Source organism: Acinonyx jubatus, chromosome A3 (genome assembly GCF_027475565.1).
Source record: "Acinonyx jubatus isolate Ajub_Pintada_27869175 chromosome A3, VMU_Ajub_asm_v1.0, whole genome shotgun sequence".
Lineage (NCBI taxonomy): Eukaryota > Metazoa > Chordata > Mammalia > Carnivora > Felidae > Acinonyx > Acinonyx jubatus.
Window position 1 is genome coordinate 117009129 of NC_069388.1, and position 227189 is coordinate 117236317.

Genomic DNA, 227189 nt, shown 5'->3' on the forward strand with positions numbered 1-227189 from the left:
TCCCAGGGGAAGGGCTGTTTTGCCCTCACCTGAACCTACAGTGGTGTCTTTGCCTTTCAGTCCTGACTCACCCACTCAAGAGGTAATAGATTTCCCATTGATCGATGAAGTCCCTTGATCAAATCTAAGAGGCACTGGAATGTTGGAGAACTCTTGTCCTGTGGATACATACCTGGCCTGAGGTCCCCATCCCAGATCTTGTCTATCGAGGGGCTGTCACCCACATCCCGTCCCCTGCCCCAGCAGGTCTCCCAGGAAGTGGGGAGCAGCAGCTGGGCGAGCGCACACTCCAAACCCCTAACCTCACGCACGTGACCTGGGAACCCATTCCCCCGGTTTCTTTGAAGAGTGGCTTAGTCCGCAACACTCCTTCGTGTCCTATTCTAGAAGCAGCCCCGGGGGTAGAGGCCAAGTCAACCTGTCCATTCCAGTCTGGAAAGAATGCAGAAAGTGGTTGCTTTACACAGATCATCCTCTCAGGCACACAAGGTCCTTCAGCACTGTGTCATCCCTACTCCCCAGTCTCCACATGGGCCACAAGCAAGTTATGTAGTGGAAAAACTAGGGCTTGGGTCAAAAAAACTGGGCCACTTCTAAGCTGTGTGAGCTTGGGCAACTTTCTCAGCCTCTCTGAACCTCAGTGTCTTTATCAGTAAAGTGAGGCTACTGCTACTTCCCTCTCAAGTTATCGGGTGGATTAGATGATGCCAGGCCAGGGCTCAGACTGGAATTCTTCTGCATCGGACCCCCTGTGCAATTGTTCTGGGGTCACTTCACTTTCATTCTCAGATGTACAATAACGGGGCTTCCTCTGTTACACGAGTGGGAGCCGATGGGGCATATCTCTGGACCTGAGTGACCCTGCCACCAAGACTCGGGAGCCCTATAGTCCTTGGTTCTACCTGCCCCCACCTCAGAGGAGGGCTGGGTGGGCCCAGTGGGTCAGTGGACGCTGCTTCCTACTGGCTTGAACCCCTGCACTGAGCTTTTGACAGCCCTTAAGACTCGGTGTTGGGTGGGACCCTTGGGCGCTGTCCCGCTATGGCCAAACGTTCCCGGAGGCCAGAGGCGAAGACCACGGGTTTGGACGTGGCTAAAGATTTTATTCCGAAAAGCCGACCTGGTCAGGGCCAAGCTCTCCAGCATCACGCTCTGAACTCAAAGTAGCAGTCTCTCCTCTGCCGCTCGTGGGGGGTGACCCTCTTCCCCGAGGGGAACCTCTGGTAGGTCTTCAAGTTCTCGGGAGATACTCTTAAAAGGTGCCACTTCTTCTCTGGGCTCAGAGGAGGACTGGGGGAGGACGGAGACAGGGTTATGCAGCGTTCCAGAAAGGCTGTGCCCACCCACAGCCCCACGTGCCCAATTTTCTAGCCCACCCTGAGCTGGCTGCTCATCAGCTCAAACGTCTTGTAAGTCACCCTGCAGTCGAGATCAGAATAATTTGCATTTGCACAATGGCCCAGCGGTAAAGAGGGAGAACGTGGGTGTCAGACAGACCTGGGAGAGATTCCGGCTCAACTCCCGCTGGAAGGGCACACGGATAAAATGGACCAGTGTTGGTACCTCCCATCCCTGTTAGCTTTGTTTTGAGGACTAAATGAGGTAATGCGTATAAGGCACTTAAATAATGCTGGACGAGGAACAGATACGCAACAAATGTTATAAGAAATGATGGCGATGGTCAGCAAGTAGTTGGAAACCCAAGATCTTTCCACTGACCTCTTGACCCCTCCTTCCCCACACAACACCTTGGAAGCACAGACTTCCGATTCCCGCGCCTTGGTGACAGGAGGGACAGCAAGGGAACCATGTGCCTGGATTATCTCAAAGGGCAGAGCTGGCCTTCCCTGGGGAAAGCAGCTCTCTCAGATAAAAGGAGTGAGGTCCAGGCAGTGGGGAACTTTCATATTTTGTTAGATGGACAGTTGGACTTTGAAAGATATTTTGAGGTCCCAAGGAGAACGTTTTCTGAGTCTGGTCGGGACTGGGGGGACGCATTTCCCGCTCTTGTAGTGCCCTCTGTGTCCACCAGAGGGCAGCAGTTCCTTGCTACTCAGAAGCAGCGGTGCCCACGTTTGGACGAGTGTAGCTGCAAGGCTGACACTGCAGCGGGGAGAAGCCTGCAAGGTTCAGGCCAGCCAAGATGACAGGTTTGCTCCCAAACTCCCCGTGCATCTGGCCAGGAAAGCACTCTTTCAGATTCTGCTCATTCTGCTCATCCCTCTGAGGCTGCCCTTAACCTTGACCCCCTTGCTGTGTGACTGTCACCCTCTGCACCGTAGGCTCCTTAGGGTGAGGTCTTCACTCATTTCTCGGCGTGAGTGGCTGTGTGCCTGGCTGGAAGCAGGTGCCCCATGGACATGTGTTTGTAGCATGCGTGAAGTGGGGGAGGGCAGGCACTCACAGGTCGGTGGGGAGGGGGTATCGTTCCCACTCCTTCACAGGCAGCATGAAGTAGGGCACCTGGGGCACCATGCCCGTCTTGTCTAGATAGTACTTCCGATGCCACTGCGCCATCTACGGCTCGACCCAAAGAAGAGATGACAGGTTGTCAGTGTGCAGGAGTGACCTGGGGCACCCGCAGTTCCTGCCTGGCTATCTATACCTGGGCAGGGGGTGGGGCCATCTCCCTTAACGCCCCTGTTGGAGTCCCCAGCTGGGTGTCCTCTCTGAGACCAGCTCCCATCTGTCTAATGGCGATGATGGCTCACCCCACCCCAGCTTTGCTGCGGAGAGTAAATGAGGTGAGAGACCAGCGGAGGTCAAGGGTGTGAATCCTGGCTCAGCAGGTGGCACAGGTAAGCTCCGTGTGTTTGTTTCTCCCTTTCCCGCCCCCCTGGACTGGGGGTGCTATGCGTGAGAGCCGTGAGGGAAAGCAAAGCCCCCCCCCCCCATGCCCATTGACATGGTCCCCACAGCCCCTTGGAGTCTGACAGCATTGACCTGGTCCTCTCCTTGAGGACCTGCCTTCTCATACAGTTCTCTGCCCTGAGGACCAGGGGGCACCTGCGTCTTTGAAATCGGGCTGGAGGCATGTTTGCAAGAGAAGTGAGGGAGAGACCAGGGTTTCTAGGGACACGGCAGAGAATGAGCCCGGGCCCCCAGTGAGGTGGGTGAGCACCCAGGTGCCTGTGACCCACTAGGACACGTCTGCACCAGGCCCAGGGGAGGCTGTAAGAGCCCGAGGGGCAGGGCAAGGACATCAGGGTGTGGGCAGTTAGGTTCCAGTCTGGGGCTGAGGTTGACTTGGGGTACGGCTTCAGAGGGGCTGCTAAGCAAGGAGGTGTCAGGTGGGCACCAGGACCCGGGTACAATCGAGACTAGACCTGGGGCTAGAACCAGGGTCAGGGGCTTAATGGCCCTGTGTGTGAGTGGTGGGGGGCAGGGTTCATCCTGTAGGTGGATCTTTGATGTTTTACTCTAGTAGGAAGTAAGCGAGGGTCCACGGGGTCATGGGGCAGAGGTGAGGGTGGGAACATCTCCTTGGGGGCGAGAACACCTCCCTGGGGGTGGGCTGGGGCAAGAGCCCCAGGAGTCCCTGGGGTGGGGGGTCATCTGGGAAGCAGTCTAGGCCCTGTCCCCGACGCCCCCAGCCAAACTCACTAGGTTCCCTGCTGGCTCAGGGGCTCAGAGAAAGCAAACAAAGTCCCTCTTGGAGGGTGACGGGGATCGCTCCAAGCCCCTCCCCCCACCGCCCGGGTTGCTGGGGGGACAGCAGCCAGGCCCAGGTCAACCCACCTGGTAGAAGCCGGTGAGCTGGGCGGAGCGGCCACTGTCCAGGTTGAAGCGGGTGTAGCTGGGGGTGTGCAGCCAGCGGTCCCGGGTGTGGGAGCGCTTACTCAGCCCGAGGTTGGGGTCTGAGGAGAAGAGGGTGGGGAAGTGGCCGCCTTTGCTGAAGACAGTACGGCTCTTCTCCAGGGCTGCGTTGCGGTGGTCCTGGAAATACTTGAGGGTGGCGGTGCCGTAGGGGGAGCCAAAGGAGAAGGCCACGCCGGGAACATGGCCTTGGTACCTGCGATGGCCACGGGGGGCGGGGGGCAGGTCAGCGCACGGTTCCGAGGCCCGTTCCAAGACAGGCCCATAAAGCCTGGGGGCGGGGGTGGCGGCAGGCCCTGTGGGTCACTTCTGGGCCTTGAGAGGCTTCCCTCAGGTACACTGCCCAGCTCGGGGCTCTGGGGAAGGGCGAGCGAAGGAGACTCTGGGCCTCTCCTTCCTGACAGAGGCTGGTCACCCCTCCAGACCAGGGGCTCCCGCAGGGGCCAGAGCACCGGGGCCCCGTCCTGAGCCCTCGGCAGGGCCGCGGGCACATCACTCTCCATATACTCAGGGTTTGGCCCGAAGATGGGGAGGTGTCCTGCCACTATCTCATCAGGGGTAGGGAGGATCTAAGAGGTTGGTGGGGACGCAGCAGTGACGTGTGACATCAGATCTGTGGTGGCCAAGGCCTGGGCTCACATGTGCAGCCTCGCTCCAGCTCAGCCACCTCACGAGGCACCACTCAGATGGCCTGCAAGGGTCCCGTCGCCCGTTGCAGCCACGGAGGCCAGCGACAGGGACAGGGGACCGGCGGGCGGGGACGCTTGGAGACACAGAGGACACAAGCACACACAGTACGCTGAGGAGCCCTGGTCGGGTGAGACTTCCACAGAGAGCCAAAGACTTGTTTTGGCCATGTGACAGCCGAAGGGCATGAGCGTCAGACTTTGTGCGAATGACGGAGAGTCATGCTTTTCCAGTCAGTCGCTTCTCACCCCCTAAAACCTCACCCTGGCCCCACGGTGCCAGTGAAATGGCTTTTGACAGGGACACCTGGGTGGCTCAGTCAGTTGAGCGTTCCACTCTTGGTTTCAGCTCAGGTCATGATCTCACGGTTCGTGGGTTCAAGCCCCCCGTTGGGCTCTGTACCGACAGTGCAGGGCCTACTTGGGATTCTCTCTCTCTCCCTCTCTCTCTGACCCTGCCCTGCTCTCTCTCTCCCCCCCCCAAAAAAAGACAAGAAAAGAAACGGCTCTTGACAAGGGCGCCAGGGGTCTCCCACAGCATTGGACACTGCCGACCTCTGTGGTCTTGAAACGCTGCTCCTGGATTTTACGACACTGCTCTCTCCTTGTCTGCTGGCTTCACCCGCCTCTCTGACCGTTCCTTCTCAGTTTCCCCCGTACGGTGCGCCTCTTCTGCTCTCTTTCTCCGGGGCCTGTCCTGCGCCCACACGGTCCCCTGGGTGATGGTATCCATGCCAGGGCCTTCACCTTCCCCCTTGTGTGGATGACCCTGGTCTACATCTCCAGCCCGGAAGCCCCGTCAGACTCCTGCACACGGCCGCACACTACGCACCCCTTGCGGGTGTCCTGGGCTTTACCCGCACCCCCGCCTCCAACCTCTAGTCCCATCTTGGTGACGGGCACTCCGCAGGTGGCCAAGTCAAGCTTCATCTGTCACGTGCAACTAGTCCTCAAGCCCAGGGTTCCATCTCTGCCCTGGGCGTGGGCCACACGGCCTCTTAGCTGGGCTGCGGGCACAGGAGCCCCCCCATCCTCCAAACTGCGCTCTTACCTCCCGCCCCTTCCCCCTACCTCCACCAGAGCGACCTTTCTGAAGCCAAGCCCTCAGCGTGGCATTCAAGGCTGTCTGCGAGCCGACTATGTCCCCCTCTCCAGCCTCACCGGCCTCCCTGCTCCCGGTTGTAAAGAACCATTTGCATGTTCTTTCTCCCACCGCCCGCCTGCATTTCTCCCCTGGTTTCTGCCCTGGGCCCCCGGCCCTGGATGCTTGCCCCCCAGGACTAAAGACCTGAGCTGTCACTTTGAAGATCCTTTCCTTGCCGCCTCTTCTAGGTCTAGGCGGTCCTGCTCTCCCTGCTGCACCACGAGCCGTGCCTGCTCCCAATGCTCGTGTCTCTTTTCATGTCTTTGTCTCCGTCACTAGACTACTGGGAGCCTCTCGGGCACAGCTGGGTCATGTCTTCCTCACCTTCAGATCCCCAGTTTTCCGCACCGGGTCTGGCACACGGTCTGAGTCGGAAATGTCGAGGAAACAAACAAAAAGATGAGTGGGTACGCACCTAGGGCGCCAGCGACGTCTGCGGCCACACCTACTCACACAAACGCCAGAAGACCAGGCTGCAGGGACCCCGGCACCTGTCCTGAGGCCTCCCTGCTGTGGTGCTTGACGCGTCCCCTTCTCTCAGCCGAGTTGCCTTACCAGGGAAGCCCCAGGGGGTGAGGGGAGCCTGAGGGCCACTGCGACATCGCAGGCGTCCCCCTCTCACCAGGCCAAAGGGCACGGTGGCCTCTGGGGTCAGCGCTTCAGGATCACCTGTGCCGGCTGCTCAGGGCCCCCTTGGCCTCCTCCCCAGTAGAGTCAGATGGCATTGCATGGTTTCCTCCTCCTCGTCTTCAGGTGGGAGGCGAGAAAGCCAAGCACGGTGATTACTGACGGGGCTTCCGATCGCTCCCCACAGCAGGCGAAACAGAAGAAGAGCCCCCCCCGGGCCCCTGGCCCTACCGCCCCTCCACAGCGTGTCCCTTCCAGAGCCTCGCAGCATTTGAGGTTCCCCGGGCCCAAGCGGGGTGTGAGGGGAGAGGCTGTCCACCACACGCAGGCCTTTGTCCGGCCTCGCCCCTCCTGCCCTTGAGACCATGACCCCGGGGATCACAGCCTTCTCCCTCCTGCCTCTGCCCTTCTGTCCTGGAGAGATGCTGGGGCTGGTGATGCCTGCAAGGTCACCTTGGCCACTTTTGGGACAGAGTCCTCCTCTCCACCATGGTTTAGCCCCTCCTGGGTCTGGAGCCCCCATTCCTGCCCCTCCCAAGGCCTCACGCGTCCAGTCGGCCCCTCCCGGTTTCTCTGGGCCTCTGCCCTCCCTCCTTGCCATCCATAATCTCTCCTCTCTTGGCTTCTCCTCCTCTGCCTACCGAGACGCACGTTTCTGTGTGTTTGTCCCAGGCTGCGACATCCTCCGGCGGACCCTGCGGCCTCACGTGTCCCCCTTCCTCTTCCTTTATCCCCGAATTTCTCTGTGGAAGGAACACTGTACCTTCTGCCTTTGTTTCCTCCTCCCCCATTCTTTCCTCGACCTCCCTCAGCCCGACCGCTGACCCACCGCTTAAACGTGAGCCTGTATTTTTTTCATCAAGGTAACACGAGACCATCCAATCGCCACCTCCAACATCCTCGGCTCACCCTCTCCCTGCGGCACCTGCACTGAGGCAGAGACTCGTTTGCAAGAAACAGCACGCGAGCAGGCCGAACGGAGCTCCTGGGGGTTCTCTGCACTGTGTATGAAACCTAATAAACATACAGGCTCCACAGCCGGGGGGTCACAGATAAGCAAGTAGGGAGCCGCTTCTTCCTTCCCCGAGCCTCTGTCCCCCTACTCGCTTTGCCACCTGGGGGTGGAAGGACATGGGACTGGTGGGTTGAAGAGGGAAATGAGGCTTGTTGGAGACCACCCCGCCCTCCCCCTTTTCCTTGGAAGCAAGCAAGCCCACGTGACTCCCCTATACCCTGTTTTGGGTGGCCACACGCTGCCCTCCAGGAGGAAAGCCTGTCCCAAGCCAGCCCCGCCTCCTCTTTCCGGGGCTCTCAGCTTTCCCTCTTAGGTCATCTTTCTTATTCCTCAGGGGGTTCGGGATGAAGGAGGAGAGAGGTGGGGGCCATCAGGTGCTGTCAACCCCCAACAAAAAGACAAGAAAGCAACAGAACGAAAACTAAAGAAAGGTGGCCCGCCACAGTCTGTAGGGACAAGAGCGTGACCCGAGAATATCAAACCGGCCACGCGGTCATTAGCCGTAAAGGCGGCGCCCGGGCCTTTCCCGGCATGAAAGGGCTCAGGAAATAAAGCAAAACCCAGAGGCTCCTGCAGGCAGTGTGCAGGGACAAAATCCTGCCAAGGAAGAGAGGAGTCAAAAGAAAGGAATACCCAGAAATGTAGAAATTGTTAAAATGACTGGTTAGCTTCAAGTCTATTTAAAAAAAAAATTTTTTTTTAACGTTTATTTTACTTTTGAGACAGAGCATGAACAGGGGAGCGTCAGAGAGAGAGGGAGACACAGAATCGGAAACGGGCTCCAGGCTCTGAGCCATCAGCCCAGAGCCCGACGCGGGGCTCGAACTCATGGACCATGAGATCGTGACCTGGGCTGAAGTCGGACGCTTAACTGACTGAGCCACCCAGGCGCCCCCTATTTAAGTATGGAACTAGAAATATCAGCCAGGTGAAGGCTGCTTGCAGAACAGAATGTAAATGTTATAAAACCTGTCAGAGGAAAAAATAATTTCCACCACAAAAATTGGGGGGTGGGGTGGGTGGAGGGGCATCGACTTGCTAGGAATTTGTAAGGCAGAGTCAACCCGCGGCACCTAAAATTAAAACACGCCGTTGAAAAACATGCAACGCAGTGACTCTCGCCCCTGAATGGTTTTTATTCCCTCTCCCTCTCCCTACTTTAGAGGGATCTTTTACGAATTAATCTCTCTTGAGCTGAATTGGCATTTGTCTAAAGTCTGGCCATTCTTCCCATTTTATGTCCGTATCTTTCTCCTCAGTTGAGTTCTAGTAAGATTACATTTCATGATTTTCATTTTATTTTATTTTTTTATTTAAAAAATTTTTTTTTCAACGTTTATTTATTTTTGGGACAGAGAGAGACAGAGCATGAACGGGGGAGGGGCAGAGAGAGAGGGAGACACGGAATCAGAAACAGGCTCCAGGCTCGGAGCCATCAGCCCAGAGCCTGACGCGGGGCTCGAACTCACGGAGTGCGAGATCGCGACCTGGCTGAAGTCGGACGTTTAACCGACTGCGCCACCCAGGCACCCCATGATTTTCATTTTAAAGTAGCAAATATGGCATGATCGTATGTTTCTAGCATTGCTTTGTCTATCTTTCTGGCCGGCCGGCCAGCCAGCCAGCCTCTAGTCTCTTAGCTGAGTAGACACGCAAAGAGAAACTTGGAATGCCGTCTCCCCAAATGCTAACCCGGGTTAATTCCAGGCGTTTGGATTTGGGCTGGTTTGTTTCTTGACGCTTTGTACATGCATTTTTTTTTTTTTAAGACAGTGGGATAGTGTTGGGAGTTACTTTACTGGGAAGCTACTGTGCCCTGCGTACTGGGGACGCAGAGGTCCACAGCTCAGCCTTTCTTCCTGCAGCCTGCCCCCTCATTCCATTATTTACTGAGTTACACGGTGGGTGCACGAGCTGTGCTGGAGGTGGAGGGGCTGATGCTATTAAATGCAGAGAGGGAGGCCCGTTCCCCGGGGTGGGGGCGGGGTAGAGGTATTGGGGAACTCCGCCAAGGGCCTTCCTTTGTGGTCAGGCTTTGAAGAGGGGTCAGTGTGGAGGGGAATCGCCTGGGAGCTGGCTCTCTTCCTCTGCTCATCTACTAGGTGCTTCTGGGTGTCCCAGAGTCCCCTTCTCTTCTGAGGGACCCTCTCCCTCTGGGAGAGCTCATTTATGTTAGACTTCTAACACCTCCCATACACCAGAGATGCCCGGATCTGTGTCTCTATGTTTCTTTTCTTAACGTTTTTAAGTTTATTTTTGAAAGAGAGAAACAGAGCGTGCGTGGGGGAGGGGCAGAGAGAGAGAGAGAGGGAGACGTAGAATCCGAAGCAGGCTCCAGGCTTTGAGCTGTCAGCACAGAGCCCGACGCGGGGCTCGAACCCACGAACCGTGAGATCATGACCTAAGCCAGAAACCAGGACTCACCCCATCCTCCCTTCTCCATCCTCCTCCGCACCCCTCCTCTCTCCCCAAGTCCCCAAGTGACGTTCCCCATAGCAGCCAGCCTCCCTCTTCGCTCACCGGGGTGGTCTTGAATCTCCGAGCCAGGCTCCCAGACTGAAGTCTCACCCCTCTAGCCTGTTGTCCACGCTGCTGCCGGAGTGATCTTTCTCAAACACGTGTCACACCACCGTGGTCACCTCTCTCCCTTCTCACTTCCCCACAAGCGCTCAAGGCCCCGGAAGCATCACATCTCTGGGCCTCACGTGCTGTCCGCACCTCTGAGGCTTTGCACACATTTCCTCTACCTGGGATGCCGTGTCCCGGGGGGGTGGGGGTGGGGGAGTTCCCTACCCACTCCCAGCACCAGGGCTCTCTGGCGCCTTCCCTTACCACACACCCTCTACCTAGATTGTGTGTCACATCCTTCGTGCACAGTCAGGTGTACACTCGTCCATCTCCTGTGCTAACCTGTGCTCTCTTTATCCTCGGCACCTACGAGGCACCTAACCCAGGACAAGTGCTCAATAAATGTCTGCTGGAGGAGGCAGAAGTCCAGAAACCCAGGGGCCACCACGTCCCCGAACACTGTTTTAAAGGGGCTTGGCTCTGATCTACAAAGCGCACGCAGTGTCCCACCCACAGGGGCCTTTGCGTTCGTGCTTGGAAGAAAGGAGCCATAGACATGTGACGTGTTCCCGGGATTCTTGTCTTCACCACCCCCAGGCTCTCTGCTATACTCCTCCTCTGCTCCCCGCTTTTCCACCTTCTCTGAATGCCAAGATATTTGCATCCCAGTACAATAGAAGCCCTCTCCTCCGCAATCCTCCTAAGGTTCTGCTTCCACTGGGGATCCTATTCAGAACCTGTCACTCACGGAGGGGCACGGGTGTGTGCACAGAGGTGCACACGGTCACATTTCTTTAGCGCTCAGAGGGCACGCCTTGGCTAGCCAGGTCTGTGTCCCCTGGATGCACTTGCGTTTGTGTGCCTCGAGCAAGCCCCTGTGTGGTCCTATGGTAAAGCTTTCCCAAGGCCTGTTTTTGTTGGCCGTGGGGCTGGCTAAGGCGGAGAAAACAGAGGGGAATGAGTGACAGGTTTTGTAACAGGGCATCCAACAGTCCCCGTGGCACTGCCACACCGCCTCTTGGACCCCCTCATCTACTGCCCGGCTCCTCACCCACCTGCACACAAGCTGGGAGACAGTGCTCAGCTGGGTCCCCAGCAGCCACCATGGGCGCGCGCGCGCGCGCGTGTGTGTATCCCTGTGCGTACAGAGAGTGTACAGGGAGCAAAATGGCCCCATAAGCTGACATTAAAATTAATTACCAGGAGCCATCAGAGATCCCATGAGCAGCCTTATTAACTAATTAACTTGCAACTATTCGGCATATCCTCATTCCGCTGGGGCTCCCCTCTCCTCGACACTTCCTGCTGAGTGCAGTTCCTTCAGATCCTTCCCCTGGGCAAAAACTTTCAACGGCTCCCCATTGTCTATGAAATGAGGAAGGAACCAGCCAGGCACTCCAGGCTGGGCCTGACGCGGGCCTCCTGGAGGGGGGCCTTCCAAGCTTCTAAACCACATCCGTGCCCTTCCTACTCCCGCTCAGTAGGCCATCTGCAGCTCTGGAGGCAGAGCCGGCCAGCACCTCCACCCCTGCCTTCCCTCAGGCCATCCCCTCCATCCCCAAGAGGCTTCTCTCCTCCTCTCCCGACCTTGTGACCTCAGCCTCAAGGGCCATGTCCAATACCCTCTTTTCCAAGGAGCCACCCACAGACCTGCCTGTCCTCTCCATTGAACCATCTGTGCCCTTTGTGACCCTCTTTATGTCCCACCTCACATTCTCGCTGTGTGCAACTACCTGGGCCTTTGGTGTAGTCTTCCTTTCTGGAATATAAACTCCGTTGGGGGGGGGGGGCGGGGAGAGCAAGGAGTTCTGTCTGCTGTCCCTGCCAGTCCTGGCACTCAGTAGCTGCTCTCCAAATATTTGTTGGAATGACCTGACAAACGGAGGCACATTTTTAAGGGCTGATGATTCTTCTGGAAAGAAGGAGGGGCCCTGTTATGAAGCCTTGGTCTCCAGGAGCACCTAACCCCCTGTTCTCAGAAAGGCTCCCCAGTTCCTTAGGGTTGCGTGAGAGGCTTCAGTGACCTACCTGGGCACGCGGGGTCTCCTATGTCTCTTTGGCAGGTGGCCTTTGTTTGGTAGCCCGGGATGCACCTGCCTGTCCCGGGGCCGCGCCTCCAGTGGCAGGGCTGGGGCTGAAATGGAAGGGGCTCCCCTCTCCCACCCGGAAGGTGAGGTCTCAGGCCTGAAGCAGCTGGCAGGAGGCGGTGGTGTGCTAGAGGTGGCCTGTCTTGGCTCATACTGGCTGACGAGAGCTGATGACTACATTTCGAGGATTTTTTTCCGGGCTGTGGTTAAACAAGCCCGGCTTAAAAGCGAAATTATACAAAAATACAAGAAATTATATAAAGTCACAGCGAAAGAAATCACGTTGACGGCAAAGGCAATAAACACCCAATGCTCATCACCACCTAATCGTATCGCCGTGTTTCGCGGCCGTCTGTGTTCTTGGGGTTAGCTGCGCCTGTTGTGTCTGGAGGGCGGAATGACTGTGTGCGCTGTTTTGCGTCCCGCCCCGGCTCTGCAGTTGTGACACCATTTTGGCGGCTTGAAGTCAGCCGTGGTGGGGGTGTTGATGCCGCAGATAGTAGGTGAGTGCTACAGATCACGACCCACCCTGTCTCCAGAGAGCTGGTTGTCAAACATTTACCAGCAGATCTATCGTACGGGGATCCTGGGGAAGTGGATACAGCCGCCTTTGTGGGACCGCCGTCCTGGAGGTAACGGCCACCCTCCTGATAGTGGAAGGCACTGACTTTAGGGTCCCGGAGCCCAGGCCAGCTCCGCGGCAGATATGGGCACAGCTGCCACTCCAGGCAAATGCAGGGAAGTCGGGGGCGGGGGAGGGGGGGTTGCTGGTGACAGCCCCTGGCGGAGCGGGGGGCATCGGGGGCAGTAGTAGCCTGGCCGTGAATGAACGCACGGTGGCAGGTCACGTGCTTGGACTAAGAGCCTGGTGAGGTGTGGTGGGAGGCGGAGACGGGGGGGGGGGGGGGGGGGGGGCGGGGATGGATACCACTGAGGTCGACCTGCTAGCAAGAGGCACAGAGCCCCACTGAGGCTGATCTCATCCCTTAAAAAGCCTCACAATCCCAGGGACTCGGACCCAAGAATCCCCCGCTCACGGCAGGGGGGCGGCACACAGCCCAGACAGTGGCAAGGTGCCTGAGGGCTGTGCTGCTCAGAGCAGGAAGGGACCAGACAGAGCACCCTGGCCAGCGAGTCTGAAGACCAGCATCCTGTTCCCCTTGGTACCGAGAATCAGTCCCTGAACACCGCAGGGATCTAACTAATGATAATAGATGCAGTTGGAGGGATTCAGAAGAGCCTGGGTGCTGAGGTCACAAAGACACGGCTGGGTAGCTTGCTGAATGACCCGAGGCAAGCTGCTTATTTCTCATCTGGGTTGTTGCAAAGGGTTTTTACAGAATGTTTGTAAAGAGCCCAGCACGGTGCCTGGCACGTAGTAGGTGCTCATTACCTGGGGGCTCCCAATGCCACCACAAGGCATCAGGGACCCGGTGCCAGGCCAGCTCTTCCAACGCCAGCCTGGGGCTCATGCAAGTCCCCCTCTCCCCCCGGCCCCAGACCTCAGTGACCACATCTGGAACAGAAGAGGGCTACATGCTCTCCAAGGTCTTTACCACTGTGAATACTCCCTGCCTCTACGAATCAAACTGGTAAGGGGGATGATCGGAGTGTCGGAGGAGACTGGCTTTGCTTAAAATCCTGTGATTAATGTTCGAAAAGGCACAAAAATAATAATTATCCAAGTGTGGTGGGGAATCTTGGATTCTTTCATTAAGTTAACAAAATTACCAATGAGGTAGCATTTAGAAACATAAGATAAGTCCATTCATTCCTCACTGATGGGGATCTTTAGGGTGAGCATATGCCTCCCAGAAAGATCCATGCAGAGAAAGCCACAGATACAGGCTCGGCTATCCAAACTAGTCCAGTTCATGCTTGGAGCCTTCTTTATGATTCACTCATTACCACAATTTCTAGATCAATCACAGGACAAAGTGCTCAAGGGAACTGCAGACAAGCGGTGCGGCGACAGAAGCAACCTAGGATTGCTTCCGAAATATGCAACTTCCCCTGGCAGAGCAGGGGGACATTTTGGGAGGGTTAAGTTTCCAACTGGGGACAGTGGGGAGCATCAGAAAAAAATATAATTGCGCGTAGAATTGAAACCTCATGGTGAACACCCAGAATGCGGTGTAAACACCACTCTCCAAGGCTGCAAAGATGGCTTTTAACTAAACCTTCTGTATCTACACCACCACGGGAACCCATCGAGGGCAGCCCCCTGCTTGTCTTCTCACAACCTCTGGCACCTCTCCAGCGCTCAGCACATCTTTACCAAAGGAATGTCCAAATGAAGCAGTAACTACCTGGCTAGATTCTTGGAGCCCACCCAGGGCCCACCCGTCTTCTTCTCGCCTTCATCCGACAAACACTACTGTTGCCTGAATCCTAGGTGGGCTGGGGCCCAAAGGCCAGCCCCCCTTCTCCAGTTCCTCACGTTGTCACTCCTGCCCAGAGATCTCCAAACCCAGCTCACGAGGTGGCTCCCTCTCCTCCCCCTTCCCCGGGTCCCAGACTGGGCATGCTCTGCGCTCGCTGGGGACTCACTTCCCAGGAAGAGGGATGCAGAGAGAGCCCCTGTCCACGCCCAGCCGCCGCCTGCTCGGGGCACGCAACCCCTCCCGGGAAGGTCACCCAGCCAGGTGAACACCTGGAGCCCTGATTTCTTTCAAACCCCAAAAGCGCAAGTGCGGAGTTTCCAGTTTCTAGCGAGAGGAGGGTTTTGCGGGGTGGGGGGTGGCGCTCCGACAGAATGGTTCAGGCAGGGGCGGGGGTGGGGGGGGGGTGCGACGGCCTTACCCGGGCATGAGGCCAGGGGGCACGTAGGTGGCATTGAACTCGGTCAGCAGGGTGCCCGCGCTGCGGGAGGCCATGGTGGGTGCCTCGAGTGCGCAGCGAGCCCGGCGCCTGCCCCTCCCTGCCCGACGACGGTAAACAGCCCGGGGTCCCCTGGCAACCGCGTGCCTGGCAACGTGACCGTGACCTGGGCTAAGCCACCGCCCGCTGCATTGTTCCGGGGCCAGCCCCCTACTTGCTCTCCTGTGGTCCTCCAAGCTCAGCTTTCACGTCCGGGAATGGGCTCATCTCTGCGCTTCACCACCAGCAGGGGTGTGGTGCCGCTCAGACGCGGGATGGGGTGGAAACTCTGTGGACAGGCCCGGCCCCCATGTGCCCCAAGTGCCCTTCTGCCCCCTGCAAGACTCGCTGACCTAGCCTGGAGCGTCCTCGCTTTGGAGACAGAGCAGAAAGCAGCAGCCCCACCGTGGCTGTGCTCCAGGAGCCCGAGGGGCTGCAGGGAGCCCAGGAGCCAGCGACCCCCCCCTCACCCCCCCACCCCCCGTTCCTCAAGGGGAGTTGTCTTCATTAATCTCTCATCTCTCCCTGGGAACTTCCCTCTCACCTCGTCTTGCCCCTCAAACTACTCCACACGAGTGGTTTACAAGGGGCAAAAAGCAAATGGTGGAAAGGTCTGGGGGTGTGATTTCCACCTGTCCCGGGACCCAAGTTCAGTTGGCGTAATTGTGCCACAGAGCAAACTTGCCAAAGGCCCCGGCGAGGCTTTCTCGTAACAGTGCCCCCCTCCTGTAGCTGGTGCCCCCAGGTCCGGTTTCTCCAGTGGTCCTCCTCCCGGCCGGAGTCTGTAACTGGGGCATGAGAGTGGTGACAGCCTCCAAGGCGACACGCTCTGCGACTTGGGGCCAGACCTGCCTCCCTAGCTCCCCGTGCAGCAGCCCTGATATCAGCAAGAACCCTCTGCGGCTTACCCTTGGCCTTCACGGTTCCATCCAATCCTGTCCCACGAGAAGTGTTTTCTTCACAGCTTGATTCTGTAAACGACAGTTGATGAAGACCACAGACACTAATGAGCTTGCAGGATGCTTTTGCAAGTGGAATTCTCAAATGGCTTTCTCTGGCAGATGACAATGGAGTTGGGGGAGAGGGGGTGCACAGGCCTTCCAAGAAGTGCAAGAAGCAGGAAAACGGTGGCCTGGGGAGGAAAAGGAACTGAAGGGGAGTGAGTGCTTGTAACCAGGTGGAAGTCTGTGCCCGCCCTTCAAACTGCGGTCAGATCTGTGTATGTCTAAATCCCCCCTGCAGAATATGAGCAATAATGAGAAAGACATTTGTAAAAGTTATAAAAAAAAAAAAAAACAACGAAACAACAACAACAACCCTCAGGTCAGGTGTGCTATACTCTAGGAAGGTGTTCCCCTGGCCCAGGTCGAGTCCCCACTGTGTCCCCCATTATAATTTGCCAGCCGACTGTGCCCATGAACCTGGCACTCTTGTGTTGCCTGTGTTCCAGTCTGTCTCTTCTGCTTAAGGCCGGAAACTGGATCACATTCGCCTCGGAATCCCCAGCACCTGTTACTGGAAGGAGCTAGTGTATGCTTGCTGAATAACTTTTATACTAAGAGTTCCAGAAATGGATAATGGTCAGGAGGGAGTAAATTAAAAAGTAAGATCTGGCTTAGGTTTCAGAAGGTCAGCTGTCTCCGCTAAAGGGATGCCGTGTGTTGGCAGAATGGAATTACTACCCTTTTATCGATATAGAAACTGAGGTTGGGCTGAGCTCAATGCCTTGTTTAGGGCGAGTTCATGGGCTTTTCTCTAAAGATGCACAGACCTCATGAAATTCACCCCCTACAGGAGAGAACCACCCAAGGGCCTAAGGAGGAGATGGAGGGTTTTTTTTTTTTTCCTCTCAAGTGCCACCAAGCCCTATGAACAAAGGTCACCTAATAACCTTATTTATAGAACATGCTAGTTAATTTTTTTTTAATTTTTTTTTCAACGTTTATTTATTTATTTTTTGGGACAGAGAGAGACAGATGAACGGGGGAGGGGCAGAGAGAGAGGGAGACACAGAATCGGAAACAGCCTCCAGGCTCTGAGCCATCAGCCCAGAGCCTGACGCAGGGCTCGAACTCACGGACCGCGAGATCGTGACCTGGCTGAAGTCGGACGCTTAACCGACTGCGCCACCCAGGCGCCCCTAGTTAATTTTTTTTTTAAAGAGACATTAAACTTGCCTGGTTTAAAAATGTTTTTGGACATTCATGCGTATTGAACAAATACAATATGCTAAAATACTCTTTGCTTCAACATGGTTAAGTAAAAGTGAGAGAGAAGAACAGGAATTGGAGAAGGAAAGGGAGAGAAGAAAATAGAAGATAAATTTAAAAAGAAAAAGGAGGCAATGTGGCAAGGAAACATCTAGAAGGAGGCTCTTGTGACATGCCGCGGGCCACTGGACTGTAGAATTCCCACGGAGTAACCTCTGATTAGCATGCTGTGAAAAATTTAGTATTTCCTTTTTGAACCTTCAGACTCTGTTCCCTCCAGGTCACCAAGCTCGCCCCCTATCCTGTCAACCTGCACTGGGCATCCAACTATAAACAGGACTCTGTGCGAGGCTCTGGGGTTGCAAAGATGTAGGACACCAGGGTGTCCCCATGGTGAGGATGAAGCAGTGAGAGGAGAGGGGTGGGGCAGCACCCCAGCCTGGGTGGGGGTGGGGGCAGAGACTTTTAGGAATGGGCACCAGTTGGGCTGAGTCCCCGCCAGAAGGCAGCGGTGGGGTGGGGGCATACCTTACAGAGCAAGCAGCAAGGCCAAGGGTGCAGATGATCCTGCAAAGGCCCCAGGTTCGGGGATCCTGGTCCCCAGAGTCCCTTTCTCTATAAGCGCCTCCCGGGGTATGTTGCTGGAAGAGAGGGCAGTTCTTTTTTGGTCCTTGGAAATTCTGCCAGATATCCCTTCCCCACTGCCCCCCGACCCCAGCAGCTAATGGGCTACAAGTCCTAACGGTTCTGCTCCAGTGAGGCTCACCGGCCCGGCCTTCTCCATCCCCAGGCCCCAGGATGGGGCTGGGTTAGTGTCCTGGACCTTAAGCATCGCCCTTTGTGGAACATAAGCCTCTGAGGCTTTCGTAGCTGGGCATCTCCGGTCACGCTCAGCCTGGCTTCCAAGCACGCCATCTTTCCAGATCCAGGAGTCCCAAAGCAGGAGGCCAAGACCCTGCCTCTTGGGGGTACAATCTCTGTGAGAGCAGGTGGAGGCAGAACATTCCCTTTTCCTCTTAGGACTCTCTTTTCTGACAGCAGCCACCGGGCACAGCCTTAACGTTGTCTGATAGATGCTGAGTTTCCAGCTGGGGGACCCTGAGTTGGGATTTCTAGACGGCACAGTGGGACCCAGCCAGGCCTGGCCCATCCAGGCTCCCTGAGCCTCACGGACGCCCGCAGCCCTGGTGGCCAACTTGATTCGGGGGATTGAATCACCACCAAACACCAGTGCGACAGCCCAGCTTCCTGTGCACGCAGCCGGTGGAACTCCTTCTCCCCCGCAGGGGTACGCGCCCCTGGCCCCCCGCCCCCCCACCTTCCACACACACGCCCATCCGTGCCCATCTGCCCCCTCCTGGGGCCAGAGCTTGCCTAGCAGGGCGCAGCAGAGCCCTGCTGAGAGGCGGGCAGGAGCCTCTGCTCCAGGAGCTGGGAAAAGACATCTGAAGCTGGGCAGGGCTTTATCTGGGAGCAGGCGGCTGCTGAATAATGAATTCTGACTCTGAGCCTGCGCTCCCAGGCTGCACACAGGGTGCACAACACACACACACACACACACACACACACACGCTGGGCTGACAACTTGGAGGGGCGGGGGCTGGCAGGGCTGTGAGTCTCTGTGATCGCTGGAAGGAGCAGCTCGCTGGCTCGGTTGCCTTGGTCTCTGTGGGCAGCATCAGAGGGGGCGCAGGAGGAGGCGGCGAGGGAGGGAGGGAGGCGTGTGAGCCGAGCTGCACCAGGCTCTCTCCTTCTCCAGCTGCTCCCGCCTGGCAGCGTCCAGGCTCTACACACCAGCATGGCCCTGTTTGTCCACCTCAAGACGGTTTCGGAGCTTCGGGGCAGGGGCGACCGGATCGCCAAAGTGACTTTCCGAGGTAGGGAACCCCTGGTCTGAGAGGGTCCCCAGCTCTGCGCTGATGGGGATGAGGCAGGGCAGAGAAGATGGGTGGGAAAAGAAGTCCTAGGAGGGTTGGGGTGATGAGGCTTTTCATGGGCAGCTATCTGCTCCTGGCCCGGCTGGCCGTTGTGATTTCCTGAAAATCAGGGTGCCCTGTGTTTCCATGTCTGCATCTGTGTGTCCCTCGCTGCACTTGCCAATGTGGAATGTGCCTGGCGGGGTGCAGGGTCGTCTGCCTGCGGGGGTGTCCTGGGGAGGTGGAAGTAAGGACCCCATCTCCGAGCTCAGGGGGATCCTGCGAGCCCCACCGGCTTCCCCTGTCAATTCTCTTCTTATCTTCCTCCTTTCTCGTGCATCCAGCAACCATTTATTGTGATCTGTGTGCCAAGGCCGGGGGCTGAGCATGACCCAGGCCCTGCCCTTGAGGAGCCCACATCCAGTGGGACAGAAGAACCAGGGGGCAGACAAGTAGGACAGGTGTGTGATATGATGAGGATGGGGACAAGTACAACACGCGAGCCACAGAAGCAGGGCCCCAACCCAGGCTGGGGCAGGATGGTCCAGGAAGGCTTCCTGGAAGAGGTAGCCCCTTGGCTGAAACCCGAGGGACCAGCAGGAGGGAGCAAGGCGAGGAGGTGAGGGCAAAGCAGGTGCAAGAGACAGGATGCTCGTGGCTGGGGGAGGAAGGAACTAGAACACGGAACAGGGGAGAGACCGAGGACCCATGAGGCTGGAGCCCAGACCGAGCGCAGAAGCTGAGGCGGCAGAGGCCGGCGGAAGCAAGGAGGCGAGACTGCCTTCACCCTGAGGACGGCGGGCAGCCCCTGAAGGTTTAAGTAGAAAAAGTAAGGCCAGGGTTACCTGTGCCACCCCCCTCTGCTTCCCAGCCCTGGGGCCGGGGCATCTCTGGTGGCCTTTGGCCAGAGGCCAGAGCCCTGCTCACCAGACACGGCCCTTCCTCCCAGAGAGGGGGTGAGATTGGGGGTGGGACAGGAACTGAGAGAACCCCACCAGATTAAAGAGCGAAGTGAGCATCGGGGCCCGGGCGGGACGCACATCCACACCTGGGTTAGGAGGGAAAGGGGTGACCAGGGGCAGCAGCCCCGGTGCCCGCATCACCCTTCAGTTGGACTGGCTCCGGCAGGAGGTCCGCGTTGTGCACTCTGCAGCCTGTTGTGCACGGAATCGGGAGGGGGGCAAGGGACTGCAGTGTCCCCGCTGGCAGGTGCGAGAGGAAGGGCCGGCAGGCTGCCTGTTGCTTCCCACACCAGCCCAAGGACGGCTTTGTCTGCAGCACCCTGGATCTCTGTGTGCCACCTGCTGGCTTTAGAAAAAGCAAGTGTGTCCTTTCATGGGTGAAACGTGTCCCTGTGTTCCACAGACAGCACAGTATTTGGCTGTTTCACTACGGATGGCTATGCTGTCGGGGCCCCGTCAGGACAGTCCCTGGCTGCGCAAACCAGTCCCGTTGGCAGGCAGAGAAACCAAGGCCCAATTGTAGAGAGATCTGCACGGCCTCAGTGGAGGGACTGAGACGTCTCACCCCCGGCCCTGGTTGCTCAATCCTGCAAGCCCCTTTACCTCTTCCTGGTCAGCTGGGGGTGAGCACCCTACCTACCTGATGCCCACCTTTTTCTTTGAGCAGTAGGGCCGGCCCTCCAGCCTCAACTGACCACACAGGAATTTGCCTCTTTGCAACCTGTGCCCTCTGGACTGAGTGGAGAGATCCACTTCCACGCTCTGTACCTGCAGCAGGTGGCCAGAGACGGAGCTCTGGGGAAGGAGCTGGGCAGCAGGAATAGGCAGATGACAAGGAGATTTCCAGAAAGAGTCCTTTATAACAACCAGATATTTCTCAGCCATTCGTCTGCTGCAGCCAGCCGTTGACAACCATAGATACTTCAAAAGACCAACACTAACAATTCAGAGGAACCGGCCCAATCTAGAATGTTCCACAGCACCTCCTGGCATACGCAACCACTGATGTCCAGGCAAACAGCTGCAGGGGGAAATGAGAAACTGGAGACCAGCCACAGGGAGATGTTGGCCCCGAGTTCCCCTAATCCCTTGAGTGAAGTTCAAAGTTTGGGTGGGGGACCCCTAGAGAGTTGTGTCTATCGGCAGTGACCCTGGTAGACCAGATGACCTGGCTGGAATATAGCTTGACTTTCTGTGCTGTGCCACCCAGGAGCCCTATGGGGCTATGGTGGAGAAAGCTCTAGATATGGAATCAGAAGCCCTGGGTCGTACCTAGGTTCTGCCACTCCCTTCGCCTCTTTGATCCTCAGTTTCCCCATCTTAAAAATGGGCATGTTGATAATATCGACCTCACCAGCTTGCTTCTGTGAAACAACAGGTGTTGGAAGAATTTAAGGAAGGAGCATTCAGATGACTGATAGGTCTGTGAGGCGCCCATTCTAGTGCTGCTTGGGGCAGCTACGGGATCCTGAGTCCTCTCTTCTCCAGCCTGATTTCCTTCTTCTGTTGCCCAGGAGCAGGAGAGAGGGCACATTGTGAGATACAAAGAGGAGAGGAGAGCCCTTCTGAGGGCTTCCCGACCTGTGCCAAGAGCAAGCAAACTGGGCGTGGCCTCTGCTCCGTAGGGACCCCCTGGCTACGATGATCCAGGCCCGGAGCAGACCGCCCCTGAGACCCCTGTTCCCATGTGGGCTGGGCAAGCACCAGCTGTGTCCCTGGCCATCCCTCTGTCCCTGCCACTGGGTCAGCTGGCCGTCCCACCCTTAAGCTCACACAGTGCTCACCACCCAGCCCTGTCTTGAGCTCTTAGTTTTTACTACCCCAACGGTGGCTCCTAACATGATCCTGCCCTTACTCATTAATTCACTGGCCGTCCTGATATCTGTGGACAAGCCTAGGACCCCGGAGGTGAAGACACAGCCCCTGCCTGCCAGAGTTACAGTCCATTGGGTCAGACAGAAGACACAGAAGGCTTGGCCCCCGGTCCCAGTGGTGCACGCAGACCCCAGAGTCCCAGAGCCTTGGCCTCCCATGAACAAGATGAGACAATGGTCCCAATTTAACTCAGAGGACTGCAGCCAGAATCAGGAGTGTCTAGAAAGGAGCCATCTTGATGGCAGGTGGCTACTCAAAGAGGAACAGTATTCACCTGGGGTTTGTCCTTTTTCAACTGCTAAAATAGTTCTTGGCACCCATCAGAACCAGGGGACACAGGATGGGAGGGTCTCTACATCCCTCTAGTCCAACCTTGTGCCCAGTACTCAGCCCATCCAAACCTGGGGAAATGGTGACAGACTGCCTGGGACAAGTCCCTGAGCTTTCTGGCCAAGACACAGGGTTTGGGGATTGGATGTGTGAGATGGGTGCTGTCTGGGGGCTGGGTCTGATCTCCACTTAATTCGCCAGAACTGGTGATAAAGGTCTGCTTTATCAAGGCTTCCCCCTCGGCCCAGAGACTTCTCTCTCCTCCTCTCCCCACCCACCCCCCCCCCCACTGTATTCCTGTAACTCTGAATTTCCTGCGATTCCCCAAAGATACAAGCCCAGTATATCTCCAGACCTTGAGACATTCATTTCTTTTGCCCAGAATGGCTCCCGCCCTCCCTCTTGAAGACTCCCATTAATTCTATCCACCCTTCAAGACCCAGCTCACATGTCACCTCTTCTGTGAAGCCTTCCCCCTCCCTTGTGGTACTGTGTGCATACACCTGCCACAGCTCAACTAGGGCACTTGGTATTCTAGAAACCGCCCCAGTTCTGGATGCTGCACCCATGTCTGAGCACCTTTAAGACAGGGGTCCCACCTGAGCTAGCCTAACTGAGCCCCATGCTAAGCACTGGGTCCCACCATCCAAATGAGTATGAAACAGCCCCTGTCTTTGAGTCTTCGCTCACTAGTGGGTTGTCAATCTTCCACGGTGGCACTGCCATTCTTGGGTTCAATGTCCCCAAATGTGAGCCCCCCCACCCCCACCCCAGCTTTCTATCCAAGGGGGATCAGGGACTGGAAGAGGCCTCGGAAGCTACGAACCAAGAACCCTCCATTGACGTCCCAGGCCAGAGGGGCTTTGGGGACCCCAGAGGGAGGCTGACCTCATTCTCTAGCAAACACTGGGGAGTCCGGCTCCAGCCCACGGGTCAGATGTCAAAGGGCCGCACGTGGCCCCCGCCCCTCACAGACCGTGCTCTCTCTAAACACTGCTGCCTACAACACATGGTACAGGGTGGGGCTTAAAAGGCAAACCAGGGTCTCCTTATTGCATAGAGGAGCAGAGGCGTGTGCAGACATAACGGGGAAACGTTGTCCTCAGGAGGACCAAGGCGCTCCTCGCTGTGGGACAGGAAGTACAGCCTGTTCAGGGGATAGCAGCTTACTTGGAGCACATCCGGAGATACAGAAGGAAGCTTGAGGGAGGGTCCTGGCTAGAGGCAAAGACTTTCTGGGTGAGGGACTGACCAGAGGCCAGAGAAAGGAAATCCCAGTTAAGTGCACTGACTGGGAAGCCACAGGTTCGGCTGGAGGAGAGGCTGCAGGAAAGTGGACGGGGAGGGAGACAAATCAGGATCCTTGGGGCCAGGTGAGTGACAGCGTGCTGGGAGGGGGTGGGGCCCCGGCCTAAGCACTGGGGACAAGGTGGCCTGGCTGTAGGGACCACCTGGACTCCAAATTAGATTTTTCCCCATTAAAATGGAGGAGGTCTCCCTCTTGAGAATAAATACGACTTCTCTCTGGAGACTTCTCTGCTATCCCTGGTGAAGGAGGCAGGGTCCCTCAGTGCCCCCAGTCCTAGGAGCCACTCCCAGGATGCCTGGGCCTATATGTGCACTGTGGCCCAGCCCCGTGCCTCCTCTCTGGGAGGCTGTGGGATAGGTGTTTCCCCCCATGAGGGGGTGGGCATTGCCCCCGCTGAAGGGGACAATTGGAGGGGACCTTCAGGACAGCCTCTGAGGTCCACGGCTGGCTGTGGACCCAGCTCGTGCTTTTGCTATGCCTCTCACATCCTCCATTGTACCCAGCACACACAGGCCCCTCACCACCTGGGGGTGGGGACAGATCTCCTCTGTCTAAATTCCAGGTGGCAAATGTCCTCCCCCTCCCACCCAGAGCAAGCCAATGTAGGCAGAGTGCACCGAACATTCCCCAGGCTTCTCCCGCTTTGATGAGTGTGTTTTTGTGATATGGAAATGACCATTAAATTGTCTTCTGCTACAAAGGCCCTCAGCAAAAATGCTGCTGGAAATGCGCTCAAGAATCGATCTGCAAATAATTCCCCTGAACTGTACGTCTTCCTTGGCTCTCTGATCCACCCTTACTCATAACATAAATGCTACATCTCTCCCACCGATTCCCGTGGCTGTGTTCGATCCCTTTTTTATTAACTTTTTATAATGGAAAGTCTCAAACACATGCAAAAGCTGGGAAAGTAGCGCCTTGGCCCCCAAGCTCTCCCCTCGCAGTCTTAACAACCATCAACTCCTGGCCAATCTGGTCCTGTTTGTTCTCTTTCCCACTCCCACACCCCACATTATTTGGAAGCAAAGACCAAACACCATACCGTTTCATCTGTAAATATTCAGTACGTAGTTAGGAAAGACAGACTCGATCTATTTTAACCCACAGATTACATCTTTCCTAAAAAGGAATAATTTCTTAATATTATCAAATTTCTAATTGTCTCATCGGTGTCATAATTTTTTCCAGTTCATTAACAGCTACTTTTTTTTTAAAGTTTATTTATTTTGAGAGAGAGAGGGGGGGGGGGCATAGAGAGAGACTGAGAGAGAGAATCCCAAGCAGGCTCCTCACTGTCAGTGCAGAGCCGGACATGAGGCTCAGGGCTCAAACTCTCGGAACCGTGAGATCATGTCCTGAGCCGAAATCAAGAGTCGGATGCTCAACTGACTGAGCCACCCAGGCATCCCTGAAAGCTATATTCTAACTTGTTTGGTAAATCAAGTATTTTATCATTCGTTCACTCATTCTGTCATTCATCCAGAGGATCATATTGGGTGAGGGCCAGCTATGTGCCAAGTGTGATTCTAGACAGTGGGGTGATGGCAATAAATTAGAAAGACGTGGTCCCCGCCCTCCAGGCAAAGACAAGTCATGGCACAGGTCACCATGAGCAGCATGATGAGTATTCTGGAAAGGGAGGTACAGGTGCAAGGCAGCATGAGGCAAAGGAAGCCTACTCAGACCAGGAGTTCTGGACAAAACCTACAAAGGACCCCGTTCTGGGCAGAAGGGCTAATATCAGTCCAGATGTGACGGTGTGGATCCTTGTCGAGGGTTGAGGGAGCTGGAAGTATTTGCTGGGGATGGGGTGGGAGTGGCGCGGTGGGGAGGCTGGGGGCAAACACAGTCTTCAGTATCACACTGTGCAGTTTAAACTTCCGCTTTGTAAGTGAATGGGAGTCGATGATGCTTTTAGCAGGAGAATGGGATGGGGACATCTGGTTTTGGAAAGGACATTCCAGATGCCAGGACCCCAGGCCGGGAGCCTCAGGGAGGAACCTGGGGCAGTGGTACAGATGGTGGGTGGTGCAGGAGGCTGTGGGTCTGGAGAGAAGCCATGACATTGGTTCGGAGAAGGGGTAGTGAGTTGGTAGTGAGCAAGAGGGCAGGACGAGGGTGGCTCTGGATTCCGTACTTGGGTACCTGGATGAACAGTGAGGCCACCGATGGAGCAGGGTAGCATGGAAGGAAGAGCGGGTTTGGGGGCAGGGGGCACAGAGAGGAATAGACTTGCCTGTCAGCCATTCTAGTGAAAATGCCCTCCAGGAAGCCAGAAATCCAATTTAGTACAGTGAGTGCCCAGAAGGCGGGTGGAGCCCCGTGGTGTGGGAACCCAGGGGGTACGTTGAAGGTCAAGAGAGGGTGAAATATGCTTGAGTCCTTACAGGGCTGCTTTGGGGTCAAGTGAAAAAGGTGATATACACGAAAGGCTCTACCCGCTGTAGGGTTTATGCAAATACAAGGATTCTGCTCTCCGTCCCGGGCTGTCCGAATGCTTCTCACACTGCCAGTTCCAGGAGGGTCTCCTGAGACGGGAGAGTGTCATGTGATCATTTTTTACCTTCAGCCCTTGTCTACTTCCTGCCTGGACTGATCCACCCTCGAGATACTGGCTCAACTGTCTTTGTTTCTACTTTTTATTTTTCTCCCCCCAAAGCAGAAGGGCTCATTGGCTTAGTTGGGAATCAATTTCCACTCGCTTGCTTTACTTTTTTTTAAGCCAAGGTTTAAGATAAAATTGTGACTGTAGCTTTAACAATATTTCTACCCCGTTTAAGAATGTGAAAAGTCACTCTCCCGCCGGGCTTTATTGTATGCCCAGTGCCTGGCACAGAGCGGGTACTCTGTGCAGTTTGTGGATCACTAGGACCTCAAGCTCCTCTAATCTGGCACGGTAATGGGGGAACCTAAGACCTGGCAGTTGCTGAGTGCGTGGCTGGCACTGTTCTAGGCTTGAAGGGAAACACTACCCTCTCTTTGCCTCCATGCCTGGGTCTGAATAATAACAACTGGGGCCATCAGTTAGTTACACGGCAAAGTGAGAGTTCGAGTGAGCACCTACAAGGAAGTATAGGCTTAAGCTGGGCCAGAGAAATGGGGTTTATTATCCCTGACCTGTTCCTGCCTCTCTGATGAATCTCTGACACAAGGCTGAGTTTCTGCTGTGTGTACCTGGGTGTTAATAGGATGGGGCAGGGGGAAATACACGAGTGAAGGTGGAAATTATATTTGAAAAAGATTCATGGAAAGTAACGCTTTGGAAGTGGCTGGAGCCTCCATCTGGCTGAGAAATGGGAGAAAGAGAAGAGACAACTTTCCCCTGCCGGAAACCCAGGGACTGCATAACCCAAATCTGGCTCGCCGAGTTGCTGGCGATTTTAAGAGAGCACATTATTTACGGAACACAGTTGAGAGGAAAGTGTTATTACAGGAGATAATTACAAACAACCAGACAAGATCATTAGGGATATAGAACATTGGACAACACCATCAACCGCCTTGACCTAATTGGTGTTTCTAGGACATTTCGCCCCAAACTGAAAGACGCACATTCTTCTCAAATGCACATGGAACATTCATCAAGATAGACCATATGCTGGGTGATTAAATAAGTCTCAATATATCTCAAAAGACTGACATCCCACAAAGCATGTTCTCTGACCCTAATGGGATTCACTTAGAAATTAATAACCATAAGAGATGTTAAAATCTCCAAATAATTGGAAATTAAACAATAGCCTTCTAAATAACCTATGGTCAAAGAAGTAAACCAAAGAGAAATGATAAGACATTTCCAGCTGAGTGATAAAGAAAATACAACATGTCAACATTTATAGTCTTAAATACCTATGGCAGAAAAGAAAAAAAGTCCAACATCAATGATCTAGGTTTCTGCCTTAAGAAGCTGCTGAAAGAAGATAAAATTAAACCCAAGTCTTAAAAACATCATGATAATTGAAATAAGCCAGACACAAAAGACCACATATCAAATGAATCCATTTAGTGTACTTGAAATACCCTGAATAGACAAACCCATAACGACAGAAAGTAAGTGAGTTGTTGCCAGGGACTGGGGCTAGAGAATGGGGAATGACGGCTAATGAGTGTGGGCTTTCTTTTGGGGAGCACGACATTCTGGAATTAGATCGTGGTAAATGTTGTACAACTTTGTAAATGTACCCAAATCACTGAATTGTACACTCGAAGTGGGTGAATTGTATGGTTTGCGAATTAGATTTCAATAAATAGAAATAAATACAACCTAAAAAAAATATTAAATCCAAGAGAATTTAAAAAAGGAAATGAAAAAGCCAACAAAGCTGAAAGTTGACTCTTTGAAAACAAATAGGTAAATTGTAGCAAGAATGAACAAGAAAAAAACCCAAGAAAACACAAATTACCAATATTAGGAATGAAAACAGGGATATCATTTTATTAAAAAGAAAATAGGAAAATACCACGAATAACTGTATCTCAATAAGTGTCTACAACTCAGATGAAATGGACAAATCCCTTGAAAAAAACACTTGCCAAACTGACACATAGTTCAGGATCTATTAAAGACATGAAATTTAAAATAAAAATGATGGCGATTGTGATGGTACACTGCTTTCCCATAAAGAATGCTTTAGGTCTAGATAGAATTCACTGGTGAATTCTAGAAAATATTTAAGGAAGAAATGATACTAATCTTACACAAACTTCTCGATAATAGAGAAGGAAGAACACTTTGTAACTCATTTTATGATACCAAACCCTGATAAAGACCTTATACAAAAAGAATATTAGAGCTCAATATCCCTCATGAACAAGGATGTAAAATCCTTAACAAAATATTAGCCAGTTGAGTAGCCATCCACGAAAGGGATGACACATCATGACAAGTGAATTTTATCCCAGGGATACAAGGTTCGTTTAAAATGAGAAAGCTAATCAGTTTCTGGGTGTTCTCAGTCGGTTGAGTGTCCGACTTCAGGTCAGGTCATGATCTTGCGATTTGTGAGTTCAAGCCCCGCGTCAGGCTCTGTGCTGACAGCTCACAGTCTAGAATCTGCTTCAGATTCTGTGTCTCCCTCTCTCTCTGCCCCTTTGCCGCTCATGCTTCCTCCCTCTCTCTCTCTCTCTCTCCCTCAAAAATAAATCAACATTAGAAAAATAAAATTAGAAAGCTAATCAACATATTCACCATATTAACACAATACAAGAGAAAAGCCACCAAAAGATACAGAAAAGCTTTTGACAAAATCCAACATTTATTCATGATAAAACGCTCAGCAAACTAGGAGTAAGGGGGAACTTCCTCAATCTAATAAAGGGTAACTACAAAAAACATCCAGCTAGCTAGAGGTGCCTGGGTGGCTCAGTTGGTTAAGCATCTGACTCTTGGTTTCAACTCAGGTTCCATGATGACAGCATGGAGACTGCTTGGGATTCTCTGTCCCTCCCCTGCTTTTGCTCTCTCTCTCTCTGTCTCTCAAAATAAATAAATAAACTTTAAAAAATCCAGCTCATATCCTACTTAATCCTGAAACGTTGAACATTAAGATCACTAGCAAGGCAAGAATACTCACACACAGACTATGACCCCGCAATAAAAATAAATGAATTACTGATACATCAACAACATGGATGAATCACAAAAATATTACATTGACTGAAAGAAGCCAGACACAAAAAAGTACATTCTGTATAAGTCCATTTATATAAAGTTTAAAACAGGCAAAACTAACCTTTGGTGATGGAAGTCAGAGCAGTGGCTGCTTATGGAGGGTAGAGACTGATTGGAAAACGGGGTGAGAGAACATCTTGAGGAAATGGCGATGTTCTATATCCTGATTGTATGATGATTACACAGATGTATTCAGTTATTGAAACTCACCGAGTTGTGCACTTAAGATCTGTGAATGTAAGTTGTACCTCGTTAAAAAAAAAAGAAGTTAATCATACCTAAAATATCTAAAACTTGAAAAATATTACATAGCTTGGGAAGAAAATTGTTTCTGATTATAGACGACTAAAAAAAGCTACACAATGTGATTCACAGTAGAAAAGACCATTTTTATACTTAAGACATAACTTAAATGTCAAAAAGAAAAACAGGACCCTTTAACGGAATAATAGCCATTTTTTATCGGGTGATGAACTATGTACCAGGAGTGCACGCGCTATCTTTTGCTCCAATTTAGGGATGAGGAAACTAACGAAGAGAGGCTAACTTCTTCAAGGGCGCATGGCTAACCGGGGGTAGAGCTGGGGTTTGAACTCAGAATGTCTCCCCGAAGAGCCTTACCACTATCCTGTGACCCCCTGTGCTTGTAAGGGACTTGACGCTTTACTGCGCTTCAGTTTCCAGTTCCAGGATGCAGGCTGGTCCAGGACAGTTGTCCCCAGTTTATAGATGATAACTCTAAGACTCCGTGGGGTGGAACCGCCAGCTCCAGGCATGGATACAGGCCATGATGTCCCTGAAGCTTGTCCTCAGGACATTCTCCTTCCCCTTTAGATGGTCCACCACCCCACCCCGAGGTGGGGTGACGCTTTTCATTTTCCCCTTCGCCTGTCCTGTGTCCTGCTCCTTCAGGGCTCCGTTCTCCGCTCACACTGTCCTCTCTGCCTGGACGTCCCTCTCTCTCTCCCATCTCCCCAGAGTCAAGGCCCAATGTCTTCCTTGATCTGCTAAGCTGAGCTCTTTGCTCCTTTTCCTGTAGGCTCACTTTATTCATACTTTGTGCACGCCAGTGATGACATTTTGTCTTGTATAGTAGCCTTTTACGCGTCTGACCCGTCCGCCTCCCGGATTGTAATAAGCTTCTTCAGTCAGCGTCCCAATACGAAATATCTTTGTAGATCCCCACCCCTTCCTCCAGGGCTGAATGGCCTCACTGACACAGCAGGAGAAGACCCCCTGGCACGTGGGAGTGACTGAATGCACCCCAGCTAACAACCCAGTCCCTATATACCTGCCTTTTCTCAAGGTCTGCCTCTAGCAAGGTCAACTGTCTGGAAGAGGGAGCTGTTCAGTGCCAATGAGGCATTTGTACCCGTAAGTGGCATCACGTGAAAGCCTAGCAGAGCACTCCATCCTGCAAATGAGACAAGAATTGAGCTCACCTTCATCTCGGTGAAGTGCAGGAGGGATATCTTCCAAGGCAAATGACATACCAGATACTTTTATTAAGCTTTGGACTCTTGAGTCCCTCCATCTGGGTGTATCCGATGCCATGGCACTTATTATAGTCGTGAACACAGAGTCAACCACTCAACCTTCATTTATTGACTCAGAGAGGAGTTTTTTCCAAACCAAACAGCTCCGCTATCCCAGGAGCAGCTGCCTCCGAAGGAAGGGAGGGTGCTCTTCAATTTTCCCCACGTAATCTCCAGCTCGCTCTATCCGTAAAGCCTCCTTGCTGCAAGGAACAGGCTATTTTCTTTCTCCCAAGCCTCATTCTCAATCTTCTCTGTGGCAAGAAAGGTGATTGGATATTGGGATTTTAAATGGTTTTGTCTCAAAGCCATTTAAAATGGAGCTGAAATGTCAACCGGATTGGTGTTGAATGGAGTAGATGGTTAAGTGGAAAGGAGCTTGAAAGGAGAGACAGGGTTAGTAATCCCCACTGATAACTTGGAAGGGGTGACAAGAGGTCCCTGGCTCTGTCTTAATGAATGCAAAGGACCCCAGGAATGATCCCTGCCACCGTTTGTACAGAACCTCCTAAAAGATGGCGTTTCAAAAATGCCTAAGGGCACTCTGTTCCTGTACAATTGATTCGGTTGTCTTAGCAAACCTTTTTTTTTTTTTTTAATATCTAGAGGTAGAATTTAGCTCATCCTGTTTGACAATATTCACTACATTTAAATCCCCAGAGCCGGAAGCAATGAGGTTTTCCTGCATTTTGAAACAGAGCCCTGATGTATAAATTCTGCAGTGGCTAATGTCACCGTGTTTTACGTCGTCTCTAACAAGGCTGTAGGAAATACTCAAGGAGGGATGGGTTTGAGCCTCCGTGGCTTCATGCACATGTTGGACTGTCCCTCCCTGCCTCTGCTCCGGCTGGGCTGCTTGGTTTTCGCTCTGGGAAACCCTTGAATACCGCCAGGTACAGGCTCATTACGATCTTCTAGGATGAAGAGGCCTTTGATTATTCAGAGAGGCGGGTCCTTGGGGGAGCCCCAGTGCACACATATGCTCACCCGATTCTCCGTTTATATTGGATGTTTCCTGTGGGGAAAATTACAAGAAGCTCAGGCACCATCTCTCAGGTTTCCCTGTCCTCCCCCGGCTGCCTTGGGGTTCGTTGTTAAGATTTTTCTTTTTGGTTTTTTGTTTTGTTTTGTCCCTAGCTAGTGCTAAAGAGTCTTTATTCCCATCTGTCTACTTCACATCTATTTTCTGTAGCTTCTGCTTTACAGCTTCTTCCTCATTATCTGAGATGCAACGCTTCCCCAATATGCCCATCTTCCAAACACACACACACACACACACACACACACACACACACACACATTCTTCCTCAGACCATGCACCTGCCTCTGACATCACACCCCCAGCCTCCCTCTTGTCAGGGAGTAGCTACAGACTGGCTCCTAAAAACCAGGCAGGCCCTGGAGATCTCTGTACCAACCCTCTTATCCTGGAAGTGAGGCAGCCAAGGCCAGGGGAGAGAAGTGGTTCCCAGGGTTTGAGCCCCAGCACAGTGCAGGGTCAGAGGGGGCTCACTCCAGTACCCCGTGGCCTGGTGCTGGCCATGCTGGGTCACTGCATGCACCCCCTCTCCATTGCCAAGTCCTCTCCTGATTCCCCAGCTTGCCCTTCAGAACCAGAACTAGGCCTCAGAGTGGGGGGCTGAATTCAACCTTGAGACAGCCCTTCAATGACATGGACCACTGATTTAGGTTGGCCGGGATTTAAAAGCATTTTTTGCGGGAGGGGGGGGCACCTGGGTGGCTCAGTCCGCCAAGCATCCGACTTCGGCTCAGGTCGTGATCTCACAGTGCGTGAGTTCGAGCCCCGCATCGGGCTCTGGGCTGACAGCTCAGAGCCTGGAGCCTGCTTTGGATTCTGTGTCTCCCTCTCTCTCTGTTCCTCCCCCACTCACACTCTGGCTCTCTCTCTCTCTCTCTCAAAAATAAGGATTAAAAAACATTTTTTTAAGAAAATAAAAACATCTTTCTTTCAATTTCAAAAGTAAAGCACAGTCATGGAAAAAAAATTCGAACTTAAGCGTGTATGGTGAAAGGTCAAAGTATGCTGCTTTCAATCTCTTCTTCCCCCTGCTAGCCCGAGGGGACCATTTTTAATGGTTTGAGATCTCTGCATATTCACAGATAAAATACCTTGGTTTGGGTCTTTGGGGGTGCGGGAGTTGTATACAGGATCCTGTTATTACACATGCTACCTTTTCTTCCCCGCGCTGGTGTGCAATTGACAGACGATAATCATTTCTTTCTAATACCCCTATCTCTGGGTTTCTCCTCAGAAATTACACATCCTTCCCACATGCTCCACCCCACATACACCAAAAACCAACCCTCCCCCCCAAAAAAACCAATATTTAGCCTCCCTGCTTGTACCACTCTCTAGCTCACACAAAATCGTGCCTTGCGGTATGAGTTCTGTGGCATTGAACCGGCAGCCTCTTCCAGCTCCTACTAGACCATCTGTGCATTTCATCCACCCCTTTATCCTGAGTTTCCAGGGGGTAGCCTGGTACATCGTAGACTCCAGTGAACGTTTCTCAGAGCAAACTGAGCTGGCCCACGCGCCGCACACATTCGCCCTCCCCAGGCCCCCCAACCTGCCCTCCTTCTCTCCCGGTTCCGGTTCTTCGGGAAACAGGGCCGGTTCTGACTGGATGGGCCAGAAGGGCGGGCAGCTTTGCTTCTGCCCTGGCAGGTGGCTTATGGATGTGGGGTGCCGGAGTCTGGGAAAATGCGGGTCCATATCATGCTCGCTAGTACCCCGGGCCGGTGGGGAAAGGAGGGGGCGGCACAGCGGAGAAAGCCCCAGAGGCTTTCCGGTCCAAGGCCCATGGGACCATGAATGAGAGAGCCGGGGAAGGTGAAGGCCCTTGGCTTTGGGGGGAAGAAGGTGTGGGATGTGGCTGGTTGTGGCGGGGCCTGGCTTGCGCAGCAGCTCCCGGGCCTGGCTGCGGACACGGTCGCAGAGGCGGCTGCCGGCCAGCAGGGTGCCCACGGCCCTGGGGACCAGGCTTCTGCTCAGGACAGCCGCAGGCCAGGGAGAGCCAGCGGAGCCAAGGGGACAGCAAAGGGCCAAGAGAGCCACCGGGAGAGCGGCAAGCTGGAGAAAAGAGTCCCGGGTCCCCTCTCATGTCTACCTCTGACCAGCCCGGGCCTTTTTTACTTTAGTGTTGCCACTCGTAAAATGGAGCTGATGGCAGTTAGGCCTGTGTCGCAGGGCTCCCGAGGCGGTCAGGGGAGACAACACGGGAACTTGCCACATCCTGGAGACTGCAGCACAAGACCTGGGGCCCCTGGTTGGTGCTGTGCGAATCAAAATGCTGCAGTGGTGACTGCCAGGTGGGGAGGTCTCACCCCAAGCTTCTTGTTTTCTTTCCCCACCCAGGGCAGTCCTTCTACTCCCGGGTGCTGGAGAACCGTGAAGATGTGGCTGACTTCGACGAGGTAGGATGCCCCGGGGAGCAACTCAAGCCCCAACCGAGGAGCCCACTGGCCCCGCATTCCCTTCCACCCAGATCCTTCTCAGGGACTTCCGCGGGGAGACATGGTGGGAGAGATTCCCCCAAAAGGTTCTTTTGAACCTCAGGCTTAGAGAGTCGAGTAAATCATGTGCCCCTGCTTATGGTGCATTATCTCAGTGTTCCTACAACCGTGCTCTGGTTTTGATGTATGTTTGCATGTATCGTGGATGTGTCATTCTCTTTTATCCCCATATTCCTTCCCTCCATCTACAACCATAGTAATGTGCTTAACGTGCATCTTTTGGTTTCTTGTGTGTTCTGACACAAATTTTTGAGTACGTAATTTTGTTTCCTTAAATGGCATTGTTAAAGTAAAATGTTACTTAAATAGGTTTTACTTTACTTCACTGTATAAGATTCTTGAGTTCCATCCACATTGCCTCACTAATCTGTTGCTTCTACCTGCTGCTCAGTACTCTATGGGCCCATCCAACACATATCAGGGTGTTCCTCCAGCCTGGTTCGTCTAGGACCCAGGGGGTTCCTGGGACACAGACTCTAAGTGATAAAATGGGGAAAATCCTGGTCCCACTAGGATGAGTTGGTCATCCTGCACATCCTTTGCCTACTTACTCCTCCAGAAAAAAACCTCCAGCTTGCCTCTAACCAATCCCCATCCCCACCATCAGAAATGCAATGACTATTCTTATGCCTTTCCCCTTTGGACTTGTGTGAACATTTCTCTGGAATATACAGCAGGACATGGAATTGCTGGCTCACAGGGGTATGCATACCCTTCGGCTTACCCAGCACTGCCATGGTCTACACTTCTACCAGCAGTGCATGAGGATCCCTGATTCCCACATCCTCATCTACACCTAGTGTTATTCAGCTTTCTGATCTTCATCAGTCCAACAGTGGTGTCTCACTGTTGTTTTAATAAGACATTTAAAGTTTCCTCTTTTGTAAATTGCCTGTTCATAGCCGTTGCCCTTTTTCTCTGTTGGTATAGCTGTCTTTTCTTTTTCTTATTGATTTGCAGTGGTTCTTTGTATGTCCAAGATATCAACCCCGTGTTGGATTTAGAGACTAAACATTTCTCTCAGCCTGCCACCTACTAACTTTGCCCCCTCATTGACTAGAAGTCCTTAATCCTGGTGTGTTTTCAAGTTTTGTTGAAGATGTCTTTCCAGTCTTCTAGGTTACAGATATATTTCCCTACATTTTCTGATTCTATGTATGTGGAATCTTTTACCTTGTGTGTGGTTTTAGAGAGGGATCATTTTATTTTTCTCCATATAAGAAGCCACTTTTCATGACATCAACTTGCTAAGCAATTATATTCTCTCCATTTATTGTATGTTAAGGTCTGTGTCTCAGCCTACTAATCTATCCCTTTAATCTGTTTGTCTGTTTTTGAACTTCCCACACTGTGTCCATTAATATGGCATTTTTGTATGTCTTAGTATGTAATGAGGCAAGTACTCTCAAGGGAACTATTCTTTTTCAAGGTTGAACTATTTGTGGACCTTTATTCTTCCAGATCATTTTAAAGCAAGTTTATGAAATCCTTCCAAAACCCAACTGGAATTTGGATTAAATTTGCAAATTAACTTAGGAAGATATTGACTTTATAATATTAAATCATCTATTCAAAGATTTTTATACTATTAAATCATCTATTTAAATTATCCACCGTGTTTACTAGCATTTTTAAGTTTTCTGCATAGGAGTCATATAATCTTGATTATTTTCTAGATGCTTCCTGGTTTTGTTGTTATCACGAATGGTGTCTTACTTTTACTACATTTTTTAGTTGGTTATTACTGGCCTAGAGAAGGCTTTCCTCTCCTTTAGAAGTCCTGCTTTCATCTAAGTCTGGGTGGTTTGGGGAGGGGGCTCTTCGGCCCCCTTTTCAATTTCTCGGTGTCTTCTTGTACCAGTTTTGGATTTCTATATTTTTCCACACCTTTTGACATTTCATCTAGGTTTTCAAATTTACTAGTACCTATTTGCAGGTAAAGTTTTAAAATTGTTTTAAAATCTTTTTTGTGCTCATGGTTATTTCCCCTTTTGTATTCCATACTGAATTTATTTGTGTCTTTGTTCTGTTTTTCTTGACCTTGCTAAAGATCCGTTTATCTTATTAATCTTTGTTAAGAACCAGCTTTTGGATCATTAATCTCTTCTGTTGTTCTCCATTTCATTGATTTCTGTCCTCTTAAATTATTTCTCTCCTCCTTGTTTATTTTGTTTTCCTCTGTGCCTCTTTTTGTAACTTCCTGAGCTGGGTGCTAAGCCCGTTATGTTTAACTTTTCTTATTTCTTGATAAACATGTTTAAAGATATAAAGTGTGCTCTATATACAGTTTTTTTAAGTTTATTTATTTATTTTGAGAGGGAGAGAGAGCATGCGTGGGGAGGGATGGAGAGACAGGGAGAGAAAGAATCCCTAGCAGGGTCTGAAATGTCAGTGCAGAGCCTGAAGCAGGGCTCAATCTTATAAACTGCAAGATCATTACCTGAGCCGAAGTCAAGAGTCAGACGTTCAACTGGCTGAACCACTCAGGAGCCCCTATACACAGTTTTAACCACATCCTACAAAATTTTATATGTAGTATTTTCATATCTTCAGCTTTAAACATTTTTTATACTCCTTTATGCTTTTCTTTTATTTTTTATTTAGTAAAAAAATTTTTTTAATGTTTATTTATTTTTTGATAGAGAGAGACAGAGCACGAGCAGGGGAGGGGCAGACAGAGAGGGAGACACAGAATCCGAAGCAAGCCCCAGGCTCTGAGCTGTCAGCACAGAGCTCAATGTGGGGCTTGAACTCACAAACCGCGAGATCATGACCTAGGCTGAAGTCGGGCACTCAACCGACTGAGTCACCCAAGCGACCCATAATTTCCTTTAAATCCAAGAGTTAACTCAATAAGAATATGTTATTTACTTTCCAAATACATATGATGTTTTAGCTGCTTATTTTTTTATTTCTACTTTTATTTCGTGATGGTCAAAAGCAGTCTGTATGATATTGATCCTTTGGAATTTATTGAGACCACAGTGATGGCCTCTATTCATGGTCATAAATGGTCCCTCTGCCTACAAGGAATGTGTTCAGTGCAGGATTCTCTAGAGACAGCAATGTCACTTCAAGCTTGTATGATGTAAGTTCAGTCTTCATATTTATACTATTCGGTTCTTCACATATTCTGCTTTATTTTTCTCTACTTGATCTATCAGTTTCAAAAATGATTGCAATGAAATCCACTTTTACAATTGTTGATTTGTGTGTTTCTTCCTGTGGCTGTCAGTTGTTCCTTGATGTGCTATGAAACTGTATTACTAGTAAGTTCTATACGTTCATGATGGCTATGTCTAGTTGCTTATTTTTCTTTTTACTGGTATTTAATATCCTTCTTTGTCTCTGACAGTGTTTTTTCCATTACTATTTTATCAGATGTTAAGATTACTATCTCAGCGAATTTTGGTTCACTTGCCTGGTGTATCTTTTTTAATTCTTTTATTTTCTTGGTATATCTTTGTTCATGTTTCCATTTTCAATATTTCTATGCTTTTAAATTCAAGTGTGTCTTTTTAGGGCTTGCATTATTAGATTAATTTTTCTCACCCAATATGAGAATCTTGTGCTTTGATTAGCTTTTTTCATTTACATCTATTGTAATTGCTATTATTGTAATCGCTATTTTTATTTCTACTATCATTTTATTTTATATTTTCCATTTACTGAACTTTTTGTTTGTTGTTTTGTTTTCTCCTTTCCAGCTTTCCATTGGCTAGATCAGGTTTTCTTTTGTGAGGTGAAAAGTTATACCTTCTATGTTTGTTTCCCAGGCAGTCACCATTCCTTAGTCATGTTTATGTATCTCTGTCCATGGTTGAAAAACAAATCGGTAATTATAGCTCCCCCTATCATGACAAGTATTGTGATACTCTCCTATGTCTCTTTGATTTCCCTTCCTCAGCCCACACAGTCTGGATTATACATTTTTTAGAGAGTGAGAGAGAGAGTGCAAGTGGGGGAGACAGGCAGAGGGAGAGAGAGAGAGAAAGAGAGAGAATCTCAAGCAGGCTTCATGCTCAGTATGGAGCCCAACTCGGGGCTCGATCCCACGACCCTGCCATCATGACCCAAACTGGAACCAAGAGTCAGAAGCCCAATGGACTGAGCCACCCAAATGCCCCTAAATTATACAGTTTTCATTCTAGGTTCTTATGAATGTGTCTTCTCCTTTTATTTGTCCAAGTCTTCTTTTTCTTTTTGAGGACAGTCGTAGTCTTTTTACCAAGATATCTGATCACTTTTACTTCTCCTATCTCTTGAAGCCTCTCTTGGCATTGATTTTCTTCTTATTTGAGTACTTCCCCTAAAAGCAGTTTCAAATTGGGTCTTTGTGTAGCAAACCTTCTAAAGCTTTGTAAATCTGAGGACAGTTTCTTATTCAGATCTCAATGAGACTTTCACTAGATACAAAATTCGAGGCTCAAAATTCTTTCCTTTACAACTTCAAAAACATCAGTGCCTGTTACTGTTGAGAAGTCTGATGGCCATCTGGCTCTTGTACCTTTGTGTGGGATCTTTTCTTTCTCTCTGGAAAAGAAAGTATAATTCTATCTTTGATATTCTCAAATTGTATTATAATGTGTCTAACTGCAGGGTTTCTTACCTTTCCTGTTTTGCACTATTTTGTGAGCTCTTTTTAAATCCAAGGCTTTTCATCTTTCACTTATTATAGAAAATTCCGTCTCCATTATTCTTTTTCAAATATTCCTTCCATTCAGTTTTTATATTGTTCTCTCCTCTGCAACTCCCTATTATCAGATGCCACCACTTGAACATCTAGCTGCCATTTCTTAGCTTTTATGGGTTTTTTTGTCTACCAGTCTTTTGCTGCTGTTTTCTGAGAGAGTTCTTCAAAATGATCTTCCAATTTACTAATTTGTTCTTTTTTTCTTATGATCCCTTGTTCTTGTTTTATATTGCGAATCTATGCCAAAATGGTCCATTTTGTTCTAATGATCGTGCTTCAGTTGGAATATACCGTTCAGCGCATGGTCTTGCCTCTTTAAGAGATGTCTCTCCAAGGGTCTATTTACTTTGCCCTATTCAAGTGCTCGTGGTATCAGTCACTCTGTCTGGTAACCAGTATTGGGGAAGCATCAGAGGTCAGCTGGGTCAGGCCCTAAGGGTTGAAGGGCAGGCATGAGTACCAGGGGCGCCCCAGTCATCGCAGAAACAGGCAGGGTCTCATCTCTAAGCCTTTAAGGAGAAGCATGGTTCACAGAAAGCAGGCTCGATTTTTTAACAAAGTAGCTTTGGGGTTTCACTGAGAGGAGGCCCATGAACACATATTCTTTCTCTTTCTCTCTCTCTCTTTTTTTTTAAAGTTTATTTATTTATTTTGAGAGAGACAGAGACAGTGCGAGTCGGGGAGGGGCAGAGAGAGGGAGACAGAGAATCCCAAGCAGGCTTTGCACCATCAGCGCAGAGCCCCACGCAGGCTTCGAACCCGCAAAACTGCAAGATCATGACCTGAACCGAAACTGAGAGTCAGACGCTTAACCAACTGAGTCCCCCAGGCACCCCTCCACCTATTTTCCTCATCCCAGTAGGGCTGTCGTCACCATTTCATGAGTAAAGGAGCAGGCAGCGATCGCCCGATGGTGATGGCAGGGATTGGTCAGTGCAGAATTCAGGAAGATTTTTTTCCCACCTGCTATCCTACTGCTGAATCTGCTCCCCGACCTCTTCTGCTGGGCAGCCTCTGTCCTTCCCCCACACAGATCCACAGATCTGCTCAAAGAGGCTTTGGTCTTGTGTTCTCACAGTTGTTTGTTTATTACTTCCTAGAATCCGTATTTCCCTTTGGCTTCCATAGTTTCTCCAGGGTTGATTTTGGGGTGAGAACCAGCAGTCTTAAGTTACCATCCTGGCCTGAAACGAAAGCTCTACTGTGACCCCCAGAATAGCTTGCCCCTACTTTCCTGGGCTTTGCTTCTTGCGTTTGGCTCAACTGCACTGGGAAGGGCCTCATGGCAGACTCTTCCCTTTGACGCTGGTATTTAGCTGAGAAGCCACCAGGCTGAGGGGCCACCCAGAACCCCTGTCTCCTCCTCACATTGGGCCCATCCCACACAGTGTGGTTGTGTCTGTAAGCCCAGAGCCACAGGCACAGAGAAACAAGCACTTGACCTTCTCTCCTGCGCTCAAAAGCAGCCATTAGCCATCACCGCCTGCAGGCTCTGCCCTCCCCAGGGAGAATTCTGTTCTGGAGATCTCTCCTCCTGGCTGTGTGACTTTCAGCCTCAGGTTCTAAGCCTCTGTTACCCATGTGTCAAATGGGGCTAATGATGGGTATGAAGTTATTGTCAAATGATGAACAGAATGAAGGATGATGGCAAAGGTGGACCCATTACTGCATACTAAGCCAGCATCCTGGCCTTCGGCTGGCCTGGCTGTGCGACCTATGCTCCCTTCCCCTCCCCAGTTCGTCAGTCAGGGCTCCGAGAGGAGAGACTGGTTGCGTGAAGACACAGGCCGCCTGACTCAGTCCCTCACAGTCCTGCCTCCTTGGGCCTCTGCCCCCAGTCGTCCAGGCAGAGCGTCTGACTGCCTCCTTCTCATCACGTCTCCCAGGGGACTTGTTCGCCCAGGCCTCAGCCAGTGAGCAACCTGATGCCCCTTCCAAGGGTGCAACCACCCCTTTCCATTCACGGCACCCAGGATACCTGAGCCACAGGTATACATGACATTCAAAGTTAATCACCGTGTCCTCTCTCTTCCCGATGCCGCTCGACATGGGGCAGGTGGAGAGTCAGTCCCTCTGGCCCCAACACGACACGGCGCCCCGTTCTGAGTGCCTCCTGTGTGACAGGCTAGGATACCCCAGAGGGGGAAGCAGTTCGACAGCACATGAGAATCCACGTAGGAACGTGGCCACAGGGGAGCCTCTGGTTCCATGCTGGGGCGGGTGGGGGGGCGGCGTGCAGAAGCCAGGGAGTAATGAGCAAAAGCACATGGCCAGAGTCAGAGAGTCGTCCCAAGCTGGGGAGAAGTGGTCCTTACCTGGGGAACATTCCACCCACTCGCGAGCTGACTGGGAAGCTTCTGGTTGTCACAGTGGGGAGCCCACCGGCACTTGGTGGAATGGGGCCAGGCAAAACCAGGATTCGAAGTTCACGTTCAGATTAGATTATGAATCCTCTGTGGATGCAGCCACCGGAAGCTGCTCCTGGGCCTGACCCTCCCACCACCCTTGCAAGGCCTTACTGGGTCCTTCTGTGCCCCCTGCCACCACCCCTCCCTCTGACAAGTGGCCAGCAGCACACCCCCACGAAGCAGGGAAGGCAGCCCCCCCACCCCCTACTCAGGGAGGGCCCCAGGGCCTGGGTCAGCTCAGCCCCCAAAGAGAGCCTTGAAGGGCACCCATGCTTACACCTGTCTCTGCAGACTGGGGTGGGCAAGTCATGAACTCTCTTGCTGGTCCCTGAAAGAACCAGCCTGTCTGTGGTTCCAGAACAAGCTTGGAAAAAGAACCTCATCTACCCCTCGCAAATCTTCTGAAGGCATCTTGGTTTTTCAGAAAGTCTCTTTTCTCACACTTGCTTACCGTGCCCGGGGCCTTAGGAACCAGCTCAGGGAGGTACAAAGCGCATTGCCCGGGGAGTCATGAGAACGGAGCTATGGTCCTCACTGAGGTATTTACAAACTCTGTGACCTTGGGCTGGGCCCTCAACCTCTCTGGGCCCCAGATTCCCCTTCTGTAAAATGGGATGTATTCCTTGCACTACCTTGTAGAACAGTCACATGGCTGAAAAAATGAAATAAAAGACAAGACAGCAAATGTCTCTCCCTTCTGTGCTCGGACAAGGGTGAGAGGGGCTGCTGCAGGCTGGGCTGAGGAACTTGAGTGGGGAGGAGGTGGCCATGGAAGAAAGACAATGCTTCGGACAACAATGGGTGGAAACAGAACCTGGACAAGGTGTCTCCTTTCCCTGAGGCTGGAACCTGAGATCCTGCATTTAACCTACAGCTCCGGAGGAGGGAGGGAAGGAGGGAGGGGAGAGAGAGAGAGAGAGAACATGAGCCTTTATGCCAGACCAGTAGCTAGCAGAGGCCCCTGCCCTGGAGGAATGGGAGTGGTCCCCTAGCCCACCCCAAGCCTGGGTCTAAGCCAGGATTTAAACCCAAGTCTATGTGACTCCAGAGCCCCTGGTCACTTGCAAAGTGAATGCAACTCAGTCCTACCTTTGAGGGGCTCAGTCCAGTGGGGAGATGGACCCGGTGTAGACAAAGGTAGACCACGGGTCTTCTGAACCCAGAGGAGGGAGAAGTCATCAGCCTGGGGTGGGGGACAGGGGCTGGCCTCACCTGCCCACTTTGCTTGTCCCTGGAAGTCACGGGCTGTGAGCTCCATGGGGCCAGGAATGCACCTGACTGGTTCATCACTGGCCTGGTACCCAGCACAGGGCACAGGGAATATTGCCATGCAAAAGAACGAACATAAGAATGAACCCAGCTTGAGTCTTGGGTCTTCACATTGCCAAACAATCTCTTTCCTAAAGCTTTGCAACACGCTCCAGTTCCGCCCCCCCTCAAATCTGGAGGACTGTCCCTTTAAGTTCATTGTCTTGCTGATTGGGGATGTTTCCAGACCTAGTGAGGGAAGCTCAGGATAATCCAGGTCATTCTCCGTCCTGCATCAGGGAAACCTTTCCATGGGTTCTAGATCGCCAGGGCTGATAAGAGGCAAAATTTTGCCGCCCCGGCCAGCACCTGCCAGGTCGGGCCCAAGCCTAGAGCTGTTGAACCAGGTCACAGCTCCTCATTCCCGAGGATCCTGAGACCCCTCCTCCTGCCAGGGGTCCTCCTTTCCCCCTTCTGCCCCTAACACTTGCCACCTTACTGTTGCCAGTGTTCCTATCACGGGTGGCAATTTCAGGTCCGTGGGTGTCTCCAGAACTATCCAGGAACTCCCACAGAACTAGGAAACATGCTTGCACTCTGTACTGCCCACACTGCCATATACAAAGCCTTGCGCAAGGAGGTGCTCAGCAAACCCAGAAGGTGCTTGGGAAACATTTGCATGAGGCTTCCCGGACCGTGACATCTTGAGTGGCAGTGTTTGGCCTAGCTGCTGTCTGAGTCCCCCACAGTGTTTAGATGCTGACGTGGCGTGGAATCTCAAATTGGCCCAGTCTCTGGGTCACTAATGTTCAGGGCACCTCCAGAAATAGAAGGCACAACTTTCAGCTGTTGTGGCCATGGAAAGAAAATTGTGCTAGTGCTGTCGCAGGCTGGGGAGAGGCCCTTTCTTCTCAGGAGCCTCCTGCAGTTCCTAGAGTGCCATGCCCAACAATGCCAGGCCTTGCCCCCGGCTCCTGGAACTAACGATACAAGACGAATCGCGATGATAAGCGGCCATGTTGGTTGCACTCTTACCCTGGGCCAGGCTCTGGGCCGTGTTGCCCCAGCCTCGCGGTAACCCCAGAGAAACAGTACTGTGACCGCCACCCTCACTTTACAGAAGAGCAAGCTGAGGTGTGGAGGGGTGAACTAACCCACCCGTGCTCACCCGCCAACAGGGAGCAGTGCCGCGGCCCAGCCAGCCAGTCGAGGTCCGTTTGTTGAGTGCCTCCTGTGTCCCAGGCCCTGTGCCAGATGTAGGGACACCTCCATGAACAAGATGAAAGAAACTAGGCCTGTCCACTCTGCTCATGCTCTGAACTGCTCAGAGAGCAGCAGTCAAGCTATCCCTGGAGTTCTTGGGGCAACAGAAGGAGAGGGAGCAAAGCATCAGTGTGTGGAGGGCAGGGAGCACAGGTCCGCCACTGCTGCCAGGCCTCCCTGATGTGAGTCTGACGGTTCAAGAGATTGGCATGCGTTCGAGAGAGTGTCACAGTTAGCTACTGCTGTGGAACAAAGCAGCCCAAAATCCAGGGACTGAGATATCCACATTCTAGTGTTTCCTACGCTTGTGTGAGTGGACTGGGCGCATCTGGGAAGTTCCTCTGCGTCCGGCTGGGAGCGCAGTCGGTGCTGACTGTTGTCTGGGGCACCTTGGGCCTCCTTGTGGCCACACGTTCTCCAGGACCTCTCGCTACGTGGTCTCTCCAGCAGGGTAGCCTGGACTCCTTTACCTGGTAATTGACTTCTGAGAGGGTCTAACCGTAATCTCAAATACTAAGCTACCTTCCCACTTACCAGCTGAATTACTTTGGGCCAATCCTGTCTGAGCCTCAGTTCCCTCATCTGCAAAATGGGGACTAAATTATGTAATGTGTATGAGGCATGTAGCCGAAGCCTGGTGCATGGTCAGCCCTCAATAAATAAACGTTCTTGTTCCTGTCGATCTAGAAGGATTGTCAGTGCCACAGACCCCCTCAGCGAATCTCCCTGGTTTCGCTGGTGGGTCAAACCCTGAGCTAAGTATCAGGAGACTTGAGTTCAAATCCTGCCTCTGCCACCAACTGCCTATGTGCCCTATGACACGGCTCACGCCCTCCGCTTCCCCATGTGTAAAAGAATCCCATCTTGGCCACGTCGCTGTGAGCCTCCGTTCTTAGCGGAAAGTGCTCGAAGAAGTATCTCGTTCTACCCAGACATGCTCGCCGGGGGCACAGGCCCGGGAGCTCCTGAGACCCCCAAACCTCCCACTCTGGTCTTGCTTCATTCTCCATACACGTCTGAGCACGACACCCTCCACTGGGGAGGAGGTAACAGCAAAACTGAGGAGGCCATGAGAAACGACATCTTTTCTGGTAAAAGAGAAAGGGGAAAGCCACAGGCCAAGTCAGAAAGTGATGGAGGGAGAGGGAGAGGCCGCGGAGGGTCAGGGAGGGGTGAGGGTCAGCCCCAGACAGGTCGAAAGTCCCACGGGGAAAAACGCGACCAAACAAAATAAGCCATGCCTCGGATTTCTGCAGTGTTGTGTTGTCGCTTTACAAAATCCACCTGGGTGGTCTCATTGGGTTCTTTCAACAGCGCCGTGAGGGAGATAGTGTGGCCCTCGTTTGTTTTATCGACGAGGGAGCCGAGGCTGAGACAGAGCCAGGGGTGGCCTTCGGTCACACAGCTAACTGGCAGCACCTCCGGGACTACCCTCTTGGTTGTCAGAGGGGCTGAGAGAAGTGACACAGGGCATGTCCTTCACTGCCGTTCCCGGGGCTCAGTAGGTACTTGCTGCGCGAAGGGAGGTGGCTGGAAATGCCGCGTGGGTCACAGCCAGGGAGACTGTGAGTCCCGGGAAGGGGGACGTAGACCTATTTGGGGAAGCAGCGGGGCAGCCACGGAAAAGTTTCCACCAAAGAAAAGTGAAAATGGAGGGAAGAGCCGAGGAACATTTAGACGTGGACCAAACACCAGGCCTCTGCTTCTGGAAGAGGCCAAGCGGGAACAGCAAAGAGCTCCCGGGGCCCCAAGTCCTTTCCCTTAGCTGGACACAGCCTGCCTGCTCCGCCTCATGGCGGTGGGGGAGGGAGAGGACGCTGGGGTTTCACTGTCGCGGGAGGGTCCTTCCCTCGAGCAGGGGGCCTCAGACCTGGATTCACGTGGGAGCACCTAGAGGCACCTACCATCCCGTGCCCGGACCTCCAGAGGCAGAGCGGGATGGTTAAAAACTTCTGGAAGTGATTTTGTGCACAGGCAGGATGGAGAACCACTGAGGGAAGGACAGGGACTGAGAGAGGCTGGTAATGGGGGCGAGGCAGAGAAGAAAGCAGGGAAGCAGGAGAGGAGGACAGAGAAGGGGGGTGGGCAGACATGGGAGCCAGAGAGGTGAGGGGCGGGAAGAGCGAGTGAGGCTGGCCCGAGGACTCCCTGGGGACTAGGCCGGCTCTTCCCACGTGAAAGCCTCTGGACGGCCCTGGTCCCTGGCGTCCACGCTCCCTGTCCCCTGACCCCAGCCTCACCTGACCATCTGCTTCCTCCTGTTCCCTCCTCCTGGGGCTCCATCTGGGAAGCACTGAATGTGATCAGTTCTGGAAAGGGCAACCCCTGATCAATCCCAGAAAGGGCACCCCAAGCTGTGCCCCAGGGCCCATCCTGTGGAGTCTCATCGGCAGACCCGGCTGCCGACGCCCCGCTCCCCGGCCCGCCCGGACTCCCCTGCTCTCTGTGCATCAAGGGCCCGTGACGACCAGCTTGGTGTTCCTGTCACCCCGTGACCCGGAAAACCGCACCCCAGTCACTAGGCAAGTCCGTGCCTAGGGGTAGGCAAGCAGAAGTCTCAAGCAGCCTCCTTGTCTGGGTCCCTTTTCCTCGAGATGACTTCTGCTGATCCTTCGTGATCACTTTGTTAATGTCACTGCTCAACACCCCTCCCTGTCACGGTCCCACTTCCACAGTCATGTCCTTTTTCTCCTAATCTGTCTCTCCTTCCAAAGCCCAAGATCCCACCCACACACCCTCAGGTGGACCAAACACCCCTGCCCCCTTCATCCCAGGAAACCGAAACCTTGGAGATTCCCCAGGCCTCTCCCCTCAGCACCGTGGCTAATGAGTTGGGCCTGAATTCACGATCTGGCTTATTTCCCTGCAGCTCAATTAAAAGCAACTTCATTAAGGAAACCACATACTTGGCCAAGCTCAAGGCATCCAGACAGCAGGGCAGAAGCTGCTTAATGAGGCCTGCGGGCCCGGGGCCGGGCTTGCCCACTCATCCTGCCCTCCTTCTGTGTCCTCCAAAATCCTCCCCAGGCCCAGCTCAAAACCCTCTCCCTCCTCAGCCTCCACCCCCTCTCTTTCCGCTGCTTCTCCCTCCCTCACCTGCCCACTCCAGCCGAATCCTCCCCGGGACTGAAGAGAGGGATGTGGGGCCATTTTCCCGAGACAGGTCTGTCCACATCGGGTATTGACCTGCCAAGCTGGCCCGGTGCCTCCCAGTCCCCCTTGTCCCCAGTCTGGGTGAAGGAAGCTTCAGAATGGCTTGCGGGGCGAGTTCTCAGAGCCACCCCCCCCCCCCGCCCCTGCCGCCCCTGAGCCTGCTCAGCCACCACCAACAGAGTTCTCTGAATCATGTTACCCCTGTGAGACCTGGCTTCTCCAAAAAGAGAACACAGGAGCAGCCTCTTGGGCTGGAGTATTCAGTGAATTAGTGCATCTAAAGCATTCAGACCCCCTGCATAATGAAAAGTTCTCTCTAAATGGCAGCTCTGATTAAGATTACTATCGTTACTATTTATTTCTAGCCTATCGAGCAGTCTGGCTTTGGTGGGGTAGAAACATGAAACAAATTTAAAAGTCACCACCTTCCACCTGTTCTGTCAAAATCCCCCTGGATACCATCTCTTCACGGCTTCGGGAACAGACCTCAGAGCTTTCTGGTCATTCTCAGTCATCCAAAAGTCCGGTCCAGAAAGGTCTGCTATTCCAGCCTGACACCTCGCTTCTGTCAGGCTTGTGGTGGCTCGGCACATGGAGTGGGGCAGAACGCCGGCTCAGGCCCTCCACATCTACCCCCTGCAGCCCGGGTCCCCTTCCTGAAGGGTCAGCCAGGGTCCCCTTCCTGAAGGTGCCTCAGTCTCTCTGAACAACTCTCCCGGCAAGGTGCCGCAAAAACACCGTGCCTAGGATATGACCGTGGCCAACTTTCCCTTCCCCAGTCTTCTTTACATCCCAGGAAGAAGGAGGGCTAGGGTGGTGGTCGGGTGGGGGTGGCGGCAGCAGGCCCTCGGGGAAGCCCTGAGGGAGGTGCCTGCCTCTCTCTCAGCAGCTGTCTTTAGACCATGGGGTACTTAGCACCCTTGGCCCCGGCTTTGGGCCCACAGTGCCATTTCTAGGGCATCAGGAAAAATCCCACTCAGCTTCCTGCTCATCATTATTAATCGATTTAATGATGAAGCCAAGACAGAAGTGGTGAGAGTAAATTTAGAAACAGGGAATTGGAACCAGGCTGTCCCTCTTCTGTGGGCCTGACCCTGATCACAGCTGAGATCTGTCCCCAAAGTTAACATCACCCGTGGGAGGGGTGATTTGACCTTAATGGGGGAGCCCAGGACCTCCCACTCAAAGCAGAGCCTGGACTGGCCAGTGTGATTTTGGCAGGAGAGAGCTGGAAGCTTACAACTCCACTCAGCGCGCAGCAAAAAACAAGCCCACTCCCACAATCCTTGCTGTTCCCCCAGAGCCCAGCCTCCCCCGCCCGGCTGCACCACCCACTCCAGAGCATGCCCGAGGCATTGGCGTTGGGCTGAGAGTCAGAAGTCCTGGTCAGCCCTCAGTTCTTCCACTTACCATATGACCTTGGGAAGGTCATTAGACTTCTCTGTGTGCCATCTTTGAAAGAGGAATGGGTCACAAGGTGCTGGTTGGAATTAAATGAGATTCTAGATGTGAAACTTATTCCTGTGGAGCACTGGGCCGATGTGAAGGGCTACCTTTAAGGAATCCCCCTCCTGCTCCTCATACCCCTCCCTGTCATTTCCATTTAAGACCACAGCTGTCTCTCTCTCTTCCTAGACCTTCCGGTGGCCAGTGGCCAGCAGCATTGACAGCAATGAGATACTGGAGATTCAGATCTTCAACTATAGCAAAGTCTTCAGCAACAAGTAAGTGTGGGGTGGGAGAGGTGGGGCCCTAAGGGGCTGGGGGCCTGCCCTTCTCCTTGGGCTACTCTCTCCTTTGGGTTTAAAAGGCGACTCACACCCCCAGCCTACCCCGGATTGATCATCAAAGACCCCTCTCTTTGCCCTCTCATGCTGTCCTCGGAGTCTTTCAGCCCTCCCAACCATTGTCAGCCAAGAACACCTTATCCTCCCTTTCACCCTTTCTGTCCCCAGCCCCACCTCAGCTTCTTGTCCCCTTCTGTAAGTCTTCCCATTTACACCATCCTGGGTGACAGTTACCCAGCAGAGGAGTTAATATAATGGCAGATAATATAATGGGCCTCTGTAGCCTTGAGGACAAACTTGTCATACCCGGGGAGGACGAGAGGCTCTGAGGCAGTTTGGTGTGGTGGTTTGGGAGTCAGGCAAGCCTCACCTCAGATTTCCAGTTCAGTCATCTATTGTGTGACCCAGAACTGGTTATATAACCTCTCTGTGTTTGATGTATTCACGTGTAGAAAGGGTAGGTACTTATCTCAAAGGAAGCTGTGAGAATTAAAGGATATAGATGTCCATTCATTCATTCCCCAAATGTTAACTAAGTGCCCACTGTGTGTCAGGCACTGAACTAGGTGCTGAGGATAGCGAGTGCCTGCCCTCATGGAGCTTACATTCTTCAATGAACATGCCTATGACATGAGCACAATCACTACAAAGGGTCCAGTAAAAGTAGTGCCCATCCTTCTCAGAATTCAGAATGACTTGAGGAGTCTGGAATGGTGGCTGCACATAAGAAATGTAAAGTCCCATTTGGGGGGTCAAAAACCAATTGCTTTTATACCAGCTAGAGGGTGTCATGGCTGAAGAGCAACATGTCCAGAAAAACATGGAAATACTACTCACTGAGAATGCATTACTCAACAGCGGGAGGAGACTACAAATAAAAAAAGGGGGGACATAATCCTAGGTAATTTTAATAGAAGGAGGACAATCAGAGCAGGGGTGTTGAGAGAGGAGGGTTCCAATGCCCTCATGCTGGTTGGAGAGAATACCAGTAGTCAGCTTTTTGTGGTTGCCAAGGGAAGGGACTTTAAATCTGACAAGAGGATGAGAACTGGAGGAGACAACCATAGAGGACATGTTCATCCATCTATATATCTATCCTTCTGTCCATCCTTCCATCCAACCTTCTGTCCATTCTTCCATCCCTCCATCCTTCCATCCATCCTTCCATCCATCCTTCCGTCTATCCTTCGGTCCGTCCTTCCATCCATCCATCCATCCATCCACCCATCCATCCACCCATCCATCCACCCACTCTTCTAGTCACTCATCAAACACTTACTGAGCAAATATTCTGTACCAGACAGACACTGTGGTGGTCGCTAGAGGTATTAAAATGAGAGACTAAGTCACCATGCCTGTTCCCCAAGAAAGTTTTCTGCCATTTCCAGAGGCAGGACCAGGACGAGGGTGCATTGCTGGGAGACAGTAGACAGCTGAAAGGTAGCTTGAGCTCTCCAACCAATGAGCTCTTGGGAAGTAATGAGCTCCCCATTACTGGGAAGGCCAAGCAGAGAGTGAACCATGATGTTGTAAGGGGGTGTTGGATTGAGATGGGCTGAACAACACAGACTTCAAGGATTCTGTGGTTTTTATTGGAAGCCCATGACATCTCAGCTGAGCATGGGATATGGGAATTTCAGCCTGCTGGCAGGCCCACAGGGGAGAAATTTAGGGCAGAGAGGCCTCCCCTTGGCCTCTTGGGGTGGCACATCATTCAGGCAGCTGCTTCTGGTATCCACAAGAGAAGTTAGTGAGATACCCCACCAGGGGCCCCCAAGAGGAAGCAAAACCTTCTTCCCTGGGATGAGACATCAGGTGACCTGTGAGGACAGAAGAAATAGGAACAGAGAAGGGCCCACACGCAGACCGAAGTGGGTGTGGAAAACGAAGAATTGGAAGCTGGGGGCCAGGAGAGACATCCAGGCACCCCAGCAAGGACCCACACGCAGATGTCAGAGCTTCCAGAAGCTTCAGAAGTCAGCCAGGGCAACCCTTGCTGCACAGGTAGGGAAACTGAATCTCAGAGAGGCTAGTGAGGCCACTGGACAGCGAAAGGGCCAGGGTAAGGCTCTCTGCTTCCTCGTCTCCTTCCTAATCCTGGACCTTCCAGAAACCAGGATTTGTGAGCAGCGATTGTAGAAGCTACAGACATGAAAGAGATCGGTACGTTGTTTCCAGCGAAGCTGCTAGACAGCCCCCAAAATGCTGGAAACCCTTAGAAATAGCCAAATCCTGGCTACAAACAAATCGAAGAATATTTGTTAAATTGAGAAACTGAACACCATCCCAGTGAGTACGCCGAAACTTCAGGCTTCAATTAGTTGTTCTAAAATGCCAGAGGAGACAGAGGAGAGATTCTAACCTAATTCTCCCCTCTTCCTCTCTTCCCATCCTCCCTGACCCACCCACGAGGAGGCAGGAAACCCCTCCCAGGGAGGTCTGGGCCTGAAGGGAGAGGGTCCTCTCATTTCCTCGGAAAGCCCATGGAATGTTGAAACACTGTTGGCTACAGGGCTGGGATGGGGAAAGGGGTGCCCGTCTCGTGGAGAGCACAGACAGAGCCCATCCTGACACAGGCCAGCTTGGGGGCCGGCGTGGGAGGGCAAGGTACTCGGAGTCGGGTGGGGCCCAGGTCTGCCCACCCTGCAGTTGCCAGTCTGCTTCCCAAGGGGCAGCCGAACGGAGGGGAAGCCTCTGGGGTTCGCACCGGGCTCACCAGCCAGCAAAGCCACACCTGTCACACCTGGCCCCGAGCAGGCCCCCAATTACTTTGTGGAATGAATGAATGAATGAATAAATGCCCCCATGGGGTCAGGAGGCAGAAGGTATGCAGGGTGGAAGGGTCTGGAAGCAGAAATCCAAATGGCCTTTCTTCCCTGAAGAACTCATGGCACCCTCCAGGGTGAGAGCCAGGTCACATGATTGAGGCAGTCGGGGAAACTGAGGTAAAGGAAGCTGGGATGAGAAACAGGATTCATGGCCCTGAGCCCATTACCACCTATCTCAGAGAAAGACTTGCTCTAGAAGTAGAGGGTGGCTTGGACACTGGCCCCTTACCCAGTGGCTGTAGGGGCTTCCAGGAGGAAGAGACATGGTAGTCTGCCTGGCCCACCTTGAACGAGGTCTTCCTTCAGGAACCGTGGGCCTCCTGTGAGAACAACGTGCTGGGTCCACAGGATCTTGTGTGTCCCCCTTCACCTGTCCAGAACTGTCCAGAACCTTTGGGGCGGGGGGGGGGGGGGATGGCCTGATGCAGGTGCCAGTCTCCTGGGACTTCTGAATAATTCAGGAGCCAGGAGAGCAGCGGAGGCCTGGCCAGACCTTGGGCACTTGACACGGGCTCCCAGGGGGAAAGCAATGAATTATTGACAGGCCCTGGTGCCTGGTTGCTGCTCTATTGTGGTCAGTCTGTGGACCCATTCATGCCTGAGGCCCCCTCCCTGCTGGCTAATTATCCAGGAATTCTGCCCCCGCCCAGCCTACCTGGCCACTCCGTGGAGGCCAGCCCAGCCTCCTGGGGGCGGGGGGGGGACATGGGCTCTGCAGGGGGTGCCTTCTTTGTGATGGGTAACTTGCATGGGCCACATAAGCATGATTTTCAGAGGACAGAACATCAGGTCCCAGGTCCTTCATCTAGTCTTGGGGGAAACTGAGGCCCAGAAAGGGCTCTTACCCAGGATCACACGGCAGGGTCAGGGCAGAGGTGGTCTTCAACCCAGACCTCCTGACCCCTGGGCCAGTGCTCCTGTCCTTTCACAGGACAAACGGCCTCACACCTCCACTTCCCAGGGAAAGGATGCTGCATGTGTCCAAGGGCAAATGACCCCACCCTGCCTGGTCACCCTGGGCCCCCTCTCCTAGGCGGCCCCTCCATGCTGACCCACCCAGGGGAGAAGAGGCAACAGGCCGACCTCATGAGTTTGCAGCTGGGAGAACAAAGGGCAGGACACGGTGGTCTCTGGGGTCACCACACAGGCCACAGCTGGGGCTTCCTGCATTAGCTCCTTCCCCAGAGAGTGTTTATGGAGGGAGCTGAGGGGTGGCATTCGGTCAGAAGCAGTATTAGGACACTTGTGTTAAAGCTGTGTTTTCAAAGCGGGCACCCCGGTATTACTTAGAACGGTGCATTACGGACAGACCCACAAAAAAAAGCAAAGTTTTATAAAAACGCTTCCCTTCATACTTTACTTACGACTGGGATAATAGCAATTGTCCTTTTCAAAGAAGACTATTTTTTATTTTCATTTGGAGGAGGTTGGGGGACACTGTTAGGAGTGAACCCCCCCCCCCCGCCCCAAGCCACCCCCTGGGTCCCAGGGTCCCAGCCCCACCCTCTGGGCACAGACAGACCCTGGCTCTGTGAGGCTGTGCACCTGCCCGCAGAGCCCATCCTGCAGAGAAGACCAGCACTGCCTGGGCCCTCCAGACAGCAAGCCCTACACTCAGGGGAGGGAGGAGGTCCAGGTGTCTGAGTGAGGCGGTGTCGGAGGAATTTCACTTGAATGCTCTCACCGCCACCCAGTGAAGCGGGTAGTGCCACCTCCTTTGGAGAGCTGTGGGGCTCAGAGAGGTTGGAGAGCTAGCCAAAGTCACACAGCCGTCAGGTGGTGGAATCTCCCCCTTAGATCCTGCAAGGTGAGCCCACTTCTATCGGACTCCAGAGCCCAGGCTCTATCCACTGTCTACACTGCTTCTGTTAAGGATGGCACTGAGTCTGTGTGTGGACAAGGCTTAGACCAAGAGTGGGGAATTTGCCAAGAGGTGGACCTTGGCTCACTGTGGGGTTAAAGCAGTGAGAGCAGCCATGGAGTAGTGAGATCCCCGTCACAGGGTGTCTAGCAGGGGCTGGAGACTGCATGTCAGGGAGGATGCTGAGGGACCCTCCTGAACAAAATGCTGGACAAGCCTTCCTCTTGGGCCCTCCAAGTCCAAGGTCTGAGACTGACCTTAGTTAGCACCACCCTGCCCCCTGGGGGTGTCTTGCCACATTACAGCATGTCTGCTGATCCTCTGCGGTCCTGGGAGCGTCTTCTAGGAAAGTTGTGCCTGAGTATCCCCAGCTCCCCCAGGTTCCCCCCCACCCCCGCCGCCCCCACCTCGATCCCATCCTGGCACTTCTCTCTGGGCACTGCTCAAGCCGGGGAGGGGCCAGGACCCAGCCAGGGAGGAGGCGTCTGCTGGGCTGGGTCTGAGAAGCACCTAGAAGCCTGGTAAGGGGTCTCCAGTAGAGGAATGGTATGAACAGTCTCGCCCTCAAGGAGGCAGAACAGCTGGCCGAGAGGGCTCTGAGCTCCAGGGGGAAGCATTTCATATTTATCCACGGTGGCTGCTCCCACCACTTCCCCTCCTCACACAGAAAGGAGGCCCTTTTTAAAAAAAAATATGTATGTATGTAGTGTTCACCCTCCGTGTTCCTCAGGAGAGTACAGACATCAGATACGTCCATTAAAGTCACAATTCACCTGATGCCTCACCTGGTTCGAAATTGCCATCGGTTAACAGAGTCCCTTCCTGCTTTCTCGGCCTCGCCTTCCTTCCTCCGTGAATCAAGGGCGGCACCGGGTGATCCCAAGGCCCCTTCTGGCTCTCACGCGCTGCAGGTGCTCCCCTCGGTCTCTGTCCTTTCAACCAGAAATGGTGTGCACATTTTAATCTACCCCATATGGAATCACCACGTGAGGACATCTCTCCGACTACCCTGTTCTCTCCCAGAGCAATAACCTTCAAACCGCAGGGTGAAATGGGGTTCAAGTCAACTCAGTCAGCATTTATTAGGCACCCACTGTTGGTCATTAATTCAGCCAGCAGATACTGAGATCTCCTGTGTGCTGAGAAACTCAAATAGGGGCTGGAAATAGGAAACATGGCCCCTGCCCCGGAGAGGCTCAACGTATAGCAACACCCCTTGATATCAACCAGATTGCTTCTGGAATGCTGACTGTGACGGAATGCTAGACGCTCTGGTGAGAACTTGGCACCGAGGCTCTCAGCCCTCTAAACGGCTCTGGGAAGCAGGAATTTTAGTAGCTCACCTTAGGAGAACACAGATGGAGAGAGCTTAAATTGTCAGGGAAAGCAGGGAACTGGCTGGTGGCAGAGTTGGGCTTCAAGTCCCCGCCTCCGACTGCAAGACTGAACTCTTCACAGCCCTGCACTTTGTCTGGGAATATGGGGATCCTGACACCAGATGGACCCTTGCCCTCAATGGGCTTGCAGAAGGCAGGTGTGGGCATTGCTGACTAAACGGGACCAGTGAGCCAGTGGTGTTGGGGGCGGGTAGAGACCTTGGTGGTGGTTAGGGCGGCGGAAGGGGGAGATACTGCTCGTGGACCCCTCCCGGTAGCCTCCACACTGGGCATCTGGGCAGGGGCTCGGCTGAACCCCAACTCCACAAGCCAGGGGGTACCCTGCCCCCTGTCTGTGGACATCCCCCCAGGGGGTTCTCTGCCCACGAGCGCCAGGGAAATGGGTCTCACACAGACAACCACTCACACTGGTCGGGGTCACGTACGCTCCTGGACACGCTGCCCTGGCCAGGACCAGCCCTGGCTCTGGGGCCACCTTCTCCAAGCTTAGCCTGGAGCCTGAGTGAGCCCTCCGTCTCTCCAGCCCGGTCCCCAGCCAACCACAGCCTCCTGGGATGGGAGCTCCTCTCTCATGTGACGCAGCCATGCCCCCTCTCCCGTCCACAGGCTGATCGGGACCTTCCGCATGGTGCTGCAGAAGGTGGTGGAGGAGAAGCGCGTGGAGGTGACCGACACACTGATCGATGACAACAACGCTATCATCAAGGTGGGTTTGTCCCAGAAAGTCCCTGGACTTGCCCTTTGTGGGGTCCCTTGGGGGCCACACGGGGTGGTCTGGGGGATGCTCCTAATGGATGGAGAGGTGAGGCAGGAGGAAGAGACTCAGGTCAGACTGCCAGAGCCCCTCTGCCGGGGGGGGGCGTGGCCAGAGCCCTGGGCTCGGGGTCTGCCGTCCCAGGTCCCACAGCCCTTCCTGCGGTGAGAGCACAAGACAAGGGGGACTGGGACATCCCCTCCCTTCTCCACTGAGCAGCTCAGGAATCGCCACAGGGGCCTCTCCCATCACCCGAGGGCCAGGCTGAGCCCTGCTGGCCACTCCAGGGCGTGATCTTCACTCTGGATGCCTGCCTTGGAGCCTCCCTAAGACTGGCCATTCTGCGAGGGCGGGGACCTTGTTTCTATTCCTGTTGTCACCTCCCATCTCAGCACCTCCAACACGAACACACGCGTACGAACGACGCACAGTCTGTGGGCTCTCGGCACCTGTTCTAACAAAGGAAAGAAATGAGCTCATCTGGATGCCCCGATCCCAGACTCTGCTCTGATGCGTTTGTCCCCTTCGGCTGACTCATGCCCACTCACCGGCAGGGACACAGCCCCTGCGCACGGACCGTGGTTGGGCCACCAACTGTGGGACTTGGGCAGGCTGCCTATCCTCTGCAAAGTGAGCCAAATTATAGTATCTGATCCACAGGAATTGTCCGAGGATTGGAAGAGAATATACAGATAGTGCTTAGAAGAGCTAAGCAAGACTTGGGATAAGTCAGAATAGCCTCAGAAGGCAGGGCGGCGGCCATGGGGGAGCCAGAATGGGAGGAGCGCCAAGGGCAGAGCGGACGTTCCCACGGTGCCTTTGTATCTCAGGATACTTCCTTGCAGAGGACAGGAGGGCACTTGAGACTTCTCAGCTGGGCCCCAGCCAAGCCATTCTCTCCAGGGGCAGAGGTGGGCAGGGGGGCTTCCCAAAGTCAGGGGAGCTCAGCCACCCCAGCAGGGGGGCGGGGTGCAGAACAAGCTACGGTCACCAGTGGGAGGAAGTGAGAGGAGAGAGAACAGAGGAAGCGGGCAGAGACGAGCAGGCAGCACGGACCATGTTCTGTATTTCTAGAATCGGGTTTACGAACTTAGCAGAGGACAGGCCTCACAGATTATCTAGTGCACCTACCACCCACCTCTGCCACTCATTTTGTGGATGGGAGCCCTGAGGTCCTGGATGGGGAACGAATTTAGTCAAGGTCAGACGGCCGGTCAACAGCAGAGCTGACACCGGGACCCAGGGCTTCCAATTCCAGGCCGCCATTTTGCCAGCACAACATACCTGGTCCCATCCAAAGGGCCACGTTGGCTCAGCGGGAAGGCCATGAGGCTTGGAGTCAGTCTGGCTCAGCTCAAATCCCCGCACTACCACTTTCTAGCTGTGTGACTTCAAGCAAGTAATTTACCCTCTCGGAAATGTTAGGTAGGATACGTTGAAGTGTTGAGAAGATCAAATGAGGTTTGAGCTGAGCCTGGCTCAGGCCTGTAAAATGAGTTTACAGTAAAGCATCTTAGCATGACATCTAGAACAGCGAGGGCTTTTCCTTCGACTCCCCCCCTCCTCCCGGAAAATCGTTCGGAAGCCCACGTGCCGAGCGAAGGCTGCCTGTGTGGGTCGCCAGAGCAAGCCAACCCCCAATCTCTGAGGGAGGGCAAGTGCATCTGGGAGGCATACTGACACCGTGCAGGTTGAGGAAGGAACTAGAATGAGTCTTCCCTGTGCACCGGGGAGAAACTAGAGCTGAAAGGAGGCAAGTGGCCCAAGGACCCAGAGCAAAAGGCCCTCCCAGGATTCTCGGGCACACAGCCTGGGCCCAGGTGGGCGCTCCACTTTTCCCCAGAGAAAAAGCCCAGAGCGACCCCCAAGTCCCTTCTCCAGAGCAGGAGTGTCAGATGAACAGGAAGATGTGCCGACCCCATGCCTTGGGAGGTGTCCGGGGGTCCCCTCTCCTGGAGGCACGTCCTGCTCACATCCCATCTCGGGTTCGCATCAGGAGTGAGAGCAGGGCAGCCCCGCTTCTGAGGACGAGGGGGGGACCTCTAGCACTGGGGACACTGAATGATATTCTTCGTAGACAGTGGGCCCAGAGAGCCTACTGCCGTCTGGGCTCAGCTTGTCCCGGGCGCGCCCTCCACCTTGGGCACCAGGGAGGAGTAGAGCCAAGTGCAGCAGGACCAGGGGCCAGAACCCGTTAAGCGGACTGAGTCTGTGAGTCTCAGTCTTTCTGAGCCTCAGTTTTCTTATCTGTAAAATGGGAGGTGTGGGGAGGCTAATACGCACTTTGCCTTCCTCTGGCCGGGGGGGAGGAAGTGAAAGCACTTTGTAAACATCACAAGGAGTGTGCGGGATGGTCCTTGCTATTGCTGTACCCTCGCTCACCACTCACCCCTCTCCCTCCAGACCAGCCTGTGCGTGGAGGTCCGATATCAGGCCACAGATGGCACGGTGGGCTCCTGGGATGATGGAGACTTCCTGGGGGATGAGTCCCTTCATGAGGAAGAGAAGGACAGCCAGGAGACGGATGGACTGCTCCCTGGCTCCCGCCCCAGCTCCCGGACACCAGGCGAGAAGAGCTTCCGGAGGTAAGAGGCTGGGCCCTCTGGCCTCCCACCACCCCCAAAGACACTGGGAGGATTCCTGGGCCTTGATTCCCTGCGAAGGGCCCTCTCGGCATGACTGGGCTCAGTGGACAAGGCTGAGTTGCTGGAGAGACATACACGAAGCAGGAGTGTATTTCTACAGGGCCCTCGACACCTGTTCCCCCACCCCAGGCTCACTGGGGTGGGGGGGGGCAGGGTTTCTGGGATCAGGCTGAGGGGCCCAGCCTCCTGCTCCCCTGAGGGAGGACTTGAGGGAGAGGCCAGACCCCTGCCTCCTGACAGAATGGGTGAAGCAGACAGGAGGGGGCCCTAACCTTTTGGGTCCAAGACCCAGAAGTGCCAGACCAGCCCCAGGCAGCCCGCCGTCCATCCTGGCCCCAGGCAGGCCCAAGAGAGGGAGGCCTTTTCCTGCCGGGGTGAAGCCAAAGGTCCTGGTCGGGACCCAGCCTCTCTCTTGTTGAGAAGAATGTGTCCTGACACCCTCAGTGTCTAGGATTCACCCCTGCGATGCCCTACCACACACGGGTGTCAGGAAGCTGCGTCCAGGCCTGCTCATTCCAAATGCAGGACTTTTCCCCAAAAGGAAATGCAATGACATTACTCTTAGAACTCCGAGAGACAGACCGTAAGTTAGTAAAATGTTGGCTACGGATTCCTAGCCTGCTGGGAATAACGTGCAAAATGCAGGTAAGTCAGTGGCACCTCTAAAGTTTTAGAGAAGGGGACCCCTTCCCGGTGATCGTTCCCTCCAATCTCCTGCCCTTTGCTTTCCAAAAAAATGTATTCAGTCCCTGTTCTGAAAAAAACCACCTATGTAAATCAAGGTAATTGAATTGATATGTTTTTGTTAGATGAATGTGCTTTTCTTCTTTGTACTTGAGCCACTCCTCTCGGGCCACACACACACACACACACACACACACTATACAAGCTTAAGACCCTGGGAGCCAGGTCAGGTAACAAGGTCAAAGGGACCATGCGTGTGACAAATACAGCGGACGTTGGCTCCAGGCCAGCCGGGGGAGGGGTGGCATCACCCACTCCAGCTGGGAGGGAGCCTGTCTTCCTTAGACTCTGGCCAGCCGGATGGAGAGGGCATGCAATTTGGCCTCAGGAGACTCAAGTCTGAGTCCCAGCTCTGCCTCCAACCAGTCTTGTGGCCCTCGGCCGGTCACATACCCTCTTTCCTGTCTCTCCTAACCTGTAAAATGGGACCCAGAACAATGAGAACGCTCCCCCCATCCTGCCATTAGGAGAGACGAAAGGACCACAGGGGGACAGGTTGTAACCGGGGTGCCGAGTGCTGCCCCACATAAGGGCTGGGGACAGACAGGCTCTTGGCAGCTGGACAATGCAAAGGGTTGGGAATCAGGCTGGAAATGGTGACGGGAGCCAGAAGATGCTGATGCAGAGGGCACCAACCCATCCCAATCCTCTGTCCCCATGAAGGAAGAGCACGCGGGGACTGTTGGGGACTCTGCAGCTGGGCTCTAGGAGGGGGAGCAAGACTGGAAGCCAGGTGACAGCCAACAATTGAAGGGAAGGAGCACCGGCTCTGAATCAGGGAAGCTAAGTTCCATTTGGCCCCATCCTGGCTGCCACTAACTAAGCCGAATGACAGTGAGCGAGTCCCCTACCCCTCTGGGCCAATTACAGGAACGGGCTATGTATCCTGGCCGCTCTACAACTGTGATGTCCCGAGGGACCCAGGGATACTCTGGAGCTCATGAGTAGCACTAGTGTGAAACAGCTGTCTGGGAGCTCTTGACAGCCGAGGGCCACCCTCTGTGGCTACTGTGGCTCGGGGCTCACGAGAAGGGGCCAGGAGGCTGACAGATGGGGCTTGAGTGGAGGCAGTAGAACAAAGTGAGGAGCTTTGGTCCCCAGACCAGCAGAGGGCCTCTCCTATCCTCCCTCAACCTGGCTCAGGGTTTCCCCACCTCTCCCTGGTTTCAGTGGCCTCTCCCAGGACAGCAGCAGGAGGAAGGGTTTTTGTTGTTGTTGTTGTGTGTGTGTGTTTTTTAAGTTTACTTATTTATTTTGGGAGAGACAGAGAGATAGGCAGACAGAAAATCCCAAACAGGCTCTACGCTGTCAGCGCGGGGCTCGAACTCACAAACTTGTGAGATCGTGACCTGAGCCAAAATCAAGAGTCGGATGCTTCACCAATCGAGCCACGCAGGCGCCCCAGGAAAGAGGATTTTATCTGGGATTGGGAATTGGGAGAGGGTGACAACCGCGGTCAGAGCCCCCTTGTCTTCCAGATGCCACCGCCCTGTGTTGGAGGGGCTTTGTGAGGGAGGGCACGGTTCCCCTGCTGTCGCAGGGGCCACTGGCCCAGACGCTGAGAGCACCTGGGGGTCGGTGCCCTTGCCAGGCCTAGCCACGCAGCCAGCAGGCCGGGTGGGTGGAAGAGGTGAGAACATTCGGGGAGGGCCCTTTGCTGGTGAGGAGAAGGTAGAACAGCTTTAGAGCATTTGGGCGCATCCTACGGCTTAATTCTGGCTGCATGTAAAGGGCATGTGAGCTCTGGGTCAAGGACTGTGGGTGCTACAGGAACCCGATAGTTGGCCTTGCAGCCCGAGGTGTTATGTCTCACCCTCGTCTCACAAGTACCAACCAGCCAGGCCTGTCAGCTCTGGAGTCTGGGAGAAAGCCACCGTCTTCCGGACTGGCGAGCCCTCCAGACAGGCTTTGGTCAACAAAGGGACGGAGGAGGAAAGGGATATATGTGCCTAGCCTCTGACCCCCAGCGAAGTCTTCCTTCCCCACATCTGCCCCTTGCCCTCCGTTCATTCCTAAAAAGGCCCACCCCTTCAAAGATCAAGGTGCTCAGTCTACTAGGCGCCTCTCTTGTCTCTCCTCTGGCCAACCAGCAGCAGCAGGAAGCCCTCATTGCTAGCGAACAGCAGTGTCTCACCTGGTCTTCTGGATCCACAGGGGTCTGGGGCGGGAATCCATTCCTCCCCATCCAACATGGCTCCGTAGGGCGCTTGCTGGAGGGCAGAGGGGGCCCAGTGGAGTGAATGGGCAGGAAACAGCCTTGGCCTTGGACTGGCAGGGACTCTTCCATGGATGACAGAGGAGGCTGATGTGGGGAGGTCCTGGTGAGCCCACACTTCTCCCTCTGGGGCCTGGGCACCCCCCAGCTGGGCTCCAGCCATCTGCTCTCACTACCCCAGGACAGGTCTCGGCAGAGGTACTCACTTAAGGGAACTCACTCTGAAGGCCTTAAGTATCTTCCTGGAAATTTCTCCCATGTGACCTCAGGGAATGTCTGCCAGGCACCTCCGCCTGAGCACCCCCCCAATCCCCAGCCCGACACCAGTAGCCCATTAACCCTTTCCTCCCACGGTTCCATCAATCCCAGGCCCCAGTCAGTCTCGTGCCCTCTGAGCCACTCTGCCTACTTCTTTAGTCTCTGCCCCCAACCGGGGGACTCCGATTTTGGCCAGGTTTCTGTAAAATACCCTGGGAATGTTCCAGAGGCAATGCGATGACGTGGAGAGACACAGGGCTCAAATCCCGGCTCTGGTCTCCGGAGCTACACTTGCCCACCTGTAAGAGGGGCATCAGGGACGTGAGGATCAAATGACATGCTTCATGTGAGTCGCCCACCGCAGCACCCGGCGTGTGGTCAGTGCTCAGCCAGTGCCTGATGCCTTCCTCCTTCCTTTCCAGTCTCCGTGACCTGCCCCAGTCCCTGAAGGGGAAGGAGACTTCGGCCCAGCACGAGCGTGCACACACTTACCAGCGCCGCTCAGGTGCATGTGTCTTTGTGACACCAGGGAGCCGCACACACCGCTGGCTTCTGGGCTCCGTTGCTGATGCGGCTGTAGGAGCCACATCCAGAGGGATGGAAAGGAGGCCCAGCTTTAATGGGGAAGCTTCTCTTAAGGCTTTCCTGAGGATTTCCTCTATTCTGCAACTCTCTCCTTATTTTCTCCATCTGCCTGGCCCTCCTGCCCTCCACGGCCCCACCCCCTTCCGCCCAGCACCCCTTGCCTGAGAAGGCAGAGGTTCCCGTTGGGTTCCTCTCTGCTGGGTCTCATCTTGGGAGAGCAAGGAGGGACCACTTTTCTTGTTCTCCTTACGGATCATTCTTCCACTCCAGCACAGGTCCATGGAAGCCAGGTACCCCCACTCCTATACCATGGGTCAGGGGGCAGCAGGGTATCCCCACAGTGTGTGCCCTGGGATGCGCATGGGGTCAGCACAGCCGACCTCACCCCCTAGTTCCCATGATCCCTCCCCCACCTCAGCACAGAGGAGCCAGGGCCAGGGCCATGCTGGGATAGGGGTGAAGCGATGTTTCACCAGCTGTTTCACCCGAGGTTAGGGTCCCCTCCACCCCCGGCCCAGGGCTGAGTGTTCAAGTGAGGTCTGGCCCCGTGAAGCACTGGGTCCCAGCAAGCCTCAGAGCCCCCCAGCGGGCCGCCATAGTGAATCTCCCACACGGTGGCTGCTTTCAGTGGCACACCCAGAGCAATGTGGATGGGGGTGTGAGGAAGAGATGGAGTGAAACCCAGGCCCAGAGAGACAGAAGGCTGGCTGAGGAACAGAACCTACCCAACCTACCCGCTGAAAACACAATGTGGACTCTAGGAGGAAAGTTCAGACCCATCCAGGCCTTCATGGAGAGGTCTCCGAGCAAGGAGTACAGAGGCCGGGCCACATCCCATCCCTACTGCTTGTGGCCGAGTGACTGAGGGCAGGCTGAGCACAGAGCCCTGAAGCTTTATTATTCATGTTCGTTGTAGTCATTAATAGCGGTTGTGGTAAAATCATGAGAATGTTCTTTTTTTTCACAGAAAGACAGTCCTTTTCCCTTCCCCATTTCCACACTCAGAGTGTGGGCCTGTGCGCGGCCCCTTTGTAGGCCCAGTGGCCTGGAGTGTTCGAGGACGGGGTGAGGCAGGCATGTTCCAGGCAGCCTGTGCTGTGCGCCACCTGGGCCTGCTATGTGCCTGAGAAGCTCCCCCGCTGGGCCAGCCTGACGGCTCTCCAAGATTTCAGAGCAAAACCGGAAGGGAAAGAGATAGAACCTCACGTTTTATTGTTCAGGTGTATCAATTCCTCCTTCCCGTTCCGTCCTTGCCCAGTCCTAGGGGATACAGTTCCCCTTCCGGTTCCCCTATTGCAATGATTTTCAAATTCTTCAGGGTCACAGAGTTCTTTAAAAAAACAACAAGCAAACAAACTTGCTTCAAAACTTGGATGGGTAACTCAGAGAAAGGCGGCCCTGTTTGGATTAATGTGAGAGTGCAGTCAGTAAATCTCCCATTCGGCCCTCATTCTCAAAAGCTCACTGGGGCTCCTGCTCCACTGGGGCAAGCCCCATGCAGCTCTCAGTGGGTCCCAATGGGGACCCATGCCTGACCTGCCCGCCTCCAAGCCAGGCCTGGGGCCAGCACAGGGCTGCTGAGACTATCTCCCCTTCTCTGCAGCGAGGTGTTCTGTGACCAGCAGAGACCTGGCTAATGCTAAGTACTTTGAAAGGAATTACAAACTGACCAGCTTGCCTAATGGAAAGGACAACTGGCCAAAGCTGGACTTCAGCTGTGATCTATGTAGGCCTGTAGGTCCTGAGCTGTCATGGCACAGAATCATGTCCGCCTGGGCAAGTCCTGTGCCAGTACAGCATGAGGAGAGGGAAAACATCACTAAAACATCTCCTAATTGTTGTCTGCTTTCTTTTCTTCATCTTCCTTGCCATAGCATTAGGGAAGGATTGAGAGAACATTCCAGAAGGCTTTTCTGAAAGCCTCCCTAAAGAGGGAGAAGGGCACGGTTCTTACCCTACTCTGCGCCCTGAAGTGGTAGCTCTCTTATTGCCACATCCCCAGAATCTCCCTGGCCCACCCTTGCCCTCCAAGGCCGTCAGAGCCTGAGAGCTGCCCACTCCATTGGAGGGGATCCAGGGAGGAGGTGAGGAGGAGCAGGGTGGCCCAGGCCTGGAGGGTGGCCAGGCTCATCTAACCTTGCATTCCCTGAGGCATCTGAGACCCACAGTAGAAATCACCAAGCTCTTGCCTGCGAATGGAGGAGATCAGGTGACACCCTGAGGCCTCCTCCCATTTCAAGGCTCCAGGCTCTCCTGGGCTTGGGAAGTGGCCACCCAGCCCCGCTCCTGTGACCAGGGCTGAGACTGGGAACCATCAGACCCCTGCCCAGCAGGCTTAGGCTGCAGCGAGAAGCTGTGGGGTGAGGGGGTCCCTGGGATGAGGAGGCCCTTGGGGAGTGGGGGGTCAACAGGGCCAGGGGCTAAATCTGCAAGTGTCTCTGGTCCACACCCTCTCACTCACATCCCCTTGTCTCCTCATTTCTTCCCCCTACTCAGCAAAGGCAGAGAGAAGACCAAGGGAGGCAGAGATGGCGAGCACAAGTAGGTGTCCCAGGCCAGGGTGGAGCCCGTGGGGCCCAAAGGCTCCTCACCACAGGGTGCGGATGTCGGGATGGCCTGTCTCAGAGGGCTTAGGCGTGGGCTGTCCTGGCAGAGCCAGCACCGGGGGATGGCAGGGCGAGGGAGGTCTGTCCATCTGGCCGTGAGGGGTGAGGGTCAGGGAGGGAGGGGGTGGAGTGGGGGTGGGGCAGGCGTCTGGGCCTTCTGGTTTCTGCTCCCTCCTCCCTCCTTTCAACGTCTGGATTCTGCCTCCACTTCCCTGTTCAGCTCCACGCCCACGGGCCAGGCCCTTAGGCTTTCCTGTCAGGGAAGGTGTGACTGAAGGCAAAGGGGTGGGGGAGGCCCAAGAAGTGGCCACCTCCCGCTAAGAATAAAGGCAGGGCTGGGCAGGTGGGCATGAAGGCCTGGAGGCCCACAGACTCTGGGCCTGGAGTGGCCCCAGACAGACTCTGGGCCTGGAGTGGCCCCAGGGGTGGCTGGGGCATGAAGCCCCAGAGAGCTAAGGAGGGACGAGCATATGCGTACCCTCCCGTCTCCATCCCGCAAAAAGCTTCGTGGGGGAGGGAGAGGTCAGGGCCTGTCTGGGAGAAGGGGGGTGGGGACCCCAGATGAGAGAGGTCAGCCGCAGGAGTTGGAAAGGCTCAAGGCCTGAAGCACATGCCATCTCTAGAACTCTCTAGCATTGTGGGGAGTTCACAGAAGCAATAGTAGTCAGGGCTGACCGGCTGGAGGGGGCCTCTGGTCCAAAGCCCTTTCTTCGAGATGATAAATCTGAGTCCCAGAGAGGGGAAGTGACCTGCCCCGGGACAGGAGCAGAGCTAGGACGGCCACACAGGGAATTTAGCTCCCGACCCAGAGTTCACAAGAGACCTGGGGAGTTTAGAGCACTTGACTGTATTCTAAATTTAATTTAATTCTCCAAACACACCAGTGCAAGCTGAAAAGCCAAGAATGGGGTCTTTATTTTCCAGATAGGGAAACTGAGCTTCAGAGATGTTAAGGGATTTGCCCCACACTGTGGCACCAGGAAGTTAAAAACTAGTTGACAGGAGGACATCGTGGGGACACGAGGATTGTGCCTATAGGGGTCTGAGGTGGTCAGCACAGGTATGGGCTTGAGGCATCCGCCTGCATTAAGGTCCCAGGGGACTCATCGTGGATCATTGCTTCAACAAAAGCATATGAACTCCAACTCCCACAAACAAAAGCACAACAAGACAAAGGCACCGTGGGGAAAACTCAGGCCCAGAGACCTGAAGGGTTGAGGAGGCTGTCAGGCTCTGAGCAAGGGAAGAAGAGGGAGCTTGGAGAGGGAGCCGGAGAGCTGAATCCAGGGAGGTAGGGGTGGAGGGTGAGAGATGATGGCTGAGCTGGGAGTCCCTCTTAGGGACCCGTTTCAAGGGCTCAGTTTCCCACATGGACGCTTAGACACGAGAGGTCTATTCATGAGATGTAAACGCCCGGTCTCTTCCCCAGCCTCTGGCTGAGAGTGGCGATGCCCTAGGGCCCTTCTTGATTTCCAGCTCTCCAGTCTGTCCTGGGCCAGACCCCCCACGGCCGGACTAAGAGGCACCTCACAGTGGTGAGCACCTAGTAGACCCGCAGTAAATGCTGGTTCCCTGGCACTACCTGATCTGAGTCTCTTGCCTTCCCTAGTCCTCACATGGGATACAGTCAACTGGCATTTATTATTCTTATTTTCATGTGTGGGGCATTAGGAGGATTGAAAGGGGAGGGAAATGAGATTTTTTTTTAAAAATATTTATTTATTTTTGAGAGAGAGAGATAGAGAGAGGCAGAGTGAGAGCAGGGGAGGGGCAGAGAGGGAGGGAGACACAGAATCGGAAACAGGCTCCAGGCTCTGAGCTGTCAGCACGGAGCCCGATTCGGGGCTCGAACGCACAAACTGTGAGATCATGACCTGAGCCAAAGTCGGACACTTAACCGACGGAGCCACCCGGCGCCCCAGAAATGAGATTTCTAAGAAGAGACTAAGCAAGTTGAAACTCTGTAGCCAGGTGAAGAAAAGCTATAAAAACTGTTTTAAAACTCTGAAAGGTTACCGTGTGGCAAAGCTGGCTAGTTTCAAGCTCTGCTGAGAAGTAAGCAGAAGCGTGTGCAAGTTGCCGTAGGAAAAACGGAAGAATCCAGCCATGAAAGAACTCATGCTCCCCTTGAGTACGTGGGATGTTGGGAGAGGTTGGTCTGGGGATGTGGGAAATCTATTTCCCTGATGCTGTTTGCTTGAGCCTTGCAAGGGGTTGGGTCGCCAAGGAGAGCTGAGGAGCCAGCTCCGTGGCACACAAGGGCCCCCTTAAGTACACAAGGGCCCCCGACGCCTCCTGGTTCCACGAGGGCGCGGAGGCAAACAGGCCAGTTTGGGGACAAGTCCTCGTATCAAGGGCCAACCTGTCCTGCCGAGATGTGGCAAGATATTTGAAACTAACTGAAATTCAACACACTGTGAAAAACCAACTGTAGAGCCTGCAATTATGAATTAGCTACTCTTGGGGCATCGGAAATAAAAGAAATACACCCACCAAGGGGCACCAGAACACGCCCCCAAGGTTTGAAAACGTGGCTGTTTAAACAATGCAAAGCATCATAGACCCCTTTTCTCTTAGGCAGGAGTTTGTCCTGATTAGCTGAGGCCTGAGCTAGTGAGCCTGGGTTGTTCTGATTGAAGGCAGTCTCAGATCGTCAGTCACAGCCTCCAGAAGAATACACAGACCTGAGTTAATGACGCCCAGCTCACTAAATTTAGTTCGGCCAATGTTCCCAAGTCATTCTGAATACCAAGCTCCCTCCTAGGACCCCAACCATGACATCCTTCTAGATCTGAGCCGTGGAACCAGCAATGAAACCATCAGATCCATAAATGAAAACAGAATTTACAAATAAGTGAACTAACCTTAAAATCTTTTCTCTAGAGGGAAATAGTGGTCTAAATTGTGGGTGCCTATCATTCTGACCTCAGTGAATCCAGCAATGGGGAAGCCCAAGCGGGACCGGAAATCCCCAGAGGGCCCTAGAGAGGCCCACCTTCCCTGGCTCCCGCTTCTGCTTCCCTGAAGCCAGGAGTAAGGAGCCACTTGGTGGCAAAGCATTTTTTCACTGAGCTGATTATTGGCTTGTTTTCTTTGTCTGTTTCTCACCACATTATATTTTTAGTTATTGAAGAACTCAGACCAGCTGCCGCATTTTATTTAAAAACAAGAACAAACACTCAGGACCCGAGCGTACCAGCAACCTCATCAAAGAATTACACATTTTGGAAATCTAAGTCTTTGATACAAGCCGATAATCTTCGAACATCCCTGACTAAATTAACATTTATTTCAAAACTAACCTTTACCCTTGGCCGAGAGAAGCAGGCACGCCGTTTCTGGGAAGCGGTGCAGCACTAGGCAGAAGAGACTGTTTCTATGGTCAACTTCTGATGTGTCATCGACCAGAAAATTCCAAAGGGCAGGGAGAGCTGAGGCCATCACGCTCTAGTGCACACTGTCCAGATGAACTGAAGAACAAAATTCGTGCGAATTCTGGACATTACATTCACCCGACACGTTCCACATTTTTCATTAAGGGATAAATCTTCATTTTGAGATACCCCCAGGCACACAGGAGTACCGCCTGTATACCTGTCCACCGGAGATGGTTAGTAAGGCAGGGTCTGGGAAGAGGGGCTTCTCCTTTGATTGACTTCAGGGAGAGAATAGCAGGATAGTATAGTTTTTTTTTTTTTAAAGTCTCAATCTCTGCTTCCAAATACGTTTGTTTTAAGAAATAAAGTGACTTTCAAAATCAAGGGCCATAACTGCCCAGGGGAAGCCCCAGGCCCTTTTCCACTTGGGTGGGTCCTCGGGACCAGTGTCAGAAAGCCGCAAGTCATTGACTTGTGTGACGTTTCATTACCAGTCATTAACTTTCACAGCAGCCTCTTCCAAAATGCGTTGATGCTAAGACCATTTGTGAGTGAGCGCCTTCTCTGTAAGCCTGGGCGCCGTCTGTGGGGCTCTTCACAGATGGCACCCCCATCTGCACACTGCGTTGGCACACGGCCCATACGTACACCTACAAGTGCAGGCCCTGGGAACTTTTCACTGAAGTTCCGAACGGTCAGGATGGGATCGCCACTGACAGAGAAGGGCAATCCCACAGGACTCAGGACGTAGCAGTTCTGGCAGAGGGGGCAGGAGCAGTGTGCTTCAACTCTAGCTCTGAGCCTCAGTCTCTTCTTGGGTTGAATGAAGAGAAGCATATGTCCCTCCCAGGATCGCTATAAAGATGAAATGAGTAAACATCTGGAAAAGGCTATGGCCCATAGTAGTTGCTCAAGAAAAAATTATATAATGCCGTGTTGGCATATGTATAGATACCTCCCCTTATTAGAAGGGGAGACACTTTCTTTCCCTTCTTTCCCTTCTCCTCCATTGTTATGTTCTGGACAACACGATGCTGGCCGGTATAGACACATCAGTGTTACCTCAGTCTTCCTTGACCCACCTCATGGCTTTTTAGGAAGCCATGAACACACTAGTGTTTCCTAAACTGTGAGCTGCTGCTCATGGAAGGGTTCTTGATTGCTCTTTCACTGGGATACAGACTCACAGCCCTCTATGTCTTGCCCGGAAGTAAAGAGAGCAAAGAGTAAAGAAAGGCCCAGGATTAGGGTGGGGCCAGATTTGGGGGAATAAGATTGGCCCCAACCTTGAGTAGAGGGGCTTGAGGCTTTTAGGCCATCCCTACAAGGACAGAAAGGTTTTGCCCAACCTCACGTTACCCAGAATAATGGGTATCTTGGGATACCCATTACCCATTACCCATTATCTTGGGATACCCATTACCCAGGGGATCTTGGGAACCAAAGTCAAGCCTCCACGGGGAGATAGACGCATGACCCAAAGGTGGGTGGGCTCTGTTGTAGGTGAACTCAGAGTTTGAGTCTGCCCTGGCCACCCCCTGAGCCCACATGATGACAGGACCACACCCAGGAGGAGGGAGAATGGGAAGAGAGAGTCAGGTATCCAGCTCATGCAATATTGATGGGGTAATGGAATACTGCACTTTACCCCCTGCTGATCCTACTCCGGGTCCCTCCTGGCACCAGGGATCACGGGCTCAGCTGCAGGGACATCACTGAAGGGACACTGATGACCCCTGCCCCCTTCCCTCAGCCCCCCTGACTGCGAGGCCCTTCACCTGGGGGCACAAGGCCACACCAAGCCAGAGAAAGAGGTAGGAACTATGGAGTTTGCCATACGTTCCTGGGGGTTGGTTGAAGTGGGGGGTGGGGGGGGGATTCCGCAGTGAGCAGGGACAGGCAGAAGGGCAGAAGGGGTGGAAGCCAGCACCAAACATAGATGGGAAAGGGCCCATCTCTTCCTTTTCGCTGGGGACTGAACAGAATCTGAGGGTGCGGAGAGATTGGGAAAGACAAGGCAAGAGTTGCACACCAGGGCCATTTGAGAACTGAGCGGCTAGTTTCAACCACATCTCAGACCTCCTCCTTGGCCTCTGCCCCTCTGATCCTGTTCCTGTCTGTCTGTCCTGATGCTTTGTCTCTGGTCATCCGGCTTTCTTCCCGACCAGCTGAGGTGGGGTGCACGGACAAGGAAGACGAGCTCGGAGGCATGGTGGGACTCAGAGCTCTGAGACTGGACTGAGGGAGCTGAGGACAGCCCAGGACCCGGGAGGGCTCCACTCAAAGTCGTTCTTTCCAGCCCAAGATCACCTTCTCTGATCCCTGGGCCCTGACCCGCGCTTCAGTGGTGTGGAGGCATGAGAAAGAAGGAAGCAGTGGGGTCTCCTCTCTGCCCTAATTCCCCCTCGTGGCTCCCGCTTTAGAAAGGTTGGCCCCCACGCTATCTCAGGACCGGTACGTGAGGGGCTGGAGTATGAAGTTCCCTTTCTCTTACGTGTTGTCTCGGGTTTTGCTCTCCTGTGTTTGTGTGTCTTCCTCCTGGCGTCCATCTCCCTCCATCTCATTCTGGCGGCTCGCCTCACAGAGCTGGGAGAAGTGTGTTCTCCGCCATGAAGCTCGGCAAGAACCGGTCCCACAAGGAGGAACCCCAAAGACAAGGTACAGACGCGCCCCCAGGCAGGCCAACCCCCCGGGCCATCTCTGCGCACCTGACGGAGACCAAACCCCTCCCCTCCGCGGGCAGCGCCCCAGCAGGCTCGCCTGCGATTGGCCGGCGAAGCCGCTTAGGTGGGCCCTAGCCTCCCATTGGCTGCCGGCAGAGCCGGGTCCTGGGGGTGGTCTTCAGGAAGGGGGCGCTCCTGGCACAAAGGGTGGGAAGGGCATCGCCACTAGTCTATAATTTAGCAGTATTCTCTGTCTGGTGGGCCTGTGTTTGAAAGGCTCCTCCTGCCCTCTCTGCTCCCCACCCCCCCCACCTTTTTTCCTGCACACAGAAGCCTAGAGATTGTTCATTAGAGAAGGGAATAACAAAAAAACAAAACAAAACAAAACAAAACAAAACAAAACAAAACAAAACAAAAAAAGAAAGTGGTTTGGCCACTTCCCTATTTCTGGGGAAAAACCAGCGTCCCAGGACCGCTTACCCAGTGGCAAGACTCACTGCCCTGTCTTTCCCCATGCCTTCTCACAAAGCTGCAGGGAAAGCCCTGGGGGAGAGAGGCAGGGTGGAGCCTGGGAGGCTGAAGTGACCCGTGGCCCTGGTGCCACGGGAGCAGCAGCCTGGGGGGAGGGCAAGACAGCTGTTAGAAAGGAGTCAGGGGGGACCGGAAGAGAATTGGATCAGATAAGGAAGCAATGTGGAGCTTTCCCACCCAAGTCTGTTGATCACATGCCCTCCTTCAGAGCTCCTGGCTTCCCCCCTTAGCATCCCCTGGGTGGCCCACTGGCCCCAGCATCTCTCTCCCTCTTGCCTCCATGCCAATTCTAGCGGTGCCCTTCTCCTTCAGACTGGAGAGGGTATGGCTGCTGGCTGAGGCCCAAACCTACCATTCTTCCATGGTTGCTCAGTATGGTCGATTCTTCATCTCATTGGATATTACACCTCAGCGCAGCGTTAGGGTCTGAATTCCATCAGCTATTTTACATGGATGAGTTACTTCTTAAGCTTCAGTTTCCCAATCTGTGACGTGAGAATAGTGCCTATCTTGACAATACATGGATATGAGGACAAGAGATTCGTGCGCGAAGTGCCCGGCATTGTGCCTGGCATAGAGTAGCCTCTTGATAAACAGTAGCCATCGTTTGAAAGGTACATAAGTATGGATTTTTTATTGCCCCCCCTTCTTCCACAAAGGGCATTCAGTGCTTATGTAAGAAATACACAACAAGAGTTACATTCAGTCAAAATACAAAAGCAAGACTAGGGGTACCTGGCTGGCACAATCAGGAGAGCATATATACGGCCCTTGATCTCAGGGTCGTGAGTTTGAGCCTTAGGTTGGGTGTACAGATGGCTTAAATAAATAAACTTAAAAAATATCTTTAAAAAAAAATTTTTTTAAGCGAAACTAGATATAATATCAATTAAAATCAAAGATCAAGATCAGGTGGGAAACACTGCGGATAAACGGGCCATACATTCTAAGCAGATACTGCCAAGGAAGCCCGGAAATTGACTGTTAGCTTCCTGGATAGCAAAACTCAAGGGGAAAGACAGTCACTTGTTCCACCATCCAGCCCACCTAATGGCCTTTCTTCTGCAGATGAACCGGCCGTGCTGGAGATGGAGGACCTTGACCGCTTGGCCGTTCGGCTGGGGGATGGGCTGGACCCTGAATCTGTGTCTCTGGCCTCTGTCACAGCTCTCACCACCAATGTCTCCAACAAACGGTGAGCACACGGGAGTCCCGCAGCCCAAACCGCCTCCGCCTGTTCAGGCAGGACCCAGCTTGCCTCGTGTGGAATTCGGATGGGGAAGAACCAGGGTCCCTGGGCGGCTTCTTCCTAACCCTGCCCCTTTCTTCTTTTCCCGGATGTCTCTCACTCCTACAAAGGCAGGAGGCTGCTCCCAAGTCATTGCACACCCGCGGGCCAAGGGGGATCACAGAGCTGCCCTGCACACATCTGAACCTAGTGACCTACTGTCTATCTCTCCGTCACTGTGCCGTTAATCCTCTCTGTTGGGGCCTCTGAAAACAATTAATCCCCATTCTTTTGGACAGTCTTGGGGTATACGAATACCATGATTCTGTCCTCTGCCCTTCGCCAAGGTCCAACCAGTGCCAGTGCCCTCCTCCTCCCCTGCAAGCAATCCCCTTACACCGGGCCTGACGGTACCTTCTCCTCCTCAGATCCAAGCCAGACATTAAGATGGTGCCAGGTGCCGGGCGGCCCGTGGATTACCAGGTAGGCGGGGCAACTAGAGGCATCGCTCTGAGACTCCACTCCAGTGGGTGGTTCTGGCCTGGCGTGCATTATAAATTTTTTTTTTCAACGTTTATTTATTTTTGGGACAGAGAGAGACAGAGCATGAACGGGGGAGGGGCAGAGAGAGAGGGAGACACAGAATCGGAAACAGGCTCCAGGTTCCGAGCCATCAGCCCAGAGCCTGACGTGGGGCTCGAACTCACGGACGGTGAGATCGTGACCTGGCTGAAGTCGGACGCTTAACCGACTGCGTCACCCAGGCGCCCCTTGATGTGCTTTTTAAAATTGTTGTTTCTATTGTTTGTAATGCCAGAAGTAATGTAATGTCAATCTTGGTTATACATAGATGGTGAGAATGTGGGTGGGTTTTTTTTTCTTTTTCTTCTCTGGTCTCTGAAATTAACGCTTAATGTTTCTGTTTGTATGTTTCTAAAACTGGAGACAAAATGACTGAGATAGGGAGAAATTTGAAGCTGTAGGATTGTTAATGTGGCCACAGTGCAGGCAGGATGTGTCACGAGCAGGGCTGAGCTGTTGAGAGAGGGCCACACAGCGCGTCTGAACCCCAGTACAGCCCTCCAGGCCTGGGGCCCGATCATGGGCTTTGCAGGGCCACACCCCCAATTTTGTTTCTTCTTGCGGAGTTGATCAGAGCCTGAGATAGTTACACTAACACAATCCACGATGGACTAACGTACAAGCCAGAAGCACCTCGTACTTATTTATAAACTGGAAACAGGAAGGGCCCATGGATGACCCATTGCTCTAGACCCTTCACTTGGGGTCTAACAAGACCCAGATATGGGTCAGAGGCCTGGGCATTCCTAGGACTGAGTGAGTGTGCTCACTGGTCAGAGGAAACAGCCTTTAGGAGTCCCCGCCTGGCTACCACTGTAGCGCCTGCCCAAAGTGTCAGAACCCGGGCCCAGAATCAGAGTGAGCCTCCTCTCCCAGGTTAGAGCTTTATCTCTGAACGCTCATCTCCCTGATCCTATGCACACCACCCCTTCTTCAAGGTGACAGCCCCCCGGCCACCTCGTTCAGGTGATGGTATAAAGGACGAGGAGGTATCTGTCTTTGTATCAGGTGCATCTGGTCATGTTTTCTCAAGGACACACCTTGTCTCCCTTAATCCTCGCTTCAGTTTGTTTTCAACCAGTTGGTGGCCATCTTTCCAGGTGCTTGAAAATTAGCCCCAAGCAGTGTCAAGTGGCCCTGGCCCTGGCCCTGTGGTTTAGACAGCCTCAAGCCACTGGGCTCCTTGGAGGTTTGGGAAATGCCGCCCCCTCACCTCTCCGCCAAAACCCAAACACAGAATATCATAAGACGTTTGAAGGCTTTTCTAGGGGGCTGGGCCCAGGGCTCTGCTCCTCTGTTTTCTGAGAACAGGAAAATTCCAAAGGACAAAGATCTGTTTGTCTTTGTATTTCCAGATACTGTTTCCTTTACAGTGTCACCGGCCTGCCACGTAAAGGCACATAGAAAATGGTTAATATAACTGTTATTTTCTAGAAGGCTTACAGGTACTATGCTAGGAACTGTGTGTGTGTGTGTGTATGTGTGTGTGTGTGTTTTCCATTTAAGTTAATATAATTCTTATACCCTCCTAAATATAAGTATTACTACATTTCATAGGTGAGAAACTGAGGCACAAAGAGAGTAAGGAGCTTACCCTAGGTCACACAGTTATTCAAAGGTCAACTCAGGGTTCAAGTGCAAGGGTGTCCAACCGAAGCAGTCTGAGTGACTAATTTCTTTCTAATTGAGCCTCTTGGACAGTCACCCCCTCTGGTTCCCCCCCCCCCCATTTATCTTTGGCTCACTACCTACTGATTGTTTTCAAAGCTCTTTCAAACTGCTTCCTGACAGAGACCTTTATTAAGTGGACCCCACTTCCCCCGCCAAAGACTTTGCAAACATCCTGAATTGAACAGAACAGTTGTCGTATTTAACCGAGTAACATAGTATTTTCTGACAGGCTCGTTCACATCTCAACTATAAGTATCGACACACTTGGACAGAGCGCTCTGAGGGTGCGAGCGTGGATTTATTCTTACTTCCAATAAATACAATGTAGAAAGCAAGAAAACCTACCAAAGGAATGTCACTCTCTGGAGAACTTGGCTTTGCCCAGTTAGAAAGACCTGAGAAAGCGCACCCAGCTGTGGGAGGAGAGGGACTTAGATGAACTCAGATCTGGGAAGGACCCCGAGGACTGGGAACAGGGAAAAGGCCATGGCATACCCATCCCCTTTGTTTCTTCTGGTTAGAATGTATGTAATGTGCAAACCCTTTCCTGATTATTGGCATCTCCAAGGCGAGAAGCCACATTCTCATCCCAGCGAATATGCAGTTTCCCCCACCAGAGTGAGCAAATCTGAGCACTTAGCAGACATGTTCTCGGTGGGTCATGGGGTCCTGAGTGTGTTCCCTGCCCTCTCTTCTGGGTGCCAAGACCTAATACGTTCTCACCTCTGTATCATCTCCCTGCCACTGACCCTCAACCCCAGCCTCAACTGCAATATTGCACCCACTTCCTGTCTGATCTCCCCACCCTCATAATGCCTCCTCCACTCCAACCTCTATGCCACCACTGGACTGATCTTCTCAAAATGCATATCTGGCCATGTCCCATCTCAGCCATCTGGAGATGAGAAAAGGCACAGGGTGTTTCAGAAGGGCAGCCCTCACAGGCCTGCCACCTGCTGTCTCCAGCTCCCCGCCGATGTTCTTGCGGCACAATCGGATCCCTTGGAAGCAGGTCACAGAGCACCATGACTCTTGGGTTCTTCCAGGACAGAGGTATAGGTTTACAGTCAGCACTGTTCCTTGTCACAGCCTCATGAAGCCACCTGGGGATTAGGCCCCTTATCTTGGAAGGAGAGGGCTGAATAGGCAATTACCAAGAGTCTCCCCGATCAGCTGATCAGTCAGGCCCTTCATGGGTCTATTTGCCTTCTCATCTTCTACCCTGGAAAAATCAAGTCCTCTGCTGATGATTGGAGAATGGAAGGAAAGGATGGCCAATCCCCTCCCTCAAAATTTGTTTTATTTGTTTTATATTTATTTTTAATTAATTAATTTTTAACTTACATCCAAGTTAGTTAGCATCTAGTGCAGCAATGATTTCAGGAGTAGGTTCCTTGATGCCCCTGACCCATTTAGCCCATCCCCCCTCCCACCACCCCTCCCGTAACCCTCAGTTTGTTCTCCATATTTACGAGCCTCTTCTGTTTTGTCCCCCTCCCTGTTTTTATATTATTTTTGTGTCCCTTCCCTTATGGTCATCTGTTTTGTCTCTTAAAGTCCTCGTATGAGTGAAGTTGTATGACATTTGTCTTTGTCTGACTGACTAATTCAAAATTTGTTTTAAATTTCAAGTCCAAGTGACATATGCCCCTCCCCCACCATAGAGCCCCAGGTGGGGGACGGGGATGCAGCAGGAATAACACTCCCAGACCAACACCATACAGTGACCTCAATGGTTTCAGGGTTCCCTGCAGGGCCACCCCTCAGCTACAAAAGAGCACCTCTGGAGCCCTTCTCTTCCCACGCCCCCACCCTTTGCTCCTTTCAACCCTCTGCCCTCCTCCCCTCCCCACCCTTTCCCTCCTGGGTGTCAGAGCTCCAACCAGGGTTGCTCACCATTGTTGGCTCTGCTCAGTAGAAGAAGGTGGAGACTTTGGGTCCTGAGAAGGAGGAGAGGGCAAAAACACTGGCATCACACCTGGGCCTCTGGATAAAAACCATAAAAACTAACCAACTGCTCACATTTGGAAGGTTAATCTCTTGATGGCATATCTTACTGCCTTATTATGCCAAAACTGTGTCTGTCTACTTTCCAGTCTTGAGTTACAGAAAGTGTTTTTATTTTTTAATGGAGGGGGTTAATTGTGGGAAAATCTGATGAGATTTTTTTTTTTTAAGCCTTTGGCATACAAACTTTCATAGAGGTTAAAACCCTATAAACCACTGTGCAAGAATATTCCAGAAGGACTTGTAGTGCCTGCCTACTGTCTTCACAGGCAACTTCCCAGAGCTAAGTTGATTAGCTATATTTCCTTTTTAGCTCCCTGAAGAAATGGTAATTATTAAACTTCTCCAGAGCTCTGGAGTCTGAGCTTCATTGCCTTTGGCACTTCAAGTTCCAAATAGAAATGCTTACTTTCGTAGTTCAAGTGTTGCTTCAATTAGTAAATATTCAGTCTCCAGTTCTGTATACTTTCTTGGCAATGTTCTCATTGGCACTGAAGTTTTTATTTTTCTTAACATCGTTAGTTTTGATGTGTGGATTCTTCTTGGCCCTTGGAATATTTATAAGACTTTGATGGATACAGTGGATGATCATTTTCATGGTTACAGTTTTTTTTTTATGAAACGGGAGCATGATTTTCTTGAGTAAAATCGTATTTAGAAGTTGCATCGAAGCACAACGATTGAAATACCAAATCTCCAAGATGAGAAGTATAAAAAGTAAGGCCCACAGTTTCACTGGAGGAATGAGCTGAGGTAAATGCTAACACCAGCTTAGCACAGGCTGTTTTGTTGAAACGCAAGTTCGAGAGAGTCAAACGGAACGATCGTAAGCATCTACAGGACCCTACCTATTTGGGAGACTTTGAGAAGCCATTTATAACAATAGCTCATATTTTCTAGAGCTTGTTTATGAGGCACTGTGACACACATTATCTCATTTAACCTTCATCCAACTTTGTGGATGGATGGTGTTTCCACTTAGAGCTCACTCCGTGAGCCTGCACGGGTGCCTCCTCTCACCCTTGGTCATGTATAAGGTCTGGGGCTGAATGCCAGCCCAGCCAACCCAAACCTGTGCCTCTTTCTATTTTGTCATGGCCACCCCAATGGGGACTGACACCTCCAAATCCAAAGCAAGAACTGATGGCTTAAAATGAAGGTTCAGGGGGCACCTAGGTGACTCAGTCGGTGAAGCGTCCGACTCCTGACTTTAGTTCGGGTCATGATCTCACAATTCGTGAGATCAAGGCCCACATCAGGCTCTGCACAAACAGTGCAGAACATGAACATTTGTTGAATGAATGAACAACTTAAAAAGGGCTTCCCAGCATAGACGTAAGATTCCAGGGAGCTGGACACCCCCTGAAAAGACACAGAACCCACAAAACACACAGCATCAGGCCAGCAAAGGTGGCTCAGGTTCCCAAAGAGATTAAACAAAAGGGGGAAACCAGGAATGTGGAAAGCGGGGTGAGTGGGGGGAATTCCAGAAACACGAAGCACTCTCGGAGGCCTGCAATCTTAAAATGAGAGATGCTGGGGCAGGAAATTAAAGGCACATCAATGAAGACATAGAAAGCTTAATCCCTGAGCGCATGAAACCCAGGGAGTGGTTTGCAGCCCTCTAGGCGGTGGAGCCCTGGAGGCTGGGGGAACACTTGAAATCCCTGCGAGCTTTGAAAATACTGATGCCTGGCCCCACCAGAGACCCTGGTTTTTAACCAGCGCCTTTCTCCTCCCTGCTGGTAATTGCAACACACACTTCCAGCTTATCCAGCCCACGCCCTTCCTTATAAATGAAGACACTGAAGCTTAGTGGGGAAAAGAGCCCGGGATCCGCAGCAGATTAGAGACAGTGCTCGGGCTGGAACCCAAGTCCGTTGTTGGCTCCCTGCTCCTGGGCCCCGACTCCAGGAGGACGAGCGGCAAGGCTCACGCGGCTTACCTCTGGCCTCCCCCTCTCCTGCCTGAAGGTCAGCATCACTGTGATTGAGGCTCGGCAGCTCGTGGGCTTGAACATGGACCCCGTGGTGTGCGTGGAGGTGGGCGACGACAAGAAGTACACATCCATGAAGGAGTCCACTAACTGCCCCTACTACAATGAGGTCAGTGCCCTGTGGCCCTGGGTGGGGGGATGAGACTTCCCTAAATGTAGCAGGAGGCTGGGCTCCAGCCACTGCCCCCAACCCAGGCCCATTAGGAGCAGCTGGGAGTCAAGGGGCACGAAGGGCTACCAGCAAGGGGGACTGTGGCCTGTGCTGTTACAACCCATTAAGCCCATTTTACACGAGGGGACATTGAAGGTCCTGAAGAAAGTCCTTGCCCAGATGCTAAGGGCCAGAGTCACCCTGTCTGCCAGGCTGCCTCCATGGTGCCTGAACCTCTGTGGGGATCCTCCCAGAGCACTGGCCTTGACTCTTAGGGCATGAGAGAGAAAAAGCCCACAGGCCCACACGGCTGGGACACCAGTGCTCAGGAAATCCCCAGCCCCCAGCCCCACGTATCGACCTTCCCAGGAGTCAGGAAATTCTGCCTCCACATCTCTGATCTCACATCAGGGCACATCCCTCACTGGAAAAGCCTCCAACGTAGATAAGAGTCTGCTTTCCCTTAATGGATACGGAGACAGGTGCCCCTGGCCTTCCATGGTTATTTGATGTGGCAAAGCCACGTTTGACTCAGAGGCTCACCTCGCACCCGCCCCGCACACCTCGTGTTTCATCCAGCTTGCTTCCTCTGTCCCAAGAAAACAGAGCTGCTCGCCCCACTCTGTGTGTCCCCAGCAAACTCCTACTCACCCTCCAGAGCCCAGGCCAGGTGTCCTTGCCGTGGAGCGGTCCTCCTTGCACTCTCTGGGTCAGAAGTCAATGCACTTCTTTTTCTGTGGCAATAACGTCTCTGAATTGCGGTTGGTCCTTCGTGTCTCTGTCCCTGGTGGACTGGAGGCTCCCGGTCTCCTGCATCACTGTGGCCCAGCCCAGAGCCTGGCGTGTCCCTGGAAGCGTTGGATAACACTTTGCAGATGGTTACTCCCTCCTCGTCCCTCCTCCCCCAGCCCCCCCCCCCCCGCCCCCGCCCAGGAGAGAACCAAACATTGCTGAGTATGTGATGCGCTTCAAGCCCATGCCTGGCAACACGGGAGCCGCAAAGATGACAGTTTTTGCCTGAACAGGCCACCGCCTACTTCTAGCCTAGAAACAGTTTCCCAAACCCCATGTTTATATGCACCAAGACTATTCCTTCTGCTCACGTGAATCTTAAATTTGTTCTCCATCAGGTTTGTTCTTTTTCACAAACCCAGGTAGCTCTGATTTAACTTCTGTTTCCTCTAAACCAGGGTTTCTCAAACTCATCACTGTGGACATTTGGGGCCAGTTTTTGGTATAAGGGGCTAGACTGTGAATGGTGGGATGTCGAGCAGTATCCCTGGCTCCTACCTACTCGATGCCAGTGGCAACCCCCACCGGTCTCTGGGCCTTGCCAAATGTCCCGCCCCATCGCCCCCGTTGAGAACCACCACTGCAAATGATCTTCCCATGATTCCTCCTGGTCCCAAAGTGGGGCTTTCTTTTCTTTTGCTTCTTGTCCTATGCCATGTTCCTCTTCATTGAAAAATATCCCCGGTCCCAGAGGTGTGCTACTTCTGGCTAATTCTCCGAGTTGGCAGGAAGCTTCCTTTGACTCCACTCAACGCAAGGGAGGGAGATGAGAACAATCAGCACGACTTAGCAGACTTCTAGGTGGTTAGACAAGGGAAATATGCTCGGGAAACACAAGGAATATGACCACAAGACCACTCCAAGAGTGCAAAATTCTGGTTCTAGCTTGGCTAGCTCACTCTGCTGGGGCTGACACAGCTCTGAGACAGCTGGCCTAGCCTTCGCCTCCTGCCCAGCTCGAGACCTGTCTTCATGTGGAGGGAGGCTCACGGCCATTGCCCTCCTAGAACAGCCTGACTGCTCAAGTCCAGGCCAAGACCCCTTCTCTGTGGGCACATCTGGTCCAAGTCACTGGCATCTTCCTTCTGCCTAAACCACCTCTCCCCTCTGCCCTAGATCCTTCTCTTTCTTCTTCCCATAGAATTTAGCATTACCCAGTCCACTCAGCGCCCCCAACTCTGCCTTCACTTTTCCCTCAGCTCCTCCTTTGCCTACAAGGTGTTCTACTCTTGAGTATTCTCTCCGAGTACAACTAGAGGAAACCCCACTGCTCAGGGACAGGAACTAGAAGTCTGTGTGTCTATCCACCCACCCACCCCTCCATCTAGCCATGTCTTTCCCAATCCCACGTACTTCCTAGTGACCACCCCTTTCTGTCCTCACACTCACAGTCCAACTATGTGGGCTGTCCCCACTGCCTCTCTTCCCAGTCATGCCTCGATCTCTGCCCCCTGGCTTTACTGAAACTGTCCTCTGGGTCACCAAAGACCATGCGGTCCCTAAGCATAAGTCCACGTGCCTCTCTCTTGACTGCCCAGCCCTTTCCATCCTCTCCACGACCCACGCCCCCTCCCCCGCCCTGGGGGCCTCTCTGTTCCTTTCCCCTTCTCTCCAGCCCTTCCCCCACTGCCTTTCCTGACATGCTCCCTGTGCCCTCTGCTGCTTCTTGGAGCCCTGCCCTGGACCGGTCCCTTCCCGTTCTCTCCTTGGGTACCGCCCCCAGCCCCAAGGCGTCAGTTGTCACCTGCATGTCTAGATCTCCACCCACCTCTCCAGAGCTTCAGTGCCCCCGGCCAGTGCCACCCGGACATGTTGCGTCACACACAGCAGTTGGCGTGTACGGGGCACTGACCACGTGCACTCATGGGTTGAACGCTTAACAAGGGTCAGCTCGTTCAGACTTCACGACCAGGCCTCCAAACCCCGCCCCCCCTTTGATGGTGCCCCTGGGGCAGTTCAACACGGCAGCCCCGAGCACTATCCCAGGGTGGTAAACTGAGACCCAGGGAGGAAGCGATTGGCCTAACAGTAAAAACTCGGTCGGTCTGGTTCTAAAGGCAGCACTCTTACCCACAGTGCTCTAGTGTGAGTCCCCAGAAGCCAGGAACAGGCTCTCCTTAGACATTGACCCGAAGCCTGTTGGCAACGTTTCTTCCTTGTCTCTGCCCACACATTCACCAAAGCATCGGTCCCTCTGTGCGCTGCCCCCCACTCTCGTTCCTGGCGCATGCACACCAAGGCCAGGAGAAATGGGGCAGGGGGTGAGGGCAGCTCCCAGCTCAGGGAGGCAGTTCACACCCACCACATTTTACATTTACAGCAAATTAGGTGCCTTCACAGCCTTATTTTACATTTCAATGGCCGCTGGAATCAGGACAGACCTTCTAGGCAGTAGAGCATCGCGGCTTAAGGGCACTGTGTTGCCTGTATTAACTGCACGGTATCTTGTGGTATCTTACCGAGGCTCTGAGCTGGGTGTCGTTACTCCCATTTCACAGCTCAGGAAACAGATTCAGACAGGGTGCTGCCCAAAGCCACACGGCTCCCACCTGCCGCGGGGTCAGGGGGGACCAGTGGCGACCACCGCTGCTCGCCTGAATTTCGGGGCTCAGGGGAAATGGCCAGAGTACGAACGGGCACTGCTAGGAGGGAGGGACTCATCGCTGCCTTAGGCCGTTAGCCGCTGTCCGCTGGGTGAGAGCAGCTCTGGGTCCTTCCCCCTCTAGTACTTTGTCTTCGACTTCCACGTCTCTCCGGACGTCATGTTCGACAAGATCATCAAGATCTCGGTGAGTGGGGAGCCACTAGCTCAAACTGCCCCTTCGTGTGCCCTCCAAAAGGGCACCCCTCCGGGCGGACCAACCGTTAAAAGGCAGCCCCGTGCCCAGACACACAGCCGGGCTGATTTGGGCCCCTGTCACCTGTTTAGCCAGGTGCCTCTGTGTAGGGTCTGACCTAGTGACCCGTACCTGGCAGTCAGCAAAAATGAGGGCAGGAGAGATTGATGCTGAGCCTCAGCGAGCCGTCCCTGCCCTGCCAAATGCCCTCCCGCTTCACCGAAAGGCTCCATGGCCCAGAAAGACAGGTGGTGCCACCATCAGACCACCTCACCCCTACCCCTTGGAAAGCCTCAGCCCTGCCCCACCTGACTGGTGGCTGGTGGTTCTGCCCGGAAGGTGATTCACTCCAAGAACCTGCTGCGAAGCGGTACCCTGGTGGGGTCCTTCAAGATGGATGTGGGAACTGTGTACTCCCAGCCTGGTGAGTATCTGTGCCCACAGCTCAGCAAGTGTGGCACTCGCCGTCCTTCCCGCCCTGGTGATCCCTGGGCCAAGCCTGGCCAGGACCATAAAGTCAGTGTGAGGCCACTGGGGGGCGTGGCATGATGGGGTGCTGCACACGGCCGCCGTGACTACCTGTGTTCAGGCTGCTGGATTCACAGGAGCCCCGCAGGGTAAGGGCATCGCCCCCTTTTTTTGACCTGAGGGGCCCGGGGCTCAGAAAAGCGCTGGGGCTTCCCCCCAGTCACCCAGTCGGTCTGGGGCGAAATCAGGCTGTGTGACTCCAGACGCCCACGGAGCCACACTGTCCTCCCCACAAATGCAGTGTGACGGCTTCTGAGGGATGCGGGGCCCGCCGACCATCCATCGAGGGACCCGGGCCTCCCGAGAACAGCCATGAGGGGCTGTGGGGACTAGTAGCATTGTGGGTCCCCGTGGGCCGACACTGGATGCAGTTGGTGAGGGAACCCTGAGGGGTGGCCCAGAGGACTCGTGAGGCATGGGCCGGGCAGGGGAGGTGCCCTCAGCCTGCCAGATGATGATGACTAACTGAGCACACGGCCAGCTCGGGAACCACGGGCATCCAAGCCGGCACCGGGCCCCAGTCCGTGTCCCTGAAGTGAACCCACCACTCAGGAGGCAATAATGACTCCATTGGGCCCTTGGACAGGGACAATACAATGTCACCCAGAGTGTCATATTTGACCCTCACGAAACAGGGAGGTAGGCATCAGCGTTCCTTCCCATTTTACAGATGAGACAAGGTGCCACTAAACTATTAAGTTAAATAAATTGGCGATTTCTTCCGGTTCGACCTCGTAGACATTCGGTTGGTGCACGCTCCGTGACTTAGACTAGGGAATCGGAGCCCGGACCCAAGGTGATACACACAAACATCACAAAATCATAGCACACTCAACCTGCAAGAGACCTTAAAACATCTAGTCCAGCTTTTCTATGAAGATGAAGAAACTGAGGCCCAGGGTACTGAAGAGACTTGCCCGGAGCCTTCTGGGAGTAGAACCTGGTCTCCCGGCTGCCAGGCCAGCCTTTTCCACTGCCACACACACGCCGTGGTCCTCAGCAGAGGGTGGCCCCGGTGACCATTAGCGCTGTAGGGAGCAGGGAAGAGGGCCAGTCTCGATCTGGTGCCTCCCGGGGAAGCAGTCCCCGCTGTGGGCCGTGGGCTGGCGTGACACTGGCATCCTTGAGGAGGCATCCCAGCGCCGTACCGGTAGCAGGGGTTTGGAGAGTGAGTGAGGAGCCTGACGTGGGCCCCTGGGCTTCCCGGCAGTAGAGTTCTGGTGAGGGAACCACCGCCACTCAGGGAGCACCTGTTAAGTGCCAGGCACACGGCTATTGCACACCGTCCCAGTGGGCCTACCCCCCACGGCCCCGTGTAGACATCATCACTGCGTTTCACCGGCAGGAAAACAGGCTCAGCAAGCTTACATAGCGGGTCCAGGGAAAGGAAAAGAATGTGAACCCAGGCCCAGGGGGGCCCAAAGTCCAGGCTCTCCGCTAGGGTAACCCACCGCCAGATTTGCTGCTTCTCCTGAATCTGTTCCTGAGCCTGGTACCCTTCAGAGGAGCCTGAAGCCACATGGCCCCTTCAGCTGGGGCACTGATGTCTGCACTCTGATGGCCTCTGTTTTGGCCTGACCTCCCCGATGAGTCCCTGGTCGCTGACCCAGCCACGGAGTCGCTGGAAGCACGATGCCAGGGGCACGGGACTCCTGGGTGCTGCTGGGAGTCAGTGGTAGCAGGATCTTATGGAGCTGGTAGGCTTTCCCGGGGACCGGGGCCTGTTCTCACCCTGGCAGGACCACATTTGCGCCATCAGATGCAGCCTCGGGACACTGCTCAGTCACCACAGCTCCCTGCTGGAGATGAGGAAGGGTCGTACGAGGCCACGCCCATCCTCTGGTACCTCGTAGAGGAGGCCTGGAGTGCTTGCAACCTCCCAGCCCAACAAGCCTTCCCTGGCGGGTGTCAGAGAAGTTCGAATGGGGGAAGGGTAGGAAGGAGGCATTCCAAGCTCAGAGAACCGCAGCTATAAAGGCAGAGGGGTATGAAGAGCACCTCGAATTGTTCAGAGAGGAGAAAGCAGCCGGGCCCCGCAGGAGCACAGGGGCAGGGTGGGATGAGTGGGGTGAGCCAGGCAGGGCTGAATCGGGAGGCCCCACAGGCCACGCCAAGGTCCGTGGTCTAGATACCCCAAGCACTGGCGAGCCCCAGATGGTTCGAAAGGAAGAGTGAGGGAGGGGAAGCCTCTCTGAAGGTTCTGTCCGGCAGCTGTGTGCAGGTTGCCCGCAGGGGTGGGCTAGGAGGGCTGCGGGCCATGAAACCAGTCTGGAGGGCCTTCTCTTCAAAGACACCACACTCAGGGATGCGGGACCTTGTCCCAGCTGCTCGCCCCTCTGGGAGCCTCTGTCTCCCCCTGGCCATGCTGGGGACCCGGGGCTTAAAGACGCTCGGCCCCGCCGCTCTGCAGCTGTCCCAGGGCGGCAGGTGCAGTCCCCACCCCTCGCCACTGCAGAGCACCAGTTCCACCACAAGTGGGCCATCCTGTCGGACCCCGACGACATCTCCGCTGGGCTGAAGGGCTACGTGAAGTGTGACGTGGCCGTGGTGGGCAAGGGGGACAACATCAAGACGCCCCACAAGGCCAACGAGACAGATGAGGATGACATTGAAGGGTGAGGCTCCCATCCCGCCACAGCCCCTGGACACCTGACCTAATCCTTCCTTTCCCCAGCAGGAGACCCTGGGGAGGACTTGGCCCTCAGACCCCACCCCTCACTTCCCTCACCCCTGTCCTCGCCCACCCCCAGACAGCCCAGCTCCTCCAAGAAAGACGGAGGGCAGGGCTGGTCTCAGCATCCGCAGACTCTCCTCCCAGGAGAGGAAGGACTGAGGCGGTGGGGTGTGGGGGAGGGGGGCCGGGGGGGCAGGAGTTCACGGAGATTGTTCCAGGCCCCAAAGGTCTGCCGACGCCAGGGCAGGACCGGGGTGCCCAGGCCGGGCCACCACAGCCTTAGCTGTATATACTGGCAGGAACTTGCTGCTTCCCGAGGGGGTGCCCCCCGAACGCCAGTGGGCCCGTTTCTACGTGAAGATTTACCGAGCAGAAGGGCTGCCCCGTATGAACACCAGCCTCATGGCCAACGTGAAGAAGGCGTTCATCGGGGAGAACAAGGACCTTGTTGACCCCTACGTGCAAGTCTTCTTTGCCGGCCAGAAGGTACTGGGGTGCAGGATACAGGAAGCTGGGTTTGGGGTGAGAAGCGTTAGAGGTGCAGGATGATTGGGGGAGGGGTCTGGAGGAGGATGTGGGCAAAGTCAGAAGCCGGGTGACGCCTTCGATCCCCTGGTGCATTGGAAGAGAGTGAGAGGTGAAGGGAGCTCCAGCTGAGAGGGGCTGGGGCCAAGGCCAGGTTGGGGGTCCTCCCTGCCTCTGTGTTCTAGACACCAAGAGCTAAGGCAGGAGCATTGAAAGGGAGGAGAGTCTGAGAGGCTGGAATGGGGGAGAGCGCCTGCCGGATATAAGTACACACACACATACACACATGCCACACATACACATACACACATGTATACACATGCATATACATATACCACATATACATACACACATCCCCCCACATGCATACACGTATACCCCACACATGAATACACACATACACATACATACATGTGTGCACACACAGCACATATACACATATACATGCATACATACAAACACCATCCATACACACACATACACATACACACACCTCAGATGTACACATGCATACATACATACCACATGCCCCGTATACCTACATATACATACATGTATGTGTACATACACACATCCCACACACACATGCATACACATGCATATACACATACCACATATACATACACATATCCCACACATACACATACACACATGCACACATGCATATATATACCACATACACACATACACACATGCGTGCACACACATGTAGACATACCATATATACATACACAATCCCACATACACACATGCATACACACATGTGCACATACCACACATGGATACACACATGCCACACATACACATGCATACACGTGTATATGCACATCCCCCACACACATACACACATGCACACACATGCATATATACATACCATGTATACATACATAATCCCACATACACATACACACAAATACACACATCACACATACACACATATACACATATCACATACACACACCTCACATGTACACATGCATACACAGACCACACCTACACACATGAATACACACATACACATACATATGTGCACATACACATTGCACATATACAGACACCATGCATACACACGTACACATATATGCACACATATACACATATGATATACACATGCACACACCCCAGATGTACACATGCATACACACATACCACATGCATATATGCATAGCCCATATACATACATACAATACACATGGGCATGCATACACACGACGCATACGCATGCATACCCATGCATATACACATACCACATATACATACACACATGCCACACATACACATACACACAAATATGCGCACATCACACATACACAGATGCATACACACACTCCACACATACACACATCCTACACGTACACATATGCGTGCATACATAATGCACATACACATATACATCCACACAGCCCACACATACACACATGCATACACACATATATACATATCACACACACCCCACATGTACACATGTATACATACCCCACACACATGAATGCACACATACATACATGTGTGCACATACACACACCATTATATAATATACATGCACATATACAGACACCACAATATACACATGCATATACATACCACATACACATACATACACCCCACATGTACACATGCATACACACACCACACGCACACACAGGCATACACACATACCCCGCATACATGCATACACATATACATATGCATACATACACAAACATGTACCCACACACCCCACACATGCATATACACATACATGTGCACACATATGCACACCACATAGACACATACACTTGCACACATACACACACCACACATACATATACATATATGCATGCATGTGATATACACACACCACACATATGCGTACACACACACACACACAAACCCTAACCTTTGCTCCCTCCCACCAGGGCAAGACATCAGTACAGAAAAGCAGCTACGAGCCACTGTGGAATGAGCAGGTCATCTTTACGGACCTGTTCCCCCCACTCTGCAAGCGCATGAAGGTGCAGATCCGAGATTCCGACAAGGTCAACGATGTGGCCATTGGCACCCACTTCATTGACCTGCGCAAGATTTCTAATGATGGAGACAAAGGTCAGCAGCAGGAGACTGGGCTGGGGGGAGGGGACTGAACGGAAGGAGGGAGTAAGACCTCCCCCCTCACACCTCCACACCTCCACCATCTCACACCTCAGCCTGAAGGGCCTGGGCATCATGAGGGCTTGGTCAGCAACCCCTGCCTCAAAGGAAAGTCATGGCTCAGGTCTGCACAGAGCTGACAGAGCCTGCCTGAGCCAGGCTGCTTGGGTTTGAACCCCAGCCCTGACAGTTAGTAGCTGTGTGATCTTTGAACCTGTTTTCCCATCTGTAAGATGAAAATAATTATGTGTGTATACATATAGGTTACATATATATATGTGTGGACTGCTGCCATAGTCCCTATCTACAGACTCGTAGGGACTGACCCCTTCTAGGACCCAGGCACTGGGTACCAGGGAAATAGAGCAAGAGAAGTATCCATTCCTGTCCTCATGGTGTTCACTGGGGACTAGAGAGGCGGATGTGCTACCAAATGCTCAAAACCTAAGGCCAAAGGCACAAAAGGCCACATATTATATGATTTCGTGTATACGAAATGTCCAGAACAGGCAAATCCGTAAAACCAGGAAGTAGGTTAGTGGTTGTGGGGAAGGGGAAGTGGGACTAACTGCGAATAGGTACAGGGTTTCTTGGGGGAAGGGGTGCAAGTGTTCTGGAATTAGGTGATGGTTGTACAACACGGTGAATATACTAAAAACCTCCAAAATGCACATTTTAGAACGGCAAACTTTCTATTATGTAAAGGATCACATTTTAAAATGGTGAATTTTATATCCTGTAAAGTATATCTTGATTTTTTTAAGTGGTATAATTTGTTTTTTTTTTTCATATGAAATTTATTGTCAAATTGGTTTCCATGCAACACCCAGTGCTCATCCCAACAGGTGCCCTCCTCGATGCCCATCACCCACCCTCCCCCAACCCCCATCAACCCTCAGTGTATTCTCAGTTTTTAAGAGTCTCTTATGCTTTGGCTCCCTCCCTCTCTAACTTTTTTTTTTCCCTTCTCCTCCCCCATGGTCTTCTGTTAAGTTTCTCAGGATCCACATAAGAGTGAAAACATATGGTATCTGTCTCTCTCTGTGTGACTTATCTCCCTTAGCGTAACACTCTCCAGTTCCATCCACGTTGCTACAAAAGGCTATAATTTGTTTTAAACCAGGCAGAACAAAAACCAAACCAGCAAAGCACACGCAGCAGAACTGGACCCTGTGTCACACAGGAGACCACAAATTCCAACAAACGGGAGAAGTTAGTAGGGACGAGGCGTTGGGCCGGCCTCCCCGGACAGAGGGGGGATCTTCGGAGAGGAAGGGGGAGGTCAGCGGAAGCGGGTGGGATGCCCGGTGAGGTGCCTATCTACACAGGCAGCAAAGGGCCAAAAGGCCATGCTGAGGAGTTTGAGACGAGCTGGCATCCGTCCTTCAAGTAGACTGTGGGCAGCCCTGCTCCAGATGCCAGGAAGCAGGGAGCGTGACCCAGGGACGTGCTCCTGGCCAGGGGGAAGGCGCCCCAAGCCTGCCCACGCACAGCAGACGCGAGCTCTCCCTGCAGCCTCCTGTTAGCCGCTCGCCGGCACGCAGGCTGTCTCTGGCCTCAGACATTTCACCGAGCAAGGCACGGGGTCCTCAGCTCTGCAACCAGGAGGTGCAGGCCGGAGCCCCCACAAGAGGTCCCACCACCCCGGGTGAGCCCCTTGTCCCTCTCCCCGTGGCCCACAGGCTTCCTGCCCACGCTGGGCCCGGCCTGGGTGAACATGTACGGCTCTACACGCAACTACACACTGCTGGACGAGCACCAGGACCTGAATGAGGGCCTGGGGGAGGGCGTGTCGTTCCGCGCCCGCCTCATGCTGGGCCTGGCGGTGGAGATCCTGGACACCTCCAATCCTGAGCTGACCAGCTCCACGGAGGTGCAGGTGGAGCAGGCCACGCCTGTCTCGGAGGTGAGGTCCCGGGGGCGGGGGGGAGGGGGGGCGCTGGGCTGTCTTCCAGAGCCCCCAGCTCAGCCCGCTTCCCGCCATGGCAGCCTGGGCCTGGGCTCTGCCTGTGGCTGTCCTGTCTGCCTCAGAGGGCAAGACCCCATGACGAGGCCTCCTTCCCAGAGAAGCAGGAGCCCGTGCCCTGCTGGGGGCCTCTGTTCCTTCCTACTGCTTGTGCCTGACTCTGCCTGGAGGTCCCCAAATGGAGCCTCATCTCTGCCCTATTCCTGGCCATGGTGGTCCTTGTCCAGGGATGTCCAGGCTGGAGGGCAAAAGAATTTGGGCCTCGGCACAATGGGGTGGGATGTCCCCCACCATCAGCCCGCAAGGCCCATCTGTAAAGGAGTAGGGAGAAGCCTGGCACTGGGCCCAACATCCTTGCTGAGGTTTGGGGATGGTTTGAACCACCTTCCCCACAGAGCTGCACGGGGAAATTGGAAGAATTCTTTCTATTCGGAGCCTTCCTAGAGGCCTCAATGATCGACCGGAAAAATGGAGACAAGCCAATCACGTTTGAGGTGACCATAGGTGAGTGCTGGGCTCACAGAGGGGTCTTCAGGCCTGGGAGCTGCTGGGTAGTGACCGCCAGGCCCTGCACCACAGGCGGGGGCAGGGGAGGGAAACTTTGACCGCTTCCCTTTGCACGTCCTGAAGCACCCACATAGTACCCAGTGTACCTACGAGAGGGCACACACCCGCCCACAGGGGTACCACCTGCAGGGCTGAGCTGTGTTCCGGACATGAGGAAGAAAGTCTTCCCTGCAGAAGGGAGAGGGGACAGAGTAGGAATACAGCCATGCCCGAAGCTGGACCTCGAGCTCAGCGGTCAGCAGGGCCGCTAGCAAGATCTTCGCAAGGGGCGGAGGACGTGGGCGCCTTCCCCTGGCTAGCGTTCTGTCGTGTCCCAGCAGGTAGACTCGTGGCACCCTCCCCACTCCCTGATTCACCTCTTCGCTCCCACAAACCCGAAGCAGTGGATCAGCTGGCAGGAGCCTGGGGGGAAAGGACTCTAGGCCCTCACCCGCCGCTTTCTGCCTCCAGGCAACTATGGGAATGAAGTTGATGGCCTGTCGCGGCCCCAGCGGCCTAGGCCCCGGAAGGAGCCTGGGGATGAGGAAGAAGTAGATCTGATCCAGAGCTCCAGTGATGAAGATGCCGGTGAGGGTGGGGACCTGGCCTCAGTGTCCTCGACTCCGCCCATGCGGCCCCAGATCACCGACAGGTGAGCCAAGTGCATGGAAGGTCCTGAGAGCCACTGCCTGCCGCCTCCCGACTCTCACGGCCTGGCCCTCCCACCTCCGGGGGCCCCAGTCCTCAACCCCCCACCTCCTCCCACCCAGGAACTACTTCCATCTGCCCTACCTGGAGCGCAAGCCCTGCATCTACATCAAGAGCTGGTGGCCCGACCAGCGTCGCCGCCTCTACAACGCCAACATCATGGACCACATCGCAGACAAACTGGTCAGGGCCAGGCTGGGGGCGCGGGGTGCTTCGGAGGGCCTTGCCCAGCTTGGGAGCCTCCCTTGCAACACAAAAGGCAGCCTGCCCAGCAGCTTGCCATGGGGAGGGTGGGGGACAGGGGGTGAGGATTGCAGGAATAGCCCCAGCAGGACCTCTGTTCCTGTCCCTGCTCCCATGTCCCGGGAGTGGGCGGAGGGCCCAAGGGCTACCTGGAGTGGAGTCCGGGAGTCCTGGCCCATCCGGTCCTGGTGTCCCCTGGGGGCTGTTGGCCACTCCCTCTGTCTGTGGCCCGCACTGCCCTCCCACCCCACATCTAGCCTTGACTTCTTCCCAGTCCCAGCAAGTCCACCGGGACCACAGCCCCACAGCCCAGAGGGGACTTCTTCCTTCTGGAAGAAACAGAACCTGGGGAATTGGTGGTTTCCGTAAAGTTGCAGGACCCTGGGGAAGGGGGCGGGGGAGCATGGCGCTAGTGAGAGGTCCCAGGTCGCTAGCCCCGCGGTCCCCTGATGCATGGGGGGAGACGTCTGGGGAGGCTGAGGTTGGGGGGCTGGGGCTCAGCATACACCCTCACTCCGGGGCCACAGGAAGAAGGCCTGAACGACGTGCAGGAGATGATAAAGACAGAGAAGTCCTATCCGGAGCGTCGCCTGCGGGGTGTCCTGGAGGAGCTCAGCTGTGGCTGCTAGTGAGATGGGAGGGTGGAGAGCGAGGGGCTAGAAGGGGGGGGATGGGCAAGGAAGGAGGTATCTGCAGGCCCCCTGCTGGCCCGTGGGCTCCACTGAGCCCTGCCCCCCTTGTCCCCCAGCCGCTTCCTCTCCCTCGCTGACAAGGACCAGGGCCACTCATCCCACACCAGGCTGGACAGGGAGCGCCTCAAGTCCTGCATGCGGGAGCTGGTGAGGACACACTGGGGCTGGGGGGAGGGTGCCGGAAGTGGTGGGGGGACATCTGTCTCCGAGGTCACGGCCACTGGGGCCAGCCCCCTCCACCGTGCAGCATGGCCCGAGCCCCACTCATAGCACCCTCCACACACACACAGGAGAGTATGGGGCAGCAGGCCAAGACCTTGCGGGCACAGGTGAAGCGGCACACGGTGCGGGACAAGCTGAGGCTGTGCCAGAATTTCCTGCAGAAACTGCGCTTCCTGGCAGACGAGGTGTGGCCCCCGTCAGCGCACCGAGAGGGGGTGCCCGTCCCCTAAACCGGAGTGACTAGAGCGGAGAAGGGGTTGCTGCACAGGAAGGGGCTGTGCAGGACCACCGAGGAGGCCCCTCCTTCTCTGACAGCCCTCAGGGGACGGGGGTGGTGAACAAGCCCTTCGTCCTGTCGTCCTGTCGTGTGTTCTCTCCACTCCACCCGTGGGAGGGGAAGGAGGACCCGGCATCCGGGTCCCCTCTGCTCTGCAGACCCAGGCCTGGCCCTCTGCGGCAGAGATGCTGAGGGTCAGTCAGGCCCCGTGGCAGGACCCCTCCCTTAGCGTCCCCCCTCGCCCCTGACCCCAGCCTCAGCACAGCATCCCCGACGTCTTCATCTGGATGATGAACAACAACAAGCGCACCGCCTACGCCAGGGTGCCCTCCAAGGACCTGCTCTTCTCTATTGTTGAGGAGGAGCTGGGCAAGGACTGCGCCAAGGTCAAGACGCTCTTCCTCAAGGTGCCAGAAGGGGAGTGAGGCTTGGAGGGGGGGGGGGGTGGGGGCGGGGGCGGGGCTAGGGGCCAGGGTTTGCATCTGGCTTCCTTCAAGGGATCAGCCTCCCCTTGGAGGGAGTGGGCCCCCAGCCCTGGGGCTGGCAGGCCTGAGCCCTCAAGTAGCAGGTGCTCAGAGAAGAGCTGGAGAGAACAGCAAGAGGGGGAGGGGGCAGCGCCTGGCCCGCCCCCCCCCCACTCTTCCCACCCCAGCCCCCCTCCCCCGCTCCCCCGTCCCGTGGGACGGCTGTGGAGGGGCAGGGGCAGCTCTGACCAAGGCCTCTGCCAGGCCCCCCACCCCTCCCTCACCCCACGTGGCCAGGCAGCTGACCCCACGCCCACCCCCAGCTGCCGGGCAAGCGGGGCTTCGGCTCCGTGGGCTGGACGGTGCAGGCCAAGCTGGAGCTCTACCTGTGGCTGGGCCTGAGCAAGCAGCGCAAGGACTTCCTGTGCGGCCTGCCCTGCGGCTTCGAGGAGGTCAAGGCAGCCCAGGGCCTGGGCCTGCATGCCTTCCCGCCCATCAGCCTGGTCTACACCAGTGAGTGACGGCCCCTGGGCCTGGGCCACCCCTGGCTCCCAGCCCCGGCTCCGGGAGCCTCAGCCTGCTCTACCCCACAGAGAAGCAGGCGTTCCAGCTCCGGGCCCACATGTACCAGGCTCGCAGCCTCTTCGCTGCCGACAGCAGCGGCCTCTCGGACCCCTTCGCCCGCGTCTTCTTCATCAACCAGAGTCAGTGCACGGAGGTGAGGGCCCGGGGCAGGAGGGAGTGGCTCTGCTCTGGAGTACTGGGGAGCCTGTGAGTGTGTGGGACCTGGAAGAACAGATCAGCCAGCACCCTAGATCCCTGGAGGACAGCCTCGCAGATGTCTGCAGGCCCCCACCACACTGGTAAAGGCTTTAATTGTGGTTGCATCCACCACAGAGGAAAGGAAAGACATGGGGGTTGGGAGGGGCCCTGGGACCAACATGACACCCCTTTCCCTGGAGTCCCTGGAAGCTGCGGCGACTGGGGGTGACTCCTGCTCATGTATCTGCCCGCACCCTCCTCCCCCCCCACCGCTCATTACCCACCGCCCTGCTGCCCGGTGCCGCAGGTGCTGAATGAGACCCTGTGCCCCACCTGGGACCAGATGCTGGTGTTCGACAACCTGGAGCTATATGGCGAAGCCCATGAGTTGCGGGATGACCCCCCCATCATCGTCATCGAAATCTACGACCAGGACACCATGGTATGGGTGGGCTCCGGAACCAGGGACCTACGCCTTTGTCCCTGCGTTGCACCTACCTCGACAGCCACCTCCGGCTGTCTGCACCCAGCACCAGGGTGCTTGCCGGGAAGCTGGGGTGGGGGCGGGTCAGCAGCCACATGTCTCCTGCCCTGTCACTGCCGGCCAACCCCTTCCCGATGCCGTGGGCCGCCGGGATCTCAGGGAGGAGCTGGGCCAGGGTGTCCCTCCTCCTGCCACAGACTGGCCCAGCTCAGGCCCAGAATCGCCAGGACATCTGCCAGCAAGGCTTGCTACCGCCAGCCTGCCCACGTCCCTGGGCCCCTCAGCCCCCTGCCCACACTTACTGCAGTCAGCAACGGCCCCACGGCTCTCCGTGGGAGCTCTGGAGTGGGCAAGCAAGGATTGAGGCGACCCCCTGCAGAGCTGGGGAGCCACCGCTCCAGCTGCTGGGATACCCCGAGAGCCCTGAACTAGACGTAGGACGATCTCACTGCCAGTCCCGTGTCTGCCATTCGCTGCCAGCGTGGCCTTGGCCGAGTCTGTGGTGGGCCCTAAGGCCTGGCGTCTCCATCTGTAAAATGAGGTGGTCGCACCCGCCCCTCAGCTGCCGGGGCTACGGCGAGGACTGACTGGGATCCCAGGCGCGAACGTGCGCGGTCAACTCGGGACCTGGGAGGCCACCTCGGTCATTTGTCCCGTCAGGGCAAAGCCGACTTCATGGGCCGGACCTTCGCCAAGCCCCTGGTGAAGATGGCGGATGAGGCGTACTGTCCACCCCGCTTCCCACCCCAGCTCGAGTACTACCAGATCTACCGCGGCAACGCCACTGCCGGGGACCTGCTGGCTGCCTTCGAGCTGCTGCAGGTGGAGCCGCGGGGAGGGGGGCCAGGGCCGGGGTCGGCTATCCTCCCCGTCCCACTGCGAGGCCGGCTTGACCGAAGCTGGTGGTGACCCGGGGCATCAGGGGCCTGGGGCATCGGCCATTTCAACTGTCAGAGAACTCACGGGGAAGGAGAGTGTGATACTGTGACTCCCATTCCCCAGATTGGGCCTGCGGGGAAGGCAGACCTGCCACCCATCAACGGCCCGGGGGACATGGACCGAGGTCCCATCATGCCTGTGCCCGTCGGCATCCGGCCCGTGCTCAGCAAATACCGAATCGAGGTGTGTGAGGGCTCCTTCGGGGTCTTCCTGTCCCTGCCCTGGACAGGCCCTGCCGTGTTCTGGCTTCCTTGCCCCCTTCACTCTCTTTCCAGCAGGGCTCTTGTGCACACATTACGTGGTTGGCACCCGGGAGACTGAGGGCCTAGCAGGGAAAGTGACTTGTCCAAGGTCACACCCAGAGCCAGCACAGAGCCAGGCTCCTCCCCCCCCCCCCCTCCCGCCATCCAGTGGCTGCCCAGCCTGCACTGAGTTACACTGCCTCGTTCCGGGACCTTCCCCAGCCCTCCTGTCCTCGCCCCCACACCCACCCTCACCCCGAAGCACCTTAGGGACACCTGCCTCTCATCAGCTCTCGGGGCCCTGCCCCTCCAGTCTTGCTGCCCACCCACGGCCCAGTTCCTTCTCAGGGGGCCCAGCCCACCCTCAAACGGCCCCGCTGAGGGGGCTCTCCTCTCCCCCCGGCCCAGGTGCTCTTCTGGGGCCTGCGGGACCTGAAGCGGGTCAACCTGGCCCAGGTGGACAGGCCGCGGGTAGACATCGAGTGTGCGGGGAAGGGGGTGCAGTCGTCCCTGATCCACAATTACAAGAAGAACCCCAACTTCAACACCCTCGTCAAGTGGTTTGAAGTGGTGCGTGCGGGCGGGGCGGGGTGCGGCTGGTGTGGCTGGGGGTGGCCCGGCTCCTCGGGGCCCCCCTTGAACCCGGGCTGCCCTCGGCCCACATCCCCCAGGACCTCCCGGAGAATGAGCTGCTGCACCCGCCCCTGAACATCCGAGTGGTGGACTGCCGGGCCTTCGGCCGCTACACCCTGGTGGGTTCCCACGCCGTCAGCTCTCTGAGGCGCTTCATCTACAGGCCCCCAGACCGCTCGGCGCCCAACTGGAACACCACGGGTACGGCCACACCCTGAAGCCCGGGCCTGGCTGCATCGGCCCACGGGAGGGGCTCCTGCCCGCAGTCCAGGCCTCGAAGCCGCCAGCTGGCTCCGCAGGGGGCATCCCCAAGTGGGTGTGGGGGAGGCCAGGGAAGGCCCCATCCTGGGGACCAAGGCTACCTTTGGCCGCCCCTCGCTCTAGAGCCAGAAAGGGCTGGAGCCAGACAAACCCTTAGAGGGCCTGAGGGCAGGTGGCTTCCTCCACCGGCTCTTGGAGGAGACCCAAGCCTCCCAGCCTCCCTCTCAGCCCAACCTCCCCTGTTTCACTGCAGCTCAGCCTTCTCTCTGGCTCCCTTTCTGCCTCTCCGTATGCCCAACTGTTCTGTCCCTCCCTCTTGCCTCAGAAAGTTCCAGAATCAGCTTTAGGCCTCTGGTCCTTCCAGCCACTTCCGACTCTCACTGTTACTCCTGCTCCTTTCTGTCCGTCTGCCTGTCTGTCCATCTCTCTGTCCAGGCAGGCTCCCTCAGGGTCGCCGTGTGCTGTGCGATGGTGGTCCCTCCTCTCACCCCCCAGGGGAGGTCGTGGTGAACATGGAGCCAGAGGTGCCTGTCCGGAAGCTGGAGACCATGGTGAAGCTGGACGCGGTAAGGCGCGTGGGGTCAGTCCTGCGCCTGCTGGGAATGTGTGACACTTCTCGCGAGCGGGGCCGCCTCCTTTGGCATGTCACGGTCGAGGGCCCACCCTGGCTACGTGTGCAAGCGGTCCATCCAAACACTGTCCTGGAATGTAAGACTGTCGGTCTTGCGTGTGCATGCCTGAGTGTGCATGTGAACGTGCACACGTGCACGAGCGAGTGGTGTGCACGTACAAAAGACAGAGGGAGCAGTGACCGTTTGAGGTGATAGCCTGTAATTATTTTTACTCCAACAAGCCACACCACGTAGACACTAGGCTCCTTGTGTGAACACCAGCGTTCTTTCCAGAAGGTCCCTGCGTTTCCATCCCGGCCTTTAAAGAGCAGCCCTGCCTAGGCCTGGGCTGGGGAAGGATTTCCAGGTGGAAGCTCCTTCTTCCTCTTGGTCTTGGGACTAGGGGACGTTTATCTGCCAGAGGGGGACCTGGCCTCTGGGGTTTAGATGCAGAGATGGCACCTGCAGGGGAAGGTGGGGAGGAGGCCGGCCTGAACCAGGCCATCCTGAGTCCAGACAGCACCAAGGGGCTGATGTGGGCTTCTTCCCTACCACATTATCTCCATCCCATTCCTGACCTCACTTGCTCCACACAGCCTGGGGCTCCTCCTAGCTTCTGAGGTCTGAGCTTGGTCTGAAATGACCTTCCCTTGGCCCACAGTCCTTACTTAACCCCACAGAGTCCCCGCCGGCTGGCTGAGTTAGCACTGGGCATGGTTCTCAGGAAAGGGGAGCAGGTACGGGCCAGGGCCTGGCCCACAGCACTGCCGGGAAAGCCCACTGCTGGGGGGCTAGGCCTGGAGATCCCATGCCCCCTTGGCTCCCTCCCCGGGGGCTCCTCCTGGGGCCGGGGGTGGGCCCTGTCATTTCAGAGCATCAGTGAACAAGACAGAGGACAGCACAGGCCCAAGCTTCGCCACCTTTCCCCAGGCCCTGGGCTCTGCTGGGGCGTTTTCACCAGGGCCCTCTTCAGCTACGCATTTGTGTGTGCCTCCGCTAAATTTTTAAAGCCCTTGCCCTGGTAAGGGGGGAGAGTAGGGTTGAAGTTGACCCTGTCCGGCCACCGTTACCGAACTCTCAGCACATGTGGGTCAGGCTCCCTGCCCAACCCTCAATGCCCACTGAAACCATCTGGGGGGTTTACAACTGTGCAGGTGCCCAGCCCCCACATTTGGACTCAGTGGCAACGTGGCACTGATCGTTTGTAAAGCCCCCCCCCCCCCACCCCGGCGATTCTGACGTGTAGCCGGGGTCGAGAGCCACCGTCCTTGAAAGTCTGAGGAGACATCTGCCAAGCAGACCTTTTTCAGGTTCACCAGGCAGTGTGCTCCTGTCAGGGCAAGGCCCACAGAGCACAGGGGCTCGTGGTGAATGGCCCTGCACGAGGTCGCTCTCAGCTCCCGCTCTTCTCCTCTCCTCTCCTGGATGGACACCGCCTGCCGCTTCATGCCCTTGGTAGCTAATTCTGCCCCTGTCTCCTTGGTTCCCCTCTGCAGACTTCTGATGCCGTCATCAAGGTGGATGTGGTGAGTGCGGGCCCATCCGGGGGCTTTGGGGAGAGAGGACCCTGCAGTGACATAGGGTATCAGGCCAAGGGGCCTGACATCAGGGACTGAGCCACTCCCCAGCCCCTGGATGCTCGGGGCCAACACACCCTTCCAAAGAGGCAGAAGGAGAGAACTAGTCAGGCAGCAAAACCCCTCACATTGACAGGTCATGAGCCTCTCTGGGCCATGGCATCCTCCTCCACAAAACATGGCCCTTGACCCTTTGACATTGGTGGCCCCAAGAAGCCTCACGGAGTCTAAGGCTTCCCAGAAGCAGATGGTCAAAATGGATGGGGGACCCCTGGATGGTCTAGGGCCCTGGAAACGGCCAGGGAGCAGGGATGTATGCGGGACTCTGGACCTGGCCACCCCTCCAGGCTGACGAGGAGAAAGAGAAGAAGAAAAAGAAGAAAAAGGGCAGCTCAGAAGAGCCAGAGGAGGAGGAGCCCGATGAGAGCATGCTGGACTGGTGGTCCAAGTACTTTGCCTCCATTGATACCATGAAGGAGGTGAGGCCTCAGGCCCGGGCTGGGGAGCCAAGGAGGAATGGGGTTAGGGGAGGTGACCCAAACTCCACATCGGCCCCTCCAATCCAGCTTCTTTCCCATCCCCACCAGGGCCAGTTCCCCGACTCCATCAACATGAGCTTGGAGCACACTTGTTTCACATCCTTCAAGTTCTAGCTCAGGCCCCACCTCTTCCAAAATGGCGGTCCAGTCTACCTTCCCTGGCCAGGTTTCCTCTTGTCTTCACTCACTCACTCCACAAACATCTCCTGAGTATGTATGATGAGTCAGACACCTTCCTAGGTACTGTGGGAACCAAAGATAAGCCCTCGGTCTACTGGGCAAATGGACACGTAAGCTGCTACACTACAGTGTGACGACAAAGCCAGAGCAATGCCTGGGGGAGTCAGAGAAGGCTTCCCGGGGAAGGTGACCTTTGAGGAAGAAGAGAAACATGTACGCCGAGGCCAAAAGGGAGCAATGGTTTCTTAGTAGTTCCTGCACCTCCTCACAATGCTTCATTCTGCACATCTCAGTCACTGTGGCTGTGAAATATTCTTCCCCGACTGTGCGCGTTCAGCTTCTGTCTGCTGACACTGACTGCAAGTTCCAGAAAGTGCACTTCTCTTCTTCCTCACGTGTCCCTCTCCCTGGCTCAGGGCACTCCCTAGCTCAGGGCACTCCCCAACTTACTGACCGACCAGGAGGGATGTGTGCCCATGATTGTGCTTCCTCAGTAGGACCTGAGCTGATCCAGTCATCCTTCTCCCCAGGCCCTTTCTGTGGCCCAGGCTGTGTACAAGGTTTCCGATGCACGTTAGTTAGCAGGCTAAGCTGCTGTAGCAAGTTAGATTGGTGTGAACAAGACAAAAGCTTCTTTCTGTCGCACATAATGTCTCGGAGAGTAGAGTTAGGCTGGTATGGTGACATAATGGTGGCAGGCACGAAGACCCTGCCACTTGTTACTGGCATCTGTGTGGTTGGAGATGACTCACCCTCACGTCCGAACACCAGTGCCCAGGAAAGGGCAAAGAGAAGAGGAAGAAGCATAGTCCTTTCCTCTTAAAGCCCCAACCTAGAGGTTGCACATATCACTTCCACTCATGTTGGCCTAAATCTAGTCCCTGTAGCCACACTTAGCTGCTAGGGAGGCTGGGAAATGTAATCTTTACCTACATGCCTGTGTGTCCAGAAAAACTTCTAAAACTCAGGAAGGCAGATAATTGGGGGTCGCCTAGTAGTATCTTCTCCCACCATCATCTCCTGGATTCAAGCTGGCTAGGCTCGAGCTCCAAGGGGCTGCCTGTTGACTCCTGGTGTCTAATCCTGTAATTTGCATAGGTTGCCACCAGGTGGCGCCTTGGTTGAAACCCGGGGATTTAGTTTCCAGCAGGTGCAGTGAACTGGGTAGAACGGAAAGCACGTTTTTTCGTATTCAGTTATGCTTTTCTACTATACTTTTTCTATTAAAGAAAAAAAGAATACCACTAAGAATCAACATTAAAGGGCATTTTATTTTTAAGTGGTGCACAATGTAAAGAATCATAAACTCCTGACCACAGTTGGTCATACTGTACACAATATCATAAACTTTTTTAACCCACTTACACAGAGTGCATGATGGGTTTGAACCCCAATAGGAAAAGCGTCTGTTTCTTTTTTTAAAATTATTTTTGTTTATTTTTTGAGAGAGAGAGAAAGGGAGAGAGAGAGAGTGCAGGCCGGGGAGGGGCAGAGAGAGAGGGAGAGAGAAATCCCAAGCAGGCTCCGTGCCGTCAGTGCAGAGCCCGATGTAGGGCTAGAACTCACAAACCGCGAGATCATGACCTGAGCCAAAACCGAAAGTCCAAGACCCAACCAACTGAGCCACCCAAGCACCCCCAAAAGTTTCTAAGCATTTAAGACTGGTCTGAGACCACAGGATGGGGTCGAAAGACCCCTCCCCAGGAAGCCCACCTTCTCTCCTCTTCACCTTATCTTTTGGCAGCAACTTCGACAGCAAGAGGCCTCTGGCATTGACTTGGAGGAGAAGGAGGAGGTGGAGAACACGGAGGGTGAGCCCGGGACCCTGGGTCTCTGCCTCTCTGCCTCCCTGGAGGGCTGGCTCCTCCACCCGCCACCCCGGCTGCTTGTCTTTCCCAGCCCAGGGCCCTGCGCCGCTCTAGCAGCCAAGGGCAGCTATCACCAGCCATCCCTGGGCACCAGGGGGCAGGCGTAGGCTCTAATCTAGAGTGACCGGTTCAGCCACCATGGTGAGAGACATTTACAGCCACAGAACAACAGAGCTTCAGCGTTTTCCAGGCCTTTTCCATGGAACGCTATTAATGGGTATTCCAGAGGGAGAAGAGGATTCTTTGGTCAAATGGATTAAACAGGTCTCTTGGCACAGGACTTCCCAGTGCCTTTAATATGCAAATGTTATTATAAGTCTCTAAAAGGAAGATAGAATATAAAATATTTCCCCAGCTTCTTTGACCACAATCGGCACTCTCTTCTAACACATTCCAAGAACATCCACAGCGGCTGTTCCACTGAGTGCGGTTTGGGAAATGCTGGTGTAGAATAGCCCTCTGGATATGACAGACGAGCAGATTGAGGCCAGAGAGGAAAGTGAAATGGCCAGAGAGGAAAGTGCTGTGCGGCCCAGGCCTCCCGACTCAAGACCCACGCCCCTTCCCTGCTCTGCTCTGCTGGAGGGCACGGCAGCGGTCTTTGTACACAGTCCCAGTGTGGCTTTATGGGTGCCCTGCACCCACCCGTGGGAGGCAGGCATGCCAGGGAGTACTGTCTGCATCTTACCGATGAGTACACAGGGCCCAGAGGAGTTACATCAGCAAAGTCAATTAGCAGCCAATCTGGGTCTCTAACCCAGAACTTCCTGCTTCATCGTTTCTGCCCCAAACTGACCAGGGCCTCCTTTTCTGGTTCTGGCCAGGCCTAAAGGGGCCGATGAAGGGCAAGGAGAAGGCAAAGGCGGCGAAGGAGGAGAAGAAAAAGAGAACCCAGAGCCCCGGCACTGGCCAGGGGCCTGAGGCCCCAGAGAAGAAGAAACCCAAGATTGATGAGCTTAAGGTGAGGGTCTGGGGGCAGACCCACCAGGAGTGTGGGGTCCTGCCTGGGGCAGGGGCGGGGGCAGATGGGACAAGACGGGGTGCAGTGGTCGTGCCGTGTCCCCCTGATGGCCTGGCCTGGCTCAGGTGTACCCCAAGGAGCTGGAGTCTGAGTTTGACAACTTTGAGGACTGGCTGCACACTTTCAATCTGCTGCGGGGCAAGACGGGGGATGACGAGGACAGTTCCACAGAGGAGGAGCGCATCGTGGGCCGGTTCAAGGTGAGGCAAGGAGTGTGTGCCCAGGCCCTGAGCATCGTACCCCTCGCCCACCAGCTCTTCTCCCCACCCCAAGCCCAGGGCCGACAGTCAAGTGGAACTGTCAGCTGCCCTGATTCGTAAACATGAAAATATTTCTATGCCGCTTAAAAAAGAGCATCTGCCCTGAGTAACCCACCCCCAACGTTGCCCTGGCCACTCCCTCCTGAGCCCTTGGACCCCCCTCAGATCCATCAACCCTGAGCACAGGATGCCATCCCTCTGTACTGTGGACCGTTTGGAACGCTACCCTGGCCTGAGCCCCTGCCTTGCCCCAGGGCTCCCTCTGCGTGTATAAAGTGCCACTCCCAGAGGACGTGTCCCGGGAAGCCGGCTACGACCCCACCTACGGCATGTTCCAGGGCATCCCCAGCAACGACCCCATCAATGTGCTGGTCCGAGTCTATGTGGTCAGGGTAAGACTCACCTCGAATCCCCTCCCCCCCGGTCTCCCCGTCCTCCTGCCCAGGAGGCGCTAAAGCAGCGCTCTAAAGTGTCAGTGTAAAGTGTCACAGCCCCAACTGGGAGGCACCAGAGAGGTCACCTGGCCTAGTTCCCACCTTCTCTAGAGGAGGAAGCCAAGACCTGAGATGGGCGACGCCTTTTGCCCCAGGTGACACCGCAACTCTCCTTTCTCCGGTCCAGTGCTCCCACCCTTTGCTATCACGGGACCATCAGAGAGGGGTGAGGGCACTGGAAGGCGAAGAGGGTGTGTGGGGAGCCTGCTCAGGAGCACCCCTCCGCCACCCCAGGCCACGGACCTGCACCCCGCAGACATTAACGGCAAAGCCGACCCCTACATTGCCATCCGGCTGGGCAAAACTGACATCCGAGACAAGGAGAACTACATCTCCAAGCAGCTCAACCCTGTCTTTGGGAAGTAAGGCCTCCTGGCGGCCCACGGGCCACCGCCCCCTCTGGCCCCACCCGGCTTCCCCGGCCAGACACCCTCAGTCCTTCTAACCCCCACCCTGCCAGGTCCTTTGACATCGAGGCCTCCTTCCCCATGGAATCCATGCTGACAGTGGCCGTGTACGACTGGGATCTGGTAGGCACCGATGACCTCATCGGGGAAACCAAGATTGACCTGGAAAACCGCTTCTACAGCAAACACCGGGCCACCTGTGGCATCGCCCAGACCTACTCCATGTGCGTGGGGCGGGGGGGGGGGGGGGGGGGGGCGGGGGCAGGGCAGGGGCGGGGCGGGCGCACCTGCCGCATCTTGACCCTGAAACCCAAAACTCAGAGATCGTGGTCTGGGAAGGTGGATATATTACAGTTTCGGTCCCAGTCCAGGCGTCCATTCGTACAGACCAAGCAGACCACAGATTCTAACACGAGGAGAGAGCCGGGGGCGGCTTCTAGGACGGGGGAGGCCGGGCAAGGAGAGAACCCCAGGGCTGGGAAGAGGCCGGGCAGAGGCCACTGGGGATCCAGCCAGTCTCTGCCGCTGACAGGCTGTGTGACTCTCGACACGTCCCCAAACTCTCTGGTTACCAGTGTCCTCGTGGGAGTCTCTGAAGCTCCAGAGGAGAGGGCACAGTTGGGGAATGGATTGGGCTGTGTTGAGGGAGGCCGAAAGCTCATCCTCAGGGCACGGGACATGTGAGCCTGGGGTAAGAGGGATCAGCCTCGAGCAGCCCTAGTGCCTCAGGCAGGGCCTGCTTGCTGACATGGGGCAGCAGCCAACTTAAGAGAACTGGCGGGAACCAGCTGCCACCGAGGGATGGGCCCCAGCCCCACCCTGAGCCCCACGAAACCTGTGTGCCCCCTCCCACAGACATGGCTACAATATCTGGCGGGACCCCATGAAGCCCAGCCAGATTCTGACCCGCCTCTGCAAGGAGGGCAAAGTGGACGGCCCCCACTTTGGGCCCCCCGGGAGAGTGAAGGTGTCCAACCGTGTCTTCACTGGGCCCTCCGAGATCGAGGACGAGAATGGTAACAAGGCGCTGGACACGGGGGGTGTCAGAGGCCAAGAGGGACCCACGCTTCCTGCGGCAGGACTTCAAGGCCTAGACTGGGGCGTCCTTAGACCCTCTGCCCATCAGCCTAGTGCCCCGCTCCCCTCTGCCCAGCCTCTGCCCTCCGGCACAAGCTCCTGCACACTTGTTGCCTTCTCTCTCCCTCCCAGAATTCCTGTGGGGTAGGGAGGTTCTTCCCATTCTACAGTGATTTGCCCAAAGTCACGTGGCCCTGCGGGGGCAGAGTGAGGGTGTGGGCCCAGGTCCCAGCTGACTCTCCCCACTCCTTTGTCACATGGCACTTCCAGAGAACAGGAGACGCGTGCTGCGGAACTCATGCTGCGGCCCCGCAGGGTGCTGAGACAGGAAGTGGATTCCTCCCCTCCCTGCCCTCACAGCCCAGCAGGATTCTCTGGTCAGATTCCCCAGGCAGGGGAAACCCAAGAGCACAGGTCCCGCTGGGCCCCATGGGGCAGCTGAGAACTCGGGCAAGCCACGCTGCCCCCGTGCCTCAGTTTCCCCAACAGTAAAAGGAGTATGGATGAGTGATGGCTCAGGGGCCGCTCTGTGCCCCCGAGTCTAGCCCCAGCACGGGTCTCTTGCTGTGCTGAGGCCCTATGTGCCGCTGAACCACCGGCACCCACAGGTCAGAGGAAGCCTACGGAAGAACATGTGGCTCTATCTGCCCTGAGGCACTGGGAGGACATCCCCCGCGTGGGCTGCCGCCTGGTGCCCGAACACGTGGAAACCCGGCCCCTGCTCAACCCTGACAAGCCAGGCATCGAGCAGGTGACGCTCGCCAGGCCTAGATCCGAGGTTCTTTGGTATCTGGGATCAGGGAGTCCCTACCTAGGCCCATAAAAATGGATCCTCCAACTATTCGCTGCCTTCCCAAAAGCCTGGAAAGCACTTTCCTAGCATGGCCCCTCACGGTAACTCCAGGGGCCTGTGTCTTTCCTTTGAGTGTGAGCCCCATGAGCTCAGGTGCAGCCTGCAGTGTCTCCCTTAGACGCTGTGATTGGCTGTTGGTGAGGTCATAGGGATTCTGGCGTCCAAGGACGAAAACTGATGAACCGGGTCCTGAGGGAACAAAGGTTGGGAGGGAGGAGAGCTGGCCTTCCTGGGCAGGGAGGGAGTCCCTGGGGAGATCTGCCACGCCCTCTCTTCCATAGGGCCGCCTGGAGCTGTGGGTGGACATGTTCCCCATGGACATGCCGGCCCCTGGGACGCCTCTGGACATCTCCCCCCGGAAGCCCAAGAAGTGAGCTTCTGGGGCCCAGCACTACCTCCCCCATCTCTCGTCCCTCCCCCCGTGGCCTTCATTCCTGTGGGATCCCCAGGCCCAGACCACCTGCATCACCTTGGTCAGCGGTGTTTCCCATGTGGCCTTCAGGGAGAACAGGGCAACCCATAGAGACAGCTATGGGGCCTACCCTAGGTGGGTCCCCTTTGCCAAGGCACAGCCACCCCCCCCCCAGTGTGTGGGCAATGAGGTGATGTGTACTCACCAGCACCCTCCAGGGGACTCTCTTCCTCACAGCGGCATCACCCCTGAGAGCCCGCTCCCCTTGTCCCCACTCCAGGCTGTCATTAAGCTCTGCCAGGTTTTCTTTACAAGTTTTTAATGTTTATTTATTTTTGAGAGAAAGAGAACAGAATATGAGCAGGGGAGGGGAAGAGAGAGAGGGAGACACAGAATCCGAAGCAGGCTCCGGGCTCCGAGCTGTCAGCACAGGGCCTGACGCCGGGCCCGAACTCACGAACTGTGAGATCATGACCTGAGCCAAAGTCGGAGACCTAACCGACTGAGCCCCCCAGGCTCCCCAAGCTCTGCCAGGTTTTCTTTAAAACCCTTGCCGAGGAGGTATGTAGGAGTGAGCGCCTGGAAGAGGGGGAAGGTTGATAGAGTGGAAAGAGCACTGGATCAGGAGCCAGGCCACCTGCTTCTCCTAGTTGGCCCTGGCCAGGTCATTTTACCTCCCTGGTCCTTGGTTTTCCCATCTGGAAGGCGGCAGGATGGAGTTGCTGCCGCTTCTAACATCCTAGTGCCTGGAACCAGGGCCAACTGCATGGGTGGGGAAGTTGCACAGACCCCACACTCAGAGGGGCCCCACGCTCACTTCAAAATGGCAATGTTTAAATTCTTAATGATTTTTTAATAAAGGCCCCACCTTTCCACTTTGCACCGGGCCCTGCAAATCATACGGCAAATTCTGCCTGGAATCGCCTCCAGGTCTGAGGTCACAGGTGTGCTGTCCCAGGGATGGCCACCAGGGGACACCCGACCCCATTGTGTCACCTGGGACTTGCAGTCCGGGCGAGAGCCCCACTCTGAGGAAGGCGGAGGGGCGACCCAACCTCGTAAAGGCTGAAATGTACCTATTTATAATGACAATTACACCGCAAGGGGGAAAATCCTCTTCTGGGACAAGGACCTAAAGGAAACCAGATGCCATGAGCATGCCAGCTGCTGGGCCCACACGTAAACTTGTGTTAGACACTGTCTTCCGGCCTCTGGAGACCGAGTTCCTGCTGAGCCACCCCGCAGCAGCCACCCCTGCCCCTCCCAGGCCTGAGTCAGCCTCCTTGCCCGGGAGCGTGCGTGCTCTGTCCTGGAGAGCCTGCCAGACGGGCTTCCCCTAGGGTTCTCCTCACGACAGCCATGCCGGCTGGCTGACCCTCTCTCCCTCACCCGGGTCCCCTCCGCTCCCCTCCTTGCCCTCTTACCCGAATGGGCTCTCTGCACCCCAGTCTGGGCCAGCTCCCATGCTCACGAGTCCCAGCACTCCCCTCAGGTACCTGCCCCATCTACACCAAGACCCTGGGGCTGCCCCCACCCCCAGACTGCGAGCCAGCCTCTCCCCTGCCCAGGTATGAGCTCCGGGTCATCGTGTGGAACACAGACGAGGTGGTCCTGGAGGACGATGACTTCTTTACTGGGGAGAAGTCCAGCGACATTTTTGTGCGGGGGTGGGTGAGAGGGCCCCTGGCTGGGGGGTAGGGGTGCTGGGACGGGTGAGCCCACCTTCCCAGGAGGCCAGGGAGGAGGGAGGGGGCTCCCTGCGGGTGGCCGCGGGTCTGGAGCTAATGGCACCCGGCAGGTGGCTGAAGGGCCAGCAGGAGGACAAGCAGGACACGGACGTCCACTATCATTCCCTCACCGGCGAAGGCAACTTCAACTGGCGCTACCTGTTCCCCTTCGACTACCTGGCCGCTGAGGAAAGGATTGTCATCTCCAAGAAGGAGTCCATGTTCTCCTGGGACGAGACCGAGTACAAGATCCCCGCGCGGCTCACCCTGCAGATCTGGGACGCGGACCACTTCTCCGCGGACGACTTCCTGGGTGCAGGGCTGGGGAGCGGAGGGGTAGGGCAGGGGGAGGCAGGGGCGGAGGGAGCCCACCCCGGTGGGGATCAACGGGACCCAGGCTGTCAGAGCTGACTCCAAGGTTGCCACAGGGGCCATCGAGCTGGACCTCAACCGCTTTCCCCGGGGCGCCAAGACAGCCAAGCAGTGCACCATGGAGATGGCCACGGGGGAGGTGGACGTGCCCCTGGTTTCCATCTTCAAGCAGAAGCGCGTCAAAGGCTGGTGGCCCCTCCTGGCCCGCAATGAGAACGATGAGTTCGAGCTCACGGTGGGGACCTCCACGGCTCCCGCAGAGGGCGGGGCAGGGCTGGGCCGCGCACCCCGCCTGAGCCCTAGGATCCTTCTGTTCCTTTCCGCAGGGCAAGGTGGAGGCAGAATTGCATCTACTGACAGCGGAGGAGGCAGAGAAGAATCCGGTGGGCCTAGCCCGCAATGAACCTGACCCTCTAGAGAAACCCAAGTGAGTATGCTGCCTTGCCTGGCGCCCCTGCCACGCTGGTCCCTGGGGCCATGGGGGCAGGAAGGAGGGGCCAGAACCTTCTGGTCTTCTTGTTCCCACGCTGCAGGCACCTCTGGAGTTCTCTAGCCCTTTCAGGGCGGTAGCCTCATTGCGAGGGAGCCTCCTCCCTTCTCCGCTTCTGCCTGGAATGCACCCCTCGCTCTGAACCGGGGCACGGGCGACCGGGCTTCCGTGCAGGGGATCAGCCCCTCTCCCAGGGAAGGCCCCATTTCACAGACTGAAACGCTCTTCCTCGTTTTTGCCAGAAGCGAGCGGGCTGGGGCCCCAGGGGGGCCCTGATGGCTGGGGAGGTGCCGGGAAGTGCGCACGCTCAGCCCAGGGTGCTCAGCCCAGGGTCGCCCCCCTGTTGCAAGACCCCTGACCACACCCTGAGCCTTCATCCTCTGTGTCCTCTCTCCGTGCTCCCTCTGCCCTCTCGCTGCTCCAGGCGGCCAGACACGAGCTTCATCTGGTTCTTGAACCCTCTCAAGTCAGCCCGCTACTTCCTGTGGCACACAAGCCGCTGGCGGTTCCTCAAACTGCTCCTGCTCCTCGCCCTCTTCCTTTGCTCTGTGCCTGGCTACCTGGTCAGGAAGACCCTGGGGGCCTAAGCCTGGCATTCTGCTGGCTCTGGTCCTCCTCACTTCTCCCTCCGGACCCAGGGCCAATGAGCTTGGCAGCATGCGGAACACACACACACACAGACACACACACATGCACGCACACACACATGCACACACACACAGGGCACGCACACACACACAGGGCATGCACACACACACAGCAACTTGCAGGCTGTCAAACGGTACCACGGGCTCTCAGAACTAAAATCACTCTTTTACATGAGCGCGTGTCAGGCCAGAGAGGCGAAGCAACTCGCCTAAGGTCGCCCAGCAGATTAGGGCTAAGACCCAGCCTCGGCTTTCAAATTGCCACCCAGTCTTCTGAGCACCACCCCACCTCCTGTCCTCGTGACAGACCAACTGATACTAACCCAGGGCCATTGGCAGAAAGAGTTGACATGAGGACAGGGAACGGGGAGAGGGTTTGGGTAGGATTAGCCAGCGAGGCCTGACTAGTTCCTACCAGCATTCCCCTCCAGGCCCAGAGCCATTTTCTGTCAGGCAGGGCGGTAAGAAACCCCATCCAGTTCCCACATTTTTGCAGCCAGCTGAGCGGCTATTCAGGGCCGGGCACCGCGCCTAGCGTTTCACATGCACTTTCTCTCCTTACCCTTTCACTGACCCCGGAGGCAGGGTCCACTAGGCACCCCACTGCGTAAGGGAGGAAACTGAGGCTCAGACAGGCGTCCAACTTGCCCGTCACCACTAAGGCTGGAAACCAGGTGCCCTGCACCTGGCTCTGGGAGGGCACGGTCTGTGTCCTCCAGCGGCCGCTGGCCCAGGAGGTTGAAAAGCATACCTGGTACTGGAATTTTATATCTTGACATCTTATAAAACCTACCGTTCCTGTAACGTAAACCACAGAAGGTAAAGCTTAGCAAGCCCCTTTGGGCCGGGAGTCTGTGCAGAAGGCAGAGCCATAACCCCACCCCGACAGTGGGCAGGTGGTTGAGTGTGGCTGGCGCCCCAACCGGGGCTCCTCAGACCCTGGGCAGGGCCTGGTGGGGCCAGAAGCCCCTGTTCCTCAGAAAAGGGGGAGAGGTTGAGGAACACGGATTCACAGAAAGACAACGGGGGCCGAGCCTGGAGCACGTACAACGAGCCGCTAAGTAGACGAGGTTCCCGGGAATCAGAACTGCCTGCAGCCCTGCAGCTGCGTCTTCACATGGTGAGCGGCCAAGGCCAAGGCCAAGGCCGCCATCGTCCAGGTGTTAGCTGGATGGCTGCCCAACTGCCAGAAAGCCCTCCGGGCCTGAGGAGGAGGCTGGGGGCCAAAGAGTCCCACCAAGTGCACAGGAACGCAAGCAGCAAACCTAGTGCTTAGAAAGGGCTAGAACCTGGCTCCGGCACTCACTACTTTGGGGACCGGGGCTGTGTCAGGGCCCGTGGGAGTCTAAGAAGGCTGAGGGCCTGGGGTGCCCTGGAGAGGCCCGCTGCCTGACCACGGCTTCCCCTCCCCCAGCCGGCCTGACACCGCCTTCGTCTGGTTCCTCAACCCCCTCAAGTCCATCAAGTACCTCATCTGCACGCGGTACAAGTGGCTCATCATCAAGATCGTGCTGGCGCTGCTGGGGCTGCTCATGCTGGCCCTCTTCCTCTACAGCCTCCCTGGCTACATGGTCAAGAAGCTCCTGGGGGCGTGAAGCACCCCCCCCACCACTACCGCCCCCCCAGGCCTAGCTGCTGCTCCCCGCCCCCCCCCTCCCGCCTGGACCTGTACCTTTGCCCCTCCTCTGGCGTGGACCTTGCACTCTCCCTGGGGAGCTCGAGAAGCCCAGTGTCCCCCGTCCCCTTGCAGCCTCCTGCTTGCTGGGCTGGTGACACCCCTGCCCCTGCTCCGCCTGAGCCAGCTGCGGGCCTCACCCCACCCCTCCGGCCCCTGCCCGAGGGGTGGGAAGTGTGGGCAGGGGTGGGGGTCTGCCCCTCCTTGCTGAGGCACCACTTTCTTCAGGCCCTGGCTCCAGGGAGGCCACCCCAGATGCCCCCAAGGCCATCCAGTGGAAGAGTAAAACTTTAATGGAATTGACTGAGAATCCCATCGTGGGCCAGTGCCCAGAGCTATAAAAAAGAATGAGTAAGCAGAAAACATCACCCTCCCTCCCCAACAGAATCCTGTGAGGACAGCCACACCACCAGTCTGTTCTGCAAACGTGGGCCAGGCCCTTCCTACCAATGGTGGGTGGGGAGGTGGCTGCTCCCTCCCTGCCGCCCTCCGAGAGTGGATCTTCTTCCCGCCCGGGGGCACCCCGGTGGGAGCACAAGCCCAGTCCCGGCCCTGCCTGTGGGTTTTTATCGCTTCCCAGAGCTTCCTCTGCGCGGACCAGTGCTCAGAAGCCTAGATGAAGAGCAGTGAGAGTGAACCCCTGTGCCCCACCCCCACCCCAGTGCCGACCCGCCCCGCCCTGCCAGGACCTCATTTCGGCCAGGCAGGGGGATGGTACTTGCAGTGAGAGCTGGGTTTCTCTTGGCTGTTGTTCCTTTCTTGCGTGGTGATTTTTCTCTTAATAATAAAAGAATGAAACACTGAGCTGACAGGTCTCCAGTTGGCCAAGCTGGGGGACCAAGATAGGGGCGCGAGGTCTGTGAGCACTCTGAGGATGGCAAACTCAGGACCAGCTGGGCCCCTCTGGCTTTTCCCCTTTGGGTAAGTGGCCTCAAGGCCCAGGGTTGAAGGAGGGCCTAAGGCACTGGGCCACCTGCCCAGGACACCTGCCCAGGGCACCTGCAGGCTGCCCACAGGAGGAGCCTCACACTATACCAGGTGGAACCAGGGACCCCAAAAACTCACAAAAAGGGTCCTGCAGGCCCAAGGACAGTCAGAACGCTTAAGACCTTGCAAGAGCCCCAAAGCTCCAGCCTCCACTCACAGACCTGCTCCAAATGCAAGAAGGAAGTCCCATGCCACCGGCCTGGGTCCAGTCTCACAGGGACACGCCGTTCTCATACCACAATCTGAGGTGGGGACAAAGTCTCCTCGTGACACAGAGGTGGGGTCATGGGCCAGGGTCTCATTGGACCGGACCTCTCTGAAAAGATTCAGCTACAACCTTTTAAAGACTTTAATCAATCACAACTATAGGATAGAGGTAACCCCTCCCGTGGCCTTATTTGGACAGGCCCTATCCCAGTAGCTCTGGAAAATCCAGAGTAGTCCCAGGCAGCTCCCCAGGTGAAACGTGCCAGCCCCGGCACCCGCATACACCGCAGCCTTTGAGGTCCGGCTCTATTTGGTGGGCGCCCGTAACACCTGAGTTGGTGGAACATGCAATTCAGAGTTTATCTGGAAAAGAGAGAGTAAAGGTCATTACAGTTTGCCCAGGGCCCTCCTGCTTCACGACCTCTGCGGGTCAGGTGCATATGTCGGCTCTCCCTTTTTTTTTTTTTTTATTAAATTTTTTTTTTCAACGTTTATTTATTTTTGGGACAGAGAGAGACAGAGCATGAACGGGGGAGGGGCAGGGAGAAAGGGAGACACAGAATCGGAAACAGGCTCCAGGCTCTGAGCCATCAGCCCAGAGCCTGACGCGGGGCTCGAACTCCCGGACCGCGAGATCGTGACCTGGCTGAAGTCGGACGCTTAACCAACTGCGCCACCCAGGCGCCCCGATATGTCGGCTCTCCTAAGGGCTCCAAACCTCGGCAAGCGTTTGCCCCCTGCCAAGCGCTTCCGGATGCCTGGGAAAGCCCACGGTCTGCCTTCCTTTGGAAGAGAAGTCCTAAGGTTTCTTGTTTGGCTTCTGCTCCAGCTAGCTGACCTCTGGTAACGTTCTGAACCTTCTGCCCTGAGCCACTCTCTTACATCTTCCCTCTACCCCCTCCCACCACCTGCGCGTCCCGTCCCCAGTCTAGCCCTGCCCTTCCTTCCTCCTCCCCCATCCTCTGCACACAGCGGCATCGACGACAGCATGGACAGTCCCCTAATGACTGTTACGGGGCCACACATCCCCAGTTCCCGGGCTTGTGGCTGGCCTCGGTCACCTCTCACACACACAGCTGATGATGGAGGGCGTACCCCCAGCCCAGGGTGTCGTGACCCTCCCGGCCCACGGTCTCAGCGCCGCGTCAAGCATCCCACACTAGCACAGCAGAGCCAGCAACTATGTTACGAAGGGATTCTAACCTTAGAAGCAGAGATGGCGAGATTCTTCCCTTGCAGGCCATGGGGAAGTTGCCCCAAATATCACCGGAGTGGGCAGGAGTGAGGACCGGGGAATACCTGCCCCAGCTGGAGCCTCCTCTCGCCATGTCACATCCCGGGCCAGACAATCTGGCCCAGCAGAGTGGGCAAGAGTCTCCCAGTTTTGATTCTCCTCTCTGGGAGAATGACTTGTGCCCTATCGACCTCACAGAGGGGATGTTAAGACCAAAGAAGAAACTCCATAAGGAAGGGCTCTCTGGGCTGTGACGCTCTCGGCGGGGTCGGGTCCTGCTTCCGAGAGACGTCCAACAAGCATCTGGCACCAAGGACCATGGGCATCAAAAGGGCACTATTACAACCCACACGTCCTGGAGGAGACTTCGGGCAGCGTCCAAAGTCCAAAGGACTCCCTTGTCTGATAATTCGGGCCCAACTTGAGGTGTGACGGTTGCTATGTCATGGCACATCCCAAGCCTCCCTTGCTTCCAGTGAGGGATGGGACTCTACTTCCTAACATCGCCTCCAGTCCCGCTTCCTGCCACGGCCTCCTGCCCACCCTCCTCGTCCCCGTCGCCCACCTTGGAATCTAGATACTGCTGAAGCAGCATCTGGAGCTCTGTGTTCTGCTTCTCCAGGGAGTTGTTTTCTATCAGCAGCTTGGCCCTCTGCGTCAGGACGAGGCTTTGGGCGGAAAAATCCATTAGAGGCTCATCGAACCCTCCAAATCTACCAGGCAGGGGCCAGGATCTCTCTGTCTCTGTGCCGGTTGGAGCTGGGAGAGGAGCCCTGAAGCTTCACCCACCCGAGCAACCTTCCTGCCCCCAACACACCGGGCTAGGAACCGAATAAGGAGCGAGGGGCCAGCCACCCAACGCCACATGACCCCCCAACAGGAGCTTTCCCTCCAAAGACAGCTTTTGTCTCCAAGCCAGGGGGGGTGGCAAATGTGGCCACCGCAAGCAGGATCCTTCTCCACCAACTGCCTGGCTCCCTCCTTCTCCTGGGCTGTGACCTACACACTTACTGGTATTTCTCCAAGGCCGTGTACAGAGCGTCCCAGAGGTTCTGCGTGGCGTAAGGAAGAACCGTGGCCAGGGCCTCCCAATACGCAGAGTCCTTCGAGGTGTCTCGCACATACTTCACCACCTTCACTGGGGCCGGGGGGTCCCTGGGAGTTAAGAGCAGCAGTACCGTCACCCCCACCTGGCACCCCCCAGGCTCCCACGCAGCGCCAGCCACGGTGCCTGTCCCTCCCGGGCTTTCTGCCTGCAGACCTGTCCCCTTCCCACTCAGCTGTGCGAGTGTCTCGGTTTACGGCTGATTCTCAGAAAGTGCACATGCCTATCATCAGTGTTCCTGATTCTGGTGCCATTGTCACCTTTGTGAAAGCATCACTGGGGTTCTATCCACCCCCCTTCTCTCAGCCAGTTTACCTCATTGGCTTTACATCCCACTACGATGCCCGTTTCCTTCACTAGTGCATCCAAACGGCTCTCAAATTCCGGCATCCCCTCGAGGATAGCCTTGACCCAGGATATCAACGCCTCCACCTAGACGAACCTTCCGGCTGCTCTCCTTGTATCCAGCGTCACCCCCATCCCTGCCACCAAATGGATCTTTCTAACATGCAAGCCTAATCATGGCTCCCCCACCGCTTAAGACCATGTTGTGGCTCCGGTCCCCCCAAGAGTAAAGGCAAAGGTCCCAGCCATGGCAGGCGCGGCTCTCCAAGATTTGGCCCGGCTCCCCTACCCACCGGTCCCACTTCCCAGGGAAGACCCTGACACCAGCCACACCTCTGCCACGATTCTCGAACACACCAGGCCTTTCCCCACACTGTGACACCTTGAAATGTTCTCTCCCCCACTGTATCCATGTAGGAAAACCCGGTTCTGGTGCGTCTCTTCCTAAAGCCCTCTCTGACTGCCGTTGGTGACACCTGGTATAGGCTCTGACCATGGTTCCGATCACAAGGTGTGATCTCCACGGGCTGACACAGTGCAGACCCCAGTGAATGGCCGTGGAATGAACGACGAATGAGAAAATGCAAATCGCTTCTACGCCCCTTCCTTTCATCTGTGTCCACTGACGCCTCCAGCCCTCCCCATCCCTTCCCTCCTGCCCAGGTGCTTGCCCCACACTGGGATCTTCTCGGCCACACTGGGATCTTCTCGGCCCCGGCCCAGCCTGGCTTCCCCAGGCCTCGGGCAAGCCCTCCAGCACCACACCTGGGCTTCCTCAGACCCATGACAAAGGCCTCCAGGATCTTGAGGACGTCGTTGGGGTGGATGAGCGTGGGAGAAGAGGGGACCTCCTTCTCTTCTGGCTCCCCTCCCACAAGGCTTCCCTCCTTCTGTCTCTCGAGGTCTGTCTGCTCTCCTGGGTCCAGGGCTGACATCGGGCTTGTTCGCTCCTGTGGGAGTGAAAGATTCCAGGGGCTGATCTGGAGAAAGGCGCCAGGGTGACTATGGATTGGGGCACTCAACAAGCCTAAGTGTATGAAGACAGAGAAAAAAAAAAAAAAAACAGAGAAAAGTTTACAGAAAGTTACGGAACAGATGCAAAGGTAGATGTTTTCAGGAAGGAAGAAATGGTGAGGGGAAAGAGTGGAAAAGAGGGGGCATGGGATCTTCCAAACAGTGATAATCTTCTATTTCTAGATCGGGATTCATAGGTGTCCATTCTATTGAAATTCATAAGGCTTATGCTGTATGTATGTATATTTTTGAATCATAATACATGTTACTCTTGAATTTTTAAATTCAAAAGAAGTCTTCCTCCTACTCCTGTCTTGTACTTCATTCAGTTCAAACCCCACAGGCAAACCTACATCATCTGTTTCTTATGTATCCTTCCAAAGAAATACTACGGTCCACACGGGCACACGCTTTCCCTCCTGTTTTGACAAAACGATACTCTCCTACATGCACAGGTCTGCACGTTGCGTTTTTCACATACCAATAAACCTTAGAGATCTTTTCGCATAAATACGTAAAGAACTTCTTTGTTTTTTTTTTTTTTTTGTTTTTTTTTTTTATTTTTGAGAGACAGAGAGAGACAGAGCACAAGTTGGGGAGGGGCAGAGAGAGAAGGAGACACAGAACCCGAAGCAGGCTCCAGGCTCTGAGCCGTCAGCACAGAGCCCAGTGCGGGGCTCGAACTCACAAACCGTGAGATCAGGACCTGAGCCGAAGTCGGACGCTTAACCGACCGAGCCACCCAGGCGCCCCTGTTCTTTTTTTTTAATTGCATTAATATTCTGTTTTGGAGATGCACTACTTAGTAGGTAATCAAGTCCTTCAAGATGGAATTGTAGGTTGTTCTCACTATTCTCCCATTTCGAGCAGGGCTGCAGTGTATAAGCTACAAATAAACACATTCTTTCAAATGTATTGAGACATATCTGCAGAATGAAATCCTGGAAGAATTGCAGAGTAAATACAGTTTTGTAATTGGTGCCACCGAACGGCCCTCCACGGAGGCTGCAACAATCTACTCTCCCAGGAGTGCCTGTTTCCCACACCTCGGCCATCACTCTGTGCAGTCAAACTGGCAGAGTCTTGCCAACCTGACAGGTGAAAATGGAATTGGGGCAGTTTTAATTTGCACTTCTTTTATTACGAGAGGCCTGCTTACCTTTTCATATGTTTAAAAGTTTTTTGTATTGCCTCTTACAGGAGATATTTGTTCATATCCCTTATCTGTTCCATGGAGTTGTGACTGTTTTTTCCTGATTGGTTTATATGAGTTCTTTGTATATTAAGGAAGCTGGCCCTTAACTGCAATGTAAGTTAAAAAATATTTCCCCCCACGCCTGGGTGGCTCCGTCGGTTAAGCGTCCGACTTCGGCTCAGGTCATGATCTCCTGGCTCGAGGGTTCGAGCCCCATGTCGGGCTCTGTGCTGACAGCTCGCAGCCTGGAGCCTGCTTTGGATTCTGTGTCTCCCTCTCTCTGCTCCTCCCTTGCTCTCTCTCAAGAATAAATAAACATTAAAAAAAATTTTTTTTAATTCCCCCCAACTGTCATCTGTATCTTCACTTTGCTTATAGTGATTTTTGCCTTACAGGATTTTTTTGTTAATGTCATCAAATAGATCTTAGTTTTCCCTCTTTACGGCTTCTAGGTTTTGTTCACTCAGGCAACTCTTTTTCATTTTTTTTTCAATCCTTTTTTTAAATTAAGTTTAAATTAAGTGTAACTTAAGTTCATTTTGAGAGAGAGAGCGTGTGCACATGGGAGGACAGAGAGAGGGAGAGAGAGAATCTCAAGCAGGCTCTGCGCTGTCAGTATGGAGCCTGACGTGGGGCTCGATCCCACAAACCACGAGCTCGTGACCTGAGTGGAAATCTGATGCTTCGCTGACTGAGTCACCCAGGAGGCCCAGCCAACCCGTTTTGAAAGCATGTCAGGATTCTCCCCCCAGGAGCCAGCAATACTAAAAATAATCTTTAGTCAAGTGTTAGGGATCAAAATATTCAGAACTTGGTGGGCCCAGGGCTCATAGTGGCTGAGGCCACATAGTGGCTGAGGCCACTGAGGCACATAGTGGCTGGCTGTGAGGGAGAACAGCCTCTCATCCCCAGCCATCCTTCCCACCGCAAATAGAAAAAGTGACAATATTAAGGAAAACACTAAGTTAGCCTCTCTCTGACATAAAGCCCTCACTATTTTCCAGGAGTATTACCCAAAGACAACAATGCCCTCTGGGGGCTTCCAGAATTTCAAATGCTCTCTTTTTGATTGAACTTCACATTACCTGACTGGAGGGTGAATGATGAACTCGGTATTTGAGGAAGAAGTTCACCAGTTTGTACAAGTCGTCCTCACTTTCAATCCCAAGGGCCTGGGGGAAAACAGGAGGATGGTTCAAACACCAGAGCAAGAAGGCCCCCGGCTGCTGCGGGAGTTCAGAGACCCTCAGCTCCTAAGGGCGGGAGGCTTGTCTTGTTCCCCTGAACATCCCCAGCACCCGCCATGGCCCAGAGTGAGGCCATTCAACACTGGGGAAGCACAGCGAGACCACGGCAGAACAGAGCAACGTTGCTCAGAGTCAGGAACAGCCCGATACAGGCCTGGTGGGTGTAAGAATGCTAAAGGAGGCTGAACACACATCCGACTTTAAGGGTATAGGGGAGAACCCACAGTCTGAGAGCTGGGTCGTGAGGGAGAGAAGCTGGTAGAGGAAGCACCCGGGGTGGGAGACATCTAAACTCCATGGCCAATTTGTCGCATGGAGAATAAGGAAAGGGAAAGATGTGCCAGCCCAGGGAAGCCCCGGAAGACCCATATCTACTCCCAGGACTGAGGAAATGTTGCAAAAAACATAGGGGGCTGTCTTGGAATGAGGCCCCCACCACCCCCCGTCAACTCAGCCCAGTGGGACTCACTGAGAAGATGGCGTCCAACTTGAGCAGATAGCACTCGCTCTTCTCCAGGGGACAGAGAAGGCTCAGCAGCTTGCTCTCTATGAGGAAACCCTGAGAGGGAAGAGGGTATCTCCAGTCAGACACAGGTTTCGGAAACCAGTGCTCGGGTGTGCAGCCTACCTCTGTGTGATGAGCCAGCGGTGACTCTACAGAGCAGGACCTCAGGGATGAGACTGGGGCAGCAGGGGCCCCAGAGGAAGGCCTTCCTAGGATGCCTAAGGGGCCCTTCCCAGGGGCAAACCCAACGCTCACCATGGATTTAGTCCCCCCCCCCCCCACCTAAGAAAGGGTGCTGCCTCATCTCACCCACAAGCCACTGGGCAAACACCTGAGTTCTCCACAGCTGCCCAGACCTCATCGAGTCACAGATTCTGACCCGTGCAGTGTCACTGCACTCCTGTGCTAGCCCTCAGATATCTACAGGATGGGGAAGTAGGCACAGAGCTGGAGGAGGGGAAGGCACGGAGGCAGACGAACATGCCGTGTCACAACACGGTGCACGCAAAGTTGGGAGTGAGTGGGAAGACTGGGGGCCTGGCACCCACTCTGATCTGGGAACGCCTGGGGGAGGGCCCCTGGCAGAGGGGGCCACCGGCACAAGCCTGCAAATAGAGAAAGGAGTACCTGCCTGCCGTCCCGTTCAGCGGGAGCCGGCTCAGCGGCAAGAGTCAGCTCTTGGCCAAAGACAACTGTCCCAAGGGGACGGGAGGCTGGCAGGCCTTGCATCTCCTTTAATCTCTGCTCAGAACTGCAGGACCTAAACGCACACCGGTCACGTGCCGTGACGCCGCCCCCCGCCCCCCCCAAGCTGAGCCAGCCCAGCACACCCTTCACACTAAATCTGGTGGGTTTGCTAACACACAGAGCGGGTGGCCAAAGCCTGACACACCCAGAGTCATCACAGACTGAGCTCCCAGACAAAGGCCACATCAGTTGTGGCCACACTACCTGGCAGGTGGGTTCACAGACGGGAGGCTGGCACCCCGTCTCCTGCAGAATGAGTGTTTTGTTTTTTTTTTTTATCAGCAAGGTGCCTGTGGACCGACCTGGCCCACACCTGGCCGACCCACTAAGGGAGGACCCAGTTGGCAGCTGGGGCAGCTCTGAAGCATGGCCTCTCGGGGTAAACGACCCCAGCTCTGCTCCCGAATGCCTGTGCACCCCTGCCTCCGGGCCACGTCCGGCCGGGCCAGGGTTGTCAGAAGCAGCACACAAGAAGCAAGGGCAGAAGGTCAGCAAAGCCACCGGCTGGGAGTCCCTGTGGCGCAGCCCCATGCAGCCGGCCTCACCGACTCGTCACACAGGAGCATCAGGATCTTTCTGGTCGTTTTCATGGAAACTTGCTTTGGCAGGTCGAGGTAAGACTCTGTTTCTGAGGTGGCCTCCTCCATCCCCTCCTCTTCTGCAGGCGGGGCAGAGAGAAGAGAGGGTGGGAGAGAAAAAGAATATAACTGCTTGGCCTTGTTGACTTTGAGAAACAGCCGAACGTCCTTCCTTGAGAAAATTTACCTCTTAAAAAGCCGAAGAAAGCCTGGTGTGTGGGGAAAAACAGGAAGGCTGGGGATTGGAATAAGAGACTAGCCAGAGAATTCTGCCATTCTATAACCCTTCACTTTCCTAAGTTTCATCGACCTGGAAACATCATACTCAAAACCCGGCCGTGACCAGGGAGTGGAAGGGAGAGGATGAACCTATTTATAGGTTTTACTAGTTTGCTCAAAAGATAAAATGAGATAAGATAAATGAAAATATTTTGAAAAGTACAAGATGCCAACTTGCTGGTGGAACTACAAAATGGCGCCATCCGCATGGAACAACACCCAGTAACGTCACAGAGGCATCTGCCCTTTGATCCAGCAGTCCTGCTTTTAAGGGGCTAGCTCAACAATTCACCAGGAAACACATGCAAACACAAACGCACACAGATATTTATCGCTGCATTGTTCACAACAGCACAAACAAGCAGACAAAAACCTGGCAATATCCCAAGTGGCCACCAACAGAACACTATTGGGATAAGTCATAGCACGGCCACACGACACCATACCAAATAAAAATGGAGGAAAGAATGTTTCTTCTCACTACCATAAACTGATCTTCTCCAAGATATTTTGTAAGTGAAAAAAGCAAGACGGAGAAAAGCGTCATTTAAAAAGTGGGTCTACGTGGGGCGCCTGGGTGGCTCAGTCGGTGGAGCGTCCGACTTCGGCTCAGGCCATGAATCTCATGGTTCGTGGGTTCAAGTCCCGTGTTGGGCTCTGTGCTGACAGCTCGGAGACTGGAGCCTGCTCTCTCTGGAGCCTCTCGGAGACTGGAGCCTCCCTCTCTCCTGCCCCTCCCCCACTCACACTCTGTCTCTCAAAAATAAATAAATGTTAAAAAAATTTTTTTAAAGTGGGTCTACATAAATATAAACAAATATACATACATACATACATACATACATATACATATTTGTTTTAAAAAGCAATGGAAAGAGAAACCATACATTTTTAGATAACTACCTATAGGAGAGGGATAAAATAGAAGAGAGAGGATAAAACTTCTTTGAGTATACCTTGTTCTGTACATTTGACTTTGGAAACATGTCAGTATTCTACATAACTATAAAACAAAATTAAGTTGTAAAAAGCAATCCCTAATTATCAAAAGTAAAACAAAACAAAAGGACCTAAATATGTATTCAGATGGTGACGTAACCAAATAGAAACTATTCGAAGTGACTTCAAGAGACAGCCATCTGTGGGGCACCTGGGTGTGCCAGAGGGACCCGCAAGCCAACACGAAGAGACTCCCACTGGCCGAAAATGGGACAATTTGGGCACCAGTAAGGGAAACTAAGTGCAATAAACCAAAACACACCAGATGTGTTTAAATCCAATCTGTTCGTAATGATGCTCGCTTTAGAAAATGCCATTGGTCACTCTTGGAAGATGCTAGAGACCCAACCCATTTATTCTGAAAGCTACTAAATAGAGAAAGGGCAAGCATCTATTCTGCTTTTCCTGTATGAACTGTGCCTCGGGGTAGCAAATAGCTGATGAGGAGAAGAGTCTCTTTTCAGAAGTATTCCAGCTAATAAATGAAGACATCTGATAGAATTCAGAGTGTCACCGTTTTGCAACCCCTAAGGCCATTAATGGATCTTAGACAAGGACTCCCAATGGTTGCTAGCCTCGCAAAGAGACACCCTGATGTTAGTTTATCCCAATGGAAGCATGCCACAGTGTACTTAGCAAAACTACACTGACCCTGAACCTGATCAAGCTTCTAGACAGAACTACCAGATTATAATGGAGGGAAGAGGGTAAAGCTATAGGTTAAATTAGAGACTCTGAACCTCCCAGCTACGAGACCTCTTCTCCCCCTTCTCCGGCCTTCAGTTGGCTTGTCTGTGAGATGAATGTGTTGACCCTACAGTTTTACGGGCCCCCCAGCTCCAGGACTCCATTCCAGATACCTGTTTGAATCAGCACTTCTTCTAATATCTGTGTAGCAGACCTCTGCTGCTGCTGAGATATAGGTCCCACATTCCTCAGGAACCAGAAATCAGGTGCGGTCCAGGGGAGCCCCAGATGCTGGGTGTGGATGATCCTGTCCACATCAAAGGCTTTGCTTATCAGATCCTTTGCCTCTTCTTCATTCATCAGCCAAATCTCTCGAAACCGCTTGTCATCAAGAAGAGCGAAATGCCTGTGAAGGAGAGTTGCTCAGCGGACCCCGGAGCCTGGCCAGGGTGCCCTCCATTAGCAGTAGGGCGAGAGCTGGGGCAGCGCCGGGGTGCAACCCGGACCCGGGGCCGCCGGGCCTCACCCATGATAGCCTGGAGGCCATCCCCACAAGTCTCAAGAGAAGGCGGGTGACAAGCCAGTACAGGGGGCAGAGAAGACAGCCCGCTAAGACTCTTAGTGCCTGGGCCCACCTCTGTTCTAGGGCACGTGCCGTGGGAGCCAGGTCCCCAAGATACCTCATGGCTTTCTGTAGCTCCTTGAACTGCGTCACAAGGCGTATGTAGTCGGAGGTTAGTGACTGGTTCTCCTCCTCAAACTGTCTGATCTGCCTGGTGTATTTTGATCTCAGGTTGTTAAGTATATCATGCAGGCTGGGAGGAAGGGGAGAGAAGGTCATCTGTAGCTGAACAGAAGCCGTGACGTACATTCCCCTCAGCTGCTTCACACGGTTCTACAGAACCCAGGGTCAGGTTAGCGCAAGCGCCGAAGATCCTCCCATTTGTTCCAAAACCCAGCTGCCCTGATTGCGATCAAAGAAAGGAAGGCAGCAGGAGGTGAGGGGATTGTCCAGAACTAAACTCATTTAGAACAGTCCAGAAGCCCAGACCCACTGAGGGGCAGTCTCCTGCTCAGAAGTGTGACTGAATCCTTCACAACACGCCATCTGGGAGTGTGTCCACATCCTCAACCTCACAGTATTTAAATAGCGTATCTCAACTATTTCACTGCCATGATTTGGATGTTCATTTCACTTCTAAAACAAGAAAACTAGAAAGGAAAAAATTAAAACCTCACGGCACAAGTCTATGATATATGAGTTCTCCATCCTCAAAAAGCTGACACAGGTCACAAGCCCAATAACTCATTCATTCATTCATTCATTCATTCATTCATTCACTTGAAAGGTCTCTCGCACGCCAAGGATCTGTTTGAATCCAAAAGATGAATACAAGGCATATGTTTGGACAAAAGGCACTATCGGTTCAGCCAGAAACAAAGAAAAACAAACACTCGTCGCAGTGGAGTGAAAGCACCGTGGGGGTGGTTTACACAGGATGCCAGGGGAGCCCAGAGGTGAGGCAGGGAACTTATCCCGGCCTGGAGGCAAGGGGAGTGGTCGAAGGTTCCAGCACGGAGAGAGACAGTGACAGCCTGGTCAAGGGCACTGGGAGTCCGGGCATGCCACGGGTCCACATCTCACTGCTCTGGGAGCTCTGTGCGTGGAGACTCGCCTCATGAAATATGCGTGGCAGGCATGGCTTTTAGACCCAGGACCATACTTCAGACTTTAGACCAGTGCACAGGTGTCTTATGTCAGCATCCCATTTACACGGGCATAGAGAGTCTGAAGGCCTACATGTTTTCAGTTTAAAAATTCTAAAAATAAGGTTTTCTCTCTTAAGCACCATTCTGAAAGAATCATAAGCTCCCTAAACACACAAACACCCATCCTTCGTGTTTTTATCCTTAATAAAATGCAAAAACAACTTAACTTGGACTCTGATAAAAAGCAGCATGTAGGGGCGCCTGGGTGGCTCAGTTGGTTGAGCCTCCGACCTTGGCTCATCATGATCTCAAGGTTTGTGGGTTCGAGCCCCATGTCGGGCTCCGTGCTGACAGCTCAGAGCCTGGAGCCTTCTTCAAATTCTGTGTCTCCCTCTCTCTCTGCCCCTCCCCTGCTCGGGCTCTGTCTCTCAAAAATAAATAAACATTAAAAAAAATTTTTTTTAAAAAGCAATATCTAGTTCATTTTCTTAACTACGGCATTCTAGGAGACGATCCACATATAGGTGTAAAAAAAAATGTTTTTAGGTAGCCATCTCAAAGTCTTTTTCCCAATGTCACCCGGTAAAGGAGCGCCTATGTGTCATCTAACCACAGAAGCTAATAAAACCAAAACATAACTCCAGGTGCATGCTGCAGGTCTGGGCAGGACAGGGGACAGACAGGAACAGGTGGCCTCAAGGGGGAAGGAGCTCAAGAAAACATCATACACCGTCCTTAGTGACTGGCTGGCAGCTAGAGATGGAGGGGGCAGGGGTGGAGGAGGGGGAAGCCAGGAAGGTAGGCAAACTTGGTTTCAAAACTTGTCCACTGGCCTTGACAGCAACTGTCCAAGCTGCAATGTCTCCTGGAAGTCCCAGACAAAGCGAGGAGGTGGGGTCGGGACTGGGGAGATGAGCTGGAGTCATCGAGAAAGAAGTCCTACTCAAAGCCATGAGACTAGTGTAGAGGGTGGATGGGATACAACCAGAAAGCAAAAGGGGGGAGATGCTTTCTGGAATATCCTATCAGGCAAGAAAACGCAGAACCACCAAAGGAAGCCAATTAGGAATCCGCTGAGAAAGAAGAGTAGGTATTTTAGAGTCATAAAAGCCAAAGCAGAAAAATTCGGAGATTCGGTACCAACAACAATCGGATGAGGCCTGACCGGGCAGCAGCAGGGTCTGCTGATAAGGGAGACGCCAGCTCAAAGTCAGAGGACAGAGCCAGGGAAGGGAAGGTGGGGATGATGCCACTCGTCCTTCTGCCCTTCGGATCAAAACCAAGGTTTGCCTCACGTACCTCGGCCCACCTCCCGTCCTACCAACTTCCCCTCTCCCAGGATGCAGGCTCTTCCTGCCTCCTGCTTCCTTGCCTTCAGACCTTCATTCCTGGCTCTCGCACCGCCAACCCCAGAGGCTTAACTCCTCTTTCCCAATTCGCATCCCTCCCCCCTTCCCTGTTTCACTTCTTCTGGAATCCTTCCCAGGGAACTCCTTCTCACTGACTGTACAGAAGTGTGGCCATCACAGATGGATGGAGAGAGGGCGAGAGAGGGCGAGGGAGAGGAGAGATACAGAAAGATACACACTACACACTTAATCCCTGGTGGTAGGAATATGGCGTTTTTTACGTTTTATCTTCCTTTCACTTGGGGTACTTCCTAACTCTCTAAAATGCACATGTACCACTTCTGTAATAACAAGTTGAGAATGTATTCTACAGACAGCTCTGTGCGTATGCAACGTGAGACAGCGACACGAGTACCTACGTCGGTATTATTTGCGATAGCGAAGGATTAGAAGCAATCTAAACGTCCATCCACGGGGACATTAAGTCACAGTATATGCAAGTGGAGGTTAGGCAACCTAAGAAATAACGTGAAAACTCTTTACGAATCGGTATGGAAACACCGTCGGGATATAAAACGGCGTGTACGGAAGGCTATCATTTGGCTTAAAAACAGAGGGGGGGTTGGTGAGAGGATTTGTGCTGGTATGTGGTTCAAGAAATTCTGGAAGAAACAAAAGAAATGAATAATGATTACAGAGGTGGGAAAGAGGGACCACACAAAATGGGGGATCAGAGACAGACTTGCTGCACATTCTTTCCGGAGGGTCGGGGGGGAGGCCGCTGAAAGTATTACCTTTTGCAAAAAGAACTCTTTTAACGAAGAATTAGCTAAGTTTTTAACAGCTTCTGCTCCTCCAGAAGGGAAGGCTTCATCCCCAACCCCGTTTTCAGCATGGAAGGGTCGATGGTCTGCGGGCTAGCTCACCGACTGATCTTCCTCTTCTGCTGGGATTTGATCACCACACTCTCTTCGTCTCTCTTCTTCAGCACTTGGAAGTTGTACTCCAACTTCTCTTGGTTTAGCTGGTAGGTTGCTTTCATCTGCTGAAGCTGTTGCTCAAGAATCTAAAGGTTAAAAAACAATAATAATATGGACTGGCCCTGGTATCATTTGCCATGCCCGGGGGTCCCTGATACTTGATTCTGGAGTCATGTCAGATGACACAGAGGCACAGGTGTCTCCACCTGAATTCTTAGAAAATCTGTCAGTAGAGGCAAATGAAAGGCCAGCCAGAAAAAAATACATCATTCAGCTGCGAGCTCAAGCCTATGTCCCTAAAGCCTAAGAGAGGGGACAGACCCTTCAAGCGTGGCCCCCTCCGCTGCTCTGCACCAGACCCTCTGGAGATACACGGCGCCCCACTGAAAACACCATACAATATTGCCACAGACTCTTGCAACGTCCCACTCGGACCTTCCATTGGCAGTGTTAGTGTTTAGCAAATGGTGTTCATTTTAAAGGAGGACAGACACAACCATTCCTTCTTTCTGGATTTCTGTTAGCTATGTTCATTCATTCAGCAAATATTTCAGTGCCTGATAAATGTCGACACTTCTCCAGGTGCTGCTGAGGAAACGCTGGTGGAAAAGGCACAGTCTAGCCCTCGCTAGGAGATATTAACAAGCGGTGGGGACAAGAAGTAAGAGGTGGGGTAGGCGCAGGGCGGCATGCGACTCTCTGTGGCCTCGAAGGCCAGGCAGGCATCCCTGAACAGTTGGCATGAGCGTGTCTAACCGAGACCCAGAAAACGAGCAGGAGTGATTCAGGTGGCTACTCGAAGGGACACTTACTCCAGAGAGGCAAGGGGAGTGAGGTGCTTTGGGGAAATCACGAGCAAAGTAGGGTGTGAGGTACGAGGCTGGGAACGGTCAGAAAAGAGGCTGACAGAGCAGCAGGGCCCTATCAAGTGAGGACTTAAAGCTTTATCCTGAGAACCATGGAGGGCCACGAAAGATCTCAAGCAGGAAAGGGCAGTGACCAGTCCGGGCAGTATAGAAAGATCACTTTGACAGTTGGTTAAAAAAAAAAACAAAACCAAACAAACAAAAACTGCTGAGAGCAGGGCAAGGCTAGAGGCAGGGCAAAACCAGGCAAGCTCGGTCCTGCCTCTCCAAGTGGAAATGCAGGAACAGAGGGTGCAATTAAGCGTAATCAGATCTTGGCAAAGCAGGGACATGTGACATGTGGCGCTCTTTCAAGCCTCCTTCTCCCTCATCTGCCTCCACAGGGCTACAGAGCCTTGCCAAGGAATCAACATAGCAAGTGATTGGAGCGCCTGGGTGGTTCAGTCAGTTAAGCATCTCACTCGTGATTTCGGCTCAGGTCATGATCTCACGGTTGTGAGATGGACCCCCATGTCGGGCTTTGCACTGAGTGCGGAGCCTGCTTGGGACTCTCTCTCTCCCTCTCTCTTTGCTCCTTCCCTGCTTGCCCTCTCTGCCTCTATAAATAAATAACGTTTTAAAAAACACATAGGAGTGGTTCCAGGCAGCTCCCCCTAGACCCCTGGGTCATCCTCAAGGAAAGTAACTGGCTAGGAGGTGATGCAGAGAACAAAAGCACTGACACTGATCCCCTGTTGTAAATGAGAGAATTAGTCCAGAGTATCCAAATATCTACCTAGCCCAGGGAGTTATAAATCTCCGTTATGGGGCAGGCATTTGGATGTCTTTTCAGAACAGAAGCCTGCGATACCTATCACAGGTGGCCAATGAACATACAGGTCGCCGGGATTATAACTAACTGTACCTCTCAATTTCCATACTGGCTTAGTCAACTTTTCAGTTACTTTCTTCTAATTATACGCTTTTCTGTATAAAAAGTTTTCCTGCTTGTGAAAGTAATATTTGCTCGTTGTAGAAAATGTGGAAAGTACAGTAAAGGAGAAAGAAGGAGAAGACACAGAAGGGGAAGAAAAATTACCCAAATTCCATCTCAAAGAGGCATCTTCTGTTAACATATCGGCATGTTTCTTTCCAGTGTTCTTTACATAGCTGAGATGAAACCATAGCTACAATTTTATATGCTATTTTTCTCCCTTAATATTATAACGAGAATTTTCCATGTTAGTTTTGGCGATGTTATTTTAATGGTGCGTAATATTTTTATATACTATAGTATATTTTTATATACTATAATATTTTATATACTATATATATACAATTTATCATATATAAAATACTTGCAATATTTACCATATGCCATACTGTTTTACCATTTCCCTACTGTTGTACATTTACATTGTTTTGATAATTCTTGATATTATAAAAATAATGCTGGGACCAATTCTATTTAAAACTTTTGGGGTATTTCGTTTATTTTCTTAAGGTAGATTCTCAGAGGTAGAATTACTAGGTCAAAGGCTGTCAACAAATTGCTTTCCAAAAAGCGGTCTACAGTTTCCACTCCCACTGGCCGAGCGTGCAAGCGCCCGCTTTCGCACACCCCATGGGCACGGAGCACGGTAAGGGGCCGGTCGTGAAGCTCCAAGCACAGGCCCTCAGCCCTCAGGTAGGGCGTGGACTTGAACAATTTCCCGAAGTGGCGAATATGCCGACAGTACAGAAACTGCCTCATTTCGAGTGTGATTGTCCTGGGTGGTCCCAGGCTGAATCACTCTCGGCCTTGTCCCCTTCTAGGGATGGGCCTGCGTGTGTTCAAGGAAAGGGAATCTCAGCACCTCTTCCTGCAAACTCGCAATGATTTATGCCCCCGTGCACCAAATGAAAACAGTGCCACTGCTTTAAATGTGGTCAGCCCTGAACACCGGGAGGCCACTGACCTGTGAGTTGGCTCAGGACAAAGTCCAATAGAAAAGCTTCTTGTTGGGTGGAGACAATCTGGGAAGGTACGAACACCCACAGAGAAGGAAGGTCTCCAGAGCTGCTCTGACTTGGAATGACAATGAGTGGCGACTGATGCATCAGGGACCCTGAGACCCAGGGTGAGAGAGACCCTGGTGTTTCCTCTGGTGACGTCCAGGGACCTCTTTTTTTCTTGCAGCTTTGCAATAAGCCCCTGTCACTATCACACATTTCCCAAAGGGATCTGGCCATGGAACAGTTTTTGTGTTTGTAGCAAAGTGAGAGCACTCGAGTTACAAATACAAGCTCCATCACATGAACATTCGTGTAAATTCCACTCTTGCAGGCAGATTGTTAGATAACACCATGAAAATGGACTCTGTAGTTTTCCTACATAATACATCTTGAAAGGACAAAAAAGAAAAGCACCGGCTCACTTTCTTTGTTCGTTTTATGAAACTACCACCAGTACCTCACGTAGCTGAACGCAGTTCAGAGTTCAAAACTCTGAACTGAAGTAATCAGGCCACGTCTTTTCCGTCGTGGCCTGAAAGAACTCACTTCTGATCCGATCTTATAGGCAAAACAACACACAAAGAAGCCCTGTCACCTGACTGTGTTAATTTGCATGTCTCTGCCTGAGCCTGTGGTTAAATATTTATTAGCTTTCCCTTGTGGAACACATCAACTCCTGCTCTTCGCTAGACTATGTCCCCAGGAGACCGGTGCCTAAAAGGACTAGCAATGCAACATGCACTATGAGATCTCGACCGGATCACAGATCAGCCCCTCCGTCCCCCCAGCTCTGGTCCAAGACCTCTGCTGGCCCCACAGTCATGATGCCACTTGGGAGTGATTGGCAGTGCAGTCAACGAACTTTCAGAACTAACAGGCTTGTAGTCTCACAGAACAGCAACCACGGCAGGATGTTCTATGAATTACATCACCCACTACTTGTTTTCAACACCTTCCGCTCAAGATAATTTTGCTCCCAGGGACTCTGTCGTTAACTATCTCAGGTTTGAGTCTCACCGTAAAGCCATCCTTGGTGGCCACACACCAAAGATAGTTTTATACCTTTAAAATTGTAATTGATTGTGTTCGCCGTCTGGACTTATTCTTCAATTACCCAAAGGTATTTTTGCCAAGTTGTACTTTATGTTCCCAAGACGGATGGTGACCCATTGTGTTTGGTTTTTGTGAATAACGTACAAAGATTACGATCTTTACGTAACGGTTAATGTTAACAGTCCCTGAAGTTGAACTAAACCACTTTCCAACCTTAAGCGCACATATAGGATCTAAAATAAAAACATTTGCTTCCTGCATCAAGAACCAAGTGTTTCCAGTAGTCTTATGGGGGGGGGGGGGGGGCAGTGTGCTAAAATCCTTCTCGAGGGCATCATGTCTATAGGCTTCTCTCTGTTTGTTAATAATGCAACCTTGCTGGCAGGAAGCACTCGAGAAGTATACATTCTCTTTCTTATTTCTTGTACTTGACCCATCAAACCAAATCTATGCGCATTGGATCCTTCGTACTTTTGTGGTTTGCAAGCTTTTACTTCTGTATTTTAGAACGGAGACAGTGCCACGAATGACTTAGGAAGGGTGAATCTCACGTGAGCTGCAAGTTGTATCTTCTTGACAAAAATCGCTGCTATCTGACTTTCCTGGCTAGTGAAAGTATACCTAAGAGGCACGAGGATAAAAATTGATCTACTAAAATATCCCACATATTGCAATATGGTGATCCCCGATTTGACTATCTGTTCCTGGTTAAAGGGTAGGAGGGTACAGTGTACTCCTGGTTTCCGTTCTAACACAGGAAAGAACTGTTGTGCACAGGAACTGCACACACTTCCCCACTCTGATTATCTCCACCTGCCCGCCTCCTGCACACCCACACTCCACGGGGGGCGTCCAACCAGACAGGGTGAGCCAGGAGATCTGGTCCCCCAGACTCTGCCTCTCTGTCCCTCATCTCCCTAGTCTTACATCACTCCCCACCCCCAAAATCTCCCCACGTTCCAGGATTTTTTGGCTTTGTTCAAGCGTTTGAAGATTAGATTAACAACATGAGGTTGCACTCCTACAACTCAGTAGCAAAAATAATAATAATAATAAATTAACCAATTAGAAAATAGGCAAAGGTGGGGCGCCTGGGTGGCTCAGTTTGTTGAGCGTCCAACTCCTGGTTTCGGCTCAGGTCATGATCTCATGATTCGTGAGTCTGAGCTCCTCATCGTGCTCTGTACTGACAGCGCGGAGCCTGCTTGGGATTCTCTCTCTCTCTCTCTCTCTCTCTCTCTCTCCCTTCCTCTCCATCCCCCACTCGCATGCACACACTCTCTCTCTCCAAATAAATAAATACAATTTTTAAAAAATAGGCAAAGGACTTGAATAGACATTTCTCCCAAAAAAGACATACAAATGACCAATAAGTTTATAGAAAGGGAAATGCAAATCAAAACCACAGTGATATATCACCTCACACCTCTTAGGATAGTTATTGTCAGAGACAACAAGTGCTGGCAAGGATACGGAGGAGACAACCCTGCGCGCTGTTGGTAGGAATGTAAACTGTTGCAGCCCCTATGGAAACAATATACAAGTTCCTCAAGAGATTAAAAAAAAAATAGAACTACCATTTGATCCAGTAACCCCCCTTCCGGCTATAGATTCAAAGGAATTGAAATCTGGATCTTGAAGAGGTGTCTGCACTGCCTGCCATGTTCATTGCAACACCGTTCACAATAGTCAAGATAAAGAAACAACCTAAATGTCCACCGAGGGGCTAACGGGAAAAGAAAATGTGGTATGTGCACACAGTAAAATATTATTCAGCCTTAAAAAAAAAAAAAAAAGGAAATTCTGCCATTTGCAACATGGATGGATGTGGAGGACATTACACTAAGTGAAATAAGCCAGACACAGAAAGACCAATACTGCATGGCCTCACTTGTATGTGGGATCTAAAACAGCCAGACTCGTAGACGCATAGGGTGGAATTTCTGCTACCAGGGGCTGCCAGGGGCCGGGGGTGAGGAAACAGGGAGGTGTTGGTCAAAGGGCACAAAGTTTCAGTTACGGGACGAGATGAATAAGTTCTGGGGATCTCTAACGGTACAACAGAAAGTCTATGAGTAACAGTGCTGTTATTGTACGTTTAAAAATTTGCTAAGACAGTAGATCTTGTGTTACACGCTCTTAACACAAAAGGAAAAACAAAGCAACAAATAAAAGAACATGAGTTGCCATTATTTCACTGTTTGAGGCCAGGGGCACGAAGTGTTGTCACATAAATTATCATAGAACCAAAATAACTTAAGAAAGCAGAACAATAGCCATTTTTATTAAACATGTAATGTATACAGCCCACATAAACGGCGCTGCCCTCACAGACCTCCACTGTTCTTTGTCAGTGACTCTCATTTTCATGACATTGATATGAGAAAGGCCCGGGAAAATTCTCAAGGCTGGTAAGAATATTTGTAGTCTGGTGGGGTGTTGATTCAACCCTGTTAGATAAAGCCACAAGAGTAGTAAGACCTGAAATTCTACCAAAGGCCATGTGGAAAAGCTTTAGTCTAACGCATTTGTCAAGACAGAGATTCAGCTGAAGAGACCGTGCTTAAATATTAGGAGGTAATTACATCACACCTAAATGTAATTAGAGATGAGCTTTTTTTAACTAACTTTGAAGCACGAAATCCTAGGCTTGGAAAGAACTTTAGAAACCAGAAAATCTAACCTCCTTCCAGCTACAAGAATCCTTCCTCAGCAGTGAAGACAGACACATTCATGTGGCCTTTAAATACTTTATGAGAGAAAAGAAGCCTTGTTTTGTGGGATGACCCTTTCTGTATGGGGGATAGGTCTATTAGAAAGCTCTTTTTTTTCCACTATTTATTTTTTTTAATATTTATTTATTTTTGAAAAAGAGAGACAGAGTGAAAGTGGGGGAGGGGCAGAGAGAGAGAGGGAGACACAGAATCTGAAGCAGGCTCCAGGCTCCTGAGCTGTCAGCACAGAGCCCGACGCCGGGCTCGAACTCACAAGCTGTGAGATCATGACCTGAGCCAAAGTCGGAAGTTTAACTGACTGAGCCAGCCAGGTGCCCCTAGAAAGTTCTTTCTGATGGCAAGTCGAAATCTGCCCTACTGAGATGTCCACCCATCAGCCGGGGGCTGTTTGGAATATTAGGAACATTATCGGTTACCAAGCCAGACAGAGCTGGGTTTGATTCCAGGACCCACCATTTACTAAGTAAGCAGCTTTGTCCTGAGTCTATTTCCTGGCATATAAAACACTGTGATTCCTCTCCTGCATGTTAGTTGAGGACTGGAGATACTGTGCCTTAAGCAGATGGTGGCTCAGTAGACGGTGGCTGGGGATAAACTTGCCCTGGGGATACCTTCCCTTTGCTCGGCTAAAATGCACAATCCTCTCAGCGATTCCTCAGGTCACGGTTGCCAGTGTTGCCTCCTGGCAGCTCTCCATGGTTCATTAAGAATTCCTCCACATACATTCTGCCCATGAGCTCCTTCAGAGAGCATCACTTGAAAGAGAGCAGATAACGAATACCTATCTGTTGAACAGATTAACTCTAGAACACTCGGGGCAATCACCAAGGATAAAACGCACAGGCGCTCCGTCTGCTCTGCCACCCAGACGCCGAGCAACAAGTCAGACCTGCACGTCCTGCTCCAACTTGATCTTGATCGTGTTGTACTCTTCGCAGTCCCACACCCGCTGCTTGTTCAGCTGCTTCTCATAGTCCTCTACCTTCTTGATGCGGCTCAGAAGATACTCCAGCTGAAGGCACAGGAAGACAAGGGAAAAGTCAGCCCTGTCCCTGCCCCGACTCAGGGGGCCTGACAAGCATGACACAGGGAAGGGTCTCAAAGTGTCATGGCCCTAGAGAGAGCTGGTCGGCCCTCAGAAGCTCCTGTGCCCCCAAGACTTTGTATTGTTTCACTTAATCTGGAGCTTCCTTACTTGAGAAACTCCAAGAGGAATGTTCCTTAAGAAATCAGACATGGGGGCGCCTGGGTGGCTCAGTCGGGTAAGTGTCCGACTTCGGCTCAGGTCATGATCTTGCAATTTGTGAATTTGAGCCCCAGGTCGGACTCTGTGCTGATAGCTCGGAGCTTGCAGCCTGTTTCACAGTGTGTGTGTGTGTCTCTCTCTGCCCCTCCCTCTCTCTCTCTCTCCCTCTCTCTCTCTCTCAAAAATAAACAAACATTAAAATTAAAAAAAAAAATAGAAATCAGACACCGACGCTGCGGTCAGACGTTTGTATTTCTCAAAAAGGACCCACTGGATCCGGGTCAAGCTATTTCTTTGTTCTTTGTGCCTCCCAAGTAAAGTGATAACCCCACACCCTTTGAAACATCTTAAAACATCTTGCTGGGCCACAAACATCCATGGCTGGAGTAGATGCCCAGGTTGAAAAGAAGAGAGCCACAGGACCATGGTATTCACCACCACCAGAGACAAATGTCACCACCAGAAGCAGACACCATCCGCAGGGCCACACTGATTAACCATGAAGGGCAGTGGTAAGTGTCTGCCATGGCAATCCTCCCCAAGACACAGAAAGGCTAGCAAATTCAGTCCCAGTAGAAATTGTCCCAGCTCCATGGGTCGCCCTTGACGCGTCCACCAGCCCCTCCCCTCCCCGCCGCCCCTTTACCTCTTTGGCGTTGTGAGCCTGTAGGGCCCGCTCCCATTTCTTCTTATTACTGGTCAGCAGTTCTCGTCGTTCCGCCTCAAATGCTTTCTATGACCAAGAAGGAAGAGGGCCTGGTGTCTGTTTTGATTAGGCAGGTCCCACAGCATTAAACAACTCATAAGTAATGGCACAGTCAGAGCCAAATGCAGACTTGCCAAGTCTCACGGAACCAAATGGCTATGGAAGGAGTTGCGTGTTAATTAGTGTTATCAAGTCTGGGCTTCACACAAATTTTGGGAGGAAATGTACCACCTGTCCTGTGGCTCAGTCGGTCTCTGAGGAAGGAGCTGGAGGAAGGGCCGTGTGCCCTTGGTGGCAGTCACAGGGCAAAGCCTGGCATACAACTCAGTCATGCCCAGGGCCGCTGCATTGCTATGGCTGGGGTTCCCACGAAAACAAAGGAGCATGCTGCTCACAAGGGGGATGGGAATGCAGAAATGTGTCTATAATAATCCAAGGAGAGAAGTCTCCACCCTCTTGGCTCCCTTCCATTTTGGAAGGCCAGTATCAATCTCAATCCTTAACATTTCATTCAAATTCCAAGTATTGATTTCTGAACCTGTGTGACCCCCCGCTTTCCCATGCCCCGGCCCTGGCTGCCATAAATACAGCTAACAGCTCACATATGCCCCTCCTCCACTCTTCTTACCTTCACATGGTTTTATTTTCTTTCAAAGCACTAATCTCCACCTGTCCAAGGATATATGTAGCGGTTTATCTGTTTGTGGCCTAGCTGTCTTCTACTAGAATACAGATTCCCTCGAGGACTTTGTTTTGTTTGTGGCTGTATCCCCAGCCCCTGGTACAGTGCCTGGCATAGTAGCCACGTGGAGACTATTTGTTGGGCGAGTGAATGAATGGGTAAATAAGTTAAGGGGCAGAAAGCAGAGGACAAGACAACCGGGCCCCTCCCAGATGTTCCGGACATCCCGGACAGACCCAGCTCTCCTCCCAGAAGGCAGTTCGTTCACACCCCGTCACCTCAATGGAATTGAGCTCCTGACGGAAGGTTTTCATCACATTCTTCACTTGCTCTTCCATCCTCTCCAGGAGCAGGCAGATGTCATCTGACTGCTTCTTCAAATCCTTCACATACTGGTCATCTTTTGTTTTTAATTCCTAGAAAAGAGCATGTCAAAGGTTGGTCGCAAAGTGAGACAAAAGCAAGAGGTGCCAAGCACGCTCCACCTGGACCTTGTTCATCAATATTCGAGAACACTAGGAATCGTAACTGTACAAAGCAAAAGTGGCTTCAGAAGAATCTGAGGACACCTGGGAGAAGGCACAGGCAGATGGAGCAGAGTGGCCTCAGCATGGGGCAAGGCCCGAATGAGCAGCACGGGATCAAACCATCCGTAACCACTTGCTGCAAATCTCCCTGTAAGCTCCCAGAGAGCTAAGGCATCCCAGCTGAGCCATTAACACCCAGGTTCCAGCACGGGAGCACAGCTCCTGCAGACTAAGCTCCATTCCTTAACTGAGAAGACGAAACCCGAAAGAGCATTCGCTGTGAACGTACGTCTTTCAAAGGTCACCAGTGATTCTCAAATTGCTAAAAAGCTTTTCCCTCCGGGTGAGTTTGTTGCCCGAGGTGTGCGATAATCTGAGTAATGAAGTAAGACCTCCACATTTTTCCATTCAGGAAGAGCAAACCAATAAGGCAGTCAATTCCCCCCATCAGAGCCCACGTGGCTGGTGGCGAGGGGCCCCGGACCCTTGCCTGCTGTAACTCGCTGATAAGCTTGTTCTTGTCTTCTATCAGCCCAGCGCAGTGCACCTGCTGGGTGTTGAGCATGTCCCACAGGTCCTGGGGAATTCTCTTCCGTTTGCCCTCCTCCCACTTCATGGTGATTTCATCAAATTTGTCCTGGCTGGTCTTGACTTCGTTCTCCAGCTTTTCAAGTCTGCAAATACAAACATGCTCGCCACGCCAGCCCAGCTGTGGCCCTACCTCCGGCTAGGGTAGGCGGGTTCTCGAGAGTCTGTAATACGAGATCCAGGTACCAAGCACTGCCTCCAGATACCCTCACCCACAATCAAACCAGGCTGTCAGTAATCTTCTTTAAGTTTAACGCTTGACTATCAGTAAGAGATCAAATAAACAAAGCAGCACATTACAAAAACAGATCAACCTTAAAGCTATACCTACTTACACACACACGTGCACACACACACACACACACACACATGCAGATCAAGAGTCACTTTGCTACATCCCTCTGTGACACACACACTTGATCTCTGGAGTTGTACAGCTTGTGTTCAAGGCCTGACTTTGCTACTGAGTGGCTCTCAACTTTAGACAAGTCACTTAACCTCTGCAAGCTGCATTTTTCTCACCTGTGAAATGGAGAGGATGAAAAAAATCTACTTTCACACAGCTGCTGTGGCATTAAGTGAGGTGATGCTCAGCACAGGTGCTCAGCACGACAGTCCCCACATTATTATTTTTGATTATCGACATGACCTCAAGTGTCTGGCCATTCCTCTCCCAAATTAAAAAAAAAATTTAATGTTTATTTTTGAGAGACAGAGAGAGAGAGAGACAGAGTGCAAGCGGGGCGGGGCAGAGAGAGAGGCAGACACAGAATCCAAAGCAGGCTCTGAGCTGTCAGCACAGAGCCTGAACTCGCAAACCGTGAGATCATGACCTGAGCCGAAGTCCGACACTTAACTGACTGAGTCACTCCGGTGCCCCTCCTCTCCCAAATTATTAAGAAATGAATAGCGGGACACACAAACAGGGAAACTCCACAATTAGCAATGGAGAATAGGGATGGCCTTTCCAGAAATTCCAAAGAGACTCTGTGATGGAGTATTCTGAGGATGGGACCAGACCGAAAGAAGAAGGCATGAAGGCTGAGAGATGAGACCCCTCCTGAGCACAGGCGCTAGGACAGATGCAGAGACTCTCTGTCTACCTTACCCACACAGTGAGCCTATGAGACTGCCTCCAAACAACAGTTCAAACCCCTGAGGGACAGGAATCACCACTGAACCATTTCGTGCTCCCCTTTCTCCTTCCCTCCGAGCTAGAGCACAGAGAGCATGTTACATTGCACTTGACTTTTTTCCTCAGAAAATGAAAAAGAGCCGGGTCATCTTTCGAAAAACCCACACTGATCCTGTAACTCTGCCACTTAAGACCTTCAGTTTTTCTGGGGCGCCTGGGTGGCTCAGTCAGTTAAGCGTCTGACTTCAGCTCAGGTCATGATCTCGCGGTTCGTGAGTTCGAGTCCTACATCGGGCTCTGTGCTGTTGGCTCGGAGCCTGGAGCCTGCTTTGGACTCTGTGTCTCCCTCTCTCTCTGCCCCCCCCCCCCCCGCCGCCTCGCAGTCTGTCTCTCTATCTCTCAAAAATAAATAAACATTAAAAGAATTATATTTTTAAAAAAGACCTTCGGTTTTTCCTCAGTGGTTACAGATCAAAGCCTAACTCTTTGGCAGGGCTGGGAATCAACCAAGTCAGTTCCGGCCTCAGCCCAAGAGAGGCAGAGGGAAGGTCAAGAATAAAGTCACCAACTGTATACTGGTAAAGCTAGTCAAGTTGCTGACAGAATTCCTTATGCTGGACAACTAAAAATCTTGTTAAGATCATACTGTGTATGTACTCGTGGACATGAGCCACAACGGTCCGGTGGGGAAAGGAGGAAGAAGGGAGGAAAGCAAGGAAGGAGGAACGGAAAGGATTCCGAAGGGGCCGTAAAAGGATCCTACTAGACTGTTCGGCACAGCCGCTTTCCCATAACTGGGGAGAATTCGGAGAGCCACAGAGGAGATGCCCTCATGTCCCCAGGCTGCAGAGCACGGGGTGGGGGGGTCCTCACCTCTGACGCCTTATCTCCCCTTCTTCCACTCTCCTGTGGATTTCCCTGATATCCGCGGCCACCTGGATATTTGTCACCAGCTCAGTGCCACAGAGCAGCAGCTTTGCCAGTTTCTGAAAACAGGTAAGAATTTACGGAATTGGAAACACTTTGCACAACTGTCTGCAGCCGTTCTATGCAGCCACGCAGGGATCAAAAGCTACCTTAAGACCCTTAAGAGTAGCGTCTATTTGGCAATCCATTTCCCTCAGGATGTCTGGGGTGTGGTGTCAGGGCTGATGATTTCACAGCACACGTGACTCCGGAGGCACCGCTGTGTATTCTCGTTAGAGTGTGGACCAGCCAACCTGCACGCCGGCGGGTCCTCCGGGCGCATCTCAGCACTCGCCCCCGGTACGCCTCCAAAGTGAGTGACGGCCAGGGGTCTTTCTGAGAATTCAGCGGGAGGGGTGAGGCAGAAAATGGCAGTCATCCTCCGACATCCCTCCTCTTGAGTAACAGAACCCCCGACGTTAGCTGGACATTTGGCCTCCCCAAGTGGGTACACTTCCCAACCTCCTCTGCCGCTAGAATACAGTCCGATCAACAGGACACGAGCCTGAGTGATGTGTGCTGCTTCTGAATCGTGCGGTGAAGGGAGGAGGCGTACCCTCTGCTGCCCCATCCCCCCTTCTCCCGAGCTGGCGTGTGGCGCTCGAGCACGACGCGATGGGCAGATGAAAGCCACCTAAGGACAGGCAGGAGATGAGGGCCCCAGTATTCAGGAGCCCCCATATCAGCCCTGGACAGTGTACTTATGCTCCGAACTATTAAGTAAGCCAAGGGAATGAGCTTCCAGGTTTCAGCTCATGTTACGTGGGATCTTCTGAGAGTCTCTGAAACAGGAGAGAAAAGCTGCTGCTGGCCGCCCCGCTGTCGCCAATAATGGCTCAGGAAGTTTGCGAGTCGGACCCCCCCCACCCCCCCATTAAATCCCTCTTTGAATTCCACACTCCGTGTCTTTACTCCTGGCCTTTGGGTGACCACGCGCTTTCAACAAAAAGTTCAGGTATCCTTAGGCTATGCCTGGGTTTTTCCAAGTCTGTTTTGGAACTCACAAATTCTCCAGCTCTCAAATCGTTTCTGAACGAGAACCAATAAACATCACCGCACGAAGGAGTCATTGAGACGATCAGAGGTTCTATCTCATCTCATCCTTCTAAAGACATCTGGAAATGCACTTTTATTGAATACAGAATGGAGCCTTCACCTGGATATCCGGGGTATTCCAGACTTTTTTTTAAATGGCTGCAGTTTTATCACTGGTACTAAATGGTTTTCCATGCCTACGGAAGTAAAGGCTTTCCTGTAGTTTTGAGCGATTCTCTGTTGTCTGCTCAGACGATGCAAACATGAGAAATTTCTGCATCGAGTATCTCAGACTCAAAGTAAAACTGAAAATGCTACAGTCACCAACAGATCAACAGACCTAGGAAAAGCTAAAACTGTCACTTTCAGACGATACGATTCTGTATGTAAAAAATAAACACACAAACAAAAGAAACCACAGGTAAACTCTTAGAATTAACAAGTGAATTTGACAGGGTTAACTGAACATCAGGTCACTATATAAAAACCAACTGTACTTTTATTGGGGCACCTGGGTAGCTCAGTCTTAAGGTTAAGCATTCAGCTCAGGTCATGATCTCGTGATCATGGTCACCCGTTCATGCTCTGTCTCTCTCTGTCTCAAAAATAAACATTAAAAAAAAAATCAATTCTAGATAGATTATGGACCAAAATGTAAATGATAGAACAATAAAGCTGCTAAGAGAAAACTTGGAAAGACATCTTTATAAAATTGGAGCAGACCCAGATTAAACAGGAAACAAAAGAACCACCGGTTAAAAATGATTGATAAGATGCAAAGCCAACGACAGGGGCCCTTCCTGTCCAAGTCTTAGGGCAAAAGTGGTGATTAATATCTGGATATTGAGGAAGGGAGCATTTGGTTTTTATACATTTCTTTTCTATGCCAACACATTACATGACTTAAGTCCCAAGTGAAAGGGAGCTGGAGAAACTACTAATGAAAACAATATTATCTCTTCTGGTTTACGCTCAAAGAGTGCTCAGGATGAACCGCGTGTCAGTAGTTTCAAGATCATATCAGTAGAAACTATAACAGTACATTCCAGATTAATACAATATCCTTTTTATCCTAACCAGCAATGCCCAGAGATCCTCGACCCTTTGATGAAGTAACATCAGTAAAAACACATGGCGTGACTCTATTTCACAGGAAGCACCAGATCTGGAACAAAAGCACACAGCACTGCGGTCTTCTTTCCACGGCCGTAAAGTATCTTATCCTTAACACCATACCGTGCAGTGCTCTCCGTGTATCTCTATGCTCTGTAATGACCTGCAGTAAGTTGAATATTTTTTTTCTCCAAGTGCACTTTGATTTCTGCCAGGAATCATCTCTCTCCTCTCTGTTTTTCTCAGTCCCACTTTTTTTCCCAAGACGCAGCCCACATCCCACTTTCTCCATATAACCTTTCCCAATCAGCCCCCCCTTGGGGAGCCCTCCTCCTTACCCCAATTCCTACAGTCCCAGTGCCTCTGATATTCATTTAGCAATTAATTAAACGCAGTACTTTGCCAGTTCTTCTTGCTGTTTGCAACTGTTGTTTATTCTTCCTGCACCTCTTGTTCCAAGTCCTTTATTAAGTATCCCAGGAGCCCTGGCATTGCCGTGGGAGAGCCATCAACAAATTTCTTTTGATATGGAGTCCGAACTCTGTACTACTCCACAGGCATACATAGTGTACACACTGGGGACACTGCAGGCACACACATTTGAAGTCACAGAAGGGAGAAAATGGTCTAAAATTAAAGGCGTGGCACAAAGAAGTATTGGACGTGTATCAAGTTGGGACTTGAGATGGTCTTGAAATACGGGAAGGCATCCTGATGAGAGGAGATGAGAAAAGAAAGGTAGAGGAGAGGGGGGAAGAGAGGAGAGGAGGGGCTTAGCGTTCTGGATGATCAGAGGCACACAACCGGAAGAGCAGAGCCCCACTGGAGGTCAGCGAGTGGATCAGCCAAGCCAGAGCCAAGGCCCAAGGTAGGTACCAGTGGGACCGAAGACTGTGAAATTAGGATGGGAATGGTAGGCCCTGAATGGGCAGCCTAAACATTTGGACTTGAGCTTATGAACAGTCCATCAGATAACATGAAAGCTCACTCCTAGAGAGCTCTCAAAATGGGAAAGGTTCAAATTCACTTCCGCCTACAGGCAGGAACATGGGATCTCTATTGAGATTCTTCTAGCAAAGTACGAAAGCCATGACATCACACCCAGCTCCCTAGTGTCCCAGGCTGATGGGACCCATCTGCCACCCAGCTCATACCAGTCTGCTTTCTTCTTTCTGCTTGTAGCTCTTGCTTTGATCTTCCTCACTCTCTTTCTTTCCATCTAAATATTCTCCAAGTGCTTCCCTATGATGGGAGACAGTGGAAAAACTGAAGTTATTTCTAGTACATAGATTCTATATTTAGAGTTTCCACAGCACGTCACGCCATATACAAAAATACATCCCACATGGATAAAAAGTTAAATATTTTCAAAACATGCAATTATAAAAACACTAGAAGTAAACACAGGAGGGAACCCATCTGAGAGTAAGACTAAAGGCGGGGGGAGGGAAATTGAAAGACTTTACTTCCTAACATTTAAAACTCTTCTTGAAAATCAAGGCATAAACCAGTAAAAGATACTTAACAAAATTTTGCCACCTAGAAAGTAGTATGGGCTCCTTCAAATCAATACAAAAAAGATAAAATACCAATTAGAAAAACCGGCAAAGGATGTGGACAAGGATTTTACAGAAGAAACACACATAGTAAACAGACATTTGGGAATATGTTCAACTTCACGCAGAACCAGAGAAATGAAATTGAAAAGCCTGTGAGGTATTATTTCTCTCCATATCAGACAAGAAAAGATTTTTTTTATTTATTTTAATTTTATTTTTTATTTTTTAAAATTTACATCCAAATTAGTTAGCATATAGTGCAACAATGATTTCAGGAGTAGATTCCTTAGTGCCCCTTATCCATTTAGCCGCACCACCCCTCCAGTAACCCTCAGTTTGTTCTCCATATTTATGAGTCTCTTCTGTTTTGTCCCCCTCCCTGTTTTTATATTATTTTTGTTTCCCTTCCCTTATGTTCATCTGTTTTGTCTCTTAAAGTCCTCCTATGAGTGAAGTCATAGGATTTTTCTTTCTCTGACTAATTTCACTTAGCATGATACCCTCCAGTTCCATCTATGCAGTTGCAAATGGCAAAATTTCATTCTTTTTTTTTTTAACGTTTATTTATTTTTGAGACAGAGAAAGACAGAACATGAACAGGGGAGGAGCAGAGAGAGAGGGAGACACAGAATCTGAAATGGGCTCCAGGCTCTGAGCTGTCAGCACAGAGCCCGACGCAGGGCTCGAACTCATGGACTGTGAGATTATGACCTGAGCCGAAGTTGGACGCTTAACTGACTGAGTCACCCAGGCGCCCCTAGATTTCATTCTTTTTGATTGCCGAGTAATATTCCATTGTGTGTGTGTGTGTGTGTGTGTGTGTGTGTGTGTGTGTGTGTGTGTGTATCTTCTTTATCCATTCATCCATCGATGGACATTTGGCCTCTTTCCATACTTTGGCTATTGTTGATAGTGCTGCTGTAATCATTGGGGTGCATGCGTCCCTTCAAAACAGCACACCTGTATCCCTTGGATAAATGCCCAGTAGTGCAATGCTGGGTCGTAGGGTAGTTCTATTTTTAGTTTTTTGAGGAACCTCCATACTGTTTTCCAGAGTGGCTGCACCAGCTTGCATTCCCATCAGACGAGAAAACATTTAAAAGGTGATTAATAACATCAGATGTGGGCTATGGTGTGGGTGCCCAACTATTCTTATCACTCCACGGCTGAGGGTGTGAACTGTAACAGTGTGTCTAAAAGGTGCCTTGGCAAGATTTATCGCAAACTTAAATATGCCTCCCCTCTGACCCAACCGTCAAGAATTCTCTACAGAAAGAACTCGAAGAAATCTGTGCAAGTACTCTGAAAAACGTGCAGAATGATTATTACAGCACTGACTACACTAGCAGGAATATGGAAACATTCTTACACACATATCAATACCGGCCTGTTTAAGAGTTTAGGAGCCAATAGAAGAAAGTATTTTGTAGCCTATAAAGAGTACTATGTGATATCTAGCAGTAAGCAAAGATGTCCACAATAGTTAAGTAAAAAGAGCCAGTTGTAGAACAATATGTAAACTATAACATCAATTTTCTTTTTAAAGTAGGCTTATGTACACATAGGAATATTTTTGGAAGGTGACAGTAGTTATTTAAGGAAAGGGAACTTTACTGAGGACTTCTATTTTCTATATTTTTGTATTACTTGAATTTTACAAACAGTGTGTACATGTGTGTGCGTGTGTGTTAATCAGAAAATGAGACCAAAGCGGAGGGGGTAAAACAAGGTTCTAGATTATGGGCTTCTTTAGAGGAGGCATGGGGGCATGACCCCACCAACCACACCATTACAGCATGGAGGTCCACTCTCTCCTCTGGCGAACAGTGACCACCAGGACTCCCAGTACTGCCTTAAGACAAATGATGGGGCATCTGGGTGGATCAGTTGGTTAAGTCCATGACTCTTGATTTTGGCTCAGGTCATGATCTCAGGGTTCATGAGATCGAGCCCCACATTAGGTTCTGCCATGACAGCGTGGAGCTTGCCTGGGATTCTCTCTCTCCCTCTCTCCCTCTCTCCCTGCCCCTCCCCTACTTGTACATGCTCTCTCTCTCTCTCTCTCTCTCTCTCTCTCTCTCTCTCTCTCTCTCAAAATAAACAACCTTTTTAAAAATCCTCTAAAAAAAAAAAGAAAGAAAAATGAAACCATCATCTTAGCATCTCATCCACAATGAAATAAGCAGATCCCTTTGTCTCATTTTTTTCTTGATTTTTTTAAATGTTTATTTTTGAGAGATAGGGAGGGAGAGAGGGACAGAGAGAGAGAGAGAGAGAGAGAGAGAGAGAGAGAGCGCGCATAAGTGGGGGAGGGGCAGAGAGAGAGGGAGACAGAGAATCTGAAGCAGGCTCCAGGCTCTGAGCTGGCAGCACAGAGCCGGACATGGGACTCAAACCCACAGACCAGGAGATCATGACCTGACCTGAAATCAAGAGTCAGACACTTAATGACTGAGCCACCCAAGAGCCCCTTTTTTCTTTTCTTTTTTTTAAATGTTTATTTATTTATTTTGAAGGAGAAAGAGGGAGAAAAAGAAAGAGATGTAGGACAGAGGAAGAGAAAGAATCCCAAGCAGGCTTCACACTCAGCTCAGAGCCCAACTCCAGGCTCGATCTCGTGAGCCACAACATGACCCGAGCTGAAATCAAGAGTCAGATGTTCAATGACATATCAGATAAAGGGCTAGTATCCAAAATCTATAAAGAACTCACCAAACTCCACACCCGAAAAACAAACAATCCAGTGAAGAAATGGGAAAAAGACATGAATAGACACTTTTCTAAAGAAGACATCCAGATGGCCAACAGGCACATGAAAAGATGCTCAATGTCACTCATCAGGGAAACACAAATCAAAACCACACTCAGATACCACCTCACGCCAGTCAGAGTGGCCAAAATGAACAAATCAGGAGACTATAGATGCTGGCGAGGATGTGGAGAAATGGGAACCCTCTTGCACTGCTGGTGGGAATGCAAACTGGTACAGCCACTCTGGAAAACAGTGTGGAGGTGCCTCAAAAGATTAAAAATAGATCAACCCTACGACCCAGCAATAGCACTGCTAGGAATTTACCCAAGGGATACAGGAGTGCCGATGCATAGGGGCACTTGTACCCCAATGTTTATAGCAGCACTTTCAACAATAGCCAAATTATGAAAAGAGCCTAAATGTCCTTCAACTGATGAATGGATAAAGAAGATGTGGTTTATATATACAGTGGAATACTACTTGGCAATGAGAAAGAATGAAATCATGCCATTTGCAGCAATGTGGATGGAACCTGGAGGGTATTATGCTAAGTGAAATAAGTCAGGCAGAGAAAGACAGATACCATATGTTTTCACTCATATGTGGATCCTGAGAAACTTAACAGAAGACCATGGGGGAGGGGAAAGAAAAAAAAAAGTTAGGGAGGGAGGCAAACCATAAGAGACTCTTAAATACAGAGAACAAACTGAGGGTTGATGGGGGGTGGGGTAGAGGGGAAAGTGGGTGATGGGCATTGAGGAGGGCACCTGTTGGGATGAGCACTGGGTATTGTATGAAAACCAATATGACAATAAATTATATACATATAAAATAAAAAGAATTAAAAAAATGCTCAACCAACTGAGTCATCCAGGCGACTCTTAAATTTTTTCCCTAATACTGACTTCCATTTCCACTCCCTTGTTCAAAGTTCAGCACAGCTCTACATAGTGTTACATCATTTTTGAAATCTGGAGTTGAGCTACCACCACCCCCCAACTCCAAATCGAACCAAAAACTCATTTTCTTTCTTGTCATTTCATTCACTTCCCTGTTCTTATTGAACCTACTCTTTGCCATTACTAAGAAAACTAACTGTTCCATTTTACTCAGGTCTTCAGACGTGGCAGGTTAATGGCTTTCCCATTATCAGACAAAATGCACTCATTCTCTTGACTTTCTACTTAAACCACCAATTAATTACCAACTCTATTTAAAAAGCCTTCCAACAACTTCCTGAAGCAAAGACCAGTGCTCCAGAAAGAAAAATAACTATGCTACCAACTCTTATTACCTAGTTTTAACGTGAATCCCATTGCTTCCTTTTACTTATCATTTTTAACTTTCCTAGCACTGCACTGTCCAACATGGTAACCACTGTCCAATATGGTAGCCGGCTGATCCAAACCGAAATATGCTGTGAGTATAAAATACAAACTACATGGATTTTGGAGACTTTGAATGAAAAACAAACAAACAAAAAAAGCAAACTATCTCAATATGCTTTATACTGATCACATGTTAAAACAATATTTTTATATAGAAGATTAAATAAACAAATTACAAAATTTCATTGCACCTCTTTTGTTCACTTTAATGGGGCTACTAGAAAAATTTTTTGTTTTGTGTTTTGAGAAATTTACTTATAAGCTTGGTTCAGCATAAAATTTTAATTACATATGTGGCTCATATTGTATGCCTTTTTTAAAAAGTTTATTTATTTATTTTGAGAGAGAGAACAAGTGGGGTAGGAGTGAGAAAGAAGGGAGAGAGAAAATCCCAAGCAGGCTCTGCACCACCAGCACAGAGCCCCATGCGGGGCTCGAACTCACGAACCATGAGATCATGACCTGAGCTGCGAGCCGGTTGCTCAACCAACTGAGCCACCCAGGCGCCCCTCATGTTGTATTTCTATTGTTTGATGCTGACCTAGCATATTCCAAAGGAGTTGTCCCAGGCTTCTCTCTCCTCGGGTTTGAGTGGAATCCCTCTTTCGGGAAACTGCTTCCTCACTGCTGCCATACATGTGGTCTCAATGGAGCTGCCATCTTCTTGAATATCCCACCTCCTGACCAATCAAAGTCCCTTCTCAGGAGTAAAAAAATTGGAACTTCATTGATTGTTTGGCTGGGTTGGAAATCATTGCTACTTCAAAAACCTGAAGTCGCCCTGTTTCTTAATCCTTTCTTTGCATGTGACAGTTGTTTCCACTCTGGAAACTTGTAGGCTCCTTCTCTTGGTTCTCAGTGCTCTTGAAGCCACTGCCTCGGCCCCTCCAGCCACCTTAGTAGTCTTTACATTTTAGCAAGCTCCTTTAGCCTGAGTGATCGATTAATTAAACCTTTCTTTGTGTATCTATAGATTATGCATTGCACTGTTTCCTAGAAAGACTCTGGACCAAACCCTCTCACACAACCTTCCCCCACCCCTCCACCCCAGGCACCACCTCTGACCTCTCACTGCCATGATAACGTCTCGCTGGCACTATTGCATCTGCTCACAATGAAGAAGTGTTAGGGACCACTGTGTTCTCCTTTTACTGATTCACTGCGCTAAAGTTACTCTAAAAATCTTTGGGCCAGGCAGAAACCTGACGTGGTTTTTGAACTAGAGTCTGCCCTCTCCCCAGGTGGCCAGCCCTCTGAATAAAGCTCATATTCTTTTCCAGTCAAAACTTGTCTCTTGAGTATTGGCTTTTCAAGCTACAGGCAGCTGAAACTTGGGTTTTCTTGGTAACACTGAACTTTCTCGATGGTGTGCCTGTGCGCGGGTCTACTTTCATCCATTGGCTGCACATGCTCAGTCAGGTGTTCCCCACCAGCTGGAAAACTCATAAACTTCAGTTCTAATAAATTGTCTCAAATACTTTCAGCGATAATTTCCTCCCCTCTGTTTGCTCTGCCCTTTCTTTAAGGATCCAGAAAGGAGATACTAGGGGCACCTGGGTGGCTCAGTTGGTTAAGTGTTCGATTTTGGCTCAGGTCATGATCTCATGGCTCGGTTCTCGAGTTTGAACCACTCATCAGGCTCTCTGCTGTCAGCGCAGAGCCCCCTTTGGATCCTCTGGCCCTTCTCTCTCTGCCTCTCCCCCACTCACACTTTCTCTCCCTTTCGCTCAAAAATAAACATTTAAAGAATAGAAAGCAATACTAGATCTCCTGGACTAGTCCTCTAATTTTCAAAAATCTTTTTTCTACTGGTTTCTCTTTTTGCTCTATCTTCTATGTGATTCCACGACCTTTACTACCCAACCCTTCTAGAGTTTTCCATTTCTATCACATTTTTCAATTTCTAAGAGCTCTATTTTGTTCTTTCAACAGCATCCCATTCTTGTTCCATGGTTGCAATATCATTTCTTTTTTCTCCTTGGATCATCTTAATGATAGGCTGTTGCATCAGTATTGACTGCCCTTTCTTCCTACATAGTCTCAAGTTCCTCTAAGTTGCTTTTTCTGTGTGTTCATTTTGGTGTCTACCTTTCATGGTAAAGACTTTCCTCAGACATCTAGAAATCATTGGCTACCTTATCCCCATAAGACTGAAAAGCTGAACGAAAGCTCTGAATGCAAGGGTGTAGCTTAACAGTGAACTTCAGTGCAGGACAATCTACTTGGATGGCCTGGTGTGCAAATCTGGCTTTCAGTGCCTTTAAATCCTTCCTTGCAGGCTGGTCAGGTTCTACAGAGAGATGTCAATCTCCTGCCTGCGAGGTGAAGCTCCAACTGCCCAAATTTCCGGAATGGGCAGAAGGAAAGCAAGGTCTCATCTCCAGTGTGCACATGGTCACAGAACCCCCTTGCTTTTTTTTTTTAATTCTTTTTTATTTGAGAGAAAGAGAGTGGGTGTGTGTGAGGAGAGGGGGGCAGAAGAGAGAGAGAGAGAGAGAGAGAGAGAGAGAGAGAATCTTAAGTAGGCTCTATGCTCGGCCAGACACAGAGCTCGATCCCATGACTCTGGTATCATGACCTGAGCCAAAATCAAGAGTCAGACGCTCAGCCGACTGAGCCACCCAGGTGCCTCCGTTTGCTTTGAGGACAATGCTCTTGCCTCTTCTCTGTCCAGCATGCCCCAAACCACAGATCCTCCATTTTACTTCCTCCAGACTCCCAGTCTTTTGTGCAAGGTGGGAAAAAGGTTCTTGACACCCAACTATTAACTTTCCAAACCTTATTTTAGCCCCCTTCTTCTCCTCTTCTTCCATATGAAGGTGATGCTTCCGATCTCCTGGCCTTTTGCAGACTTACTGCAGAGTAAATCAAGGGGGCGCTCAGCTTTCCTCACTACCAGTTTATATTTCCATATTCTTGAATCTGCTAAGCCATCTACCATCTGTCCTTACGCTTCTCAGCTCCCGAAGTGTTGTTGCTATTGAGTCCTTCTGTTTTGCTTGATTTCGTGGGTTTATGTCTTTTTTATTTAATCCCTTTAAATGTCACGCTAATGGAGTTTTGATAGAGATCCAAGATAAATGTATGTGTTCCATCTGTCAGTTTTACTCCAGAATCACATCTCCCAGGAATTTCAAATTTCAACTGAGACGGTAGAGATTGGGATTTTCAGGAGCTTTAGCCTATTAATTCTGTTATTTTTATATGACATTTGATTCTGTTAACAGCTTCTTCCCAAAAGCTCCACCTCCGTGGCATATCAAGACCCAAGCAACTAGGGCAGTGGGCACCAGAGGCAGTCAAGGAGCCTCTAAATAATTTAAAACAATACAAGGGACTAAAAGTCCGCTTTTTATTACCAACGTGTGCCAGGAACAAAACAAGATCAGTGATGAAAACACTCTTTTCTGAAAAATCTTTTGTTGCACTAAGTTCTAAACAATGTCTGCAGTTACTGTTGACTTTTAATAATATATGTGTAGGCTTCGATATAGCACCTTTCTATCTGTTATCCTTTAAACTAACAAGGAAGTTAATTCACAGAACATGGAGAAGGAGAATAGAGTTGGCCTGTGACAGCCATGCACGTAGCCGAGTTAGCTCAGTTCTGCCATTTATGTACCATCATGTCTCTACATCTTGCGGAATTCTTTTGAAAACACTTGTGGAAACTTTTCTTCGTGTTCTTTTCTTCCTCCCCCTCTCCGCCGCCAAAAAAAAAATACATTAACATAATTAAAAGGTGTTGATCCATTGCTATTTTCTTATTTCGTATTGCGAATTTTACTTTTATTTGTAGAATTATTTTGCTGGCCTGTTTATATTCATAGTTCAGTCAAAGAAAACGTTCACTGTCTGCTTTTCTTTCCAGGCTATTATTATTAGCTGTGTTATAAAAATTACCGGCTCCAGGTGTTAAATTAGGTGCACATCACTTATTTCCCACGAGCACCAACTGGCCCCTCTGTGTCATCCTTATAAAATGGAGACAGCCCTTTGCCAGAGTTTCCTTTTCTATCCATTTCTAAATGCAGACCTTTCCTAGGGCGTGGCCTGAGCTCTCTTCTCATCTCTTTTTATCCTCTTTTCCAGTGTAATTTAATCCATTCCCATGGTTTTAAATACAATCATAATGCTGACTCTTTTAACTGACATCCCTAATCCAGAATCCTCTTCTGAGTTTAAGACCCACGTCCAACTGTCTAATGGATCGCTAGGTTTTAATGCCTTCCCCAAATCCAGCTTAACTTAATATGTCCAAAGCCAAACTCTTGATTTCCAAATCCTGCCTCACTTTCCCCATCACTGTCTTCATTATCTCAATGAAAGGCACTACCATCTACTTAGCTGTTCAAGCCATTCTTGTTTTTTCCCCGATCTCTGACCAGCATATCCAAAATCAGTTAAATCCAAGAAATTTAAGCTCTAAAATATGTCTTGAGTAACATCCGCTTTCTCTCCAAACCCACTGCCACTAACTAGTCCAGACCAGCCATCCCTCACCTGGACCAATGCAACTGCTTCCCAACTGGTCTCCTTACTTGCACTTCTGGCTTCTCCAACTACTCCTTCAAAGAGCAACCAGAGTGACCTTAACATACTTAGAAATTTGAGAAATTCCCACATTAGTCCTTGACCTGTAAGAGTTATCATGGCAGGGAAGGACAAATGGACACCTCTACAACTGCACCTGAGTACATAAAAACAATCAAAAACCAGAAGGCGGGGGGGCGGGGGGGTATGGTGGGTGTTAGTGTCACCCTTAGGGATCTCAAGGATGCGGGAGGGGTGGTCCCTATCAAGTCTCCATTTAAGTCATGGGCCTGGCCACTGCGAAAGCTGGATGGCTCTGAGAAAATGATTGTCATTACTGCAAGTTCACCCAAGTAGCAGCCCTGATTGCTGCTGCCACACAAGTGTGGTATCTTTGCTAGAGCAGATTAGAGTGGCCTTAGGTACATACAAGGTGGCCGCTGATCGGGCCAAATGTATTATTTTCTACCTCAGTCGGGAAAAAGGATCAGGAAGTTCACATTTACATGGAATAGATAATAATGTATACTCATATAATCCTCACATTCACAGGGTCATGTTAATTCTAATCGCTGTCAAAATATAGTCTGAATAGATCAGGACCATCTAGATATCCCACAAAACATCACACGGATCCAATACATTCAGACTGGCAGGTGAGTCAAATATGACCCACCTGTTTTTGTAGGGCTCACAAGCAAAGAATGCATTTTACACTTTTTAATGGTTAAAGAAAAAGATCAGATGAATAGGCAGAGCACAAAGGATGTGTAGGGCAATGAAACTATTCTGTATGACATTATAATGGTAGATACTTGTCACTCCGTCTTTGTCCAAATCCACAGAACACCAAGAGTGAATTATAATGTAAACTATGAACACCGGGTAATGATGACGTGTCAATGCAGGTTCATCATTTGTAACAAAGGTACCACTCTGGTGGGGGATGTTGATAGTGGGACAGGCTGTGCGTGTGTGGAGGCAGAAGGTATATGGGAAATTCCTGTGCTTTCCATTCAATTTTGCTGTGAGCCTAAAACTTCTCTTAAAAAGTGAAGCTTACTAACGTAGAAAAGCAAGATCAAAATACTAAGAATGTTTTGTGACACATGAACATTACACGACATTCAAATTTCAGTGTCCATAAATAAAGTTTTGTTGGAACACAGCCACACCACTCTGGGCCCCTTGTGTCCAATGGCCAGCAGACAAGAAGTCACCATGGTAGGGTAGCTGACCCCGAGCAGCAGGACAAGGTATAAGTGCTGTTAGGCAGTGAAGGTGTTCAGGAATTCAGAAGATTATGCAGGTGCCTCTTGGCACCCCCTTATGACAGCCCGCTGTGTCTGTGAACGGACAGGTGCAACAACCCTAGCCTGAGAAGGTCATGATTATCAGTCTCAGACCCTTCAGGAACGAGGGAACGAGGTTGTGTGTCACACAACCAGATAAGCCCCTGGGACCAGCAGAAGTGACAGCTGAGGTCCACTCCAGAAATGCATGTGGAAGGCAGGCAGGTTGGGATGGAAGGAGGAAAGAAAGACCTCTGAGGGCAGGTCACGGACGGCATGTGTCTTCAGTGTATTGCTCACAGTGCATGGCATAGCAGCGTCTCAATAAAAGTGCTGAAGGGACTATTATTTCCGTCTTTGACTTTACAGGTGTATTGAATGTCTTAATATCCCGTACTTTGCTTGAACGCTCTGGAAGAAACTTTTCCTATCTCATCGAGAAACACGTCCCGCTCACACGTGGGGCCCGCCGGCCCCTCCCCGCAGGACCTCCCGCCCCAGGAAGGCGCCCGCCTCGTCCCCGCCCTGCGGACCCGCCCGGACCCCCGGCTCACCGCCTCCGGGCTTCCAGGCGCGCCGCGATGCGGAGACGCCGGGCCTGGATCCGCTCCCGAGGGTTGTCGGAGTGTATGGACGGCCCGAGAATCGGGGTGGAGGAGTGTTCCTCCTCCTTCTCCAGGGCCCCCAAGGGCCCAGGCGGATTCATGGCAGGTGCCTCCCGCCGCAGGCAGCTGCCTAAGGAACACCGCGAGACCACCGCCCGGTTGCCAGCAACAAGCCGTTGCCAGGGTGCAGTCACCTGACCCGCAGCTGGAGTGCGCGCGCAGGCCTCCTCAGGCTCCGCCTACCGGCATCCAGAACGTGGTGCCAGTTGGTGGTTTTTATCCTGGAGATAATACGCCCGAGGCTCCACCTTGGAGAGGTGAAAATTACATCACTCAGCCCTGTACAAATAGCGCCTAGCATAACACCTAATGTGTAGTAAGTGCTCAACCAGTGTTTGCTGAATGACAGGTACACAGATGTATCTGTATGCTCACTGCAGTTATTATATTAAAAAAACTGGCATGACCCCAAAGTCCATCCATCAGTAAGGGAACTGATCCAGCTTTCATTGGGTAGAAGCCAATGCAGCCACCAAGAATGGGGCTGACCTAGAAAGGCATAAAGCTATATTACATGAGGGAGAGATGCAGCCCAGTATATGGAATGTGATCGAAATTTTACTTGAAATATATATAGTACCGACACGAGAAAAATGAACACAAAGCAGGGCCAATATCAAGTTACTGCCTGTGTTCTCTTCTAGGATCTTTATGGTTTCAGTTCTCGCATTTAGGTCTTTAGTCCAGTTTGAATTTATGTTTGTGTGTGGTGCAAGAAAGTGGTCCAGTTACCTTCTTTTGCGTGTTGCTGTCCAGTTTTCCAACATCATTTGTTGAAGAGACTTCTTTTTCCCATTGAGTATTCTTTACTGCTTTGTAGAAGATTAATTGACCATCTAGTTCTGGGTCAACCATCTAGTTTTCTGGGTTTTCTATTCTGTTCCATTGATTTCCATGCCAGTACCATAGTGTTTTGATGACTACAGCTCTGTAATAGAACTTCAAGTCCAGAATCGTGATGCCTCCAGCTTTGCTTTTCTTTTTCAAGGTTGCTTTGGCTACTCGGGGCCTTTTGTGGTTCCATACAAATTTTAGGATTGCTTGTTCTCGCTCTGTGAAAAATGCTGTTGGTATTCTGATAGGGATTGCATTAAACGCGTAGATTGCTTTGGGTAGTATAGACATTTTAACAATCTTTGTTCTTCCTATCCAGGAGCATGGAATGTCTTTCTTTGTGTTATAGTTTTCAGAGTATAGGTCTTTCTCCTCTTTGGTTTATGTCTAGGTAACTTATTGGTTTTGGTGCAACTGTAAATGGGATTGATTCCTCAATTTTTCTTTCTGCTGCTTCATTATTGGTATACAGAAATGCAACAGATTTCTATACATTGATTTTGTATCCTATGTGTCGTATGCAAGTGTTGAATCACTGTATTGTACATCTGAAACTAATATTACACTGTATGTTAACCAGCTGGAATTTGTTCATAGCAGCATTTTCTACAATAGTCAAATTATGGAAACAGCCCAAGTGTCCATCAACTGATGAATGGAAAAAGAAGATGTGGTATATATACAATGGAGTATTACTCAGCCATAAAAGTAATGAAACCTTGCCACTTGCAACGATATGGATAGAGTATTATGTTAAGCAAAATAAGTCAGAAAGACAAATATCATATGATTTCTCTCATATGTGGAATTTAAGAAACAAAACAAACAAGCAAAGTGGGGTGGGGGGGCAAACCAAGAAGTAGACTCTTAACTATATAGAGAACAAATAGATGGTTACCAGAGGGAAGGTGGGGGGAGGGGGTGGTTAATAGGTGATGGGGATTAAGGAGTGTACTTGTTGTAATGATCACCGGGCATTATATGCAAGTTTTGAATCACTGTATCGTACACTGCATGTTAACTAATTGGAATTCAAATAAATACATGGGGGGGGGGGGAGAAAGAATTAAAATGTATATTTGCCCAAATATACAGTGCTTTCATAAAGCTTTCGATTTGACAAGAAAAGAAAAAGAACACAAAGTAGTGGGTATCTCGGGGGGTCTGGGTCTATAGGTGGTTTTAACTTTCTATTCTAAACAAAAAGTTTACCGAGGCACCTGGGTGGCTTAGTTGGTTGAACCTCCAACTCTTAGTTTTGGCTAAGGTCATGGTCTCACGGGTTTGGAAGTTTGAGCCCCACACCCCTCTCTGCACTGACAGTGTGGAGCCTGCTCGGGATCTCTCTCCCCCTCCCTCTCTGCCCCTTCCCTGCTTACTCTGTCTCTCTTGAAATAAACTCAAAAAAAAATTTTTTTTAATTAAAAAAAGTTTACAAATAACAAATCACTTTTGACATAATAAAACAGTTGTGTTGTTCTCTTTAAAGGGTCGTAACAGGAGATCCTGAAGAGACTGCAGCAGGCCAATGTCACGGGTGAGAGGGATGTGGGGGAGGGTTGTAGGTGATGTCTGCCGTGATGACTCACAAGCATCCAGAGTCTGGTCCGCCTTGGTAGGCACTACTGCAAAAGCAGAGCTGATTTGAGAATGGACTTACACTAATGAGCTCATGAAAGAAAAAAAGGATACCCTAATTCGAGCAGGACACTGCAATTGACATACAAAGCTTGTTTACTTATGGCTTGAGACCAGCATATGTCTGTGGCCGATCTACAAATGGAATCCAACTATAACTGGCAAGTTTCTTGATGCTGTGCGATTGGCTGTAAGGAACTCAAGGGCCCACGGTGGGTATAACTTGCCACAAAGACTAGGTAGGTCAAGTCCTTTCACCCCCATCCCTGGGTAAGTTTGGGGTAATACATGCAAACCCTTCTGGCTATATGGGCTTCCTTTGCCAGGCTACAGGCTGGCCGTCTACCTTCAACGTACAGTCTTTTTCCAGACTAGATTTTAGTATACCAAGTCCAGTCACATACTTAATTCCACATCCATAAAATTACACCAGATCGCCTTAATTGGGGTTTGGGGATTCATCAGACATTTACATAATTTCTTGGCTTATTCTTGTCTCCCAATTTGTGTGAATTTTACTACGATTCTCAGCAGGCAATCTCACTTTATTCATTTCAGGTTATTTTTGGAACTGCCTCACCATCATCATGTACTGACAACAAAAGGTACAAAGGATGGCACAGAGAAGGAAAGAAGGGAAGTCATGAGTAGGTGATCAGGCTTAGGGAAAAGTTCAGAGGCAAAAAAAAAACAGAGAACTAGATGTTAGTAGAAACTGAGCACCTACCTCAGACCACCCACCCACTGTGCCAAATACCTCCGTGCATCATTCACAGCACATGTGCGTGATCACAGTAATGTTACTAATCCCATTTTACAAGCGAAGAATTGGAGGCTTAGAAAAAATAAGTAACTTGCCCTGGGCCAAAGCTCGCCAAGCTGAACATGACTAAGAAACAGTCATGGCATTAAAAGTTTGGGAGGTCTTGAGAAACTTTCAGAATGAAAGCAAAAAGACAAGTGGAAGGAGCAGATACCAAGTTCTCCTCAAGGAAATTTGGGAGCAAGGAAAAAAGATGCAAAGTAGGAAGAAAAAGCAAAGACGCTTTGGAGGTGCAGGGTCTAAGCCTGGACGGACCCAAGCTGCTTACCTGGTGCGTGCCTGCTATGTGTTAGGTACCCGCTAGGTTTTCGAGATTTGCGGACAGAAGGGCAGGAGGAACTGCTGGGGCGACTGAGAGGCTGGGTGGCGCAGGGGATTAAAAGCACACCGCTGGAGAGGCAGCCCCGGGGCAAAATACGGGGCATCTTCCCCTCACCTTCTTCAAAGCCTGTTAGAGACAAAAACTTTAAATGCCTGCTGCCAGAGCTGGGAACCACTTCCGATGTAAAAGATAGGAAATATTCTCAGAAGCAATGTTAGAAAATAGGGGTTTTTAAAATAAAAGCTTGTGATTTATAAGCTGAACTAAACTTTGGGTGTACTAAGTGTATGTCATTAGATTCTTGTGGAATTAGCCTGGGAAATTAACACCATACATTTTTCTGTGAGAAAATGTGTTTAAGACAACCACCTTCCCAACTAATTGAAGTGTGACCCAGTTATTATCATACACTGCCCAGCACCCAGTTCTGGGGCAGTCAAGAGCAGGACACTACAAACAGCTGTTACTGCCACCTGCCTGGTACTCGGCTTCCTGAAACAAGTCACAGGGTTGTAGAACACCCAGGAGCAAGCAGGCGGATCACTCTTTAAACACACAAAACAAAAAACCTTGCACTATGCTGCTCTAAAGTAATCAGTGATTCTGAGACAGCATTCTTCTCAGAGCACCCTCCCCTCTTGCATCTACCAAGGAAAAATAAAGAAGACAATCTGAAAACAGTTAAAAGGATTTAAAAATTATTTACTCTTTACTTTTATTACAATAAATATTTATCAATAATAGAATGAAACAATTTTAAATTAAAACCTACTGCATTACTTTTGGGGTTCACAGCAGCAGAAATAAACATAAATCCAGTTCAGAAGGCAAGGCTTCCAGAATCCACTGGCAAGAAAACAGTCAGGTCTTGATTATCGGGGCCAGCAACGGGGAACAGTAACACCAACGATGCAAAAGTAACAGTGATAGGATCTATTTGTGGACCAAACTGTCTACGACTTCACAACACTGCAGATAAGGAACTTTTAAGCAAGTTGTGAAGCCCCATTTCTGCAAGAGCTAGATCTCTTCCCCCCTCGAGCTCTTGAGCACAACAACTGCTCCCAGAGCTGCCTTCTGGCCAGGGATGGGCCCCACCACCATTCAGAGCCAGAAGACTCAAACCTGATGGAAGCAGCCGTCTTCTTCAAAAACTGTCTTTCTGGCTCACAATCCCTGGTGGAAGGGAAACAGAAAGAGATGTATTTCACAAGGGCCTTCCGCGGGGATTGAGATGAACTGCAAGTAGGAACGACTGTGGCTCTAGAGGAGGAAGAGGCTTCGGAGTTAGGGGCTACGTGCCGATCAGGTCAACAGGAAGAGACAATCTAACGAGGGTGTACCATTTTGCAGATAATCAAGAGCACACTGCATGTATATATGAATATATCATACATAGATATGCAGAAACCCTATGTGTACATATTAAATACGTATATATACACACACCACACATAACCAGATAAATGCTACATTATTTACCACGAACACAGCAAGTTCTAGACAGACCCGTTATGAATATGCTCCATTCAACTATCTGAAAGAGGAAATGAAAGACTTTGTGTTCCCCTTTATCTCACTGACACACTCTGCTTGTGGCACACACGTTCCAGTGGCGTAAGTGGTGTTGCTAATAGGTACCGGAGAAGGCACGGAGCTGTCCTTGTTCCAGAATACCACACGCAGCAAACTGCAACGGGTCTGAGCCACACAAGGTACTAACTGATTCGGCAGGATGCCTGCCACCTGTCCTTAGTCACAGGGCACGAAGCCTTACTCAGAAAAGTAGCCATTTCTTTTCCTACAGGTGGCTACAAACTTAACCTGTTTTGTCCTACGGGAGGGGAAGGGGACGAGGTAGGGGTCAGGGAGTCTGCACCTGGGCAGTAATTCACTGCTTCCCCACTACCCAGAGGAAATGCTACTTTCATAAAACAACTAAAATTTGGAGTGCAACACTGAAGTCTGCTTTCTTGGCACGTTTTGGAACGAGCATGTCATTACATGTAGCTGGGTCTTTGTCTCCTGAAAGCTGACTCATTTCGTTTAAGTTATCTAAACAACAAAACCTACAATGTTAATACTGTGGGCAGTTTCAATCAGCAGTTGTTAAAGTCTGATGCTGAATGATACCAGTATTTCACACAGATGTAAAATGCAACATTCACAGATCTTGTGAAATGAACATTCCTCCGGTACCGAGTTAGTAATATCAAGTACTAACTAAACGTGTTCCACTTAAGGTCAAGAACTTACTCCTTGGAATTAAAAAGTGCTCGTCAAGAATATAAGACTCTTGGGCTCATGGCGAGTTGTGTATGTTTTAATAAAAAAACAAAATCAATTCCAAATTTTAATGGTTACCCATAGAAACTGCTCAAGAGAAGACTTTAGCCAAAGAGCCATAAAGCATCCCCAGCATTTAGCCAATCCTGGTATCTTTAATACTGACTTTAAGTTCCATGTAGCATTAGGTACTCTATGGCAATGATCCAATTCACAAGCTTTAAAAACAGCACCACTTTGGTTTAGCCTACCTTTCTACAAACAATTCTGTGAAGAGTAAGACAATGTGAATGGACCACACAATCCTTCTGTTAGGTCCACATGGACTTTCCTATAGAGATAAGCCCTCGTTAAGATATTCTAAAATCAGTCCATGTGCCACTTTCCAATTCTGGGATCCCGGCCTTTCTGACCGAATGCAACACAGTCTCCTCACTCTGGCCACCTGTGAGAAGGCTACAGATGGCAGAACATTTTCTGCTTCCCTAAATATTAGCTCATTTAAGATCTCTCTGTCTTAAGAGCAGGTCCCCGCTTAAAAACAAACCAGAAAAATCCGCTAGATTACTATCTCTCGCATATTTGTTTATTGAAGAGCAAAGCGTAGTACTAGCATGTGGGTTAGAAAGTAAGGTTACATTTATTTTGCACTGTGGAAGCCCTGCAACGAATCAGCCAGCAGATTCCACTCCCATGGCTTCACGTGAGGAAGAAGGTACGTGTCGCCACTCTCTCTGGAAAAGCTCGACAACCAGGATTTACCAGAAACCCTAGTGTAACTGCCTGCCAATGCCAGTCATCTGGGCCACTGTCAAAGACGGAAAGTAAACTACGCAAGTCACATGGGTCACAAAATTAATAAAAGAAAAATCAGAAATTTACTTAAGCTTCCTAAAACATAGAGAGCATCACACTTTCAAGTTTCACGGTGATTAGTTTAACACCATTTGCCTGTTAAAACTGTCACTTAAAATATACATGTCACTTAAAATATACATGTCAAAGTGCTTCAAATGCAGCATACTAATTAAAATTCCTCTTGGAAGGTTTCAGTACCGGCAGCTAATTTAGGAAGGTTATTCACCCACAGGGTGTTCAAGAAAGGGCATGCTGCCTTACAAAGACACTTGAGAAGAAAAAGAAAATTCTAACTGGACTTCACAAATCTCCCAGAGTGCTCAACCAAGTCCAGAACTGCTAAAGGCCACTCTGAACATAGGAATCAATGCAACCAAAGATTTCTGTATTTATTTTTGGCCTTTCTGGGGACCCACAGCCAAAAGTTCTAGCCCATCGGCTTCATTCTATTGCCTCCAGCGCATTCCCAGTCCTAGACCAGCAAAGAGATCTAAGGTAATCAAGGAGATTGGAATGTGGCAATATCTAGGCGCTACAGAGCAAGTTGGCGCCTCTGTCCTCGGTGGTGGCAAGTTCAAAGGAAGCCCAGAAGAAGAATGAAAGGAAGAGTCACACACAGGCTTCTAGTTAGAATAGAAAGGGGAAATGGAGCCTTTGACTCAAACACCTTCAGTTTACCTTTTTATTTTCCACAGGTGATAGAATCAAAGTCTACTTTGGCAAGCAAGGTACATTCCAAAGGTTTTTCAACGGACTACGAAATAAATTCTTGGAAAACTGAGCATTTAGGAAACTTCCAAATTCACATTTGAATTTGAAATTAGTGGCGGAATGACGATTTAAATTGAAATGTGAGAAGTTTAAATTCTGTATTGCACTAGGATCACTGGGCACTAAGGTGACCCCTTTTTCTCCTTAAAGTGGACCCGATGCCTGCTTTTTCTCTTGCATGTTCCCCCAGAGCCCAGACTCCGGGTCATGATCAATACTCTTTTGGTACCTACTTAGAATGTGGGCAACCCGAGACGTACACTCCTCTTCCCAAAACCTCTACTAAAATAAGTGACATGTTGGTAGTAGTACAAGTAGTACAAGTACTTGTACAAGTACAAGTAGTACAAGTAGTACAAGTACAAGTTGTACAAGTACAAGTAGTACAAGTTTAGCTGATTAGCTAAACTAATCAGCACGGAGCTTTTTTAAAATTAGAATTAAGAGCATTTTAAGCATGGTGCGATTCAAATGCCAAGGACGATTTTGCTGTTTGTGTATTACCCGGTTGTGTGCATCGGTTGTGTGCGAATGGAGGAGCGCTGCCGTAACCTGTGACAATTTTAAACTGTGCGATGCACTGACAGTCACGAATGTTAGTAAAGGACTGGGAAAGACGGCAATAACATACTCTAGTCAGGTGAAGATTTTTCTATCCCATGCTCCCCTCAAATGTGGGGGAATTAATTTCTGTCCAGCACCAAAGGGCAGGTTTCATACCATAACCTGACAAGAAACTTCTCACAGGTCTGGGTAACTCTGGTCAGCAGAGACACAAAGGAAACCTCCGGCCTGGCTAAGGCACTCTACTCTGAAATGGACAGAAAACATGCATGTGTGGCCAACCACGCCATTGCTCCCCTAAAGGCAGCTCAGCGTATGCTGGGAGAAAGGCTGGGGTGGTCCACTCACCCCCAAAGTATCATGCAGAAGCCTGAAAGATCTTGTATATTTATACTTTGGAAATGCGGTGGTAATTGGCATGACACAAATGCTCAGAGCTATTTGTAATGAAGTCCTGCTTCAGCTGCTGTATCACTACGTAACAAATGGGGCTTTCGAGATGCACTTCAAGATGGCAGATGAAACCAAGAAAACGTCAGCAGTATACTAACGATGCACAAGTCCACAGTATTCTGAAACACTCAGTTTCACTTTTATCTTGCTGACGGCCACCTTTCTTTCATCTAACGGTGCCAATGAAACTATGGCATAATTCTTTACCGCTGTAGGGAAATACACAGTACAGGCACAAATAATTTCAAATAAACTTAATGCAGCAGAAAGAGAACAGAACACACTTTGAGGTAAAACAGCCCCAGAAGTACAGGACACGACCCCATGCCAGAAAGGGTGTGTGTGTGTGTGTGTGTATAACTATATTGTACAAGGTGAAGAAAGCCTGTGGTCCAAATTTGTCATTTAATAAATATTTATCAGTTCTTTCCTTATATAATACAGATTACTCTCATTCTGTGTACAAGGTCAACAAAATAGTAAAATGATTAGCTCAGAAACCTTTGAATGAAGCTTTGTTCCCGGCCCAAAATAACACTTGATCCAGTTCAATTTTGCAGATGACAAAGAACAAGGTATACAAAAAATAGAGTTACCGTTACTTAATTCATTCATTCTCTGACCTCCATGATGGCAAGTTACTAACAAACATGGAATCACTACCCACATTTTCCTGCATCAATTTCTCACCTATTTTCAGTCTCAGAAAAAGTCACCAGATATACCTCAACCTTTACGAGCCGTTTTTAAAAATGAGTACAGAACCATGAGTTAGCTCCTTGACTCCTCATTTCTAATACACTGGATGACAATGATTAGAATTTACAAATTTAAAAACTGAAATATCAATTATAGTTATTTTTACAAAGCAGCAGACTGAAATTTAAAAAGGAATACATTATAATTGAATTTAACTATGGTCACATTCATAGATAAATAATGGTAAAAAATTTAATTACATATCAACACAGTGGTGCCAGTTTTATCCAAGTGCAATCCATCCAAAAAAAAAAAGGGTTTAAGATACACTCTTCATTCAAGCACAAACTTCATTCAGTGGAAAATAAAGGAAAATCAGCAAGTAAATATCACCACCACCAAACTACACGGAGACAAAGTCAAAAAGAAAGTCATGAGAAGGTGTCATGTAAAAAACAACCACATTGAAGTCAAAGGGATTTTTACCTCTGTCAGTAAACGTCAAAAATTATTCCAAGTCATTTTAAAGAGAGTAGATACTAAGTAAGGCATATATCTCCAAAGTTTTCTTCAACTGGGGAAGTGGAAAAGTGGGCAAGTTGGGGAAGAAAGAATGTCTACTTCCTTATCCTGTATGAAATAAAAACACAGCACTCTCTCCTCCACAAAAAAAGAGACAGGACGATCGAACGGAAGAACAAATTGAATCAGGAAACTAATTTCAGAGTGAGGTTCATAGCAGTAATTCATAGGGAGGTTCGTGAGATTCCTAACTCCAAGGTAAATTTCTCTTATAAGGAAGTTTATCTGTGTTCCTTACGAGTAATTATCACAGGACTGGGACTGTCACATGCATTCATATAATCATAGTTCGCAGGCACCAAATCTCACCAACTTGCCGCTGAGGGGGAAAACACCACATTTAAACGATGAACCATGTTAATGTGTGAGCTACAATTATGATCCATTCTCTACTAAGTCTCAGTAGAATATTTCTCTTTAAAAGAAAATTAAACCGGGGGCGCCCGGGTGGTACAGTCGGTTAAGCGTCTGACTCTTGATCTCAGCTCAGGTCATGATCTTGGCAGTTCGTGAGTTCGAGCCCCACATCAGGCTCTGTGCTGATTGCGTGGAGCCTGCTTGGGATTCTGTCTCTCCTTCTCTCTGCCCCTCCTCCGCTTGTGCTCTCTTTCTCTCTCTCTCTCCAACTAGGTAAATAAACTTAAAAAAAATTTTTTTTAATTAAATTAAATTAAACCATTTGTCAAGATCTGTTCCCAAGAAAGAGAGCCAGAATACTAGAGAATCTAAATATATATATTAGCTCTCTTAGCACATGAGGACAAAAGGCATTTCCATGGGAAGGAGAAATGAGTATTTGGCAACTGTATATTGTTCTGTAATCATTTGGCATCTCCGGCTAACAGTAACTTCCTCTTATCTTTTCCCTGTATTAGATTTGGGCTATTGATAACTTCCATAGCGAAAGACCTACCACTGAAACAGTATCAAATATGAAAACATCTTGTGGTTTTCTTAATGTTATCAGTGTTCCTAAACCAATCTGGGGGCTCTAAAAATAAAAACAAAGCATCTTTAACTCTGTACGAACCAAAACATCATGGACTCATGAAGCTAACATCACTAGAAACATTTTGCTGGTCTAAAGTACATTATGCCTAACCAAAATGCCACACAGTTTTGTAAAAAGTAAGTTGGGAATTAGTAGGTCCAAAATTTCGTAAATTCAGATCATTTGTCCAAGTACTATACACACTGAGTTCCCGTGTCTGTTAAGCAGATCAGTTTAGTTCAATGGTGATGGATGAAATATTTACAAGCATCTTATTTACAGTACTTCCTTCTGTAGATTACAGGCCAATACTCTTTTCTTCCGTTCCTAGTCAATCCGAGTTTGGTTTCCTCAATGAGAAGGGATAAATCTGAAAATGGTTGCTCAGCTGCTTTACCTATATAGAAAACCAGAACATGAGACGGTGACAAGTACATTCCTAATTATTTTTAAAAAGCACACAAAATTCACCCACTGGAGACAACAATTTACCGACTGTAACAGCAAAACTCAGCAGAAATAACGAAGAGGCTTTTGTGGACTAGGATAGCTACAGAGCTAGAGGGCCATAGAATTCTACAGAATACTAGAACTACCCTGGGAGAGTTAGGACTTAACATGGGTCTGCCTAACTCCCAAATCTAGAATTTCTTCCAGGGCCCTCCAGACCACCCAGATTCACACCCAAATCTACTGGGTTAGTTGACACAATAATATCTAGTAGGTCAAATATTTACATATATAGACTCTCTATTCAACTGCTTACAGCATTTCTAGATAATCATTCCTAATCCTGATGAACAGTAGAAAAGCAGATCTCCACATTTTAGGTTAGGGTATCCCTAGTGGGCAGGCATGACCCTGGTTATGTGTCAGTTACCAAAGTTCTAGTTCTGTTGCTGTCATTTGTATTTCTAGTTCAAATGAATGTTCTGTGTAGCTTGCAAGTTTCACCTTCTGGTCAGAAGTTGCAAAACGTGGCAAGAGAGCACAAAGACCGACAAAACAGATATTCCTAGAATTTTTTTCAATTACTTTGATTTATTTTCCAGATTTTTAACACTGAAAATATACTGCCTTTGTAATTTAACGAAAAAGGTTTTTTGGGTTGGTTTGGTATATGTACGGTTTCCGAAAGATATGCTTCTGAAGGGTTGTAAAAAAATTAGAACAAGTATAAAAGACATTTACAACTATATTCTACTTCATGCATGTGAAATATAAAAGCCTAAGAGTGTTGACATAAAATCAAGCATTTATGTTAAGTATGCATAAATAAAAACATAAATGATTACGTCCTCATGTCACAATCCATAGTTATCGTGGATTTTTTTCATCTACTTTGTTCTAACAAATGTAGGCTGCTTTGGGGAGAACACTAAGGGAAGAAACCTAAATTTAGCAACATATACAAGGTAAAAGGCATGACAGGTGTGCTCATATAAAAATTTTTTTTTTAATGTTTATTTTGAAGGAGAGACAGAGCGTTGAGTGGGGGAGGGGCAGAGAGAGAGAGAGACACACACACACACACACACACACACACACACACACAGAATCCCAAGCAGGCTCCAGGCTCTGAGCTGTCAGCACAGAGCCTGACACAGGGCTCAAACTCACGAACCACAAGATCGTGACCTGAGCTGAAGTTGGACATGTAGCCAACCAAGCCACCCAGGTGCCCCTAGGTGCGCTCATTTTAAAATATTATGACAGAAGACATGTGTCTCAAACTGAGTCACGGTGGAGTTCCTTTCAAAACAAGCATACCAAATAAAAGCAGTATTTTAAGAGCCATAAAAACATGAATACCCTTTTACATAACCTCATTGCTATGAAATTATCCTCAGAAAATAAAATAAAGAAAAATATATTACTCCAGATTGTTATTGTTGTTCTTGTTGTTGTTATTCCAACCTTATTTGTAACGGTGAAAATCTGGAAACAACCTAGATGATTAAAATAACTGGATCATAATTAAGTAAACTGGGTAATTATTAAGTAATCTCCTTGCTGGAATACTGTACAATTAAAAACCATAATTATAAGACCATGCTAAAATACATAATTAGAAAAGAATGTTAAAGTGTGAGGAAAAAAAATAAATTGCATGGCTCTGATTTTCATTTTATTATATCTACCTCAGTCCATTTGCCCTGAAACTAGTCTCTTTTTAGAAGAGAATATTAAGGTTTGCAAAATACTTCTTAAATCCATTCTCTTCTATAATTCTCCTGATAAAAAGTCCCCTAAAGCTAAAGAAGCAAGTATAGAGGGGCACCTGGGGGGGCTCACTCGGTTGCAAATCCGATTTTTGACTTCAGCTCAGGTCATGATCTCACTGTCTGTGAGTTCGAGCTCCATGTCAGGATTAGGATTCTCTCTCTCTCTCCTTCGCTCTGCCCCTTCCCTGTTCACACTCTCTGTCTCTCTCTCTCTCAAAATAAATAAATAGGGGCGCCTGGGTGGCTCAGTCGGTTAAGCGTCTGACTTCGGCTCAGGTCATGATCTCATGGTTTACGAGTTCGAGCCCCACATCGGGCTCTGTGCTGACAGTGCAGAGCCTAGAACCTGCTTTGGATTCTGTGTCTCCCTCTCTCCTTGCCCCTCCCCATTTGTGCTCTGTCTCTGTCTCTCTCTGTCTCTCAAAATTAAATAAATGTTAAAAATAAATAAAAATTTTTTAAAAGTATAGAAATAGATAATCAACAAATGGGATTACTTGGTCTCATATAACTAAAAGCACACAAGAGCTTACAATTCCATTCACCAAGAAAACAGTTCACATTTGTACCTAAAAACAAGAACTCCTCATAATAACTATTGAGTTTTAAAGTTATTTGTAGTTACTGTAACATACTCATCAGAGAAACAATATCTGATATTATGTACCTGGATATTATCCAGTATTTATAGGGACTATCCCAATTCTTCCAGCTACTTTCATAAGCAACTTTCTTTTGAAATTTTTCCTTCGCCACTTATCTACTACTTACAAGAACCAAATAGAACCAATTTTGCTCTAGATGACTCACCACTCGTACTCCATAATGGATGTGGGCCAGAGTGAAAACAGCTGTTAAGGTATACAGGAGAATGCTCTCAACGTAAGAGGCTACTCCTAAGTTTACCACCAGGACAACCAAGAAAAGAGGAACCAGCAACCAATTCAAAGTTGGGCACCGAGTACTGCTCATTTGACAAACAATCAGCTGACACTTGAAGTTAGGGAAAAGGAAAAAAAAAAAAAAAGAATGAAAATTTAATTAGCAAAGCACTTCATTTTCTTAAAATATAATTTATTGTCAAATTGGCTTCCATGCAACACTCAGTGCTCATCCCAACAGGTGCCCTCCTCGATGCCCATCACCCACTTTCCCCTCTACCCCACCCCCCATCAACCCTCAGTTTGTTCTCTGTATTTAAGAGTCTCTTATGGTTTGCCTCCTTCCCTCTCTGTTTGTAACTATTTCTTCCCCCTTTTCCTTCCCCCATGGTCTTCTGCTAAGTTTCTCAGGATCCACATATGAGTGAAAACATATGGTATCTGTCTTTCTCTGCCTGACTTATTTCGCTTAGCATAATACCCTCCAGGTTCCATCCACATTGCTGCAAATGGCATGATTTCATTCTTTCTCACTGCCAAGTAGTATTCCACTGTATATATAAACCACATCTTCTTTATCCATTCATCAGTTGAAGGACATTTAGGCTCTTTTCATAATTTGGCTATTGTTGAAAGTGCTGCTATAAACATTGGGATACAAGTGCCCCTATGCATCAGCACTCCTGTATCCCTTGGGTAAATTCCTAGCAGTGCTATTGCTGGGTCGTAGGGTTGATCTATTTTTAATCTTTTGAGGCACCTCCACACCGTTTTCCAGAGCGGCTGCACCAGTTTGCATTCCCACCAGCAGTGCCAGAGGGTTCCCGTTTCTCCACATCCTCGCCAGCATCTATAGTCTCCCGATTTGTTCATTTTGGCCACTCTGACTGGCGTGAGGTGGTATCTGAGTGTGGTTTTGATTTGTATTTCCCTGATGAGAAGTGACGTTGAGCATCATTTCATGTGTCTGTTGGCCACCTGGATGTCGTCTTTGGAAAAGTGTCTATTCATGTCTTCTGCGCATTTCTTCACTGGATTATTTGTTTTTCGGGTGTGAAGTTTGGTGAGTTCTTTATAGATTTTGGATACTAGCCCTTTATCTGCTATGTCATTTAGCAAAGCACTTCAAAACAAGTCACTCCAACATTTAAAAGCATTCCAGTACTTGAGCCAACACACTTACACAACATTATTAAGTTCAGAAGTTCTCAACTGCTCAGAAGCCCAACGGAACCCCTGTCCCACCTCCAAACCCGTGGACTCCCCGAGTGTCAGGCAAGGCTGGAAAATAATTCAGTGAGGATGCTATAGAAGGCATTCTTCCGCTAGGTAACAGTTTGGATAAAAGGAATTTCTCCCGATTTTAAGATGGTGTGACAACAGAAAAGAACTTTCAAAATAGCCTTGTATAGCTCCATACACCTAAGTTTCTTTATAGTGACGAAGAGATGCTATCTCCAATTCAGTCATATTGTCATATTAACACCTCAAAACCTCTCTGGCTTCTTTACTTCCAATACCTTACTCAAATCTACTTTTATGCCTTCAGAGATAATTTTTTAATACAAGGTATTAATATTTTCAGATCTTCAAACCCTGCGAAATCAGTAGGACCGGTGATAATGAACACATATTTACACACATGGAAACATAAGCTCAGTGGCTAGCTTTTAAAGTAAAAACTTATTAAGGACCTGACCGGAGCTAGAGCACATGCTCCCGGGTTGTCAGGACTATTAAGGTCTTTTCTCAACTGTGCCCGATCTCTCCTGGCTGCTGTCTTGCTGGGCCATGGCAGAGAAAGGGCTTTTGAAAAATATGTTGTATTTATTACAAAGTTTTTACACCTGTTCTTAATTTTAAAATCAGCTGATTTAAAAATGTGTGTGTGTGTGTGTGTGTGTTTTCTCAAAAACCCTTTTTAGTTTCCCTAATCATTAGATCTGCAGCCATCTGGAAAAGGAAAAAATAATTTTTAGCATGTTCTGTGTTTGAGTTTATTACTCTTTAAAGTTTCTACCGTAAAATATCTTTAAATTAAAATCTGTTTATTTTTAATTCGGAAGATTTCTCCAATTATCACATTTTGTCATATATTCCTTAGATAGGACTTAAATGAAAAAAAACCTGGGGCGCCTGAGTCACTCAGCTTAAGCATCTGGCTCCTGGCTTAGGCTCAGATCATGATCTCACCGTTAGTGAGATCGAGCCTTACGCTGGGCTCAGCGCTGACAGCCAGGAGACTGCTTGGGATTCTCTCTCTCTCCCTCTCTCTCTCTCTGCCCCTCCCTTGCATGTGCTCTCACTCAAAATAATAAACATTAAAAAAAAAGAAAAAGAAAAAACCTTACTGTGATGTTGGCAAACGCTGTTCCAACCATAAAGTAGAATAGTCTAGGATGTATCTCTAAAATATCTGAAGGTGACTGAAGGATCCATGCTGTAGACAAAATGAAGAGCAAACATGGAGAAAAAAAGGGAACCATAGCTTCATAGACTGAATTGTGTTTCAAGGTGTTATTTTTATAGCTTCTGAAAAAAAAAAATCAAGTAATACAAAGAGCATTATTACAATATAAAAATCATTCCGTATTTGTAACTTTTGTAGTTTTGAAACTTTTTTCACACTTATCCTCTTAATTTACACTCACAAGAATCCCACAGCATACACAGAACCAACATTACTAAACCCCATTCTACAGACAGGTTAAGTGACAACGTGAGAATTCAAATTTATATAACTTCCTACCAAGTGGCAGGGCCAGGACTAGAATGGAAGTGTTCTGACCCCGGGGCCTCCAGAACGTAAAGATAAATAAAACCTGATCTTTTGTTTTACAAGGCTTATGCTCTAGGAGGGGAAATAAAATGAACACAAAACAGCACTAGCAAGTACCTGGCTGTGTTATTATGATACCAAGTGACAGAGAATCTAAGAGCGGACGACTCACTGTCTCTGGCCACACACTCCCATACATGTTTGCTCATCTGAACAAAGCCCCAAATTCTCCTCTTGGTTCTGTCACTGACAACATGATTCTGGACAAGATCTTGCCTGATGAGGACCTCATCCTTAGAAGAAGAGGAAATGTCTCAATCTCTAAGGCCTTCAGAGCTTTAAATGTTATGGTTTCTATGAATGGCTGCCAGCTGCCATCGACAGGGAAGATTCATAGAGTGTGGCTTGACAGAGAGGATTCTGCAAGACAGATCTGAGAACTGAAGGATGAAGTGGGAAGTACAAGTGTTTCACGTAAAGGAGACAGCACTAGAGGGAGGTGGGGGCCAAATTACCAAGGAGAGAAAACAGCAAAGTACTTTCAGGGCCCGTAAGAAAATTCAGCGTGGCCGAGCAAAGGTGAAGTGCAGATCAGAGAAAGGAAACTCTGCCCAGGCAACTCCCACAGTATCCCCGGCCCCACTCCTCGGGGCGGGAATTTTTATATAGTGCGACTTGGAAGTCAGCATAGACCCGGGGTTTGGTCCTAAACTACACAAACTCAGAAATTTAATTTTATGATCACGCTGACTAAACTTACACAGAATCAATTCATAAAAACTTACCATCAATTTCTAAAAAGGACATAAACCTGTCACTATTCAACGGGAACACACTCCTTCCCAATTCACTCACAAAAAATGACAAATTAGAAGACTTGTCTGGTGAACCAAAAACTGTAACAAAAGAACTAGTAGTTTGTGCTGTGGTTGAAATGACCACACAGCCACCATAGATACCCTAAATGGTCCTAAACTCATCCCAGATTCAAAACACAGCTTTTATGACCTTCTCAAAATGTCCAGATTCCAAAAGCAAAACAGATCCTAAAATTCATCTAACAACTGTCACACTTCTTGCCCAAATAAATAAGGTACTTACCTGAAAAAGTTCAATAAACTCATCGGAAGAGTCACACATAATGCACAGCCTAAAAGGGAGAATATTTAAATTACTGTGAATTGTTATTCAAGAGGGATTTTTATAATTATCGAATACATACAAAATATGTAATAGTTTTAGACCCAGTAATTCGCAGGTTCGGGTTTACTTCTGTAACGAAATTAAATACATTTCTGAACAACAGTGACAACCGGAAGAGCAGCAGGGCAGTCTGGTGGTTCAGTGCGGAGGCTCGGGAGGCAGACTGGGCTCGAATCTCGGTTGTGCCAACAGGTTATGTGATTTCAGGCAGATTAATGCTTCTGTGCCTCAATTTCCTCTTTTATAAGCCAGAGATAGAATTGGCCCCGCAGGGTTTTTGAGAAGTAAGTGAGTGATTACACGTAAAGACACCTGGAGCAGGGCGTGGCATACAGTAAATCGCACGAGTGTGAGTTACCGATGGATTCCGCGGTTTCCCATTGCCACTGATTTTTCTTTCCCAACCATTCTTCGTTTCTCCGCCCGCTCCGCCCACAGACACCAGTTCTTTCCCCTCAGACCTAACAAGGACAGCCCTCCCAGGAAGCCCTACCATTGCTTCTGCTGCCCTCGCTCTCTGCTAGCTGACTCTGCTATTCCCAATCACTCGCCAGACTTTTCCATGGCCTTCCTCAGTACTCTTTTATTCCTTCTGCCTTCCCTCTGCAGAAACTGCACTCTTGAATTTACCAAGTTCTCCTAATGATCAAATTCGATATTCTTTCTTCATTCCTGACTTCTAAGTGAGAGGACTCCATTGACTCTCCACTAACTGTAATTCTTTCCTCCCTTTGCCTTTGTGATTCCATCCTCCCAATGTTCCTGTCAGGCATCCAGCTACTACGTGTGGTGTCCTTTATTGGCAACTCTGTCTCCTGCGCATTCCTAACTGGGCATTAACCTGTGCTTCTATCCTCCCTCAGAGAATCCTCTCTTACAGCTTTAACTAGAAGCTTCTTGCAGATGACTCCAAAAGCTGGCAATGTACTCTTGGGCAAATCAGACAATCTCTCTGAGCTTCAGACTCCACAGTTGTCCAATGTGGATGGGTTCAATGATTTCCTAATGTCCCTTGCAGTTTTAAAATTCTCTGATTTGCTGGGGGGGGGGGGGGGTGGCGGCACCTGGGTGGCTCAGTCGGTTGAGCTTCCGACTTCGGCTCAGGTCATGATCTCACGGTCTGTGAGTTCGAGCCCCACATCAGGCTCTGTGCTGACAGCTCAGAGCCTGCAGCCTGCTTCGGATTCTGGGTCTCCCTCTCTCTCTGACCCTCCCTCATTCATGGTCTGCCTCAAAAATAAATAAACATTAAAATTCTCTGATCCGGGGCACCTGAGTGGTTCAGTCAGTTTAGCATCTAACTCCTGATTTCAGCTCAAGTCATGATCTGTTTGTCTGAGCCCGATGCACTGACAACATGGAGTCTGCTTGGGATTCTGTCTGTCTGTCTGTCTGTCTCTCTCTCTCTCTCTCCTCCCCCCCCCATGCACGTGCATGTACTCTCTCTCCCTCCCTCAAAATAAACAAATATTTAAAAATAAATAAACAAAAATAAAACTCTCTGATTCTACAGATTATAGAGATGTAACTTCCTGATCTTTCTCTCTGTCAAACTCCAAATCAACACATGTGGCAAGTTTCTGGATACTTCATTTGGATATTTCACTGTCACTCAACAGATGAGCCCCAGCTTACGCACTCCAGACTCCCACTGACCACACTTGGCCTGGGGTGAGAAGGTGGTCAGTGCAGCTGCGGCCTGAAGGATCAACGACAGAAAGAGATTCCTTCAAAACAGCTCCTAAGACATTTTGCTAAAATGAGATGAAAAGACTGGAACCCACCAAACAGAAATCCCATCTGGGAAGATGAATTACTCTGCCACTCCCGAGCCCAAGTGGAACAAAGTTCCTCAAGTTAGAAGAGCTTAGAGAGAAGGAGAAGACAGGCTGGTGTCCTCAGAAATCTTTAGCAGGTGACTCGGCCTCGTGCTGGGAAGCACAGGTAGGGAGCCAGGGCTGAATCAATTGACCCAGAATCACTGCGACGCTGAGGTGTCGAAAGCAGGCTGACACAAACTGGCAAAAGATTTGCTACCAAGAGTATTTTTAGTTTAAAATATCTTGAAATAGCTCTAGCTTAAATACAGCAAGCATGTGGGAAGCTTGAGCTCTATACGGGTTGCCAAAAAGACATACCACATCTTCTCTTACTCCTCTCAACGGCACCTAATGTGCTTTCCATAAAAAGGACGGGCATATCTCAGAGATATTACAGGTTGACTCCATACCACCGCAACAAAACAAACATCGAACGGCACAAGAAAGTCACGTGAATTTTTTGGTTTCCCAGTTACGTTTATACTATAATGTAGTCTATTAAGAGTGCAATGGCATTATGTCTAAAACAAATGTGCTTGCCTTAATTTAAAAATACTTTATGGCTCTAAGACTCTAACCATCATCTGAGCTTTCGGTGAGGTGCAATCTTTTTGCTGGTGGAGGGTCTTGTCTTGAGGCTGATGGCTCCTGACCCATCAGGGGGGTGGCTGCTGAAGACTGGGGTGGCTGCGGCAAGTTCTCAAAACAAGAAACAATGAAGCTTCCCAGTGAAGCTTCTGACTCCTCCTTTCACAATTTCTCTACAGTATGTGAGGCTGTCTGATAGGGTTTTATCCACTGCAGAACTTCTTTCAAAATAGTCAATCCTCTCGAATCCTGCCACCGCTTTGTTTCAACTTAGTTTACGCAATACGCGAAATCCTTTGCTGTCATTTCAACAATCTTCAGGGCATCTTCACCAGTAGATACTATCTCAAGAAAACCATGTTGTTTTTTCATCCATAAGAAGTAACTCATCTGCTACAAAGTTTGAGCACCAGATTGCAGTAGCTCAGTCCCAGCTTCAGGCTCCACTTCGAATTACAGTTCTCTTGCTGTTTCTGCCACAGCTAGTTACTTCCTTCGCTGAAGTCTCGAACCCCTCAAAGTCATCCATCCATAAAGGCTGGAATCAACTTCTTCCAAATTCCTGTCAATGTTGATATTCTGACCTCTCCCCATGAATCACAAATGTTCTCAGTGGCATCTGCAATACTGAATCCTTTCCAGGTTTTCAATTTACTTTGCCTAGATCCATCAGATCTTACAGCCTTATAAATCTGTATTTATCTCTTCAATAATAAGACTTGAAAGTTCAAATTACTCTTCAAGCTCCTGCAGGATGGATGCTTTGTTAGCAAGCAGGAAAACAACGTTAATCCCATTGTACGCTGTAATCAGAGCTCTTGGGTGACTAGGTGCTTGTCAATGAGCAGTAATATTTTGAAAGGAATCCTTTTTTTCTGAGCAGATCTCAATAGGGGGCTTAAAACACTCAGCAAACCATGTTGTAAACAGATGTGCTACTGTCCAGGCTTTGTTGTTCCATGTATAGAGGACGGGCAGGGTAGATTTGGCAAATTCTTAAGGGCCCTAGGATTTTCAGAATAGTCGATCAGCACTGGCTTCACGTTCAAGTCACCAGCTGCATTAGCCCCTACCGTGAGAGTCAGCCTGTCCTTTGAAGCCCTGAAACCAGGCATTGACTTCTCCTCTCTAGCTATGAAAGTCCTAGATGGCATCTCCTTCCGATATTAAGGCTGCTACAGGTACACTCAAAATCTGTTGTGTCGTGCAGCCACGTTCTTGAATTATCTGAGGCGGGTCATCCAGAGAACCTGCTGCGGCTCCTACATCAGCACTTGCTGCCTCATCCTGCACTTTTACGACACAGAGAAGTCTTCTTTCCTTAACCGACTGAGCCACTCAGGCGCCCCAAGGCTTCTTTCCTTTAAACCTCACGAACCAACCTCTGCGAGCTTCACGCTTCTCCTGCAGCTTCTTCCCCTCCCTCGGTTTTCCTAGAAGTGAAGAGAGCTAGGGCCTTGTTCTGAATTAGGCTTTGGCTCAAGGGAAAGTTGTGGCTGCCTTGATCTCCTATTCAGACCACTAAAACTTCCTCCATGTCACAATAAGGCTGCTTCTCGCTTTCGTATCATTCTTGTGTTTAGGAAGGAGCACTTTTCATTTTCTTCAAGAGCTTTTCCACTGCATTTACAAACTTAGCTAAATGTGTGGCGCAAAGGGCCTGGCTTTGGGCCTATCTCGGCTGTCGACATGCCCCCCTTACTAAGCTTCATCACTTCTAGTTTGTAATTTAAAGAGGGAGACATGTGACTCTTCCTTTCACTTGAGCACTCAGAAGCCACTGGAGGGTCATTAACTGGCCTAATTTCAATACTGTATCTCAGGAAATAGGGAGGCCCAAGGAGAGGGAGAGAAATGAGAGGGAGAGCGGAGGGTGGGTGGCACAGTCAGACACACACATTCGTCTATTAAATGGCCGTCTTCCGTGGGCGTGCTTTGCGTGTCCCCAAAACAATTCCAACAGTAACATCAAAGACCGCGCGTCACAGACCACCATAGCGAATATAATAATGATGAAGAAGTGTGAAATACTGTGAGAATTACCAAAATCTGACAGACAGAGACATGAAGGGAGCCAATGCGGTTGGGAAAATGGTGCTGACAGACTTGCCCGACAAAGGGCTGCCACAAGCCTTCCATTTGTAAAAGAGACAAGTATCTGCAAAGCACAATAAAGTGCAATAAAACAAGGTATGCCTGTATGGGGAAAGCTGCTTTATTTACTTATACAGAAACGTGTGGGCTTTTGTTTTATTTCAGAAAGAAGAATTCAGGTAAACTCGTAAGTTAATGGAAAATTATGTGCCTATTAAAGGTATCCACTTTACCATCCCAAAATATATCTCACACCTCAGAGGATTCCATCTTCTCGTTAAGTTGAACACTTGAACGTAAAATGCAACAATCCTGCCACAAGACTAGCCACTTAAATCAGAAGATTCACTATGTGGTGGGAGTGAAAAGAAGCTAGCCTTGTCAGGCTAAAGAAATCCGTTCTTACAAAAACCCCCGAAAAAAGAACATTTGGAAGATTACAGCAGGGTTCTAAAATATCTGTAGACCAGAGCAACAGAGAATGGCCCAAACCACTGCCTAAAAGCCAGTGCCTAACGCACCAGCTTCTCAGCCGTTTCTAAGCTCTATCTAACGCCCCTTCTATTAGCAAGGTGCACTGGGTAGTGAGGGGGGTTATTTTTCAGATAAGGGAACAGAGCAACAGCCGACAGCTTGCTTTTTTCTGCTTTTTTTTTTCTTCTACAGAGGTCCTAATGCCACTCCTAGTGCCCCGGAGTAACAGCCCAGATAACTTCCTCTTTGCATAGAAAACACTGCCCCACTCAGTTAATCATCCCGTAGATATTCCCTCTGGCTAAAATCAAAAGGGAAACATTACCACAATCCAAATTTTTTACCAAATAAAACATTGTCACCAAAATCCTTTACCTAATATCCGGTGGCAAAAGAGAGTATGGGAGGAGAATAGCACAACTTTCCAATGAATGTATTACAAAGTAATCTGCGTCATCTATTTCCTACAAACTAATGGTCTTCAATTCTGAGATAGGCACGAAATCTACACCAAATGTCCACCTAAATGTGGATCCTCTCAAACAGTCTAGATTCATTTAAACAGTTAGTTTACGAGGTTTATGCGATTTTGGTATTTATTTTCTTCGGACTAGAAGCAGCTTGGTGCCACATACAAAAAAACCACAACACAGGAATTTTGTTTTCCTTACTGGTTTGGTTGAAACCCTACAGGGCTATAGGGCTGTTCTGCTCGCTGGAGGGAACGGGAGAGAGGGACAGGTGTTACTGCTCGTAATCAATCAAACACTGGCTTGGATAACAAAGTGATGTTAAAACAGGCTTCAACATGGAGCTTCTTACCAATAATCATTGCAGTGAATAGGTCTCTATATAAGAAATTAAACAGGAAAGGTTCATACCAGGCCTCAACTCCCACAATCGCAGTCACTATGTAGACAAAAGATATAGTCTGGAAGGAAAATGCAGACAAAAGCATACAGAGGCATTAACAGCTGGAAAGGTCAAGGAGCCCGCAATGCTGTAGGCAGCGTTAAATCTCGTAGTTTTAGTAAAAGCAAGAAGTACACTTAAATTTGATAATGTGGCAAGTCTTCTTCCCTTTAAAAGTTGCGGTTTTTTTAGCCAACGATGCCATAAAATAACTAACTTCTACACAATGCAAACAACTGGCCATAATTTAGAACACTTTAAGGCACTTCAGGAATCGGTTAAGGTACGACACGGTCCAATTTGCCTACCCGATCACTTTCTTCAAACATTCCAATGTCTGAGGCTTTACTGGGACCTTAGGTACAAATGGGCAAAATGGCAACACAAAAAGCTGGGATTCGAAGGCAGGGAGAGTTAATAGCAAGCCTCTTAAGTAAAAGAAAACAAGTATCTCTACTCATTGAAAGCTCCCAGTAAAGAAAAAAAGCAACAATTATATGTGCATCTCTCTCTTTACAAAATCAACAGTTCAAAGGAATATTTATTAACATTAAGAAACTGCTCATTTTTTAGTTAATAATGACATTGTGATTATGTCTTTTTAAAAGTGCTTTTACTACTTAGAGATAGATGGGAAAATGTTGATCACATAATATCAGGAATTTCCTTTAAAATAATTGGGAGGAAGGGTATACATGAAACTAGACTGGCCACATAGCTGTTGAACCTAAGGAACAGGTACATAAGGGTTCACTATGCTATCCCTACTTTTTTATGTGCTTGAGATTTTCATAAATAAGCAACAAATAATACAAGATAAAAAGGAAATTTTTTTAAAAGCACACATCAGTTCTGGCCAAAAAAGCATAAGGGCAATAAAGAAGGAATGACAATGACAAAGACTACCCCCTTCCCCCTCCCCCCAAAAAATTCATAGCACTGTTGAAAATTTAAGGCAGAACACATACTTACCACCTGGCTAATGTCATATCCCCACGGCAGGAAAAGAATCCCTGTATTATACTTTTCCCAGTGGGACAGGATAAAAGAAAACAAAACTACCCATAGTAGGAGATAAAGAACAAAAACACTGACACCAGATGGTCCTCGTCCAAAGATGGAATACACAGTCACAACAAAGTAAACACATGACCAACTATCAAGGCCATGGTCAAAAAGCTCCCCTAAAGGGGTGCTGGAATTGGTTCTCCGGGCCTGCTTTCCATCCACACCATCTGCAACAGAAACACATTACCATGGGAAAAGGTCAACATCGGTACCGCAGGGAGAAAATCTTCTTTAACAAACTGGAGAAACACAAAACAAATCAGCGTATCATAGGAATGTTGATGAACTAAAGTACAGCGACCAGCCAGGACTGTAAAAATCCAACCTCTAATTCCTACAATTCAAAGATTTCAGAAAAAAACAAACAAACAAAAAAACCCACCTTAACTTCTTAGAGTTTAACCTAAAACTTAAAGTATATTACATCAACTAAATGGTGTCAATTTTAGATGTGAGGACAAAGCATTGTAGTTGGACTCTGAATTCTTCCAAATCGGACTAACAACTGAGTTGTTCTGCTAGCCACAAATTCTCAGGCCTCCAGAGAATATGCAATAGTTATTCATCACAACTGATCTAACCACTCCTTGCTCTAGGATCCAAAAACATCCCGAACTTCAGTCGTAACACCTATTTCATCTTGTTTGAAATTACAGTCACTTTGTTACAGATGTGCTCCTTCCCCGATTGTAAGTGCTTTCAGAAAAGGCTTTGCACACAGCAGGTGTTCAGTAAATATAAGAATTAAATGTATTGAAACTGTGCAAGGCACTGTTCCTGATGCTGTGAAGATTATCATAAGAATAATCTCCGAATAAAGTAAGTTTGCGTCCTCAGTGTTTATAACTGAGAACGGAGACAAAACATGGCGATTAAAGATACAGTACATCCCAAACCACAAAAGAGTTCGGAAAAGGGACAAGCACTCTTCACGCTAAGATAATCAAGAACGGCCTTCCAGACCAGATGAAACCTGAGTGGGGACATAAAGAATGAGTTGGATTTCAGTAGAGAAGAGTACGCTGTTTCAAGAGGAGGGAGTGCTATCAGCAAAAACACCAAGATGGAAAAGCACATGCGTGTTCAGAGAATGCCAAAGTAGTTTAGGTCGACCAGAGGAAACCAGTAGGTAAAGAGGGCGGTAGAGAGGCCAGAAGGGAGGCTGGAGCCAGCTCAGAAGTTTCAGGGAGTACGGGGAGCTACGAAAAGGATGTGAGTAGGGGAATGACAGGGGTAAAGGCAGTGACGTGCTTCAGGAAGCTTCACCTGGCAGCAGTGTGAATGGCAGGCTGGAGAGAGAACACTAACCAGTAAGGCCCGCACTGACATGGAATACAGCAGGAATGAAAGGCTGGAGGCAGGTGAGATATTAAGAAAGTCAAACTGGCAATGCAGCAAAAGATGAGCGGTGAGGCTAAAGGACCAGAAGATCCTCCCGATTTCCCGTCTGGGTAACTAAGAGAGTGGTAGAAATGGGGAAGTCCAAAGAGCCTGCCTGACGGAAAAGATGCTGAGTACAAGTTTAGATGCTAAAACTGAACTGTTGGCAGAATTATCCACATGGTCATGTCAAGCAACTCAACCTCAGGTACTTACTAACAACTCAGAAAATACATGAGGGCTGGATAGAAACACAAGAGTCATCTCAATAGTGGTAAGAATTATCGAGGGAATAAGAGGAAAGGGAAAGTTGAGGATACAGCACAGTGAAACACCTTCATTTAGGGGCAGAAACAGAGGAGCTGGGGCGTGAGGGGTGTAGGGAGAGAAAAAGAGAGGGAGAACAGTAAAACCTAGTTAAAAAGAAGAGTCTGAGGGGCGCCTGGCTGACTCAGTCAGAGGGGCACGTGACTCTTGATCTCAGGGTTGTGAGTTCGAGCCCCACGTTGGGTGTAGAGATTACTTAAATAAAACTTAAAAAAAAAAAAAAGAGTCTGAAGCATTGCTCTGCACGCTTGTGCAAGAACCAACCACCCTGCTATAAATAAGACACAATTCCTGTTGTCTCTCAGGAACCGTGAGTCTAGTAGGAGAGACAATATTAAGGAAAAAAAAAAAATCTGAACTATAAAAATTTCTCCCCAAAAGAAACAGTTCTATTAACAAGTGCAGCAGGATTAGGCTAATAGTAAAGATTCAGGAATTAAAAATTCCTATAATTACCTGTGCTTATCTTGCTCACTATAGTATTATCCCAGTGTCTAGCTCAGTTTGTTGCAAAGAAGGCCTTTAGGGGCACCTGGGTTAAGTGTCTGACTCCTGATTTCAGCTTAGGACATAATCTCACAGTTAGGGAGTTCAAGCCCCGCATCGGGCTCTGTGCTGCTAGTGGAGAGCCTGCTCGGGATTCCCTCTGCCCCTCCTCCCTCTGCCCCTACCCTGCTTGTGCTCTCTGTCTCAAAATAAATAAATAAACTTTAAAAAATCTTTTTTTTTTTTTTTTTTCAAAAAGAAGGCCTTTAAAAATATTGTTGAAGGAACACATGAGAGGATGAATCCCAGATTCCTGCCCAAATACTGCAGATCTCTGTTATATAGCGTTAGGAACATTTCTGCTAGCTGAAGTATTTCCAAAAAGTCTTTTCTCATTATTTGCTGGCTTAATTTACTATTTGCAGGGCAACTCCTGTGCATTTGTTACAAATACTAAATCTGTGAACTGCATACTAATTAGGTCTTGTACATCTTCCCACTGAACCCATTCCAGCTCCACCAGTCTGGGGTGTGCGAAGTTACACAATGTTCTTTCAGAAAGGTAATTCAGGGTATATAGCATATATTATGAGAAAAGAACAAAACAAAACAAAACAAAAACACCTCAGGTGGACCCAGAGCAGCACCCTGTGATCAAACACATTAATATTTCTGCAGCAAAATGTAAGAACAATCACACTAGTAGAATATAGTTTAAAAGTTGCCTCATGTTGGTTCAAGGCAGTTTTGCAACAAATAGTTCATGTTCGGTCAGGATTTTTGCCAAAACTGTGGATGTGAAAAAGGTAGATAATATGGTATATCAAAAAGCTCTTATGACCTGCCATTAAAAGAGCCCTCAGGCCACTCTCACCTTTTTCCCTATTCCTCCCTGCCCTTGGCAACCAAACCCTAGAGCAGATTTTTTTTTATGTTTCGAAATGTTTATTTATTTATTTTGACAAAGAGGGAGAGAGGGAATCCCAAGCAGGCTCTATGCTGTCAACACAGAGGGGCTCGACCCCATGAACCGTAAGATCATGAGCCAAAATCAAGAGTCAGATGCTTAACTGACTGAGCCACCCCTGCAGCAGAATTTTTTTATTTTTAATTTTTTAATGTTTTTATTTTTGAGAGAGAGACAGTGTGAGCGGGGGAAGGGCAGAGAGACAGACAGACAGACAGACAGAATCTGAAGCAGGCTCCAGGCTCTGAGCTGTCGGCACAGAGCCCTGACGTGGGGCTCGAATACATGAACTGAACCATGAGATCATGACCCGAGCTGAAGAGGGACACTAAACTGATTGAGCCACCCAGGCGCCCCACAGCAAAATTTTTAAACCTGCTCATCTTTAAGAACAAATATGCAAAAGCTTCTGCCTAAAATGTAATTTTTCACTAAGCTTTCTCCTAATTCTTCTGGACTTCACTCTCTTCCTTCCCCAAATTCTTGCAGTTCTGGTCACCTGCAATGTCAGCATGTAATCATATACCATATTATACTGGTTTTATGAGTCATTTTTATCTGAGAGATCTAAGCAACTTTAAGTCAGGGTCTGGTATTTTATATTCACTTAAAAACTATATACTTAAAAATATCATGAAAAGCTGGGGGGGAGGGGTGGGCAGGGTGGCTCAGTCGGTTGAGCGTCCAACTTCGGCTCAGATCACGATCTCGCGATTTATGAGTTCAAGCCCTGTGTAGGCCTCTGTGCTGACAGCTCAGAGCCTAGAGCCTGCTTCGGATTCTGGGTCTTCCTCTCTCTCTCTCTGACCTTCCCTCACTTGTGTTCTCTCTCTCTCTCTCTCTCTCTCAGAAACAATAAATGAATAAACTTTACAAAAATCATTTTAAAAAGTAATAAAAAAATAAATTTTATACATAAAAATGAAAACTATATACTGACTACCTACTATGTGTTAGGTACTGTTCTAAATACTGGGCACACAGTCCTCAAAGAATGTACGCTTTAGAGTAGAGAGACAAGTAGGTCATATGGTTTTGAGTGCTATGGAGAAAAATAAAGCAGGGAAGGAGAATAGGAGAATGCAGGACAAGCCATGCAAACAGAACCAACAAAAAGCATTCTTGGCAACATAGACAGTTATGGCCTAGCACAGGGACCTCCCTCACCACCTCCTGCACCAAAGAAGAATTAATTACTTTCTTATTCTCCCACTCATTCCTGTTTCCCCGCTGTGCTCTATTGTAGCAGCTCTCTCCATACTCCACAATTATCTGACAGGTCGGCATTGTTTCGCAAACTGAAGGCAAAAATGACGTCTTATTCCAGTTGCTGGTAAATATTTTTTGTAAGGAGCCAGACAGTAAATAGTTGAGCATTATGGGTCATCAGGAGACACCGTTGCTACTACTCAACCTTGTCTTTGTTGCAAAAAGCAAGCATAGAGCCCTTTTGGTTCCCCGAGCAGAGCCATGGCAATCAGTAAGAAGAAGGGCCTTACAAAAGGCAGCAAAAAAGGGGGCCAAGAAGAAAGTGGTTGATCCATTTGCTAGGAAAGATCAGTATGAAGTGAAAGCACCAGCTACGCTGTAAGAAATAATGGAAAAACACTAGTCACGAGAACTCAGGGAGCCAAAACTGCATCTCGTGGCCTCAAGGGTTGTGTTTTGTAAGTGAGCCTTGCTGATCTACAGAATGATGAAGTTGCATTTTGAAAATCCAAGCTAATAACTGAGGATGTTCAGGGCAGAAACTGCCTAAGTTCTATTGTGTGGATCTCACCCGTGGAATTCTAGGAAAGTTCCATGGTCACAAAATGGCAGACCACGATTGAAGCTCATGTTGATGTCAAGCCACTGACAGTTATTTGCTTCATCTATTTTGTGTTGGTTTTACTAAAAAACCCAACAATTAGATTTGGAAGGCCTTTAGGCTCAGCACCAACAGATCCACCGTGTTCAGAAAAAGACAATGGAAATCATAACCCGAGAGGTGCAGACAATTGTCAATAAACTGATTCCAGACAGCATCGGAAAAGACACAGAAAAGGCATGTCAATCTATTTATCCACTCCATGATATCTTCATTAGAAAAGTAAAAGTGCTAAAGAAGCCCAGGTTTGAGTTGGGAAAGCTCATGGAGCTGCATGGTGAAGGTAGTAGTTCTAGAAACGTTACTGGGGATGAGACCAGTGCTAAAGTTGAACGAGCTGATGGATATGAGCCACCAGTCCAAGAATCTGTTTAAAATTCAGTCATTTAATGGTGACAAATAAGAAGTCTTATTTGTGACGTTAAAAAAAAAAAGCAAGCAAGCAAGCAAGCAAGCAGGCAGGCAGGCATAGACAACAAGTAAAGGAATGAATATAGCAGTGTTCCAACAAAACTTTACTTATAAAAATAGGACAGAGTCGGCCTGCAAGAGGCAGTTTGCCAACTCCTATCTTATTCTCTGCATCCCTAGCAATGAATGACAATATTTTCCAGAGAGAAACTCAAAAACATATTTATTATACTGAATAGGAAATCAGTAAGCCCTAGTTAAAATGAATTAAGCATAGGAGAAAATGTTAATTTAGCGGATGGCTATCCTTGCTGAAAGAGTCACCAGCCACTGACTAAAATGAATATTTGCCAATTTCTTACCTAGAGTGTAGGCTATGAAGTTGAGGATTCCCACCACAATCCAAACCCAGTCGGGTACATGCTTGTGACCCGGTGCTGCAAAGGAAAGCACTCAGACTTCAATACAAAATATGATCATTCTTACTACAGCACCCACTGCCATTGAGAAATATTTCTATTAAATAGAAGTTCTATTAAATAGAAGTTAAATAGAAGTTTACAATACACTTTTAATGCAGATTTAGGTAAATATTAAAATACATCAGGACACTGACAAAACCAAAGAAGTAACTGCCCAACCCCTCATAAACAATAGGCACTTATTTTGAGCTTTAATCATAACTCAAAACCGACTGTTCATCTCTACCTGAAAATTACTTACATGCTAAGAATGAAAAGTAATGTTTTTGGAACTTAAAAGATACTTGTGTTTAATCTGATCTTCATTGTTGACGAATATCCTACAAACACGTATTGAACCTTCAATCGATATTTTCTCACTACATTATTAACTAGCTAAACAAAAGACCTTTTCATTTGGGTGACTAAGTATCAGAAGGTCTGGGTTCCAGTCCTGGCTCTATATTCAAGCAGCCGTGTGACCATGAATAGATCATTTAGCCTTTCCTATCTTCCATTTCCCAAATATACCAGAACTAGATGGTTTATCTGGTCCTCTAGTTTCTATGATTTGGGGAAATACACATAATATTTACATATTTTTAGCCCTCTTAATAACTAGTAAATAATGTTAGAGTAGTTAGAAAAATTAATATTTCTAGTTATAAAAGAAACTTTTCAAGACATTCTAAAGATTAAAATACAAATTTTTAAAAGCCGCTTAATATCAAAACCATGCTTGATAAAATTTAATCTTATTATCCACATAGTACCTTATGATCTTCGATTGTCATTTTATTACATGTACAAAAGCCATGGCTTAAAATTTCAATTGCTAAAGGTAGGCATACATACAATTTCAATATTCAGAATTTCTATAGGATCAAGTTGTAAGTTTTTCCTAAAAAAAACAATGTTGTTGGTGACTTAATTTCTCCAGGTCAGTCCACAAAAGTCTGCTAACCCCACAACACCAGTGAATTATAACACTAAGACTATTTACTACATCATTGATAAATATTCTTACTGGAAAATACATACTCTGACTTAGAATGCAAAAATTATTCATCTACCTCCATCTTTCTATTCCTCTCAACCCTATCAACTGGCTGAGCAATGAAAATAAACTCATTCGGCCATTTATGCCCCCTCATCCCAAATACAGCCAGATTCTGTCCTATGGCCTGGGGCAGAAACAGGGCAAGGGAATGTGAAGACAGGAACAACTATGAAAGAAAACACTGGAGTCTGGGGTGGAAGCAGGCCAACAACTGCCTCCAAAAGCATTTCTCTTCTCCCTTCCCCAACTGACTTCTGTCAATAAACATCCATGGTCTAAGAACCATTTTCACAGGAAACTTGGAGTTATTCAAGGCAAATGTGGATGCTGAGCAGAGGGAAAGAGAGATCACATTCCCGTCAAAGGCGGGGGTGATTTTTCTTGCATCATTAGAAAAAGAGAAGGGAGGGGCGCCTGGGTGGCTCAGTTGGTTAAGCGGCCGACTTTGGCCCAGGTCATGATCTCGCGGTCTGTGAGTTCGAGCCCCGCGTCGGGCTCTGTGCTGACAGCTCAGAGCCTGGAGCCTGTTTCAGATTCTGTGTCTCCCTCTCTCTGACCCTCCCCCGTTCATGCTTTGTCTCTCTCTGATTCAAAAATAAATAAACGTTAAAAAAAATTTTTTTTTGAAAAGAAAAAGAGAAGGGATATTTCTGGAACTGGTAAATACGTTGGACCCTGCTTATACTCACTTTCAGGCAAAGTGTCACAGTCCTAAATATTTTGTCTTCTTGTAAATCCAATTATTCTTTATTTATCAAAACCCCAATGCTTTTTAGACAGCCCATCTACATTAAGTAGCCAATTTGGTTTCTAGAACTTAATGGAAATATGCATAACAGATTGTGAAAACACAACTTAGCTTTTACACCCAATTCTAACATTTTACATACCTTTAAAATATCCAGAACTTCTCCGACAGACAAGCATATTAATTGAACCAAAAAATAACCACATGTCATTTTTTTCCATTTAGGCATTTTAAATTTTATATTAAAGTAATAATCTTACCTGAAGCATAAAAGTCAGGATCAAAGTATGCCATGAGTAGGAAATTGAACACAACCAGCAGAAAGCCAGAGAAGGTTATCAGATTTGGAGCCAGCCAAGTAGGAAATACCTATTTGTTTCAAAATAATTACAAAATAATTAAAGTAAAGGAAGAGCTCTGGCCACTATGCAATATGAAACTTAAGTCATAATAAAAGCTATAAACTTGACAGATCATATCTAGGAGGTATATATATTAAAACGTAAACCACAATGTTCAGTTGATAGAAATAAGCTTTTCATTCTTCTGTTTTCTATATTTTAAATTCTATAATCAACAAACTTATAATCATAATATTATTTTAGAAAATGTTTAAATGCATTTTATAAAAATGATAAATTCTAGTATAAGAATATAAACTTATACTTCAACAATAAAATAAATCAAAAGGTATGTGACTAAGGGAAAGGAGAATGAGAGAGTAATTTCTCTAGACATCTTACTAAACAAACACTTGTATCCATAACACTCCTTAAAATACTTACAACTTACTAAAACGTAAGTACAAGCCTATTAATCGTCTTACCTTTACTATAGTATTCCAAAATGGATGCATGACATACAGAGAGAGTGGATTGGTATCCACAGCACTGTACTGTTAAGAAATGAAAAGAAAATATTCAGTTCTCCTTACACACTGGCAAGTAGTACAATAATCCTGGAGTGGAAGTAATATTACAAAAATAACCCGGAGAACATGTCTGTTTACGTGATGTCCTGGTCTATATAACAAAACTGGAGGAACAATATAAATAGGGCAAAGACAGTCAAGTACAGCCACGTTTCTCTGTTTCACTCAACCAACTTTTATAGTGTTACACTGTTTCGGTGGGGAGATTTATATTGCTTACAAGGTCTCACTCACAATGCAAGATCAAAAACGCTCCCACTGTGTACATTCAAACACTGACTTTCTCAACCTCCTCCGAATACGCTTACTAAGTGTGCAACCTCGGGCAAGTTACTTCATCTCTGCCTTCGTTTGTCCGCTTGTAAATGAGGATGTTAGCTTCTACCCCAAAGGTCTGCCATAAAAATTAGGCAAATTAACCATACGCGTGAGTGCCACGTATTAGATATTACTAACTGTGCTTTAACCACCAAAGGATGACAGATCCCTTTACAGCAGGAAAACGGATCACATACATAAGCAACAGAAGACAACAATAGGTTAGGGTTCTGTGGTAATCAAGTTTATTCCCTAATTATGGAGTTACTCAGTAAAAATTCAAAGGAGATTTTAACAAACAGACACACACATACTGGAGTACCTGGCATGCTGGAAGCACTCCACTAGGTATGGGGAAGAAGGGATACTTAATTGGTAAGGGATCATTCCCACCTCAAAGAGTGGGAATATTACCTAATTCGTCCAGTTGACATTTACACAATGTCACAAAGAGTCAAATGTCTGAAAAAAAGTTTGTGTTGTTTTTTTTTTTTTAAATTAAGTCTATTTATTTATCTTGAGAGAGAGTGTGTGCAAGCCAGGGGAGGGGCAGAGAGAAAGGGAAAGAATCCCAAGTAGGCTCCGATGCGGTGCTCAGTCACACAACGGTGAGATCATGACTTGAGCCTCAATCAAGAGTCAGACACTTAACGGACTGAGCCACCCAGACACCCCAAAAAGTTTTGGGTTTTGTTTAATTAATTTATTTATTTTGAAAGAGACAGCAAGCAGGGGAGGGGCAGAGAGAGAGAGGGAGAATCTCACACAGGCTCCGCTGTCAGCACAGAGCCCAACGTGGGGCTCAAACCCACAAACCGTGAGATCATGACCTGAGCCAAAATCAAGAGTTGAATGCTCAACTGGCTTAGCCACCCAGGAACACCCACCCCCCCCGAAAAGTTTTGTATTTTATATTTATGCTTAGTATGTACATAAAATTGGGAGTAAGCGTTTGAATCTCTAATTTTTTAAAAATCATAAAGGTCAAATTTCTCCCTGAATGCTTTTGAATACACAGGAAGTGTTTTCTCATCAGTGTTTCAAGACTCACAAGTGTGATGGAACAAAAATAGTAAATAAACAGAAATAACTTAAAACACTGGAGCAAAGACAGATAACTAGTTAAGTCAAAATGGTCGAACAGACTCCATGTCTGAGTACCTTCATTTCTCCAACCCATTCCGACTGAAATGGGATCAGTGGGACAAAGGACCTGAGCTGGACGGTGGGAGGAAAACGGAGAAGAACTCTGCCAGCCGCAGTGAGAGGCTGTGCGGCTTCGGCCAGACTCCAGGCAGGAGCCTACTTAAATGCATGTTACTGTTCTGACTACAGTCAATTTGTGGAGCAGCCGGCTGGTTCCGTTGGAAAAGCATGGGACTCTTGATCTCAGGGTCACGAGTTCAAGCCCCACACTGGGTGCAGAGAGATACTTAAAAAAAATAAACCTTTAAAAAAAAAAAAAGTTTTCTCTAAAAAAGTTTTTTTAAATAAAATAAAAAAATAAAATAAATTAAATTAAATTAAATTAAATTAAAACAAAACAAAACAAAACAAAATAAAATAAAATAAAACAAAACAAAACAAAATAAAATAAAACTGGTACTTGCACGGCTCTCTACAGGCCACAAAACCTTTCCACATAATAGACACAGCTACATCTACACCTCTGCAGAATGAGGGGTCCTCAACTGACAGGACTGCTCGGATTTAAGTCTCTGCACCTGAGGACACAGAAGGAGCAGGAGCCCCTGGCAGCTGCCAATAACAAGGGGGAGGCCCTGGCCACACCCAGACCCACTTGATGTAGCCAGCGGGTCAGATAAACGGGGAAACCACACATTTCAAGTCCACCATCTACTGCAAAGTACAAAAGTTGTAAGAAGTCCAAATCAGAAGGAAACTGTTTAAGACATCACATGAGCACCTAATATGGTGTACAAAGTACAATGTTCTTAATTGGAATGTTTGCTGAATGAGTGTCTTTCAGCAGTTTTCCATTATTTAATTTAGAACTACAAAGATGTCCTTAAATGACAGTATTTTGATCTGAAAAGCTCCTCTTTTTAAACCCTCAAGTTTTACCATTAAACTTCTACTTCAGGAGATCAGTAGTACGAAAAGAACAAACAGCTAAATATAAGAAAGTCAGTCTGCCTAAATGGATCTTCCACATTTAAGCTCAAGTAAGCAAGAAAATGTAATAGGAGATCACAAAAGGTAGCAACCAATAAACCTAAAGAACACTCCGTGCTCTAGCCTTACACACCTGAGTATTTTTCAAGATCACGTATCACTTAGTACAAGGCAAAGAAACTTAAAACTGTCTTGTGAGTCAACAGGAGGAAAAAAAATGATTCAGACCTTCCACATGCATGAAAAAATAAGTAAAACATACACTTTTAAAGATGTTAAACTAGATTTAGGTATTTGTTAATGCTCAGTAAACATATTTTTATTTTCTATTGGAATGGTATATATCCGAGTATCTTAACCCAGTAGGCAATCCACCGTTAAGCGCACTGTGACTTGCTTGATCTCCAGACTGCAAGGCTGGATGAAGCTATCACCCTGGAGAAATGGCTGAAAACCATAGCCTGGGTTTGAGAAAATCTCAGAATCATAAGCGTTCAGGAGATGTCTAGGTCTTATGTGCCTGACCCTCGCCTATGCAAACAGGTACAACAATCATCTGGCCTCCTTGTAAATGCCTCTGGGGCAAAAAACTCATTATTTCCAGAAGCAACGCAACCCATGTTAAACTAACTTCTCTATACACTAACAAGATCCTCCCCTTGCCCCGTATTTTCTATCCTGTTTTCATTTTGTCTTACGAAGTTAAGCAGACAGGGGTCCAATTTTTCTTCTGAACAATAGTGCTTCAAATATTTGAAGACTGCTCTCTCCCTGTCCTGCCCATTTCTTCTCTTCACCTGCTTAAACATCTCATGTCCCTCTTGCTGCTCCTCTTGCCATGCCTTCAATCTTCTTCCTCACCTAGGTCTAGTCTTTAGACCAGAGGTTGGAAAGCTTTTCCGGAAAGCATCAGATAGTAAATATTTTAGGCTCTGCAGGCCATATAGTCTCTGTAACAAACACTACCACTGAAGCAAGCAAGCAGTCACAGAAAATAAGTACACAAATGGGCACGGCTGTGGTCCAGTAAAATTTTATTCACAAAAACAAGTGCCTGAGGGCTTTAGTTTGACAATCTATACTCCACACGACCCAAAATGTTGTTAAGCCAACAAGAACATGTGATCGGGGCAAAAGAAACATTTCATGTGGTGCAGGAGTAGAAAGAACAGGACCATAAGCCCCTCTTCTTCAATGACTTCTCTGATGCCCAACATATTACTTTCCTATGGCAACAAAAGCATTCTGCAGAGTTAAACACAACCGCACAGTTGGACTGCTAAACTACCTTTCTCTACACTAATATGATGACTGTTGGAACCCAGTACTGGACTCTACATTTATCTTATCACATTTTATCTTATTATTTTATCTTATCTCATCCTTCTATCCCTTCCAGATCTCTTCAGATTCAGACTCACTTATCAAGGTGATAGTTATGCCTCGCCAAACCCTCAGCATGTCATGCTAATAATAGTACCTTCACTGAAGTCTCTGTAAAAATGCTGATCAAGATAGAACTTCTGAACATTTCCCTCAAGATTGCTCTTAGTATACTGAGTAATTGTTACTTAGGTATAGAATTCGGTACCGTCACCTATGGCAATTAGTCCATCTTGCCCATGAGAAGAAATTTTCTTAAAATCTTAGTAAGATCAGAATTACTTTAGATTACCTTTTGCCAAAAATCAGAAAGTTTCAGAACTTTTTTTTTACTTCAGTACAAGGCAGAAAATAGAGCAGCGTTCATTCTTCACTCATTCATTCATTCAGAAAGCCAACAAATATTTATGATTGAATACCTATGATTGTACCAGGCAACTTTTTGCTAGGCCCAGTGAAGAGAATGATGAACAAGACTAAAACGTTCCCTATGCTCACCAAGTCTATGGTCTTCTGTGAGACAGACGATAAGCCCAAACACAAAGAAAAATCACACGTTGTGTTAAATACTGTGAAGGAATAAGAGGGTATTTTGCAAGAGGCCAAGGGGTAGGGAGTATGCCTAGTCTGAGTGGTCAGAGAAAGCTTCACTAAGGAAGGGACACTTCGGCTGGGTCCTAAAAGATGAGAAGACCGGCAAGGAACATATGAGATATTATAGGGAGTGAAGAAGTGAGACACTAAAGAGAACATGCTGTTGTAGATTCCATTTATATGAAGTTCAAAAACAGACAAATTAATTTATGGCGAAAGAAGTCATAATAGTAGTTTGATGAGAAAGACGGAAAGGGGGCCTTCTGAGTTGCCAGAATCAATTCGATTATCTTGATCGCAGTGGTGGTTATGTGGGTATGTACATGTGTAAAAATTCATGAAATTAGGGGCGCGTGGGTGGCTCAGTCAGTTGAACATCTGACTCTTGATTTCAGGTCATGATCTCATGGTTTGTGGGATCGAGTCTGCAGTGCGGAGCCTGCTTGGGATTCTCTCTCTCCCCCTCTCTCTCAAAAATAATGAAACAAATAAAAAAAAAATTTTAATGTCATTAAATTAGACACTTAAGATCTGTGCATCTATACGTAACTTATACCTGAAATGAAATAGAAAATAAAGAATACGTGTGTGGCAGCGCGTGCGTGTGTGCATGCTCACACCCACGCATATTGCAGGGAGGGGAGTGCGTGCCAAACTACCTTCCAAGCAGAGAGAACAAAATGTGCAAAGACCACAAAGCTAGAAATACTTTGAATACTGGAAGAAGGCCAGCGCAGCTATGGTCTAGTGAGCAAGGAAGAGAGGTATGTAAATGAGACTGGAGAGGTGGGCCTGCACCGCCCGGCCAGACCACAGTGAGCCAGAGTTTATTGTAAACCCAGTGCATGTCCTGCTTTACATTTTTAAAGGGTCATACTGACTACAGTGCAGAAAGTGGACTGGAAGGGTACCAAAGTGCAAACAGAGACCAGTTATGAGACTTACGGTACATCAGGCAGAGAGGATTATGGGTTAGGCTAGTAGCAGTACAGTAACTTCTACATTATTTCCAAATATGCTGTGAGGTACACATTTTTGAGGACAGTAAAAATGTGAGACTCCCCTTAATTTAAGAATGAAATGGGCTCTAATGAAAGGAGAACTATGAAACCACCTCCTTAGACATAGGAATATTTCCTTTATAAAGGTACTGTATTTTAAATCCCTTCTCTGTACTGGTAAGAAAGAAAACGGATATAAACTGACACACCTTTGCACTAAATACAGAGCTTTGGACAAATGATTAATTAGACTGAGGCCACTGTCCCAAGTAATGCTCTACTATCTACAATCAGCAGCAGATTCCCCCTGCTTCGTTCGTCTTTAAACAGCATAAGGAGAACCGGGCTCTTACCGTCAAATCAATTTTAATATAAGGCCTGTCCTTACCCACCTGAAATATAAGCTTTACACTTATAAAATACATTTAGTTTGCTGCAGTAATCCACAAAATGTGGTTCAAGGACAAGTTAACAGTAGCTCATAAACTGCACTTCAAGTTAATCACTTCAGAATGCAAGCAAACTCAAAATGACATTTCTAATTTTTAAAAATTATTTCCAAAATTCTTGAGTTCCAAAATTATTCACGTTTTTGGGAGTGTAAAAGACTGTAAAATTCAAAGATCCCAACAGCTAATAAACAGAAAGGTCCAAACTGTGAGTCCTTTCTGATTCATCCTGAAACACGTCTATGAAATTGATCACTTTGTTTGAAACCAGACTACACTTCCTTGGCTCAAATACAATCGTGACCTACCTAAACCCAATTTACTGAAATCATTATTCTCATAATATCCTCCAAAACACACTTTTTGTCTTCCAATTTGTGGCAGGCACAACCTAAAGTAATCCCCAGTGAGTCGAGCCCTTGTATAAGCAATCCCTTCCCCTTGATGGTTCATTCCACTCCCCTGAGGTGGACTCGTTTTGTGACTCGTTTCTAACCAACAGAATATAGCAAAGGTGACAGATGGCACTGTCTATTAGGATACACTCTACGACAAAGGTGATGAGATATCCATTCCATGATACATTTCATTATGTAAGTCTTCATCTTAGCAGTTTGGAGGAGTCTCTTGCTGACTTTTATGAAGGAAACAGCAAGGATGTGAACTGCCTGTGGTGAGGGCCATGGGGCAGGGAAAAATGGGAAAGCTCTAGGAGCTAAGAGCCTCAGCCCTAGAGCTGGAAAGAACTGAAGACTGCCAACAACCACAGAAGCCTGGATGAGGGCCCCAAGCTCCAGATGAGAATACGGCCCAGATGACACCTTCACTGCAGCCCGGTGAGACCCGGACCAGAAGCGCTGGCTAACAATGCCCAGACTCCCAACAGAGGATGTGAGATCATAAATGTGTGCTGTCTTATGCCACCAAGTCTGTGATAATTCGTTACCCAGCAATAGGAAACTAGTGCACAGTTCGGAAAGCACTACATCATCTTTTCTACAAAGAGCCATCTTGAGGCTCCTACCCACAAAATCAAGAACACCCGATGCCTGAGAGCTGCCATACTACATTACGGCAACAGAGTTTCTTACTGCTCTACATCCGTTTCTTGGTTTCAACTGCTCTTCAGATTGCAATAGAATTGAGTATCTCTTTGATGAGGTGTTCTCAAACTGTAATCACCAAACTGAACCCAAACTCTCGGGCCCTGCCCCAGACATACAGAGTCAGACACTCTGAGCACAGCCCAGCCATCTCTTTTATCGGACCCTCCTGGTGATTCGGAAGCACGCCTAGGTTTGAGGAGCACTGCTCTCCTCAATGCTGAAAACAAACATTAATGGCACTTCCACCACTCCGCGGCTGAGGGATAAACCACACCATTAGTCTAGTGACCAACGCCTTTTCCTCCTTATGTTAACTTCAAATACTGCAGTGCAAGCACGAGACACGATATAATAAATTCAGCAAGTACTCACTAAATTTACTGAGTACAAGGCATTGTGCTAGAACAATCTGTGGTATAAAAACACCAAAGCTAAACTTAAAATGCAAAAGAAAGGGAGGAAGGGAGGAAAGGAAGGAAGGGAGGATAGAAAGGAAGAGAAGGAAGAGAAGGAAAAGAGAAGGAAGGCAAGAAGGAAGGAAGGAAAACAAAGAAACAGGATGGGAGGGACGGACCAACCAACCCAAGGACAAAATTTTTTAATTTCTTAAAAGACTTTTTTATCAATACAAGATTTTAAGAACTACAATAACAGAACATGACTCCGTGGGCAAGGAGATCTCGTTTCAGTCAATATTACCATTTCCATCTGCTAACAAGTCAGAGGGAAAGTGGTGACAGAAGATTGGAGAAGCTAGAGCAGCAAGAACAAGCAAGTCATGATGACAGATTTGCTTGCTAAACTTAAATAATCTCTAATAAATTCTAAGAAGAGAGGACAAAAGCAGGGGTCATGTAGTGAAGAAACTAGAAATCCTTACAGAGGAAATCTGTATTATCAAATGCATGGGAAACACACGGAAGGTACTGCAGATTCTTAAACAGGAGAGTACCATTTGAGAAGATTTACCTACTCTGCCAGTTGATATGACTAAATGGAGGAGAAATCTGAAGGCCAAGACTATCAGTGGGACCCAAGCTAGACAGTGACCTGTCAGTTACTCTTCCCATTCATTAAGTTGTCACCCTTAACTTACTTTCTTAAAATACCCTTTCTCTTATAAGTTCTTGTGGTGTGGGTTCACATGTCCATTTATGTTAGCCAATGCTGACAAACGGGGAAGCACAAATGTCAAGTTTTATTTCCTATTTACTTAACATTAATATAGCACTATGTGCCAGGTGCTTTACAAATAGTAACTCACTCAATTTTGATAATGATCCTATGAGGCAGATCATTATCAAAATTGAGTGAGTTACTATTTGTAAATGTTACAATCTGTGATCTATTCACAGATGAGGAAACCCGGTCAGAGAAGACACTGTTACTCATGGTCATAACGCTAGTATGTAGTTTCTAACTTAATATTAGTCCCAGGGGTGTCTGGGTGGCTCAGTCGGTTAAGCGTCCGACTCTTGATTTTGGCTCAGGTCACGATCTCACAGTTTCATGAGTGCGAGCCCTGTGTGGGGCTGTGCACACTGACCAGGCAGAGCCTGCTTGGGATTCTCCCTCTCTCCCTCTCTCTCTCTGCCCCTCCCCGACTTGCGCTGTCTCTCTTAAAATAAATACTAAAAAAAAAAAACAAAAACAAAAACAAAAATTAGACCCAAAGCTACTTATTTAATCAAAAGACATTTACCTCAATTAAAGCTAATACTATATGAAATGTCCTTAATACTCAAAAAAATGTAAGACTAGTAAATTTACGGTCATCTACTCACCTCTGGTAATAATTTTTAAATGGGTGGGAAAAGAAAACAAAAACACGTCTTTCTTTTTCACTGTGCATGCTTCCCATCTGCAATATTAGACACAAACCCAATCAGGCATGTCATTGAAGGTCTTTACTGGATGTTTCTATATCTGCTACAAAACACCCAGGAACTGCAAGGCAAAGCCTACCTTTCATTCTTAGATTTGAGAGGAAGCAAAGCGTGAAGAAAATGGGCTCCGAACCCAGACCGCCTGGGTTCAAATCTCAGCTTTGGGACCTTGAACAAGTTACTTAAAATCTCTGTGTCTCAGTAAAGTACTAGTACCTACACCTCAAGAGGCACTTGTGAACATTAAATGAGATAATATATGTAAAGCACTTAAAGCAATGCCTGCCATATAGTAAATGCTATACAAATGTCTGCTATCACTGTCATTATTATTACTCAGTATTTACAACAATATCGCCCTTGCCATTTCAACTTTCCTTCACTGGGCTCACCAGGCTCAGCCCCGGTACCTCACAGAGCCACTTCCTTATGCCTAATTTACCATGGTCTTCCTGGTCTCTGTGCCTCGGTTCCCACTACCAGTCTCTCTAGAACATTCCTCCAACTCTCCCCGATGCGCTGGGCAAATTCTTTTTCAGCAAAGTTCTTCACATTTTAACATTACAGGAGTTAGGAAAACAAGCCATCATCAGTGAATTGATATTTCAGAAAAGAGTAAAACAACCAAGATGTTTCTTCCAAATAGTACCTAAAAATAGACCTACCTTCTTCCCACCACCTTGACTTTTCTCGGTCATTCTGCAGCAGTCCCCCACCCAGCCCTCTTTCGCTCCTTCTGAGAGACTCCTCTGCCTCTGCCAACTACAAAAATAATTCTCTCCGTGAGCCATTTACAAATCTATACCTAAGGCCACTAAAATGCTTTCCGAGCCTTATAAATGTGTTTATCGGTGGGAATGGGCAGCTCCCCCGATCTACTTAAGGAGACCACGCACAACTAAAGATGAGTTACGTCTGAACTAACTGTAACGTATCTAGATAATGCCATCACTAACATGTCATACTATAGCTGGCCTGCAGCCGTAAGTGAAAATCAGGTTTAAGAATTTCTCATGTGTCTACTGTGGCCCAGAAGAAAAGCGTTCTGATCTTTGATATCATTACAGAATATTCCTCTAGTAGAGAATAATGCATCCATAAGTGCTATTTCTTTAGAACATGAAGTTTTCTTTGTTTCAACTCCCTGTCCACAAACCACACCTTCACAGGGCCCCATCCAAGAGAAGAGCCCTGCGCAAAAGATTTCTGTTATCCGGCCAGATTCAGCATCATTTATCACTTAAATTATACTTATGCTTCTGTGCTAGAAGGGTCAGTCTCTCATGAGTTTGTTTACTCAGGAGATAGGAAATCAAGAAGGTTAAATCTTAGACAAAAAAAATGTCAGGTGCTATTCTTGCCAAGGTGCCTTTCCAGAGTTAATGCTTCACAAAACCCTTATTGCGGTGACTGCTGCCTCTACCCACCCAGTCATCTTACCAGAGAACCTGAGTCATCCCAGACACCTACCCCCCCATCCCTCATCCCTTCCCTCACACCACCAACACCTCCAGCTGGTCACTCATCGTGTTCTGTCAGTTTGCGATCTTAAATCAGGGATCACAAACAGGGATCGGGAGGATAAACTGAACATAGCAGGCCTGAATGAAGTTTGCAGACTTGTAGGGAGATGGCAAACTGGAGAGCAAATACCTTTTTGAAAGAGGGCAGGCACTATTTAGCTCCAGGGGAGTCTTGCCAACAGGAAGTTCTGGGCCGATGTTTCCACTCTTCTAGTTTTCCTTTTTTCTTTTTTTAAGTAGGTTCAGGCCCAGCACAGAGCCCATCATGGGCTCGAACTCATGACCCTGAGATCAAGACCTGAGCTGAGATCAAGAGTCGGCCGCTCAACCGGGCCACCCAGTCACCCCTCACTATTCTGGTTTTTCAAACTAGCTCAGAAATCTGGATTTTTTATGGGGAAGACGCCAATTTTTGAAACAAAGTACGCGTGGGCCAAATTAAACATATCTGCTGGCCAAATTCAGTGGGCAGGTTAACCAGCTTTTACTTCTATCCTTAAAATACCCACGCCACTGCTTTTAGATTCAGGCCTTCCTCATTTCTTACCTAAGTTTATGCAGAAGGATCCTAAAAGGTCTCCAGATTACTCCATCCGTTTAGGAAGCTGCCAAGGCAACCTTCCTAAAATTAAAATCTGCTCCTGTTTAAAATCAAACAGCTGCCCCAAGCCTAGAGCATGACAATGTGCCTAAAAATCACCTGAGGTATTTAACATACTGATAACAGTAATCTACCTAATCTGGATCTCCCAAAGTCAGGCTAGGAATCTGCTATTTAAACACTTTCCCAGGCGATGCTGATGCTGATAGTCCTTAGGCCACAGATCTCCCTAAAGGATAAACTCTAGAAGCCCCTTCCACCAAAGCATCCCCTGTGACAGAGCCCCACCTCCCTCTCTTCAGCCTCATCTCCTGCCCCTCCACCATTATGCCTAAAATCTGCCTTCTTAGGGTTCCCAGCAAACACTCCCAGGCCTTCACTCCTTTTACAATCCACTGCTCCTCTGCTCCTTTACTCCCATCATCTGGTCACGTGAGACCCACTCAGCTTGATCTTTCTAGATTGAGCTCTGCCTTTCCCTCCATCCTCTCCCTGAAGCCTTTCTCAGCTTTAACCCTCACTCCCTGGAGCTGCTTCCCTATCCTCTCCCACCGTGCCCGGCACTTACCTAACTGCACTTACTAACTATCTATAGCTGTCTATCTACTTGCCCATATGCCACTAGCTTAATTTTGCAGCCCCAGTGCTATGCCCGACACAGACCAGGCTCTCAATAGATGCTTACTGAATACATGGAATCAAACTGTATGAACCAGTAAGGGCGAAGGCTAGATTCTTTGAGCATTTCCATCAGGATGCACACAGTCTCTCTTTACAACCTGTTAACTGCGATATACTAATTAATTCACAATTATCATAGGTCCTGTAATCAGGCTGTTGTTGACATGCAAGGTAGAACTACCGTAACAGCAGAAACCAATTCATCATAAAATTATTCGCATGAAACCAAACAAGATATTTCAAAGCACACTTACCTCCTCTCTGAAGCAAAATGATACAATTGGAAACTGAGTGTTACACTGTCAATTAAACTATGCCTCCCCCAGGCCAGATTACATAAACCACCATAGACGTTTCACCCTTAGCTAAGTGGCAAAATCCTTCAACTATAAAGACCTGTCCAAAGAAAGGACAGGTAGAAAGGAGGACTAAGCCTCACAAAGGTAAAATCCCTCAATATAATTGTCCAAAGGTACATGAATAAGCAAGAGAAAATGGCAGTTAAACCCCTGACATCTTCACATTCAAAATACAGAAGTATCCTTCTGATATCCAAGAGATGGACAGCTCCCTTTTACCACACTTCCAAAATGTTTTATATTCTTCTACACTTTCATTCCTTCGATAAATATTTCTTGAGCGCCTATTCTGTTCATACACTAGACCCTGGTCATGTTGAATAAGACAGCTATAGGCCCCACCCTCCCAGAGCTCATATTCTAACAGAGAAGGCAGACTCTCAAGTAATGATTCACCTGCTTAATAAAACTGTGGTAACTCGATGGAGAACACAGGTGTTAAGACAGCACATAACATACAATCCATCCCATGCTTTCTTCTGCACCGAAAAGCAATTGTCTTAGTTGCTTACTACTGAAATCTAATTACCACTCTACGTGTGCACAACCTATCCGCAGTTATTCTGAATAACAGCCAGGTTCCCAACTGTAGCTCTCAGATGTACCTCTAGGGAGACAAAGAAATTAAACTAACCAAAAGTAATTTTGCCACCAGCAGCTTTTATACTATCAAGTTTTCTCTACATCTCTTTGCTGTCATATACAGGGTTACCTTAGGGAATAAAAATCTCTTGACTGTTTTGAGTCTTTACCCATTTATGGGATGATCTTCTTCAGAAGCTGTTTTAGAGGCGCCTGGGTAGCTCAGTTGATTAAGCGTCCAACTTCGGCTCAGATCATGATTTCATGGTTCATGAGTTCAAGCCCCACATCGGGCTCTCTGCTATCAGCGTGGAGCCCGCCTTGGATCCTCTGTCCCCCTCTCTCTCTGTCCCTACACAGCTCGCATGCGCGCACACATGCATGGTCTCTGTCTCTCAAAAATAAACTTTTTTTTTTTTTAAAGCTGCTTTAGGGGCATCTGGATGGCGCAGTCGGTCAAGTGCCTGACTCTTGAGCTCGGCTCAGGTTATGATCTCACAGTTTGTGAGTTTGAGCCCCACATCAGGCTGTGCTGATGGTGCAGAGCCTGCTTGGGATTCTGTCTCTTCCTCTCTCTGCCCCTCCTCAATTTGTGCTCTCTCTCAAAATAAAAAAATAAACTTAAAAAAAAAAAAAGCTGTTTTAATTCAATAAGCATTTATAAAGCACTTACTGGTGAAGACCACACAATGGGAATGTGTGATCTTTAGGAAGGAAGTGTCTCTAGGGCAACTCACATTCCAGTGAAACTGACTACACAGATTCTTCCTGAGACACCTTTAGATTCATATTTTTAACATAAACACAATACTCAGTAAGGAACCCTCTACTAGAAGAAGCTGAGGTTATACATTTGTGACCCTCCTTCTTTTAAAATAACATCAACGCACTATATTTTCGTGAACGTTGGACACTTGTTAAAATGACCTTTGTTTTCCAGGATGATAGGAAATCTGCTGTCAGACACAGGAAGTGAGTCAGATAATGGAAGAGTGGAAAAGATAGGAATAGAAAAGCACACTAAAATTTCTTGTAGACTAGAACACCTACCTAGTTGGAAATATAAATGTAGGGAACACTGCTTATAAGAAAAAGTAGATTCCATATTACAGACACTGCTGCAAAGGAAACAGCTATCCTACTGGCACTTACCCAGAAAGCAGATCCTAGTAGGGGAAAAAAGTTTGTTTTTTGGTTTTTTTAACATAATTGTCAAATTGGCTCACATACAACACCCAGTGCTCATCCCAACAAGTGCCATCCTCAATGCCCATCACCCATTTTCCGCTCTCCCCCCTCCCAGAAAAAGTTTTATATGTCAATATTTACAGTGCAGAAGAGATAACAGAAAGGGGGGTAGAGCTGAAGGCAAAACAGGAGGTATCTGGGTTAATGACCTTCTTTAATGAAGTTGTAAAGCCCTAGTCATGGTTACCGAGAAGGCTCTGGAACTTCTTTCCACTTAAGTTTTAAGACATGTCAGCACCCCAGGTCAAAATTGTATGATACTACATTGCTTGAAAGCATCGGAATGTATTATATGACTTGCTACGGTCCTTTACAGTTTTTCCAGTTCCAACTAGGCCAAATCCATTATGATTTCCTTCAGCAATCCATTCATTCTACATATGTTTAATGGGTTCTTAGTATGCACAAGAGTACTGTGCTCAGGTCGTGGTGGTCCGTACAAGTCTAACCTTGGATATTACATTCTAATAGGGAAACACACTAACAAATTCCATAAGGGAGCAGAGGGTGCTCTGACAGCACACTTAAGGGGAGAGGAGAGGGGCACCTGGGGGGCCAAGTTGGTTAAGCGTCCAACTTCAGCTCAGGTCATAATCTCACCGTTCGTGGGTTTGAACTCTGCATCAGGCTCTGTGCTGATAGCTCGAAGCCCAGAGCCTGCTTCCGATCCTGTGTCTCCGGCTCTCTCTGCCCCTCCCCTGCATGTGCTCTGTCTCTCTCTCTCTCTCAAAAAATAAACATTTTGTTTTTTTGAAAAGAGAAGAGAGGAGAGCTTAGGGAATGCTTCTCTGAGGAAGTAACATTTAAGACATGAAGATGAATATAAACGGGAAGGGAAGCTACATTCCTGACGGAAGTAACAACGTTACTTAAAGATTGAACAAAAAAAAAAAAAAAAAATGGCAGGAGGGAGGAGACGGCTACTAATGCTGTCAGGGGCAGAGAGTGAGAGGCTTGACATGGACATGAAGCTGAAGACCAGCAAGGACCATGACATTCAGAGTCATGTAGATCATGTTATGGACTGTTTGGACTTCATTCCAAGAGCAATGAGAGGACAGTAGTGGGTTTTAAGCAAAGGAGTGATGTGACCAGATGCACATTTTTTTTTTAAAGATCACTATGAACCAGAGAAAAGACTATGAGGGAAAAGGGAATGTGGGCAAGCAACCAAATAAAGTAGTACCAGATTATAACCCCAAGTATAAACTAAATATTCATGAATCCACATTGATATAAATAGTTGGATAAATATACAATGGGAAGAAAAGACAAATCTCCCGTACATAATTGCAAACAAATTATGTCACTACTCTGCCCTCAAGGAGGGAGGGCATACCTCTCCACTCTCAAGTGAGGGCTGTGCAGAGTGAGTTCCTTCCAAAGAGAGTAACCTTACAGAGAGAAATCTAACAAACACTACGTTGGTCAGGTGGTCCAAATCAATATCAACAGTGAGTGACAAGTCATACTGATAGCACGTACTTATCACATGACGCAATGAAATGGCACTTCATCTAATGCTCTTCCTCCCCAAACCCCATAACCCTTACCTAATCATGAGAACATCAGACAAATCCCAAGTGAGGGACATTCTACAAAATACATAGCCAGAACTCCTCAAAACTATCCAGGTTACCAAAAACAAGGGAAGTCTGAGAAATCGTCACAGCCGAGAGGAGCCTAAGGAGACAGGACGACTAAATGAAATGTGATCTCCTAGATGAGATCCCACAACAGAAAAAGAGCCTTGGGTAGAAACTAAGGAGATCTGAGTACAGACCTCAGTTAATAATGTGTAAATATTGGTTAATTGTGACAAATGTACCATACTAATCTGAGATGTTAATAGAGAAAACTGGGTATGAAGCATAGGGGAACTCTACTATCTTCACAATTTTTCTGTGAATCTATTCTAAAAGTATTCTAAAATAAAAAGATGACTTAAAGCGTACGTGGGAAGAGTGGTAATGGAACCACTCGTCTAGCTTTGGCTAAAAATGATAGAAGGTACAGGACCTAGTGATTCACTAGTTGGTGGGTGAGGTAGAGGAATTGAGAGTGAAAGCGACACAGAGAGCAAGGATGAAAGGTTACAGCCCAGATTTCAGGCTAGGAAAACTGGATGGGCAGGGGAGTCATTCACTGATAAGGGAGCAGCGGAGTAAAACCAGATTTGGAGGAAAGTTAACAACCAGCATTGACTGGAGGCTCATTACGTGTCAGGCCCTTCTCAAATGTCTATAATCATTTTGCACCATAGAGACTATTATTTGGCCCAAAGCCAAGTAAAGAAATTAGAGTTTGGGATCAGGTTTCTATGTGCTCCAAAGCCCGCGCTCTTTCTACTACACAGTTCGTTCGGTGCACATTTACTTCATCTGGCAGCCCAAGCGCCACAAGCTACTGAAGTGGACTGCATCAGCAGTGCGACCTCAGTAGTTACTCCTACTCCCCGGGCCTCATCTGCCAAAGACTAGCTCCATCTGAAGTTGTGTGCAAGAGGCGGGTGGAGATTTCATTAAAATGAAGACAACTAAGACACCACGAAAGGAACTGCATCAGCTAATAATGATGATGGTGGTGGTGGTGATGATGAAGACGAAGTAAAGAAGCGCAGGGAATTCTCTGGTTCCACTCCCGTGGAGAGGTCTCCTAAGGTAGAGGCAATCCCCCGGGGAGGGTACCGAGTCAAGGCGGCGGCCCTAGGATGCTCCCACGCACCTTGACCCCTAAGCCCCAGGTCTCGGCAGGACCCCCGGGGAAACGCCGGCCAGCCCGCCCGCCCAGGGCCACGCGGCACAAGGTGACACGGACCGCGCCTGCCCCTCAGCCGCCAGGGAGAGGCCGGGACGAGAAGGGAGAGGGACGTCCGCGGGGCCCCGCGCTACCTTGTACTTATCAAAGCCAGCCAGCTGCTCCGGGCTCACGTATTCGTAACCAGCCATGACGACCCGAACACCGAGCGCCCACTCGGCAGCGACTCTGCGCGACGAGGTGCGGAAACACGAGCACCACACCGGCAGAGCAAGGATGGGAAGCCTTGGGCAGGCAAAGGTGGTAGGAGAGCTGCGCTCCGCCCACCGCGCACGCGTAGCGGCCTCAGGCCACTTCCGCCGCCTCCCAGGGCGCAAGCGCAGCCTCCACCTCTCCCCGCCCACCGAGGGAGGATCGCTAGCCTGCTCACGAGGTCCGCCCCCTCACGCCGTCGCAGTCCAATCAGCGTGGATCGGACAACACGAAGTCCCGCCTTCCGGGTCTTCTCGTCTCTTCATTCGCTAACGTCAAAATTGGTGAGCTGAAGTAAGGAGAGAGTGGAGGTAAAAGGTCAATTTCCCAGGGGGCCTTGCGCCTCCCTCCGGGGGTCGGGGCGGTTCTCTGGTTTCGTTCGGGTTGCGGTGGTTGTCTGCGAACCAGTTCAGAAGTACCCAGGAAGGAGCCGTGACGTGAACATGCCAGAGAAAGGGTGTGTGCCCGGCGCGCTGCGGCTCCTGGCAGGCTGTAGGAGCTCAGGAAGGTGATTGGACGTAGAGAAACCAGTGGGGAGCCTCGGGGAAAGGCTTTTTCCGTCCGTAAAGTGGCGTGGAAGGGCGCTGGAGACGAACCCCTCAGACCTCTTCCCTCTCCACTCTGTCAAACTGTTGCAAATTGAAATTGCTCACGTCTCCAACCAGATAAAAGCACTGGTCTCTGAGTCTCTAGGGATCTTTAAGTGCGTTTGCAGGAAGTGCATGCACGTAACTGGAGCCAATAGTAGAAAGAACACTAGATCAATGGCTAGTGTGTATCAAGCTAATAATAAAATTTAATAATAGTAATAATTGCTCCCTTTTCTTTTTTTGAGCACCAACTATAAGGGGAACTTTATATACATTATCACCAACCCCCATAACAATACTATTAAGTGGAAGGCACTTTCCCTATTTCGCAGATTAGGAAATAAAAATTCAGATTACCTAACTTGCCCAGGATCAGGCCATTAATTATACAGCTCGGAAGTGGTCAACCCAACACGAAATGAGGTTCTTGGTGTCGGAAACCACTACCTAAGAAAGATTCTCAGTCCCTGGGTCTCTGAAACAAGGGTGATTCTTTTAAGATCTCTTATGTTCCTTACATTAACTCGTTAAACATAATTATCGGGTGCTCAACATATGCCAAGAATGTTATTATTTCTGCGTGTGTCTCATCTCACTTTCTAAAGTACAAGGTTCTTATGAGGTAATAGATATAAAGCATCTATCATCACACCTGATACATGGCAGATGATCAATAAACTTGAACATCATTTTCCTTCACTTGTCCTAAGGAAAGGACCTGTATCTTGTACACCTTAATTTTCCCTTGTCCTTATAGTTCAGTGCCTTGCAGATAATACATGGTCAATACCTTTCCTTGAATGAATGAGCAGCGATCTCTCTGCTATGCTGTGCGGTGTCTGCTTTGAGGACATTAGAAATGTGGATCTCCCTTTCATCTAGGAAGAAAATTGCCTCTAATGAAAGGAAAACTATGAAACCACCTTCTTCGACGTGTAAAAGTATTTCCTTTGTGCATGTACTGTATTTAAATCCCTTCTGTGTACTGATAAGAAAACTGAATTGACAAGGCCTCTGCCCTAAATATGTGTTTTGGACAATGTATTAATCAGACTGAGGCTACCGTCCCAAGTAATATGCTACAGATTTCATCTGCTGTGTGTTTCTTCTAATCAATATGAAGAGGAAAAAAAAAAAATCTTCGCATCAAATGCTTGTTGATATAAGGCCTGTGCTTATCCATCGCCCACTGACGCTTATCTGTCCTCTCTATCTCATACACTGACCACGCTTTCTGCTTTCCAAAATAATCATCATAGAAAATATTTGTGCTAGAAGCAATGTTACCACCTTTGTAATATAAACTGGAAAAAAAAAAGTGTTTTCATTCGTGGCATTCCTGCTTTATTTAGGTTTAAGTATGAGGGTGTCAGATAAATAGATACCTAGAAAATTGGAAGTTAAGGACTAACATAGTTAAAAACTCCAACATAAGTTATTAAAGCCATAAAAATGGCCGAGGTTTCCCAAGGAAGGTTATAAAAAGATACTGATTTGGTTTGCATTTTAAAATAATACTGATGCCTTTATAGTAAGTTCTATGATTTTCAAAGGAATTTGGTATCTCACTAGATCAGCTTAACAAGCCTGAGCCATGGGCCAGATAGTTGTTCTAATTGTACAGAACAGAACGGCAGAAGTATTCTATTATATCTCACCCAAAAATTACCCAGTGTGTGGTAAAATTGAAATAAGAGCACGGGTCATCAAATTTTTAAATAATTTTAAAATAATTTTTCCACTACACCTTGCTTCTACAAGTTACCACAGTAAGATATTTAAAAAGGGAGGGGCGCCTGGGTGGCTCAGTCGGTTAATCGTCCGACTTCAGCTCAGGTCACGATCTCACCCACCGTGAGTTCCAGCCCCTCCTGGGGCTCTGGGCTGATGGCTCAGAGTCTGGAACCTGCTTCCGGTTCTGTGTCTCCCTTTCTCTCTGACCCTCCCCCGTTCATGCTCTGTCTCTCTCTGTCTCAAAAATAAACGTTAAAAAAAAAGAAAATTTAAAAATAAAATAAAACAAAAGATATTTAAAAAGGGAAAATTCACAAGTCAGTTTTAAATCAAGGCTAGAGGGGGGTAAAAAAAAAAACTAGGAAAGAACCGAACAGACTCATTAAATTGCTTATTGTTTCCTAAAAATAGAATTCCCTTGCTAGAGTGAACCTTCTCTAGGTAAGTTTTGTCTGCTTGGTTTTTGCTGTATTTCACATTTTTCAAAAACATAATCCCAAGTAAAAATGTGTAGAGAACTCTATTTGAATGGGTCATCAATCAATTATCACAGAAAAGATCTGTGCAACATACTGAGATTCAGTATAAGCTAATACTGCTTTGTACTTCCCACTCCCCAAGTCAGTAGAGGCTCTCTGCTGTTCTGTGACTTGTCATCCCACCTGCCTCCCAATGGTTTTCTGGTCATTTTTGTTCCCTTAACCTTTGAATACAAACTCAATTGTGTCCATAGTCATTCAAAACCCAGATAATCACTGTAAAGTTTCAACCTAGTGTCATATGAAGTAAGAATAAAATGACAGGGGCGCCTGGGTGGCTCAGTTGGTTAAGTGTGCGGATTTGGCTCAGGTCATGATCTCACAGTTCATGAGTTCGAGCCCCGTGTCGGGCTCTGTGCTGACAGCTCAGAGCCTGGAGCCTGCTTCCGATTCTGTCTCCCTCTCTCTCGCTCTCTCTGCCCCTCTCCCACTCACGCTCTGTCTCTCAGAAATAAATGTCAAAAAAAATTTTTTTTTAAAGAATAAAATGACAGGTCGGGTAATTTATTTACACTCTCTACATACTTAACCATTCTTTGTTTTGGAGATGAATGATTATTCTTTTATAGCCATTATTCATGAGCATGGCTATTATACATAAAAAGAGAGTTATTTTTAAAAAACTGATCTCAGGGGCACCTGGGTGGCTCAATGGGTTAAGCATCCGACTCTTAGCTTCAGCTCGGGTCCTGATCTCACCCTTCGTGAGTTCAAGCTCTTCAGTGGGCCCTGTGCTGACATCGCGGAGCCTGCTTGCAATTCTGTCTCCCTCTCTCTCTGCCCTTTCCCCTGCTCACTCTCTCTCTCTCTCTCCCTCTCAAAAATAAATAAACTTAAAAAAAACTGATATCAGGCAGGGGCACCTGGCTGGCTCAGTCGGTGGAACATGCAACGCTTGTTCTTGGGGTCATGAGTTCAAGCCCTATGTTGGGTGTAGAGATTACTTAAATATAAAATCTTTTTTAAAAATTGATCTCAGGCAAAATTTTATAGTGGGCAAACTCTTATTTTGAGCATTCTTGAAGTTCTGGCAATGACCCAGCATCTGATTTTCCAAGCAGAGAGTTGATACCCCTCCTACACAAACATCCCCCCCACCCCATTGTTATCGCACTAGAATGGAAGCAGAACTCTAGGTGAACCAAGTACAAATCATTCAGATGGGTAGCCAGAGTGCCATCACCCCATCTCCTTATTCCTTTTTGCTTCATCTAATGCCAGGTCTGCAGATACAACCAAATATAACCACTATTCTTTTCATTATTATTATTATTTCAGTTTGAACATAGAGCCATACAAGACACCCCATTTTTGAGGATTATTTTTGTTTTCCTAAAACTTTGAGTCATTGGAGTTGAGATCAACAGTTATTTAGTTTTCCGTGGAAGAGAAAGATACTAGCAGAGAAACCTAAGAGGAGCAAGAGAGAAGGGAATATTGCTGTAATTCATTTTCCTGTAAGAATCCCCAGAAATCTAGGGCAGGAGTTCAGGCAATAGTTGTCAACATAGATATCTACTGCATAGGGCTTTGAGATCTTTCTTGATATACCCAAGGCTGTGCCGCCTGCTAGACCAGACCTCTAGCAGAAGCTGGTTCTATTTTCAGGAAACAAGGCTTACAAATATGAAACAATGTGTAGAAATAGCAGTTGGTTATCTCCTCCTGTATCCTTATTGCACTCCAGCCATGTGCCAAATACAGATACCATTATAGACCATGGAGATGCAAAATGGAATAAAACGTGGATGCCACACAAGCAATACATTATTACTGCATTCTGTGAATGACCAGTACCATCCAATGCCCTAGCCTTCAAAGTTTCTCTCTTCCCGCCTCCCACCACACCCCCTTTAAAAAGTTCACCGTTGGGGCTCCTGGGTGGCTCAGTCGGTTGAGCGTCCGACTTCAGCTCAGGTCACAATCTCACGGTCCATGAGTTCGAGCCCCGCGTCAGGCTCTGGGCTGATGGCTCAGAGCCTGGAGCCTGCTTCCGATTCTGTGTCTCCCTCTCTCTCTGCCCCTCCCCCATTCATGCTCTGTCTCTCTCTGTCTCAAAAATAAATAAACATTAAAAAAAAAAAAAGTTCACTGTTAGGGGCACCTGGCTGGCTCAGTCGGTTAAGCGTCCGACTTTAGCTCAGGTCATGATCTCGTGGTCAGTGTGTTCGAGCCCCGCATTGGGCTCTGTGCTAACAGCTCAGAGCCTGGAGCCTGCTTCGGATTCTGTGTCTCCCTCTGTCTCTGCTCCTCCCCCACTCACTCACGCTCTGTCTCTCTGTCTCTCAAAAATGAATAAACATTAAAAAAAAAAAAGAAAAAAGTTCACTGTTAAAAGTTTGAGATATTTTATTTCAGAGAATTGACTTGAAGATTGGAAACAAAGGGTTGGAACCCAAACTAAACTTTCTAAAAACTCTGAAATCTCATAGATGTTGATTTAACATTTAAATAAATAATCTAGGGGCGCCTGGGTGCCTCAGTCGGTTGAGTGTCTGACTTCGGCTCAGGTCATGATCTCACAGTTCATGGGTTCAAGCCCCACATCAGGCTCTGTGCTGACCGCTTGCTCCGAGCAAGCGGTCAGCACAGAGCCTGGAGCCTGCTTCAGATTCTGTGTTTCCTTCTGTCTCTGCCCGTCCCCCGCTCACGCTTTGTCTCACTCTGTTTCTCAAAACTAAATAAATGGAAAAAAAATTTAAATAAATAATCTAGAGGATGAGATACAGAAACAGCTCTTCAAGTGTACTAATGATACTATGATAGTCTTTCATAATGAAATTCTATCAGTTGGCATAAGCTGCAAGAAAATAAAAGGTTTTTTCTTTAATGTTTATTTATATTTGAGAGAGAGAGACAGAGACAGAGCATGAGTGGGGGAGAGGCAGAGAGAGAGACACACACACACAGAATCCGAACCAGGCTCCAGGCTCTAAGCTGTCAGCACAGAGCTGGACGTGGGGCTCGAACTACAAACCGTGAGATCATAACCTGCGCCGAAGTCGGACGATTAACCAACTGAGCCACCCAGGTGCCCCAAGAAAATAAAAGGTGAAGCAGATGTAAAAGTTATTTATCACCACATAACAGATCATGCAAAACCTAGTAGCTTAAAATAACAGCCATTTTATTTGCTTATAATTCTGTGGGTTAGCAATTTGGAGTGGGCTTAGCTGGGCTGTTTCAAGAGGGGGTAAGTAGGAGCTGCAAGGCCTTTCAAAGCCTAGGCTCAGAAATCACACAGTGTCACTTCTGTCTCATTCTCCTGGACAAAGTAAGTCACAAGGCCAGCCCAGATTCGTGGGAAGGAAAATAGATTTCACTTCTTGCAGAGAGAGAAGGAGACCCAGAATCCGAAGGAGGCTCCAGGCTCTGAGCTGTCAGCACAAAGCCCAACGCGGGGCTCGAACCCACAAACCGTGAGATCATGACCTGAGCCAAAGTCGGATGCTTAACCCCGACTGAGCCACACAGACGCCTCTAGATTTCACTTCTTAATGGATGGAATGGCAAAGTCACCTGGCAAGGGGGCCTGCACAGAATGGGAGGGCATTATTGCAATCATCTTTGCAAACACTCTACCACCCCAGATTAGCTAGAATGAAGACGAGACAGTAAGTTAAGCTTCATCAGGAAAAGATTTTGAAACCACTAAATTGCCCGTGAATTCTTTTAAGGTATTGATCAAAAAGAAGTCAAAACAAACTAAAACAGTAAAACCCCTTGTCCCAAGGCTTTAATTAACATAAGCTGTCTCTTGCTTCCAAATCTCCCACCCACTCTCAACCCTCTCCACTCTGGTTCCCAACCTCACCAGCTCTCCTGAAATGGTTGCCTCGGGGCTCCTCACTTTGTTGTTAAATCAGATAGACTCTTTAAGACTTCTTATCTGACTTTTCATCGGCTTACACTGCCTGCTGTCTTTCCTTGAAACATCTTCCTCCCGTGATTGCTCTGAATTCTGTTTTTATTCTGACTCCTCTTAACTCACACACACACACACACACACACACACACACACAGACACACACACACACACACACACACACGGGCTTGATCCCACTGTTTCTCTGCGCTTCTAGAGCATCCTGTGTGATGGGGCTCTTGAGCAAATGGCTAAGAAAGAATTCTTGAGACATCTTTGGTGCAAAAAGGTGATTTTATTAAAGCAAGGGGACAGGACCTGCAGGAAGAAAGAGCTGCACTGGGGTTGTGAGGAGTGACTGATTATATACTTTTAAGTTAGTGGGGGTTAGGGATCGCGTAGGTCTCTAAGAAACTTGAAAGCAAGGCTTTTAGGACCTTGAGGGGCTACCTACTGTTAAGATAAGGTTACTTTTAGTCTTTAATAAAACAAAACCATGAAGGAAGTAAGGCAGCCATGAGTTGCTTGAGGAAGGTCACGCTCTGCGTGTTTCAGGTGTCTATCAGTGGGCTGCAGGCTGTAAAGAGATTTAATTTCAGCTACATTTCTCTTGCCTTTGTTTCCCTCATCATTTCTCCCCCTGAACAACTTGGACCCTTAAATCTTTAAGGTTGTTGAAGGCGGAAGGTCTCATCTTTGGTAGTTTCTTCCTGCTGAATAGGGGCATAGGGACATTTCTACCTATGGGTCAAAGTTGGTCAGTTGAGAATTTAATAGGAGTTAGGAAAGGCTAAGGCAGATGTATCTAGAGTTGATAACATATGGGAGTTTCCTTGAGTAGAAAGGATCATCTGTTGGTTTGAAGTTATGGCAGTGAAGGAATCTTAGCACCAGGTGGAGAGACATGGGAGAAAACAGCAAAACACGATTAAAATAACAAAAAGAAAAAGAAGCCCGAATAAGAGTCCTTTGGTAAATGGGGTGCCTGGGGTGGCACAGCCGGTTAAGCATCTGACTTCAGCTCAGGTCATGATCTCGCTGATGGTGGGTTCGAGCCCCAAATCGGGCTCTGTGCTGACCCATGAGAGCCTGGAGCCTGCTTCAGATTCTGTGTCTCCCTCTATCTCTGTCCTTCCCCTGCTTGTGCTCTGTGTCTCTCTCTCTCTCAAAAATAAATAAACATTAAAACAATTAAAAATAAAAAAAATTACAAAAGAGTCCTTTGATAGTTGACAAAAATTTTCCTTTAGTCCAGGAGTTTAACCAATTATTAAGGGAAAGAGAGAGATAATTTAAAGAGCCAATTTGAGTATTTGTCAGTTAGAAACTCAGAACTATTTTTGTGATAGTCTCGGATGTATATACAGCGTTCTGTTTTTATAAAGGCATAAGTTTTACCATTTTATTTTGTAGAACTGTGTAATGCATTTGAGTTATTTTAGTGTTTTATAATATAATGTTATTTTGAGAGTCATTCAAGGCCTTGATTGTGTAATAAGTGGTGTTAACCATCACATAGACTCTGTTTTGCTTAGTAAGCAATCAGGTAATTAATAAGAGGCACTTTTATAGAAACAAGAAAAATACAGGTTAATGGTTAGAGCAAAATTATAAACTAGTGTCTGAGTCTGAAGTGCTGCCAGTGAGAAGATTTCTAGATGTCAGGCTTGAAGCACCTTTGAAGTTTACCTCAAGTTGTCTAGCAAACAACAAACATTTAAAGACAATCGGAATTGGAATTTAACATCTGCAAAGGTGAGTTATTGGAACACAAATTTTCTAAGAACCCTTATTTCTGAAGACAGCCAAATCAAGACTAATTCATTTGTAGAACAAGTCCACTTTTAACAAAGAAGGCCTAATTATTTACATAAGCTCAGCAAGAACAGCAATTGGACCTGTGGATCTTTTAAAATTTGCTTTGCTGCAACTTTTTATAAGGAATCTAGATTGAACTTTAGTAGCCTCTCCAGGCCAGAAGCCAAGCCAAGTACTTGCCATCAGACATGCCTGCAGTACCTGTAGATTTGGGCAAATTCCTTCTGCGAGGTCCCCAAGATATCCTGCACCTGCCAGGAAGTGACATTCTTTACTTACCTGGTAAGGCTGCTGGGAACTCTACGAGCTATAAGCAAGGTACCAGAACAACTTTCCCAAGGGGCTTTATTGGCAGCAAGTTTCAGAAACTCAACTTCAGTTCCCTAAAGCTGTCTGGTCACATCGGAGTCTATGAACATCACCCTCAAATATGACATTCTAGTCAAAGCCTTGGTAAAATAACGAGTATTTCCAATGGTGTCCTGTTACAAGAACAGGTTCTTACTGAACTTAGGCGAGCAAGTGTAATTGCCATGAAGGAAAGAATGCTTACTGAGAGCTTTTGACTTTCAGAGGGTTCAGGTAGGTTCAGTTTGTTCACAAGTGAATACTTTATCACATTTCTGTATGTCATAGGTATTTCAAGAGAAAATTTCCTTAATATGGAAGAGCAAACATTATAGAATCAGTAATATTTCCAACAAGAGCCACAAAAACTACAATCTTCCCTAATTTATTTAGTCCCATGTTACTAATTCTTGTTCAGTTTGAATGCAGCTTTTTAGTTCTGAAAATTTCTACCCGTTTGTTTTATGATCTTAAAGATGTTAAATACCTGTTTGTCCTAAAAGTCCTTTTTATACATCTCCTTGAAGATGAAACACGTTTTGTTAGAGCATCAGAACAATAACTATAAATAGCAAAAGACTCAAAAATGGACATGGTTAACAGTCTGATATGAGAGTTCATTATGATGCAATTAATAAGGAAATTCAGTTATTTCTGTGACACATAACACTTGATAATTAGAATGTTAAGTGATAACCTCATAGCAAACATATTAAAAATTTAGGAATTTTATGTATTTATATATACTAAATATATATTTATATATACCAAATATATTATAGTATCTATATATCAAATATATAATATATATACATATTATATATATTTGAGCAGTTATAGCATTTACCCAAGCAATACAACCTAAGGTTTACCATTATTTGTTTGACAGGGTTTTCCAAGTACCATACCAAATAAAAAGGCCCAATTGGTCAAAAAGATTTCATCTACAATTCAAATCCTGGGAAGTTTGTTAAAACTTTAGAAAGTTATAGAGCACATCCTAAATAGAATTACAGATCATTACAATCCTTAATAATTTATTTAGCCAAGACAGCAGTAAGAAATTCTAAAGGCAAATATGTAGGTTTATATAGTCATTAGCAAAACCTAGCTCCTTTAGCATTGAGAAGTTTTAATGAAGTAGTCAAAGGCCTGATAAAGACAAAACATAAAGCTTTGATTTTCCCATAAGACAAAAGAGAAAAGACCTTTGTTTACATTTTTAAAATCAAGAGCAGATCAACAATCCAAGAAAACTTTGTCTTTTTCACAGAGAGAAAAGCAGAATTTTAATCTTATACCAGTGTATTTTTAAAAAACATTCATTTCTGGGGCGCCTGGGCGGCGCAGTCGGTTAAGCGTCCGACTTCAGCTCAGGTCACGATCTCGCCGTCCGTGAGTTCGAGCCCCGCGTCGGGCTCTGGGCTGATGGCTCAGAGCCTGGAGCCTGCTTCCGATTCTGTGTCTCCCTCTCTCTCTGCCCCTCCCCCGTTCATGCTCTGTCTCTCTCTGTCTCAAAAATAAATAAACGTGAAAAAAAATTAAAAAAAAACAAAATAAAATCCATTCATTTCTTTCTTAGTCTGTCCTAACTGCACATAAAATTCCTTCCCAAAGATTTCCCTTTATGAACCTTCTACAACTTTCCTTTGCATTTAGGTTTTGTCCCAAGCCATTTCTCTCCAAACAACCAGTCTCATTTAGGACTAAATTACTTACTTTTACCTTCAACAAAAATGTATTCCTTATTACAAGTATCTTCTACTTTTCTACATACAGAGTTGCTTTCCTTATTTCCATCAGTCTTAATTACATTCAGCAGAATTTTAACTCTTAGAAACCTTAGACTCCGATGAAAACTAAGTAGTAACCAATCGTGAACTGTGACACCAGAATTTTTTAGATGGCAAATTTATGAATCAACTAAGCACAAAGCAGGTTTTCCAGCAGACCCAAATACCCTTAGTTTTTCTGCAATAAGTCAAAAGCATAAACCTTTGTTTAGTAATTAATGCTTTAACACCTTATCCTATTTGGAAAACACCTAGATGTCCAATGAATTTAACTTTAACTTATCATCCAAACAGAACCTTAAGGCTTCAGGTAGCCAAGAACTGAAAGCTGTCTTAACAACTACCCACGAAAACTTCTGAGACAGAGTTAGCCATCATTTTAAGTCGTCTTTTGGTTAACAAATTGCAACGGAGATAACACCGGTTTGTTTGGCCTTCAGTAAACCTAGGTAGAAAGAGTTTTACATATCTAATGCTGATAACTCTAAAGACATGTCTATCTTAATTAAGCCAACAAATTTAAATTAGTTTAAATACCGAATACATTCCACCTGTGTCCACTTAAAGTCAATCACTTTGTTCCCCATTGTTAATTTTTACTTGGGACATTGGCCAGGAAATCTAAAGTGGGCGGTGTAAGTCCAAGGGGGGTGCCCTTTGCTCCTTGACGGTGAGGGGAGGAGGAGGAGCTGATGGTGCCACAGGTATGGAAGATGCAGACTGTACCCACGATGGTGCAGAAACAGGAGGGGCGGCGGGGTGGGGGGGGGGGGAACGGGCTGAAGATGCGAGGTGCAGCCAGGAAGCCTGGAGGTGGATAAAAGCCCAGAGGACAGAGAAAGAGGTCTCCAAGTCCTAAAGCTCAGACAGATGAACAGGTGCAGACTTTTTTTTTCCCCCAACAAGTGGAAATGGCTAGTCTAGGTCAGACCACAGAATATAGGGAACTTCCCCAAAAAAAAGGAGTTTTGGCAGCTGCTTGAGAATATTCTTCAAAAATTTTTTACTGTGTATTTATTTTTGAGAGAGAGGGGGACAGGGCATGAGCAGGGGAGGGGTAGAGAGAGAGGGAGACACAGAATCCGAAGCAGGTTCCAGGCTCTGAGCTGTCAGCACAGAGCCCGACGTGGGGCTCAAACTCACGAACCTGAGATCATGACCTGGGCCGAAGTAAGACACTTAACCAACTGAGCCACCCAGGTGCCCCCTTTTTAAAAAATTTTAATGTTTATTTATTTTTGAGAGAGAGAGGGACACAGCATGAGCAGGGGAGGGGTAGAGAGAGAGGGATTAATATTCTTTAAAGTCTTCATCCTGAGGTAGGCCAACCAGAGACAATTGGCTCCAATTATCATAGTCATTAACCCAAGAAATGAGTGAGCCCCCACATACGGCTAGTATAACCTGAGTCTATTAGGAAGGAGGAACAGTGAGAGAGAGTGTCAGAGCTTCATTAAGGATGGCCTTCATTAAGGATGGTCCAGCGACCTAGGTTTATTCAGAGGAGGCCTGTTTAGACAATCATCCAATATATCAGGAGGGAGTTTATCAGCCTGGTTAGTGGTGAAACACATTCTGCAAGAGGCCCTCCATTCTGGATCCTGACCTAGGGCCATGAAAGCCCGGACATAGGGTACCTCAGTCCATTCGCCCTGTTTCCTGCAGAAGAGATCTGATAGATCTTATTAACGCCATGCAGTGTTACAGAAGATCAGTCCCTTCCTAAATTTTGCAATCTGAATTGATTCCAGGGGGTTAAGAGGCAACCCAAGGGAGATTCCTCGGGGACTGAAGAAGATCCCATGTTTCTAGGAAAGTAGAGAAGGTCCGTTACCAAAACTCCCCCCCCCCCCCCGCCAACTCCCCGGTGGAGTCCCACACAGGATGTGTCAGAGGTTCCTGGTGTCAAAGCGACCTGAGGCATCCCTCACACAAAATCACTATGATCACCGACTAGCCACTAAGGGCCCCAGAGAAAGGATGCTAGCGTCCCTTCACTTCCCCATTGCACCCTAGGCTACAAACGGGTGCCGGGTGTATGGACCGAAATACCATGCCATGCCTTGAAAGCCATGCCGTAAAAGGCCGTGCTGTAAAGGCCATGCCTCAGTTTACCTTGTCTTGAGAAGCATGCCACTAAGGTCTTGCCTTCGTTTCCCTGATGGCTGTGCCATTTTTAACCCATGGAAAATACTAGAAAAGTTTTACAAGGGGGAATTGCCCAATTCTGTAATTTACGTGTGGATAGAGGACATTGACAGAAAACAGTAAAGACAGAAATCCATCATGATCTAAGTGACATTCCAACACATACAGTCTTTATAGCCAACTTCCTTAGGAAATGGTCCCTGGTTGGGTTTTAATTCAATTGAGTACTGGTTTCAACTGGCTCCCAGTGGGGTCTCCTGGCCCAAAGGGGCTAGACCAGTGATGTGGAGGCGATCACATTAGACCAATATGGAGGAAACCTCACACAGGAGTCTTAAGATTGGCAGCCACTTAGGTGGCTGTCCTGTGCCCAAGACGGACGACTTTGTATAAGGACAGGAATAAAGAGAGGGCATCGAGTTTCTGGGTCTCATTACCATTCCGGCCAGGGTTACTAACTTCCAGCCAAAAAGCAGGCTTTCTCCTCCCTATGCAGTAGCTGGAGGATTGCAGCTGAGCAATTGATGTTCCAATAAGACCATACTCCCTGAAAAGCCCCTGAAGTGAGAGTAAAGGAAGAAAGGAGAAACTCCTCACCAAGTTTGCACCAAGGCTCAGAGTCCAGATGAAAAGACTCAAAGCCCCACGTTCAGGCGCCAAATGATGGGGTTCTTGAGCAAACGGCTAAGAAAGAATTCTCGAGACATCTTTGGTGCAAAAAGGTGATTTTATTAAAGCACGGGGACAGGACCTGCGGGCAGAAAGAGCTGCACTGGGGTTGTGAGGAGTGACTGATTATATACTTTTAAGTTAGTGGGGGTTAGGGATCGCGTAGGTCTCTAAGAAACTTGAAAGCAAGGCTTTTAGGACCTTGAGGGGTTAGCTACTGTTAAGATAAGGTTACTTTTAGTCTTTAATAAAACAAAACCATGAAGGAAGTAAGGCAGTCACGAGTTGCTTGAGGAAGGTCACGCTCTGCGTGTTTCAGGTGTCTATCAGTGGGCTGCAGGCTGTAAAGAGATTTAATTTCAGCTACATTTCTCTTGCCTTTGTTTCCCTTCTCACTGTACATACCTCTTTCTTCACACTTACATGTTATAAATTCTCTATTTTTAATGTGTATTTATTTTTAAGTTTATTTCTTTATTTTGAGAGAAAGAGAGGGAGAGAGAGAGAGAGCAAGTGAGCCTGAGCAGGGGAGGCGTAGAGAGAACGGAAGAGAGAGAATCCTAAGCAGGTTCCATGCTGTCAGCGCAGAGCCTGACATAGGGCTTGAACCCATGAAACTGTGAGATCACGGCCTGAGCCAAAATCAAGAGTCAGACACTTAACCAACTGAGGCACCCAGGCACCCCCTAATGTTTATTTATTTTTGAGAGAGAGAGCACGAGCTGGGGAGGGACAGAGAGGGGGGTGGAACAGAGGATCCAAAGCAGGCTCTGGGGTGACAGCACAGAGCTGGACGCGGGGGCTCGAAGTCACGAACTGCGAGATCATGACCTGAGCCGAAGTCAGATGCTTAACCGACTGAGCCACCCAGGCGCCCCAGAAATTTTCTATTGTCTTATCTGTCTTACTGGATTCTGAGTGCCTTGAGGGTAAGGACCACAACTGTAAACCCCGGAACCTAGCATAATGCCTTGTACTCCGCAAGTCCTCAGTAAGTCCCCCCCCAACCCCGCCTTGGTACTTTTATGGTTTTATTAACATAAACACAATGTGCATATGAGCTGTCTATTCACTTTTCTTCGTCGTGCAGCCTGGCATCAGGACTGGTGACTCTGATGGACAGTTGGGCTGTTCTTTCCACCATGGCTTCGCGGGTCTCCGGGGGGACACATTGTAGACAATCCCTGCACAGTGAGATTTGCTGCGCATCAGCAGCACTTCAAGCTCCCTGGTGTTGTGGACTAGGAACTTCCAGAAGCCACTGGGCAGCACATGCTTGGCTTTCTTGACGCTCCCATAACCAGTGTTGGGCATCGACTTCTGGGTACCCTATTGTCAATGCCTCTGGTTTACCACCAGTCGCACTTGATTTTGACAGATCGGTCTGACTGGTGCCGGATGAACTTTTTGGTCCTCTTTTTAATGATCTCAAGCTTCACCAAAGGTCTGAGGGCAGCCGTGATGCCAAGTAGGAGATGGCTGCTCACCCCCAGTGAGCGGCGAGGAAGAGAGGGGCTTCATTAAGCTTTCACTGAATTAAATGAACTGTGAGGGGATAAAGAAATATGTGTTGCTGTCACCAGGACGTCCTATAAAACTCTTCATAGTCATTACCCTAGTGACCCCACACTGGAATATACTTCCAGGAAGTAAGCTGAAAGAAAAGAATCTTTATTGCCAAGATTTATAAAGAGCCATATTTATCACTGGAGGGGGCAAATGCAGGCAATCAGAATGTCCAGTGAATTAAGGACCCAAACTGTAAACAATGGTAAACCAATGTGGTAAAATATACAGTCATTAAAAAGAAAGGTGAGTGGTTGCAAAAAAAAAAGGAGGAAAACGCAGAAAATAACAGTTGTTGGCAAAGATGAGGAGAAACTGGAATTCTTGTGTGTGTTGCTGGTAGAATTACAAAATGATGCAGCACCTATGCAAAAATGTTGGACAGTTCCCCAAAAAGTTAACCATGGAGTTACCATATGACCTAGCAATACCACTCCTGGGAATATACCCCAAAACCTGTACATGATGCTCCCAGGAGCATTATTTATAATAGCCAAAAAATGGAAATAACCTAAATGTCTTTCAACCGATGAATGGATGAACAAAATGTGTGTGTCCACACGGTGGAATATTATTCACCCACAAAAAGGAATGGCGGCCTGATCCGAGCTGCAACGTGGATGAACCTTTAACCATTATGCTGTGTGAAAGAGGCCAGGCACAAAGGACCATATATTGTATGGCTCCATTTGTATGAAATTGCCAGAACAGGTAAACCCATAGAGACAGAAAGTGGACTAGTGATTGCCAGGCAATGAGGGTGAGGAGGACGGAGAATAACTTCTAACAGGCATGGGGTTTCTTTTGGAGTGATGAAAATGTTCTGGAATTAGTGGTGGCACAACCTTGGGAATATATTAAAAACTATTGAAATGTACCCTTTAAAATTTTATGTGGAGTGAATTTTTATCTCAATTTAAAAAGGTAAAACAGCATGGTATTTAAAGGAAAAGCACAAAATAACACATACAAACTTCTTCCAACCAAAAATGTATTGATGGCCAGTAGGGAAAGACAGAAGAATACCAGGAATTGGGTGTTTTATTATTTTATTTATTATTATTATCGGGCCTTTTATTATTTTGGTAGAGTTGCTTCAAATGTACTACCTTTAAAGACATATCTGCCAGAACATTATAGCAAAGTGTGCAGAGCTAACACCGTAGAACTGTAAAGTCCTACAATTTAGCATAAAACCATACAGTTCTAACATTCTATAAAGTGGGAAGGGATAAATAAAGGAATAAGGCTTGCAACTAAGGCAATAGGTAAAAAGCCAAGGGAGAATTAAGTAGGATAAAGCACTCTTGATAGGTTATTTTTAAAAATCCCATCTTTATCCAGGCACAGCCTTTAAATTGTATGCAGTGCTAGAAATTTCATTTGAGAAATGAAAGCCTAGGTATATATTAGAAGAAATAATTCTCTCATGAGGAAGGTGCCTGTGGCTGGGGTCCCTGGCAGCCATGGTCACCGTCACCCTGGTCCTGCAGAAGAATTATTCCTTTTTTTTTTTTTCAAAAAATGTTTTATGTTTATTCATTTTTGAGAAACAGAGAGAGACAGAATGTGAGCAAGGATGGGGAGAGAGAGGGAGACACAGAATCCGAAGCAGGCTCCAGGCTCTGAGCTGTCAGCACAGAGCCCGACGCGGGGCTCGAACTCACAGACCGTGAGTTCATGACCTGAGCCGAAGTCAGAAGCTCAACCGACTGAGCCACCCAGGTGCCCCTTGAGTGTTCTAAGAATACTTAGCTCTTCTAAATTTAGAAAAGTGTTTAAAAGCACATGTAATAATGATGACTGTAAAAGTGCCACTCACCTGCTATAAAGAAAATGTTTTAAGGAGATGGATATGATTGTCATTCTATAATTCATTTAGAAAATTAAAAACACACACACAAATGTAATAGAACTGCCCTACGACCCAGCAATAGCACTACTGGGAATTTATCCAAAGGGTACAGGAGTGCTGATGCATAGGGGCACTTGTACCCCAATGTTAATAGCAGCACTTTCAACAATCGCCAAATTATGGAAAGAGCCTACATGTCCATCAACTGATGAATGGATAAAGAAGATGTGGTTTATATATATACAGTGGAATACTACTTGGCAATGAGAAAGAATGAAATCATGCCATTTGCAGCAACGTGGATGGAACTGGAAGCTATTATACTGATTGAAATAAGTCAGTCAGAGAAAGACGGATATCATGTTTTCACTCATACGTGGATCTTGAGAAACTTAACAGAAGACCATGGGGGAAGGGAAGGGGGAAAACTCGTTACAAACAGAGAGGAAGGGAGGCAAACCATAAGTGACTCTTAAATGCAGAGAACAAGCTGAGGGTTGATGGGTGGGGGGAGAGGGGAAAATGGGTGATGGGCATTGAGGAGGGCACTTGTTGGGATGAGCACTGGGGGCTGTATATACGTGACGAATCACAGGAATCTACCCCAAAACCAAGAGCACTCCGTACACCCTGTATGTTAGCTAATTTAACAGTACATTATATTAAAAAAAATAAATTAAAAAATGTAATAAAGATGGTTATAAGAGTGCTGTGCTACTTTGAGAAGAGTGCCACTTAAGGGAATCGGTGTGATAAACATTCTGCAATGCTCTTAACAATGTTTTTAAACACATGCAATGGAGACCGTTGTAAGTGTGCTACGTGCCTGCTACTTTGACAAGAGTATCATTCCAGAGTCATTTGACTAACTTGAGAGAGAGGGAGTTTAGAAACACGACCCCATTGAGTTTTATGAACTCCTGAGTTCATCTTCCAGTTGTGCCTGCGTGAATCTGACCCCAAACAGCGTACCATAGATAGAACTACAGTAAGAGACAGACCGTCACCAGGGCGCAAACTGACCACCAGGGGGCATATACGCAGCAGATCTGAAGAGCACTGTGCCGGCTGGTGAAAAGGGAACTGATGTGAAAAATACAATCCACGGTAGGCTGGGCAGATCTCATGACATGAACCAAACCAGTCAATTGCCCGCTTACACAAAAATAGCAACATTTTCTATAGGATTTAAATTAAAAAAAATTTTTTTTGAATGTTTATTTATTTCTGAGACAGAGAGAGACAGAGCGTGAGTGGGGGAGGGGCAGAGAGCGAGGGAGACCCAGAATCCGAAACAGGCTCCAGGCTCTGAGCTGTCAGCACAGAGCCGGACGCCGGGCTCAAACTCACAAACCGTGAGATCATGACCTGAGCCGAAGTTGGTCGCTCAACCAACTGAGCCACACAGGCGCCCCTGCAGTCTCATAACATAATATCACATGCCCAGATACAATCCAAAATTACTTGGCATATAACAAAATAGGAAATCTCAACTCACATGGGGAAAAAAAAACAAACAAAAAAAACCCAACAATCAACAGGCACCAATGCTGAAATGACGCAGACGTTGGAATGATCAAAAAGAAGACATTAAGGCAAGTATTTTAAAAATGTCGTATGAACATTGTTGAATGAGAAGATGAAAAGTCTCAGCGAAGACATAGAAAATATAAAGAACCAAACGGTAATGCCGTAATCATAATTTTTTTTAATTACTGCATAGACTCTGTATTGGTTTTCTATTGCTTCTGTAACAAATTACTACAAACATAAGGATTTAAAACAAAACAGGGGCGCCTGGGTGGCGCAGTCGGTTAAGCGTCCGACTTCAGCCAGGTCACGATCTCGCGGTCCCTGAGTTCGAGCCCCGCGTCGGGCTCTGGGCTGATGGCTCAGAGCCTGGAGCCTGTTTCCGATTCTTTGTCTCCCTCTCTCTCTGCCCCTCCCCCGTTCATGCTCTGTCTCTCTCTGTCCCAAAAAAAATAAATAAAAAAACGTTGAAAAAAAAATAAAAAAAAAATAAAGTACAGTTGACCTTTGAACAACTCAAGGGTTAGGGGTGCTGACCCCTAGCACAGTCCAAAATCCACGTATACCGTTTGACTCCCCAGAAACTTAACCACAAATAACCTACTGTTGAGGGCAAGCCTTATTGATAATATAAACAGTCAATTAACATATAGTTTGTGTGTTGCATATATTATATACTGCATTCTTATAATAAAGTAACTTAGAGAAAGTGAAATCTCGAGAAAATCATAAGAAAGGGAATGGAGGGGGATGGGTGAAAGGGGTGAAAGGGGTGAAAGGGAATGGAAGGTACAGACTTCCAGGTATGGGATGAATAGGTCATGGGAATAAAAGGTAAAGCATAGGGCAACGTGAGGCTCGAACTCACGGACTACAAGCTTGTGACCTGAGCCGAAGTCGGACACTTAATTGACTGAACCACCCAGGAGCCCCCAAAAAAAATTGCATACAAGTGGACCCGCGCAGTTCAAACTCATGGTGTTCAAGGGTCAACTGTGCCCCAAAGATCATAGAATTCAACTCCTTCATTGTATTGATGTGAAAAGTGAGGTCTCTAGAAAGATGAAGTGATTGTCTTGAATCACAAGGTCCTGTAATCCTGTAGTTTAATACAATAACCACTTTTCCACTATTATAGCTTCCTTGGCTTTTCTGAGCACGTGTCCATACACATTCCTTTAATTATAAATAACAGAAACCTGCCCTAGCTAGCTCAAGCAAGAAGGGAAATCGTTGAAAGAAGTTGGGGTCCCTGATGGGACTCAAGATCAGGAGTGCAAATAAGCATCAAGAATAAACTCAAGTTGGGGGCACCTGCGTGTCTCAGTCAGTTAAGCGTCGGACTTTGGCTGGGATCATGATCTCGAGGTTGGTGAGTTTGAGCCCCGCATCGCCCGCTGACAGCACAGAGCCTGCTTCGGATCCTCTGTCTCCCTGTCTCTCTGCCCCTCCTCTGCTCGCTCTGTCTGTCAAAAATAAAGAAACATTAAAAGAAAAAAATAAAGGATAAACTAAAGTTGAAACGATGGACTGTCCATTTCCTTCCCTCTTCCACACACCTTCCAATTTTCCCTTCTTCTGTTTCCATCCACACGTTAGTCTCACTCTTCCTTTGAGCCCGGACCATCTCCCCAGGCCACGCAGCCGAAAAACAGTAGCTGCCGAGTTTTACGTGTTGCAGGTCCGACCTCAGGCTCTTACTAGGTCCCAGCTCCTAGAATATCTCAGAAGAGAGAAATGTTCCCAAGGTGGCATTCGATGTGTCCTCACTGACTCCACTGTGATCAGAGAGCAGCATGACGGTGTAAAACTAGTTCCACAGTAAACCGGGGATTATGGATGGAAGGTAATTCTAGGAAGCGAGTCAAAAAGTAAGTAGAATATAAGCATGAAAGTAGGTTTTCCAGTACAAGTACCTACTATGTTTTGCTCTCGCACACCTTCCTATATGGCTTATATTGAAACGCATTTTCTAGGTTTACTGACTTGATAAAATCTACCCATTTGTATATTTCGTCAATTAGTTAAGTGAAGTTTTCCAGTTTTCTCTTTCACTAGAATATTGAAACAAACCTTGTTATCATCTTGGATGGTGCTGGCAAGGAAGCTTCTTCAATTCTTCTCCCCTTTCTTTCCACTGAAGGGAGGGAAATTCTCCTCCCCGGAAGGATAGACCGTTTGTTCCCCCCTCACCCCCCAACCTCTTCCCCAAGCACAAAGTGGTTTAACTGCTTGATAAGACATGCAGAACAGGCTCTGGGTGTTCCCTCTTTGGGAGTGGCCCGTCCTCCAGACTCGCTCTCAGCAAGCCCGTCCCCACAAGGGAGACCCGGAGATGCCTGGCTGTGTCAGGGTCCAGCTTCGCAAATTCAGTTCGAGGAGGATGTATTGGGAAGTACATCTGGCTGAGATCCAAACCATCTTCTCCCACTCAGGTCTTCCAGTAATGAAGCCGATTTGGATCCCCAGCTGTCTGACTCCTGTGTCTGCTTCTCCATTAGTTGCCCCTCATCGAACCTTAATACATAGCTGTTCACTCAGAGGAGAAAAAGAAAAACAAAACAAAACAAAACTTCTTTTGCGGAGTTATATTACCATCTGGAAGCCTTTGGTGATTTGTATAAGGTATTTCGTATTTTTCCTTGTAGATCACAGGTTTGTTCCCAATGGTCACATTTGCCAAATGAAGGACCTCTAGATAAGTAAGGTATTCATGAGCTGACTTCCAAAGAAACTGCCTGATTCATACCCTCCTACCCTCGCCTGGTTTTAGATTGTATTTATTTTCCTCTCCTCCTTAGGAAAAGAAGCCTTTTTGAAGACCTGCTTTCTTTGTGGGATCAATGCTATCTCATATTATCTTTAATTCATTTTTGTAGCCAGAAGTTCTAGTTATTCTACATTTAAAATTAATCCAGCTTAATTCCCTGTATCGAAATTCCCTCAATTCAAAGTCAGAACACCTGGCTTCAAGCTTTGGCTCGGCCATCCACTAATTGTGTGATCTTTGCCAAGTCAGTTTCTCCTCTTGGCTCCTTTTCCTCCTCTTTAAGTGAGAAGGCTGAAGTAGATAATACTGAGATAGGGAAACTGAGGAGACTCCATTTTATTTGTTTGTTTATTTATTTATTTACTTACTTAAATTCAAGTTAGTTAACATACAGTGCAGCTTTGACTTCAGGAGTAGAACCCAGTGATTCGTCTCTTACTTATGACACCCAGTGCTCATCCCAACAAGTGCCCTCCTTAGTGCCCATCCCCCATTTAACCCCCCCCCCCCACCTCCCCTCCAGCAGCCCTCAGTTTGTTCTCTGTATTTAAGAGGAAGAGACTCCATTTTTAAAAGGCTCCATCTCGGGGCGCCTGGGTGGCTCAGTCGGTTAAGCGTCCGACTTCGGCTCAGGTCACGATCTCGCGGTCCGTGAGTTCGAGCCCCGCGTCGGGCTCTGGGCTGATGGCTCAGAGCCTGGAGCCTGCTTCCGATTCTGTGTTTCCCTCTCTCTCTGCCCCTCCCCTGTTCATGCTGTGTCTCTCTCTGTCTCAAAAATAAATAAACGTTAAAAAAAAAAATTTAAAAGGCTCCATCTCTGTTTTCCTGCTCGGCCCTATTGACTCATGTTCTGTATTTCTATTTGCATCTGAGTAAAAACCAGAGAAGCTACTCGGGTTCCCACTCCAAGGGGGAAAGCAAGAGAGTTCATCATTTTTCGTCCTCAGGCCCCAAACACCTGACAGGATCTAAGAAGAGCCGGATCCCAAATATGTTCCAGAACGTTAGCGTCAAACAAACCTGGCTGAAGGTGGCATCGGTAGTCCCCACCTTCAACGATTTATGGAATACCACCTATCGGAGCACCTGGGTGGCTCAGTTGATTGAGCATCCAACTCTTGGTTTCGCTCGGGTCATGATCTCATAGTTTCATGAGTTCAAGTTCTGCATCAGGCTCCTTGCTGACAATATGGAGGCTGCTTGGGATTCTCTGTCTCCCTCTCTCTCTGCCCCTCCCCCACTCATGCTGTCTCTGTCTCTCTCAAAATAAATAAATATATTTAAAAGAAAGAAAGGAAGGAAGGCAGGCAGGAAGGAAGGACGGAAGGGAGAAAACCTATTATTCACCGGTCACTCACCTTTGATGGGACCGACCCTGGATTCCTGAAGGAACACGTATACAGGACCCCTTTCCAATAGAAACCGCTAACCCCAAGCTACAATGAGACTAACTCTCCTTTCCTTTCTGAGTCTCCCAGGCACTCATCTGTTATTCTCTGTCACTCGTGCTATTCAGTAAACTCTGTTTTCACTTCTTCCTAGCTTGCATTTGACTTCTACCCTGTAGCCTCTTGCCTGGTCCTGCAGGACCCCCCCCCCCCCACCCCCCACGATGGATCCTTGGCCCCAGCCTGCCTGCATCAATATCTCAGCTAAGTTCCCTTCCCAATCTAACAATCTATCATTTACTGTTGCCAATAATGTAATGCCATGTCTGGTGGAAAGAGAATAAGAAGTTAGGATTCTTATGGGATAAAGGTCTAAGCTACATTTATTCTTTAGTAACCTATTAGTAGTTTATATAGTAAAGGAGGTCTTAAGATAACCTGCTTGGATACAGATAAAAGAAGCCCAGATCGCAAACCTTTGTTATCGAAGACCCTGCTGACGTGTCCTGGAGGGCTCAAAGCCCAAAGGAATGGAAAAGAAATTTCTTTGGCCCAGGGTGCAACCGAAAAGCTGCCGGCAGGGCAGAGGCCAATAGAGGCCAATAGCCATATGGTTGGCCTTGGACTTGGGGAGTACGTTGGTGGCAGCAATAAGAACCTGTTTGTCTGAACCCCACCCTAAGCCTGAGACCTGAGTCAACCTGCAGGTGCTTCCTGGCAACTGAGGACACCTGGGCAAACATGAAGAACTCTGAACCCGGTTGGTACATAAGAAAGGAGTTGAGACTGTAAGATTTGACATTTTTATTAAGGCTTTTTTTCCATTATGGAGTACCAAATTGAAAAACACAGAAACACAGAAAAACATGCCAAATCCTACCATTTAGTTAGAACCACCGTTAACATCTTGGTGTGTTTCATCTGTGGATTGATTCACTTGAAAAAATATTACTTAAGGCCTCTGGTGCACGGTACTAGGTCCTGGGGAATCCTGAGGTCAAGCCAACGGACGCGTTGTAGAGCCTGTAGCATTTCCTTCCAACCTTTTCTAGGCATTGTTTTGTGCCGGCACGGATGTGTCGAACTTCTCTAAAATTACGGAAACAGCTCCATTTCTCTCTTCTGTAGTCCCTGCTCCTCGGGAGCCCCTGTCGAGCATTGTCCGGGGCCACTTCATGCAGCAAGGGAGACTTGAGGAGGTAGTGAAGTAGAAATGTACTGGGGCTGGATTTTTACTCTAGGACCTGTGTGTGTGTGTGTGTGTGTGTGTGTGTGTGT

At 49.2% G+C, this 227189-nt stretch overlaps 4 protein-coding genes, 4 long non-coding RNA genes and 1 pseudogene across 27 annotated transcripts; 3 read left to right on the forward strand and 6 right to left on the reverse strand.

Moving 5' to 3' along the window:
* Positions 1-1082: 1082 nt before the first annotated feature.
* Positions 1083-14876, reverse strand: FAM166C (family with sequence similarity 166 member C). 2 transcript variants are annotated; one of them, XM_053201118.1, is made up of 6 exons: positions 14746-14858; positions 7103-7198; positions 6915-7016; positions 3739-4012; positions 2405-2517; positions 1083-1290 (listed from the first exon to the last, which is right to left on the reverse strand). In XM_053201118.1, exons 3-6 carry the CDS (start codon positions 6953-6955, stop codon positions 1146-1148), a joined length of 573 nt encoding a protein of 190 aa, XP_053057093.1. In that variant the 5' UTR covers positions 6956-7016; positions 7103-7198; positions 14746-14858; the 3' UTR covers positions 1083-1145. The 2 variants fall into 2 exon arrangements, with proteins under 2 accessions (XP_053057093.1, XP_014919608.1); XM_015064122.2 differs by lacking the exons at positions 6915-7016; positions 7103-7198 and having other exon boundaries at positions 14746-14876.
* Positions 14877-18751: 3875 nt separating this feature from the next.
* On the forward strand, positions 18752-111737 carry OTOF (otoferlin). 7 transcript variants are annotated; one of them, XM_053201119.1, is made up of 47 exons: positions 18754-18889; positions 33990-34048; positions 48548-48636; positions 55392-55491; positions 57943-58124; positions 64483-64527; positions 70554-70627; positions 72232-72358; positions 72820-72874; positions 78625-78756; positions 82317-82379; positions 82767-82851; positions 85411-85570; positions 85929-86115; positions 88053-88239; positions 89967-90190; positions 90646-90754; positions 91268-91448; positions 91567-91687; positions 92275-92375; positions 92496-92586; positions 92730-92846; positions 93193-93345; positions 93726-93915; positions 93996-94120; positions 94472-94606; positions 95309-95470; positions 95651-95770; positions 96238-96399; positions 96501-96663; positions 97159-97289; positions 98831-98860; positions 99259-99390; positions 101375-101441; positions 102323-102459; positions 102585-102719; positions 103034-103171; positions 103508-103635; positions 103734-103904; positions 104536-104696; positions 105366-105508; positions 105892-105980; positions 107591-107689; positions 107821-108062; positions 108178-108356; positions 108448-108548; positions 110673-111737. In XM_053201119.1, exons 1-47 carry the CDS (start codon positions 18811-18813, stop codon positions 110851-110853), a joined length of 6042 nt encoding a protein of 2013 aa, XP_053057094.1. In that variant the 5' UTR covers positions 18754-18810; the 3' UTR covers positions 110854-111737. The 7 variants fall into 7 exon arrangements, with proteins under 7 accessions (XP_053057096.1, XP_053057094.1, XP_053057095.1 ...); XM_053201120.1 differs by having other exon boundaries at positions 97219-97289; XM_027033375.2 differs by lacking the exon at positions 64483-64527 and adding an exon at positions 109036-109146 and having other exon boundaries at positions 110784-111737.
* Positions 53797-62083, reverse strand: LOC113592457 (uncharacterized). The gene is made up of 3 exons (XR_008289621.1): positions 61894-62083; positions 54174-54320; positions 53797-54065 (listed from the first exon to the last, which is right to left on the reverse strand). It is a non-coding gene; the product is annotated as an uncharacterized LOC113592457 (long non-coding RNA).
* Positions 111738-112254: 517 nt separating the features above from the next.
* DRC1 (dynein regulatory complex subunit 1) lies at positions 112255-159798 on the reverse strand. Of its 7 annotated transcripts, XR_008289618.1 has the most exons (18): positions 152806-153765; positions 141882-141969; positions 138487-138599; positions 136438-136564; positions 135642-135779; positions 134622-134708; positions 133619-133741; positions 126048-126187; positions 122743-122877; positions 122236-122468; positions 120065-120177; positions 118737-118826; positions 118106-118192; positions 115577-115761; positions 114373-114516; positions 113927-114029; positions 113331-113664; positions 112414-112490 (listed from the first exon to the last, which is right to left on the reverse strand). XR_008289618.1 is itself a non-coding variant. In XM_053201124.1 (17 exons), exons 1-17 carry the CDS (start codon positions 152955-152957, stop codon positions 112434-112436), a joined length of 2115 nt encoding a protein of 704 aa, XP_053057099.1. In that variant the 5' UTR covers positions 152958-153764; the 3' UTR covers positions 112255-112433. The 7 variants fall into 7 exon arrangements, 6 of the variants coding, with proteins under 6 accessions (XP_053057099.1, XP_026889177.1, XP_053057098.1 ...); XM_053201124.1 differs by lacking the exon at positions 113331-113664 and having other exon boundaries at positions 112255-112490; positions 152806-153764; XM_027033376.2 differs by lacking the exon at positions 113331-113664 and having other exon boundaries at positions 112255-112490; positions 136381-136564; positions 152806-153764.
* Positions 116581-118099, reverse strand: LOC128311289 (uncharacterized). Its single transcript, XR_008289619.1, has 2 exons — positions 117892-118099; positions 116581-117856 (listed from the first exon to the last, which is right to left on the reverse strand). It is a non-coding gene; the product is annotated as an uncharacterized LOC128311289 (long non-coding RNA).
* A 6-nt stretch (positions 159799-159804) lies between the features above and the next one.
* On the forward strand, positions 159805-162551 carry LOC128311290 (uncharacterized). The gene is made up of 2 exons (XR_008289620.1): positions 159805-160756; positions 160839-162551. It is a non-coding gene; the product is annotated as an uncharacterized LOC128311290 (long non-coding RNA).
* Positions 161852-203438, reverse strand: SELENOI (selenoprotein I). Of its 2 annotated transcripts, XM_015064121.3 has the most exons (10): positions 203181-203412; positions 186318-186386; positions 185752-185860; positions 183585-183659; positions 177686-177948; positions 176624-176732; positions 170724-170772; positions 169195-169375; positions 166773-166955; positions 161852-164134 (listed from the first exon to the last, which is right to left on the reverse strand). In XM_015064121.3, the coding sequence occupies exons 1-10, from the start codon at positions 203235-203237 to the stop codon at positions 164036-164038; spliced, it is 1194 nt and encodes a 397-aa protein (XP_014919607.2). In that variant the 5' UTR covers positions 203238-203412; the 3' UTR covers positions 161852-164035. The 2 variants fall into 2 exon arrangements, with proteins under 2 accessions (XP_014919607.2, XP_026889172.1); XM_027033371.2 differs by lacking the exon at positions 166773-166955 and having other exon boundaries at positions 176683-176732; positions 203181-203438.
* On the forward strand, positions 182412-183370 carry LOC106967834 (40S ribosomal protein S3a-like; annotated as a pseudogene).
* A 14679-nt stretch (positions 203439-218117) lies between the features above and the next one.
* Positions 218118-226487, reverse strand: LOC128311291 (uncharacterized). Of its 6 annotated transcripts, none has more exons than XR_008289625.1 (3): positions 223313-225018; positions 223068-223219; positions 218118-218347 (listed from the first exon to the last, which is right to left on the reverse strand). It is a non-coding gene; the product is annotated as an uncharacterized LOC128311291 (long non-coding RNA). The 6 variants fall into 6 exon arrangements; XR_008289626.1 differs by lacking the exon at positions 218118-218347 and adding an exon at positions 225882-226487 and having other exon boundaries at positions 222402-223219; positions 223313-224289; XR_008289623.1 differs by lacking the exon at positions 218118-218347 and adding an exon at positions 225882-226484 and having other exon boundaries at positions 222402-223219; positions 223313-224282.
* Positions 226488-227189: the final 702 nt, after the last annotated feature.

Coding starts and splice junctions, on each gene's coding strand:
- DRC1 (XM_027033376.2), bottom strand. CDS start 152,957: ATGAATCCGCCTGGGCCCTTGGGGGCCCTGGAGAAGGAGGAGGAACAC. Junction 114,030..114,372: donor ACGGCCTTGGAGAAATACCA/GTAAGTGTGTAG, acceptor TTCCGCCCAAAG/CCTCGTCCTGACGCAGAGGG. Junction 112,491..113,926: donor AGCAGTATCTAGATTCCAAG/GTGGGCGACGGG, acceptor TCTCTTTTCCAG/ATAAACTCTGAATTGCATGT.
- SELENOI (XM_027033371.2), bottom strand. CDS start 203,237: ATGGCTGGTTACGAATACGTGAGCCCGGAGCAGCTGGCTGGCTTTGAT. Junction 176,733..177,685: donor GATATGACATTAGCCAGGTG/GTAAGTATGTGT, acceptor TTTTCCTTCCAG/ACTATATCTTTTGTCTACAT. Junction 170,773..176,682: donor ATTGTGGGAGTTGAGGCCTG/GTATGAACCTTT, acceptor TCTCCCTTTTAG/GCTGTGCATTATGTGTGACT.
- FAM166C (XM_015064122.2), bottom strand. CDS start 14,819: ATGGCCTCCCGCAGCGCGGGCACCCTGCTGACCGAGTTCAATGCCACC. Junction 4,013..14,745: donor CCCCCTGGCCTCATGCCCGG/GTAAGGCCGTCG, acceptor TGGCCATCGCAG/GTACCAAGGCCATGTTCCCG. Junction 1,291..2,404: donor TACCCCCTCCCCACCGACCT/GTGAGTGCCTGC, acceptor GTCCTCCCCCAG/TCCTCCTCTGAGCCCAGAGA.
- OTOF (XM_053201119.1), top strand. CDS start 18,811: ATGGCCCTGTTTGTCCACCTCAAGACGGTTTCGGAGCTTCGGGGCAGG. Junction 72,875..78,624: donor GGCGGCCCGTGGATTACCAG/GTAGGCGGGGCA, acceptor TCCTGCCTGAAG/GTCAGCATCACTGTGATTGA. Junction 108,063..108,177: donor CTCCGCGGACGACTTCCTGG/GTGCAGGGCTGG, acceptor AGGTTGCCACAG/GGGCCATCGAGCTGGACCTC.